This window comes from Panthera uncia (genome assembly GCF_023721935.1).
Source record: "Panthera uncia isolate 11264 chromosome A3 unlocalized genomic scaffold, Puncia_PCG_1.0 HiC_scaffold_12, whole genome shotgun sequence".
In the NCBI taxonomy this organism is placed as follows: domain Eukaryota; kingdom Metazoa; phylum Chordata; class Mammalia; order Carnivora; family Felidae; genus Panthera; species Panthera uncia.
The window spans coordinates 15,695,193-15,983,550 of NW_026057579.1; the positions used below are offsets into that span (position 1 = coordinate 15,695,193).

At 41.7% G+C, this 288,358-nt stretch overlaps 1 protein-coding gene and 1 long non-coding RNA gene across 3 annotated transcripts; both read right to left on the minus strand.

Annotated features, from left to right (window-relative positions):
• Positions 1-8,833: 8,833 nt before the first annotated feature.
• Positions 8,834-26,514, minus strand: LOC125937569 (uncharacterized). 2 transcript variants are annotated; one of them, XR_007462433.1, is made up of 4 exons: positions 26,095-26,514; positions 25,491-25,613; positions 10,022-10,235; positions 8,834-9,734 (listed from the first exon to the last, which is right to left on the minus strand). It is a non-coding gene; the product is annotated as an uncharacterized LOC125937569 (long non-coding RNA). The 2 variants fall into 2 exon arrangements; XR_007462432.1 differs by having other exon boundaries at positions 10,022-10,249.
• An 18,488-nt stretch (positions 26,515-45,002) lies between these two features.
• LCLAT1 (lysocardiolipin acyltransferase 1) lies at positions 45,003-226,700 on the minus strand. Its single transcript, XM_049652354.1, has 6 exons — positions 226,543-226,700; positions 162,107-162,275; positions 152,251-152,449; positions 120,090-120,236; positions 114,190-114,306; positions 45,003-48,992 (listed from the first exon to the last, which is right to left on the minus strand). The coding sequence occupies exons 2-6, from the start codon at positions 162,269-162,271 to the stop codon at positions 48,490-48,492; spliced, it is 1,131 nt and encodes a 376-aa protein (XP_049508311.1). The 5' UTR covers positions 162,272-162,275; positions 226,543-226,700; the 3' UTR covers positions 45,003-48,489.
• Between the last annotated feature and the right edge of the window lie 61,658 nt (positions 226,701-288,358).

Below are 288,358 nucleotides of genomic sequence, written 5' to 3' on the forward strand. Positions count from 1 at the left end.
CTACTCCCTGTAGCCCTTAGAAAAAAGAATTAAGGCCACTGGGAAAAGGGCGGCAAATGCTGTCACTCTTAGGGCACAGGTGAGGACCCGATGTGTCCAGGAAAAGGGAGAGTAAACCCTGTACCCCTCACAGAGGGGTGGAAACACAGACCAGGAATCTAGGGAGGGGGAGGGACAGGGTGACAGAAGTAGCCTCCGACAAAGACACAGGGACACCGCACCTGCCTAACACTGACACTGAGCTCAGCAGAAAGTGTCCCCCCCCACCCCAGCCCACCCCCACCTTCACCCCCAGGGTAAGGAGTGCTAACAACCAACAGCAACGTATAACAAAGGGGGATCAAGGGCAGGAAGAGAATATTTCTCTGAGAAACAGGCACGAAGGGAATCCCTAAAGTGGGGGCTTGTGAGGAAGTCAGCTCACCCCTAGTCGATCTGTAGATTTAGTGCAGGGTCAAAAAGACCCCACAGCAAAATGACGAAAAGAAATTGACAAGCAGATGCTAATTTTCCATGGAAAGGGGAAGGAACTTGAGTGGCCACACCCACTCTGAAAAAAGAAAAGCCAAGTTGGAGAACACACATTATCCGGTTTCAAGACTTACTAAACTTACTGTAAAGCTACATACTGGGAAGAGACGTAAATGTAAAACCGAAAATCATAAACCTTCTAGGAGGAACTTCTAAGAAAACCTTGTGATTTCGCTATCCGGAGACAACCTGTCCATGATGTAGCTACAGACACCCGGAGCCCCGTTTCCAGTCTCCCACCTCCCTGATTGACTTCCCAGTTGTTATTTTAATTTAAATGCAGAACTGAAGGAGTCATCCTTGCAGGAGGTCACCACGGTGTCTCTCAAACTTGCCTGGCCATCCGGGATCTTCCTGCAGATTCCTCACCCCGGTGCTCCGCTTGGGGTGGGCTGCAAGCAGGGTACGTCTGCCCAGCAGCCTTCACTGGAGCCAGAGAACAAATTGCTCATTGCAACCTGAGGCCTCCCGCCTGCCCCCAGCCTGGCGGGGTGGGGGTGTGGGGGGGCTCTAGGGTCCTTCTCTCCCACCCTCACCTCATTCTCTCAGGCGTAGTGAGTGTGCAGTGAAATTGAAAGAAAACAAATGTCAAAGCCACAATTTCTTCAGTGCTTTTTCTATTCCCTCCAGGCTTTCTGTCTGTCTATCACACGAGGTAGTCATGAGTCAACCACAGAGAGTCTCGGAATAGTAATTGTGGAACCGAGAATCTGCATTTCTGCCGCATGTGTGTACGTGTGTGGGTCTGCATGTGTGTGTGTCTGTGTGTGCATGTAGTGTTTGTACAGAAGAAGGGTGTGAGCAGCGGACACAGAGGCAGGGAGAGACGAATAGGAATGAGAAGTTTCTTTTCTAGGGAAAGAGCCAGAAATTACATCCGTTCAAAAATACCCTGCCTCTCTCACAGATAAATATAGCCACATGAGTAGATGTGTCCCCAAACGAAACTTTCCCAACAAATCCGGAAAGAGTCACTTGAAGAGACTGCTGGTGCTGGCTCTCCCCTCTTGCTCTCCTGTCCCCCGCGTCCCCGTGCTCCCAGGGCACAGTCAGGAAGACGAGCGCAGAGAGACGTCTGTACCCGACCTCCCCCAGCATTCTGGCCAAGGGGAGAAGCAGGAGGGGTGTGCTCCTTTGTTAAAGGGCTGCTGGCCAGAGGGGCAGGGTTGCCAGAAGTCTCCTCCACGGGAAAGAACTCGAGAGGCTACTTCTATTACAGGGGAATGGAAGCTCAGAACAGGAAAGAAGCACCACAGAGGCGAATTTACCAGATGTTGTGGCCAGACCCAAGGTGCCATCAAAATCACTTGGCCACCAGTATAGCAGAGGCACCTGCCAGCCAGACGGAGGGGAGACTCAGGGCCCAAGAACTACATGCCAGCTGAGACTCGGCTCCCCTGCGACCCACACACAACAGACCCTTCCAGCAGCCTGATGAGGTAGCTATAGCCACCCCCATCTTTCCGATGGGGAAACTGAGGACAGGAGCCACTGGGTGATTTCTCCCAGGCCCCGTGGTTGGTCATGCAGAGCTGGGCTCTGCTCCTCTGCGAGCCCAAGGAAAGGCCACCCTGCCCGCTCAGCCAGCTGAGCTCACAGTGGGGCACCACTGTGTCCAGATCCCTGTGGGAACACAGAGCTGCAAGTCCTCTGGGAGGAGGCTCCTGGGGCCATTGCACGGTTGTGGACATCACTGGTCTAGCACCTTCTCAGCTTCTGACTCCTCCTGGAGCCCCCTCCAAGGGACTCTGCAACTGTGCCTCCAGCTCTGCTGCGGGCCTGACCACCTCCCTTACCTGGCCAAGCAAGAGCTCCTCCTGGGCTCCAAGCCCTGGTGAAAAGTGTCTCAGCATCTTCCGAACCCTTGGAGACAGGCAGACCCGGGTTCAAACGCCACCTCTGCTACTCCCAGCTCTGTGGCCTTGAGGAGAGCAATGCCTCATGCATCAGTTTTTTGGGGCTACTGAAACAAATACCACACACTTGGTGCCTTAAACAACACGAGTTCTAGCCTCTCACAGTTCTAGAGGAAAGGCGTCAAAGTCCGTCTCACTGGGTTAAAATCAAGGTGACTGCAGGGCGGCGCTCCTTCGGGCTGTAGGGGACAATCCCTTTCGGTGTCTTCTCCAGCGTCTCGAGGCGCCCATATTCCTCAGCTGGTGGCCCAGCATCACTTGGACCTCTGCGTTCATCACTGAGCCTCTTCCTCTGACTCTGGCCCTCCTGCCGCCCTCTTCTAAGGATGCTTGTGATTCCACGGGTCCGTCTGTATAATCCAGGATAATCTCCCATCCTGAAATCCCCAATCACATATGCAAAGCTCCTTTTGCTAAGTCTGGGAAACTATTCACAGGTTCGTGGATTTGGACATGGACATCTTTTCAGGGAGGGAATATTATTCAGCCTTCCACACCTCAGTTTCCTCGTGTAAAATGGGATGATAATCTGTACATCGCAAGTCTGCTGGAGGACGAATCATGTTGTGAAGCAACAGCTGTGTCCCTGGTACAAAGTTGAAAATGAGGTCACGAAAGGGTGGCCTCTGCCCTCCTCCCTGTCTGTGTTGGCTTTCTGTCCCCAGGCCTGTCCCCAGGCCTGGCTCTCAGCGGGGACTTAAAGTATTTCGGTTGAAATAAACTCCTGGTAGTGATGGATGGCTCTGACCTCCCAAGTGCTGGGCAGGGCTGTTTGCAAATGGAAAGGCTTCTGGGCAGCAATGGGAGGAATTTGCGCAGAAACGTGAAACGGTGTGTTCGTGGACATAAACTCCAAGTGGTTTTTGTTGGGAAAGCTGAACTGCAAACTTCCATCTGCTTCCATGTCAACTGCTATCCCAGGTGGGCTCAGCTGAGACCCATCCCGGCCACGGAGCATCTCTCCCTGAGGGCAGCGTGAGGCTCTCCTCGCAGCCGGAAGTCCGAATGCTGTGTCCCCTCCTTGCTCACTGCCCAGGCCTGGGAGGGTGACAGATCTGGTTGCCAGGGGCTGGAGCATGTGACCAGTCGAGGAGCACAGATTCTGGAAGTCCCCATCTCCTGGGAAGGAAATCAGAGACTGGGGTAAGGGGCAAGGTAGGGGGAAGAGCTGTGTCCTTCATTGCAGGGGTGAGGCGGGGGAGGGGCCAGATTCCCAGGACCCCTCCTAGCGTTCCCTCTGGCAGAAGGCTACCACTCAGAACAGTTTAAACCCATTTTAATCCAATACTCTTTACCAGCAAAACATCCTTCAGGGGCGCCTGAGGGGCTCAGTCATTTAAGCATCTGAGTCTTGATTTCGGCTCAGGACATGACCTCCCGGTTTGTGAGTTTGAGCCCCCCTCCCCTCACAGGCCAGGGGAGGAAGGTGTGCAGATACTAGACCTCTGAAGTTGGGGTTGGGTGCTGTGCATAGAGGAAAGTCCCATAGAGAGGGAGCCAAGGGCCTCAAGCAATCCTCCCTAACGTACCATGTGGCCTTGGGCCTGGAGAACTTGCCTGCCCGACCATCTGCCTTTGGCCCCAGACCTCAGTGGGCTTAGGCCTCACTGTCGGAGGGTGTGGATGGAAGCGGACTTGGGGCATCAGACTGAGCCTCACTTCAGAGGCTGGGAGGAGTTGAGAGAAATGTACGCTTTACTACCAGGTCAGCAAGAACGTGCAGAGTCTGAAGGAACATGGTCCCTGAGGAGAGGGGATGAAGGCCGGCAGTGTTGGCTCTGCCCCCGACCCTCTGGGACCCATATTCTGACTTCTCATCTGCTCCACGAGGGGGGTGGGCTGCACGCCCTCTGCAGTTCCTTCCAGCTCTGACATTCTTGATGCTACCTGGGCTTCTCCAAGCCCTGCTCAGCCCTTTTCCATTTTCCAGCCTGAGCCAATAGCCCGCCAAATGGTGGGCCACCCCACAGGTGATCAGCCACCACAGTGGGGTTTCTCGCAAACTGCTCTCACCGGCAGTTTCCTTCCCCAGGAGCAGGAGAGGCAGGCTGAGCCCTGTTCCCCTACCTCCTCCCACCACGGGCGGGCCCCGGGGAGGAAGCCCCGCCCCCTCCTCCGCTCCTCTGGCCTCCGTGGCATTCTGTGAATGAGTCTGAAAACAAATCATCACAGGGAGAGAAAATAAGCCACTTGTCCCAAAATAGTTCTCTGAAGCTCTGCCGGCTGCCTAGTCCCATGCCTTTGCAGCAGCGATGTTCTGTTATTTTGAAAGAGCCGAGAAGGCCACCTGATGGGTCTTTCTGGAGTCTCTCTCCTGGGGAATGAGCCTGTAGTGTGTGCCTGAGCATGGGCTAGGGCAGGAGTGAGTGTGCTGGTCTTGCGGCAATGGATCAGATGCCGCAGACCTACGACGAACCCCACAGGCTTCCTCCTGCAGCTTTCCCAGGTGGAGGAACACATCAAGGGACGGTCTCCAGGCCAGAGACTCTTGGATCATAATTCAGTGAAAATGTGGACAAATGTCCCTCCGCACTGGCCACCAGGACTTAGAGCACAGAGTTAAGCACGAAGGGCTCCGTGGACCCAGAAGAAAATGCCAACCACCGGAATCATGGGTGAGAATTTGAATAGTTCACACGTCCTGTGCTGATAGGTTTACATTAGGGCCTGTGGGCACAATTCAAGGAGTCCACGGAAGGTTTTTACATCTCTATTTTTCACTACCTTGGCCAAACTTTAGCTTTTCTAAAAGCACTAGCTTTTGCATAGTGCTATGATGAATGTATGCAAGGGACCTCAGACAAATTTAGCAGCGTCTGTGATTTGTCACCAGTAGAATCCACAGATACAGCGCACTTGTTGCAGAAGTCTTAAATTATTGTTTAAGCTCATCACGACTTCAGAATTACGGTGCCTGTCAGGCCTGTCACTGATCTTGTTAATGTGTTCACAAAAGAGCACAGGCGATACGGGATCACAAATCTGAGGTTTTTAAAAATATTTTGATAACCGCATTTCCATGCGATTGATTGGAGGCCTTTTGTAATCGGATGTATTCTCCTTTAATGCATTTAAAAATTTTGCTCTGAAGAGGGCTTCATAAACTTCACCAGATTGCTGTAAGAAAGAAGTTCCTTCACTTTCCCTGGATAACCTGGCATAATCCTCCCACCCAACCAGCCAGTGTGGGGGGTGCAGGGCTAGTAGGGTCCACATGGACCTGCAAACGTTTGGGGGCGCACAGAACCCTCTGTTCCAGCAAAAGTGTATCAGGAAGCCCAGTCCAGCACAGCGTGTGAAGGTGGAGCTCCCTGCTCTGGTTGGATTGGGGGCGGTGGCGGGTGGGGGGAGTTTCTTGAGCTGCCTTATCCCTCGATCCACCCCTCCCCACCCACCCCTCCCTTTCCTTTCCCCCTTCCCAGAAGGTCCATGGACTTCCTAGGTTTCAACAGAGCACATCTGCAAATCATCAACCTAATGCAACCCTCTCTAAGGGTCGTCTTGCTGGTGGCATACCTCCCATACCGCCCTGCGCAAGGGGGGTCCCCAGGAAAGGCGAAGTCAGAGGATATCATTTATAAATGCAAGGTGAGGCCTCTGGGTGTTCGTGGGAAAAAAAAAAAAAAGGCAGGAGAGATTGGGGATCCTAGCCCAGGGCGATCTGGGTTCCAATACTTACCAGCTGTGTGGCTGCGGTTTTCATCTAGTAATCAGTAATAATAGCTCCCACTTTAAAAGGTTGCTTGGGTTATGAAAGGAAACAATGCACGCAAAGAGCTAAACTGGCTCCATAAATTCCCACTGCTACCCTTTCCCTGGGGAAGGCTTGTACCTGCCGCAGGCCCCTCCAGCCAGGGACACAGCCTCCCTCCCATCCTCTGCCTTGGAGGCAGCTTCAGCTCGGAATTTTCACCATTCAGAACTGAAACCCTCAGTTCTTCCCCTCTTTGCGAACATGTCACTTGGCCTCTCAGGGTGTTTTAGCAGCTGCTGAGCTCACCCAGAAGGCACACACTGTAACCATTATTTCATCATCTAATAATTAGCCTGACATGTAGAATGGGCCCCGAGGGCTCTGGGATGACAGTGCTGTTTTCAAATGCAAAGATACTGTAATTTTGCACTTCTGCCAGGCAAGATGCAAGCAGAAGGGAAAAGTGACCCAAGACTTTGCGCACCCTCAGCAGCGCTCAGCCTGTTACGCAGAGGCTACGCAGAGGCAGGTTATTGGGGAGACAATGAAGCATCGTCTCCAGGACCCCTCACTTGCACAGTCCCTGTTTGCTGTGAAATTTGCAATAGTGTATGTGTGCATGTTTTTTCCTAAAGACACTCTTCAAAATGTACAAATTTCAGGCTCCACAATACCTAACCCACCCCAAAGTTGTCCCCTGGGTCTGCGCAGCCTGGAAGTGGACCCCCTCCTGCTGCCATTCAGGACTGGCAAGCCGATTTGGGGGTGCAAGTTACAGAGCGATTGCACTTTGGGCTAAGGGATTTGATGATTCGCTGGGGCAGAAGGGGGCGCCATCCTCAGGGCGGTAGTTCCCTGTACTGCCACCTGCTGGCCAGGAGACTTGGTGCAGCCGCATCAGCTCTAAGCCTGGGAGTCCCTCCCCCGTAGAATGCACTTGAGAAGCCTGACCTGCCCACAGTGCAAGACTGCTAGAAAGAGTAAAATTTATCTGTTATCTGTCAGTGGGCTGAGGTGGAAATGTCGGTGATGATTGTGAAAACACACAAAACATTGATTTAAGGATGAAAAGGCCGGTGGTAAATCCCCAACCTCAGCCCCTGGCAAGTCATGGAACAAGGTATATAACCTGTGTGTGCCTCTCTCGACTAAAAAATAAAATAGGGAAATGCACCGTTATTAGCAGGAGCCCAGGGGCTGGGAGGGGAAAGCAGTCATCTCTACCTTCTGCAGCCTCAGATCTCTTAGAGTAGTGCCTGGAACAGATGACCAGGGAAGAGCATGTGGGTTCAGGCAGGACACAGGGGAGAGGTGAGGAGTGAAGGAGTAGCTCCCGCAGCAACAAGGCTGGGCTCTGTCATTACTTCTGTCCGTGGCCCAACATGCCATCTGGGCTCAGAACCCACAGCCCTTTGACACCTTCTCTTCTTTTTTTCCCCACATCCAATCAGTCGGGGTATTTTAAGTTTACTTATTTACTCTGAGAGAGAAAGAGAGAGTGAGCTGGGGAGGGGCAGAGAGAGAGAGAGAGAGAGAGAGAGAACCCCAAGCAGGCTCCACACTACTAGTGTGGAGCCTGATGTGGGGCCCAAACGCACGAACCGCAAGATCATAACCTGAGCTGAAATCTAGAATCGGACGTTTAACCGAGCCACCCAGGCACCCCATGCAATCGGTTATTAAGTCTAAATTCCTCCCCTCAATATGTGCTGTTTGGTTCCCTCCTCTCTATTTCTACAGGCCACCATTCATTTCTTATCTGGATGAGAGCCACAGGCATCTAATGCATGTCTCCTCAGCTCTTGAGGTGCCAGACCAGGCTGGGGGGTGGGGGCGGGGGTGGCAGGCCAGAGCCTCTAGACTGGCACTTTACAGCCTTGGGAAACCTTGTTTGTTAATCTCCATGTGCAGTTCAAATGTCATCATTTTCTTAATGTTGCCTCTATGGGGGAAACTGGGGGAAGCATCCACCTCCCAAGCGCCCCCTTCTGCCTAACCAGCCCCACGTTAGGTACCCTGGTCAAATTCATCTCCATGGGGCCCAGCTTTGATAGTGCAGCTTGCCTGCGGCCTGGCCGTCAAGATTCCAAACCGTATGAAAGTTACTGAAAGCTACCAGGGCCAGCAAGAAGACCCAAGCCCAGCTCGAGGAGATGGGTGGAGAAAAGCAGGTGGGGAGGACATCTGGTAAAGGTCACTACTGCTCCTTCAGCTGGAATGGTGGTTCTCAAACTCCACAGTGACAGGTACGACCTGCTGCCCTTGTGAAAAGTTCAGATTCCAAGGCCTCCTCCTGCCCCACTGAAATTTTCATTCAATATATTTGCAACTAGCCCCAGCAGACTGCATTTCCAGGAAGCACACTGATTGTGGACACGGGTGTCGCACAGACCTTACAGTACCCGAAATGGTCTCAGCTAACCAGCAGGCTTCATTCTGTCAGCTCGTTTAGAAGATAAAACAATGGCACATGGGCAGGAATTTGTATGAAAAAGCTGGGTTTCAGCCTAAAACCTCAAATCAAACGTATCACTTTGAAAAAATATATATAAGAATGAGACCTTTAAAATAGGGAAAGCAGTTGAAAGGAAGACAACCCAAAGTTACTCATCCCTGAGAACATTCTCCCAGAAAGGCAAACTGCATGGAAAATATTAAATGTCATCCTAAAGAAAAAAAGAAAGTCTTGAAATTCTGGAGAGAAGTTATTTACAATCTATAACGAAGGCAGCCCATTGGGCAGACAAACACAGCAAACTTCTCTCTCAAACGTGCCAAGATGGAAGTTATACAGAAGACGAAGAGCACATATGTGACTGAATACTGGCAGGGGTGGGGGAGACAGGCATGCTTTCCCTTAGGTTTCCAGAGTTGCCAGAACTTTCTTCATGGCATTATGATCTTCAGTGTGGGCGAGGCCTCAGTAACAGTTCCCGCCAGCTCAGGGACCTGTCCCCTTACTCAGCTGGATGGTTCCACAGGCTGTCACGACTTCTTCTAATTCCCAGAGGGAAGAATGGCAGGAACCCATCGCGCAAGTGGCACTCAATGTTTGAGATCCAGACTGACTTGAAAACATGGGTTGCCTCTTCGCCGTGACTCGGGAGGGATGCTTGGATTTTCCATCCCTGCCTCCCCCTCTGCCTCCTCGGCACACCGCGAAAACCATTTCCTTACATTTCAAGACTCTGCCCGGAGCACGGAATGGAAGGCTCGGGAGCTATTCTGGGCTGCTAACAGGCTGTGGTAAAATAGAGACCCGGGAGTGACTGCAGGTTCCTTCAACCAGGTCAGAAGGGGCGGTCCTTCCTCTTCGCCTGAGGAAGACCAGGAGGTGGTCCTGGAATGGACAGCCCTGCCTGACTTCGTAGACCTGGTTTGGGCTGGTTCGACCGCAGTGGGGTGGGCACCCGCTGGTACTTTCCCCGGAGGAAGTGTGGCGTTTCTTGGCGTGTATCTCCCTGAGATCTCAGCGAACTGGCTCGAGGGTAATGATTCAGGAGGAGGCTGAGAACCAGCTTGAGGAAGCGTTTAGTGAAGAAGCCTGTTTTCAGCTCTTGTGTGAAGCGCTATTTTTAACTGGGACAAAATATCTGTCAAGGAAAGAAACACAAAAGTCTCAATTAGATCCTTTTCGAGGTGCACGGAACACTCATCTCGGCCAAATGCAGAATGGCCAAGTATTAAACACTGAGCTGGAGCCAAATGTCGCCAGTATAAATACCCCGTGGGATACGATAATAAATATACAGCTTTTTAAAAATGTGTAACTATTGCTGTGCTTTTGTTGTGAACATGTTTAGCGTTCAGATTTCTAGCTTGACTTTGTAGCGCGGGAGCAACGGCACGGCAGTGCTGTCTGCCGCCACATGACGCTGACCTTCACACCGTGATACACATTTACAACCCTCGCCGGACACTCTCGCTTTGCTTCCGAGGTCACTCTGCCAGCACGGGCTGCTCCTGGTGGCCACGTCGGCCAGCCAGCCAAGCTGATTTTTTTCTTGAACTCTAACTGGCTGAAGACAATTCCTCTCCCAACTCCCGATGTAAAAAAGTCTCAGCCAGGACTTCTTGAAAGATTCAAGGCACATCTGAAATGACATATCTAAAAATTAAATGTAGCACTTATGGGTTAACTTATTATCACCAGTGCTTGTTATACCAAAGAATTCTAGCAAGATCAGCATTGTAAGCTAATAGAATCTATTATTCTTCCTCGTGCGGTTAATGTAATTGTATAAACAGCTCTCCAGGTGGCCACGATCAGATCCACCATCCACGTGGGGGCTCAGGGAGGAACAGAGGGGGAAGCCTCGGGTGTCAGTCCTGCTTGGGCTTGGAGCACAGAGCCCAGCCTCTGGCACACTGCCTGCCACTGAGCGGGCCTTAGGCATATATTTGCTGGATGGCTGACTGGCTAAGTGAACAAATAAATTAAGGAATGAAAAGAGATACAAGCCAGAGCCAAGCAGAGAGGCATCTGCACCTGAAGCTGTGCATGCACCAGGTAAGGTAAGTAGAGAGGGGCGGATCTAGAGCAGGCAGGAGGGTAAAGTCAATCCTATTGGGAAGCCACGATGCATACAGAGGAGACAGGACAGGAGGGAGGCTGTGACAGGGCAGGGTAGCCATGGGTGGGGGGTGAGTGTCCTGGCAGGCAGGTCAATAGGTGTCCCGAGAGCAGGAGACACGTAAAGGTCATACAGAAGACATGGGGTCTCAGGAGCAGGACTGCAGACCCCAGCCAGGGTGAGTTATAGAAGAGACAGAACTTGGGTGGGCTGTGAAGGCCCAGAGCACCCAGATGGCAACTAGAACAAGAGCTGGGGGCGGGGCTTGGCCCCGGGAAAACAGCCTGTTAGTAGACCTGAGTTCCAGGCCAACGAAGGAGCCTGGCCAGGCTGCCTCCAGGGCAAATCCCCCCCCCCCCCAGCCGCTGAACTTTCAACTCTCCCCGGTTTAGGAAAGAATCTACGCAAGGACCCAGCAGGGCTTGGCCTACATGAGGCTGACAAAGTGGTCCCAGGGAAGGAGGAGTCTGGGAGGCTCCAAGATCATGGGGTCAAACAGGCCACAGCTGTCCGCAGAGAAGGTAAGCCTAAGCTTGACACGTTCTTTTAAGCTTTCGTTTGAATGGACCCAGCTGTCCCGGGCCCTGAACACTGCAACTGATGATCAGCTGCCCAACAATGATTTGGTGAGACCTGCAGTGGCCAGCATTGCGCTTCTGTTAGTGACTGGGGGCAGGAAACAGTCATCGAACGGATGAGTTTATTCTAAGTTTGCATACTGTGCTGCTATACACAAAGAAAGCAAGGTTGTAAGAGGGCTACAGCCAGAAAGCGCTGCAGACGAGCGTGGTCAGGGAGGGCTTTCTGGAGGAGGTGCGTTGTGCCTTGGGCCTGTAGGATGTAGGTCCGTGGAATAGAGAGAGGGGAACATTTTAGCCCGGATAACCAAGGGAAGGAAAAGAGAATTCCTCATTGCCTAGAGTACTCGATGAATTCCATCTCGCAGGTGAGAACCCTGAGGCCCAACATGGTCACGGCCAGTTAGCGGTGGAGTCCAGTGAGCAAGGGCACGCCAGTCCAGGAGGCCCCACGGTCTTTCCTCACTCGGAAGAGCTGCGTTACTTTCTCCTGCTGCGTGGAGAGTTTGCTTTGGCTTTATGGGGAAGCTTTGGGCTAGTTTGGTTTGTTTGGGCTTTTTCTTTTCCTCTGTTTTGTTTTTTAATGTTTATTTGAGAGAGAGAGTGAGAGTGGGGAGGAGCACAGAGAGAGGGAGATACAGAATCTGCAGTAAGTTCCAGGCTCAAAGCTGTCAGCACGGAGCGCCACGTGGGGCTTGAACCCACAAACGGTGAGATCATGACCTGAGCTGAAGTCGGACGCTTAACCGACTGAGCCACCCAAGTGCCCCTGTTTTGTTTTGTGAAAGTTACCAAAGGAAGGAAATGGCATTTTTTTCCTCCAGTGGTAGGACCAGTTTTGCACTTACACAGGCAAGAAGGCCCCTCTCTCTGCCGTGCCCAGCACGAGACCCACTCTTGTCTCCTGTGGCTGTGCCCATCCCCACAGGCCACGCCTGTTGTACTGATTTCTGCAGTTACAGCAAGTCACCGCAACCCCAGGGGCTTAAACTGATCCAGATTTGCTATCTTAGAGTTCGTGGGTCAGAAGTCTCAACAGGGCTATCGACAGGGCTGCGTTCCTTTCTGGAGGCTCGAAGGAACAATCTGTCTTCCTGCCTTCTCCAGCTTCTAGAGGCTTCTCTAGAGGCCACCGATATCCCTTGACTTGCTGCCTCTTCCATCTCCAAAGCCGTCAGAGGCTGGTCGAGGGTTTCTCACATGGCACCACTCTGCCTTTCTCTCCCGCTTCTGAGGACCCTGGGACTGCACGGGGCTCACACAGATAATCTGCCACAAACCTCCGTGTCATAAAGTCAACTCCTCAGCCTCAACTCTGCCTACAATGTTGATGTAACATGACATGTTCTCAGGTTTCTGGGACTAGGACGTGGGCGTCTTCGGCGGGCCACTACTCTGCCTGCCATGTGGCCGAGGCCAGAGGATTGAATATACTCTGTTTAACAATCTGCTGGCCTGGTTTACAATTTTAAGTATTGGAGATCTGGTGTGTAGGCTTCCGTCTGCGTCCTGGCCCCAAAGGCTAAGGCAGCTTGGGTGCGGACAGGGGCCGTTGGAGGGGAAATGCACTGTGGCCGCCCTCAGCATGGTGGGGGAGCACCAAGGACTCTCCTTTGGCCGGCAGCTGCCCCCCTGCACACAACGTCCAAGGCTCCCCAAGCCTGTCGGCCTCCAGCAAAAGGTGTCACCATCATCTCACCTGTGACTCCTAACACTGCTCCTCTTACAACACTGTTCCTCCCCATGGAGCTCAGTTCCCAGTTCTTTTTGCCTTTTACTTTTGCATAAGAAGGGTAGAAGCGAGGGATCATCCCAACTCCAATAGTACAGAACATCAAAGGACGCCAAGCCCCTAGGGAAACCAGAGCGCGGCTTACATCATCCTGCAGCACACCAGCACATCGCTAAGCAACTGTGGGATCAACACTTGTTTCCATGGAGATGTCACTTCCTCACCATCCTCCGGGCAGAGCAGAGAAGTGCGTCCAGGAGGAATGAGCACGCTGAGCTGTGCCAGAGAATGACAAAATCTGGTAGAAAAACTATCGTCAAGGTGGAAGGTTGACAAGAGAGAGCTCTAGAATGAGGACGGGAAGGAGGATGGGCACCGGACAGATCCGCAGGGAATGACTGGCCAGAATTAACCCCGGGATGCACATCCCCTGGCCCCGCCCCTCTCCACATGGGAAGCCGCCGAGAGAGAGGCCTCAGACTCCTGTCCCATCCTGCACAACAAGCGGTTCGCAGGCTGAGCTGAGGCCAGAGCCCAACGCTTGTGCCTCCCTGCCCAGGGCCCATCCCACGTGAAGGAAGGCAGTAATACTCTTTCTCCTGTTGGTTCAGGCAAGCAGAGACGGCTCTTGCCTTTTGGTTCCATGTCTTGGCCCAGCCTGCCCAGCACAGCACCTTCCTGGGACCTGGCTCCCACTCCCCTACGACAAAAGATGTTGCTGCAAGGGGTGTGCTTCCAAAATGACCCTAGCGGAGGGAAGTGGAAGGGAATTCACGTTCACCCAGCACCTGCTATGTGCAGGCGTTTGCACCAGGTGCTTTTTATGAGCAATCTCAGCCAATCCTCAAACTCCACCTATTAGAGTGGAGTTAGAGCCTATTTTGCAGGCAAGAAACTGCCACTCGGAGTGAGGTGGCTTATTCAACGGGATGATAAGAGATAATCGCAAACTTTCAGATTTCGCTCACTCTGTGCCAGGCATTGTTTTAAGTTCCTTACAAATATTAATTCATTTTGTCCTCACACGAAATCTGTAGTGGATGGAGGCGGATTATTATCTATCCATTAATGTAAGGGCCAGAGCCAGGCTCTGAAGCCTGGGCTGCCCTTTCCACTGTGTGATGCTGACCCCACTATCAACACTAAAGATAACAGCTCAGGAAGTGCGAGGTCAGATGCACGGGAATGAGCTGACACTATATTGGATGGTGAAACAGGATGCCAAGTGGGATTTCTCCTCACATCCCAGAATTGCAGCTGAAGACTGAAGCTGAGGGTGGAAAGCATTAAGGGCCCCATGGTCTCAGTTCAGAAATCCACCTGCAGGGGCACCAACCCCTCCCTCAGACTCAGGAAGAGAACTGTCTCCCGCCAAACACCAAGTACTCTGCCCACTCAACCTGCTGGTGGTGCCAGAAGGTGCAAGAAGAGGCCTGGGGGAGGACAGGGGGGCCAGGGCCTCCACAGGCTGGTGGAACTCGTGGTGAGAGGCTCCTCCCCTGCAACCTGGTGAGAGGATTGTCAGAGACCCCCTGGTTACTTGAGTGTCTGTGTCAATGAGAGGAGGTTGGCCTGTTCCGAGGCTGGACTGATGTTCACTGAGCTGTAGACCTGATGCCATTCCTGAGTCTGCTGCTGGGGCCATATGACAAGGGGAGTCTTGGGGAATGTTCTGGGAACACTTGTCTGATGTAGGCCCTCCCTTACTATGGGAAAAAGGGTGCATGGCAGTTTCCTCTCACCCCCTATACTAGTGCCTACCTCTGGTCTAGAGATTTCCAAAGGCAGAAGCCTGGTAATTCTCAGAGTTTCCACATTCTACTTTGTAATTTTTCCTTCCTGCCTTCCCTAATCCCCATCCTCAAGAAAACATTGATTCTGTGTTATTATCACTATAGATTAGTTTGTGCTTTCCAGAACTTTTTGTAAATGTAGTCCTAGACCATGTACTCTATATTGTGTAGCTTCTTTCATTCCGTGTAATTATTATGAGATTTACTCCTGTCCATTCCTTTTCATTGCTTAGTAGTATTCCATTGTGTGGAATTTGTTTATCCATTCACCTATTGATGGACATTCATTACAAACAAACTGCTGTACATATTTTTGTACAAGTCTTTGTTGGGGATGTATGTTGTAATTTCTCTTGGAAAGCACCTCAACGTGGAAGGGTTGAATCACATAGAAACTGTAGGTTTAACATCTTAAACTATCAAACTGATTTACAGAGGCACCTGCGTGGCTCAGTTGGTTGAGCATCTGACTTTGGCTTGGGTCATGATCTCACAGTTTGTGAGTTAGAGCCCCATATTGGGCTTGCTGCCATTAACATGAAGCCCACTTCAGATCTTCTTCCCCCCACTCTCTACCCCACCCCCGCTTGCATTCTCTCTCAAAAATAGATAAACATTTAAAAAAAACTGATCTCCGAGTGGTTGTACTATCTTATATTTTTACTACTAGTGTTCCAGTTTCTCTGTATTTTCACCAAAACTTGGTATGGTCAGTCTTTTACAGTTTAGCCATTTCAATAGACATGCAGTAGTTTCTCTGTGTAGTGGTTTTAATTTGTATTTTAGTGTAGTTGTTTTAATTTGCATTTACCCAGCGCCTTATGATGCTGAACACTTTCTCGTGTGTTTAATGGTCATCCATGTGTCTTCTTTGTTGAAGTACCCAAGTCTCTTGCCCATTTTTAATTATGTTCTTTGTTTTCTTATCACTGGTTTTGAGAGTTCTTTTCATATTCTGTATACAAGTTCCTTTTAAGTTCCTTACAAATTATTAGATTTATGCTTTGCAAATATTTTCTTCCAATCTTTGGGTTGCCTCTTTTTTTTTTTAATTTTTTTTCAATATTTATTTATTTTTGAGACAGAGAGAGACACAGCATGAGCAGGGAAGGGGCAGAGAGAGAGGGAGACACAGAATGTGAAGCAGGCTCCAGGCTCTGAGCTGTCAGCACAGAGCCCGACGCGGGGCTCGAACTCACGAACTGTGAGATCATGACCTGAGCCGAAGTCGGACGCTTAACCGACTGAGCCACCCAGGTGCCCCTGGGTTGCCTCTTTAGTCTCTGACAGTATTTGATTTTGATGAGGTCAAATGTATCAATTCTTTTGTTCATGGGCTGTGCTTTTAGTGTCATAGTCTAAAAAATCTTTACCGAACACAAATTTACAAAGATTCTCTTCTCTTTTCCTCTAGAAATATTGCAGGTTCAGGTTTTACATTTAGTTCTGTGACCTATTTTGAGATAATTTTTGGGTATGGTATGGATTGTAGTTTGTTTTCTGCATAAGTATGTCTGATTATTCCAACACCATTGAAAAGTAGAGTCTTTAATCCATATTTAATTTTGCTAAGTCTTGAAGTACTCACATGTTCTTTTCCATGACCCTCCACTGGTTGCTCTCAGAAAGATTGGGGGAAGGCAAAACCTATATTGGTAGCAATAAGCATGAAACCCAGGTAATTTGCCTTAGAGGAGGGGCACAAAGTCCCATTCCTATCTAGGACTCTTTTACAAGCAAAGAGCCTTAAGCCACTGGAAGGGCAGGAAACTAAATACCTAGGCATAACTCCATTACCTCTGGAAGAAAATAGAAACAAACCCGTTTGACACTGGAGGCCTTTCTGTTCCCTGTCTACTGCTGGTGAGTGCCAAGAGACCACTGAGTTCCAGGACCCTGCATTGATACAAAGCAGAGGTCTACCATCACCGAGGTTGGGGTAAGGGGTAAGGCAGGAAGCCCTCCCCTGCCCAAGATGTCCCACAAGTACAGGCAGGGTTTGGTTTCCACAAATGTGACAGGCAGGAGAGGTGAAAGCCAAATGCACACAGTCTACCTAGGACAAAGGCAAGATCAGAAACCTGAGAACCCCGTCTGCTCCAACGTGAGCCTCACACCCAGTACTGAGCCATAACAATCTATAGCTGGGGAAGAATACAGAGAGGCTCCCTCTATGATTCAGGCCACACAGGACCTGAACTATTGGCCAGTAGGAACACTGAGAAAAAGTTTACAGCATGCAGATCTCACACTAAATGCAAGATACCACCACTTCACCACTGGAGGGATGTGAAGTCCGTGTTGCAATGAGGTGAAGTATAATGATTATTAAAACTCAGCACAGCTGATGATTCTATTTGGTTCAACCCCACACACTAATAGCCTGACAGAAAAAAGAGGGATTCCCCACTTCCTGTCATAAATTCTATTTACCTAAGTCCTTACTGTTATTCTACATACAATATTTGAATACATTTACAAATTATAAACACAAAAACACAATTATAAGACATAAACAAAAAACAGGAAAAAAAAATGCCAGCATATTATCAAGAGATAAAACAATTCACAGAATCAGACTCCAAGATTACACAAATGTTGGAACGAGCAGAGGCTTTAAAGTAATTATGATTATTTTGTGGAAAAGGATCTGGTAAAAAAAAAAAAAAAGGTGGAAAACATAAGTGAACAAATTGAGAATTTCAGCAGAAACATATAAAGTATAAAGAGAGTTAAATATAAATATTAAAATTAAAAAAGACAAAGCATTCCTCTGATAGCTTATAAGCACACTATACACCCCAGAGGAAAGAAGCTGTGAACTTAAAGTAGTTCTATCAATAGATATTATCCAAACTGAAACACAAATTGGCAAAATAATGGGAACATCCAGAAATGTTCCAACATCCAGAAAGCATCCAACAGTTGTGGGCAATGTCCGTATCAATGATCCAAAACTGAGAGATCAATGATCCAAAAAGAGAGAAAATGGGGCAGAAGAAGTATTTGAATGTATATAATATCCGAGAATTTTCCAAAATTAATTAAAAGCAACAAACTATAGTTTATGGTTCCATGAAATTCAGAGAACTCCCCCCCCACAATAAAGATAAATTTAAAAACGAAACAAAATGAACAACAACAGTGACTGAAACTCAAAGAGAAAATATTGATGGCAAACAAAGGGGGAAATACGATATGTACGGGAGGAAAAGGTTTGAATCACAGCAGACTTTTCTTCACAAATTCTGCAAAACCAGAAGTTAGTATAACATCTTCAAGGTACTTGGTGGGGAAAAGAAACTGTTGACTCATAGTTTTATACCAGTGAAAATATCTTTTGAAAACAAAGGCAAAATAGAGATTCTTTGAGAAAAGCAAATCTGAGCGAATTCATTACCAGCAGATCTACACTATAAAAGACGTTAAAGGAAGTTTTGCAGATAGAAGGAATATGATATCAAATGGAAATTGATATCTGAATAAATAAGTGGGGCACCTGGGTGGCTCAGTTGGTTAAGCGTCCAACTCTCAGTTTCAGCTCAGGTCATGATCTTACAGTTCATGAGTTCAAGCCCCAAAATGAGCTCTGTGCTAACAGCATCGAGCCTGCTTAGGATTCTCTCTCTCTCTCTCTCTCTCTCTGCCCCTCCCCCCTCACTTTCTATCTCTCTCAAGAAATAAATGAATAAACTAAAAGAAAAAAAGTAAGTGAAGATAGCTGGAAATGATAAGGACAAGGGTAAATGTAAAAGACTTTTGTTCTTATTTTCAGTCTCTTTTGCAACAAGTAAAATGTCTGACCACAATAGCACAAGGATGGGAAGGGGGAATGAAAGTATCCTATGACCCTCTTACACCATATATGTGTAATGGTATATACCATACCATATACTATTTATGATAAACCCTAAAGCAACCACTATTTCAGAAAATTGGAGATTGGAGGCAAAAGTCAAAATTCAGGGTTGTCTGAGTGGCTCAGTGAAGTGTCCAACTTTGGCTCAGGTCATATCTTGTGGTTCGTGAGTTTGAGCCCCGCGTCGGGCTCTGTGCTGACAGCTCAGGGCCTAGAGCCTGCTTCTGATTCTGTGTCTCCCTCTCTCTCTCTACCCTTCCTTCTGCTTACACTCTGTCTTTCTCTCAATAACAAATAAACATTAAAAAACCAAAATCGAACTAACATATACCCTGACCATATACTGTTGGTACAATTATTTTAAGTAAGAGGGACAGGCTAAAAAGACTGAAAGTAAAGTAAGTTTGCTAATTGCCTCATCTGTAACCTGTGATCGTGAAAATCTAACAAACATAGCACTAAACGTATGTGCATATTTAACATGGCAAAGATAAATACAAAATGATATATTTAAAACTCCCACAACTCATTAGCAAAATAATAATAATCCAATTTAAAAATGAACTAAGAACCTGAGTAGACATCTTTCCAAAGAAGATATACAAGTGGCCAGTAGGTACCTGAGCAGATGCTCAACACCAGCCATCAGGGAAGCACAAATTAAAACCACCATGAGATATCACCTCACATGTCCTAGAATGGCCATCATCCAAATGACAAGAGAAGACAAATGCTGGGGAGGATGTGAAGAAAGAGAACCCTTGCGCACTGTTGGTGGGACTGCAACTGGTGCAGCCACTACGGAAGTCTGGAGGTTTCTTAAAAAATTAAAAATAGAACTATCATATGATCCAGCAACTCCACCCCGGGGGATATACCCAAAGGAAACAAAAACACTAACTTGAAAAGATATCTGTACCCCATATTGATAGCAGCATTGTTTACAATAGCCAAGACGCGGGAACCACCTAAGTGTACGTTGATGGATGAATGGATAAGAAGTTGTGGTGTAAAAAAAAAAAAAAAAAGTTGTGGTATATATATAATGGAGTATTATTCAGACATTAAAAAACAAAGACATCCTGTCATTTGTGACAACATGGATGGACCTTGAAGGCATTATGCTAAGTGAGATAAGACAGACAGAAAAAAGGTAAATGCTATATGATAATTATTATATATGGAATCTAACTTAAAAAAAAACCAGGGGTGCCTGGCTGACTCAGTCAGTTAAGCATCCAACTCTTGATTTCAGCCTAGGTTATGATGTTATGATCTCATGGTTTGTGGTATCCAGTCCCACGTGGGACTCTGCACTGGGCGTGGAGCATGCTTGAGACTCTCTCTGACTCACTCTCTCTCTCTCTCTCTCTCTCTGTCTCTCTCTCCCTTTCTCTTAAAAATAAGTAAATAGAAAAGAAAAGAATATTTTTAGATAGGCTCCCAAAACAAAACCCAATTCTGTGCTACATGCAGAAGACAAACCTATAACAAAGTTGTTTGGGAAGGCTGAAAATAAAAGAATAGGTAATGTTATGCCAGGCAAATGCCAATGCGAAGAAATCAAGAGTCATAAAGCTAAAATAAGGAAAGGAAGAATCCAGGTCAAAGAAATCATCAAACAAGTCAAAGACAGTTTGTAACGCCAAAGGTTATAATTCAACAACTCAGAATAATTATGAATAAATATGCCAGTCCACATACTAAAAAATTTCGTACAGCAAAAATTACAGGAAATAGGAAAAATTGACAACAACACAGGAGGATATTTTTGTCTCGGTCCTGGGCAGATCAAGAGAACAAATGAAAAGAAATAGATCCAGTTATGGTCAGCCTTAGTTAAATAATAGGGCAGACTCTGTACCTGATAATAGAGAATGCACCTTCTTTCCAATGCCCAAGGAAGTTATGAACATTCGTGAAAACCTTATATAAAGCCACAAACATCACTACATAGTATAGATGATATTCTCTAATCCCAGGGTAATAAAACTAAGAATTTATAGCAATATCAGAAAAAAATTCCTTTCACCTGGAAATTCATAAACTGCTTTTAAAACTGCTCTGGAGTTAAAGGTGAAAATACAAACAGAACTTCTAAAACCCAGTGGAAAAGCACACACATTAGATCTACTGGAGTCACAAATAGAGCAGATCTCAGGGGGAAATTAATAATGCTTGATAGATAAATCAGTTACAAATAATTAAAACAGGTGAATTAAGAGCCAACTCAGAAAGAGAGAAAAAGAACAAAAAACAAAGCAAAAGGAAAGAAAATATAAAAACAGAAAGTAATTAATTTGATGACAGAGGAACCTAGAACCCATGCATGAATCCAAAAGCTGTTTTTTCGGAAAAAAAAAAAAAAAAAGCAAATGAAATACATATTAGCTAACCTAATTGAAAAATTAAAAAGCAGGCACAAACAAAAAGCAAAACAAATATGGTAAGGAATCGAGAAGAGAAAATTAAAACAATCATGTGAAACTGCTTTGCGCAACTATTAAGTAAACAGACGTTAAAACTTTGTGAGACGGAAATCACTTCAGGCCCAGAGGAGTTACACGAGTAACTGGTAGAGCGAAGACTGTTTTTCAGTCTTGTGACCTCCCAAGCCAGGGCTTCGCTAACCGGCCCACTGCCTCCGGCCTCCCACCGGGGACCTCCGTGGCCAAAGGCTGTCTAACATCTGCAGGAAGGACGATTGGCAGGAAGGGGCGGCTCTGGATTTGTAGAACCAGTGAAATAAAATCGTGCATCGTGGTCCCAGGGGCCCAAAGGACCCAGCCAGGCAGGGTCCCCCTTCTTTATGGCAGCCCCAGCCCTGTCTACTAGGATCAGCCAGCACTCCGGCAGTAGAAGACTCCGCAGTTCACGGTGCACCCCATATCACAGCCCGGCCTGCATCCTCCACCTTGCCTGGAGTCCTCACTCAGACACGGTACGGGCTGGGCTACTTCCTCTATTCCTCTGCTTCTAGGGTTAGGGCCCAGCTGGCTGCCACGGAGGCCTTGGTCTCCTCAAGAGCCCAAGGGGTGAGGGGTCACACCAGCATTCCCAGACCCACGTGGGGAGTCTACTCAACAGAAAACAGGCTCCAAGAGAGCCGGAATCTGGGCGGTACCGACAGACACAAAAGCTGTCGCCCATATGTGACTCAGTGGAAGAGAAAGTTAGACCGATGTGATTAATACGACCCACTTTGTAAACTGTTTTCTTGCTCGTTGTAAAAGCGGAATAGAGAGAGAGACACGGAGACTGAAAGAGGGAGAGAAATAAAAATATAAAGTGAGGGGCGCCTGGGTGGCGCAGTCGGTTAAGCGTCCGACTTCAGCCAGGTCACGATCTCGCGGTCCGTGAGTTCGAGCCCCGCGTCAGGCTCTGGGCTGATGGCTCAGAGCCTGGAGCCTGTTTCCGATTCTGTGCCTCCCTCTCTCTCTGACCCTCCCCCGTTCATGCTCTGTCTCTCTCTGTCCCAAAAATAAATAAAAAACGTTGAAAAAAAAAAATTAAAAAAAAAAAATATATAAAGTGAAAGTAAATTGTCTTATCACCCGACTCCCGTCCCCAGCCCCTGTGTCCAGGAGGCAAGCTCTTTTGCTAGTGTCGCATGTATTCTTATTTTTCCAAAGACATTCCATACCTAAAATAGCATATACCTGTATATAAATAGGTTACGCATACACGCTGACACATCATATTAAATTGTGACACCAAATGGAGCCATTCATTCAGTCAGTCGGTCAGTCCTTCATTTAAAACAGATTAGATGCTAAGGATACAGGCCCTGCTTGCACAGAGTCCAGAAGCCAGCGCAGTCCCCAATTAACCTCATCAGTACAGGTACAATCAGGAACCGAGAAACAGTGAGGAAATACGTGTGAACTGAGAAGCCCCGCAGGTCATAGTCTGTCATTGTTTAACAGACGGTCACCAGCAAGCTGGGCGCCCGGACCTGGCCGCGGTCACACTCTCTCCAGCGCTCAAATACGCTTCCGATCAAGGGGCAGAGCTGTGACTCACTGGCCTCCACCATCTGCTGTGCGGGACTCACATGACTCACGCCCCCACCCCACCCTGTCCCCCAGGAGTGCTTCAGAGGAATGAGAGACAAGATTATTCCGTGTGACTCAGGCAGAGAAAGGCACAGCCTGGCCTGGCTCTCGCCCACCGCTCCCTCCCTGCCTGAAAAACAGTGGTGGGCATGGCCCTGCCTCGGCCTCCCAGGGACACATCTTGTTAGCCTTGTGATGGTGGAGGGACCGTCCCCTCCCAGCAGGGGTCCACAGAACACCAGTCGTGATTAGTTTTCCACCACAGACGCCAGCTGAGCTTGCCAGGGGAGAAGTGAGGAATCCTGGCCTCGGCCCCCCACCTGCCTCTGCAGGGCCCTCCCTGCCACACCCTTTTGTGGACAGTCCCAAATCTGGGGCTCTGCTCCGCAGGCACCCCAGGCCCGGGCTGCTGCAGCCATGCGTTTGCATGGGGCTGCCCTACCCCAACACCTCAAACTTCACACACCCAGCAGAACACCGTCCTCTGCTCGGCCTCCTTGACTTACTCCTCTTTCCGTCCTGCATCCTGGTCATGAGGTCGGTGTGCACAGACCCCCTCGCTCCCTCCCCACCCCCCCAGTCTGCCCTTCCTTCCATTCCCCTGCCTCTGCTTTCTTTCATGCCCTGCCCTCCACACAGACTCTTTCAGGAACCCTTCACTGACTCCAGGCTCCAGACTTCTCTTCACTGCCCTCAACATAGTTTCTTAAACACATCTTGGTGGCAATTCCCTACCCAGATGCCAGATACTGCTGGCATCTCCTCGGGGTCTACAGCAAAGACCACAAACTCAGAGGCCTGTGGAGGGCGGGCAGGTGACACCCAACAGGGAAGCAGGCTGAGGGTGAGTTGATAAAGGGCCACAGTAGGGAGTGGTGAGGACTAGGGCGGCCTGGAGAATGCTGGTCCTGGGTAAGGGTGGCCACCACCCAGCCACAGCTAAGTGTAGCCACAAGAGAGCCAGGGCCTCAAAAGACCAGGCCTTCAAGGCTTTCACGAGAACCCAGATTTGTTTCTGAAATCCCTTGATCTATGAAAGTTGGTACCTAATTCACATTGGAAACCCTCGGAATGATTTCCCTGTTCCTGTATTTCCAAACCTCCTCAGTCTTGGTGCCACCTACTCGTCCAGAACCATCTCCCATGGTGGCCGTCCTCCCTGCCTATGGCCAAAACCACACCATGCTCCGGGACACGCCTCCCATGCCACACTGACGCTGTTCCCTGCATTGCCATTTGCTTCCTCTTTGATGTCCATCCACATCCTCCCCGCTCATGAAGGCCACCTTCCTGCCACCCCTGAGCCTGATCACTCTGTCCCTCTCTGCTCTTATGCCTCCCCTGCATGTCGCCCCTCTGTCCTTGTACGAGACACAGTCCGACCTGTGTTACCAGCCGTGTGTCTGCCCATCGTCCTTGCAAGAGTGGAGACTCTCAGATACAGATGCTGTTCTATTCACCCAACCTGCACGTGTTAGGCTCTGAGAGACATTTCAGGGATTGTGCTAATTAGAAGTGAAGAATGGCACGATGTGGGGCTGGGAATTTGGGGATTCGGAGTCTCCAACCCACTCCACATCCAGGGTCTGCCTCCTTGGCACGCCTTCCCCGGGCTGTGCACCCAATTTCTCTGGGGCCTCTGGGCCTGCGCCCCAACCCAGCTGCTTGTGTGCGGAGATCACCGCCTGAGGAAGTTCTGAGTCACCATCTGAGCTTTGGCCGAATGTGCTTCGCAGACCTTGTCATGAGTAACCTGGCTCGTGTCTTGCTCTGCAGCTCCCCCCGCCCCCGCCCCAGTTTATGGCTAAAAACATCTGTATGAAAATGGGCCTCGCCAGAGTGTTTGTACTCTCCCTGCCCCTCCCCCTGCACCTGAAGTCCTGGTCCCCTTCCGGCTGTTTATGACTGTTTGCTGTGGAAACGCGTGGCTTTGTGGCCCAGGAGGGAGCAGGTGCTGAGGAATGGGAGAGTGAATGAGTTCATGAAAGTCAATGGGCCTGCTTCTCTTTCTGACCCCAAGGAGGAGCGGGGAATGTGGGCCAGAGCAGCCAAGGGAGGATGTGGAACACAATAAAATGCGGGCTGGTTTTCCGGGAGGTGTGAGCGGGATGTGAAATGACCTCCAGATGTGGGTCTGAGAGGTTGCCCGAAGTCTGAAGCAGGGCTTTTAGCAGTCTCCCTTTGAGGAACCAGAGAGCCCTCAAGAAGAGGCAGCTTTGTATGTTTCTTTGCACATGGGCCAGGCCACGGTCTCCACCACTGTGTGCAGCTGCTGGGCCCTGCACATTCACACAGGCCTAGGCCACTGAGACCCGGGCATCTAGAAGGACACAGAGCCATCCCGTTCAGTCAGTTCCCCTGCAGGGGTCCCTTTCACCCCTGGGTTTGGTTCACATTTAAATTAGAGAAAAGAGGGGCGCCTGGGTGGCTCAGTCAGTTGAGTGTCTGACTCTTGATTTCCACTCCGGTCATGATCCCATGGTCCTGGGATTGGGCTCCACGTCGGACTCTGTGCCGAGCATGGAGCCTGCTTGAGATTTGTTCTTTCTTTCTCTCTCCCTCTGCCCCTCTCCCCCCACTCACACTCTATCTCTCTCTAAAATAAAATAAATAAAATAAAATAGAGAAAAGATGTTGTGGGGACCAAGGGAAAGGCTTGATGGGCACTGGAGACCACTATTTCTTATTGGTGGTGGTATTCACAGGCCAGGGAGCCTATGAGGAGAGAGAAAAAGGAGAGAAAGGGACCGCAACTCACTAGCAAATGCTCTTATTCCAAGTAGTGTTAATATCTTTCACTCAACAGGCTCTTTTCAAGCTTCTCCTATGTGCTGAACACAGTGTGAAACTCCACGGGAGACACAGGTGCAAGCCAGGGGTCCTGCAATCCATTAGGGGAGAGAAAACATACAAATCACTGCAAGTGCGGGGCGCCTGGGTGGCTCAGTCGGTTAAACGTCCGACTTCGGCTCAGGTAATGATCTCACGGTCCGTGGGTTCGAGCCCCGCGTTGGGCTCTGTGCTGACAGCTCAGAGCCTGGAGCCCGTTTCGGATTCTGTGTCTCCCTCTCTCTCTGACCCTCCCCTGTTCATGCTCTGTCTCTCTCTGTCTCAAAAATAAACATTAAAAAAAAAATTAAAAAAAAAAAAAACCAAATCACTGCAAGTGCTACAGGCCTAAGAGAAGAGCTCAGGATGGGGAGGAGAGCATCTACAAGGACAACGGACCAGGAATTTGAGCCTCATGTGCAGATGTCAGGGAGGGGTGCCCGCAGGCGGAGTGCTGAATGGCAGGGGGCGAGGTGGGGGCAGAGTTTGAGCACACGAAAGAGATCCAGAGAAAACCACCCTTTCAAGCACACCTGGCCAATGGCTTTGTCTTTGGGAGTTGATGGGAGTCCTGCTTTGTGGGGTTCCCTGAATAGTCATAGACAGGAACTGGTGGTCAGTGGAGTTGGCTGATGAAAACGGGGGTCTCCTCAGTTTGGAGGAGACAAGAGGCTGTTTCATTGTTGATATGAAATCACAGTATCTGCTTTGAGACTCCAACAGTGTCAGTCCCTTGGGTTCAGGGTGCTGACCCAATGGTCAAGGCAAGGCCTTGCAGCTTCCTCCTTGAGGAGATGGTCAGCTGTCAGGCTCCTTTTCCATGACTTTGGTGACATTGCCAGTTCTTTCTGCTTCAGAAGGAAGGTTTTCCCTCCAAGCAAGTAATCCCCTGGTCTCCATAGTTAGAGCCTCTGTGACCTCACGGAACCGTGCTGTTCCTACACAGGAGCTGTGCGTCTGCCTGGATTGTCTTGATACTCTCTATTCAACGTCAAGGCTCTAGTTACACGTTAAGAACTTAGCCAATTTCTTGTTGGTAGTTAGGAGTTGTTACTGTGAACAAGGGGAGACATGTGTCTTCAGCTACGCTCCACTCTCTACACTCTCAAGCCCCCATGGTGAGTTCCTTGTCTTTTCTGAAGTACTCTTTCTTCAGAAGTTGAGGAGCTGACTTTTGTTGCAAGTAGGAGGGGATTTCCAATCATGACACTAGAGGGTTTAATTACTGCTTCAAAGACTCCTTACTGGAGTGCCTGGGTGGCTCAGTCTGTTGAATGTCCAACTCTTGATTTTGACTCAGGTCGTGATCTCTCAGTTTGTGGGATCAAGTCCTGCATCAGGCTTTGCGCTGACAGCACAGAGCCTGCTTGGATTCTCCCTCTCCTTCTCTCTGTGCCCCTCCCCTTCTCTCTTTCTCTCTCTCAAAATACACTTGGTCTTAGCCAAAAGGCCGAGACGCAATCTCTCTCTCAAAATAAATAAATAAACTTAAAAAAAAATTTTTTAATTAAAAACGAATATATTTTAAAGAAAGACTCTTTACCCATGAGTTCCCATAAGGCCTAGGAGATTTATACAAATTCGCTCTCCCTCCACTTCCCAGCTCTCACCATGTGCCAGAGTCCTAGGGCAGGTTGGCAGATCAGGCGCGACTTTGACCCAAAGCCACATGTCTAACGAGGAGCAGCTTCATGATCCAGACAGCATTCTTGTTCCTTTCCTTAATGTCTCCCAGCCGGGCTAATAAAAGCTCTACCCAAAGAACAGCCTCATGTGTATGTGTCCTGAGCTAACTCACCCAGCACAACAGCTGTTGGGTCAGAGGAGGCCTGTATTCTACATAGGTTTCTTATTTCAAGCCAAGAATGTTCTAGATCTTGATTAGCTGCTATTGTTATCAACTGCATACTTCTGCGCAACCCCTCAGGTGGAATGATTAACCACATGGAGCATTAGGAGCATGGAGGGAGACCAGGTGTTTTTCAGAATGATTCTTCCTACCTTCAGAGAGGCAAGTGACACTAAGGTCGTGCTCCATGTAGAGCTGGGAATGACCCAGATTCTGGGAGGGTCAGCACACTGCCCATGACTATCGTGTAAGGCAAAGGAGTCATGGACATCATCAGCCACACCTCCCCACCTTCTTGCCAGTTACATATTCTTTGCCAGGTGCCCTTTTTCAGGTCTGGTGCTGCACTACAATTCCATTGAACCAGGACCATAGATTAAAAGTGCTGCAGGCCTGGGCTGGACTTTTCTCTGGAATGATACCAAGGGTTGATTGTCAAACAACTTGGGGCCTCAAATAAAAGGAGCTGTTCCTCATTTCTTTTCATGAAGAGCCAACATTCGCTTTCTGGGAGCACTCAGAGTTTGAGCCTGGTTGACCATATGGTATAATGGGCTCCATAATTTTGTTTCCTCATCATGGAAAGGAGCCTTTTCTTTTCTCTTCCTCTTACTTTCCAGGCTCTACTGGGGAACAAGTTTACATCCATCCTATCCAACCATACTTTTCATGATGTTTTGTGAACTTTAACCATCTGTCCCCTCCTCCTTCATCTTCTCATCACTAAGACCCTGACTTCTTGAGTTCAGAAGGTACCAACCAGAAATGCTAAGTGTTCCTGACAGCCTCCCTAACGGGGCATACTGAGCTCAAAGTGGCTAAGTTAAGAATTGCCTCTATGACATGATATGATGGAGGCTTGCCTGTTATCGAGGCCTAACTGCTTCTTCCTGGGTTCCTGGAAGGAAGTCCTGGAGGAGTCCTCCAACTCCAAGGAGACATTGGCTGCTATCTTCTGGCTCTGTGCCTCATCCCTTCCTGGAGGATTATGACAGAGCCTGGGGCCCCACATTCATGCCAGACTGACCTGGGGGAAGCAGAATGTGCTGTAGGCTGTGACATTGGGGAATCCATGTAAGCCCAGTTGGCACTTCAGGAGCCCAACTTCCATCTTCTGGCCTCCCTTCAACCCTGGCTTAGGGGAATTCTTTTCTGTGCCGCTCCAGGGGCTTTTGCATTGGGCACCCACCTGGAGGTCTGGGCTTCAGCACAGGGGCTTTCTCCTCTTCCATGGAGTCAGGACAATGTGGGCTCAAGGCCCTGGGGCTTTGGCTACCAAGGTGCCAGGATCTCTTTGTATTGGAGTCATTATGAAACCAAAGTTTCTTCCAGAGGTGGGTTCCATGTCACAATGTAAAATAGTAATCAGAACTCACACCCTTGGGTTTCCCATGTGGCTGCGTGTAGTAAGGCACCTTAACTCTGTCTGTGAGCCTCCTGCCAACCCTTTAAAGTGCTATGCATGGAGACCTGTGTGTCTCTCAGTCTGTTAAGGGTCTGACTTCAGCTCAGGTCATGATCTCGTGGTTCGTGGGTTAGAGCCCCACCTTGGTCTCTGTGCTGACAGCTCAGAGCCTGGAGCCTGCTTCCATTTCTGTGTCTCCTTCTCTCTCTGCCCTTCCCCCACTCTCTCTCTCTCAAAAATGAATAAGCTTTAAGATAAACAAATAAAAAAGTGACAATCATGCCTTCGCAGACTTGCTCTTTCCTCCCTCTGAATCGTGTCTCCACTCCTTTAACTCTGCCTCCTCCACGCCACTCCTCCACCTGGAAAATACCTCCCCACCTTTTAAGACACAACTGGAAACTGTCACCACATCTTCTGCCTCTGGAACAACTGCAAGCATGGGCAGTGGCCACCTCCTCTGTGACTCTGCAAGGCTCTGTGCCCACCCTCTCCACAAGCTCTTACCACGGATGGATCGATCTGTGGGGCAGCTGGGCTCCAAAGATGACCTTGAACAACTCTGCCTCTTCCTGCACACACCTTCCCCTGCCCCCACCAAGAATCAGGGCCCATTTCCTCTCTCCTTGAATTGTGGTGAGGCCTGTGGCTGCTTTGAGGAAATGATCCATTCCAGGACGGCACCTCCTGCTTCTTCCATCTTGGAACCCTCGCTATTGGGGCGCTACTTGGAATCCAGCCACCATGCCTTGAAAAGCCCAAACTGCATAGCAGGCCCCATCTCTGTTCCACTCTCTGCTGCTGGCCATGTGAGTAAGTCATCTCAGACATCCTGGCCAGCCTGGCCCCCAGGGGACTGAAGCCCCAGCCAACACCACGTGGGGCAGAGGAACGACCAGGCTGAGATAATAAAATGATTGTTCACAGCCATTAAATTTTGGGTGGTTTGTTATGAGCCATGGATAAGTGAAACAAAAGATCTGTATTGTCTATGAGACTATAAACCCATTGAGGACAGGAGTTGGGGTCTTGGTCATATGTGTGTGTCTAGTACCTAGAACAGTGGTCTAGCTGAGTGGTTAGAAGCTCAGAATCTGCTTTTGAGGGGCCTGGGGTTGAACCCCTTCTCTACCCTTTACCGGTTATGTGGCTGTATCGGTCAGGCAACAGAGCCAGTAAAATGATTATGGGACAAAGAGATTTATTACAGGAATTGGGCCTTAAACAGATAAGAGCTGTAGAGATGGTGGTCTGGAAGGGGAGTCAGAGGATCAGAGTCACTAGCCAGGCTGCCTGATGGGACAAGTTGGAACATACCAGGAAATCCGAGATGCCAAACCCACCCAGCCCTATGGTGGGTGAAAAGGGGACACATGTGGAGAGGTCTAGCCACCACCTCTGTGGGCCCACTGTCAACCTTCTGGTTGACAGCGCAGAACCTCTGTTGGTCAGGAGGATCAGAAGTCAGAGTGACAAGCCTGTGACAAGCCTGATAAGAAGCAGAGGAGAACAAGGGCAAGGTGGGACCTGCTAGATACCTTTGAATCTGTCAGACACCAGATGCATTGTGACAGCCTTCAGAGAGCAATGGCCACTGCTCCCCTTCCACCTTCCAGATCTCATACAAGTTGTTTTTTTTGGTCAACTCTATGCAGCTCCTATAATCTAGAGCCATATAGGGAAAGGAATTCTGGGAAGTGTAGCACCCAGCTTAACCTAACTGACACAGCACCGTCCCGCACAATTACCTTTACTTTAGCAAATCACTTTCCTCGGAGCCTCTGTTCCTTGTCAGTAGAATAGGGAAATTAACACTTACCAAATTCAGATTGATGGAAAGGTTAACTGAGAAATCCATGCATAGTTTGGCATATGCTAAATTCTCAACACATGCTAGCTATGTTGCTTGAGGTAGAAGAGCCCATTCATGCTTATGCTTGTTGGATGAATGAATCGGAACTCTTTGGGGAGGCATAAAGGGGGCAGGAAATACATCATGCCCCAGAACTTCAAGGCCAAGCAGGAGCAATATGGACCTGTCATAGGAAGCTTCACTTATATCTTTAGTGACTCAAGGAAGAAGAGGGAAGAAACCAGCATCGGTGGCTTTGTGGGACCCCAGGGCTTCCCTGCAGGCTTTGCTTCATAATGGGAAGTTTTGCAAATGTGGAATATATCTTCCTCTTTAATTCTCCAAGTCTGCCAAGAATTTCATAGATACTAGCTTTGGTGTGTTATCCCCAGGGTATCTACCAACAGTGGAAGAGGCAGAGAACAGCTGTGAGTGTGAAGGTGAGGGCAGGGGCTGTGCTTTTGGGTCTGTTCAGAGCTGATGTTTGGCACATAGCAGAGTGTCGCTTGGGTGGCTGGGAGAATGGGTGGAGTCACCAGGCCGGAGGATATCTAAGGGAGAGATCTCAGAGCAGGTTTGGCAGAGTATGAGGGGAAGCAAGATGCTGGCGTTCCTCTTTATGTGGACAAGAAATGCCTTCGCCCAGTGGCTTCCCCTGAATTGACAAGCTGCTCACCACAGTTCCACTGTTAACCCCTAGAGCCCATCCTTCACACAGAGCTAAAGTGATCTCTTTATTGAAAACATAAACCAGACCATGAGACTCCCGAGCCAACTCTCCAATGCATATACAATATGCCATGTACATCCTGTGCTGTAGCCTGCAGGATCCCGTGTGAAGTGGCCTTACCACCCCTCCCCTCCTACTATTCTGCACCTCAGTTTCTGTGCTGAACTGCTCTCCCCCTAATCCCCCCATCCACACCCCCACCCAGAGTGAGTAAGCAGACCTGAGCTGCTGACTGGATCATGTCTGCCCCCTCTATCTGTTCTTTTTTTCTGGCTTTATTGGAATATTATTAACATATAACATATGTAAGCTTAAGGTGTGCAACATGATGACTAGATACACGTATATATCGTGGAATGATTGCCACAGTAAGGCTAGTTAACACCTCTATCCCTTTACATAATGGATCTTGTGTGTATATATATTTAAAATCTACTCTCTTGTGGCACCTGGGTGGTTCAGTCAGTTGAGTGTCTGACTCCTGATTTTGGCTCTGGTTGTGATCTTGTGGTCATGGGATCAAGCCCCGTGTCAGGTGCTCGCTCTCTCTCTCTCTCTCTCTCTCTGCCCTTCTCCTGCTCATGCATGTGTTCTCTCTCTCTCCATAAAACAACAACAATTAAAAAAAATAAAATGAAATCTCTAACTTTTTTTAAAGTTTATTTATTTTGAGAGAGGGGGGCAGAGAAAGAGGGAGAGAGAGAGAGAATCCCAAGCAGGCTCTGTACTGTCAGCACAGACTGATGTGGAACTCAAACCCATGAACCATGAGATCGTGACTTGAGCCAAAGTTGGATGCTTAACCAACTGAGCCACCCAGGTGCCCCACAACTTTTCAGTATATAATACAGTATTGTTAATTATAGTCACCACACTGCACATTAGATTCCCAGAATTTATTTATCTTATAGCTAGGAGTTTGTACCCTTTGAATCAACATCTCCCTATTTCCCCCACCTCCAGCTTCTGGCACCTACTATTCTGGTCTCTATTTCTAATGAGCTCAACTTTTTTAGATTCTGCATATAAATGAGATCATACAGTATTTGTCTTTCTCTGATTCCTTTCATTAGCATAATGGCCTCAAGTCTCATCCATGTTGAAAATGGCAGGATTTCCTTCTTTTTTATGGCTGAATCATATTCCATTGTACAGATACCACATGTGGTTTATCCATTTATCCATCGGTAGACACTTGGCATGCTACCATCTCTGGACTATTGGGAATAATACTGCAGCGCAGAGTGGAAACTATCCATCTCCATGGGAGTGCGGATATCTATTTGAGATAGTGTTTTTATTTCCTTTGGATACACCTCTGGAAGAGAGAATGCAAATTCAAATGGTAATTCTATTTTAAGTGTTTTGAAGGTCCCCTCAGACTGTGTTACATAGTGGCTGCACCAGCTGACATTCGCAGGGAGGCTTCCCTGGCTTCCACATCCTCACCAATGCTTGTTATCTCTTGTCGTCTTGGTGACCAGCCATTCTGACAGGTGTGAGGTGGACTCTCATTTGTGGTTTTGCTTTGCATTTCCCTAATGATGAGTGATGTTGAGCCTCTTTTCATTTCCTGTGGGCCTTCTGTATGCCTTCTGTGGGAAAATGTCTATTCAGGTCCTCTGCCCATTTCTAGATTGGTGGGGGTTTTATTTTGTTTTGCTGCTTGAGTTGCAGGAGTTCCTTGTATATTTTGGATACTAACCCCCTGTCAGAGAGATTGTTTATAACAATTTCTCCCATTTGGGGGAGGTTGCCTTTTTATTTTGCTGATTTTCTTTTGCAGAAGCCCCTCGATCTTTTCCAACCCCCTCCTTCTGAGCAAAGGGACCTGACTTTGGGGATGTCCAGTTCTCCACTATTCTCTGACTAGGTTTGACCAAACTCCCACTCAATTCCTCCTAGCATCTAGAAGTTCTTAAAGGGGCTCACCTAGCTCAACCTCTGTCATGATGCAGTGAGTATTTGAGCCCTAGAGGGGGAAAGTGAATCGGCCAAGGTTAGGGAGAGGCAAGGCTGCACCTCTCTCTGGCTGCCACCTGGAGGGCAGTGCCCCCTGCTGCCCCCTGGGCTTTGGGGCCTGAGCTGCAGGATCTTGGAGAATGGCTCCTCATCATTCCTCTGGCCCCCTGACAGGCTTTGACCCCGCAAGGGTTGCAGTCTAGCCTCTGCATGCCCTGGTCGCTACCCAACTCCCTCCTGGCTGAACCTGAGCCTCTGCTGACACCTGGGGCCTCTGGAAGCATCTCAAGTCAGCCCCAAGGAAGATGGTCTTATTGTTCTAGGAGCAAGAGGGGAGCAGGAAGGAAGCTGAGGAGGATGATAGAGAGGGGAGGGCATCTAAGCTCACTGTGAGGAGGGAGAGAAAGATGGTTCCAGAGGGAGCATTTCAAGAGAAGAGAGGGTGCCGGGGTAGAGGGTGAAGAAGGGGGATGTGGCAACAGAATGGAAGCTTGCAGGTAGCATCACTGTTTGTAGCCAACTAGTCAGAAAGCAGGGGCTGAAAGCAGAGGGCCGGAGCCAAATCTGCCAAGCCTTCCAACCTCGGCTAGTAACTCAGGAACCTTGGCCAAGTAACTTAACCCCTCTGAACTGAGTTTCCATACCTATAAAGTAAGCACAACAATGGTACCTATCTGCAGTAGACCATTATTTGGTGGACCATGCTCCTACCCTGGTGAAACCCCCTTCCATGCTGACTCTTGGGGTGATTCTGTGAGGAGCTTTGTCCAAAGGGTCTTCCATAAGGGTGATGCAAATGGAGGTTTGCTGAGCTCTCGCACACTGGAACTTCTCCTCTTGGAACATTTCTCCTTAGAGGCCACCCACCATGCTGTGAGAGAGCGCAGGCAGGCTTACAGACAGGCGCACATGGAGGAGAGTCAAGACCCTGGCCAACAACCCCACTGAGCTCCCAGCCAGTAGCCAGCACTACCTGCCAGTCATGTGACTGAGGCCATTGTAGACCTTCCAGTGGTTCCAGAGCCCCAGTGAACACCAGGCAAGATGGAAGAAATGCACACTCCATCTCATGCAGTTATGGCGAGGACAGCAAGTGTGAGGCAAGCGCTCCATCAATGCAGCTGTTATTTGTACTGTGGCCTATGATAATCATAACAAGCCATGAAATGTTAACCCTTGCTGCTCTCCACACACACGTACTTATAAGTAACAGGCATAATAGTTTGCAGTTTGCAAAGCACTTCCTCAGATTTGATCCACATTATGACAGCATGAGCCCCAACGGGATTAAGGGCCATGCCCAAGGTGACTCGGCTCCTAAATGGCTGAGCGGGGGCAGAAACTCGGTCTCCATATTCCAAATCCAGTGCCATTTGACACAAGAACTTCCTCACAGGCAGCAACAACAGGTCTTGGAAAGAAATGCAACAGTGTAGAGACTTAGCGGTTCCCTAGAAAAAGTGGACTCGGGGACCACTTCCTAACCATGTGGTCTTAAGCAAAATACTTAAAGCAAGCTTAGGGGCCACATCTGGGAGATGGAGGTAATGCCCATGGCCTGGCTTCCTTCCATTAAGGAATGCCATGAGATTCAAATAGAAGAATGCGTGAGAAGGGGTAATGGGTTTTCAGCAGTTTCTGTAAAATTCTTGGACAGGTTCTGGCCTCTTCTCATCCCCATGGTGGTCATGCATCTCTCGCAGGACAGTTTGGGGTGCCCAGAAGGCCTATATGCCCTGCCTTCTGAGCGCTTGGAGTGTGGGAACATCTGACCGCTGCCAGGGGCTGGGCAAGAGTGCTATTGGCCTGAGTCACTGAGCAGGGCTGGCTCTGGCCCTGGGCCCTGAGCAGGAGGGTAGAAGCTACCCTAGTGGGTAGAAGCTGTCCTTTGTTCTACCTAACAACACCCCATTTGGACATCTGCAGGCCCCACTCAAGGCTACCACCCCTTGACCTTCTTTTCATCCAGCCAAGAAAGATGACGCACTAGCCCAGCCTCTCCCACCCTTGATATTTTCCTTCCCGGTCTCAATAGGAAGATTGTGGGGATGTTTCCTGCAAAGTGAATGGGGAGCACATGGCTCAGTTGAACGACATTCTCCCACCGCGGAAAGCTGATGACATCTGAGACCTCAGCATGTTTGAGTAAAGACCAGAAGGGAATGAAAAAACAAACCATGTGGCTATCTGGGATAAGAGCTAGCCTGGCGAAAGAAACCACACAGGCATGGAATCTTGAGGCAGGAGTGTATGTACTTCCTCTGGCTCCCCCAAATCTTACCATCTCACATAACCAGAGCACAGTCATCAAACCCAGTAAATGGACATGGGTGGGATGATATTAACTGAGTCATGGAGCATATTCACATTTTGTCAGGATCTCATCCATGACCTCCCTTCGCATTCAGTTGTCTTGTCTCCTTAGTCTCTCTACTTCCCCAATCTGCTATACCTTCAGTCTTTGTCTTCCCTCACCTCAATGCTGCCCAGTTAGCTTGCAAAATGTCTCTCAACTGTCTGAGGTCTGCTCATGATTAGATTAAGGTTGTGCATTTGGGGCAAAAATGATGCTGTGCCCTTCGCAGGAGCTGTGTGATGTCAGTATGTCTTAGGCCTTGTGATGGTGATCTGGATCACCTGGTTAAGGTGCATTTTCTGGACTTCTCTGCTACAAAGTCACTATTTTTCCCTGTGTCATTAGTGTCTTGTGGGGAGATCCCGTGAGGCTCTCTAGATTTCCTGTTTCTCATCACGTACTTTTTGCTCACTAAATGTAGCATTCATCCATCATTCTTGGCTGCACCGATTATTACAGAGGTGTTTGCCAAGTGGTGATTTGCCCTTCCCATCATTTCTTCCACATTTATTAATTGGAATGCTACTGTAAGGGAGCAATGCCTTCTCTCCCGTTTGTGTATGTATTCAATTACTTATTTGTATCAGGATGAACTTGTGACTCTAACTCTACTCAGTGGGTTATCACCCATTTCTATGTGTTTCTTTGTTGCTCGAACTGCTCCAGCTTTGACGTTTGGGTGTTCTGTAGCCTTGGTTCCTGCGTGTTTGTATCTGCCACGTGGAAGCTTCTATATCTGGACCCCCAAGGTAACCATCCTGGTGTAATTGATGTGGAGTGGGGCCTGGCTTTCTGACTTTCTAGATGCTCCCCAGGCCGTTCTGTGCAGCCTGGGTTGAGATCCACTGATGGAGTGCAAGGCCTCATTCACAGATGAGGAAGCCAAGGCTCAGAGAGGGGAAAGCATTTGCTCAGAGTTGAGCCGTTGAGTCAGGGGGCACCTGGGACCAGGGCCTTCTCTCCGGCCCTTCTCCCCGTGTCTTCCCACTCCTCCCTGGCTGCCAAATCACATGCCAGAGCAAACAGACATTCTGGACAGTGGTGTGTAAGATTTTCTTATGTTTTTTATTTTTGAGACAGAGCTACAGCATGAGTGGGGGAGGGGCGGAGAGAGGGGGAGACACAGAATCCGAAACAGGCTCCAGGCTCTGAGCTGTCAGCACAGAGCCGGACGGTGGGGCTCAAACCCATGAACCACGAGATCATGACCTGAGCTGAAGTTAGACACTTAACTGACTGAGCCACACAGGCACCCCAATAAGTAAATGTTTAAATACAACAGCGTTTCTTCCAATGGAATGGTAGATAGCCATTTAAAAGTTCACATTTCTAAATTAGGTAGAGACATAAAAAAGCTTTTTTTTTTTACATTTTTAAAATGTTTATTTATTTTTGATATCAAGAGACAGAGCATGAGCAGGGAGGAGCAGAGAGAGAGGGAGACACAGAATCTGAAGCAGGCTCCAGGCTCTGAGCTGTCAGCACAGAGCCGGATGGTGAGGCTCAAACCCATGAACCGTGAGATCATGACCCGAGCTGAAGTCGGATGCTTAACCGACTGAGCCACCCAGGAGCCTGGACAGGGGTGTTTATATCTTGGGACCCCTGCAAGTCATTTTAGAGAGTCCATCGGGTCAAAGCCTGTGTGCCCTGCCCTCTGATCGGGTGCCACCTTGGAATAACGCTGAGATAATATTTGCCTTTTTCACTCCCACTCTTGTTCACACACGCAAGTGTACAATGTAGTTTTCCAGAGACTATATGACAGGTGATATTCAACAGATTGACTCCAGAAGCAGATCTGGAAATTCAGTCTTCTGTTAAGCCAGACGTTAAAGAGATTGGAAAAATAAAACGACACCGTGTTTCTCACTAATTTCTTTTTTGGAAAATACAGTTATCTGTCATAAGAAATGCATTATTCAGGTTTATTATTTTAATGAATTAATGAACATCTTAAGTATTTGTCCCAGTAAGTGTTGATAGAACCCATACCAAGTGCTTAGAACTTCTCAATAAGTTTTAAGAGTGCAAAGAGGTCTCAGTACCAAAATGGTGTTCTAGAATATTCTGGAAACCTGTTTTTCTAGAATATTCCTGCCAAATGAGGTATAACAATTTAAAAAAGAAACCTACACTCTACCACCTTCGAATTCTCTAAGCACTGGTGGAATCTGAGAAGGGTTTTCTCGTTTGCTGCCTCGCCACAGTGCCAGGGACATAGGCTCCTTCTTTGCCTTCCACAGAAATAAACATAGAACTTCCCAGAACACACATGAACAAAGGGCAGTGTGGCTCACACATCGTGAAAATAATTTCCAAAATAAATGACAATATGATAAGTTTATGAAAAATACCAGGATAATTAAAACATCTGCCAACCAGATATTTTCTAGTTTCGAAGGGGCCGTGATACACATGGAATTCTTGAGTTGTAGGTGGGCACCAGGGACAGTGGGGAAATCCCGCAGAGGCCCGAGTCCCTCTGTCACCCTGTCCTCGGGCGGGTCGAAGCAGCTTGCCCTGGGGTGTCTGTGGTGTTTCAGCCCCAAGGTCTCAAGAGGCAATGAAACTGGTGTAGATCGCACGTGGGGTTTTAGTGTAAAGGATTTGGATGGGTGGGGGGGAATGTTTTTTGAGCACCGGCTGTGTGTTGGTTCCAGGATTAATGAGATCCATCCAGTCTCTGCCCCAGGGAATGGGAGCCCGGGAGCTTCTGCGCAGCCTGGCTGCACGTGAAAACTGCCCTGGGGGGGGGGGGGGGGGGTTGACACAACACTGATGCCCGTGCCATCCCCATTCTGGGGAGGGCTGGCTGCCTGCAGTTTTAAAGAGCATCTGGTGATTTCCATGAGCAGCAGGGCTGAGGGCGATGATTCTAAATTAGACTTTCCTGGGTCTGCTATGGCCTCCAGCAAGGACTGGCCATGCAATTCGTGGGGCCTTGTGCAAGGGGAAAATGTGAGGCCCCTTGTTCAGAAAACTATTAAGAGCTTCTGGACAGTGAGAGCAGAGCGTTGAACCAAGTGTGGGGCCCTTCTGAGCCCAGGGATTCAGTGCGGCTGCCCAGGATGCCCACGAAGCCAGACCTGCCCCTGCCTACTATTTCCCCAGCCACATCCTCACAAGGACCCATAGCCAACTTTGCATCCTCAGTGGCTCTCCCAGGTAGAGTCATGGGCTGGTTCTTCAAGGCGGCCGGCCCTCTGGTCCCATGTACCTGAGGACAAATGAAGTCATCTCCAAAGCAGGAGGCAGGCGAGGGAGAGCTGGGCCCTTTGTTTGCCCAACTCTCCTTCTCCAAACGACCTCATTCTTCCTCAAGGTACCCTGCGCACTGGCTTCTGGCTGCAGGCCCAGACCTGCATCTCTCACTGTGCCCTCACACCCTCTGAGCAGTCGGGCCCCTTCCCTGGCCCACTCCCTGGACCCAGAGGGACCGACCAGGGGACGAGGCTGCTACTAGACTCCCCGGCAAGTGCCGGTCACTAATGACCATTTCCTGTTGGAGCGGAGCCCTTATGGAGTGAAGAGGTTAAGAGATGACGGACCCTCTCCAGCCAGCCCAGGGGATGGGAAGTTCCCGCTGTGGGTTGTGGTTACTTGTCGTCTTACCAAAGTTTCTGGAAATCGTGCTGCTGGCTGCTGTGCAGATCGCCTGCTTAGCCCTATAGGGCGGACAAAGCGGTCACCGGGCTGGTGCCTTTTGTTTGCCAGGTGCATTCAGGGAGTCTCCGGTCCTGTCTGTGGCCAGACTTTGGCACCAGGTACAGGGCTATGCCGCAGCCAGGATGCCTTCTCTTATTTACCCTCTTCCTTTCTGTCTGGTTGGCTTCACACCTGGAAGGTGGAGCTTCATAAACAGCGGTTTTGGGGGAAAGAAAAAAAGCAAGCGTGTATGTGGGCAGGAAGGGCAAAGCATAAAGCTTATTTGTCTTGGCTCCCTTCCCAGTCCTAAGCCTGGGCCTTACATCCAGTAAGTAGTTAATAAATATTTACTGAATTAAATCACCTCACAAATCATCCCAGATTTCCAGAACATCTCAGACCAAAGGCTCATTTTATGGGCAGGGGCATGGGGACCTAAAGAGTGGACCCCCTCACTCTGAGCTCTAAGAAGGTGGACACCTTATTAGAGTCACCTGGGGAGCCTCAACGGCTCCTAATGCCCAGGCCGCACACCTGAGCAATTAAATCAGCATCTCAGGGAGTGGGACGTGGGTGCAGTTATCATAGCAGGTGGCCCACGTGAGCTGGTTGGAGAGTCCTGACCTCAGAGGGAGGCAGAGGCAGAGCTTACGCCTGGGGACCAGGCCAGAGGGAGCACTGTCCGGGTGCCTGCTTGCTTGCACGAGCCGCGGTGCCTGTGAGGTCCCTGCAAGGGGACCCCCAGGGAGAGATTGCAGGCGGGCATCTCTTAGGAAGAAGAGCTGGGTGGATTCGTGCAAGCTCGTGTCTACCTGGCCGGATGGCCCAGGACAGGATGAGGGGCAGCAGCTTGCCCTGGGACAGGCCCCCAGCCCTGGCTCAGGGAGAATAAGGGATTCGGTCAGAGCCCCACTGCTGTGAAGAAACTCCTACTAGATGCGGCCCCTGCAGCCCCCACACACCCTGCTCTCTTCTTTAGACTCGCCCTGCCTTCTTCTAATCAGCCAGGGGAGCTGAGACACGCATGGAGCTCTTGAGGTCGATTATTTAGCAACGGTTTCTTTGAACAGCTTATTATCCAAAGTGGACACGGTTTAGAGAGACCAGAATGATGCAGGCTCGCACACCCACCATGAGCTGCACGACCACCCCCCAGGGCTCTGCTTATCCATTCGTCGTCGATTCGTTCTGATCATTTTCAGTTCAAATTTAGAATTATGGGGATTTGGGTTAACTTAAAAAAATTTTTATATAAAATGTTTTTCCTTTAACAATGGAACTCTTGGTTCCTAGCAATGACATCATAATCCCTCACAGGATTTATCTGAAAATAAACGCAATAATTTCAGAAAATAGCTATCATTACTAAGAGTATGATGACAAAAACAATTTGAGATTTTTTCTTTTTTTTGGTAATTCTTTTTGTCCTTAGGATATATACCATTAAGGATCTACATTATAATTCCCTGAAGTAATTCCTCTCTGCCTCATTAATCCACACACCTGATATGTTACGTTCCTTTGCTTCATTTTTCTTTTGATTTCTAGAAGTTGCTTTTTCATTTTTTCATTGAATTTTATAATTACATAAAACATCCACTTGGTTCCCAAGTCAAGTGTATCATGTAAAAATAAGACGTAGTCAAAGAAGCCTAGCTTCTACTGTGGTCCCACCTGTCACGTTCCCTTCCTCCTTCTTCACATTGCCATTTTACTTTCATGATTCATATTTTGAAATGACTAATGAACTAGTTTTAACATAAGCCTGTGTGCACACATCTGTATGGCTTCACCTCCTTTGATACAAGGCAGTCTGAGTATACACATTGTTCTCCACCTTTCGTTTTTCACTTAACATAATATTCTAGAGAAAAGTCCCCATCACAGTGTCTACACAGATGTTCATCATGCCACTGGACAGCTGTACATAACCCAGTCACGGGATCACATCATAGTGTACTCAGTTACTCCCTCCCATGAGCTTCTCAGTTGTTTCCAGGATTTTATTCCTACAAACGAAGCTAGCAGGAAGAGTTTTGTGTACGCATCTTATATTCCTTTCGGCCAGTGTTTTTGGCATAGATTTCTCAAGGTGGGATTGTGGGACAAAGGTAAACGCGTAATCATTATGTTAGAACTTGGGAAATTTTCCGCCATAGGCATAGTTGGAGGAAAGTGAGATTAGTTGGACATCTTCTTGAGGATGTACATTTTAAGCCAAGTGTCTACTTTTTCTGACTTTTTTTTTTAAAAAAACTTATTTATTTATTTTGAGAGAGACAGAGAGAGCATGAAAGGGGTGTGCAGAGAGAGAGGAAGGTAGAGAATTCCAAGCAGACTCCATGCTATCAGCACAGAGCCTGATGCAAGGCTCGAACCCACAAACATTGAGATCATGACCTGAGCCAAAACCAAGAGTTGGGTGCTTAACCAACTGAACCACCCAGGCTCCCCCCGCCGCGCCCCCCCCCCCGCCCAAGTTTCCACTTTTAATAGTTGACATGCTAATATATTTTGGTAAATCATATCATCAGTCAAAATGATTTGATTCTTGTAAAAAACAAAAAACAATGAATCATCCCCCAGATGTAGACGGCTTTGCATTTTTTTTTATTTTAAATTTGTAAATTTTTGCACCCAGCTTTAGTTTAGAGATAAACTAAGTCCTTTCTGAATGACTCCCATGGAATCACCAGTAAGAATTTATTGTGCAAAAAAGAATGGAAAAGAGAAATGTGAGGCATCCTTATCTTGGCTTTCCAGAAGCTTATATTCCAGCTGGGGTGATAAGACTGAAAAATAACTATAACGCAAGATAGTATGTAATGCAGTCAAGCATGAGCTGCAGAGAAATGACTTTGTGGCAGGAGGACATTTTAAGCTAAATTGATCATGAAAACGTGAGAGAAAAAGTGGGATTTGGTCGTGGGTTGGTGACAGAAATGCCTTTCACGTGTGAGGGCTCTGTGTGAAGGTGGGAAGGGACAAGAAGCAGTCAGGTACATTCATGTGAACCAGTTCACACCTGGGGACAGTCCTGAGGACTGGTTGGCTGGGTTGGGAGTAGGCTGTCTGGCAGTCAGCAGGAAGCCACTGGGGACTGCGAGAAGGGGGTTCCACGACCAAACCGGGTCAGGTGTTCTGAGGTCGGTACGTGGAGACCGTGGAGCAGGGAGAGCTGGTAACAAGTCCCCAGACTTGTCGGATCTAATGCACCAGGAAGGAAGGACACACGTGGAGGCAGGTGAGGGAAGACTGAGTGACACTGCAGGTGCGTGTGCAGTGCTGGGACATGGAGGGGCGTCAGAGCTGCAGTGTCATTACTTTAACAAATCCCCATGGAGAGAAAAATGTTGTCAATGTTGTCTTGCTTGAGTCTGGGTGTTGTGTGTGGAAGCAGTAACAGAAGAATTCAGAGGGACCAGTCGTTGATGAGATGGTCTGTGCACAACCATGGACGCCTGGGTTCCCAAATACCCCCTACTGTTGATGGAGAAGGCTCCCACTGTGCAGGACCAGCAACCCCGGCTGGACACCTTGTTGACCTGCTTGGGCCACATTAGGAGACATGGGAGCTCTCACAGTTGAGATGGCCGTGTGGCCATCCACCGTCACCCCATCCTATTCTCAATAACAGTCCTCTTAAAATCCATCCCTCTCTGACACGCATCCCGGGGACGAGGGACCAAACTCCACCCCTACTCCGGGAGGTGGCAAGCAACCCAGGAACTCAACCCACACAGGGTTTCTGGGCAAGTGAGCAGTTCAGGAATAATCACTGAAACCCAGTTTAGGGTTTTTGTTGGGCCACTGGGGAAGCGGTTCCCTGGGCTCTTTCCCACTAGGTTTGCTCCTGGGAGGATATAGGGACACAGCAACCACAGGCTCAGGTCATCACGTGGATCCTGCGACAAGTCAAGCATGGCCAGCAGAGCACACATTTCCTCTTAGCAATTTACTTCTGTTAAAATGTTTTGACACGAAGATTACCACGAATTTGATGGCACAAAAATGCAATATGCATTGCACACACATAGATGAGCTTCTGTACACACCCTAGGGCACACTGGCTGGCATTTGAACTGCCTCATCAGAAAGCCATACTCCACTGGGAGTTGCTTAAGCCCTGTACACAATTTATCAGTAAAGTGAGTAATGTGGAGGACAAGTGGGCATCTAGCAAGACTATGCTCTCCTCTCTCTCCCTTGCATCAACAGTGTGTGGAAATCCCACCAGGCTATGGCCCAGTCCTTGAAACCAGCTCTCAAGATCTGGGCTCCTCGGTCCCTGTGTGTCCCTCTGCTAGAGAATGACACCGTGGGCTCCCCTCAGAGTGAATCCTTCAAGCAAAATGCTTGTAGAACCTGAAGACAGAGCGGCAGGCATGGTAGAGCTTACAGGACAGGTTCTGCAGGAGAGGAAAAATAATTTTCCCTCTACCCTTCTGAGTTCTTGTCTTGGTGATAACAGATTAACATGAGGAAGATGATCAGAAATTTATTAACATGTATCTCTCAGGTATACATAGAGATACCCAAGGAAAAAGGAGTGAGTCCCAGAGGTGGCTTAGAATTCGGGATTAGGGATGCCTGGATGTCTCATGGTTGGTGAGATGGAGCCCTGCAGTGGGCTCTGTGCTGACATCGTGGAGCCTGCTTGGGATGCTCTCTGCCCCTCCCCTGCTGTCTCAGTCTCTCTCAGAATAAATAAACTTAAAAAAACCAATAACAACAAAGAACTCAGGATTAAATAACACCTTCATCAGGAAGGGGAAGACGCGAGTAAGGGAGGCCTCTTAGGGGAGAGTCAATGACTTTTAGGAAAGATGTACTGGCCCTTAGAAGACCAGATGGGACATATGATGTTTTGTGGCACCATTTATCTGGGTGTGGTGTTGACTTCATCTTCTCTCCTGTGACAGGAGTCCACCCTCGCTGGTTGATGAAACTCCCAGGGAGGGGGTTTATGGCTGTTGAGTCCTTTTGGGGAATGAGAATGGGTCTTCAGGCAGATGAGGGCCGTTCATAGAAAAGTCTTTCCCTCTGTTTGCTGCTTTTCAAGTGCTTATAGCTCAAAACCAGCAATGCACCCAAGTGGCATAGTTTGGGTGGCCTGTGTTTAGCTGTATTTTGGGGTGGCATATTCTGCCACCCTTAGGTTCCATGATTTGTGTGCGTGTGTTTGTGTGTGTGCAAGCATACTTGCCAGGCACATTTTCATGCTTTGATTCAAGGCTTTGCTCCAAGATTTGCTTTCCCAGTTACATACTCCCTGACAGTGATGGTGGGTGCAGAGTCCCATTTCCCTCTTGCAGCTGGTGGTGTGGAGATCTGCCATTACAGCCCCACAAGTGTGAAATAACCAAATCGCCCTCAGGGCTGAACTGAGAAAAATGGAGGAAAACCAAGTTCTGATGACATTTACTGAGACCTAAATTCGACTGTGGCCCCTAGACTTTTTCCAGTTATCAAAGAGGTATATTCCCTTTGTGTGTAGGCATTTTTTTTTAAACATCTGTGAAAGAAAGAGCCCTGATGAGGATCTTCTTATACTACATACTGTATGGCTTTACCAACGTGGGAAAAGAAAGTAGCACCCGGTCGCCTGGCAAGAACAGAAACATGACACATGGGCAAACTGTATCTAATTCATTCCACTTTATTCTGGGATGTAAATTACAGATAACACAACTCACAAACATACCAGTGGACATTGAAAACTAAGGCCATTCTGTGAGTTATTTTTAAAACTTGGTGTTTTGTACATAATCTTTTAAAAAATAAATTACCAAAACCAAGATTCTCTTCTGAAATAAAAACTTAAGGTCGGTACAAGGCGGCTTTTGGGTCATCTCCAATCTGAAGCTCATGGTGTGACGGGAACGTTTTTTGTTTCCTACGGCATAAATAACAGCTCTAAGGCAAAAGCCACCTCAGCATCTAGCTCTCCTCTCTGGATGTCATCACAAAGTTTACGACAGTGATCAGTGTTTACAAACCATTTTCTTCCCAGTGAGTAGCAAAGAGAGACTCTTACCTAAGAAACACATTGCAGAATTCCTGGAACAAGAAAAAGAAAGGGACCTGTAACTAAGGCACTGAAAGCACATTATTTATATAAAGAAATGTAAACAGTTGGCTACCAACAGGCTCCCTCCAGCAGAGTGTCGATTAGGGAAGTGCACGGGGGCATCATGGTCGCGGCCCGGGTGAAACGAGAAGGGCCCCCTTTCTGCAGAATTCGGGCTTGGCCACCAACGTCCGACTCCTGATGTGGTGAGGAGGAAGGAATGAATTTCAAAGTGACGTGAAAGGAAGCTGGTATTTCTCCCTAAGCTGTGGGTTAGTGTTATAACAAACAAGGAAGGGTTTTAGTAGGACTTTCAAATTACGGCCGCTGACCGTGTTTTCTTCCCGCCTCTCACCACTTGCTTCTGCTGATTTGCACGATGGCTTCGGCCTGCTTCATCAGCGGGGTCTGCTAGAACGTGTGACCTGGCCGGTGCCCTTCCCTGCAGGTGCCTACTTCAAGTACAATGGTTCACGGCCCACACAAACCACACTTCAGTTAAAATGCTTCTAAACAGTGAAGATCGAGCAAATTGGACAGACAGTACTGTAAATGTTTCACGGTCCAATGGGTTTACCTTCAAGGGCCTGAGAGGGCGCGAGGTGGGGTATGGTGTGTAGAGGCAGCCTGACAAGTAGCTGTGGAGTCCAGGGTGAGGGGTGGGAAGGGGGGGTGCATTCCTGAGGCCGATCACGACACCAAAGTTCAATTACTTCCTGCTTGACGTTTTGTTACCAATTTTACAAAGCTCTGAGTTCCAAATCATCAAGTGAATAGTTCTTGAACACTTTTTAAAAGAAAAAGACCAATATATAGGAACACAAATAATTATGATTTTAAAAGACGCCTGGTTGCAAAAACACAAAGACCCCCTCCCCCCAAAACCAAAAAACCAACAAGAAGCAGCTTTTTTCTTTTTGAAGTTATCATTCCTGATTCAGCAGGTACAAGGTCTATTATTCCCCAGTTTTAGTGTGTAGGAATTTTGGGTAGATAAAACAAAGTTTGAATCTTCTATGTGTATTTTTTTATGATCAAAAGGAAAACATTTTCTATAAAAGAAAAAAAAAAGATTTCCTCTTTTACGGATCTCACGCCTCGTATGGAGGTTACACTTAAACCAGGAGCCGTGAGAAGCTGGAGGAGGGCGGCAGGCGGCAGTATAAAGTGTGGGGCGGGAAACACAGCTTTTCTCTATCGCCCAGGACAATGTGAATGCGATGCTGTGAAACTCCTTCTATGTTTCCAAATATAACCAAAAGGAAGTCTGAGAGAAACCTAAATTAGAAAACTCTTTCATTAAGGAAAAAAAAAAAAGCTAAAAAAGAAAACACCTGAAAAAGCCAGGAGATTCAACAGCTGGGTTTAGAGCAGATGTTCATAATAACGAATTAGTAGCTCCAGGCAGCATTAAGAACAGCCTTGGGGGAGCAGATAAATACAGGCTGGTGCGTGCCTGCGCGGCACTGGTCAGGTCCCTCCCAGGAGAGGTGATGTGTTAACAGCGTCATACGCGCAACCTGTACTCTGAAAGAATGTCCTCCGTAAGTTGGGCTCACGATGTGCTCACCTTTCACGGCAATGCACACTTCAATTGTCGGGCTAAAAGTCGCTGTGGAGCAAAAAGAGGCCGTAATTAAGGAGAAGGCATTCATGCCAAAAGAGTAATAAAGCAATGGCTTTTGAGGCTGGTTCAAGGCAGGGGTGAAGTAGACGGGTTTGCTAACAGCTAAAGGCCTTTCACTGCCTCTGACCAGCACCCCCGTCCTATGACGAAAAGCACAGTGCCTGGCCTCAGCAGGGTGGGGAACATGACCCCGCACTTCTGCCTCAGAGATTGGTGCTGTTGGTTTGCTGGATTTCCCATGGGCTCCAAATCGAGGACTACTGAGGCAAACAACTGGTCAAAAGTGGGTCTGAATTTTAGTACTGAAAAAAAGCCTGGGCCTAAAAAGAGTGAGCGAGCCCTGGTTATCCTTAAAAAGGGGTTCATTTTCGTGCTACCATTTTGGTTCCAAGAGTAAAATTTGTCAAGGCTACGAGGGTTGAATAATTTAGGATAAACCATTACTGCCCCGTCTGCAAGTGCTGTTGTTTTCGTGGCAGATGTTACAGATACCTATGCACGTACAAGAAATACAATAACTTTCTCTCTGGGGGCAGGTTTGAAAGAAATATTTCAAAAGACACAACTTCGAGAATTTCTGACTCCAAGAACAGAACCTTCTCTATGCTGTTCCTTTAGAAAGGTAAGTGACGTGATGTGTATCATTTTTACGCAGAAAGAGCTACACCTGCCAATAAGCGGCAGAGACCCCGGCACTGAGCATGCTAGAGTTCGTAGAAATGAAGAACTGTATTAATTCCTATCTTTAAAAACTCAAACCAAGGTTTCTAAGTGGAGAGCCTGTGGTTGCTCCCTGAGACATGTCCAGGTCTTCGTGTGAAAAGAGGGCACAGGTGGTCTTCTGATGTCTAGGTCAGTGCAAGGCTAAATGCCAAGGTTTTATGAGTAATGAAGGGCTTCTTATCGAAATGGTTGGTTTAAGGGCAAGGGATTTCTGGTCTCTGGCCTTAAGGAAGGCTGCAGTGGTCTGACTGGTGTAGAAATGAGTGTGGGGACAGTGCCGAGGGAGGGAGCTGGGAAGAAGGGCCCTCACCTCAACAGTCAAGTGCCAGCACTTGATCTGAGCCAGTGCTCCCAAGCCCCAGATCTGCTTCTTGTCTGGGGAGTTGGCTGGGGAATTGGTTAGGGAAGAGGACTGGGCCTTTAGGAAAATCGTGTATGTGTACCTTAACAGCCTGGCGATTGCTTAATAAAACTCTGGCCCGAGTTATTTCACAGCGATCGCTCCCTGCTTCGTGTATTGAAATTACATTCAGAGATTTAAAAAAAAATCGTGTGTAGCAATATTTTCCCACAAAACTAAGTGCAAAATATCTTTAACAAATAATGATGGTAGTAGAAATATCTGACATAGTCATGCAAAAATGCACCTCCATTTAAAAAGGCTCAACACATCTCCAAAAGACCCTTGGGTTGTTACCCTACGAGCTCACTCATTTTTTTTTACATTTAAATGTGGCTGCTTGTGTAAAAAACGGTAACATGCAAGTTCAATGATCTCAAGTCCACCAAATATTCTCTCTTGTAGCACAAAGACAACAACGGTGATGATAAAATACCACCGAACAGGACTGTACAAATATATGAGGAGGCACATTGCAGGGCTGAACAGGGTCCAATAAAGTATAGAGAGCAGTTTGACCGCAAAGACCCTCAGCTCAGACTTGCAAGGTGGAATTATGGTGTGGCCGGTGAAGTGAAAGCTCTTCTCCCCTTGGTAGAAGGAGCGCAGCCTCTGTTCCTTCTCCTCCCACCGCCTGTGGCACCAGAGCTGGAGGCCCTCCCTGGAGGCGGGGAGAGTGTCCACTGGGTAGCGGTGCACGTGGAAATGGATTTCCTTGGGAAAGTCGCCGTAGAGAAGGTGCTTCTCTGTCTGAGGAATGTTGTGAGGGTACGCCACTGTGATGTCGTGGACGGCATCAAGGTTCTTCCCTAGGTTTTGGAAAAGATGAAAACACAGACTGATGATCAATGGGGGTAGTAACGCTGATGCAAACCACAAGGCAGAACCAAAAACGGGGGTGGGGGTGGGGGGTGGAATCAGGACAGAGAAAGCCACGGTGAACAAAAAGGGCTATTTAAATACTGGTGTTTCTAGGCATTTGGGTCAATAAATTTACCTGTCATTTTTAGTCTTTTATCTGTTTGCTAATCACCACCAAAACCGTTAGAAAGAAATTATCTTCACAGAAAGAGTAACCTGTCATTCTAGAACTAAATGGATGAGCACATTAAGTCAGGTTTGAGGTAGAAATAAAAGGATTAGCCCTTTTATACCAGGGGGAGTCACTGCTTTGATACCTCTTATTGATACAGCTTCTCTCCAAATAAAAACACAGAATTTCTTACCTTTAACTCATTATTGCTATGATAGTACTGGAAAGAAACACTCAGAATTAGACTTAGTGAAGTGGTCAGAAACGCACGAAAACTTCCATATGATTTTTAATTTTTTTTAATTTTTAACATTTTTTATGTGATTTTTCTATTTTTTAAAACCATATCAGCTTGAAGTCCAAGTAAGACCCTGCCAGGACACCATCATCCTTAGCAGTCTCCTGATTAATTACTTTGGGGTTAAGTGTTTTTAGCAAAGTCACATGCCAGATGCTGGAGACAGAGAGAGAGAGAGAGAGAGAGAGAGAGAGAGAGAAAGAACATAATCTCTAATCTCACTCAAGAGTTCATAAGAGAATCAGGGAGACAGCTGCATAAACAGTGCCCTAATAGGGGAGGGGAAGGAGGGGAGGGAGCTGGCCAGGCAGGTGCAGTGGGCCCAGAGAGCATAGTGGGGCTAAGGGGCTCACAAGTACACTGGAGGCATCTGGTAAAGGCCTTCAACTGGCAAACTTGAGAATGTGAACTCCATTCTGTAAGCAACAGAGAAGCACCTTAGATGGTGGAGAAGCACTTAATGATTATCAACAGAGAAGGGATGAGAATGTGTTTCATTTTGGCAATGATTACCTTGGGGGCAGTGACAAGAATGGTGTGGAGAGGACCACGGGCAAGAGAGGTAGTAAGAGTAATTTGATGGTCATGACAAGGCAAGAAATGACAGTGAGGCAGGGGCCAAAGGAAGTGACATGTCTAAAAAAATTACAAGAGAGCTGACACGATAAGAGCGGTCAACTGGATGTGGGAGGATAAGGTGGAATGAGCTCCTGTGTTCTGGCTCAGGGTACTGAGTGGATGGTGGTGTCTCTGAGATTAGAAATGTAAGGGGCGCCTGGGTGGCTCAGTCGGTTAAGCGGCCGACTTCTGCTCAGGTCATGATCTCACGGTCCGTGAGTTCGAGCCCCACATCGGGCTCTGTGCTGACAGCTCGGAGCCTGGAGCCTGTTTCGGATTCTGTGTCTCCCTCTCTCTGACCCTCCCCTGTTCATGCTCTGTCTCTCCCTGTCTCAAAAATGAATAGAACTTTAAAAAAAAAAAAAAAAAAAAAGAAATGTAAGCAGGAGTAGTAAATCCTTAAAGAAACATGAGGATCGCCTACTTGAATCCTGTATACAAGGGCCAGAGAGGTTAAGCTTTTTGCCCAATGCACACAGCATGTTGGTGCACAATCTCTGAATGTTGCTTTCTTCCATACCATGCCCTCTTCAGTGAGAGCCCTTGGATCGGGCTTTGATTCATTACAGAAATGTATGATGCAGGCAAAATTAATCTGTGGGAATAGAAATCCAAACAGTGGCTGCCACAGGGGTGAGAACTGATCGGCAAGGAGCACAAGGAAGTGTTCTAGGTGGCCGAAACACTCTGGATCTTGATTAGGGTGTGGAATATACCCAACTGTGTGCATTTAAGACCCATGCACTTCATAGCATTTAAGTTTTACCCCGATATGAACAAGACACAAAGCAACTTCCCACCTTAACTCACCATGTTTACCCTTCCCATTGACCTTACTATTAGAGGTTGTTCTCCTTGCTTTTTTAATGATTAGGTCTTCTGTAAATGTCTACTGTCTCCTTTACTCTGTGATTTACTTCAGGATAAGGACTGGCTTGCAGTCTGGTTTCCTAAGTGTCTGATAGATATAATCAGCCCTTAATTAGGACTGTGGTCTAGAAAATGAAAATACCTATGTCAACAAGGCTTAGATTCAAAATTGGAGGACAGTGTTTTAGAGATGCTGAGCATTGTTGATAGGAGAGCGGAGGGGGACGGAAGGCCCGCGCAGGACGGCTCTGGTGGAGTTGGATCAGAACGCCTACAAAAAAAGGCGAGGCTGACCCTTTTTGACTCCAGCGGGGGGTCCACTTCATCTTACTACGGGAAAATAACAGGACACATTTTGTCACTCGTCATGCCGCTTAGCCTCTTATTCAGAACCAGGTGCGCATTTCACTTACTTTCAAAACTCCCCTGCAATCAGTCAACATTTCTGCTTCACCTGCCCACACCCTGCCCTGAAAAGGTTGCCAGTCTCCTCAGCCTCACTCATCCACGGCCTCCCCCAGCAGCTGCCATCATCCTCAGTCACCCCAAACCACTTCACAGGGCTCCTCCTGAGCAGGGGGCTCCTATAAGCCCGCCTTCCTTCCACAGGTGGCCCTTCATGCTCACAAACTGGTATCAAAAGGACAGGCCATACTAGTAAGAAACTAAAGTGCCCTTGCTTTCTATTTCTTCTGGGCAACCCGTAGAGAAGGGCGTGTATGCAAACACCTGTCTGTTCACTGAACAAACGGCAAGTTTTAAAACTGTGTTGGTAGCACTTACAGAAATGTTCCTAAGTGAAAAATTCTAGAAACCCTGCTATGTAGAGCATGGAGAGCTGTGGAAGGAGACCCTTTGGGTTCAAATCCTAGCTCTGCCTCTTACTGACTGACTAAATTACTTGTCTCTGTAGCTTAGTTCCTGTATCTACAAACTACTTCACAGGGTTGTTGAGAGCATTAAATGAGCTAATACATATAAAAACACAAAAATAGGGTCAAAAGTATATATAGTAAATACTCAATAAATGTTAGCTGCTAACATTGAGTGAGCAGGAGAACTGGGGAAGGGAGAAGAGCCGGCTTATACCTTGCTTCTCATTTCCCTTGAGCTGCACTGGATCCTTAAGAATCACAGAGACTCAGGGGCGCCTGGGTGGCTCAGTCGGTTAAGCGTCCGACTTCAGCTCAGGTCACAATCTCGTGGTCCGTGAGTTCAAGCCCCGCATCGGGCTCTGGGCTGATGGCTCAGAGCCTGGAGCCTGCTTCCGATTCTGTGTCTCCCTCTCTCTCTGTCCCTCCCCCGTTCGTGCTCTGTCTCTCTCTGTCTCAAAAATAAAAATAAACGTTAAAAAAATTTTTTTAAAAAGAATCACAGAGACTCAGAAACGCATTAAAGCCAGAGCAAGAGAGGAGATGGAGAAAGGCTTTTACACCCTGAGGTATCTTGATACTTCGTAAACTTTATAGTAAGTTTCTTGTCTCCAGATAACTCAGAGCCACACGCAACCCTTTATCGCTAATAGAGGAGCTTACTTTTCACTGACATCCTATCAAGACCTCCTGGCCTCTAAGCCTAGAGGAGGCATTACTACTGGACCTGTTAGTTTCCTCCCAGAAGGTAATAGGTGAGGGTTAGCAGACTCGAGGGGCATGCTTCGTTCCAAAGTGACAATAACAAAATGCATATTCAAAAGTTGAAATGTGCCTTCATTACATGTATCAGCTTGTAACAGGGCTAAAATAATGCAATAATAGATTAAGTTCCTCCAAGTGCAAAGGATTTATACGGCCTTTAAAGCTTTTGGTATGAAAACAACATACTTTAAAATATGCAAATTAAGATGGCTGCCATCAGTAATATCCATTTTTAAAAGCTCTCATTTTTAGATAGCATCTAGAGTTGTAATCTCAACTATCTAGCCACTTGTCATCTGTCTGTATGGCGCTTAGAAAATAATCTGTTCTGTTGGTGATACTGTGTCTTCTGGAAAGTTTCAAACTTTATTATTATTATTATTATTATTATTATTATTATTATGTAAAGCTACCACTCTGTTACAACAACCACACTCATGTGGGTCCATAAATGTTTCTTTTCCTCTCCTGGAAGAACAGGACACTTAGTACTTCAAATCTTAATTTTTAGTCTAAGGCTGAGACTGAGGGAATATTTAATACATCAGTCAGGTTTAAGTAACCAACAGAGGTTTAAAAGATATGACTGGAATTTATAAATGTAATATGCATCAGGGAGTGTCTCCAAGCATGTCAAGTTGAGCCCATGATGATTACAAGAGTCCTATTCAATATGAAAAGCTCACTGGGAGTGAGACAAGTTTATGTTTCAAATGAGAGTTGGGTGAAGAAATCCTGGTCTGCCCATAGCTGCTGAAGAACACATCCATCTATACAGTTCAGTGGCAGAACAACAGAAATACAAACTTTTTTTTTTTTTAACCCAAGATGGTCTGAAATTTCAGTTATCAACTTTATTCTTTCCCCATTCTACTTTAAAATACATGGAGAATATACAAAAGTACAATCTATTTTGGATTTCACCTTAATACTTTTTTAAAAATTAAAAACACATGTAAGCTGGAACACCAGGGTGGCTCAGTCAGTTAAGCATCTGACTTCATCTTGGGTCACGATCTTGCAATCTGTGAATTCGAGCCTCACGTCGGGCTCTGTGCTGACACCTCAGAGGCTGGAGCCTGCTTCACATTCTGTGTTTCTCTCTTTCTGCCCTTCCTCCACTCAGGCCCTGTCTCTCTCTCTCTCTCTCAAAAATGAATAAACTGAAAAAAAATGAAAAAAAAAATACATATAAGCCTATATTCTATTACTCAGATCTAAATCCATAAATCTAACTATATATATTGGAGACTTATTTTTTTTTATTTTTTTATTAAAAAAATTTTTTTTAACGTTTATTTGTTTTTGAGACAGAGACAGAGCATGAATGGGGGAAGGTCAGAGAGAGGAAGACACAGAATCTGAAACGGGCTCCAGGCTCTGAGCTGTAAGCACAGAGCCCGACGCGGGGCTCGAACTCACAGACCGCGAGATCATGACCTGAGCTGAAGTCGGCCGCTTAACCGACTGAGCCACCCAGGTGCCCCTATATTGGAGACTTTTAAATAAAGTAGCTTGTCATCTAAGATGCATTTGTGTTAAAATGCTGAGGCTGCTGGTTTTGTGCACTGTTTTTCAGATTAAAAAAAAAATTACTCCAAGATGATAAAAGTTGGATTTAGTAACTCGACAATCATTCACTGTGGCACTTTAACACTGACATATAATAGTACATGGCTAATAATGAGCGTGACAAATTGGCACTAGTCAGAACACTTTGAAGAATGGCTTTGAACAGACAGATTTAGATAGACTTAGACTAAAAACACTAATAAGACAACTTTCAGCTTCAAAATAAAAGGGCATGCACAAACCCACTGAAAATTAAGTGGCATTGGGACTCAGTACCATTTTCTTACAGAAAATACTACTTCCCACTGAGAACATTATTCATTTTGCTTTTGTATAAGTTGAGTAGTTACTTAAGGAATGAAAAGTAGAGAGAGGCAGGCAGCTTCTGATCCTACGTCTCACCAGCTCTCCGGCCTTAGCTTGTTAACCATAAGCCTCCTCTGTGTGTGCAGATAATAACAGTGCCTACCCTCCTAGGGTTTTGTGAGGATCCACTACGTAAGACCTGTAAAGTGCTCAGAGAAGGTCCTGGCCTGTGGGATCTGCTCAGATTCCTGTCACTATTCCTCCAGGTGGAGTGACCACTTAGAGCACCTGAAGGGAGTTTAGGTTTAGGCTGCTACCCTTGACCTTCCTTCCTTCCTTCCTCTAGACTTCCTCTTCCTCTGGGAGAGGTTCCAAGTGGGCTCTAGCACACCTTGTGGTTTATCCTCTGATTGCAGTCACGCCTCTCCCATAGCACAGAAGCAAAACCGTTGAGGAGACTGACCTTGGCTCTAGAGGGAGGCCCTATTCCCCTTTGGATACACATTTCTCTCCATCTCTACCAACTCATCCTTAGACATTCTCAGGGAAGTGTAGATACTAATCCTCTGCTGGCATTCAGAATTAGAAGGTGATGGTCAGTGCTCTAGCATTGTTGACCTGCCCCATCTTGCTTTTACTTTCTTAGAAATCAAAATTAGTACCTCCTCTTTTTCTAAGAAAGAACCATCCTATACTTAAAAATCAACTTTTAGGGGCACCTGGGTGGCTCCGTCTGCTAAGTGTCTGATTCCTGATTTCAGCTTGGGTCATGATCTCACAGTTTGTGAGTTCCAGCCCCATGACGGGCTCTGTGCTGAGTTGGCTTTGAATTCTCTCTCCGGTCCACCCCCGTTCAACACACACACACTTTCTCTCTCTCAAAATAAATATTTTTAAAAAATCAACTTTCACCTGGAAAGGTGAAATTAAAAATTGTGTATTTGTGAACAATTTTGCTTATCTAAACTGAATTTGGTTCCTACAGATAATTTCAGGGACCTATATTTTCACATTCCTATCCTGAATCTGTTCAGCTTTGGGGTTTTGTATAAATGTTTGAAATCTTTTCAGTTTTGACAATCTGTTGTCCAATAGACACTGCTTCTCTGAGTCTTTAAAACAAGTTTCATTTTCTAGATAGAATGAAAACATGTTGACATTTTCCACAATTTACAACATTGGTGTATTAATAGATCATTTAAGGTAAGATCAGAATAATAGTGTATACTTGGTGAGGACAGAATAGTGTATACTTGGTGGTGAAGACTCACATACATACAGACATATACATACATAAGTATATAAAATGTATGTCCTGAAAAAAGAGATCTGTAAACATTTAACAAATAGGACCATACTATACATACTGTTTCATAACTTGTTTTTTCATTCATTTTTCCATTCGTGCCATTAAAGATTTTCTAAGATGTCATTTTATGGGTGCATAATATTTGCTTGTGTAGAAATCTTAAAAATTCCTTTGTTTTTCATATATTTAAGGTGTTCCCACATAAACTACATTTAAATTGATCATTATATAACTAATGATGATAATTTTCTAGAATAAATTCCAGTAAATTGCTGGATCAAAGAATATGAACACCTTAACACTTTTTGCTAAATATGGGTAACTGACCTCTACAATGTTCAGCTAAAACCTGAGAAACGTAGGATCGTGCTTTTCACACTTTTACTTATAATGCTTAGTATTATAATTTTTATTAAGTTGCAAACTGTATCATTTTTGTTTTAATTTGTATGTCTTTGATTAGGTTAAAAAGTCCATTGGATGTATATACTGGTCATATCCTTGACTTGTTTTGAAAATTCAGTTGTTTATCTTCTGGTTTGTAAGAACTCTACCCTCTATCCTAAGCAGTGAATCTTTCACACTGGTTTCATCAGCTGGTCACTAGTGTTTCCCTGGCCACAATGAATCGATTTTGTTGGATTTGCTGCTCTGTGAAAGCAGTGTTTCTTTTAGCCAGTCCCTCTGTTGTTTGTCTCTTTTTCAGTCAAATTTGCAAACCTCCTTCTTCATCATGGATTAATCCTCTGCATTTTTTTGTTGCAAATATTCTTACACAATCCATGATCTATGCCATTTATAGCAACTTTTCCAATAATTGTGTGTGTGTGTGTGTGTGTGTCTATATAAGTTCATTTTTCTATTATAGCTTTTGGATTCCTATTTATCTCCCCTGTTCCTAGACTGTATGTATATTCTATATTTTTCTGCAAGATGAAAAACATTTTTTCCATTTAATTTTATAATTTAATTTTCTTTCAGTAGACATCAGTTTTTCTAGCATCTTTTATTAAATGACTCCTCTTTCTCTATAGTTTGGAAATACCAACTCAGTCACATGTTAAACTCTCAAATATATAAACATGTAGTCTCCCTCCTCTCTGCTGCGCTGTGTTTATTCTGGTTCCAAGACCACATTGATTTCCCTAGTGACGTATCTTCGGTAAAGCAAATCTGACTGTTTTCTTTTCACACTGTACTTGATTCCTGCTGGTAACTGTTTTGCAATGTAAACTTGAGAGCATTTAATTCCATTCTAAAATAACAACCCTCCCCGCCCCCCCACCGAACTTCTTCAGAAATTGCATTTGCATTATATTTACATTGTAACTTTGAAAGATCTGACCCTTTAATATTGTTTTTTTCTCTAAGAAAAAAGTGTGCTTTTCCATTTGTTCAAAACTTATTTTATGTCTTTCCATAAGATTTTAGTTTTCTTCACACAGCTTCTGTGGCTTTTAAAATTTATTCCTAAGTAATTGAAGAATTTTTACTGGGATTATGAATGGAATATGTGGTCCTACTTCTGCTTTTAGGCAGTTACTGCTAGAGAGAAATCGTTTGCTGTACATTTATATGCAGCCGTCTTAACAAATTTTCTTATTAAATTGTTTCCTTTTTTTCTACATTCTTTTTGACTTTCTAGATTTTCTATCAGCTGCAAAAACCGTCTCATGTTCAACTTTCTCATCTTTAAGGTAGTCTTTAATTTTTTAAGTTTATTTATTTGAGAGAGCACAAGCGGGGGAGGAACAGAGAGGAAGAAAGAGAGAATCCCAAGCAGGCTTTGCACTGTTAGCACAGAGCCTGCCTCAACTCACAACCTTAAGGTCATGAGCCGAAAATCAATAGTCAAGAGGCTTAACCGACTGAGCCCCCCAGGCATCCCAAGGTAGTCTTTTCTTAGTGCCTTCATTAGCATTTACTTACTAATAAAAAGGATAGTTCTGACTTGACGATGTGGATTGTAGTGCATTAGATCACTGCTGTTGAGTTTTGGTAAAACACTAGTGTATGTTATTCTATTTTGTTCTAGTTTTTATTAGGAATGGCTTAAGGTTTATCAAGTATCTTTTTAAGCATCTATGGTTAAGATTAAACTTTTTCTTTGTTAAAGAAAATAATAGCCAAACATCTGTATGAACCAAAGTAGGTGTTAAATATTAAAAGGAAAATATGAGAAATGCAAAGGGAATTTAAAATTATAGTGTAGGCTTCAGTGTCCTCCATAATAGGTCACTCCAGTAATAACCAATCACATGAAAGAACTGAATAACTATTGATAAATTTGGTTTAATAAGATTATATAGGTCTATAGGTCTTTCAAAAATATTTTAGAGGGGTGTATCCATGGAACACCAATAAATAGGATTACTTGCTTGGCAATAGAAGATTTAAACCCATTTTGTAAAAGTTAAGATATTAAAAGCCACATCCTTACATCAAAATCCCATAAAAAAATAAAATATGTCCTTTAACAGAGCACTTTTAGATAACCCTTGGATCAAAGACGAAATCAAAAGGAAAATTATGAACTCCTTAAAAAAGAATGAAAAATGGAATCAATGGGATATAGTGAAGGCTGTAGTCAACAATAAATGCTTCATTATTAAAGAGGAAAAAGGAAAAAGAGAAAGAAATTACTAAGCTTGGAAACTGGATGGTGGCAGTGGGGTAGTGGGGGTGGGGGGAGAATACAAAGGGAAATATAGTGGAAAAAATTACTACAGATAAGCAATAATTAATGAAAGAAAACTAGGAAATAGTGAAAGAATAAAGAAGTACAAAAGCTGGTTATTTAACAAGATCCATAAACTACTAAACTCTATGAATGTGATTAAGGGGAAAAAAGAGAGAGGCATATTTAAGATTACAGATAGCAGAGGAAACCATCATAAATATGGAAGAGATGAAAAGAATTATGGGAATGTACACATGATAAAATCGCTCTTACACATATACAAACTAGAGCAGAGTGTGCTTGTGCAAATGTACTGCAATACTAGAGACGTGCCTGATAAAATTCTGTGGTCAATTCAAAAGCCATCCAATATCATTATTGAGTCTATTTTCACCAGAAATGCAAACTATTCTGGCACTACTGTGTGATCAGGCCAAAGGGCACACAGGTGCTAATTTTCTAGGCAGGCCAACCCAGCAGCTATACTCTGGTGCCACGTCTTCTCAATCACAGGGATTTTAGTGTAGAAATTACAAAGCAAAAATGGACAGCCAGGAACAGAACAGCAAAATGAGCTAGGAAGTAAAGGGACAAGAATCCGAGTTCCAAATTCATCCCAGGACCTATTAAGCACAACGGCCACTTACACTTGTTTATCTGTAGTGGGTGGTGTTGATGACATGAACGTATTTTGCCTAATCTTTGAAAACCTTAAAACTTTGCTCATTACTCTTCAAAAGAAATATATGTGCTAAAACGCTGTTGAGAGAAGACCATCAAAATGCAGTGTGAAAAACCAGAGCATTGACAACATATAATTTGTCGTTACAAAGTTGTTTAGATGTTCCCAAACTGCTAGATATGCATCAGTAACAGATGAAAAGATCAGTAGTGTCAGCACATGCATCCTCTCTACTCATTTGCTGGTCTTCAAATTCAATGAGATCAGAGACCACACATTATTTAGTCCCCTCGCTCTAGTGTTAGGGTTGAAGGTGACTAATAATGCATTTGGGACATTACTATTTATTTATTTCTAAAAAAAATTTTTAATGTTTTCATTTTTGAGAGAGAGAGAGCGAGCGAGAGCGCACACATGAGCAAGGGAGGGGCAGAGAAAGAGGGAGACACAAAATCTGAAGCAGGCTCCAGGCTCTGGGCTGTCAGCACAGAGCCTGCTGCGGGGCTTGAATCCATGAACCAGGAGATCATGACCTGGGACGAAGTTGGCCACTTAACCGACTGAGCCATCCAGGAGCCCTGGGATATTACTATTTATTGAATGACTACTAAGTGCCAGGATTTTGAATTCAACAAGCTCTCTTTTGAGCACATCTTCACTGTGCCAGACACAGCTGTAGGCTTAGGGGTCACACTGGTGGACAAAAGGAAGATCTCTGCCCTCGTGGAGCTTAACAGGATACAGTCACTTTAAAATAGCATCTTTTTTAAAAACAAATTTTTAATGTTTGTTTATTTTGAGAGAGAGATACAGAGCACGAGCAGGGGAGGGGCAGAGACAAAGGAAGACACAGAACTTGAAGCAGGCTCCAAGCTCTGAGCTGTTAGCACAGAGCCCAACGCGGGGCTTGAACCCACAAACCGTGTGATCGTGACCTGAGCAGAAGTCGGTTGCTTAACTGACTGAGCCACCCAGGAGCCCCTAAAATACAATCTTTAACAATCTTTGTGACATCATCCCTCTTTTATAGTTGTAGAAACTGAGGCACAGAGAAGTCACTTGCTGAAGATCAGTTAGTCAGCAATTAGTTTGACTAACTGCCTGTTTGACTCAAAGCCTTTCCGCCACCCTATTCTACCTCCTAAGAACTGCGTATTAAAAACAGGAGCTACAGAGTCAAACTGACCTGGTTTTATACCTAGGCACAGTGATTTATTAACCATGTGGCCTTGAGCAAGTTACTTAACCTTCCTGAGCCTCAGGCCCCTCATCTGCAATCAATAATGCTTCTCTTGGAGGGCTACCAAAACCCAGAAAAGGAGGACCTGTCAGCCAGTTTATAAAGGTGGTCTAGTAATGTAAAGAAACCAATTCTATGCAAATGAAAGGTCTTGATGTTTCTATTCAAGTTTCTTTTAACCTTGCACTATTATTATTTCCATCTTTGAAGCACAATCACACACATGTTCTGAGTAAGAGCTTTGTTATGGTTTGATATAAAATCTAAATGATGACCTCTTCTATAAAATTCTGTTACGCATTCCTGGAATGTTTCATTGATGGACCCACCCAGTCTCAAGCTAGGCCCTACCACCCATTTTTGGTAGCTATGTAAAATACAGTGGAGTATCTAAGTTGCAATCTTGTAAATCTTAAAAAAAAATTTTGCTAGTAACAGTATAGCTCAACTTAAAAAAAAAAAAAAAAAAAAGTTCCCAAAGCAAAGCCTAATGTGACTACAGAGTCTTTTCTGCAATTTCATCTTTTTCTCCTCTAAGAGGGAAAGGAAGTTTGGCTGAGGATATGGGGTATTATTAATGGGGTGTAGGGTAAGTTGCTGTTTTCAAGAGCAAGGCAACAAAGTAGAAAGAAGGTGAAGGCCTCTGGTTGCAGATGAGTTTGATCCTTGCCCTGGGCTCCGCACGGGGAGCCACACGGGTCCTCAAAGGTCTCATCAAACTGCCTTAGGCTTGTGCCACATCCCCTGTGACACACTTTCTCCTTGGATGATCTAAGAATTAAATTTCCTTGTTTTCAATCATTTAAGAGTCCGAATTCCCATTCAGTAAGCTTGACCGCAGTCTAAGATTTGGAGATCTCAGTAAAACAAGGTTTTCTCCATCAACCAGGACTGATCCAACCACAGTTGTATGCATTCATTCTACAGTAGGGGCTTATTAATCCACAAGACCCTCTGGGCGATGGAAGGCATGTGGGGAGATCTTTCTGAGTGAAGGGCTATGCCTCTTTTGAAGACTGTTTCCCACTTCTTCATCCCACTGCCACCTGCTCATACGATGTTCTCTCAAACAACCAAATTAAATATGCCACCAGGGAAAATACTTAATAGCCTTGAGTTCTTTCTTGTGTTTCTATTTTGTTTTAATGAGTCCTGTAAGGCAGAGTACAAAGTGAGGTGGTGGTGGTGAAGAAAATGGATCAATCCGGGGGACTACTCCAAACTTCAAATGACGAACTCTCAAATGCAGGTCGTCTTATGTCCAGTTCTTCATTTGTGCAAAGGGTGCCACCATGGGATGAAGGGATAATCTGACAGGGCTGTAACTTCTTTTTTACTGAGAGGATAAAGAATCAGGCTGTGTGTAGCTCAACCAAAGGACAAAAGTCTCAGGTGCTTCCAAGATGGCAAAAGAACAGCAGGCTCTTTTCTTATATAGTATATGGAGCATCTTTTGAAGTTTAAAACAATAAGAAAAACCAAATCAAGTTTACGTAGGTCAGAGGATGTGTCTCAAAGAACAGAGCAGACCTACTGATAACAACATCGTATACCATTTTGATACTTCTGGCCAAAAGAGGTTACATTTTTCTTTTTGCATGTTGTTTTCCTTTTTGTACTTCTTTATTTCTTTTAAAAATTATATGTGGATGAATCTCAAAGACAAATGGTTAACATAACACAGAATCAGACATGAACCCAAATAGTCCTAAGCCTTTTGATCAGAATACCATCCAGGTGGCAGTCTACACCTATAGACTCATAATTCTTAGTTTTGAATAACTGCCCTGCTACGTGCTCTGCCAGGCAGAAAACTCATTTGTTTGCATCCCGTAGACTCTAGACTCAACTGTTGACATGAGGGAGGGAATATTCCATATAACAATGTTCCTTCTTTGTATCTTATGCCTTAGAGTAGACAGGATCAAAGATTCTTCTAAATATTCCCCAAACTTCAACAAGAACTTCCTTAGTGTTGACCTATTTCTCAAAGGAATACTCTCCAAAGAATCAATGGAGACTGGGGATGGGGAGGAGAATTAAGGGTGAGTTTATTTTCTAGTAAACTTTGTCCAGTTTCATCAGAAAGCAGAGGTCAGGGCTGATAATCTAGCCCACTTGTTTAGTAAGTGACTATATTCCATTTGAGCCGCAGAGGAGTGGAATCAGGACTGGGGGCCACTAAAGTACCGTTTATTAAGGAGCAGTTTCTTTCTTTGAAAACAGTCATCAGGACACAGGATGTAGATAGAGAAAAGGGCTCCCCGCTAAGGATCAACTCCTATGAATTGGCATAAAATCAGTCATTGGAATAATAACTTTAAACTTTCTGTTTAAAGTTCGTTATAAACCCATTCCTCATGAGGGAAATGTCAAAACTGCAATGAGCTATCACCTCACACACCTGTCAGAATGGTTAAAATAAAAAAACACAAGAAACAACCAATGTTGGTGAGGATGTGGAGAAAAAGGAACACTCATGCTCTGCTGGTGAGAATGTAAATTGGTACAGCCGCTGTGGAAAACAGTATGAAGGTTCTTCAAAAACTTGAAAGTAATAATAACATGATTCAGTAATTCCACTACTGGGTATTTACCCAAAGAAAGTGAAAATGCTAGTTTTTAAAAGATATGCACACTCCTATGTTTACTGTATTATCACTTACAAGAGCCAAGATATGGAAGTAACTTAAATGTTCATAAATAGACGAATGGATAAAGATATAGTGTGTGTGTGTGTGTGTGTGTGTGTGCGCGCGCACATGCGTGAGAGAGAGAGATTACTCAGCTATAAAAAAAAAAAAAAAAAAAAAGGATCTTGCCATTCATGACAAGGATGGACCTGGAGTGTATTATGCTAAGTGAAATAAGTCAAAGAAAGACATAATTTCACTTATATGTGGAATCTAAAAAACAAAACAAATAAACAAAAAAGCAACAGACCTAAAAATATAGAACTCATGATTATCGGGGAGGGGGATAAAGGATGGGCAAAATGGGGGAAGGGGATTGGCTGATACAGGCTTTCAGGTGTGAAATGAACTAAGTCATGGGAATATAAGGTACAGCATAGGGAATATACTGGTACTGGATACTGAATATACTGGAATATCAATGGTACTGTCATAGCGCTATACGGTGACAGCTGGTAGCTACACCTGTGGTGAGCACAGCGTAGTGTATGGAACTGTCAAATCACTATTGTACACCTGAAACTAACATAACATTATGTGGCAACTATACTTCAATAAAAATAAAAATAAATAAAATTTAGTTATAGGAGCGCCTGGGTGGCTCAGTAGGCTGGGCATCCGATTTTGGCTCAGATCATGATCTTGTGGTTTGTAGGATTGAGCCCTGCATCAGTCTCAGCACTGACAGCATGGAGCCTGCTTGGGATTCTCTTCCTCTCTCTCTCTCTCTCTCTCTCTCTCTCTCTCTCTCTCTGCCCCTCTCCTGCTCATTCTCTCTCTCTCAAAATAAATACACTTAAAAACATTTAGTTACAGACATATGGAAAGTCAACATCTGGATATGTAACTACCAATCCTGAAATTTAAACTGGGAGAATAACAATGTATGAGGGAAGCAAATAAGTATATGTAGTGGGATGAGTAGTGTCTTCCTGAAAGCTCACTTCTACTGGAACTTCAAATGTGACCTGATTTCGAAATAGGGTCTTGGCATCTTGGTAGATGTCATTAAGGACTGAGATGAGGCTGTTAGGTGCTCAGCTAGACTGGAGACAGCAGCCGGCCTGCCTTCTAACTCAGCCTACTTCCTCAGTTAATCCCACTACCTTCATACACCAGGATGAGGGTGGGAATGTTTTTGAAGGGTACATGGGTAAAGTCTTATTAGTGCTAGAATACAAAGTGTCCTATTTGTAGAAATCTGCATCAGTGGGACAATGGGGATGGGGCTGCTGACCATGAGCGAGGGAAATGGCAGACACATACTAGAGGCTTCCTGATTGATGGCAGGGGGCGCTGAAATCTGGTGGTCTGCACCCTAAGGTTAAGGAGAAAGCTATGGCCTGAGTCTTAGAGCCATGTGGTACAGTAACCTATTACCACTTCCCCACACCAGTATTCACTCAGCTGAGGCTATACTTCATAGTGGGTTTGGGTTTTTTACATTCCAGTGTTTATAAGCAGTATGTAAAGACCTAAAATTTTAATGTATGATAAAAACCAGTGGTTCTCACCTTTTTCCCCAGACCTAGCTAGAAGCTCACCAGCACAGAGATGCTCAACAAGGGGTAGGGAGAGCTGTTTGAAAAATTAACCCAAGTTATTAGGTAGAATATTCCTGGTCTCTCATTCCACATATCTGAAATAACACCAAAGCATATACCCGTCCTACATTAATATGATAGCACTTAATAGGACACACATGGTATGCAATGCCTAATCATTGCAATAGGCAGAAAAAGGCACAGAGATTGAAAAGGAAAAAGTAAAACTGTCTTTATTCAAAGCAATATAAAAGACTGTACAGTATCTTTAGGAATCTACAAAAAAGGTTGCTGGAATAAGTGGAGTTAGCAAAGTTCCAGGATACAAGTTCAACATAAAAAGTTACTTGTACATACTAGCAATTAACAACTGGAAATTCAAATTCTAAAGAATACCATTTAAATATATGGAAAATATGAAACACCTGGAAATAAGCTTAACAAAATATGTGCAAGACTGCAAACTGTAAAACATTGCTAACAGAAGTGAAAAAAGCCTAAGCAATTGGAGAGATACTAAAAGATGGACTATTAAGCTATTTCTCCTCCACACTGACCTATAGATTCAAAGCAATCTCCATTAAAACTCCTAGTATGCTTTGTGTAAATTGACTGATTCTAAACGTTATAAAGATCTGCAAAAGAACTAGAATAACAAAACAATTTTGAAAAACAAGAACAAAGCTGGAAGCCTTCCACTAACCTATGTCTGGACTCACTATAACGGTTCAGTGAGGGACTGGAAGAAGGCTAGATGTATACATCAGTGCAAAAGCAGACTCCAGGAACAGAGCCACATACAGACAACTTCATTTTCAACAAAGTTGCCTGGGTGACTCAATGGAGAAAAGATGGTCTTCTCAACAAATGGTGCTGGAACAAGTGGATGTCTACATGCAAAGGCAAACAAATCAGATGCTTACCTCACACCATATGCAAAAATCAACTCAAAATGCATGACCGGCCTAAGTGGAAAGGCTAAAACTATAACATTTCTGTAAGAAAAAACAGAAAATCTTTGTGACTTGAGGTAAGCAACAATTTCTTAGGACAAGAATAACAACCTAAAATTAAGAAATGGAGAAACCCTCCTTCATCAAATTAAACACTTGGGCTCTTCAGAAGACAACCTTAAGGAAATGAAAAGGCAAGCCACAGACTGGAAGAAAATATCTGCGAACTGTATATATGAGAAAAGACTTCTATGCAAAATATATAAAGAAGTCTTACAATATAGTAAGACAATGTGATTTTTAGGAATGGGTAAAAAGACTGGATTTGACACATCTCCAAAGAAGATATAGGAAAGGCATATAAGTCCAAGAAACACGACTTAAACATCTTTAGTTATTAGGGAAATACAAACTAAAACCACAATAAGATAAGCACTGCAAGGTAAGATACATTGTACATTTATTAGAATGGTCAGAATTTAAAAGGCTTTCATGGGGTTTTGGTGAGGGCACCAAACAACTGGAATTTTCCAACACTGCTGATGGGGATGTGAGAGCACAACCGCTTTGAAGGGAGTTTGGCAGTGGCCCAGCAACCATACTCATAGGTATCTGCCAAGGAAACAGAAGCCCACACAAATGCTTATACACAAATGCTCATCTCAATTTTTTATAGTATATTCTAAAACTGGAAGCCAACCCAAATGTCTGTCAACCTATGAGTGGGTAAACAAACTGTGGTATATTCCATACAGCAGAATACCACTCAGCCATAAAAAGGAATAAACTGATAAATGCTGAAAGAGGCCAACACAGGAGACTACATACTACTTAATTCCACTTCTATAAAAATCTAGAAAAGCCAAAACCATAGTGACAGTAAATAAGTAGTTGCTAGCAACTGTAATTCAGGGGAGATGTCTGAATGCAAAGGCGGCTGGGGGGGGCATATGAAAGAAATTTTGGGGGTGATGGAATGTTCTAAATTTGTACTATAAGGTAGTTATGTGACTGTGCATTTATCTAATACATCTAATTTGTACACTTAAAACATACTTGCGTTTTACAGCAAGTAAATTGTACCTCTAAAAGCTGTTATTTTTTTAAAGCTTTTCAAATATGTGCCCTAAAAAATACTTAAAGTGATAATATATCCCAAATTTGTAATATCTGCTAAAGTCTAAACGGAGCTTTAATATATAGGCTGGTTGGATTCTAACCAAAAGGTTAGAAAACAAAGTATTTAAAGCTTGAAACAAATCCAAAATTTATTTTCATGTACTAATATTTAATGACTTTTTTGGTATTAGCATTTTGTGGAATGCAGAACATTTTCCTATTCATTCAAATGAGCATTAACATATCCATATGCTCTGCATTATTGTTTTGCAACATTTCCTGGCTAATGCAAGATATAATTTCCTAATTAAAAGATTACTCTAAATACAACCCGATGTTTTAAAATTTCTACTATCGTAATTTCTTTCAGGTCAACAAATAATACCTAACATGTTTTCTTGCTGCTATCTAGAAAGGAAAAAGATCAAATCAATGTGCTCCTGAAAAAGCCAGATAATTCAATTAGGATTGACAAAGAAAATAATAAAGATAACAAGATAAACAGAAGACAATGTGTCTTGAGATCAATATTTTTTAGGAGCAGATATTTCTAATTCATTAGATTACCACAGTGGCAGGTTTATCAAATGAAGCAAACACACACACACACACACACACACACACACACACACACACCCCTCCATCCTTGGGCCCTTCAATATTAGAGTAACAGTACAGCATCTAATCTCTTCAGATTTGGGAGTATGTACTTCTGCTTTTAATGCTATGACACAGAAACTTACAAAACATTTGGGAACTAGCTCTACATACCCCCTCTAACCTTCCCCCTCCCCTGGCAGATCCTCCCTCCCCCACCACTCAAAAGGACAATCCTTTCACACCCCACAGCAACTCAACGGCAGCATTCTCTCTCAGCTGTGCACACAGCAGGACACTTGTGTCAAAATGACCTTGCATAGCTTTGCTGACTCTTGCCTGGTGGCTGTAGATGAGGCCAGGCCTGGGCAGACTGTGGAGGGCACACCTGCTCTGTAACCCAGTGCCCCCTCCACCTCTGGTACACAGGGAAAGGTCTCCCTTCAGTCCTTTATACAGGTGATCAATGACTGCTTAATATTTTGTTATGAGTGGATTTCAAGAAGTCTTAACCATTCAATCAGTCTTGAGACTTTACCATAATGTAACCTGATTTTGTCCTCCTGACATAGAAGTTCTCATTCTTTTCCTGGTAAAAATTCTCCACTGTACCTCCACAAAGCAAATCAACGCAAGTGAACTGGAAGGCCCAGTTCTGAAGGTTTATCTCCTTTCACTTCACCCATTTATGGTACCACTCTCGCTGCTAAAGGTTTCTGAGTTTGCTGACTCTCCTTTGCCCAGAAATTCATTTGAGCTTATTAGATGGGTACATGTTTTGGTGGGCGTTATTTTATTTGATTTTTTTGGCTGGGAACGGAGATGAGTGGGAGTCCTTGGTAGATTCCGGATTGTTACGCAGAAGTGGGCCCTCAGTGCTGTTTGGCAATCCTATGTATCTCTGTAGTCCATTCTGTTTTCCATCTGCCCAGATGTGAGTGCTTCATGCCTTTGCTTTTCTCTTAAAGCTTCACTACTTCCTCACCATCTCTCATTCTCATTCTGTTTCTCCCAGGAAATAAATAAGAAACTTCCACAGGCTCTTACCACTCCATCTCCCCACCTAAGTGGGCACGTAAGTCCACGTACTTACTTTGCCTTCTCTGCTTTGTATGGATGATCTGTACACACTTGTGTTGACAGCCAATGCCTTCCCCTATGTGCTCCATCTTCTCCCCTCTTGTCTACTTGATGATTCTGCTCCAGCAATCTCCCCTCTCTCCTACGTCAATTCCACCTTTAATCGGTCAGTCCCCTCCCCCTTCTTGCTCATCATTAGCTCATTAACATGCTCATAAGTTCTCCCATCATTCTCCCATCATTCACTTGATGCCCATCTCCTTCCAGCTACCACTCATTTCTCTGCTTGCCTACACAGCTAAACTTGTTTGTACTGTCTTCAATCCTCCTCTCTCATTTCTCTCTTGAATCCTGCTGTCATCACTCTACCAAAACCATTCCCATCAAGGTCACTGGTGACCTTCATAGAACGAGATCCAATAAGTCCCTCCCTCCTTGAAAGACCTTTTTACTTGGCTTCCCGCCCACATTACTCTTGGTGCTTTTCCGGCCTCACCAGTCACTCTTAAGTCTCCTTTGCAGGCTGATCTCTAAATACTGGAGCTCCTCCAGACTTGGGTTTTACTCTTCTTTCTCTGCATTCCTTCCCTAGGTGACCTCATCCAGTCTTGGAGCTTTAAATTCCAAATGTGTGCTAATGCCTCTCAAATCTGTATCATCAGCCTGTCTCCTGCCCTTGCAGACTCACATATTTGACTCTTAACTTCACATCTCCTTTTATATGTCTAATTAGTACCTCAAGTCTAACATCGTCTAAACTAACTTCTTCCTGGTCTTTTCCCCCAAAGCTGTGCTTCCCACATTTTTTTGCCTCAAAGGCCAAACTGTCCTTCCTCCAGTTCAGGCCAATAACCTCGCAGCCAACGATGTTTCATCTGTTTGTAAGCTCCACACCCAATGGGTCAGAATGTCCTGCCTGTTCTACCTTAAAAGATACCCAGGATCCAGCCAGTTCTTATCACCTCACTGATTTTACCTTAAGCCCCCCTCTCTCACCTGGATTATTGCAAATACCCTTCTAATTGGTTTCCCTGTTTGCCCACCTTCCCCCCTATAGACTTTTTCACCCTAACAGGAGAAAACAGAGTAATCCTTTTAATGTTAGTCACTGCACTGTAACACCCTCATTTGTCCCCTCACCCCAACAGGCAGACCACCCACCGAGACAGAAGACCAGAGTCCTTCCCACACTTCACGCTCCATAAAGCTGTGTGTTATCTGGAAGCCTATTACCTTTCTGTCCTCATTTACGAGGATCATGCCCCTGGCTCACTCTGCTTGAGCCACACAGAGTTTTGGGTCCTTCTTTGAGTACACCAGGCACACTCCCATCTTGGGACCTGTGCTGTTTCTGTACCTGTTCTTCTGTCAAATTTACCTTTTCGGGGAGGCCCAAGTACCCTATTTAAAATGGCAGGCTTCCCTCATTCTGGATTTACTTTGCTCTACAGCCTTTATCATCCTCTGACGTACCACGTATTTTACTTGTTAACTGTCTTTTTCTCCTGCTAAAAGTGCCACAGGGTAGTAATTTTTGTCTATTCACTGACCTTCCCTGGTGATTCCTCAATGTGCTCGGTAAATACTGCTCGCCGAATAAGCTGAATAAGCTGAAAAAGAGAAACTGAGCTGAGCTTCCCTCTCTGGTGTATTTATGCATGGAGGAGCCCCTGAGAATACAGCCCTGACTCACAGCCTGCTGGAGAGAGAGGCGCTGTGAGACCGCCACCAGAGAGTCCTTGTGCTCAATGGTCCTCCAAACCATAGGAGAGAAGGAAGACGAGAATGTATGCTTCTGTTCATCTGTGAACATCAGACACTCTGCTCCTGCCATCCTCTATGCCTATTTGTGTGATCACTGCTCTCTTACTGTCACAAGCACTGGTGTTCCTGAGTTCTCTATGAGTTAGTGGGCAACCTGGGATAATTTCAGTGATCTATTGGGAAGTCAAGGTCAGGTGTGTGGTAACACTAGCTCAAGGGAGCCAACTGTAGGATTTCTACAGGGAGCCACAAGGATAGGCACTAGCGATCTAACCTATCCAGTGTGGACAGATGCCTGTTGCACGTTTGAAGAGCTAAGTGAGTTTGATATCCGCCCTCTCTCACTACCTTCAAACCCCCAGATGGATATTTTCTAGTTGATGGCATATTTGATAATGTTAAATATATGCTTTTTTTTTAAGCTGAAATTGTTTCCTGAGATTCAGAATGCAGTGCTGAGTGCTTTCTGCATCATTTCTCTCTGATAACAGAAGATGTTTCGTTAAGCATGCTGGAATGCAGCCTCTTCCTTAATTGAGCTATTACTGTGGAAGTATTTGTTTCCTAATCAATTCTCAAAAATACGTCTTGAAATAGAAGCACCAACCTCCCCAAAGAAAGCCTTGTAATTCTCTACTGTGCTGGGTTTTAATTTCTGTCCATGAGCCACATGGGTTCCTACCAGCTTGAAAAACTCTCAGAGCTGGCAATTCTATCAGCCCAGACGTTCCTCTGAAACTAGTACTTGGTGCCGTACTTGCATGGCACCCCCGTTTCTACTTTGATCGCTTATGGGGGGGGGGGGTTCTTTGTCAATGACCACAGTATTTCATCACTTACAGTTTAGCATCCTGTGGGTTCATGTGGTCTGTCTGCTACACGGTTCATCAACCACCTCCCTCTGCTCACTCAGACAAGCACCTTTCGCCGCTGCTGAGCTGCTTAGAGCCTTTCAAACCATGCCGACCTGTGAAGAATCTTACTGGACTCAGTCTAAGACCCCTCAGTTTCCAGTCCTGACTCCAAGCACCCCAGCCCGACTGGTTGGGTTCTCTGTGCCACTGTGTTCAAATGGAGAATAGCTCACTGGGGCAGAGGGGAGTTGGAAGGGAAGGATGAGCCACTCTCAGGAAGCTGAGGCCTGAAGGGACAGGCTGCGAATGGGACCTCAGAAAGTTCAGGATACAGAATGCCTTTCTTTTCCTCTCATGGCACTCCCTCTCACCTCCACTGAGAATGTGGACACGCGCGCGCACACACACACACACACACACACTCCCCTTTCCCTAGGATTTCCAAAAACTGGAGTGAAATTATGATTGGAACAAATTTAGTTTGCTTCATAATGGACTTTCTTGATATCACAAAAGAGTATTTTCAGGATCTTTTTTTGGTAACAGATTAGATATGTTTTGGCTTCATCTGATTAGTTCACGTAGCTGTAGTCCTATTCACATGCAGACAAAAATGCAGGCTTGCTTCTGGTCACACAGTAGGAAAGGAGCAAGGACTGAAAAACCAAAAATAAGCTGAACACAGGAGTCAGAAGAAAAAGGCTAAAAGTATAAGACTGAGTGGTCAGGTTAGACTTCAATGAAGTATGGGGGAATGTGGGAGGAAAATAGTTAAGAAGGAAGTAGACAGATCCCATAATAAAGTATGGGGGAATGTTGAAGAGAAATGGTTAAGAAAGAAGTAAACTGACCCCAAACAAAATTAAATTCAATATTTAATATCTATTAAACGTTCATCATTGAAAAACAAAGGAAAAGCAGAAGAAAGGTAAAAGGTAAGGAAGCAAGAAGGAGTCCCAAGTAGTTAAAAAAAAAAAAAAAATAGCATTCATGTTCATGGAGGCCCTTAATTAAGGATATTTATAGATGGTCTGCTTGTTTCTAGTAAACAGTGAAGTTCTGGTAAAACAGAAAAGGCACAATTGATATGTTGAACCAGCTAACTGGAATGAAAACTGATTTCCAAACCTGAGGAATACAACAGTGTCCTAACTCTAAGCCCAGTATTTTGATATGAAATAGAATCAGTGTACTATTTTCAGTGGTGGCCCATTCCAGCACTTGTGATCCACTAGAATTTAGCAGGGGCATCAGACCTGGTGGACAGAACAATTCAACTAGCAAGGCCTTAAATACTTGAGAGATCTGTGAATATCAAGATGATTTTAATATTCCTAATCTTCTGGTGTTAAAAACAATTTCTACCAGACCTTGATACACAAGTGGATAAATCACATTAAATTAAATCAGTCTGTACTTGGGGAGCTATCTTAATCAGAAAGAGATTTAATGAAAAGCCTTAGCTTAGATGAATACTCTAATTATTACAAGCTAGTATTTGTCCACAAAGAAGAATTTGTTTCAGGATTAGTCAGAGACCAGGAGAAGCCAGAGACACCAATTCAATAATGGAATGCCTAATTAAATGATAATGGAATCCTAATTATAATATATTGCTCTCCCTTGCACATGATTTATTTACCACCACTCGGTTCATTAAAGAAAACTAAATAAAATGTAATTACTAAAAATAAAGGGGGGAAGAAAAAAGAATTGGTAAATTAAAACTTTTTTTAATATGGAGAGATTGAGATGTAACAAAGTCTAATGGTGAAAAAAATCCTGCCACACAAGAGATGGCTATGTTGAATTAGTGCATGTAGACACTGTATATTTGTATTATGTCCTTCATAAGTCAGTTGTTGCCCTTCTATGCTTAGAGTTCTTTTAGGGAGACACACATCCGTCAAATCAAAAGTACTGATGAAAGGTCCAGTAAGTGCTAAGTCCCAGTTATGATGGTGATCATAGATCCTATGTTAGCTACAGCTACAATAGGTTCAAAGATAGAGAAGAAATCCATGCTTTTTTATGTTTATAATCTAATTAAAATATAAAATATACACATGTGAAAGGTTAAGTAATAACACAGGAAATAAAAGTTAATGCAAAATTTTAACAGAAGTGAAGTGAGTGTAACAGAAAAAGAGTATCATGGGTTGAGAGAAGGACAAGATCACTGAGCTGAAATGTGTAAACCATGTATTCTAGTTTAATATGTGCATAAACTAGTTGCTTGAAATTGAGAAGAAACAGGGTCTTTAATATGGGAAATACATTCTAAAAGAATTGAGTTAGGGAAAAACACACACCAGATATCTCTTTTAAAAAGACAAACTAATGCAACAGAATAGAGTTCAAAGCCATTCTGATGGATGAACGGGAACTTATACAGCACAGGTGACCCCACAAAGCAATGGCGGAATGACTGATGGCTTAATACATGGTGTTGGAGAAAAATAAAACTGGGACCTCACCAACAACAAAGGATTCCAGATGGATAAAAACTAAATGTAAAAGGTAGTTCTATAATTAACAGACAGCAGAGGCTGTTTTTCTAATAAGAAGCAAGGAAGGTTTTCTTAAATTTCAAGATAAAAAATAATGATTTTGATTACATTAAGAATTTCTGTTTAATGCATATGTCATTGAAGAACATATTTGAAATGTCTAAAACTGAACATGGGATTAAATATCTAGCACATAAGAATTAGTACAAATCAGTAAGTCACTATGGTAATCTCAATACAAAAACAAATTATAAACATAAAAGAGAAAACCCAGAGACCTACCAGGCACATGAAAATCCTTTCCGATCTGATAAAAGCAAATCAAAACAACAGGGTACCCACTTTATATATATATTCAACTGGCAAAAAGTAGAAAGCTGGATAATACCAAATGTTGGTAGGAGTGAGAGGAGATAGGCACCCTCGTGGCTTGCCAGTGGAAGTTCAGGGGAGAGTAACCAGTTAGGTTAGTCAATTTGGAGCTAGTCAAATTAAGGTCACCCAGGCCTAGGACTCAGCAATTCCACTCCTGGGCATCTATCCCTAAAGAAATTCCCACATGGGCATCTAAGAGAGCCTTTAGAAGATACTCCCTACAATGCTCCTGTGATGGTGAGAATCGGGGGCTACCTGGGAATCCATCTTTGGGATTCTCATAAATGAGTTGTGCAAAGGACATACCATGGAGAAGAAGGCCAAGTCAGAAGCCAAGGATTAGATAAGCACATAACAACATGAATGTATTTTAAAAGCAAAATGCTAAATTAAAGAGCAAGAAACCAGAATGAGATATAGAACCGTCCTATTTATATAAGCTTAAAAAATATAGGTATGTAAAACAAGTTTTACAGGAACACTGTAAAGCAAAAGATACAAATTAAATATATCAGAATGGTCGCCCATGGAATGAGGAAGAAATGGGAGTAGGGTACAGGGATAAAGTGGAATAAATAACAATAAGACAAAAGAGAAGCTTTTCCCAAAAGCAATGATAATATCCTCATAAACTGAGAAGTATGACTAACTCAGTCATCTCAACCCAAGGTCTTTATCAAGTAATAAAAGTATTCTTAAATAGTTAACAGACACTAAAAAATACAAATCAATCAGGCCCTTTAAAATAACACAGCCCACAAGTCTTTCAACTAGCTACCCTACCCATTCAAATAATAGCATATTTAGAAAAGAAGTGCTAACAGGGGCGCCTGGGTAGCTCAGTCGGTTAAGCGTCTGACTTCAGCTCAGGTCATGATCTCCTGGCTTGTGGGTTTGAGCCCTGCCTTGGGCACTGTGCTGACAGCTCAGAGCCTAGAGCCTGCTTTGGATTCTGTCTGTCTGTCTGTCTCCCTCCCTCCCTCCCTTCCTTCCTCCCTCCCTCCCTCCCTCCTTCTCCCCATCCCCCTGCTTGCACTCTCTCTCTCTCTCATGCTCTCAAAAATAAACATTTAAAAAAATTAAAAGAAAAAAAAGAAAGGAAGAGCTAACAAATTTTTGAAGCAGAATTTAAAGGTCAATCCTGCCATAGAATGCTCTAATTTTAAAACACATCATGGGATAGGGGAGGAGAGGATGGTTTGTCTTGGCCGGTAAAACCTGTTGTAAACTGGAATACAACAGATTCTGAGAACAAGATTATTTAGATCTCTTTGATTTTTATATGCATCGTTTTAGTTTTTGGTTGTGGGTCAAATGAAACCTGTCAAAAGCTTTTTAAGATTTAGGAACTAGCTTTGCTGGGTTTGCTCAGCTTCCCTTAATTCTCCCGTATAAATCTAAAACAGATCTCTCCTTGAGCTATGTGAATCTGCAAAGGATTTATACTATATGAGGATCCATTTTCTTGCTTTTCTTGGTTTTAATTTGAGATAATTTCAAGTTTATAAAAAATACTGTGAAGTACCAGGAAGAGTATTTCAAGTAAACTTGACCTTATACACCCTATACATGTTAACATCTTTTACAACCATAGTACAATTAAGCAAAACAAGATTCACACTGATACTTTACTATTAGCTAACCTAGAGATCCAGTTTTATGCAAATTTTTCCAATTTGTCCCACTGTTGTCCTTTTTCTGAGGATCCAATCCAAGAACTGATGCTGGTAGTTATTTTGTGGAGTATCTCTGTCTAGTTTGCCTGATGTTTCCTTATGACTAAATCCAAGGTATGCATTTTGGCATGAATGCTTCAGAAGTGATGATGTGCCCTTTTCAGCAAATCCTATCAGGATCCATTATCTTTTCAATATAAGTTGATGCCACTCGTGATGGGCCACGTTCACCTCTTAACGCATACATCAGTGTAGTCTGTGGTGATAGTTACAACATTCAAAGTCAGGTTTTACCCCACCCCCCAGTCCTCTAACCTCTGGGGTTTTGTGAGGACATCCGCGTGGCCTTCCTTCTCTAAATCCCACGGTTCTTTACGTGGCCTTCTCCCACGCACCTACCATTTTTCTAGTTTATACTAAGCATTTATTCAAAACCATTTGTCTTAGATGAGATGATCTACTCCTTAAAGGCAGGATACATGTCTTTCTCATCTTTGTTGTCTCCACATTGCTTTGAACATACTCTTTGTACCAACAGCTGGGAGAAAAATGGTTCTCCTGTATCATGAAGACTAAGACAAAAAAAAAAGAAACCCACTGAATAAGTGCCAAACAGTATGCTGGGTACTTTCTCTTGTTACTTTATTCAACACTCATAATGATCCCATGAAATGGATCTTGAGACTCAGGTTGAGTAATCTGCCCAAGGTTACAAAGCCAGTAAGGGACAAGGTGATGGTTCTAACGTAGGGTCGATAGGATTCTAAGGCCCTGGGGTTGGGGTTAAGAATTTAATATTGGGAGACAGTTGAGAATTTCTCCTTGTCAGTTTGGTAAACAGAAGATCAGACAGATTAAGTAAATTTTCAAAAAGGCTTAGAGTTGGCTGAATAAAAAGACTACATTTAGAAGCTAAGTTTCCTGCCTCCCGGCTGTAGTTAGCACTTTCCACTGCGTAAAAGGACTGGAGTGAAGGCCCCCATATTGTACTCTGGTATTCTCAATAAGCACAGTTCTTAAAATCTGGAAGAATACAATTGGTTTCTACATTATCTTTTAAAAAGTCTCTTAAAATGTTAAGTTTGGCAACAAAAGCCCTTTAGACACACTTAAATATCTTAATTTTATTACACTGCAAATATAACTGAAATTCTTTCCATTTCTGAAACGTATTACAAACAAAACATCAATTAATCAACATTTACCCACAGCAGAAAAAACACACTGTTCTAATTGAGAATATGTCCAATGGAAAAGGAGGGGGCTATGGTATGTTTTCTTGCATGTGGTACTGAAATGGAAAAGTTTTCCATTACTCTTCTAGGTATGATTATGAATGCCTAATTTTACTTGAAAGAATAATGGGCTCACATGTAAATTTTTAAATGCCTCCTTCATTGACCTATAATAAAGTAAGAAATGGTATGGTCGATCACATTCCTAGGGTGAACTGGGTTAGCTTTTACTCCAGTGAATTTACATTGCTTGAAATAAATTTGTTACTTTACTAAAAGGAGGTTTGTTCATATTATCTTCTATATCCAGTCTGACCGAGAAAACTAAAAGTTTGTAAGTGAGGAGGGTGATCATATAAATGAATATTTTCTACTGGTTCATTTACCTCTATAGTTTTATCTTTATGGTGCTGCTACTGTCCATTATTCTCGTAAAAATCAGTGACTCTTGGGGCAACATAGCAATACTCTCTTGTAGTTCCGTTATATCTGGCTCAGCTGTAGTCACAGAATGACTTCAAGTCTCTCTGATTTGACACACTCCGAGACCCTCTCCAGATGTAACATCCACCTTTCTTAACCAAAGGCTAAGTACAAAACTAACTGAGAAAGTCAGGCAAAGCAACTTGAGAGCAAAAGTACATTCAAGAAGACTCCCTCAGAAATATTAGCTTGCACATTTAAAATGAAGGCTAAACTTACACTCTGGTGTATCTGTCAGTCTAGAAAAACAGCTCATTCTAAGGCTATTTGTCTTACATACTGCTGCAGATACAGTTTATAGAGGCTCCGTGTGTGTGTGTGTGTGTGTGTGTGTGTGTGTGTGTGTGTTTATCGGGGGATCCTGCTCCAAGTTGCAAGGTCAAAGTCCATTTCAAAGTCAAACTAGGCTGTCCCTGCTCTACAATGGGGAGGGATTGAGAACACCTCATTCTTGATCCTATCAGTGTTTACAATGGCTTAAAAGTAGCCACACAATCAGCTCTGGACCCTTGTAAATATACCTAAAATGAGAATTAACACTTGAGACTTCCAAAAATTGTCACAGACCATAGGAATTCATCACTGAATCATATGGAAGCAGGAAGCTTTTAATCTGATAGGTTTTTTTTTTTTAAACTCACCAACTCAATCAAGAATTTTACTAAATTGCGTAGGTTCCTCAAGAGTAATGAGTACAATGATGCCTTTATAGGTCATACATCACTTAGTTCAATGCTATCTCATTATAGACATTCAATAAGTATCTGTTGAGTGAATGGATAACTACCATAATTGGCTTAATAAAACCGTCTCAGCCTTCATTTTCATTGACGTATCAAAAAGATATTAAGTTATATCTTAATGACTTTAAACTTATGTGGCTTTAAATTCATGACTTACATGTCCCAGTCACCTGGGACAATCAGTGATAATGATATCAGATTTGCCAGAAAATGGGGTATACTCACATTTCTTATTGCATTTGAATTATAAGCCCAGCTGTACTTGATCCTCAGTCATGTACCTGAGAAAAGAGCTGCATGAGCCACTCATCCAAGAAACAGAATGGAATGCCACTTGCTAAACTATTTTAAAAAGCAACCATGGGAGATCCATTTATAGCCAATAAATAGCCAATAGCTCTGGGCTGATGACCTGGACCACCCTTCCCCTTATGATGCTTGAGAACAGAGTAATTTCAGGACCCTCAGGGAATTTTGTTCATTTTAATTAAAACTTCAAATGATTTGGAAACTCTTGGTCCAATTAAATCCCTATCCTCCCTGCCTAATGAGAAGCCCCATAAATCTCTGCATGGTGGCCGTGGTGGAAGTTGAGGGTACCTGACTGAGGGCTAACTATAATTTCACTGGGTCATTATTAATGGAATAGATGCTATGGGTATGCTTGGGCTGAGAAGAACTTAATTCTATTCAACTGGCCTAAAAATAAGACAGGTTTTTGGCATTCATCAAAAGAAACAAATGAACTATTCTTTAGATTTTCTATATTAAAGCTTTGTGGGCTACCTCCTAGAACATTTCTAGCTTGAGAGGATGTAAGAATGGTGGCATTGCTGAATAGAAACCAAGAAGAAAGGAAGGAGTTTAGCATTAGGTACATTATATTTGAAGCAATAGCAATATATCTAAATAAAATTATCCAATCCACTTACTGGAGACACAAGTAACTCAGACCCAGGAGACAGGTTAGCCAGAAGCATAAATTTGGAAATCATTAGCAAACAGATGACAGTGCATGGAGGTATATTCTACAGGAGACACTATAATGAAAGAAGAGCCAAAGCGCAGGACATAACTTTGCTGGATGGTTTTTCCACTGGAGACCATAAAATGAAAGGAAGCCAGCAAAAGAAGTCCAAAAGGATAAAACTGTTCTGAGGAAAATCAGCAAGATAGGAAGGTACTGGCAAATAGGTGAAAGATAAGGTCCAAGATACCCACAGGGTCTAGGTACACTGAAACTTTTCTATCTGAACTTTTTTAATGTTTGAGAGAGAGAGGGTGAGCGAGCATGTGCGCACAAGTGGGGGAGGGGCAGAGAGAGGAGAGAGAGAACCCCAAACCAGGCTCAGTGCTGTCAGCATGGAGCCTGATGCAGGACTACAACTCACAACTGCCAGAGACAGCCAACTGCCCCTTATCTGAGCTTTTTGCACTCATTCTGATAACTGGTTTTTTGGCACAGCTGGGAGATCCTTTTTGTGTCAGGGTAGCAGCAAACTCTAGGTTATCTCCCTTGTTTTTGTTTATGTATTTTGAGAGGGAGAGAGAGAAAGCTGGGGAGCTGCAGGAAGAGGGAGAGGGAGAATTCTAAGCAGGCTCCATGCTGTCAGCACAGAGGCCGACGCAGGGCTTGAACTCACAACCTGTGAGATCATGATCTGAGCCGAAGTCAAGAGTCAGATGCTTAATTAACTGAGCCACCAGATGCCCTAGGTTATTTGTTTTGATTAACTATCTCTTGTGTAAAATTAGTTAGAATTCAGGATTTTGGGGGAGTAAAAAATGTTAACTTGGTATTTAAATTGGCACTTTCAGAATATAAAAGATAATTTAGAGGACTTCACGTGACATATGAGATTTTGCTCATCAGTTTCTAGAACAATCTAGATTCATTGCAATCGTTCACTAAAACTGCTACTGAACTGTTCTTTAAAGGTGGAGCTTTAGAACTACAGGGGAAAAAAGAGATGCGTATTTCACTCATAGGAGGGGGAGTTATGTCACTGATAAAGAAAATAGCTTTCAGAATTATTTTAAAATTAATTTTGCTAGACTGAAATTGCCTTAAGTATCTAAAAATTGTACATATTTGAACGCTTTTTGAAAGCCAAAGCAATTTCTAAGAATAGCAATACAGAGAAATCTGGAGAAATAAATATACTAAAATGTGACATGCAAATTGGTCTACTTTAGAATAAATCTGCATATAGAGTCCTGCAGTGGTACATTTTACAAAGGGAATTAAAGCCATGAAATTAACATTTTAATGAAGCAGACAGACTATTGACGTCAAGACTACTCACTGATTGCAGCTTCCAGGTGGCCTAATGAGATGAAAATGAAGTTTATACCTTCCGCTAGTCTAGGCTAGGGCTGTTTGGAGATTATGATTGAATTTAAATTAGAAAATACTGCTGTGTGCAAACATGTTTAGGCTAGCAAGCAGGCTCTGCAAACCTTGGCACCATAAATGCTTAATTTAAAATACTTCACACACACACACACACACACACACACACCTTCTTCTAAGAACTGTCCTAAAACCCATGGGAAGTGACTATACTCTGGAAAACATGGAAATAGCTTTATCAGAAGGATTTTCCTCTGAATTGTGTTATAGGGCCAGGAAACACAAGAATTAAAAGGGAGCTCAGTGGTTGGTCATCTAGGGCAACCTCCCACCTCTGTGTGAATATTTCAAGTACAGAGACACCCTGAGGCAGCCGTTTTCATTGCAAGGCAGCTCTAAATTTGTAGAAATGGTCTCGTTATGCAAGGAAATTTGAGGCTGAAACTGATGCCCCTGGGACTCCCACTCTCGAATTTCAGGTTGTCTTCTAAGAACAACAATAGGGATACTGTTAGATTTTGTGCATAATAATCCTTTGAATATTTAAAGCAAGTCAGCGAATTCCACCTGTGTTTGTGTAGCCTGTGGGCTAGTTAAGAATGGCTTTCCCCATTTCTGAGTGGCTGAAAAAATCAAAACATTAAATTTTACAGCACATGAAAGTTATATAAAATTCAAATTTCAGGATCCATAAATAAAGTTTTACTGAAACACAGACCCACCTCTTCATTTGTACTGCAACAGTGGAATTAAGTAGCTATGAAAGTAACTGTAAGTAAGGCCTGCATGGCCTACAATATTTACCATCTGTCCCTCTACAAAAAAGTTTGCCAAATCTTCTCTTAGTCTTCTAAGAGGTCACAGTTCTAAAGAACATAGGAAAGTTTTCCAGACTACTGGACATATTCCAGTCTGTCCCTGTCCCTTCCAGGTTGCTGAGGCATGGGAAGGACGAGCTGAAGGACCAGGCTGCCATAGTGCTCCGTCTAGGCCAGAGCTGGTCATACGGTCCTGACCAGCTGGGAGGGTGTTTGGACACACATGTGCTTCCATTTGTCCGAAACGAGAGAAGAACTGCACTGATGAGCATTAGTAATGTTTGCCATGGCTTATAATCAATACAAAAAGCAATCACCTGCCCGACACCTCTGATCTGTAATGTCACTCTCCAAAGATAAGCATTTCCAACATTTTAAGCTGTTTATTCTCAGGTTTACCTCCATATAGCTAACTAAAATGCCTACAATGATCTTTCTTAACTTTTTTTCAGTTTCCCTGTTATCAACTTTCCTGTTATATAAGAGGATTTTCCTCTTACAGCATTTTCTCCCCGTATTTCCCTTCCTCCAAGGTCCCAATATAATAATAATAATTCTCAGTAAGGTTAATATCTAGTCTTCTCTAACAAGACAGATATTCACAGAGTGGTGGTGTAATGGCTATTATATATCTTTTTTGTGCTACTAACCATTTTCCCTGGAGTTAATGTTCCACGTTTTTCTCTTTGCTTACTTTTCTAGAGACCTGCCTCTAGTTCATCCCCCAAACTTGGCTAGAAGGACAAATCTCTTTCTAGTAGATTCATACACATCAGACAATCTATCAGTCTCATCTTCTTGAAGACATTCCTCCTGGAGACCTCTGTGTCCCTGCTTTGATCAGGAATATAGTCCACAAGGCCTGTTGCACAGCCATCATCCTGGAAACTCCCTTCCTGGGTTGTTTCCCTTGTTTCCTGAGTCCACTCTCTTCATCTTTTTCAGCTTACTTCTTTATTTTGTTAGAACACCTCCTTCAGGGGCACCTGAGTGGCTCAGTCTGTTAAGCGTCTGACTTAAGCTCAAGTCATGACCTTGTGGTTTGTGAGTTCGAGCCCCACATAGAGCTCTGCACTGGTGGTGCGGAGCCTGCTTGGGATTCTCTCTCTCTCCCTCCCTCTCTCTCTCTCTCTCTCTCTCTCTCTCAAAATAAATAAACCTAAAAAAGAAAAGAAAATCTCCTTCAGTAGCCACCTAAAAAAGGTGCATGAGAGGTAAATTTTGAGACCCTGAATGTGTAAAAAATGCCTATTCTGTCTTCACACTTGAGAATTTGGATATATCAGGATTGTTAAATGGAAACCATTTTCCTTCAAAAAAAAATTGAAGGACTTCATCCACTTTTTCTACACACACACACACACACACACACACACACACACCTTTGTTGTGTTGCGTTGGATAACAAAATACTCTAATTTTTGATCTTTTCAATGTTACTGCTCCTCTTTGGAAACTTTTAGGATCTTTGTTTTGTTGTCAGTTTTCTGAAATTTAATACTTTATGTTTTATGGTAGGTCTTTTTTCTTTTCCTTATATTGTGTACCCTCTTGGCTTTCTCCATCTTAAACAGTCATGTTTTTAAAAAAATTCTGGCCTGATGACTTCTTGAAGAATTTCTTTGATAACTAACTCCCTGGGGCAAAGACTGCAGCATTCAGGAAACGACTGTGTGAGTGATTACTCTGTGCACGTACTGTTTCTTACATACTTTGTCTTATAGATTGTGCATTATAGATTAATGTAAAGCTTCTTACATTTATTTTACTGAAGCAGCACAATAAATGTTAGGTAAAGCCTTATTATCCTTATTTACCAATGTTAACTCACCAGGGTCACACAGCTAGGAAGACATAAATCACGATTCTAGCAAAATTCTATGCTTTCCTAATGACAATGTTCTAAATTATTAGGTTTGTTTCTGAAAGAAAGATGGAAAGTCTCTATTTCTAGAGATCTCATCTTCCTCTAAATTCATGTGGGAGCAATCTAAAGACAAAAGAAGGGAAACCAGGGATGGCCTTCTACTAAGTGTGACTGGAAGAGCCCTACCTAAGGACCAACAAGCTAAGACTCCTGAGTAGATGGCCATGATGCTTAAACTTTCCACCATTAGAATCACTCCTTTATTTCAGAGCATTAAAACAAAAAAGCTCTCTGTTATACATAGAAAGGAAGAAAAAGAAAGGCTTTCAGAAGAAATAGTTGGTTAGATTCACTGGTCTGTGAAAAACTTAAGGAAAACAGACACGGAACTGATGCTTTTGAACAGGTCCGGAGGATAGAAGAATCCACAGTGCATGTGTGTCCAGGCAGAAGCCTCAGGTGGCCAAAGAACGGCAGGATCTCAGTAAAGGATGGGGAGTCCAGAAAGGATAGGCAATGACCTCTGAAACCAATCTCAGCTTCTTAACCATTTTACCAAAGGCTGGCTTCATGAAAGCACTTCTCAGGACTCTCTTGAACTCTTGGAGTTGAAATACTTTGGACTTGGTTGCCTGCAGGAGGAATGAACTACACATTCTTCTGAGGAGGAATTTTCTAAGGTGCTGGTAAGGCCCAGTAAGATTGATAATACTAGAAAGGGTGTGTGGTTTCAAGCTCAGTCTGCTCTGCTGTACTGTTACCACAGCTGCAAGGATAATCTCACTCAAGCACACTCACCAGCCCATTACTTCCTGGTCAAAGCCCTAAGGTCATCCACTTGTCTGTCTGATGAAATCTAACTATTGTAGCCTAGCACTGGAAATCCTTTTGAGAAAAACGCTGGATGAAAGACAAGCAACCAGTCCCCTTGACCTAACAAGAGAGGTCTGCCAGGTGCCTCCTGTCCCCATCACTTCTATTCACCCTGACAGCCCACTGTTGGAGTTGGCCCAAATCTGTCTTGTTCTCAACTTTGTTATTCCATTCTTCTGCATTTAAAAAATTTATATGGCTAACAATTGTTTTATATTTATATGATATAGCAATTGAATTGTACTATTTACAAAGCACTTATATACAACACTGATATCACTGATATCACTTTGTTGGTATGTCTCTGGCATTGCATTAAAAAAAAGGCAAATACTTTCATTAAAATGTATTATTTTTCTGTATCTGCTACCTTTGGGATATGAAGCTTGTACCACTGACGATGATAAATGGGTATGTGCTAAACTAGTCTTATTTATGTGAATACTGAAAAGTATGTGTTGAAGTTAACTGGCCCACGTGGGATTAAACCCACAATCTTGGTCTTATTGGTCTTTAACCCAAAGAAATAACACACTGAAGCAAAGTTAGTGTTCTGCTTTGGTTGTTTTACCACTTCAACAATTATCTTCACTGACAGAGCAACTTAAGTGTTGAAAAGTCGTCCAGAAATATTACAGCAGTTCTTGGCACATGGTAAAAATATTTGAAAAGTGATAGCATACCATATTCAAATTCAGAATCCCAAAATTCAGACTCTTGAAAACTATGCAGACCTATTATTTGAAACCTTTGTTATAAATATCACCTTGATATAAACAAAGAAGCCTTTCTAACATACTATTTTTAAATGTACCTCTTAAGGTCAACAAAAGCTCAAAGTAGCTGGGTCCGGATGGACGCTGGTTAAGAATGACATGGGGTGGATGGAATTAGAATGGCATTGCAAACAAGGGCAAATGTTCCAGGTGGAAAAGGCTACAATGTGTTCAGAAGGTACTGAGAATCCAAACTCAGCAGAATGAGAAGATAGGGTGGAGGCATCTTTTTGGCTCAAGTTCGGCCTGGCACACTCAATATATTGGTGATGTGAAGGAATAACTAAAGCTTGAGAGAAGAAAACTACTGGGTCTACTATAAAAATCAGAAAGTAGGCAGGTCTGGGAGAAAGACAAGGAATGGGAACGCAGACAAGAAGGTGAAAGGTCAGAGGGGCTGACCAGAAGGGTACACCAGTGATAATGTAGTACACAGAGCAGTACCTTAAAAAAAAAAAAAAAAAAAAAAATAGGTAAAGGATGGCGGAAATTAGGAATATAAATGGGTGTATCCCATACAACAAAAATGAAAACAGATTCTCTTTAAGTTTCAGGGAATAAAAGAAATATAATAAACCTCTTATTTTCAAAACTGGCTATGATTAAAACTGATCTTTAAATAACACAGGAAAATGATCAAAGGCAAACCAGTAAAATCTATAGGCAATCACTTCTGAAAACTAGCATAATCAAGGTGATAGCCTTTAGGTTCATGATTTATGGAGAAAATATATATGTATACAACGATTATTTTGTGCTTGATTAAAATATTTGAGGATTACATGGCAAGATTCCTATATGGCATAAACTCCGTAGACAACTTTATCCACTAAAATTTGCCTCATTGCTTTTTTCCTAGCAAAGCATTAATTATGTACTGTTTCATTTCAATTAAAATTCCTGAGACAAGAGTAGAAAGGAAAAGGGAGATCACAATTTTATACACGGTGCTGAGAAATAATACCTTCCCACATGATGGTTAATCCAGTAGAAATAATTGGTCACTTTGGTGGGAACTCTGGTTCTGAAAATGTATGCAATAACCCACACATACACACACATGATCAAGGGAATCTTAGTAAATAGGGCTAAATGAAACTGCAATATAGCTTGATGCATATCAAGAAAAAAGGTAAGCCCAAAAAAAAAAAAAAAAAAAGAATTCATAAAACAGCACTAATTAGGGATTACGCCCAACTACCCAAGTATCTAACATTATCTAACAGATACATGATCAAGTAAAGTAAGGTGTTTGGTGTAGAATCTTGATGGTGTTGTTTGGATGTTCACTGTAAACTTTCCTGAACTTTGTACATTTGAAATTTTCATAATGTTTGACAAAAACTAATAACTAAGTGAATCTGCAGAGAATATAGAGGGGGAAAAAACATATATTCTGGCAAGAACAAGTTTATAAAACTTCTGATTATTTTCCCTTAATTTTTATTAGAATAACATACACATCAATTAAAATATCAAATAGCACAATAAGGCTTATAATGAAAACCAGCAGGCCCTCAAGCATCTGGGTGGCTCAGTCGGTAAAGTGTCTGACTGGCTTAGGTCATGATCTCATGGTTCATGAGTTCAAGCCCCACCTGGGTCTCTGTGCTGACAGCTCAGAGCCTGGAGTCTGCTTCAGATTCTGTATCTCCCTCTCTCTGCACCTCCCCCAATCGCACTCTGTCTCTCTCAAAAAAGTAAACAAACATTAAAAGAAAAAATCAGCAGGCCCTTACCATATCTCTGAGTTCCAGATCCTAAAGACACTAGTGTGAAACTAGAAAAACTTTATCAAAATATAAAACCTGTATTACACCTCTTGCGTAAGTTGAAAATGAGCGTGTGGGGTGAATAAATGAAGAGTCACGGAATGCCAAAAATTTTACAATTAAAATTTTACACCTTGTGATGAAACTCGCAGGAAGTTGTCTTCTAAAATGTCACAGAAAATGTCTTCTGCATGTAACTGGAGGGAGTGAATAAATCACAGCGAAACGCAGGGAGCCTAGTGGAGCAGGGGTTTCTTAGTGGTGCTTATCTCTTAGGCAAGAGAAAGGAAAATGCTCAGCTGATTAGGAAGCCACACAACAACTTAAATATTGAGACTTGAGCATTTACATCATTGCCCAACCCACTGATTAAAAGCCCAACCTGAGTCAAGTACTACGTGAAAGGAATGGATTGGTATATTGCCTTGAAATTAGTTTCTAGCAAAATTACCTATTCTCTAACTAGATAGGTGCTAGGATCGATCCCAGGGAAAATCTAAAATTGATCTGCCATTTTGCCAGTTAAAAAAAATTTTTCATATGGAGTTTTGCAGAAATACCAAGATTTTAGTATGTCCAAATTCTTGATTAGCTAGTCAGGATCACTCTTTTTAAACAGTGATGTTAAATTCTAATTAATTCATTCTGCCAATAATTAAAATGAACAATTTACCAAGCACAGGAAAAGTATTTTCTTGAATGTGACTTTCTGACAATTCACTGAAGTTTCAATATAATATTCTCTTCATAGTTTTTAAGCTTAAGACTTACTGAATTTTGCCTTAAGTAATTTAAAACAACTGGAAATGGCAATGGATTTCTTGGCTCTTAACTTCTAAGAGCTGAAAGAGTTCAAGAAGAATATGTAGTTAACACAAAGGGAAGCCCAAGAGACCCAAAACAGATTCTAGCTCTATCGATTTTTTTTAGTGTAGTCCAACTCTGTCATCTAAGACACACATCATTTTAGTATAAATGTCAAATAACCTTAGTTTTCAAATAACAAATACAGTCAACCAGGAAAAACTTCCTAGAGATTTAGAACATTACTCTAAAATATTTTTGTGATGTAGAATCATAGAAAGGACAACACTAAAACAAAAATCAGCATAAGTAACAAATGGAATTCTTTTTACTTAAAGAAGTTCTTAGGTTTAGCTCATCATTTAGTTGCATCTCACAAAAAGTAGATTTTCAAGTGCTGAGAGTGATTTCTGAATAATAAGTTTTATATACATCTGTAAAATCCTTGTAGATAAAGCATTCTTTGGTGGTTAATCATATCCTAAATACTGAATATCGGTTTTAAAGGGATATGTAGAATCCATGATCCATATGCCAGAAGATACTGATATACTGGATTTGATCTTAAATTATAAAAGTCCTTCATCTAAGCGTTTGTTCTATAGCTACTCAACGCTAAGAGTAGGGAATTCAAAAGCTATTTAATTTAGATTAAATGGGAAGATGAGGAACTATTTTCCAGTTCAGATTTCTTCAAAAATGGCATTTTTGTTGCCTCAAGTGTATTCTGTTAAAGGAAACTGCTAACTTGGCAAATAATAGCTCCTACTGGATATACTTTTACAAACAGACCACTCTTTTATTATCATTTGTAATCAATATCATACGTAGCTGAATATAATCAAACGAGTGCCATTAAAATGTACGAAATGGTTAAACAATCATCCAGCAGCTTTATTCACACTATTCTCTGCTTGGCAACCTCCTTCTTCATACATAAAATAGTGATTTATTTCAGTCCTGTTCTATAAGCAATGTAATTCATTCTGAACTGTGAGAAAGTCACATTAATAGGCCTTTGTTATACATGAATATAACTATTAAGCTTGGAATGAAAAATGTTTTCCTATCAATTGACTTCATAATTTATTATTCCTTTCTACTAATGAGTTTCACTTCAGGTGTTTGATGTTCCACCACTTGTTTTCAAGGTGCATGATGGAATATGGGAAAGGGGCTGGAGAAGGAAGGATAGAAAGTATCCAGTCATTCACATTGAGGGAGTCCTTGGGAGGTGCTTAGTGCTGTGCTGGGGGCTGGGATCAAAAAGGTGAATGATCACTCTCATGATGTTAACAGTCCAGTAAGAGAGATAGGCACGGAAATAAACTACGAGAGTATTGATATAAGAACGTATGAGATACAGAGACATTCAAAGAAAGGAATGAGTAACTATGGTGGAGGGGTTGAGGCAAGGAAATTTCTAAGAAGAGCAACAGCCAAACCCCATATTCAAGGTGTCTAGCTATTCACCTCTAGACTACAGGAGTATTTATAAGGCAAAGAGAAAGATAAAGAAAGGTAGAATGGTATACAGTGTTACTGTTCACGTTTGTTTCCCCTGAAAGTCTACGGGCTTAAGGATATTATGCAAGACAGGCCTACATTTTATTAACTACTGTAGTTTCAGGGCCTGGTTATATATAGTAGGTGCTTAATAAACAAAACAAAACAAACAACTTTTGCAGGATTGTTTCCTCTGTCAGTGGCCATAACATTCCACCTATAACACATGAACCATAAAACACTTGTTTTCAACATTTGTAGACAATAATGACCTAAATTTAAAAATTAAAGCAACATGTCATTTTACTTAATGCAATAAGAAGGACTTCCATTTGTTGACCTTAGAGGATGCAACAAATATTCTACTTCCTAAGTTCATTGCTAAACTCAGGACACGGCAGTTGAAATCTGTACTTGAACAGATAGTAATACTCCTGATGACGTATTTATAGAATGCCAAACACGGTCCGGGTACTGAGCGAAGCTCTTTATACAGGTTATGTCACCTGTTCCTGATAATAATCCCAAGAGGCAGGTATCTTCATTTTACAGATGTGATGGGGATAATAGTTTAGCCCACTCATCATCACACTCTAGTTTGGGAAGTAAAGTGTTTTTCTCCTATGGTTGTAATCAATACATTTCAGTGATACAAACTGTTTTTACAATGCCCTAAACTGTGGAAATGGCACTGTTTTATCTGCTGATTGACAAATGTCAAGCAAACTGCCTATCAGCTATCCAATTTTACCTCTAAGTTGAAGGACTGAGAAGAGGGGAACATTTTAGAACGTGAAGCCTGTAACTGACAGCATGTTTTGATGTTACAAATCACACAGTGTATTCCATTAGTGATATCTAGGCAAGTAATGGATGGCATATTAATTAGCCTTGGCTAGGCATAGGCTTGCTGGTTTATTAGCACTATTTTTTCTTGTTTTAATACGGTATTGGGCACCTTCAAATCTTGTTTTATTTGTGCAAAAATAAACTGACCTGGCCCTTTGGTATGCCTGAGTATCTGAGTTTTCTATGTATATTTATTTCCATGCCACTACCTGCTGCTACACAATTAGTTCCTGAAACTCTTACTGAATTTCAAACAGTGAAACCTAAGATGATCTGTTTTAATGTCAAGTTTCCATTGCAAAGAAAATTTGTAATTTTCCTATTAATTACCCTCCTCTGTGTAGGAGCCATGCCTTATCACTCCCAGAATATAGATGAGGCCCACCTTCACATAAAAGTAGGTAATAAATAGGTTTATTGCCTCTTGGTAGGGCCATCAAATCTCTTTCTTTCTAATGCATTCTTCTTTTTGGAAGCCAAGTGATTTCCTTGCTTCCTATAAAGTTGCTTCATCTAAGGAATAACTAAGCAACTATCTTTTTTCCTATTTAAAAAGTAATCTCTCAAAAACCCTCATTATAGTATTATAAAGTCAATGATGGAAGCTGAAAGTAAAGAGTTGGCAAAAGGTATTTTGAAGTTTTAAGTCACATCTTCACCTCCAAATGTTCGAGAATCTCTAGGGGTTTATTTGGATGAAGGCCCTTCCTATGCAGAAGGATCCAGAATTCTTACAGACACAGCAGGTTCCAAAAATCTTCTCTAGATAAAGTTGAAGAGTAGAACAATTACATAAGGAAAATCAAATGTACCAGAAGGGCAGCACTGAAGGCAGATGTCTTTGAACTCTCGCTCATGAGGAAACATAATTATCACCTCTGTTTCAAAACAGTTCAATAAAATAAAATTGAAAATGCCATACAGAAGGCAGAAAACTTAGTTTGAATTGCCTCTTGGATGCTGAATTTTATTACAAGGGTCCCTTTTCAAATGCTGAATAAACAGCAAGAAAGAATCCTGGCCCTAATTTACCAAAGAAAACAAAAGGGATAAGAAAGCTTGTAGGAGAGGCAGCAGGCCCCAAAAGAACTACAACATTACTGGGTGAAAGTTCGTCCCTCATCATTGGATACTTTAAATTAAAAGCTTGCAATAAAAAATATATCTAAAATAGCTTTTTATGTATAGTTGTGTCTATGTGTGCATATACACATTTGTGTTTTGTTTTATTGCTTTGGGGTTTTTTTTGCAATGTTAATATATAAATTCAATTCACTCTAATACTAGCTTAAAGAACAGACATTAATAGTTCTATAATTTAGGAACTAGGTGAACAGGAGAAAAATATATTCTCACTCAGTTGTATGTGAAATTTAAATCTTTAATAGATGGTAATATACTGTCCTCTTTCTCTACTTTTTCTCCTTCACACGGTACCCCTCAGTTATGCTCCAAGCCTAGGATAAACGTATTCCAGCTATCACCCTTTCCTCACTTTGTCCAACTAAAAAGAAATGAAAATAAGGTCAGCATCCAGCCGTGCTGCAGGGTACTCTAACGCTGTATCCTGGAAGAACTACGGTAATTGTGTTGCAAACACCGATTATAAACCCCAGAGAAATGACAACATTTTGTTCTCAATAAACCCAAATGTGGAACAACATTTCAATTGAAGACCTCATATATATTTAAAAAGCATTCTGAAGCCCACTGTCCTGAAAGAGCTATGGCAGTAGGAAGTCCCAACTGAAGCTGAGATTTAATATCTGATGTACTGGAAAGCAGCCCCATTTGCTAAAGGACCCATATGCCAAATAACCAATGTGCAGAGTTTACAAAATGTACCGTTTACCAAAATCTTATTTACCTATCAAGTTTGTAGCAATTTGTATTGGAAAGGAAAGATATTTTTAACAACTTTTGTGTAGCTTTATTTGACTAGATTTCTTTGAGTGTTTCACTAATGGTTACAGCTGGACAAAATGGGGGTTGGGGGACTAAGAGGCAAGGGGAGAGTCTGAAGCCTCAGAACCCTGGAGTTGTCTGGCTCCCAAGAGCTCTAGCAAAGTCTCCAACGGGACTTTTCCTCCACTCTCCTGCCCTCCTCACCTCCCTTTATGAGCACGGCAGTGCCAAGAGGCCTCTGCGGAGGATGTTTGGGGTCCAGCCACAGGAGCAGAAACTGCTACAAAGAAGGCAGAAAAGAGAGAAAGGAGTTTTCCCCCAAGGATGAGGTCTGAGTACTAGGCGGTGAGCAGATGCTAACTAAAAGCCTAGGGAACTCTTTCCAGGAGGGCCTTTGGTCATATCCAAGGGAGTACAGGGCCACATGGCCCTTGGGAGTGGGCAGGCTGGGGAGCCTTAGGCAGTGAAGCCATATCCATGGCCCTTGCTACCCATGATATGACGTGAGCTTCCTTGAGCAGACTGCAGGACAGACTTCTACCAGGAGCTCACGCCCAGGAGAAATATTTAGAATTACTGGTGAGAAACACCTAGAGAGAGATGCCAAGGTTCAGTACCTGGGCTGGAGGGCCTCCAGGACAGGACTTTGCCAGTATGAACAGTGTCTCATCTGCATCTGTAGGCTACAAAGAATCTGGGACATTTAGAATGAGTGCAACAGCGTCGAGACTGGCCAATTATATTGTTATTTTTTTAATGTTTATTTATTTTGAGAGAGAGGGAGACCACGAACAGGGGAGGGAGGGAGCGAGGGGCAGGAGGGGGAGAGGGAGAAGGAGAGAGAGAATCCCAAGCAGGCTCTGCACGATCAGTGCAGGGCCCGACATGGGGCTCAAACCCATGAACTGTGAGATCATGACCTGAGCCAAAATCAAGAGTCAGATAGTTAACCGACTGAGCCACCTACGAGCCCCTGGCCGATTATCTTTTAAATACTTCTCTTGGATAAAAACCAAATTGTTTAACAGAATAAAATGGTTTGTCTAAAGGGAGACGTGTTTAAAATTTTTTTACCATAAACAATGGAGTTCTTCATAGTCGAGATATTTTTAGGAAAAGGAGGAAATTCTAAACTATTCATGTTTTGCTGAATTCTTTTATCAGTTTCTTTCCATTTTCTCTTATTACTTTGTCATCTTATCCTCTTTGAAAAATTAAATTAGATAATAAACCTATTTTTATAGATATAAAGCCTTAGGATATTACAAGAGGACCTTTCAGACTTCAGAACTTCAAAAGATAACTTAATACATCAAAGTCTGTATCTTCAGATCTTAGAATTTTTAAACTCAGTACAGCTAGTTTCTATTTAAAGTTTCCCTAGTGTGTTTTCTATTTCTGAGAAATTTTACAACAACAAATACAGTTACTAAAAATAATCTCTTTGAAATTACAGTAACTGCATGAGAGAGATGTTGCATTCTGTAGTCTCAACTTTTTTAAAAAAGCACTACCAATGTTTAACCACAAATTGACTAAAAGTTTTTTTTTAATATGAAACTTATTGTCAAATTGGTTTCCATACAACACCCGGTGCTCATCCCAACAGGTGCCCTCCTCAATGCCCATCACCCACCCTCCCCTCCCTCCCATCCCCCATCAACCCTCAGTTTATTCTCAGTTTTGTTTTTTTTTTTAACGTTTATTTATTTTTGAGACAGGGAGAGACAGAGCATGAACAGGGGAGGAGCAGAGAGAGAGGGAGACACAGAATCGGAAGCAGGCTCCAGGCTCTGAGCTGTTAGCACAGAGCCCGACGCGGGGCTCGAACTCACAGACCGTGAGATCATGACCTGAGCCGAAGTCAGATGCTTAACCGACCAAGCCACCCAGGCGCCCCTATTCTCAGTTTTTAAGAGTCTCTTATGGTTTGCCTCCCTCCCTCTCTTTTTTTCCTTCCCCTCCCCCATGGTCTTCTGTTAACATACGGTATCTGTCTTTCTCTGTATGACTTATTTCACTTAGCTTAACACTCTCCAGTTCCATCCACATTGCTACAAAAGGCCATATTTCATTCTTTCTCATTGCCAAGTAGTATTCCATTGTGTATATAAACCACAATTTCTTTATCCATTCATCAGTTGATGGACATTCAGGCTCTTTCCATAATTTGGCTATTGTTTAAGTGCTGCTATAAACATTGGGGTACAAGTGCCCCTATGCATCAGCACTCCTGTATCCCTTGGGTAAATTCCTGGCAGTGCTATTGCTGGGTCATAGGGTAGGTCTATTTTTAATTTTTTGAGGAACCTCCACACTGTTTTCCAGTGTGCACCAGTTTGCATTCCCACCAACAGTGCAAGAGGGTTCCCGTTTCTCCACATCCTCTCCAGCATCTATAGTTTCCTGATTTGTTCATTTTAGCCACTGAGACTAAAAATTTTATAAACACAGAGAACTGAAGATTCCTGAAATCTCAAAAATCATCAAATCTCAGAATTGGAAGAAATCTCAGAAATCTTGTAGTTGTATCTGAGAGTGGGGAAAAGAATAAAGGCATTAAGCAAAGGGAGGTATTAATGAGAACAGCTACGGGGGGCAATAATTTAAAGTTATAAGAAATGATGGCCAGAAAATGAGGTGTTTAAATTTAATGTTTCACAGTTGGAGCAGCTCCAAAAGACGAAATCTGAAGTATGAACTAGTGTGGATAATGGGGAGATCAGGACACTAAGCTAAACGTGTCCATGTGTCGATAGTGTGGTGACCTGAGAGGAGGGCTAGACCAGAGGCAAGAAGGCAGGCCGAGGGGAGCCAGGTGCCAAATCTCCTCCCTCCGGTGAAGTGAGGGCTGAGAAAGGATGGCTAATATCCAAGAGGAGTAAAAGTCATTGCATTTATATGCAAAAGCCTCAAAGAAATCAGTTATTTTGTGATTTTTTTTGGTTGTTGTTATAGCTCCAAGGTGCATAGGTCAGAAGTGAAGAAAACTTCCTAAGGTAGAAAGACTGGACAAGTTCACTTGGGAGGGCAAGAGGATAGAAGCATGAGATCAGGAGACAGCTATGTTTTAATAAAGGCAGTAAGGTAGACTGTGAATGTTATGGGTAAGGCTTCTAGTGGCTATCAGTAGTTAAGTTTTGGGGAAGTCAAAGTTATATGTGGATTTTTGACTGTGCAGGACAGTGTGTGTGGTGCCCGTAACCCCTGTGTTATTCAAGGGTCAGCTATACTGAGCTTTATTTTAACGACAAGCCACAGTAACGACCTTGTAATTAATACCCAATAAATAGTTCTATCTGTTGGCTAATTTAGCTGTATCTTAAATTTGTGTAGGCCAACACTTTAGATAAAAACACCAAAGAGCATAAAATAAAATGAACTGGTTTATAGGGCAGGAAGTATGGTCAGAATACAAAGATCTGAATTATTAAAATTTCTGAAGTGATATAAAAAAAGGATGACCTTTACGTGAGAATAACAATGTGCTTCAATTTATGCAAATGTTATGAGCGCCTACCCAATGGGAATCAAGGCTTCATAAAAGCTAAGAACTCTCAGGCATGCTTCATCATATTTTGCTGTGTCTAACTCTGCCATTTTCTGTAATTGTTGTTTTCAGGGTAAGTGTCCCTCCCCTAGCCAAACCTTGTAAAATGTTCAAGTTGGTACACAAAGTTCCTTCAGCATAGCACAGTGAAATCACTGAGCAAGAAACTAAAAGGGAATTTAAAAAGGAAGCCTAATCTTTGGACGGATGGTATATTAAGGTATGAGTGTCCTTACCAATAGAAAAGGCAAGGTAAAAGCTCCATTAAGAAACAAAGGTGGGCACATTAGAGCTTGGGGAAAACAGAGAAAATACAGGAGAATACAAATAATCTAAACACTAAATCACCTGAGCCACCAAGTTAGAGTAATCTTACCTACAAATACAACATACTTCACTGTTAGTGTTGAGAGGGAAGTTAAATACCTAGAGAAAACAGCATTCTCCAAGTTAATGCCTCTGGGGTATTAGCCTGGTAAAGAATTCTGACACACTTTACCCTCCTATAGAGGGCCACCATTCTCTTCTACAATGTGGCTGCAGTGGATGTGTGGTCTCAATTTAGTCATTCAGTAGCTACGGAACAGCAGAGCAGCACTGAGAGAGAGAGAGAGAGAGAGAGAGAGAGAGAGAGAGAGAGAGAGAGAGAGAGAAAAGAGGGGGTGGTGCACACAGCAGGCTGACACACCCATGAGTCTTGCTCCAAAGAAACCTCAATCTAGGGAAGAAGATAAAATAAGTTTGCAAGTTATTTGACTCTTAAATGTGGTTCAACTGTTGCAGAAGGCTGCAGGATTGGTCTTGCAGCTGAAGAGATGGAGACATGAGCTGGACATAGAACAGGTGGGTCTGTTCAAAAGGAAAAGAGACGGAAGTGTTGCAGGCCATGGGGGGAGGGAGGAGTGAGGCTGGTGCAGGCAGTGTGAGTCACCACTTTGGATGGGGCTTAGAGCTGCAGTGGGGAGTCTGGGAAGCCAGACGGGGCCTGTAGCCCAAGGTCAGAGAGCTCAGCAATGCTTTCACTTGTTTTTATCAGCTTCCTTTTATTTTCCACGGCAAATATTCCAAAATCTCATTAATCACCTCTGTGTCCCAGGCACCCAACCATCATCATCACATTACCCGACCTCCGATGTGACCGAACAGTCTTCCATCAAAGCATGGCTCACTGTCTCACCACCTACTCCCTAAACCAAAATATATATTCAAGCTCAGCCTTGCTTCCTGCCTTAGCAAGTGAGGAATCCTCTGTTCTTTCCTTCTGTTCCTGTCCCCTCATGATTTCTGAGAAAATTTGCTCTGTCATGAATCCACTCTGCTTTCAGCTTTTCCTCTATTGAGTTTTCTCCACCTTTAAAAATACGTCCCTAGTCCTCCTTGATGCAGCTGTCTCTTCTAGTGACCACCCCAGCTCTGCCCTCTCCTTTATCAGCAAGTTCCTTGGAGGAGCCACCTAAACTTGCTGTCTCCACTCACATCCATCTTTGCACCACTTAAATCTGGCTTCAGAAACCCCCAGTACCGAGAAATTCCTCTCGCCGAGATCAACAAATACCACCTAGTCACTGCACCCAAGGGACTCCGCAAGTAAAGATTCCGTTGGCACCTAGAACTTCAGAGAAGTTGCACGTGTTTCAGAGAACGAATCCATTAAAGTCCATGAGCATCTGACCTTGCTAACAGGCCAACTACTGCTGAAAAAGACTTACTTAGATGAAATCAATATTTGCAAATACAAAATTGTAGCCATTTATAGCCATATACAGAAAAGCTAAGATGTTTTTTAAAGTCTCAAAACCATTTGTACAAACACAAATAAGACATTTGTCCCATGATTCTTTCTTAGGAAATAGCTTTGTAATTAGGATGAATCATACTTTTTTCCTACTATATGCCACCATTCAGTCTGTAAATACCTCACTCATGAATCAAAAGAGATGTAAAAAAAAAAAAAAGATGCAATTACTTTTACGGAGTTCTTCCTTTAAACTGCACATAATTCAGAAATCTCAAAATAGGACTCTTTGGCAACGACTATGATGATGACAAAGCCAAGAGATCTTACTTTATCTGAGAACAAGTAGTAAACTGCTTTCAAAGTTTCTCTAGTATTCTCTTAGAATGCTGAGAAGAGAATCACTTACTCCCCAGCCGCAGACTATATAAAGTCATAAATACTACTTGTGAAATGCCCACTATTTCTGATTCCCTTTAATCTCTACTTTGTTAGAAGTGAGGCTTCATGACAACTAAGACGACCTCTCTAACTTCAGATCTTACCACGTAAAAAGATGACCTCTGGCCCCTAGTCAGGCCAGTCTCCACTGCTGGACCTTGAGCCCTCACTGTTCTCTCAATTCCTTTACCAAATCAAATCCTCCTATTCCTCAAGATCTAATTCAAGGTCTGGGGCACCTGGGTGGCTCAGTCAGTTAAGGTCCGACTCTTGATTTTGGCTCAGGTCATGATCTCACTGTTCATGAGCCGGAGCCTGACATTGGGTTCTGCACGGACAGCAAGTAGCCTGCTTGGGATTCTCTCCCTCCCTCCCTTCTTTCTCTCGGCCCCTCCTCTGCTTGTGCTCTCTCTCAAAAGAAAGAAACTTAAAAAGCTCTAATTCAAGGTCTAACTCAATCTAACTCTCCCCCTTACTCTGCCAGCTCACTACGCTTCTCTACTTTACGCTCGTATATTGTTTCTGTGGTACTTGATCATACACTTTCTAAATGTGAGCACACGGATGTGCTCACCAGTGTTTATTCTGATGCTGCCAAGAGCATGCCTTGATCACACAGTATTAAATATAAAACACGGGTCTTATCTAAGATTCTTATCTAAGGTTACATACATTTAACAAAAAGACACTTTCTTTAGAATATTTAAATACAGGGGTGCCTGGGTGGCTCCGTTGGTTAAGCATCCCACTTTGGCTCAGGTTATGACCTCCTAGTTCATGAATTTGAGCCCCACATCGCGCTCTCTGCTGTCAGTGCAGAGCCCATTTTGGACCCTCTGTCTCCCTCTCTCTCTCTCTCACAAATATTTAAAAAAAGAATACTTAAATATAAACACCTTATATTTACAATATTTAGTCACAATTTTAATGATAATACATTACAGGGCAAATTTTTTATAACGTTTGTCTTTGCCTAAACTCTATCAAGTCTATCCTAATTTCAGCTCTTACCAATGTCCATCTCTAACCTATTAAAATATAAGCCTTCATTATGACTGATTTAGTAACGTAAGTAGTGGGTACAGTCTACCTGAATTACTAAGGAAACTAATATTGGAACCAACATACTGTTTTTACTGATGAGAAAGGTTATTAATTTCTTTAACAAAAATTAATTGGTGGGGTGCCTGGGTGGTTCAGTCAGTTAAGCATCCGACTCTTGGTTTTGGCTCAGGTCGTGCACGATCTCACGGTTCGTGAGTTCGAGCCCTGCATCAGGCTGTGTATGGACAGTGCAGAGCCTGTTTGGGATTCTCTCTCCCTCTCTCTCTGTTCCTCCTCCACTCATGTGTGCATACTCTCTCCCCACCCCCTTCAAAATAAACATAAAAAAATTAATTGGTAAACTACTTGGAAACTTCATCTGGATTTACTATTATGAACCTATTGTGCTTGTTAAAATTCTGTTCTAGGAAAGCAAGTAAGCCTTAGGACATAGAAAAGAATATGCAAAGTCATTTCCATGTATTCCCACCAACAGTACGAAGTTGCTCTCCTGAGCGGAAGCATAGACTGGCCAAGTGATAGATTGTCTATCAAAATGACATCTAAGGGCAGTCTGCAAAAACACGATACAGGTGGCTGTCCAGCTATGAGGACTGCTGATTAACTGGTTGAGGAGCTCGTCAGATCTGCTACCCCAGAGCAGTGATAACTGTGGCAGAGCAGATACTGACTAACACCACTTCTGCTCCAAGTTAGTTCATTACCATCATAAGTCACCAAGAACTTCATACCCAGTGAATAAAATGCAGGAAGGCCCCTTGTGTCTTGACTTCTAAGAAGGTCACTGCCAAGGTTCATGTTTGACTAGGGCAGTTTTTCTTAGTTTGGGTAATAATATGCCTTCCCTTCAAGGCCTATGCACACATACGCTCTAATACCGGACTTTGGCACTGCGGGCCATGTTTTCCTTACGTGACCTTCTGCTAGAGGCCATTTCAAACCTATGAGGAAATGGGAAATACAAATCATAAACGATGAATACCGGATTTTAAAACTTTTGTACAACAGACTCAAGAGTTCTGCCACAAGTTCCCACATGGAGCCCCAAGGTACTTTCAGACTATATGTATGCAGTGCAAAATTACTCCAACCAATGGACATTGTTTGGCGATACAATCTATCACTTCAAAGAAAGTAGCTCTTAACCTATCAATGAGACACACAACCCTCAACACAATATCTCACATTATCATCTAGGAAACTGTATAGCACCTTCACAGCTTCAAACGCTAGTTGTTTAAAAGTCTATAATATGTTCTGTAAACTCTTTTAAAACGTGTTCTGTATGATAAGGAGTCACAGACAGATGTTTACTTCACAGTACTGAAGTCTCTGTTGGAGAAGTATCTTAGTCCCCATAAACAGGCCTGTAACACGAGCAGGAGAACAACAAAGACCAAGAAGAAGGGCACAAACAGAACACCTGCTGTCCCAAGATTTAAGACAGTATTGTTCTCATGTAATCTTAGAATGGAAAGAATCTAGCACATAGTAGGTTACTGTGTGTTTATTATATTCAAATGAACTATAACTGGAAAAGGGACTTGATAAAACAAAACTTGAGAAATCAGTAGAAGTCAGTGGTTACTTTCGTTTCTCTTTCAATTATCATTTCCTACGAAAAAGACAACTAAGCCATAATGAAAAGTATTTGCATGACGTTATTATGACAGGATAAGCACACTCACATGGGCATGCTGAGTGTCTGTGTCTGCTCTGATGGATTCTCTAAGTTGGTTATCTTATCAAGTAGGAGAATACTTGGAATGTGCTTTAATGTGTTCAAATGTAATACTTCTGTACAGAGGGAATGAAAGCCATTGAGGACAGACATGCTTCCCTCTCCCACACAACTCTGTTAGGAGAAAGCAACTTAATTTTAGAAAGTTCCTAATATACTTTCATCTGGCCCTTCCTCAGTGCAATGCAGAGGGACCAGCTTGTGACAACTGTGCCAGGACTCGCTTTGCTCCGTCCAGATTCTATGACAAAGTGAGATTGCGTTTAGCAATCCGATGATAAATGTAGGGTGCCTATGTTACAAAATCTGTATAATGACATTATATAGAAGTGAGATTTACATCACATATAAAAATATTCTCTGCAGGGGCATCTGGGTGGCTCAGTTGGTTAAGCATCTGACTTCTGCTCAGGTCATGATCTCATGGTTCATGAGTTCGAGCCCCACATCGGGCTCTGTGCTGACAGCTCAGAGCCTGGAGCCTGCTTCAGATTCTGTGTCTCCCTCTGTCTTTGCACCTCCCCTGCTTGCGCTCTCTTTCTCTCTCCAAAATAAATAGACATTAAAAAAAATTTTTTTTTCTGCAGAAAAAAGAAAAAAAATGCCTTATTCAGAAAGCTGTCCAGATATTGTTCAACATGAATAAGTAAACAATTTCAGTATGTAGTTTTATGTTCTTGTGAGACTGATTGTTCACCATCTATTTGTAAAAAGCGAAGGCACATGAACTTGGTCTGCATGTGCGTGTGCAGAGACACACACACCAGCGAGGTCAGTGTTGTTTTAACAATACCTTTGCAATACTCAAAACAAACATCAATTTATTTAAAAACAAAATAAGAAAAGGTCCTACACCAAGTGGAAAACTACACAGAGAAAGTATTTTTAATACGGAAGAAAAAATCTGTAAAGCTAAAAGAGAAAAGGTACAACCTTTTATAAATAATGCAATGGACACATGCCCAGAATAAAGGAGAAACCAAGTAAAGCTTTTTTGGACAAACCCAAAAAAGAAATCTATCCACAAAGAAATTATATACTATATAAAACCAAAAGGCAGTCACAAGTTCCTGTTAAGATGAATTTCTGGATTCACGGGTCCAGAGGATTTAGATTCAGGCCAACAATTCAACTTGCATGAGGATATATTTTGATTTTCACATTAACAGGAAACTAAAGCATATTGCTACATGCATTTCGCATTTGCACTAAATTCTTAAAATTTGCTTCAATACAACAGTATAAGGACAGAAAAACTGAACATGTAGCTGCCACACGGGTCTCGAACCGCGTGAGGGAATGGTACTGGCGTCCTCTACTGTCGTTCTGTAGCTCCCACTTCTACCTTCAGAGGGAAAGCTGGCAGAACATTTTAATGTATGTAACAATATTCTTTGCAATCAATGTACAGTTTGCAGAAAGTTCTCAAAGGCAATTCCACAAATTTTACTTACGCAGCTTCTTCCGCGACACTGAATTCTAAAATAAACATATTTTTGAGTGTCACAGTTATCAGCATTTTTCAGCATGTTACTCTTAAGAAAATAATATAAACATGGTAATGGCATCAATACTTAGGCAAAGACAAGCCTTTTGAATGAGTAAAATATACCAAGTATATAATTTTCACTCCCCTATGAAAATGATAATCTAACCAAAACCAGTATATAGATTAATGGCGCCACAAGACCTGCATCCATAGTCATCCTGGCCTACCTTCCACACTAATAGGTATTTATTATAGCTGGCTGGTATTAGAAAAACAGTAGATAGCCCTAGGGCAAGAGTTTCCTCCTAATGAAGTCAAATAGTACAAGAGAGGCCCTAGGTTGCAATGATGGTCTCCTCAGCACTATCTCAGAATCTGAACCTCACTGAGTAGGGAAATACTAATAAACTAGGGAAACCCTACCTAAGAACCCCAATTCCATACTGATTTTTACATGACCAAATGCCAAGACCTTGTTCATTTAAGTTAAAATTAATATGCTTTTGTTAATGTCCCTTATAAAAGCATAGGTAATCTAAAAAACAGGAACAACAAAAATCAGCCCTACTTTTGTCCTTTGGTAATTAAAAAAAAAAAAAGACTATCTTAAGATAACATTTATTATCAAATGTGCACCTGCCTTATGTGGCCCTCTAGCACTGCCACAAATCTCTCCTCTATTGCAATAAGAGAGTCCATGTGAATTAATATCTGATCGCTAGACTGAGGGTGGTAGGGGCATTACCAATCAGACGTGCAGAAACAAGCATATCAAGTGCATATGTGTAAGATGCTGAAAATAGATCATCTACAAAAAACTGTACAAACCATAAATACACTGAGTACCTGTAATATTCATGACGGTGTCCTAGGGGCTCAAATACAAAAACAAGACACATTATCTATCCTAAAGGAGCTCAGAGTCCAAGGGAGAGAGAAAGAAAAAAAAAAAAAACTATAAAAGAGGATGAAAGAAGTGATGAAGACAAATGTATAAATGAGAGTAAGAAGAAGGAAGCCCAATAACCTGGAGAAGCCAGGAGATGGTATGAAGTAGAAAAGTCATTTGAACTGTCTTGAAGGATCAACAGGAACTACCCAAATGGTTGGAACAGTTTAGGAAAAGGAATAGCATGAGAAAAGTATATTCCACGTAGGTGGACTGAAGAGAGGGCAAGAGGTCACAGGAAGAAATCAGTCCAGAAAGGTCAGACAGGGACTGAGCTTTGGGCAATGGTCCACTGACTATGTGACTATTTGGTTAAGCATTGCAGAGGACATAATCCCAAGTGTCTTATGAGAAACACACTGGCCAACCTCAGTTCAGAGGTAGGTTGCCTTCACTTCACACAGGATGCTTCACTCAGTAGGCTCTTCAACGACCCTAAGAGAATCCTATTAGTAAAAGCCCCTGGCCCCACACTTAAACTCGTGACACAAGATATCTGTAGAACAGATCCTTTAGGAAGAATAATCAAACTCTGCGTGAACTAATTCCTACCTGAATCTCAGTGAGTGAAATCCTATTCATGGAGACGGGTTGAAGACATGCAGTGTCTCCAAACCTCTGGAGTTGAGACACTCTCAATCACATATAGCCGGCTGTGCTGGCCTCTTAGGAGACTGTCTTTACTGAACTGCTCTTTCTCATTCTGCTGTCAGCCAGTGAGGATGAACGCTCTGAGGCTATGTGTGACATCAAACTTAAAGATAAAGTAAAGACGCTGGTCACGACAGTGTACAATGTCTTCCGTGAGGAGCCACGCGTGGGAGGTCTTTCTCTCAAGTCCTTCAGAAATGGTCATATTTTTTCTGAGCATAGGATATGCTTTAATCTTATGGATTTGTCAATGATACTATCCAGTTTCCCCCTAGAGAAGATGCCAGAAAGCTCAAGCCAATTTATGGACCCATATTTTATAAGAATATAAAACCTATGTATTTTGTGTATTAACCATATAACATGTTTTATATACCAACCTTACACCCTTATTTTCCCTTTAATTTATTCCCTAATATTGTGGTGCTGCTGTCATTGTAGCATACATATTTATGTCCACCACTTTAGCTCTTTATGGGAACACAGCAGGGTATGAAAATACATCAACCAGTTAGCTGATGGGTTCAAAAAACTTAGAGTATTATATGCGAGGCTTATGCTGAAGGCTGGGGATAAAAATGGTCAGGGAGACAGACTTGATTCTTATGGACATGAAATTGAAAGTTCATAGATGAAATAGACAAATGATAATACAGTCAGTAAAACATCTATGCAGGGCGGGCAGAGGAGGGAACGCACTCATATGGGGAACAAAGAAGTCTAAGAGCCGTGAAGGTTTCCTGAATGAGGCTAGGAGGGGCTATGCCCTGGTAGGCAAGGCTCAGAGTATTGTGCACTCTGGGAATGGGAAGCAGTTCAGGAAGGCAAGGAGTAAAGGGACAACAAAGGAGAACGGGGAGAGGTGAGAAAGCTAAGCAAAGACCAGGTCATGGAGGGCCTGGAAAATCATGTTAAAAAAAAAAAAAGGAGATTTTTAAAAAAATGTTTATTTCTTTAAGAGAAAACACAAGTGGGGGAGGGGCAGAGAGAGAAAGAGAAGACCCCAAGCAGGTTCCGTGCTATCAGCACAGAGCGCGACACGGAGCTCGATCTTGCAACCATGAGATCATGACCTGATCCGAAATCAAGAGTCGGACACTTAACCAACTGAACCACCCCGGTACACCTAAAGAAAGTAGATTTAACCTTGGAGCATTGTGAAACCCAGGACGGGTTCTGGCCAGGAGCTGACACAATCAGATTTGTACTGTAACATTTATCGAGTGCTTGCTCTTTTCCAGGCACTGTGCTAAGTGCTTTATGTACTGCACTGAGTCCTTATAAGAGCCCTACAAAGTAAGCACAGTTACTCCATTTTACAGATGATGGAAGTAAGGCTTGCTGAGGGACACTGCTAATTCCGGTGATGCCAGGGTTCTCTCCCAGGTCTTCTGACTCCGGAGCCTGAGCCTCTAACTTAGTGTGCTGCCACCCTCATTTAGAAGAAGGCTTGATGTTCCAGTACAACATGGAGAAAGGACTGGTTAAGGCAGACCCAGAACTAGGAAGACCAGCTGAGCCGCTATCTGGTAATTCAGGGGAGAGAATGAAAAGAGAAGAATGAATTTGAGAGTAAAGAGAATCCCAAGGCACTTACTGGTTGGGGTTTCACGGCATGTGAGAGAAGCAGAGGGGACGGATCCAAGAATGACGCCCAGGTTGTAACTTGAGTAACTGAGTTGATGATAAACAGCGGTTAAGGCAAAGACTCCACAGCTAGATTCCTAGCTCTGCCATTTCAAAGGTGGAAATCTTGGATGACAACTTAACTTCTCTGTAGCTCGGTTTCCTCATGCATAAAAGGAAGATGATAATGAAACCTCCTCTAAGAATGGGATGATTTAGTTCATGTGAAGCACTTAGGATAATCCTGACCAATAAGTACACAATCTCACCAATATTACCATTATCGTCATTATAGTGCCAGCAATTGGTGTGGGGATATGGGAGGAACAGCAGTGTAGGGGGAAATGACAAGTTCAATTTTCAACAGCACCTACAGCACCTCCAAATGACAAAGGTCACATGTATGGCTCTGCACTAAGAAAGGGATTTACGAACAAAAGATTTGGACTCAAGCCAAGAGCATATGGAATGATCATTCAAGCCACCAACCTGAGTGACATGGAGTGGGAGAACAAAGGAACCCAGGAAGCCTTATAAGGAACACAGACACTGAAGGGATACCCAGGTAGGAAGACTCTACAAATGAGTCTTGAGAAGTGGCCAGAGATGTAGGAGAAAAAAGGAGAAGCCCCAGGGAGAAAGTATTTCAAGAAGAATCTACAGTGCCAGTTGTTGCTAGGAGAGGAAGTAAGATATGGATGGAAAGATATTCAATGGATTTAGTAATAAAATCTTTGCCCTAATGGTCTAGGTGACATGGCCACTGCTGTCCGTTTTGGAAGCTAAGAAGTAAAATGTATTAGAGCAGCTATTAATAACAGGTCCACTATGCTAACTAAGTCCTATTAGAGTGGAAAAAGATAGTTCAGATGACTGCCAGCAGCGGAAATAGGGATGGACCCTTAGAAGATCACTAAAGGACAGTATCTGGGGATTAAAGCAAGGAACAAAGCACTACAGGTTTTAGCCTGAACAGACTTAACTAGACGCATGATGCACAAAGCATAAGGCACAGTCCAGAATAGTCAATTATTTCAAGTAGGTTGGCTCACGTGGTATGAAGAGGGGCTTCTGAGTGGTAAAATTTAAAAAGTAGATTAGAACCACATTATAGAAAGGCCTGACCATGAAATATGGAAGTGATGCAAACGTTTAAATGCCTTTCCTCCCTGGAAAATGCCTAATTATTCTTTAATTCTCAGCTCATATGCCACCTCTTCAGTGTCACTTTAGGTAAAGATCAACTAACCTTCATGTCCTCAAAATACTTTCTATTCACATCTTACGGCACTGCGTTACAATTATGTTTTCTAAACCGAATGATACTCACAGGAATGGACTATGTCTTGGTACCTGAGTCTTGCAGGCCAAACAACACCTGTGTCCAAGAAACATTTTCTCAATATATACACAATTACATTAGAGTGGAACCTTATGAAGACTGACTGAGAGCTAAGTAATATGGATTGGCAAAGAAGAAACCAGAGGTAGACCAGTCAGAAAGCCAGGAAGTAAAAAGGAGAAGTAATGGGGTCCCATCCATTCAGGCCACTGTGGAAACAGAAGAAGGTGGGATGTCTCTCTAAAAGGCAGTATCAGTAGAATTTGGTGGCCGATTGAAATAGGACAGAGAACAGGAGTAAACTTTTTTTAAAAACCTTAAGAAAATGGGGGCCCCTGCGTGGCTCAATCGGTTAGGCGTCCGACTTTGGCTCACGTCATGATCTCATAGTTTGTGAGTTCAGGCCCTGCGTTGGACCCTGTGCTGACGGCTCAGAGCCTGAAGCCTGCTTGGGATTCTGTGTCTCCCTCTCTTTCAGCCCCTCCCCCACTCACGCTCTGTCTCTCTCTCCCTCAAAACTAAATAAACATAAAAAAAAAAAAAGTCATTTAAAAACCTTAAAAAAATGTATACCCTTTGACTCAGTAATTAGCCTTGGAAATATATCCCAAGGGAATAATTAGAGATTTATGCATACTTTGGTATTATTTATAAGGGTGGTAAACTGGAAACAATTTTAAGTTTGAACAATGGAGGACTAGTTAAATAGTGGTCCTTCTATCTAATACGTGCATATATTAACATATACTTACACCAATTATGCAAGGATAATGATAAAACATGCACATTATAATAAGTCTTAAAAATATTTCTAAAACAAAATATATGATCTGACTTTAATTTTGTTTGCTATGTATGAATACAGGTGGAAAAACACAGGAAGAGTTTCTGTCAAAAGGTATACAAGGCACATACCAGGTATTTCTGAGATGTGACTGAGCAGACCATAGGTACCTTTTCCTTCTTTATAATGAACTTTCCAGTATTTTTATAATAAATATATTGTTTTTATAATTTAAAAAATTCCGTTTTTACAGGAAGTGAGTTAGTATTGAGAAAAATCAAGTCACCAGTTTATTGTTTTGAGGCTCAGCGGCAAAAGAAAATTACGGGACCACAATTTGAAAGAACAGTAGGAGTGTCACGTTTCTTTGTTTTGCCTTACAGATTAGAGATATGAAGGAGGAGCAGATAAATACAGGAACCAGAATAATGACATGCTTTACAAAAAGGAAACCCTTGATGTATTTTTCCATTTAAACAAAATGCAGAGTATAGCTAAGGATACCAGGCAGAAGGTCTTGGAAAGAGAGAAGAAAAAGAAAAAAATCCTACAAAGGTTACATCTTTGTAGCACTTGGCACAGAAAAATTGTTAACTTACTACATAGTGGGAAGAACATGGGCTTTGGCATCAAATGGAGCAGAAGTGAACTCATGTACCACCCAGCAGCCATGTGACCCTGGGCAAGTCGCTAGAGTGAGTCTGTCTCCTCAGGGGTGGCATGGGGCAAAGCACTGCCTAGCGCAGCCATGGGAATGAAATGATCTGTATGACAGTGACTAGTCGGGTAGACATGAGCTCAGGACCCCACCACTGGAATTTGATTCATTTAGCAGGTCTGAGCCCACACCTGATCATCTGTGTTTTAAATAGCTCCCTGGGCATTAGTACTGCTTGGGCAGGGTAGAGAAACATGTGAACCGCTCAGTGCCTGGCACATGGTAGGTACTTGTTAGGTGGCTGTTTTCATGTAGAGAATGAGGGCTCTGTCACTTTTCATTAACACAATGCCAAGACCTGTCCTAAATGAGCAGCTCAGATTTTCTGCTATGAAAGAGAACTAAAATGAACAAAGATAACAGAAATGTCATTAAAGACCTAAAGGCATGCCATGGCATTCAGAGATTCAACCTGACAGACTCCAAAGGTCTTTGACATGTAATCACATATAATTTTGCTGAGGAGAATTTAAATCATTTCTGCTTCATGACATGTAGGACCAAGTCCTTTAGTTGATCCATGTGCTTTCTTACTGATCAGAACCCAGGTTCATTTAGGTTTCCTGTATTCTATTCATCACCATAAACAGATGAAAGCATTGTTCTTTGTAAAAGGGTCTCAAAAGAGAGTCAAATGCTATGCTACAGAGAAATTTGCAAATTTGGGGAAATGGAAAAGGTTTCAGAAAATATTCTAGCAAATGTCAAAGATCTGTATAATTACATTTTTTAAACATAAGGGAAAGGTCTTATCCTTTTTCAGTTTCCAGCAGTAAAAAGTCACATGAAAAGGTCAGAGTGCATGGCATTTAATGCACTCAATATTTCAACAGTTTTTCTGTCTTTCTTCCTAGTATCCTAGATTATGCTAGCTGTTAGGAAGAGTCACCGAAATGCAATCCCGAGGGAGGCTCATCACTCATCAACTAGGATAAACATAATGTGAGCCACAGACAGCGATGGCTCCTACTGGCCATCTTTGGTCCCCCACCACCTACATCCACTATAGGCAAGAAACTTTTTGCATGAAGCAAAAAGTCCAAGAAATTAAAACACTCTGAAAACACTGAAGATTGAGCTATCTATGATTAGTCTACTGCCTAAGTGCCAACTTTCGTGGAGCAAATGAGAACCTATTTGGTCTATTTCATAGACCAAAATGAGAGAGCCAAACACAGGACTACCAGATACTACATATGTAATCTGGGGGTTCGAGTAAGCAATTCTCTGTCCCTGAATACAGACCGAAGAGTTTTTTAATCAGATGTGCTGATCTAAATTACCTGGTGGGAATTTTATTTTTTCCTTAGTGACTAGCCCTATATCCCCTAGATTAGTAGAAATACACCATCTTTCATATTTAGAATATAAACATATGAGCTAAACATGGATTATCTTGGAATTTAAAAACTCAAAACTTGGGGTGCCTGGGTGGCTCAGTCGGTTAAGCGCCTGACTTCAGCTCAGGTCATAATCTCGTGGTGAGTTCGAGCCCCGCATCAGGTTCCATGCTGACAGCTCAGTGCCTGGAGCCTGGAGCCTGCTTCAGATTCTGTGTGTGTGTGTGTGTGTGTGTGTGTGTGTGTGTGTGTGTGTCTGTCTGCCCCTCCCCTGCTCACACTCTGCCTCTCTCTCTCAAAAATAAATAAACATTAAAAAAATTATTTTTAAAAAACCCAAAACTTAAATATATCTATATGATGTTTTATAGTCTTAACACCTGAGCGGATTTGCTTGAATGACTTCAGCTAGAAATCGACATCTAAAAACATGACTATTTGGGGGCAGGAGTTTAAGTTTTTCAACAATGGCTCCAAACAACCTTCTTAACTACTGTCTATTATTCTACAGTACAAGTCTTCAGCTCGATCACATTCATTGTGCCCAGTTTACTGCACAGCCTCATACTGGCCCAAACTCTATGCCCTTTCTTGTACTCTTCCTATCTTGCCCTCAGCCATCCTTGAAAGTCCAAGGAGAAATTAAGCTTCTTAAAGAAGTGAAGTGTTTCAGGGCACCTGGGTGGCTCAGTTGGTGAAGCGTCCGACTTCGGCTCAGGTCATGATCTCGCGGTCTGTGGGTTCGAGCCCCGCATCGGGCTCTGTGCTGACAGCTCAGAGCCTGGAGCCTGTTTCAGATTCTGTGTCTACCTCTTTCTCTGACCCTCCCCTGTTCATGCTCTCTCTCTCTGTCTCAAAATAAATAAATGTTACAAGTGAAGTGTTTCAAACTATATGCTCTCTCTTTACTAAACACTCCTATAATTACTCAAAATGTTTATATACTATATACCATAAAATTTAACATGTAATGTGATATTTTTTAAGAATTTTCTAGGTGTATTCTTATCTACCCAAGAAGACTGTAAACTTCTAGGCAAGGTCATATTTTATTTTTAATGTTCACCAGTTTATTAAAGATATGATAAAGCATACATATGAACAGTCAGATGAAGAGATACATAGGGTCTGGGAGGGTCCCAAGCAGAGCAGCTCTGTCCCTGTGGAGTTAGGTCAGTTATCTTCCTGGTATGTAGATGTGTTCACTAAGCAAGGTCGTATTTTAAACAAGACACACCCTCAAACAAATATGAAGTGTTTTATCCTCACCCCCAACCACTTTAACCTAACTTCAAGTGTTTCAAATGTACACATTTGTGCCGCCTAATGGTGAAAAGTAATTATTGCAGGGTTATAACTTAGTAATTGGCTTCTAAAACATTTAACAAAATCAAATAATGGTGGGACCAAATCTTTATTTAAAATCAAAGAAGAGTAAAGCTATTGTTAAAAATGATGAAGCACCAGGGGCACCTGGGTGGCTTAGTCAGTCGGTCATCTGACTTCAGCTCAGGTCATGATCTTGCAGTTTGTGGATTCCAGCCCCATGTCGGGCTCTGTGCTGACAGCGCAGAGCCTGGAGGCTTGCTTCAGATTCTGTGTCTCTCTCTCTCTGCCTCTCCCTTGCTCATGCACATGCTCGCTCGCTCTCTCTCAAAAATAATAAATAAACATTAAAGAAAAATTTTTTAAAAATGATACAGCACCAGAGATGATGATAATATAACTAACTTTTGGTATGAATGAGTTACAAGTTTAAAATTGTCTGATAAATTTATTAGCACTGTCAATTAAAACAAAAAAAACTTTCTCATATAAAAAGCCTTTTTTCCCTAAGTTAGAAAGTTCCTTTTGGGTTTGGGTTAATATAGTACTGGAAGAAAAACATATAATCACATACTGAAAGGTTGTGAAATCATCCAAGACAGATAATCTATCAGTGTAATACATACTTAGAAGAACATCCAGGACACTAGGCTTGTCTTCTTTTTCAGATAAAAGGAAAAACCATTTAACTCCACCATGTGCAGAACATTCCATACCCTCAAGAAGGTTATGATCTAGTAAGAGTATAGAGCAAGCACATTAATGGTGAAATTTAAGGTGCTCAGGGTAAACCTTTTGCAGTTACTACCACAGGAATAACACATCTGTGTAACATTATATAATGGGTGCTATATTTCAGGGTAAATGTGTGTCTTCTAAATGTTCCTAATCTCTGTGACACGTATTCAGAACAGAAGTGCAGAAGCCACTTTCCTTGTTTTGCATTTTCATTTATTCAGTCCTTCTTGGTAGGACTTCATCCTTAGTTTCTTGATATCCTAAACTTCTCAAGTGCCCATTGCCAAACAGACATCAGCAATGCTGAATTTAGTTATTATGGTGAGCAGTATTCCACTGCAATAATTTATTTATATAGTCATTTGTTTTAACAGAGAGCTTCTTTTTCCACCTAACTGCTTATCAAAAGCAGATCTCAGGAAGCTAAAGATCAGAAAGTTGGGCTTGGCCCTTTTGGGGGCTTTAATTTGTTTCTAAGATCTTCACTTCTGATCCTTGATGAAACTTTTGATGCTCACTAGATACCACCCCTCGTCCCCCAAAAGTAGAGCTGCCCTTGACTCTCCACCTGATGCCCCCTCCCCTGTCATCTTAGGCAGAACCATAACCTCCTCCTTCGGGACTACCATCCCTCCATGATCTGGCCATTTAGCTACCGCTTTTTCTTTTTCAACATCTTTTTTGAGGGAAACCACTCAGTTCACTATTACAAAAGTGCTTTATGGAGACTCTGTTAACTAAAATCATACTACAAATACAAGAGGCATGGGGCATGCCTGGGTGGCTCAGTTGGTTAAGCGTCTGGCTTCAGCTCAGGTCATGATCTCACAACTCGTGAGTTCGAGTCCCATGTCAGCTCTGTGCTGACAGCTCAGAGCCTGAAGCCTGTTTCAGATTCTGTGTCTCCCTCTCTCTCTGCCCCTCCCCTGCATGTGCTCCATCTCTCTTTCTCTCAAAAATAAAACATTAAAGACAAAATTTTTTTAAAGAGCATAGGATATTCAGTCAGAGGAACCAGATTCTAATAACTCTGACAAGCTTCTTCATCTCAATTTCTGCTTCAGTTTTGTCCTACAAGTTAAATATTAATAATGATAACTACCATGTATGGTAATTGTCAGGATTAATTGACCTTAGGCATATGAAATACTTGGCTCAATGCCTGGTACTTAGTAAGTGCTCAATAAATGTTAGCTGCTGTTACTATAATCACAATCCTATTTCTTTATTATTATTATTATTATTATTATTATAAGGTACAGATTCTATTCCACTTTTCTAACTGAAGTAAATAGAACCATCTAACTGTGTTTCTCTTTTTTCTGATATGGCGGGTGGGGGGAATCAGCTGCCAGTTCTAGCAGGAAAAATTACACAGTGGTTGTCGACTAGTTCTCTGAGTGATGACTAAGTAACACACATTCCCCAAAGTTATAAATCAGCTTGCTTCTGAAATATTTTCCAGATCTCAGAACAGAGAGCTCTACAGATATATCCTTATCCACTATAAAATAATCTATTATCCTGCCTACATTTAGGAAGATCTTTTTTAGCAAAAGATGCGTTCCAACAGCATGCTTGTATTTACAGAGGAATCCAGTCGATGAATGTGTTCTATGATGTCAGAAATACCTTCAAAGAAATCATTAAATACTATAAGCTATCAGACTAGTAAGGACATAAAAAACACATTATTGAATAAGAAGGGTGAGCCTAAGCTGGATGCCACAGTTAAGTGGTACCACATATTAAAACAAAAACACACAAAAAACCATCGCCACTTTAATGTCTTGGTGCCTCCCTGTCCCATTCCATAGGCAGGAAAAACTGTGTTCTCCAGGAGCTTCACTGGGTAGAGGGACACTTGCTATTCATATACAATATGGCCATCAAGCCCACAAGTCCATTTCACATTAGCTATGACCATAGAATTTCAAGAGCAAGCCAAACTAATAGGAACAACATTTTTGGTTTACTATCACAATGTAGTTTTGGATTGACTATACGTTTTTTTTAATCATGAGTATTTACTTGGAAAGATGCTTCAGCCTGGCAGAGTTCATTAAGATTATACTTTGTACCTTAAAGCACATTAAACCCTAAAGGAACAACAATGATGCCATTAGGGAAAGATAAAATAACTTTATACCTTTGCTTGTATGATGGTTCAACATCTTTCATGTTAATCCACAAGCAGTTTTATGACAATGTAGCAATTATCAGATGAAGGTGATAATTTGTCACAGATGCCATCATCGTACAATATGGCTTGGTAGAAATCAGAGTGGAGAGCAGAAACACGTAAACAAGATTTTTCTTCTAGGTGACTGTGGGCTTCAAATCATTCTTGTAAAATCAGTAACACGTCAGCACGTTTCTGGATAGTTCCATTTCCATATACTTTCATAAATGTTATGTGTCTCTACACATGTATGTATCCATATACAAACGTATAAACATGCAGCAATAAGATGTACAATTGGCTTTTATATAACAAATATAAAAATGTAAGCATTTAAATGGATGTGATATCATCAATGGAATCACCTTGTCCTGATATGCCCTTCAACAGACACAACTCTTGAGGAAGTGTGAGGTAGAATTATGAGCTACAAAGTAGGAAGCAGAAGAATGAGGTTCTATCCCTGACTATAGAAATTTCCTAACCACCTGGAGGTCAGTTCAACTTAACTATAAAATGGAGGATGCAGTCAGTACTTGCCTTCCTACCAACCAGAATCATTTGTTGGAATGAGCGGAATAATGAATGCAAAAATACTTTATAAGGTATAAAGAACAATAGTGTAAGTGTTAAGATACTTTCAAGGTAGTTTTGCTACTTTGAGAAAAATTTAAAAAGAGAATGATAGTCTACTTGTATTATTTTCTGTTATTCCAAGAGAAGGAAACATTTTTTATAAGGCTATCTTTGATATTTGATAAAGAATACATACTAAGACATTTTAGTGCATGGGGTCAATTTAGTATAAATGTGACAGTATCTTATACCTTGAGAAGAAAATATGAAAAAGTGCTTTGTAAATTCTAAAGGGCTACATACAAAGTTCAATAACCATTGCCACTTACATAAAAACACAGCCTTTTGATGGTGCTTACCTTCTCTTAGGCGGTCTACGACAAAAGTGAAGCCTGTAGTTCTTGGGTGTAAGACATATTCATATCTCTGAAGCCCATTCTTTTCAGCAAAATCATTACTTCGAGCTTTGCTGTTTTCTAAACAAAACAACAAACTGTTAGAAGCCATAAAATAAAGGAAGAGAAGTGAGATAAGGAACCCCTGAAGGATTTCTTTGATGAAATGGCAGTTATTCCATCTGTAAATACTGAATATGGCATATTGAGTCAAATGAGAAGATACAAACACTGCAGTCCCTAACAAAGATCCTAGAGTTTGGGGAATTTTGAAATTTTTATAATAAGGTATTAAATAGGACTTGTTAGAATGTTTCCTGAAATTCATATCAAAATCTTTAAAATTCTTAAAGGGATTTCATAAAATAGTCAACATACAATGAAAGCTGAGGTACAAATAAAATACTAACAAACCAAAATTTTCATAAAATAGTCCTTACATAACAAAAACTGAAATACCAAAAGAGGTTAATAAAACTAAAATACTTTAAATAAACATAAGGACCTCTACACTCAGAAAAAAACAAGTAGTCAATATGCCAAATATATCAAATCAACATTTTTTTAGCCCAGTAATTTAGGGCTTCAATGCAAAGTGAAATCTGTGCCCTGCTCAGGCATAGAGCATGCTAATATTACTAACCAAAACCTCTCCCCAACAGAATGGGCACATGATTAGCACATCGTGTACAAACATCTGAACATGGTTTGGCTGAATATAGTTACAGAGTCAAGTATATGTTCCAGTTGTTGGCAAAAGTTGCTTTTTCCATTCCATGAGGTAACTTTATAAGTTCCAAGAAGAACCAAACCCATTATTCAGCAAATATATTTGGAAAAAGTAGTGTTCAGAAATTTGGCCTCAACTGCTGGGAGAGATCATGAAATACCTTCTGATGACAGCAGATGTTAGAATCCGCAACTCTCAGCTGCATCCTAAAATTTATAGACTATTCCAAGTCACAAGAAAAAAAACTTTATATAAACCCAACCCTCCTCGGAATAAATTTAAGATCACGGAGTCCTCAAACCTCAAAAAACCATAGATGAATTCTTCAACATGACAATATTCAAAGAATACCCCTTTAAAGATGTTAACACTATTTTACAGTTGAAGAATCGAGTCAAAGAACTAATACCCACAGTCCCTAGCAAGACAAAAGTACAGGCTGGAAACATGAAAAGGAGTAAGCTCTTCTCACGTTCATTTGAGAATATCCTGGGTATGGGACTCCAAAATAGTTTTTGATAGACAGCCAGGGGGCCCTTCCATGGAATGAAGAATCCCAGGGACACTACAAAGATGAGTAGTTAACTACTCTTCAGTTTCCTCTTCCGGTGCATCACAGACTCTGGGGATCGGAACTCTGTCGTAGAATGGGAACACAAGTAGTTCTAAAAATGTAAGGTCACAACGTGGGGCAGTAGAGATAATCAGAGACACAAAGAGATTAGAGATGCAGATTTTTCCTTCCATCCCACTTCATCTACCCAACCCCGGACTCTGATTATTAGTAAGCATACCAGCCTCCCTCTTTCTGACCACAGCCTCCTGTCTCGTCAGCTCACTGCTGGTAACACTCCAGCCAGCCCTTCTTACTCCTTACACTTGGAGTTGACTACTGGCCACTCTGCATTCTCAAACCAGCCAGGCATGTTTCTACTTCAGGGTCTGTTCAGGTATTCCTTTCCCTGCCTGGAATGCCTTCCAGATACCTGCAAGGTTTTCTGCTTCATTCAATTAGTCTCTACTTTAAGAGAAATTTAACGGGCTTCTTTTGACAAACTTCTATAAAAGAGTACTCTATACCCTATCTATTCCTCTCCCTGTCCTTATCTTGCTTTATTTCTCTGCACAGCATTTATGAAGACTTGACATGTTTTTATTAACTGATTGGTTTTTTATTCTATCTTTCCTCATAGAATGTAAGCCTCATGAAAGTAGGGACTTTGTTTTGTGTATAAAACTTCATGTACTCACATTTCTTAAATGAAGAAATTCTATGTACAAAGTGTTTAATTACATGAAGTATTATAATTGTTAAAACCCAGAAAAGCTTTTTTTTTCCCCAAATCACAGACACAGAACTCAAAATTACAGTATACCAGCTGTTATGGTTAATTTTATTTATCAAAGTGGCATAGCCAGGTTACCCGGACAGTTGGTCAAATATTATTCTAGATGTTTCTGTGAAGGTATTTTTCACTGAGATTAATATTTAAATCAGAAGACTTTGCATAAACAGATTACTCTCCATAATATGGGTGAGCCATATCCAATCACTTACAGGCCTGAATAGAAAATGACTAACCTCCTCAAGCAAAAAAGAGGTCTGTCAGCAGACTGCCTCTGGACTTGAACTGCAGCTCCTCTCTGGGTCTCCAGACTAACTTACCCTGTAGATTTTTGACTCGATAAACCTCCACTACCATGTAAGTCAGTTCCTTAAAGTCCCAATTCCCATCAAAACTTCTCTCCATCTCACTCTCTCGCTCTACACACACACACACACACCCTATTGGTTCTGTTTTTCTGGACCCCAACTAATAAACCAATATAAAACTCCCCAACCTTTAAAACACATGTTTTGAAAGAATAAATAATGAGAGATAATACCACATTAAGTGCAAAGAAAAGTGTAATTCCAGTTTCACCATTATTCAAAATTATATGTGTGTACATATGCACATATACATGTGTATGTGTGTGTGACCAAATGACCAAAGCAATGGACCAAAATTACAATGGTATTTGTTTGTGGGCAGTGGGATTATAATTTTTGTGCTCTCTTCTATGTTTCTAAATTTCCCCAAATTCACATCTATCACTTCCATACGCAAGAAAAAAGTTATAACCAATAACATATAAAGATAAAATATATGTAAAGTTACATTTAAAAACACTAATTTGAAAATGTTGCAAGCCAGTTGGACTCTGAACTTAAGGTTATAAAACATTCCCTTCAGGCTTAAAAAAAAAAAAAACAAGTTTCAAGTTAACTGTGGTAACTAAAAACACCCTTGAATTAAGAGACACTTTTTCAAAGACAATCATTATCTTAACTCAAAACTACATGTATAACCCTGTTAAAAAAAACTTCTGAAAGCTTCAGGACCTGTTTTTTCTACCTTTTGTAAGCTGGCCTTAAAAAATGTAAATATCATTTTAACTTAAAAAATATACAACCACAACATATAATGGTGAGCAGAACCCTGAAAATAAGCAACTAGATGTTAAGTTCATCACATAAAAGAGACAGCTGAGAACAAATACAGACTGAAAAAAGTTTTAAATATATACTTCATAGGCTCTGAAGATCTAACATATAAGCATTTTAACACTAATATACCATAAAGTCACACCAATCCAGAAGCTTTTTTTCCTTTAGCTTTTAATGACTAAGTAACTTCTAAAGCTGCCATTCTTTAATGTACATTTTGGCATTTGCAAATATAAACCAATCTATCACTTCAGTAAATTACCTTTTATAATATGGCTGATATTTCAACACCCAAATATATTCTACATTCTTTTTTTTAAAGTTTATTTATTTTGAAAGAGAGAGAGAGAGCAAGCATGAGCGAAGGAGGGGCAGAGAGAGAGGAGAGGAGAATCCCAAGCAGGTTCCACGCTGGCAGTGCAAAGCCCGATGTGGGGCTCTATCTCACAAACCGTGAGATCATGACCTGAGCCGAGAGAGTTGGATGCTTAACTGACTGAGCCACCCAGGCACCCCAAAGTATTACATTCTTAACTATTATAAGATTTAAATATGGCTATGTGTCCATGGTAATTTCCTAATGATAGTTCAGTTCTGGGAATCAATTAATCTACAAGCTACAATACATTTTCAAGCTTCAATGATATGTATCCAATATTATCCTCAGTATTATTCTCTGTGATCCAACTACTTTTAGAATTTTAACTATAAAAATCAAACCTATATAGTAAGCATATATTAGTACATTAGTACATAATACTACTGAATAAAAATTGCCATGGTTCACTTAGCTCCATCCAAACAGGTAAGTCCAAGATCTCTTCCGTGATATCAACGGTGAATGTTTCCCAAAATATCTGAATTTTCCTCATTAACATATTATGGCTTAGTCACCCATTCACTTAAATAGTTGTATAAAATATATTTTTCATCTTGAACTCTCTTTGTAGGTACCAGGTTCCACAAATTATTATGTCCACATAATGAATTAGTATGTTCATTTACATCTTCTCCCCTCTTAAGCTCTAAAAGTTGCCCTGAGTTCTCAGTAGCTCTTGAGTTGCCTTGATCTGGTCTTGAAGATTTGGAAGACAAGTTCATGTTCTGTCTCTCCATACTATTTGTGACTTTTAGACTTTAGTTTGTCTTCTCTCGTACAGCAGACCTTCATCGACTGGATCCTTCCCAAATTCTACTGTATCTTTCTTGAAGTAGCCAGGTTATTAACAGCTTTAAAATTTTGCTCTTTTGAGTCGGATTCTGTAGAACTGCTTCCTGTCCAAGCTTACCCACCCTGCCAATATTCAACCACAACAGTTCTTCTGTCTTAAATGCTAGACTGCAGTAGGTGGCTTCATCTGCAAAAATGATCTGTGCCTTAAAAAGTGTGAGAACCACTGATCTGGAAGAATAAAAGACTATTTTGGTTTTAATCTTGTAAAGAATTCCTTGAGATCCACTGGTATTCTTGGCCCATGCATATAGTTTAATAACTGGGAAGGCACAAAAGTCCTAAATATATCCTCCTGTGTCCCCTCCACAAATCTGTGGTAGCTGAATTTTCTTGAGGACAGGACAAAGCCTTTCCTGCTTATAGTAGGGATAAAGCTTTAAAATACCCAGAGAAAGGGGCACCTGGGTGGCTCAGTCAGTTAGGTGTCCAACTTCGGCTCAGGTCATGATCTCACAGTTTGTGAGTTCAAGCCCCGTGCCAGACTCTGTGCTGACAGCTCAGAACCTGGAGCCTGCTTCGGATTCTGTGTCTCCTTCTCTCTCTGCCCCGCCCATGCTCACGCTCTGTCTGTCTGTCTCTGTCTCTCTCTCTCTCCCCCCCCCCCCCCTCCCCCCCCCCCCCCCGCCCCAAAAATAAACATTATAAAAAATTTTTAAGAAATACCCAAAAAAAGGCAACATAATGACTTAAATCAACAATAAATGAATGGGTTACATCATATGTTTTTCTTAGGAAAAAAAGTTGAGAAAGAAGGGCTTGATGGATAAATATATGTATCTTGAAAGAGGACAGAGAATATATAGAACAGGAAGGGGATTTTAAAATTAGCCTTTATTCTTAACATTTCATTGGCTATTTGGGTTTGTGTGTGTGTGTGTGTGTGTGTGTGTACAGTGGTTCCATACAAACCATATACAATTATATAAAAAGCTGATACATGATATATATAGTGAGACTTAAAACATAAAGCTTGGGGCACCTGGGTTGCTTAAGTGTCTGACTCTTGATTTCAGCTCAGGTCATCCCAGAGTCTTGAGATCGAGCCCCACACTGGGCTCCACACTAAGTGTAGAGACTGCTTAAAATGCTCTCTCTCTCTTTGCCTCTGACCCTCTCCCCTACTCACGCTCTAAAATAAATACTGTAATTAAAAATAAAATAAAAATATAAAGCTCTAGGATGGCAAGTAGGAACAGTAATGGCCTCTTGAAGTTGCCCATCATAGATTCTATGGTCTGGAAACCAGGAATTCTAGGTTCTGACGTGCTACTGATGAACTGAGTGAGTGATCTTAGTGGCGGGCCATTAATCTTAGTTCAGTTGCTTCATGTGAGGAATAAGTTTAGACTAAATGATTTCTAAGTTCCTTCATGTTTTAAAATTCTGTGATCTAATCCTAGGTTACCTACCTGTGAGATCAGTCCCTTCTGGGAATATGAGGAGTTGAAGTGGTTCATGGATGTCACAAAAATAATCAATCATGTCTTCAAAATGGCTCTTGTCATCCTTCCATTTCCTATGAATGAAGATATAGGCAGCAGCCTGCATGGCCCAACCTAGAATCAATTTAACAAGTATTTACATATAATTTTATTACCAATATCCACATAGTATTGAGTATTTCAATTTTTTTTTTTTACTATGGATTAGTTACTATCCTAATCACCTCACGATATACCTTGGGTTAAATAACACCTATACCAGAGAATAGTCTTAAAGGGTTTGCAAAATTCTCAAAAACTTTTTTTCAAGCCAAGCCTAGCTATTAAAATAGCAAGGAAAAAAACTTTCCTAATATTTACCAGTAAACCATCCAAAGTTTTAACAATCCTAACCAGACATTTTAACCAAGGTACCTACAAGAGATATACAACAATATGTTATTAGGCTTATAAAACAGTAAGCAAAGGATTGTTCTCAAGTCATGTATACAAGCATTCTCTTTCATATTTCCCATTCTGTACCAGTCAGTCTCTAAATTCAACTATTTTCAATGCTGGCCACTTCTTTAGATTTTATTGAAAAGACAAAATGTGTAATGGGTACTAAACACACTAACCAGAATATACACTGTGATCACAATCCCTTTACACTTAGGGCGAATCAACCTTGCTACCAAAGAGGCAGCCAGCCTTGGACGAGCCATGTTTTACCTAACCAGCCATCCCTTCCTGGCCAGAAATGACTAAAACTAGTGTGGTAAATAGCTGACTTAAGGCAGCCAATCTATAGCCTGTTCAATAGTCTATGAAGCACGAAACACTTGGCCCAAACACAGTAACTCTCGTGGCCAATCAAATGTTCTCTCTCAGAATTTTACCTGAGACCATGGAGAAAAAGCACTGGCAATATAAAGGTAAATGGATGGATAAAAAAGCAGATACTATGACAGTAGCAGCTGAGGGAAAATAAACATTGCACACTGTAGTACAGATCTAAAAATCTTGCTGAAGTGCCTAAAGTTGATTGTAATCCAGAGCAGAAGACAGTTTTAGTCTCCACAAGCTGGCCAGTCTATGGATCCACCTCTCGGGTGTCCGTAAGAGTCCATCTCCCTTACAGCCACGTGTATCTTTGCAGTAAGTGGTAGTTCCTTGCAAACAAAGAACACGACTAAAACGATAGTTTTAAAACGTCATTTGGTAAAGACAGTGGCACCCTGGGAATATATAAAAGGATCATTAAGTCATTTGTTAATGATTTTAAAAACCATAAGACTCTTTGGTTTGAATAAGTCCGAGCTAGAATACTGGAGTCTACAAATGCAAATGAACACACACCCAACAACCCACTTCAGCGTAGGTCTTGCTGCTGTACTCCCAATTATTAGTCACGCACTGTACTGTCAGTCATATCCATCAGTACTGGACTTGATCCCATCATCTCTCCTCCTTCACCCGAGGACACCGAGGCCCACAGTGTAGCACCTTTCGGCAGTGTAGCTCTGGAGTAAGATTGCCTGGGTTAGAACCATAGCTCTACCACAAAAGAGCTGTTCGGTCTTTGTCCCTCACCGACCCCAAATGTCAAAATGAGCATAATGCCGTGATAGTATGTACCGAATAGGGATTGTTGTAAGAACTAAGACTTATCACAAACTGCCAATAAATAATAGCTATTATCATTATTGTGATTAAGAAGTTATAATAATACTAAGAATATTATATCAAGGAACATAAAAATGTAACAAGTTCCTATTCACAATATCAAAACAAAAATGCTTTAACGGTCAGTTATATGAATATGCCACAACTTATACTCTTGAGGGAGAGATTTCTTAGCTATTAGGAATAAAGTTAATATGGATATTCTTGTATCTTTTGTCAAACGCAAGCACTAAGTTCTATAGAGTTGAGTACTCAGGAGTGAAGCAGCTTCATCACAGGATTTACGTATGCCCAGCTTCAGTAGACAGCATGTTTTCGAAGTGATTGTACCAACTGACACTCCCACGGCAACGTATGAGCGCTCTACCTGCTCTATTAATGGCCTCAGCAACTCTAGGTCTTATAGGTCCTTTTAATTTTAGCCCTTCTAATCCAGGTACAGTGGTTTGAGCTTGAATTTCTCTTATGATTAATGACAGTAACAGCCTTTTCATATGCAAGTCTTCGATGTCTTTGTGAAGCGCTTCTCCAAACTTTTTGCACACACATACACAGTAAATCTATATAACTCTAGGTTTCAAAGATACAATATGCCAAATATCATCCCTCAATCTGTAGCTTGCATTTTCTCTCCCTTAACGGTGTCTTGTTATGCACCTAACATCTAACACTAATGAAGCCCAATTTACAAATCTTTTCCTTGTGGCTGGTGCTTGTAGTGCATCATTTAAGAAATTTTTGCCTGCTCCAAAGTTAAGACATTATTCCATGTATTCTTCTAGAAGCTCTACTGTTTTAACTTTCACATTTTGGTTTATAATCCATCTCAAATGAATTTTTATATATCATGTGAAGTAGCAGCATAGGTCCTATTTTCCATATGGATATTCAAATGACAAGTATTGAAAGGACCATGAGGTCATTAAATAATAAAATATTTAAAAAGCATTACACAATAAATGAAAACCTATTACTATAAAAAAAGTATCAAACAAGATAAAAGTATATAGATTCAAACAAGAAATATGTCTTTATTACCACATCTTTCAACCCTGGTCCACCTGTCATAATTTGTTTTATAATCACAGCTAATAGTTTGATGTGACTTATTCTACATTTAAAAAATTCATTACATGTATGATTGGGGTTTTAAAAAAACACTTAAGAGTCATACCTTGTATACTGTTCTGTGATTTCCTTTTTTTCATTTAACGTGTCTATACATATGGATCTACTTCATTTTTTAATACCTGCACTGTATTCTTTACTAGTGTTTCTCAAACCAGTTTTAATTTTAATTCCTTAACCATTATTGACTAACAGTTTCGTAAAATACAATAAAATGAATTACTAGGGCAATGATCACACACTTGGAAGTTATAACAATGTCACGACACTCTAAAAATTCCCACCTACTATTCTTCCCTGTTTATGTCCTTATCTCATAGTGGACCAGCCAGAGTTTGCTAACAGTCACTGTTACAAGAATCACACTTTAAGTAACACTGTTCTGTGCAGATATACCATGATCTGCTAACCTATTAGCATTTAGGATATACCCAATCTGAGAATCTGTCTTTACTAGAAAAGTTTACTCCATTCACATTTATTAGGGGAACTGCTGTTTCTTTTCCTGACATTTATGTTTCATGTGTGTTGGACTTTGATTTCTCACCCACCTCTCTCCCCTTTTCTGTCTTTAGCTGAAATTACTAAGTTTTCTCAGCCTCCTTCCTTTGTTCTCTGATGCAGAGGTCAGCAAATTATGGACCAAATCCAGCCCACTGTCTTTGAATGGCACACAATCCAAGAATATTTTAGAAGATACGAAAAATACATCAAATTCAAATTTCACATTAATGAACAAAGTTTGATTGGAGCTCAGCCATACCCATTTATTTATATAGATTATCCATGGCTGCTTCTGTGCTGCAGGGGCTGAGTCAAACAGGTGCAGCAGAGACAGTACTGCCCACAACGCCTGAAATATTTTACTATCTAGCCCTTTATGAAACAGTTTGCTAACTCCTACTCCAGTGACTTGGAAACTGTATACTCTATTTTCTTCTTTTAATGGTCATCAAAGTTTTTTCAACTTTCTATTTTTGACAAACATTTAAACTTCTATAATTATATCAACATTGAGTCAGACAATAATGCTCTCCAAACAAAAAAGTATGTTTTCCTCTTGTCCCTTTTCCAAAATTTGTATAAATCATCTACTAGTTCTCCAAAGTTGCTATTACTAACACATTCCTTATGCTTCACAGAAACAATTTTTTTTTTCATGGAAACAATTTTAATTACTTAGACCTGATTCAAGTTCACTGGCTTCCCTGCTTATCACTGGTTCTTTTATCTTATGTCCTTGTTAGTCCTCCTGAAGGAATTTCTTTCAATAAATGTTTGACTCTTTGCATTCCTAAAATGTATTTATTTGTCCTCAACTTTTTGGAGGGTAGTTTTGCTAAACACAAAACTTGAAATTCCAAATCATTTTCCCCTGAGAATTTTAAAGCTTTTTTCCCCACACTCTTCCATCATCTAATATGGCTTGTGAGAAACTGGACATCAATCTGATTTGTGGAGATAACCAAATTTTCCCCTCTGGAAGCTTTCATGATTTCCTCTTTATTCTTAGTTTTATGAAATGTGACCTGTATGAGTCTAGGTGAGGCATATTTTCATTAGTGTCTGCCCAGCAGTCGTTACATTCCTCCAATATGAGTCTTTAACACTGGGACTGTTCTTTTAGGTATTTAAGAAAATACACTTTCTCCTCTTCATTCTCTCAAACTTTCTCTCTGGAACTTCTGTTAGCTAGATGTTAACTTCTGGACTCATCTTCTCCTACTTTTCATCTCCTTTCAATTGACATTGTGCTCAAGGAAAATCCAATCCATTGGTTTCATCATCTACCTTACTAGTCTGATTTTATCTGGCCTACTTACTGAGTTTATTTCAGCAATTGCCTCTTTAATTTTTAAGACTTACAGTTGGTTCTTTCTATAGCAGCCAATTATTATGGACAAACAGCAAAATATAGAAGCTATGACAAATAAGAGTAATAATTTTAATAAAACTGCTCAGTGAATGATTGCCATGTGCCCAATATTATTCTAAGCTGAATTGTTAATTCTCAAGACAACCCTATGAATTAGGTAAAATTATTATCCTATTTTATGGATAAGGAAACTGAGGCATACTGAAACTCAAAGAGCTAATCAGTGGTTAAAACCAAGTTTCAGACAGAGACAATCTGGCTCCATAGCTGATGTTTTCAACCAGTGTGCTAAACAGTCTCTCTGCAATATATACTTAAATCTCTTTAAAGGTATTAGGTAAATAAACATAGTTTAAGTTCTTCTAGGAGAATTATATATTCCTCAGAGGTTAGACTTCCCATTTTTTTTTTTTAGTACTAGACTCTCTTTAACACTGTGCATTTTCCTCAAATTTCAATTCTAAACTGTCTTCAAATTTATAAAGGATGTTCTAGACTGAATGATACTGACAGGTAAAATGTATTTCTCCAAACCAAGTGAGAATATCTGTTGCTCCCTTGGGGAAAGGGAGCTGTAGCAAGACTTCTGGGGCTGTGCCATGAAACTTGTCTGATGGCCTGTATATGTCTCAGAAATCCCAGAAAGGGAAGTAAAATGGATGCATCAGTTAGGTTCTTGTACCTTTCTCCTCTAAAGATGGGATTATTCTTCTCCTTTGCGCCTTCGCCTTCTCAAATCCATTTGTACATCACTAATGCTTCTGAATTTTTTCTACTCCCTTAAGCTTGAACGTTTTTCTCCCTTTCATAAGAATCACAGGAACAATCTTGTGAATTTTTTTCCCCCATGTCATTGCCATCAATGTATACTTTGTGTTTAAAGCAATATCCACAGTTTTAACATTCTGGAGATCCTCAAACATACATTTTTATGACATTTACTTCACACGTCTATGGCTGGATAAATAACAGTACAATTGATCGTGTCATCTGAAATTAGTCTGTATTACTTGTTTTTTTCATACTTTTCCACTGGAGGGCATTCCATCCATCACCTGAATTTCTCAGACAAGGATTGGGAGTCTGGCAGGTTTATAAAGACAGATTTTGTGCATGCTGGCATGGCTCCTTCTGTCTTCCTTCTAAAACCCCATTTATGTTATCAGCATTGCCTTCTCTTTCTCAAAGCAGACAAGAGTAATCCCCAAGCATACTCTATTGTCAAAAACCACTGTATAATTTTAGAAACTGGTTTTCCTTGGCTTAAATTTTCTTTTATCAAATTTCAGAGTTGTATTAAAAAAAAAATGAATTGAGTGGATTTTTAACATCATGCACTCTTTCTGATTAAAAAAAAGCTCTTTACACATTTTTTTTTTCCTTTTTTCCACTTCAATGCGGATACAGTTAAGGGAATCATAAAAACATCTGCACTACTCACCTAGTCCTATGAAAACTGAACTTCAAAGATAAATTAATCTGATGTATCACTGTTGTCCATGTATTCATTAATTCATTATGGTTATCTACTATGAGACTATAAATGTGACACCAAAAACAACATGGAAGAGACAAATTGTTCTCTTCATTACATCTTCAACCTAGGGGAATGTTATCCACAGGCATCTAATAAATGAGAATGAGTGATATAAACAGATGCAAATTTTTGTATAAACTTATATCACAACAGTCATGAGCAAATACTGTATTTACTGAGGGTGCAGTTATGCACAATGATAATTTACATATAAATCCAGAACAAGTAATTATTTCTCAGAATTTCAACTTTGGTCAGGGTGTTAAATGCTACACAAAGTTAGGGAAGCCCTATCTTCTTTGAACTCAACATTTTATATTAGGTAATGCTGTCTACATCCCTCTCATAAGCTGCTTAACTTGCAAGATAAAAACCAGCCTTACTGCAAATTTCACAGACTCCACAAAGAGATTAACCTATCTACCTGCAGAGAGTAGGATGTCGTGCTTGACACTAAGGAAACACCTACTGATGGCTTTTGGTTGGCGAGATAAGGCTCCTTGCTTATAATTTGTGGGTTCACACTAGTGTGGGACTAAAATCTGTCTTTCATACTGGGCAAGATTTCCCATTTAATCAATTTCCTAGATGAACTGACATCTAAGAAGCCCACTGCTGTGCAAAATGAATTCCTAAGTGAAGCACATTACTAGTTCTGTACACTGAGAAGAACAACTAGCATGTGATAGGCAGAATAATGTCCCCACAAAATAGGTCTATCCTCATTCCCAGACCTGTGAGTATGTGACATGGCAAAAAAGAATCAGCTGAACTTAAGACAGGAAGATTATCCTGGATTAGCCTACTGGACCCAATGCAATCAGAGGGGTCCTTAAAAGTGGGAGAGGGAAGCAGGAAAAGACTCATGTAAGCGAGAGGGATGCGACCAGTCTTTATTGGCTTTAAAGGTGGAGAAAGGGGGCCAAGTGCAAGGGACTGAGTGTCCAATTAAAGCTGGAAAAATCAAGGAAACCGATTCTATACAAAAGCCTACAGAAAGAAACCAGTCCTGCCAATGCCTTGATTTTAGCCCAAACAGAGTCACCTCAGACTGGTAACCTCCATAACTGTGAGATGATAAATGTGTGTTGTTTAAGCCACTCTACTCACAGTACAAGCACTAATAGGAAACTAATACAGAGCACAATCAGGGCCAAGATCTCAGTTTCTAATAGCATTCATTAAGAAATGGAACTAGGATTCCTTAGAGAAATGTGGAGTCCAGGGCTGGGGAGGGAAAATACAAAAATCTTATACCACTAGAAAGTGAAAAGTTAAAAAAAGGTTTAAAAAAAAAAAAAAAAAAAAGATGGAGGCCCAAAAAGACACAAACGCCAACCTCCAAGATATTCCACTGGACAAAGCCATACAATGTCAACACTGTAATAAATAATACGAAATTATAACCCAAAGGAAAAAATATCAACAAGTTCATATTGGTATAATTAAATGACTGAATAAATAAATAAATGAGAAGGGACAAATCTTCCTTACAGAATTACAAATAAAATATGTAGACACTCCTCACTGCAGGAGGTAAAGTTCAATACCCACCCCCTCCCAGCCCTTGTACGTGGGCTGCTGTTAGTGAATAAACATATATAAAAAGGGGGAGAAAACAGAAACTTTATGGTGGAGAAACCTGGCAGGCACCACCTTAAGACAAATGATTACAATTAACAGCACCAGTGATAAGCCATGTGGATATCATGGACCTCCCTGCTAAAATGAGAAGAGCACTTTATCTCCATGGTGCTTTTCCCTCTAACCCATAGCCCCCATCTAATCATGAGAAGATATACAAACTCAAATTGAAGAACATTCTACAAAGTATCCAACCAGTACTTGTCAAAAGCACCAAAACAAAGAGAGACTGCCACTGAATGGAGACTAAGGAAACATGGTGACCAGAAGAAAGGACAGGATCCTCAACTGGCTCCTGGCACAGAAAAAGGACATCTGAAATCCGAATGAGATCTGTAGTTAATGGGATTGTACCCTCTTCTTTTGATACATGTCCTAAAGAAGCTAGGTGAAGAGAAACATTTTTTGTACTATCTTTGCAAGTTTTCTATAAATCTAAAATTATTCCATATAAAAAGGTGTTTAAGAATCAGCTATTAGTTGATCCAAATTTTTGCTTGATTAAAAATATATATATAAATAACCACTGCTTTGCATTCTAAACTCAGAGACCTTAATATTCTTACTTGGGATTCGTTTACCATTTACTTGACTATAATAGTTAAAAGATTATCAGTAACAACATTTCTAAGATATAGTTTTGGCATTATTTGTACCGTGGAGGAACATTTCTAATTCTTGGCTACATCATATGTCCCTGCCTGGTGTTCATTACACAATGGTGTAACACTCAGAAATATCCGACTGCAAGCACAAGGAAAATGTTTTCTGTAAGATTTATGATAAGGAATAAGAAAAAAAACCCACAATTTTTTTGAAACTCCTCTAATAATGACATATATAATAAATCTAACAGCCAATTCATTTTTTCCTCAGTATTGCAATGCTGCCTTTCTCATAATAAAAAATAAAATAAATAAAATTTCAATTTAGAGAGCCCTCTCTTAGCCACAAGTGAAAGGACAGCTGAAGGCAGTGCAGTCCAGTTCTCTATTGACATTAAGGTCAGGGTCCATGGGGTCCACTGGGGCCATCTCTCCTATCTTTTTACTATTATTATAAAGTACTCTTTTCAAAGTTGGCTCAAACTGATCACTGAAAGATTTATTTTGTTTGTGCTTCTCCACTAAACGCAAAACAGACACAAGACCCTAAAGCTCCCCCCTAATTCTTTCACTGCTCTCTCCTAAAAATCACCCTGTCATAAAAGCATTCTTTTTAGGTAATTTTTAGAATCTACTTATTAATTTAAGCAAAGGAATCCCTTCATTTTCAGTAGGCATAGGGGTACTGAAAAGCCTAGAATCGAAACACGCTTCATAAGCTCATATTTATTTGGGAGGCCAAGCAGCCTGAAGCAATGCAAATCTGACTGGGGTATCAGAGATGGTTCACATCTCTAATTGGGATATCCAACTGAGGTAACCAATTGTATTAACTTCAGTAAGTGATTGCTTGGATGGCCTTAAAGCCCAGAGCAGTTTCTCCCACCCCAAAGAAACTGTAAACTTCCATACAGCTCAGGCTTTAAGTTTTGTTAAGGAGTAAACTAACAAATTCAAAAGCTTCATTTAAATTACTTAGATCTCAAGACAATCCTAAAAAGTTACTTAGTTTTCAGTATAATCCTAGAAAGAAGTATAATCCTGGTATATAGCCTGGCACATGACTTAACTGAACTGAACCTTTGTTCCCAATGGGTTTCCCTCCCTCCCTGACCACCCCTCGCCCCCGCCAAAAAAAGGCATCAAAACTCATCTCAGCCAAGTAACTCTGGCAACTGAAACTATAAAATCAACAATTACAAGAACTTATTTTGCAACTAGAATTGCTAAGATGAAACTGATCTTTGCTTTGTATCTGAAAAGACACAGATCTGAATGTGATATCTAGCCACAGAACTAAAAGGTTTAATATACTGCACTATATTTCATTTGATGGTTTTCATAAAGATTTTGATTCATGATAAGCACTGAATAAAATGTACTGAATGAGTAAATCAATCATTGGATATTTTTCTTTAGAGCGTGGTGAAATGGGGAAAGCAAATTTTTGGCCATGAATGACAGAATACTAATCTGGAAGTCATATAAACAATCTGGATTTATGTTTCTTACATAAAATAAAGCTGGCCCCAAGGCTGGTTCGGAGGCCAGGCTCTCGTTTTCTACTCCGCCATCCTCTTGGACACAAGACAGCTGCGGCAGCTCCAAGTATGATGTGCTCTAACAATAATGTCCCAAGTAGGAAAGAGGCAGCTCCATCCTCCCTTCATCAACTCTTGCCCTTTGATGAAGGAGGAAATCTGCCCTAGAGCCTCCTGACACACTCCCTCCCTTTTGTCTTGACACTGGCTATTAGGAGGCAGAGAAAGCATCAGGTATTTTCATCCTGTCATGAGATGTATACATTAATAATAATTAAAAAAAAAAAACGGTTCACTGTCAAAAATGGTGAAACATCATCTTTGTCTGGCCTTTAGGTGTTTAGTAATAAATGCAACAACACAGGGAACAACAAGGCTGCTGCGAAATCTTCTATAATTTAGATACAAGAAGAAGCCAGACATTGATCAGTTTCTTGTGGTTTAGCCATACAAAAGTTTGCTGTGAGAGTAACAGCTACAGTATAGGTATTAAGTAGCCAGGATTTGTGTAGTTAGTAACCAGGAACCCTTGACGAGAAGTCCCCTTTGAAGAAAGGGTCACAGAGGGAGCTTCAAATATGTTTGTGGAAGAGATTCCTTCCCGGAAGGCCAAACCAGTTGTTAGCCTGGATGATGAACACACTTATCTAAGGTAGGCGACAAAACTCATGTCTTGGTTGTACCAAAGAAACTAGTGGGGCTGGGATGTTAGTGACACCAAGTCTTGTGAGAGATTTCTCCAATTAGAAATCTATTCCTCTTCGAGTTGTGAAGTAGCACTAATTTTTTTCTTAGTTGACACACAGTGTTACATTAGTTTCACGGTGATTTGACAACTCTATATGTATGTCATGCTCAGCACAAGTACAGCTACCATCTGTCACCATACAATACTATTACAATACCACCGACTACTTTTACCTATCCTGTACTTTCCACCCCTGTGATTAGTCCATAACTGGAAACCCATACTTTCCAGTCCCTCCTTCACCCATTTTTACCCGATATCTACCATCCACATCTTGTCAACCACCAGTTCTATTTATGTGTCTGTTTCTACTTTTTTGTTTATCCATTTGTTTCATTTCTTAGATTCCATATATACGTGAAATCACGTGGTATTTGTCTTTCTCTGACCTATTTCACTTAGCATTATACCCTCTAAATCCATCCATATTGTCACGAATGGCAAGATTTCATTCTTTTTTATGGCTAATGTTCCATTGTATACATACAACATCTTCATTCATCTATTGATGGGCAGTTGGGTTGCTTTCCTATCTTGGCTATTGTAAATAATGCTTCAAGAAACATAGGATTGTATATATCTTTTCAAATTAGTGCTTTTGGTTTCTTTGGGTAAATACCTAGTACTGGAATTACTGGATTATATTTCTATTTTTAATTTTGGGGGGAGGCCCCATATTGTTTTCCACAGCAGCTATACCAATTTGCATTTCCACCAACAGTGCCTTAGGGTTCCTTTTTATGGACACCCTTGACAACACTTGTTACTTCTGACCTCTTGGATACTAGCTATTATAATGGAAGGTGATACCTCACTGTGGTTTTGATTTGCATTTCCCTGATGATCAGTGATGTTGAGCATCTTCTCATGTGTCTGTTGGCCATCTATAGGTCTTTTTTTTTTTTTTAAGTTTATTTTGAGAGAGAACACACGTTGAGTGGGAAAGGGACAGAGAGAGAAGGAGAAAGAGAATCCAAGCAGGCTCTGCACTGTCAGCTTGGACCCTGATGCGGTGCTTGATCCCATGTTCAGTTTCACATCTAAACTGAAATCAAGAGTCAGACACCTAATCAGCTGAACGACCCAAGCACCCCAGTCATCTGTATATTCTTGGAGAAATGTCTATTCATGTCTTCTGTCCATTTTTTAACTGGATTGTGTGTGTGTGTGTGTGTGTGTGTGTGTGTGTGTTATTTAAGTTCTGTATATATTTTGGATATGAACCCCTTATTGGACATATCATTTATAAATGTCTTCTCCCATTCATTAGGCTCCCTTTTCATTTTGTTGATAGTTTCCTTCACTGTGCAAAAGATTTAATTTTGGTGTAGTCTCAATAGTTTGTTTTTGCTTTTATTTCCCTTGGCTCAGGAGACATATGTAGGAAAATGTTGCAAAGGCCAAAGTCAGAGAGATTCCGGTCTGTTTTCTTCTAGTTTTATGGTTTCGGGCCTCACATTTAGGTCTTCAATCTATTTTGAGTTTACGTTTTGTGTACGGTGTAAGAAAGTGCTCCTGTTTTCTCAACACCACTTACTGAAGAGACTGCTTTTCCCTATTGTACACCCTTGCCTCCTTTGTCACAGATTAGTTGTCTATATACACATGGGTTTATGTCTGGGCTCTCTATTCCGTCCCATCGATCTATGTGCCTGCTTTTGTACCAGTACAGTACTGTTTTGATTACTACAGCTTTGTAGTACCTCTTGATATCTGGGGTTGTTTGTGACACCTCTGAGTTTCCCTTTTCTTTCTCAAGGATCTTTTTGGCTATTTGGGGTCTTTTGTGATTCCATACAAATTTTAGGGTTTTTTATTCTAGATCTGTGAAAAACGCTATTGGTATTTTGATAGGGATTGTATTGAATCCGTGATTTGCTTTGGGTAGCATGGATATTTTAATAATATAAACTCTTCCATTCCATGAGCATAAAATATCTTTCCATTGGTCTGAATCATCATCAGCGTCTTCATCAGTGTTTTATACTTTTCAGAGTACAGTCTTTTACCTCCTTGGTTAATTTTATTCCTGGGTATTTGATTCTTTTCAGTGCCATTGTAAATGGAACTGTTTTGTTCCCCTCTCTTTCTGCTACTTTATTAGTGTACAGAAATGCAACAGATTTCTATATGTCAATTTTGTATCCTGCAACTTTATTGAATTAATTTATTATAATAGTTTTTTTGGTAGAGTCTTTAGGGTTCTCTATGTGTAGTATCGTGTCATCTGCAAATAGTGACAGTTTTACTTTTTCGTTACCAGTCTGGATGTCTTTTAATTCTTTGACTGCTATGGCTAGGATTTCGAGTACTATGTTGAATAAAAGTGGCAAGACATCCTTGTCTTATTCCTGGTATCAGAGGAAAAGCTCTCAGTTTTTCACCATTCAGCATGATGTTAGCTCTGGGTGTTTCATATATATAGCCTTTATTATGTTGACCTCTAAGCTCACACTGTTTGCAGTTTTTATCAATAGGTATTTAATTTTGACAAATGCTTTTCTGCATCTATTGAGAGGATCATATGATGTTTACCCTTCATTTTGTTAATGTAGTGTATCACACTGATTGATCGGTAGATACTGAACCATCCTTGCATCTCTGGAATAAATCTCACTTGATCATGGCAAATGACGCTTTTAATATACAGTGTGAAATTGGTAAAGTAAAAATCAGGTCCACCAAACTGGATGAAGTCAAAGACTTCCAGGGCTTAAAGATATTAGTTTTAGAGAATGTCAATTTAAAGTAGGAGAAAGCAAATAGTAGTAATAATAATAATAATAATAATAATAATAATAAAGAAAATAAAGTAGGAGGAAGCTATGTAGGAGAGGAAGAATTTTCCTTCTCATAGGAGATAAAGTTTGGTATTATAAATTGCAAATATCTCAAATAGGAAAACATCCATTCTTTGTGCTTAATACACAGTTGTTAATAAAAGTTAAGGTCACATCAATTTAGTAACTCTTAACACTGTAGGAGCAACGACATCTTTATTTCAACAATGTATACTTTACTAATCCTTATAAATACATCAATGAAACACAGTTAAGATGGAAAGTTGGACCACCTAAATGATTATCTTTGCATCAACACCTCCCTGTGTTACAGCACTTCCATGTGTACTAGCTGGGTGCACTATAATCATTGTTGTTACTGGGGAGTTGTAGAGTAGACTTTGACTGTTTTATTCAGGATTGATAAAAAGAAAAATGCTTAGAAAACACCAAAGGTATTTGAAATAAAATTGCAGTTATTTCTGTAAATCAAATTCACAAAAAATATTTAATGTGACCAAAAATATTTAATGTTTTGGCAGACAGGTCAGTACTCTGGGAGGCCAAACTTGGGAGCTACCCCCCACCCAGTTTCAATTATCCTGGGAAAGCAGCCCAGCCCAGGTGAGCTTCTGGCATACACTCAGTCTGCGTGTCTTTAACAACAGAACCGATAGAAGCATTCATCAGAGGCCGTGCTGTAACTCCCCGTTCTCCCTGATCTCATTCTGAACAATTGTATTTCACAATTTCACATATTTCGTAACAATTCTATCTCACAATTTGTGATTTTCCTACTTTTCACCATTCTGTTATGTTGCGGTTTTAGAATTGCAGAACTGCGTGACAATTTACTTTGAAACTATGATGTCAGGTCAGGGAGATTTTAAATTTAATACACAACATGGCCACTTTTTAAATCACTATCTCTTTAATATTTACTCCTCTTTATACTTTGGAAAGGCCTCAAACTCTTCTGCCACTAACTGTCTGGAAAAATCAAGAAGCCATGAGTTGTGTAGGCACACATGAACAAAAAGCCCATTTGCCTGGTGATTCTGTACCAGGCAAATGGCTTTTTATGACATCTTTGGGTTAATATTTCATTTCATTAATTGCAACTAAGTGGTTACAAAGTTGGCTAAAAATAAAAATCTATGTGTATACTACCATTAGATACAGCTGAATTCTAACTATAGGACATTTTTGGTTAAAATTTAATTTCCTGTATCTTAGCAAACTCCACCAAACTATTAACTTTAACAAAATTCTTTATAACCTGACCTGGAATCTAAATACCCTTACTGATTTCTTTCCTAATCCGTTATATTAGTCTGTTATCTCACCTTAGTGAAAGAATTCTTAAATTCCAAACTCTCATCCATTCTCCAACTTGGCACTACAAATATAAAATACCATTTTTCTTTAGTCATTTGTAAATGAACTAAATAGATTAGAAAACCCTATTCTAAACATCCGGTAAACAAATATTTATCAGAAATAATTACAAATAGCAATATTAAATATTCCCTAAAGTCATGTCAAACTGTCAACAGGCTAAGTCTAGTATAATCTGAAGCAGGACTGAGATGTTTCCATTCTTTTCCCTTTCATTTCCCCCTGCAAATTCCAGCTTTAATACTCTCATTTGCAAACATGCTCCATTTGAAGTTTGGTTTGATTTTCGTGTTTTGTTTTCTTTCTGCCTACATTTTTGCCTTAATTTTCTTTGCACTTATTCACCACTGGTTCTAAAATCATTTTCTCTAATCCATAATCAGTTCTCATTAAATTTTGCATTTTCAAGAAATCCTACCAAGTCTACAAATATTCAAGAACCTACAATATGAAGGATACTCTATAAGGAGCTTATAACTCATGTGGGGGTAAGATGTACAAATGGAAAAGCTAAGAATGAAATACTTAGATAGGAATTCATGACAAAAGAGGAGAAAGATTTGTGACAATAAAAATGACAATACCAGTGAAGAGCAGGAAGAAATAAAGCTTAGGTGGTGGGATAAAGAGAAAGAGTATGGGTCTCTGAGACACGGGAAAAATGAGGGCCTAATATGGACCTCTGTGAGGCAAAAGGCAGAGGAGGGATGTTCCAAACGGAACTACAGAAGCGACAAGAAGCAGCAAAAGCACTCCACTGGAACTTAATCCTTACAACTACCCAATAAAGCAGTGCTACTTTTTTAACTGAAATGAAACTGATATATAACATTAATTTTAGGTGTAAAACAAACTGATTCCATATGAATATATACTGGGAAATGATCACTATAGTATGTCTAGTTAACATCATTACCAATAGATACAATAGATAATTTTTCTCATAAGAACTTTAAGCATCTACTCTCAGCAACTTCTAAATGTTCAATCTAGTATTATTAATTATACTTACCATGCTGTATATTTTATCCCCATAACTTATTATTTTATGACTAGAAGTTTGTGCCTTTTGATCACCTTCACAAATTTTGCTAAATCCCCAACCCCCAGGCTCTGGCAACTACCAATGTGTTCTCTGCATCTGAATTCAGGTTTTGCTGTTTTCTTTGTCGTTATATTTTGGTTTTAGATTTCACATATATGTGAGATCATATGATATTTGTCTTCCTCTGACTTACTTCACTTGGCATAATACCTTCAAGGTCCATCCATGTTGTCTCAAAGGCAGAGTTTACTCTTTATCTATGGCTAACTAATATTCCTCTGTGTGTATAACTCAAATCTTTTGTTTTTTCATTTTAATTCCAGTGGAGTTAATGTACAGTGTTATATTAGATTTAGGTGTACGATATACTGATTGAACACTTCCATTTTTACTCAGTGTTCATCACAGTAAATGTATTCTTAATCTCCACCTATTTTACCCATCGCCTCGCCCACCTCTCCCCTGGTAACCATCTGTTTGTTCTCTATAGTTAGGAGTCGGTTTCTTGGTTTGTCTCTTTTTTTTCCCTTTGTTCATTTGTTTTTTTTCCATAAATTCAACATTTGACTAAAATAATATGGTATTTGTCTTTCTCTGAATGACTTACTTCACTTAGCTTTACACTCTCTGGACATATGGCAAGATTACATTCTTTTTATGGCTGAGTAATATTCCATTGAATACATATACCACCTCTTCTACCCATTCATCTGTCGACAGACATTTGGGACATTTGGGTACCTTCCATGATTTGGCTATTATAAATAATGCTGCAATAAACATAGGGGTGCATGTATCCTTTTGAATTAGTGTTTTCCTATTCTTTGAATAAATACCCAGTATTTATTATAGGGTAGTTGTATTTTTAACTTTTTTAAATTTATTTTTATTTTTTAAATTTATATCCAAGTTAGTTAGCAGATAGTGGAACAATGATTTCAGGAGCAGATTCCTTGATGCCCCTTACCCATTTAGCCCATCCCCCCTCCCACAACTCCTCCAGTAACCCTGCTTGTTCTCCATATTTAAGAGTCTCTTATGTTTTGTCCCCATCTCTGTTTTTATATTATTTTTGTTTCCCTTCCCTTATGTTCATCTGTTTTGTATCTTAAAGTCCTCATATGAGTGAAGTGATACGATATTTGTCTTTCTCTGACTGACTCATTTCACTTAGCATAATACCCTCTAGTTCCATCCATGTAGTTGCAAATGGCAAGATTTCATTCTTTCTTTTTTTTGACTGCCGAGTAATGCTCCATTGTGTGTGTGTGTGTGTGTGTGTGTGTGTGTGTGTGTAATAGTGCAATTGCTGGGTCCTAGGGTAGTTCTATTTTTAATTTTTTGAGGAACCTCCGTACTGTTTTCCAGAGTGGCTGCACCAGTTTACATTCCCACCAGCAGTGCAAAAGACATCCTCTTTCTCCACATCCTTGCCAACATCTGTTGTTGCCTGGGTTGTTAATATTAGCTATTCTGACAGGTGTGAGTGGTATCTCATTGTGGTTTTGATTTGTATTTCTCTGATAATGAGTGATGTTGAGCATTTTTTCATGTGTCAGTTGGCCATCCAAATGTCTTCTTTGGCGAAGTGTCTATTCCTGTCCTTTGCCCATTTCTTCACTGGATTATTTGTTTTTTGGGTGTTGGGTTTGATAAGTTCTTTATAGATTTTGGATACTAACCCTTTATCTGATATGTCATTTGTAAATATCTTCTCCCATTCTGTCAGTTGCCTTTTAGTTTTGCTGATTGTTTCCTTCATTGTGCAGAAGCTTTTATTTTTTTATTTTTTTTTCAACGTTTTTTTATTTATTTTTGGGACAGAGAGAGACAGAGCATGAACGGGGGAGGGGCAGAGAGAGAGAGGGAGACACAGAATCGGAAACAGGCTCCGAGCCATCAGCCCAGAGCCTGATGCGGGGCTCGAACTCACAGACCGCGAGATCGTGACCTGGCTGAAGTCGGACGCTTAACCGACTGCGCCACCCAGGCGCCCCCAGAAGCTTTTATTTTGATGAGGTCCCAGTAGTTCATTTTTGCTTTTGTTTCCCTTGCCTCTGGAGACGTGTTGAGTAAGAAGTTGCTGCAGCCAAGATCAAAGAGGTTTTTGCCTGCTTTCTCCTCAAGGATTTTGATGGTTTCCTGTCTTCCATTTAGGTCTTTCATCCAGTTTATTTTTGACTATGGTGTAAGAAAGTGGTCCAGGTTCATTTTTCTGCATGTTCCTGTCCAGTTTCCCCAGCACCACTTGCTGAAGAGACTGTCTTTATTCCATTGGATATTGTTTCCTGCTTTGTCAAAGATTACTTGGCCATACATCTGTGAGTCTATTTCTGGGTTCTCTGTTCTGTTCCATTGACCTGAGTGTCTGTTTTTGGGCCAGTACCATACTGTCTTGATGATTATAGCTTTCTAATACAGCTTGAAGTCAGGGATTGTGATGCCTCCTGCTTTGGTTTTCTTTTTCAAGATTGTTTTGGCTATTCGGGGTCTTTTCTGGTTCCATACCCATTTTCAGATTGTTTGTTCTAGCTCTGTGAATAATGCAGGTGTTATTTTTTTTTCAAAGTTTAAATTATTTTTTTAACGTTTATTTATTTTTGAGACAGAGAGAGACAGAGCACGAACGGGGGAGGGTCAGAGAGAGAGGGAGACACAGACTCTGAAGCAGACTCCAGGCTCTGAGCCGTCAGCACAGAGCCCGACGCGGGGCTCAAACTCACCGACCGCGAGATCATGACCTGAGCCGGAGTCGGACGCTTAACCAATTGAGCCACCCAGGCGCCCCTGCAAGTGTTATTTTGATAGGTACTGCATTGAATATGTAGACTGCTTTGGGTAGTATTGACATTGTAACACTATTTGTTCTTTCTATCCAGGAGCATGGAATATTTTTCCATTTTTTGTGTGTGCCTTCAATTTCTTTCATAAGCTTTCTATAGTTTTTTCACCTCTATAGATTTTTCACCTCTTTGGTTAGATTTATTCCTAGGTATTTTATGGGTTTTGGTGCAATTGTAAATGGGATCGATTTCTTGATTTCTCTTTCTGTTGCTTCATTGGTGAATAGGAACGCAACTGATTTCTGTGCATTGTTGATTCCTGCAACTTTGCTGAGTTCATGAACCAGTTCTAGCAGTTTTTTGGTGCATTTTTGGGTTTTCCATATAGAGTATCATGTCATCTGCAAAGAGTGAAAGTTTGACCTCCTCCTGGCCGATTTGGATGTCTTTTATTTCTTTGTGTTGTCTGATTGCAGAGGCTAAGACTTCCAACACTATGTTGAATAACAGTGGTGAGAGTGGACATCCCTGTCTTGTTCCTGACCTTAGGGAGAAAGCTCCCAGTTTTTCCCCATGGAGGATGATATTAGCATTGGGTCTTTCATATATGGCTTTTATGATCTTGAGGTATGATCCTTCTATCCCTCTTTCTTGATGATTTTTATCAAGAAAGGATGCTGTATTTTGTCAAAAGCTTTCTCTGCATCTGTTGAGAGGATCATATGGTTGTCCTTTCTTTTATTGATGTGATGAAACACATTAATTGTTTTCTAGATACTGAACCAGCCCTGCATCCCAGGTATAAGTCCCACTTGGTTGTGGTGAATAATTCTTTTAATGTATTGTTGCATCTGGTTGGCCAATATCTTATTGAGGATTTTTACATCCATGTTCATCAGGGAAATTGGTCTATAATTCTTTTCAGTGGGGTCTTTGTCTGGTTTTGGAATCAAGGTAATGCTGGCTTCATAGAATGAGTTTGGAAGTTTTCCTTCCATTTCTACTTTTTGGAGCAGCTTCAAGAGGATAGGTGTTAACTCTTCCTTAAGTATTTGGTAGAATTCCCCTGGAAAGCCATCTGGCCCTGGACTCTTGTTTTGGGGGAGATTTTTGATTACTAATTCGATTTCCTTACTGGTGATAGGTCTGTTCAAATTTTCTATTTCCTCCTGTTTTAGTTTTGGTAGTGTATAGGTTTCTAGGAATTTGTCCATTTCTTCCATATTGCCCATTTTATTGGCATATAATTGCTCATAATATTCTCTTATTATTGTTTTTATTTCTGCTGTGTTGGTTGTGATCTCTCCTCTTTCATTCTTGATTTTATTTATTTCGGCCCTTTCCTTTTTCTTTTTGATCAAACTGACTAGTGGTTTATCAACTTTGTTAATTCTTTCAAAGAACCAGCTTCTGGCATTGATCTATTTTTAACTTTTTAAGGAACCTCCATACTGTCTTCCACAGTGATTACACCAGTTTGCATTCCCACCCACAGTGCTTCAGGGTTCCTTTTCTCCACATCCTTGCCAACACTTGTTATTTCCTGACTTTTTTATTTTAGGTATTCTGTCAGGTGTGAGGACATATCTCATTTTGGTTTTGGTTTGCATTTCCTAACAATCAGTGATGTTGAGCATCTTTTCATGTGTCTGTTGGCAATCTGTACATGTTTGGAGAAATGTCTGTTCATGTCTTCTGCCAATTTTTAATTTGATTATTTAATTGATGTCAAGCTGTATAAGATCTTTATATTTTTTTGGTATTAACCTTTTATCAGATATGTCATTTGCAAAAATCTTCCCCCATTCCATAGGTTATCTTTTAGTTTTCTTGGTTGTTTCCTTTGCTGTACAGAAGCTTTTTTTGGTGTTGTCTCAATAGTTTATTTTTGCTTTTATTGCCCTTGTCACAGAAGAGAGATAAATCCAGAAAATTGTTGTTATGGATGATGTCAGAGAAATTACTGCCTGTGATCTACTCTAGGATTTTTATGATTTCAGGTCTCACATTTAGATCCTTAATCCATTTTTAAAGTTTATTTATTTATTTTGAAAGAAAGAGAGTGTGTATCAGTGAGAGGGGGAGGGGCAGAGAGAGAGGAACACAGAGAATCCTAAGAAGGCTCCACGCTCAGTGCAGACTCCAACACTGGGCTCAATCCCACAAACCGCAAAATCATGACCTGAGCCTAAATCAAGAGCCAGACTCTCAACCACCTGAGCCACCCAGGTGCCCCAGGTCTTTAATCCATTTAATTTGTGTATGGTATAAGAAATTGTCTAGTTTCATCCTTTGCATGTTGCTGTCCAGTTTTCTCTTGTCCAGTTGGCCACCATTTGTTGAAGAGACTGCCTTTTCCCCTTCTTGCCTCCTTTGTTAAAGATTAATGGACCCTATAATCATGGGTTTATTTCTGGGCTTTCTGTCTGTTCTACTGGTCTATGAGTGTATTTTTGTGCAAATACCATACTATTCTGATTATTACAACTTTGTAATATATCTTGGAAGTCTGGAATTGTTATACCTCCAGCTTTGCTTTTCTTTTTCAAAAGTGCTTTGGCTATCTGGGGTCTTTTTTGGTTCCATATAAATTTTAGGATTATTTATTCTAGTTCTGTGAAAAATGTTGCTGGTATTTCGACAGGGACTGCATTAAATCTATAGATTGCTTTATGCAGTATAGATAGACATTTTAACAATATTTGTTCTCCCAATCTATGATCATGGAATGTCCATTTCTTTGTGTCATCTTCAACATCTTTCATCAATCTTTTAGGGTTTTCAGAGTACAGGTCTTTCACCTTTTTTGTTAGGTTTATTCCTAGTTATCTTATTTTTGGTGCAATTCTAAATGGGCTTATTTTCTCAATTTCTCTTTCTGCAGTTTCACTATTAGTATATAGAAATGCAATTTCTGTATAATGCAATTAGTGTATAGATTTCTGCATATTGATTTTGTATCCTGTGACTTTACTGAATTCATTTATCAGTTCTAATAGTTTTTTGGTAGAGTCTTTAGGGTTTTCTATATATAGTATCATGTCAGCTGCAAATAGCCAAAGTTTTACTTCTTCCTTACCAAAATTCTCAACCAAATACTAGCAAACAGAATCCAATAATACATTTAAAAAAATCATTCACCATGATCTAGTGGTTTTTTAGTGGTTTAATACTCACAAATCAATGTGATACATCAATAAGAGAAAGGATAAAAACCATTTGATCATTTCAATAGACATAGAAAAACCATTTAACAAAGTACAACATCCCTTCATGATAAAAGCCCTCAATAAAGTAGGTTTAGAGCGAACATACCACAACATAATAAAGGCCACATATGAAAAAGCCAGAGCAAACATCATACTCAATGGGGAAAAACTGGTAGCTTTCCTTGTAAGGTAAAGAACAGGACAAAGGATGTCCACTCTCACCACTCTTAGTCAACATAGTACTAGAAGTCCTGGCCACAGCAGTTAGACAAAAAAAGAGAAATGAATGGCATCCAAATTAGTAAAAAAAGAGGTATTAAACTCTTCTTTAAATATTTAGTAGAATTTACCTGTGTAGCTGTCTGGTCCTGAAATTTTGTCTGTTGGGCATTTTTGGATCACTAATTCAATTTTATTGCTAATAATCTGTTCAAATTTCCTATTTTTTTCTGGTTCAGTTTTGCTACATTTTCCGTTTCTAGGAATTTATCCATCTGTTCTAGGTTGTCCAATTAGTCGGCACATAATTTTTCACAGTTTCTTATAATCTTTTGTATTTTTATGATATTGGTTGTTATTTCTCCTTTGTCATATCTAATTTTATTTGAATCCTCTCTCTCTTTTTTTTTTGTAAGTCTGGTTGAAGGTTTATCAATATTGTTGATCTTTTCAAAGAACAAGTTCCTGGCATCATTGATTTGTTCTATTATCTTTTTTGGTTTCTATATCACTTATTTGTGCTCTAACCTGTATTATTTCCTTCCTGCTACTGGTTTTGGGTTTGGGTGATTGTTCTTTTTCTAGCTCTTTTAGGTGTAAGAGATTAAGCTATTTCAGATTTTTCTTGCTTCTTGAGATAGACCTGTATTGCTAAAATTTCCCTCTGAAAACCACTCTGGCTGCATCCCAGAGATTTTGGACTATTGTGTTTTCATTTCCATTTGTCTCCATGTATTTTTTTATTTCCTCTTTGAGTTCTTGGTTGACCCATTAATTGTTTAGTATCATGTTATTTACCCTACATGTATTTATGTTCTTTCCAGATTTATTTTCTTATGGTTGATTTCTGGTTTCATAGTGTTGTGGTCAGAAAAGATGTATAGTATGACTTCAGTCTTTTTGAATTTCTTGAGACTTGTTCTGTGGCCTAATATGTGATCTGTTCTGGAGAGTGTTCCATGTGCACTCGAAAAGATATCTTCTTCTGCTGTTTTAGGAATGGAATGTTCTGAATATATCTGTTAAATCATCTGGTCCAAGGTGTCCTTCAAAACCACTGTTTCCTTTTTGATTTTCTGTCTGGATGATCTGTCCACTGATATAAATGGGGTTTTAAAGTCCCCTACTAATTTTGTATTATTATCGATTAGTTCCTTTTTGTTATTAACTGTTTTATGTATTTGGGTGCTCCCATATTGGACACAAAAATATTTACAGCTATTATATCTTCTTGTTGGATTGTCTCCATTATGATTATATAGTGTCTTTGTCTCTGTTACAGTCTTTGTTTTAAAGTCTATTTTATCCAAGATCACTATTACTACCCCTGCTTTCTTTTCATATTCATTTGCATGACAAACATTTCTCCATCCTCTCGCTTTCCATCTGTATGTGTCTTTAGGTCTGAAATAAGTTTCTTATAGGCAACATACAGATGGGTCTTTTTTTTTTAACCAATCTGTCACCCTGTGTCTTTTTCTTTTCTTTTCCCTTTCCTTTTTCCTTCCCTTCCCTTTCCTTCTTTCTCTTTCGAGAGAAGGAAAGAAGGCACAAGTGGGGCAGGGGCAAGAAGAGAGGGAGAGAGAATTCCAAGCAGGCTCCACACTGTCAGCACAGAGCCTGACACGGAGCTAGAACCCACAAACCGTGAGGTCACAACCTGAGCCAAAATCGAGATGGACACTTAACTGACTGAACCATCTAGAGCCCCTGCCCTGTGTCTTCTGACTGGAGCACAGGGCCATTTCCATTCAAAGTAATTATTAATAGGTATGTATTATCATTTTGTTACTTGTTTATGGTTTTTAAAAAATTTTTTTAACATTTATTTATTTTTGAGAGAGGGAGTGTGAGCGAGAGAGGGCCAAAGAAAGAGAGAGGGAAACACAGAATCTGAAGCAGGTTCCAGGCTCTGCACTGTCAGCACAGAGCCTGACATGGGGCTCGAACTCATGAACTGTGAAATAATGATCTAAGCCAAAGTTGGACACTGAACAAACTCAGCCACCCAGTCGCCCGTATACAGGTTTAATAGTTCTTCTCTGGTCCTTTCTTCTGTTGCTCTCTTCTTTTGTAAGTTGGCTTACTTTGATGATGTACTTGGGATTCCTTTCTCTTTATTTTTTTGCATGTTTATTACTGCTTTTGGATTTGTGATCACCACTAGGTTTGTAGATGACGTCTGCTGCATATAGCAGTCTAAATTAACAGTTACTTACATTTGAACCTATTCTTTACTCCCCCACTCCCACCAAGTTTGGGTATGTGGTGTCATACTATCATTTCGTGAGTCACTTGACTGATTTTTCTTTTATTTTTTTAAATGTTTATTTTTGAGAGAGAGACAGAGTGCAAGTGGGAAGGCCAGCCCAGAGAGGGAAAGAGAGAGACAGAATCCGAAGCAGGCTCCAGGCTCTGAGCTGTCAGCACAGAGCCCGAGACAGGGCTTGAACTCACAAGCCATGCTTCATCGACTGAGCCACCCAGGCACCACATCCCCTTTAACATTTCGTACAGGGCTGGTTTAGTGGTGATGAATTCCTTTAACTTTTGTTAACTTTTTAACTTTCTCTCTCCTTGTATTCTGAATGATAGCCTGGACTGAGAGAGTATTCTCAGCTGCAAATTTTTTCCCCTGTTAGCACTTTGAATATATTATGCCACTCCCTTCTAGCCTGCAAAGTTTCTGCTGAAAAATCCACTACAGTCTTGAGGTTTCCCTTATATGTAATGGTATCCTTTTTCTTTGCTCTTTTAAAATTCTTTCTATTTTTGGCCATTTTAATTACCATATGTCTTGGTGTGGACCTCCTTGGGTTGATTCTGTTGGGGGAATCTCTGTGCCTCCTGGATCTGAATTTGTTTCTTTCCCCAGATTCAGTAAGTTTCCAGCTATTATTTCTTCAAATAAACACTGCTTTTTTCTCTTCTTCTGGGATCCTTATAATGCAACTGTTACTACACTTGATGGAGTCGCCGAGTTGCTAAGTCTATTCTCATTTTACATATTTTTTTTTTCTCTCACATGTTCAGCTTGATTACTTTCCATTACTTTGTCCTCCAGGTCACTGATTCATTCTTCTGTTTCCTTTAGGCTGACATTTATTCCATCTAGTGTATTTCTAATTTCATTTATTGTGTTCTTCATCTCTGATTGGTTCTTTTTCTATCTCTTTGTTAAGGGTCTCACTGATGTCCTCCACTATGAAGTTTAGTGAGTATCTTTCTATTATTTTGAATTCTCTATCAGGCATATTACTTATCTCCATTTCATTTAGGTCTCTTGCTGTGATTTTGTCTTATCCTTTCATATGGAACATACTCCTCTGTGTCTTCATTTTGTATGCCTCTCTGTGTCTGTTTCTGTGTGTTAGGAAAAGTCAGCTATGTATTCTGCTCTTGAAAGTAGTGGCCTTGGGGCACCTGGGTGGCTCAGTTGTTTAAGCATCTGACTTCGAGTTGTCATGATTTCATGGTTTGTGAGTTCTGCCCCTCCCCTGCTCGCACTCTGTCTTTCTCTCTTAAAAAACTTTTTAAAAAGAAAGTAGTGGCCTTATGAAGAAGAAGCCCTGTAGTGTCCTACGGTGCAGTGTCCCCTGTTTACTGGAACCTGGCACCTCAGGGGTGGTTCCTATGTGTGCTGTGCGCACCCTGCTGTTTTAACTGAGCTGCTTTTTCCTTCAGTTCAGTCGTCTGCAGTGGCTCGCTGCCTGCTTTGGGCAGTGTTTGGTCCCTGTGGTGTTGGTGGGCCAGTCTGAGGCCACCTTGGGCTTGAGTTGAGTCAGACTACATGTTTGTCAGAGATGCAGTGGCATCTGCAGGACGCTATCCCCATGTTGTCCCCCAAAAAGCTTCTGTTGGTGGGCAGGGACTGCAATCAGACCAGCTGTTGGCCCCCCAGCTCTTTGCTGGGGGCTGTAATCTGAATAGTGTCAGGCAGGGCAGGAGTCACTTTGGAGTGGTGGTGGCTCTTCTTGGGGCTGTTTGTGTACTGCCAGGCTTGTACCTTTTTTTTTTTTTTCCATGTTTATTTATTTTGAGAGAGAGACAGAGCATCGGGAGGGTCTGACAGAGAGGGAGAGAGAAATCCCAAGCAGGCTCCACACTGTTAGTGCAGAGCCCAATGTGGGGGCTTGAACCCACAAACCGTGAGATCATGACCTGAGCTAAAATCAAGTCAGATGCTTAACTGACTGAGCCACCCAGGTGCCCCTGAAAAAAATTTTTGTTAATGTTTATTTTTCAGAGAGAGACAGAGCACTAGTGTGGGAGGGGCACAGAGAGAGAGGGAGACACAGAATCCAAAGCAGGCTCCAAGCTGTCACCACAGAGCCCAACGCAGGGCTCAAACTCACAAACTGTGAGATATGACCTGAGCCAAAGTTGGACACTTAACTGACTGAGCCACCCAGGCACCCCTGGACATGTGGCCCTGGTTTGAATAGGCTCCAGCCAAGAGAGTATTGGACAGAGTGGATCTGCAATATGCTGGGGGTGTGGCATGCAGTTTTAACAAGGTTTGTGAGCTGATCCTCCATGAGAGGGGACCCAGGCCCCACAAATCATGGGGTCAGGAGATAAGGTGTTGGCAAAGTTCGTGCTGGTCTTCTAGGAGAGGGCACCAGCAGCACTGGGAATGAGGCAAGCCTGGCTGGATGGGACGGATCCACAAGGTACAGTATAAGCAAGTTAGGTAGTGAATTTCTACACTACAGGTGGTCGCGTGTTTATGCTGGGGGCGGGGGGGGGGGGGGGATGAAAGGGAAGGGGCCCCTGCTCATTCATTTGTACCTGGAGAAGTCTCCCAGTGAGCTCTGTCCCTCAGAGATCCGATCTGAGATTAGTAAATAATTCTCCCTCCTGTATGCCCAACGCATTTTTTAAGCTGCTGCTGCTTTGCTGTTATCTCTTTGTGTTTGTTATGCTGTCTCTTTAAGGGCACAGACTCTGTCTTCTTTTGCCTTCTGCCCTCCCAGCTCTCAGAGAGCTAACCCACTGATTTTTAAAATTGCAGACTTTAAGCCCTACTGGTTAAAAGAACTCACAACAAATTTAAGCCCCTCTGGTTTTTGAAGCCAAATGTTATGGGGATTCATCTTCCCTATGCTGGCTTCCCAGTGTGATAGTTTAGTTCTATTCCCCTCTCCATGCCCACGGGTCCCTCCTTTTCTTGGACAGTACTGTGGTTTCACTCCCCATTGCATCTCTGCCCTTCTTAACCCTCCTTCAATGTGACCTCTTCTCTACATTTAAGTTATGGAGTTTGTTCTTCAGTCTTTGGTTATTTTCTGGGTTATTTACCCTGTTGGGAGTGTTATCTAGTTGTATCAGTGGGACAACATGAAATTAGGGTCTTCCTGATCCCACATCTTCCAGCAATCTCCTATCTCTCATCTTCTTCATCCATTGATATGGATGGATGGTTAGGTTGTTTCCGTATCTTGACTATTGTTAATGAACATGGGGGTGTATATACCTTTTCAAGTTAGTGTTTTCTTTTCCTTCAGATAAATATCCAAAAGTGGAGTTGCTGGCTCACACGGTAGTTCCATTTTTAATTTTTTAAGAATTCTCCATATGGCTTTCCATAGTGGCTAAACCAATTTAAATTCCCACCAACCATGCACAGGGCTTCCCTTTCTTCCACATGCTCACCAACACTTTTCTCATCTTCTTGGCAGTAGCAATTCTAACAGGTGTGTAGTGATATGTCATTATGGTTTGGATTTACATTTCCCTAATGATTAGTGATGTTGAGCACCTTTTCATGTACCAGTCATCTGTATATCTTCTTTCAAAAAACGTCTACTCTGATCCTCTCCCCATTTTTAAAATCAGGCTTATTGGGGGATTTCTGGTGTGATTTTTGTTTGCATTGTTTTTGCTATGCTGTTGAGTTTGAGGAGTTCTTTATGTACTTTGTATACTAACCCACTGTCAGATATATGATTTGCAAATATTTTCTGTAGACTGCCTTCTCATTTTTTTGATGGTTTCCTTTATACCGGAGATTTTTAGTTTGATGTAGTCCTTCTTTATTTGCTTTTGTTGCCTTTGCTTTTATTGTCAAATCCATAAAGTCACCACCAAGACCAATATTAAGGAGCTTACCATCTATGTTTTCTTCTGGGAGTCTTATGGTTTCAGGTCTCAAATTCAACTTCAATCCATTTTGAGTTAATCTTTGTGTATGTGGCAGGATAATGGTCCAGTTTCATTCTTTTGCATATGGCTGTCCAGTTTTCCCAATATCATGTACTCTTCAATAATGTGTATTATATATTCTTGGCTCCTTTGTCATAAATTGACCATATTTGCATAGATTTAGTTCTGATGCTCTCCATTCTCTTCCAGTTATCTGTGTGTTTTATGCCAATACTGCTCTGATTACTATGGACTTGTAATACACTTTGACATCTGGAAGTGTGATGCTTTCATATTTGTTCTTTCTCATGATTGCTTTGGCTGTTTGGGGGCTTTTTTTTTTTTTTTTTGGCTCCATACAAATTTTAGGATTGTTTATTTCTGTGAAAAATACCACTGAAATTTTGATAGAGATTGCGCTGAATCATCTGTACACTGCTTTGAGTAGTATGGACATTTTAACAACATTAATTATTCTTATCCATGAGCACCAAATATCTTTCCATTCATTTGTGTCTTTTTCAGTTTCTTTCACCAATATCTTACAGTTTTTAGTGTACACGTTATTTTACCTCCTTGGTTTAATTTATTCTGAGGTGTTTTAGTCTCTTTAACACAGTTACAAATGGGATTATTTTCTTAATATCTCTGATAGTTTATTATATATAAATGCAACAGATACTTGAACTTTAAGTTTATTTATTTTGAGACACAGAAAATGAGGGAAGGAGAGAGACAGAATCCCAAGCAGGTTCCTCACTGTCAGGGCAAAGTCCCAAGGCAGGGCTCAAACTTACAAACTGTGAGATCATGACCAGAACTGAAACCAAGAGTTGGACACTTTTAACTGACTGAGCTATCCAGGGGCCCCAAACATTTTCTCTCTTTTGTGTATCTACTCCAAAGTTTTGCTTTGTAGTTAACCTGAGACTTACATAAGACTACTTGTATCTTTAACAGTCAATTTTAAGTTAATAACAACTTAAATTGGGACACATTCTAAAGCTCTACAATTTGTACTCCTCCCCCATTTACTGTAGCATGATCCACACATGTTCATCCTGCTCATTTATTGTTTATATAGTTTTTTAAAATAAGCTCTTAGATAAATGTGGACCAGCTAAGGCTATTAAAACAGTTATACATGACATTAAAAGAGAAAATTTAATAGTTCCTAGATTCTGCCTAAACATGTTTGGCTCTAAAGTTAATTTCACAATAGGAGATAAATATTCTATATTTAGAATCAAGTCAAAGTAATACCTATCTGGAGAGTGCAAGCTTCAAATCTATTTTGTACTATATTAAATGGGAATAAAACTTCTGAAAGCTATAAGGTAATGCAATCACACGGACCTAAACTCATTGTTTCTTCATACGCAGATGTAAAATTTTTATTTTACCAGAGACTTCCAGCCTAATTTGCTTTCTTGGAAACCAGACAACTCAGTCATCATGTAATCAATATGCAGTTATTCGAGTGAAGATAGTGAGGGCTTGTAGAAGACAGCTGTGCAATGAGGAGGGAGGGAGGCAGGCCTGTTTTCTTGGCTGCACCAGTTTAGAGTGGAATTTCTGTTTGACTAAATTGGGAGGTGAAAGGAACGTGTGTTGTTTCAAATACCACAGATTCTCACTGTTCTCAACAAATCTTGGTGCACTTTCTCGAATAAGTGGCCATTTGCCGTATGTCCTTGGGACCACTTCTAGAGACTTTAAATGACTGTTGTTTTAGAATTTTCACCATTTCTCTGGGCAATCGGTCCATGGAGGCTCATGCTTCATCCTGGAAGTGCCTCTCATGTTATCTTTTATGCCCAAAATGGTTTCTTGGGTTGTACTTTTGATTGTCTTCTTTAGGGACTCTAATTATATATACATGTCAGACCTCCTTTGGCTATCTTCCCTTTCAACCACTTTCTGACAATTTTTTCCCTCATTTCCATTTTCTTTGTTTTCCTGTACATTCCTGATAGGATTTTTTGCCTTTATGTTCTATTTTTCTTTTCTTGAATTCATTTCTTGTTTACATTTTTTGCTTTCTTGACCATTACTGTTCTTTGTGTTGCTTATACGGGTTTTTTTTTTTTTCATATCCCCAAATGCTTATTTGATGACATTCTCATTCTTAATTTCCTTGTTTTCCTCACTGCCACACCTCTATGAGGAGCTAACTCTCCTGTGTGTATGTGATTCTCCCTCAGAAGCAATGCTTCTCTGAGGCTGCCTCTTCATGCCCTGCTGTCTTAATAGTCATGTCCCTGTATCTTGTGCCACGAACCACTGTGTCTGACCTGTGTTCGGTATTTTGGTATTAGGCATTTTCTTAGTTGTTTGTGTCCCTCTACTCTTAAGCCTTACCTCCCCACCCTTAGCACCCACGGGCTTACAACAATAGGAAGTCAGAAGGAACACTTAGAATTTATGTCTCTATTAAGGCAATGAGAAGGTCATGGTATTCTTTGTCTCCTAGTCATACTGAAGAGATGAGTGAGCCATGTTTTTATTTCCTCTGATTGTTAATCTGAACACTTTTTAAGTCTGAGAAAAATCAGGCTGCTGCCACTATCCTCCAGAAAGCTTTGTGAGGCTTTTAAATTAGACACAAGACTGTTTAAATTGTTCTTCGTTGTTGACAAAGTTTGTCAGTTGCAATATTCTGTTACTATATTGTATGTGGAATCAGGAACAATAAACAAGACATTGTCATGGTTGCTACTGGTGACACATGCCTTCTCTTTTCTTTTTTGATCAGTCCTTTTAGGGATGTGGCAGCTTTGAAAATACTGATAAGACCTCTGACATTTCTCTCAAGAACCGGAGTCTGTGCTTTCCCCCTAGAATCTTGAGGACAGTGACTGCTTCCACCAGTAATATACTGTGGATATGTGAGACTATATGAATTCCGAGGCGAGGTCATAAAATGCCTTGTCGTTTCACGCTGGTTTTATGAGGATGTGAACTCTAAAGGAAGTTAGTTGCTATGTAAGAAATCAGTTTATCCTGAGAGTACAAATCTCCTGATTAGTCCATCCTGAGGACAACACCTGCCTTTTGCCCTCACAAAACTATTTCAGTACACTGACAGGGGCAGAGTTCAGAAGGCAAAGAATTCAAATAATAAATGTTACACAGGAAGCCACAGAAGTAGAGATGTAATAGATAAAGCAGTCAAGGGGCTTTCATATACCCATATGTGAATAACTGGTTTGAATACATATTCAGTCTGCTCCCCCACTCCTTTCACATTGTGTACGGGGCAGGAGGGGTTAAGTTTTATCCCTACTATACAACATGTTGCATTTCTAGGAATTTTTAAACATAGTATACAACAAGCAAAATGAAAACTTTAAAAAAAACAAAAACAAAAAAGCTATGGATTAGTGAAGTTCAGAAAATACCAGCAACTAGTATACTGCTAAGAACCAATGGGTTGTCAATTAACATTTATTGCATGAATGTGGATGAATCAGATTATTTCGAGTAGGTTTCTGGCCTAAATCACCATAAGCATGATATGAAATAAAAAGTTACTGAACTATTAATTCATATCCTTCAAAGTGCTGATCTCTCTGGAACCGTATCTACTTCCTTGAGAAAGTTTAGTCTCTCAATGTAAAGTATTTCAAAAAAGATTAAAATAATCTTTTGTAATCCATGAAGAAAAAAACAAACTGGTGACTGTTTTTAGGCTAGTGAGAAAAAAAATGGGAATGACTTTAATACTTATGTGGCGTTTAACAAATTATTCTGTAGTTTTATCACATATTAAATGAACAGCTTAAAATAATTTGTGAATAACCTACCAAATCCAGGAACACTTTTGAGACTGGCTTTGAGGCAAATTTTCTCCAATCTGAGGTAGCTGTATCTCATCAGACAATTCCACAGGAACATCCAGTCCATTCTTGTCCGATGATTCATGATAATGACACTTCTTTCTCCAGGAACGAATGCATCACCTGTTATAATAACTTTTACACCAAACATGGTCTCCAACAATGCCTAAGGAATAAACAATATAGGTATGTGACAATTTAAAGTTATAATTTCCCATAGGTAAATTGTATCATGTTCTGTAAATAAATCTGATTTCTAGTAAGTCAATGGCATAGTGTTTCTCAAGATTATGGCTTCTATAATAAATCTCGAAAAAGAAGTTAATCTGGAAGAATGAGAACATAAAGGCAGTATTTCTATTTTTAGTTTTATTAATTTAGGTTTCTGACAGTTTCCTAATTAAATGTTAGCTTTCACTGAAATCCTCAAGATATATTAACTTGAAAAAAAGTGTAAAAGATACACAAGAAGATTCCACTGCATAATTTTTTAAGGCTATAGATATATAGGATGATTACTTTCTAGAAAGGATAATCAAGAAATTTAGCACTGAGTACAGGGCTGAAGGAACAGAAAGTCAAAATCTTCATTTTATACCTTTCTCTATTATGATCTCTTTAAACAAACACACGTATCTATTTAACAATATATAAATAATAAACCAGATGTTTATAAAGTCCTGCAACCCTAGCACCTACAACAGTGTCTGGCACCTGGAAGATGCCCAAATATTTGAATTTGTTTAATTAACTTTTCTGCTAACCAGCCGTATAATATACGTGAAATATTCAGAGGAAAGTATATTACATGCTGGAATTCTTGTGGAGAAAAAAAAACAGGAAATAAGAAACCTTGATTTCAATCCCTTATTTAAATTTTCCAATAATTTATATATAACAAATTAATATAGGACTTCACTATGAATGGAGAGAAAACTGGTCCAAGACAGAGCAAAGGTAAGAAAATCAAAACTTTTCTCCGGCAACAACATCATGAAAACCTCTAGAGAAGCACAGCACGTACAGTGCAGTTGAAACAACGAAAGTAAATGAACTACAGGTGTCTATGACATGGATGGCACACAAACATAATACTGAGAGAAGCGAAACAAAAAGTGTCCTGTAGAAATTTTTTAAAACAGTAAGACATTTTAGGTGTATATAGCCAGTGAAATTGTAAAGAACAGCAAGGAAAGGGCTATCTTACAGTCAAGTTACTGGCTACTTCTACCAAACAGATGATTGTGATTTGAAAGCTAGATGGCTTGCTGGAGGGCAGCCAATATTCTAGTTCTTGACCTGGTTGATAGTTACACCTTAATATATAAAGTGTGCATTTATTAACTTTCAATATGTTTGTTACATTTCACAAAAACTTTTTTTTAAAGAACATGACACAGGTGAACAACAGGACTTTAAAACAAAAATAGGACCAAGAAAAAAACAGTTCAAAGGGAGTATCAGCTAAGGAAAAGTTAGAAATGTTTTATGCCCAAAGAATTATAGAGTCAGAGTGTTAACACCTTAACAGAGTAAAACAGGTATCTCACAGGACCCAGTGAGTTACTTTCCCACAGCAGAGATTCACTTTAGGGCATGGGTGTTTAACCTGACATCAAGTCCTAGAAGGACAGCCTTCAAGAAGTAAATAAACGTGCCAATACCATATTATCTTGATGATTACAGCTTTGTACTAGAGGCTAAAGTCTGGGACTATGATGCCTCTAGCTTTGGTTTTCTTTTTCAAGATTACTTTGGGCAGTATTGACATTTTAACAATATTTGTTCTTCTAATCCATGAGCATGGAATGTTTTGCCATTTCTTTGTGTCTTCTTCAATTTCTTTCATAAATTTTCTATAGTTTTCAGCATACAGATCTTTTACCTCTTTGGTTAGGTTTATTCCTAAGTATTTTATGGTTCTTGAAACAAATGTAAATGGTATCGATTTCTTGATTTCTTTTTCTGTTGCTTCATTATTAGAGCATAGAAATGCAACAAATTTCTGTACATTGATTTTGTATCCTGTGACTTTGCTGAACTCATGTATCAGTTCTAGCAGCTTTTTGGTGGTCTTTTAGATTTTCCACGTAGAGTATCAGGTCATCTGCAAAAAAGTGAAAGTTTGATTTCTTTGCCTATATGGATGCCTTTTATTTCATTTTGTTGTCTGATTGCTGATGCTAGGACTTCCAACACTATGTTAAACAATAGTGGTAAGAGTGGACATCCCTGTCGTGTTCCTGATCTCAGGGGGAAAGCTCTTAGTTTTTGCCCATTGAGGATGATAGTAGCTGTGGGCTTTTCATTTATGGCTTTTATGATGTTAAGATATGTTCCTTCTTTTTCTTTTTTAATTTTGTTTTAACATTTATTTATTTTTGAGAGAAGGAGACACAGAATTAGAAGCAGGCTCTGAGCTGTTGGCACAGAGCCTGACATGGGGCTCAAACTCACAAGCAGTGAGATCATGATCTGAGCCCAACTAAGCCACCCACCCAGGTGCCCCAAGGTATGTTCCTTCTATCCCAACTTTCTTGAGGGTTTTTAAAGAAAGGATGTTGTATTTTGTCAAATGCTTCTCTGCATCTATGGACAGGATCATACGGTTCTTATCTTCTCTTCTATTAATGTGATGGATCGCACTGATTGATTTCAAATATTAAACCAGCCCAGGAATGAATCCCACTTGATAATTCTTTTAACATGCTGTTGAATTCGATTTGCCAGTATCTTGTTAAGAATTTTTACATCTGTGTCCATTAGGGATATTGGCCCGTAGTTCTCCTTTTTAGTGGGGTCTCTAACGCAAATCTATAGACATCAAGACATTATGGTACTGGAACAAAAACAGACACATAGACCAATGGAAGAGAACCCAGAACTGGACCCACAAACATATGGCCAACTAATCTTCGATAAAGCAGGAAAGAGCATCCAATGGGAAAAAGTCTTTTTAGCAAATGGTGCTGGGAGAACTGTAGAGCAACATGCAGAAGAATGAAACTGAACCACTTTCTTACACCATATTCAAAAATAAACTTAACTGTGAGACAGGAAACCAATCAAAACCCTATAGGAGAAAACAGACAACAACCTCTTTGACTTCAGCTGCAGCAACTCCTTACTCAACATGTCTCCAAAGGCAAGGGAAATAAAAGCAAAAATGAACTATTGGGACCTCATCAAGATAAAAAGCTTCTGCAATACAAAGGAAACCAACAAAACTAAAACGCAACCAACGGAATGGGAGAAGATATTTGCAAATGACCTATCAGATAAAGGGTTAGTATCCAAAATCTATAAAGAACTTACCAAACTTAACACCTGAAAAACAAATAATCCAATGAGGAAATGGGCAGAAGACATGAACATTTTTCCAAAGAAGACATCCAGATGGCCAACAGACACATGAAAAGATGCTCAACATCACTCATCATCAGGGAATTACAAATCAAAACCACATTGAGATACCACCTCACACTGGTCAGAGTGGCTAAAGTTAACTCGGGAAACAAGAGATGTTGACAAGGACGTGGAGAAATGGGAACCCTCTTGCACTGTTGGTGGGAATACAAGTGTGCAGCCACTCTGGAAAGCAGGTGGAGGTTCCTCAAAAAATTAAAAATAGAACTACCCTACAACCCAGCAATAGCACTACTAGGAATTTACCCAAGGGATACAGGAGTGCTAATTCACAGGGCCACATGTACCCCAATGTCTATGGCAGCACTTTTAACAAAAGTGGAAAATCATGGAAACAAAAATAGCCAAATTATGGAAAGAGCCTAAATGTCCATCAACTGATAAATGGATAAAAAAGATGTGGTTTATATATACAATGGAATACTACTTGGCAATGAGAAAGAATGAAATCTGGCCATTTGCAACAATGTGGATGGAACTGGAGGGTATTATGCTAAGCAAAATAAGTCCATCAGATAAAGACAGATACCCTATGTTTCCACTCATATGCGGAAGTTGATAACAGAAGACCATGGGAAATGGAAGGGGAAAAATAGTTTCAAAGAGAGAGGGAGGCAAACCGTAAGAGACTCTTAAATACAGAGAACAAACTGAGGGTTGGTGGGGGGAAGGTGAGGAGGGTACTTGTTGGGATGAACACTGGGTGTTGTATGTAAGTGATGAATCATGGGAATCTACTCCCGAACCCAAGAGCCCACTATATACACTGTATGTTAGCTAACTGGACAATAAATTATATTTAAAAAAAGAAGAAATAAACATGGACCCCTCTTGAAAAAGTATACACGGGGCACCTGTGTGGCTCAGTTGGTTAAGTATCCAACTCTTGATCTCAGCTCAGGTCTTAATCTCAGGGTCCTGAGTTCAAGCCTATGTTGTGCTCCACACACTGGGCATGGAGCCTAGTTTTAAAAAAAAAGAAAGAAAGAAAAGTATGAACAGGTACTTTGCTAAATGCCTGTAGTTTTCATCAGATTTTCAAAAGGGTCCATAACCACTCAAATAATTATAAGCCCCACTCCATGATAGAGAGGATCATGGCAGAGTCCTCTAGGCTTGGACCCACAAGCACATACTTGTAAGTATAAAGGGCCATCAACTCTCAAAATGAGTCACTGAATTATATGTCTTGGCCCAGAGGACATGTGTGAAGTCATCATCCATGGCTTATTAACTTGGATCAGCTCCATTCTGCTTTCCAAATGATATACTTTACAGTTTTTACAGAGAATTGAAATGCAGAATGCCCTTCCCTTAACTGGTAGAAAGATGAAGTTGATTACTAGTTGTGTGTTGCACCACAGAAGAGTTGTTAAAAATCTTAAAGCCTTATAAATCCCAAACCTCAACCCTCATCTTTTCAGTGCAATTTCTAATACATGTATCCTGTGGATCCCAAAACAATCTTTCACTTTTCATTATGGAAAATGTCAAAATAAATCCAGACTGTCTGTCCAGGAGCATATCATATGGCATTCTCTCCCTTGCCATCCAGCACTCTATCAGAATGCACCTGAAAGTTATATATAACCTTTTGGACAGCCTAGATCTCAAACTCACATTCATCATTTGTAATACCAGATAAAACATAATCAAGTCAACGTTATTTACAGGTCTCACAAAGAATTAGAAATACATACTACACAGAGGTAAAATTGAACATCTGTCAAGAACTCCAGAATTCAAATTATCCAGATCAAAAACTGTTAAAAAGACACCATTCTTACATTTTTTTTTCTATTTCTAGTCTAGAAACTAGTATAGAAGACAAACTAATCTTATGAAATTTCATAATGCTTTATGGAAGCGATTTCTGAGGATCTTTTATAGACCACTGATTACTACTTCCAAGTGTTCCACCGTGTCTAAAGGTTCCCTTCATGATCACAGAAAAATTGGTTTTACCATTATGCCCCAAGCTCTCATTTACCATTCCAATGACTCTTTATTTAGACTGAGCTAAAACCAACTCTGTGGCATTCCTCATCTCCCAGTCTGCCTGGGCCTTTCAGACCCCACTTAGCCTCGCTCCTGAAATCCTTTGCTTTATTTAAGGTCTTGCAATCCCAAGTCATTCATCAAACACAGCATCCCTTTTCTTAGCAGCAGGCTATTTGTTCTAGGACTGGGCTGGAATCAGCAGGCTGTGGAAGAGACCTGTATCCTAGGTGGGGAGTTTGATCTCTAAATCCCTAAGTCATGACTTATGGTGAAAGGACAGAACTCCAAACAGTTTTCAGAATCCCAGGTTATTAGCTAACAATTGGTCTGCTGGAAAGACTCCAAATTTTGAGAAGTAAACACTGCTCTTGGACACGTGCAGAGTGTGACCTTGACAGTATTGATTATGCTGAATAGAACTGTCCCCAAATGGAATGACCAAAGACCACCCCTCACTGTAGAAATGTACCAAGAGAGAATGAATGGACACTCTGCAGACTGTTCTGGAAGGAATTCTTACACAGGTAGGTTAGTTTTCAAAATGAAGGGTCTCTGGTTTACAACAACTAAGTGAAGCTTATAGAAGACTTTTTAGAAATATCTACTTAGTACAGTTAATCTGTGAGTTGTTTATTTACTTTTCTGGAGAAATACTTTGTAAATAAGCATGCTCTAGTGGGTAAATTCCATGTATGAGGGCTGTAATGAAACAATGGACTTTGTATCTTTAAAGTAATTTAAAAATTTACCTCTAAAAATTCACAGCCTGAGAAGTCACCTTCTGTCCTCTAACAAAGGAAGTATTAGTCTCTCATCAAATGAAAGACAGAAACAGGTCAAACTGTGTATATCTACAGCTAGGAAACATAGTTTAGGTAGAACACCATTACCTCCACAAGGCCAGAGGTCATATCCGTCCTGTTTGTCATTACATTCCAGCAAAATGCTCAGCACATAGTGGACACTTAATAAATAGTTGCTGGACTAATGTTCTAGGATCCTGCTGACTAATTCTGCCATAGACAGCAGTTAACAAAACTTACCAAAAAATCCTTCCTGCTATTATGAAAGGAAAAAGAAACTTTGCATTAATGTATAAGGAGGATCCACACTGATACTGTAAGATCATAAATATTCAATGCAAAGTACTTCCTACTGGAAAAATAAAAGAAAATAAATAAGCAAGGGACTGCTGCTTCCAGACCTGACAAAATAAGCGGTATCAGTCTTACCACTGAGCTGAGTTGCAGGAAAATAAGGTTATAATGAATTATACAGGTGAAAACTCTCAGTTATGAAACCACTGAAGAACCCAACATAAATTCTAGAACTTGAAAGTACATTTTATAAATGTTTATTTATTTATTTGAGAGGGAGGGAGAGAATCTCAAGCAGGCTCCACGCTATCAGCACGGATCATCACGTGAGATGAAATCAAGAGTCAGATGCTCAGCTGACTGAACCACCCAAGCACCCTAAAAGTACAGTATTTAAACAGAAATCCTCCGTGTGAACAAAACAGCAGTTAAAGGTGGCAGAAGAGAGGGTCAGTGAACTTGGTGACTTGTGTAACAATACAAGCAACCTAACCTACAACTCTAGTCCCAAAAGGGGATGAGAGTGAAAGGAGCAGAAAAAAATGTGAGGAAATAACAGCCCCAAATTTTCCAATTTGGAAAAAACAAAGCTACCGATCCAAGAAGACCAATGAAACACAGCAAAATTAACATCAAGAAACCTAGGACCTAGGCATAACATGACCAAAACAAACTGCTAAAAAAGAAAAACAAGAAATCTTAAAAGCAGCCAGAGGAAAAGGGCACATTATATAAATGGAAGCAACAACATATATGCTAATTAACTTTTCAACAAAACAAGGAGAGCATAAGACAGTAGAATGTGAAAGTTGGAAAAGAAGGAGGAAAATGTCATCCCAGAAATTTCACAGTCAGCAAACTATACTTCAAAAATGAAGGCAAAATAGGGGCGTCTGGGTGACTCAGTCGGTTGAGCATCTGACTTCAGCTCAGGTCATGATCTCACAGTCCATGGGTTCGAGCCCTGCGTCAGACACTGTGCTCACAGCTCAGAGCCTGCTTCGGATTCTGTGTCTCCCTCTCTCTCTGCCCCTCCCCCGCTCACACTCCATCTCTGTCTCAAAAATAAAAAAATAAAATAAAAATAAACACACATTAAAAAAAAATGAAGGCAAAATAAAAGAAAACCATCTACAGGAGCCCTCACTACAAGAAAACCTAAAGGAAGTTCTTCAGGCTGATGGGAAAGGACACTAGACAGTAACTCTAATATACAGGAAGAACAAAGGATACTATGAATGGAAAATATTTAGATAAGAGATTATATTCTATGATTTCTTTGAAAGAAATAAGACCATGTAAAGCAAAGAATTATAACACTGCATTGTCGAGTTTATTTTGTGAGCAGACAGAGTAGGACAGCAGCAGCACAAAGGATGTGGGAATGAAAGTCCTACACTGTCACAAGCCTTACACTTTATGCAGTGTGCTAATAAATACCAACTCCAAGGACACTGTGACATACTAAGGATACATTATGTAATCCCTAGGTTGTGACTAAATTGTGTTCACACACAGACACACCATTTTCTTTCAAAACAGACGAGGAGGGAATATTGTACAACTCCTTTTATGAAGCCAGCCAGCGTAATTCTGACACCAAAGTTTGGGCTAGTCTGACCAGGGCACTTCTCACCCAACAAGTATTTATTAAGGGGTACCTCGTTCCAAGTATTTCGGCAACCTACGTCTTTGGCTTCTCAAAGGCTTTGTAGGACTATTCCTTACCTCCTTTCCTCTTCCACTGTGAGGAATCACCACACCACCGGGACTGATTGTGTTAGTAGTTACCAGATTTTTTTTCCCTTATGAAGTGAGGCATTCCCTGACTTGAAAGAACTCCAAACCTTCTTCTTTTAAAACAATCAAGAGGTACCAGTTAACTTCTTACCACTGTAAGTTAAAGTCACGTGACCCTGACCAATCCTGAAAGATTCTTCTTATCACCTAGATATGGCAGCAAACTAGGTTTAATCTCAGCTCTGCTTAAATAATTTGCTTATGCATATGGCCTTCAGCAAATTATTTAATTTCTCAAAGCTTCTACTTCTCATTCCTCTCCTTAATCCGGAACCAGTTATTTATCATCTACCAGTATGCTCTAAGTCCCTTTCTTTGCGCCTGTAGATTAAGTTCAAATAGAGAAAAGAAACGGGGAAGAGGAAAGGGAGGAGGGACAGAGAGAGATGGGGGACTACTTTTAGTTTAACGATACCACATTTCGTAAAATGTATCTGAATAATTTTTTTAACAAAATAACCTTTGACAAGGCACAAATGCAATTCTTAAAATTATTCACCAGAAGAATCGTTTCTAAAATATGAAAAGGGTGCACTGTAAACAACTCCTCAGCCTCCACGGGAGGAGTCCGCAGCATTAGTCTACCTTCGTCTCTGCAAATGGAACCTCGGCCGTCCGCCTGAGGGCAACTAGGCAACAGCATTTCAAAGGACACAGGGTGAAGAAAGACCCTTCAACACTCGAAGGAAAAGGATTCCCTCCCTGTTTTCCTTGTCGGGTATGTCCCCATCACCTCTACCATGACTGGTCAGTAAACCCAGGAACATGAAGTTTCAGCTGTTGCTCAGGAAAAAGAAAGAACAGAACAGTCTCAGGAAATACAACCTATTCAAGGTAAAGGCAGCTACATGGGTGCCCCTCCATTTCTGGGGAAGGCACTGTGGGTTAGCAGCAACAGGGAAGGGCTAAAGCAGCTTTAATCCAGACAAGGGAGGAGTCTGGGCCAGCTCAGAATCACAGGGAAATGTGCTCAGAGCTGTATGCACTGACGTTGCAGAAAACACCTGTCTGTTCCAAGAATCTACTACACATTTTGTAGCACTTACATTTACAGATGTTCTCATTCTAGCCCACAGTCAGGAAATCACTTTATTCCTAAATTCTGTGGTTACTGGGAAGAATTAAATCAATCACATCAATGTCAAAAGTTCAAAACAACAGTTTCATCTCAATCTTAAATTGTCATTATTCGTAAAATAAAGGGAAATTGAAGAATTTTTACATCATTAACTGTCTATCTATATCTTTAGATTTGTGCATTTTGCAACATGTAAAGTATACATCAATGAAGGAAATAAACTTCATGAGGAATATAAAAGAAAACTCTTAATTTGGAATATGGCTCTTAGATATTACTTCAAGGACACGAATTATATTTCATGTTCTCTAGTTTCTGTATTTCCTCTAAATGCTAACGTACCTCTTATGAAACAGAAAGGATTCACATGCTTATCACGTTATCAAAGGGTAACATTCGAGTAACTCTGACTCTAGCTTACCACAGGTAGTGTGAGCCAAGTTGCCACGAGGCGGTTGTTGATCCAGCGATACCAAGATGGGTTTACAAACATCAAAGGTAAAAAGGGACCCAGCATGAATATGCTTCCAAAAAAGCTTCCCCAAAACAGAGTGAGTATGAAGTAAATCCCTTTCCATGACACCATGATTCTGAAAGATATGTAAAGAAAAAAAAAAAGAACATATTTTGTTACTATACATATAAACTGCCCAAATTGAGAATGCATAAAATAATCTTAAATTACAAGGCCACAGAAAAGGCTCTGGTAAAGAATTTAAGAGCTTGAATACCATAAAGGTGACCCTCTTATGTCCTACAGGTCTAACAAATTTCCAGTACATTAGAAATGAATACTCTCAGCAGAGTAAGTGTCTGACTCCTCCCCCCACCCCAAAGCTATATTATTTAAGAAGAGCCTTTGGTTTTTTTAAATCTAGTTATTAGTATTAACATAAACATGTATGAGTTACCCAATACAAACTCTTAAAATATTCCAGAGGTTTTTTTATATCCTACTATAAAAAGTCGACTTAATGGGCCAAGAATTACAGAACAGTTTCCCAAGGGTAATCATGCCTAAAAGCGTTGACAATCTTATAGAGTGCACTAAATTTTTTTTTTTAAACCTAGAAATGCTGGGGCTCCTGGGTGGTTCACTCAGTTTAGCGTGACTCTTGATTTTGGCTCAGGTCATGGCTCATGGAATAGAGACCCATGTCAGGCTCTGTGCTGACAACACAGAATCTGCTTGAGATTCTCTCTCTCCTTTGCTCTCTCTCTCTCTCAACATAAATAATTTTTTTTTAATGTTAATTCTTCACACTAGAACCTGAAAGTAATGTCTTTGGGCAACTGTTCTTAAACTGGCTTTTTCTTTTTTTTTTTTTTTTTTTAATTTTTTTTTTTCAACGTTTTTTTATTTATTTTTGGGACAGAGAGAGACATAGCATGAACGGGGGAGGGGCAGAGAGAGAGGGAGACACAGAATCGGAAACAGGCTCCAGGCTCCGAGCCGTCCATCAGCCCAGAGCCTGACTCGGGGCTCGAACTCACGGACCGCGAGATTGTGACCTGGCTGAAGTCGGACGCTTAACCGACTGCGCCACCCAGGCGCCCCTATCTTTATGAGCTGAAAGAATAAAGAGAAGTCAGATTCCTCACTTTATTTGCCAAAAGATTACTTTCAGGGTCCTCATAACCAGAAACACTTAATATTGACATTTTAAAAGAAACTGTTGGAAACACAGTTTAAAATGAATAATCAAACATTTGATTTTATAACCTAACCTATATTAGAGCAACAATATGTTTTGCCTCAGGATAATACAACTGTTGGAATCATTAAAATTCTGAAAATAATAATGGCCTTAAATTTTTCATTTTACAAAAGGTATTCCAGTGATCAAGACCTGTGATTCTTTTTAAATATTCAGAACAGGAAACAAAATTTCAAATGTCAAAGTGCTTTAATAAATGTCAGACAATAAAACAGGTCAAATCCTTTAACAACACAGATTCGACTTTATCTGGGTACAGAGTATGTTTTTAAAGTTGTTTTTTTTTTTTTAGCGTTTATTTATTTTTGAGACAGAGACAAAGCATGAAGGCGGGCGGGGGGGGGGTCAGAGAAAGGGAGACACAGAATCTGAAACAGGCTCCAGGCTCTGAGCTGTCAGCACAGAGCCCGACGCGGGGCTCAAACTCAACAGACCGCGAGATCATGACCTGGGCCGAAGTCAGCCGCTTAACCGACTGAGCCACCCAGGCGCCCCTGGAGTATGTTTTTAAATCTCTACCAATACTTGACGGTGTGTGTACAAAATCCTTCCAAGTACAAAGAGAATGAGTAAGAACTGGTTTTTTCTGAACTCTAGATGAACTTCTAAGTAGAAGTCGGGTGAGGGACTGAGGGTACAGAGAAAAACCACTGAAATGCAGTGACCACTTTGCTCACCCAGGGCCCAGAAAGGTGTGTGTTTGTTCCTCCACACCCTCAGCTTTGCTTTGTGAGGCCTAGGTTCTCCTCTTCACACTGAAAGATGACACTCTTGGCAGCTTTTATCGAGTCTTTAGATTTAAGCTTTTTTTACACAGGAAAAAGAAAAAGACCATCTGCAGTGCTGCTCCTCTATCTGAAACCCTGTAACTCCCTTTTTTGCTGTTTCTGCCAATTAGCTGGCTCTGTTTAGACACTTAAGAACAGGACTCCACACTGTATCTGTACACATCCATCAAAGACTCAGACATACCTCTTCCTCACTTAGTAAACTATTTCTCATTTGATGTGATTAAACTCTTTTAACTCCGTATATTTCTTCCCTTAGATATCACCATTTTACAGTGATGAAGCGGAGGACCAGAAGAGTTCCGATGACTTTCCCATGTCCCCAGACCAGCTGGAAGCATCAAGTCTTCCTGCCTTCTACTTCTTTCATGATATTATACTACGTCCTTCTCGCCGAGTGGCCGGGAATGAGAGGCCCGAGTCAGCTTCTAAACACGTATGTAAACACAGACTCAAGTAGAAAAGGATGTGTCCCACGAACATACAGGGGTTATTCAGGCCAAGTCTCATCTAAAATTACTTTTCTGTCCTGCTCCTGTCTTTTCCCTAACTTCTCAATCATTTGTTCAATGACTCAATAAGCATACAAAGAGACCCTACTGTGTGCCAGGCTCTGTGCTAGTCACTTGGGGATACCACAGTGAGTATGGCAGTCATACCAAGCTCTCGTCAATCATGGCCTATCTCCTCCTCACGAACTTCTCCCTGGCTCTGCATTTAATCCAGCGCCATCCGGTCTTCTTCCAAGTCTCACAGGTTTCACAGACAAACACAGTTAACAGTTATGACAGCTACACGCTTATTTAGAATAGCTAAAATGGGGGGGGGGAGGGGACCTAGCAATACCAAGTACTGGTGAGGATGCAGAACATTAAGAACTCACACACACTGCTGGTGGCAATGCAAAATAGTATATATGCTTACCATGTAATCCAGCAATTCTACTACCAAATATACAGGACAAATGAAAACTTATGATGACACAAAAACCTGTACACAATTGTGTATAGCAGCTTCGTTCATACTTGCCAAAAACGGGAAGCAACCCAAATGGGGCGGGGGATAGGCAAACAAATCCATAGACCAGATACCTACAGCTTCTAGCTCAGGAAGGAAACCTCTTTTCCTTCATAAAATGTTCTTATGTAATCACCTAACAACTAAAATGTGCAGCAGCATTGTTCTCATATTCTAATAGGTATACTAAGAAATAAGTGCAATTCAATGGGATACATGCTACAATAGAAGGTATAACAGAGCATGCAACATGTGTTAAGGATAGTTCAAGGTAAGGCAGGATGAACTGTACTAAAAGGGATTAAAGAAGGCATTAGACTCTTGGAGGATGTGAGGCTGGGGGTGGGAGAGATTATTCCAGGCAGTAAAACAAAACATGCAGAGTCACAGAAATACAAAACAGCATGGCTTAAGCAGGGAACTGTAACTCATGAGATTTCAATTAGGTATACTGTACCCATTGGGGAGCTGCAAGAAATCACAAGAGCACAGGTCCCAGGGACAAACTGCACACACCCAGGCCAGGACAGCCAAGAAATACCACCTGTAACATGTCACCATGGGTAAGAAAAAAACCTAGGGCCTATGACTCATGTTTTGGGATAAGTGGTAAGGGTGCATATATAAGTGTCGACTCAATGAGTAAATAGATTGGTTTTGTTAAAAGCCTTAAGAGCAAACAGCTTCTCTTCCCTTCAAAACTGACAGCACATGGAACTTGTCAGCAAAAATCCCAGCATAGACAGATGCTGGTATCAAGGTCTGGGACCATCTGCTCCAGCTCCACCACGCAAAAGCCTGATATCGTGACCACATCACTTCATCTGGATGCTTACAGATGAGGAAGTTGGGGAAACTCTCAAAGGCCTACCTTTTGAGCACCTAATATTTGCCAGGCACTTTACAGAAGGCTCCTGGTCGTTACATATTTAACACCTAAATATTGAACTATTCATAAGCAATGAAAAGATCCATAATAGGTAAATAATTCAAAATTTTGCTGAAACTCCCAAATTTGACTACTCCGAGGCTGGTGTCAAAAAACAAATCATTTAGGTAGTAATAATCTAGTCAAGTGTCCAGTATCCTAATCTCAATGGCCCTTTATTCTGTCTCAGTTACCTCCTAAGCACTTGGTAGGGCAAGTTAGATACACAGTGGATTTGTAAATTTGAGGTTTTAAAAGGACCTTACTATATACCTTGATGAGTCAAGCATGTCTTAAAATAGGCACTTTACAAACATTCTCATCTAATCAAAACAAGAGCCTCAAAAGTAAGGTATCAGTAATATCAGTGGTATTTGCAGGTACAGAACTAAGGGACTCGGTTCCCCAGCACTGTTAATACTGACAGAGGTGCGCTAAAGAGCCTATCTATACCCAGGGGCACTCCCAGAAAACACAGTGGAGAGTTTGGAACTGGTATAAGAAAGATTTAAAGACAAAAAGAATAAATAATGAGTAATAAAAGTAAGAAAGAGTTAAGCATATTGTTTAAGCCCATCTTCTCTAAAGAAGGTATAACTGGGCTTCTAGATTAGGGGACACACAGTGGGATTAAGTAACCCTACACATAGAGAATCCTAAAGCTGAGACCCAGACCACCTTTCCTCACTGGGCTTTCAGGTGGCAAGAGTTTAGTCCTAGTCCAGTGCTCTCCAATAAACCCTCATGCAGTGATGGAAATGTTCAGTAGCTGTGCTGTCCAGTATGATAGCCAATAGCTGTATGTAGCTAATTCAGCTGAGGAGTTATTCATTGGATGTGGCAAGTGGCTACTGTACTAAATAGCACTGCTCTAGGCAGACTACTGGGGCGCACTTCTCTGGGGATCTGACCAGACATTGAGGAAAAACAATATAGAAGCACTGGGGGTACCCTAATAAACGGTCCACTTGGATCACCCTATAGTGAAGCCCAAAGTTCATGTAAGCCTCACCTACATACAAGTTCCTCAATGGCTTTTTAAGTCCCCTATTTTTCACTGTAAGCAGATAAAGAGACATCTGAGAAAAGTCTATAACATAACATTAGAGACTAAAACAGAAAAAAAAATAAACTTGAAGGAAACAAACTATTCAGGAAGAAGAAAACTATCTTAAACATATCAGAAAGATTAAAAAAAATACTGCATCTAGTAAACAAAAACGTGAGGAAACATTAAGAGAGTTAAACGAGCTATTGGAAGTTGACCACATACAACGTGGAGCAAAAATTAAAAACTCAAAGAGTTGAAAAATAAAACAGAGGAACCCCCCCCCCAAAAGTCAAGAAGATAAAGGGCTGGAGAAAAAGAAAGAGCATTAGAGGACCAAACAGGAGGTCCCATATGCAAATCATACGAGTGCTAAAAAGAGAGTAGTGAGGAATTGAAGGGGAAGAAACCAACAACAAAAAAATTTTAAAATTTTTCCTCCAAACTTGGTAAACAGGACACTCCACATTAACACGGCCTGCTGAAAGCTAGGATAATGGACGAAAACACGCTCACCAAGGCACAGCACTGTCACGTTCAGGACAGAGAAGACAAAAGGACATTCTACAAAACTTCTAGAGAAGGTAGAAGAGCAGGTCACAAAGGATTAAAAATGAGATTGGCTTTGGACTTCTCAGTAGAAACATCTCAAGAGCAATACCAGAAGCAAGATGAAACAGAACAATGCCTACAAAGTTCTCAAGAAAATTATTTATCCAGTCACTTTATCAAGGATAATAGAATAACATTATCATACATGCAAGATCTCAAAGGTACCTCCCATACAATCTTTTTTCAAGAAACTATTAGAAAATGGCCTTCCTAAAACAAAGACTAATGGAGATGAAACATGGGAAATGAGAGCTCCCATATAGGTGAGAGGTCCAGGGAATCTCCAAGAAGATCATGAATGAAGATCTGAGGATGACAGTTATGCACAAGACAGAGAAGGTGTCCAGTCCAAATTGGGGATGGGTAACTCAGAAGAAAGACTCTTTGAAAGCTGTATCACCAAATTCCTTATTCCTAAACAAACTATCTTTTTGAGCCAAGAACAGAATGTCCAGGTGAACCTTGGCACAGATTCTAATCTGCACTTGGCTTCTTGAACATGTTCTGATAAAATTCCTGCAGGCCAGCTGATGACACTCATTTTATCTACCATAAGTACTCTGTTTTGATCTACTCCTGAGACGGGGTGGGAGGGGGGTGTTCAAGGTGAATTTAGGAGAAAACATATTCCCACCAGAAAGCCAGAATCTGCAGACTCCAGCCAGATGCCCTGACTATGGTGAGCGCTGGACTGTGGTTTTTTTAGGACTCATTTTATGTATGAACTTGCCCACTAACTTCCCCAGAAACAGATCTGGTCAATGCTCTGGGACACCGAGGTCAGACTACCACCCAGAGATTCTGCACCTCTAGGAGCCTTCATCTAATGATAGATTATGCTGCTTGCTTCTCAACTTTTCAAATACAAACATACATACATATGTATACATAAACGGCTTAGGGATACATACATAGGTGATAAAATTTTAAAGAGAAATAACGACTAATATAAAAGGGTAATAGTTGTCATGGGGGAGTCCACAGGAGACTGGCAATATTCTATTTCTTAAGGATGGTGGCTACTAATATGCTCACCAACAGTGCCATTTAAAGTAGTGTTCTTGGGGCGCCTGGGTGGCGCAGTCGGTTAAGCGTCCGACTTCAGCCAGGTCATGATCTCGCGGTCCGTGAGTTCGAGCCCCGCGTCAGGCTCTGGGCTGATGGCTCGGAGCCTGGAGCCTGTTTCCGATTCTGTGTCTCCCTCTCTCTCTGCCCCTCCCCCGTTCGTGCTCTGTCTCTTTCTGTCCCAAAAATAAATAAAAAACGTTGAAAAAAAATTTAAAAAAAAATAAAAAATAAAAAATAAAGTAGTGTTCTTTATGCACTACTCTTAGAAGCTAGATGAATAAATACTTCACACCCAGACACAATCACACTGATTTAGTTCTTTCATAAACATAAGTGAAATATGTATGAGTTGATTAATTTCTTTTAAATCCAACAAAATTTTTAAATCCCTGGATGCATGTTAATTTGCATGACCTGATTCTGATGAATATTTCTGCATTTTTCAGAATTTAGTAACATACACACATCTGTCTCGCCTGATGAAATGGTTTGCTGCTTTATTCCCCAGTGAGAACTGTATTTGTTTTCCTTTCAAGTCACAAAGACAGAGCCTCAGAGCTAAATTTAACATTTAATTTGAGAAGCAAAGATTAGGGTTATTATTATCTCTTTCTCCTCTTACAACCTTTTTATTCTTATTGGCATTATCATTATCATGTATGTCTTTTATTGTAAATCAGTTTAAATTCTTTTAGGAAGCAGATTGTTAATTAAAAATAAATTTAAAAGAATGTTAACATTAGTGACCTTATTCATCATATTTTACTTAAAAAACAGTCTCTAATGTCAAGAAATCACTGGACTATTACACTAAAGAATTTAAGTTCAAGATATTCTGAAGACAAAAAGGTATACTCCTTTAACAAGCAAATCACCAAAAGAAACAAATGAACAAAAATAAGCCAAAGACACAGAAGGTAAAACACCTTTCTGTATCAACTTAGCAATCATAAGGCAGGCAGATGAAGCTGAAAGGATAATGTATAAGGTTTGCTCAGGCACCTTTACCTATTTGGGAAAACGACACAGACAATAACAGGAAAGCCAGACAAACTACACAGTTTCATTCTTCCTGAAGCAGCACAAGAGAATATTTTCCCAGATACTAGAAGAAGCTGCAAGGTAAGCAGGCATTTAGTTACGATCATTTAGATGAAATAAAACCACAGTTTACCAATTCTGATAAACCCAACAGGCGGTTACAGAGCACAGAATGGGGTCAAACCTCAGTTAGACCTACCCAAAATGAAGCTGGATTTCAGTAAACAAGTCTGCTAACTCCCTCTGGCGGGGAGGGGTCCATTCTGAGAGTTTCTAGCACATCTAGGGTTATGTTAAAATGACTCTATCTTATTAAAGTTTAGTGAGAGAAGAAATTATCTGTGTAAATACTCAGAGCTATCTCTAAACCCTGATGCAATTCTTTCTCTTTCTTTTCTTTTCTTTTCTTTCTTTTCTCTTTCCCTCTTTCTTTTCTTTCTTTTGAGAGACACAGCAAGCCGGGGAGGGGCAGAAAAAGGAGGGAGTGAGAATTCCAAGCCCCACTGATGTGGGGCTCAAATTCACGAATTGCGAGATCATGACCTGAGCTGAAATCAAGAGTTAGAAGCTTAACCGATTGAACCAGCCAGGTGTCCCAACCCTGATGCAATTCTTTTACTTAAAGTGTACTTAAAGTTGATACCTAGAGGGACACCTGGGTGGCTCAGTCGGTTGAGCATCCGACTTCGGCTTAGGTCATGATCTCGCGGTCTGTGAGTTCAAGCCCCGCATCAGGCTCTGTGCTGACAGCTCGGAGCCTGCTTCAGATTCTGTTTCTCCCTCTCTCTCTCTGCCCCTCCCTCACTCATGCTCTGTCTCTGTCTCAGAAATAAATAAACATTAAAAAAATTTTTTTTTTAAATAATAAAAAAGTTGATACCTAGTAAGAAGCAGACAGTATATACTGTATGATTCTATTTGTTTAACGTTCAAAAATAGAAAAAATAATTTATAATGTTAGAAGTAACATTAATGGTTATACTGGGAGGTATGGAGCATGGGTAGTGACTAGAAGGGGCACCAGGGGCTTCAAGGATTTTGGCAATATTCTGTTTCTTGATTTGCGTGCTGGTTACATGTGGTGTATTCACTTTACAAAAATTTGTTGAGCTATACATTTGCGATCTATTTACTTTCCTATACGTATCTTTTTAAAAATTTTTTATTTATTTATTTTGAGAGAGAGAATGAGAGAGAGAGAGAACATGAGCGGGGGAGTGGCAGAAAGAGAGGGAGAGAAAGAGAGAGATGATCCCAAGCAGGTTCCATGCCATCAGCGCAGAGCCAGCCACGGGGCCCCATCTCATGACCAGGAGGATCATGACCTGAGCCAAAATCAAGTGTCAGAGGCTTAACCAAATGAGCCACCCAGGTGCCCCTCTATATGTATATTTCAACAATATTTACCCCCAAAAGTTATATATGTAATAATTTAAACTGGATACCTTGTAAGTAATCACTTCCACATATGAAGTTTATAAGAAGAAAATACAAAGGGCCCATAAACATGACGAAATGTTCAACCTGTTTTCAAGAAAGTGGAAATTAAGACAACAAAACACCGAGGCACCTGGGTGGCTCAGTCAGTTGAACATCTGACTCTTGATTTCGGCGTAGGTCATGGTCTCATGGTTCATAAGTTTGAGCCCCACATCGGGCTCTGCACTGACAGGATGCAACCTGCTTGGAATTCTCTCTCTCCTCTCTCTCTGTCCTTCCCCTGCTTGCTCTGTCTCTCAAAATAAATAAATGAACATTAAAAACAAAAAGTCAAAAAAAATACCAATTGTTTTCTTACCAGATTGACAAAAATGTCTAATTTTTGCCTTTGGTATTCTAAACATCATTTGATGTCTTTGCCTTCACAGCTGAAAGAAGTATACATTTTAGAGGGCACACTGATGAGCTGTAATAATACATATAAGCTATAATAATTTTGAATATGCCTATCATCATGAATTCCTTCTAAGTATTTACCCCAGAGAAATACTCAACTGCGTGTACAAAGATCTTTGTACACGCAGTTGAGCATTATCTGTAACCAAAAAATCAGAAACATAAATGTCCACTGATGGGAGAAGGGCTAAACTGTGGTACAACCAACGATCATGGAACACTATGCAGCAGGTGGAAAGAATGAGGTCAAACTGTATTTTCTAAAATGAACAGTTCTCTAAGATATATTGCTAAGTGAAAAAGAGTATGATACTATTTTCAAAAGAGGGGAACCACACCCCTGGAAAAAAAAACTTATGCTATATGGTTTATATAAATAAATGTAAATGCACATAAATCTGTCTATAAGGACACATAACGTTTCCATGGTCTGTAAAGATGGAAGAGGCTGTGACTAAGGCTGGTGGTCAAAGAGAAATAGATGCTTTCTTTAATGTTTTAAAAAGAGACATTTCCATTTGATACTTACATAGCAAAATGGGAAGAAGCAGAAAAGAGAGGTAAAAGAAGAAGAATGAAAAAAAAAAAAAAAAAAGCACCGTCAATGTAGCCAAAACAAGTCAGCTTGTCAGATGCCAGCAATACCTGTTTCTCCACAATTCCATAATCAAAGTAAAAATGATTAAATGTTGAGGCAGAAATAAGTCCTATCTCTTAGACAAATTACTGTTTGTCATACTATCAACTCAAAGTTTTACAGACAAATTAAAAACTACAATTAAAAACAAACTGAGACAGGAATGGTAAAGTTCGTACCCTGGGTAAGCTAAAAGTACGCCAGCACCCACTCAAAACCACCGCTGAATTTATTTTATAGCATTTATCCATGTTAACTTGAAGTTTAAGCTCACGTTCCATTTTTCACTTCATGAGACACAGAGCCAACCAGTAAAATGTGCAAAGAGCTAAGTGATGGAGGTATATAGACTGTCGGAAAGCAAGCAAGGAGTTTCCTGAAACTCTTCGTATACACAAAATAGGAGCCCATGAATACATGTGTATAAAAGTCTCATAAGGATAAAGTTCTAGCAGAAAGCAGTTATTTTAAAAGTTTCTAAAAACAGAATGTTCATTTCTGACTATCCCCATGGATACTTTAATCAAAAGCATACTCTTAAAAAGACAGAAAAGGAAAAAGTTAAAACAGCTGTCTAAATTTACCAAGTTATTTCGATCATTTAATTCTGATCATTTAAACAGAGAATAAGTACCAATTAGAGTCATTCCACAGTCATTAAAAACTCAAATAATAATATCTGCACTATTAAACACTAACCATCCTCAGACAAGGTACTGCAAAGAGTAACATAGAGTCTCTGCCCTCCTTGGCAGTATCATCTAGGTGCAGAAAGAACACATCTGAAAAGGAGGGAGGAAGCAATACAAGGAAGTATATATTAAATGCCAAGTTCATGAAAAATCAGTAAGCTTGACAACCAGCTTGCAAAATCTTAGAAGTCTAGAGATAGAGTTAAGATCACTGAGCTTTAAACATCTTTCAATTTCATAGATGATTCTCTCATTATGCCAGTGAAGAAAGTGGGGAGCAGAAAGGTTGAGGGATCTGACCTGTGCTTACAGTGGCACAGCCGGTGGCAATGGAGCTAGGCTAAGACCTTCCACCAGCTCAGCGTTCCTTCCATTAGACAAGAATCATAGATGGCTAAGGCAACCAACTGAAACATGAAGAATTAAAATGCAAACGAGGTCTGGGCTTAGAGGAAGGATAGTAGTGAGTCAAGCTAGGACTAAAAGCAAGGGAAAGAGGCTACCTCTTAACATTCTTGATGGTGCATACTGTGCAGTGATTGGGTTAGTCATGAGAAAGATTTCCCAAAGTCTCGGGATTTCTGTTGGGTTTTGTTTCTTCCAAATTGTTTCAAACAAAATGAACTGTTAACAGCAAGCATTTTTTTCATGAAAATGCCACCACTTCTTTTTCTGCAAAAATGGCAAGCACACTCACTACATTTCAACAATTTCCTGTTGTTATAGAAGTTTCCTTGTAAGATGTAAAAGTTAAAACCACATACACCCACACTAAGTGGAACACTACTATATTAAATCATTTCAGAAAAACTGGTTAGTACAACTCTCTTATACCTCTTACCTATTATTCAAGAGACTACCCTCCTTGATCCAATGACTTACAGTCCTCAGAATGTTAGAGTACCACATAACCCAGCAATTCCACTCCTAGATATATACACCTAAGTGAAATGAAAATATATGTCCACATAAAAACATATAGATGAATGTTCATAGCAGCGCCATTCATAATAGTCAAAAAGTGGAAACAACCCAAATGTCCTTCATTTGATAAATGGACAAACAAAAGGGGTTTAGCCATCAGTGGCTATCATTCAACAACAACCAGAAATGGAGTGGAGTACTTGATACATGCTACGACACAGACAACTTTGAAAATATTAATGCTAAGTGAAAGAAGCCGATCACACAAGTCCACATATTGTATGATTTCATGTATATGAAATGTCCAGAAGAGGCAAATCTGTAGAGACAGAAAGTAGATTAGTGGCTCCCTATGGCTGGATGCAGGTGGAATGGGAGTGACTGGAGGGTGAAAGAATGTTCTAAAATTAGACAGTGATGATGGCTGCACAACTCTGAACAGTCTAAAACCATTGCCTGTATGCTACTCTTTAAATGGGTGAACTGCATGGTATGTGAATTATATCTCAAAACAAAAAAAGTTCATTAGCTGGGAGATTACCAAGACACAAGTAACTCTAACCACTTTACCCTGAAGGCCGTGAATATTGAAGGAAAAGAGAAACTGTAAGGATGACGACCACTTCAGAAATTAGAAAAAAGCATATACAGGGGCACCTGGGTGGCTCAGTCAGTTAAGCAGCTGACTTCGGCTCAGGTCATGATCTCACGGTTCCTGAGTTCGAGCCCCACTTCGGGCTGCGCTGTTCTAACAGCGCAGAGCCTGGAGCCTGCTTTGGATTCTGTATCTCCCTCTCTCTCTGACCCTCCCCCGCTTGTGCTCTGTCTCCCCCTCAAAATAAATAAACATTTAAAAATTTTAAAAAAGAAAAGAAAAGAAAAGAAAAGAATCAGTCACGGGTGCCTGGGTAGCTCAGTCGGTTAAGCGTCCGGCTTCAACTCAGGTCATGATCTCACAGTTTGTGAGTTTGAGCCCCACGTTGGGCTCTGTGCTGACAGCGCAGAGCCTGGAGCCTGCTTTGGATTCTGTAACTGCCTCTCTCTGACCCTCCCCTGGTTGTGCTCTGTCTCTCCCTCAAATAAACATTAAAAAAAGATTTAAGAAAAAAGCATATACAAGCAAAACAAGAGTACAAAAGGGGACCAAAATCGAGACAGAGTGAAATCACTGAACAGAAAATAACCTAGACAGACAGACATGCATCAAAATATTACCAATGACTCTCCTTGCATCGTGAGACTATGATTTTCCTTCCAAATTGTGCACAGAAAGTTTTACTTTTAAATTATTTAATAAAATCCCAATAACATTTATTTCAAAAGGAAAAACGAGGGACCAGGATTTCTTACACTAAGGGACTAGAGAGGTGCCATTAATAATATACCATTGAGTTTGATAAAGTTAGCCACTAATGAAAAGCATAAAATGGGAATTTCATAACATTAAAACACTGGCCCAATGTTCTTCATATGTAAAAGATGCTGACATTCTGATATCAGTAACTTTTCTAATATAAATTATTGGTATTCACTAGAAGGTATAAAATACCACTGTCTCAGGGTGGCACCTAACAAGTGTTTTGACTGGGCAAGGAATAAAATGTTTTTCTGTTTCATATTACAGTTCTTCAACACATCACAGACTGATCACATTATTTCTAACATTACATTAACATCGTTAATAAAAGACTTTTTACAAATCAATATAAACTGAATGAAAACACTACCATATTCTCAAAAAAGTCAACTATCATTCATAGCAATTTTTTCTTTTAATAGATACAGGCAAAATAAAAACAAAAAACAAATGTTTCCTTTCTACAATTTATTCTTCACACAGCAAAGGGAAGTTTACCCGTAGATGGCTCATGGAATGTATTCAAGGCTTCATAAACCCCTAAAATTGTAAGCTAATTTATGTGTGTTTTTCTTCAGAGAGGATCCCTAATTTGTATCACAGGGATTTGTAATTCAAAGAACGTTAAGACACTACTGGTTTAGAGACAACTGAATAGCAGCCTGAAATGGTCTTCTGTTGCAAAGGAATTCTGGAGACATTCTTAAGTCTCAAGAAACTATACTGTGTAATTTTCATTTATGAAATACATTTATCAAGTATCTGAGCAATGAGGTGAAACCAAAGATAAATCATATAATGACATTATTCTAGAAAAAACTTAGTTGGGAAGCCAAAAAGCCCACAAAGTATTATAAGCAAAGGCAGAAATATTACATATCATAACACTATTTTATGTATATTTATTTATATTAGGCTTTGTTTTAAAAATATTTGAGATACCTTTATTACTTAATACCTTATAATATGAATGGAATCAAGTAATCTTGATTCAAGATATTTCAGACTGAATTTCATTAACACTGCTGTTACTCATACATTGTAGAATTCTGGGTGAATACTACAAATGTATAAAACATTTTTTTCTAACTTCTGAAAGACCATGACTGAGATTTGGGTCATGTATAAAAGTCTACTTTGTACAAATAACAACAGGGTTAATATCTGGAACATCTGTTTTGCTATTAAAGCATTACTCTGTGACCTTTTTTTCCCTAGACTTGCAAAAATCAAAATAAATAACAGATGGAGAATGACCCTGGAGCTCTCTCCATGTATTTTAACGTGTTTCATGTAGCATGTTCTTGCCATTAATAAAAACACAGGTGGAGTAATTAATACGAATGCCAATACAAATATTTGATAACAGAAGCTCATGACGCCTTAAGAACAGCAATTAATATTTATAGAATTTTTAAATTTATTTATAGAACTTACAAAGCTAACTCCTGAACAAGGAGGTAGTTTTCAGGACAGTATAATGTATAAAATATTATGAAAGACATCTCTGAAAACTCAATTTAAAAACCACATTGCCTATAAAATCACCTATCATGGAAAGTCAAGAGTTGTGAGAGGCTGTAGAGATCATTCAGTCCACTGGTTTGCAAACTCTTTCAGCCATAGGTCTGTTCATTCAAAAATCTCACCAGAAAGGCTCATATGTAAAACACAAGCAGAGCAGCTGTGATTCAGACCTGTTTCCACTCTCAGACCCGACTCCTCACCGTCACTGGACCTCTCTGCTCTAAAGGATGTTAAAGAATACCATTTGGAACCAGTGGCCCAAGCAAAAAAAAAAAAAAAAAAAAAAAAAAAAAACCCTTCTTACCATAGATTAGGCAACAGAGATCCAGATTCACTTTTCCTTAGTGCTAAGAGAACTCTCCATCTAGACTACCTTAGTGGTTTTGTTCCTCTTTGAAAGACCTTCACATTAAGTCAGTCACAAACTCCCAAAATCTTTTAGACCGAAGGGGTCTTCAAGCAAGCCAGGACTTCTCTCTCACTCTCCATTGGGTCTCTCCTCTATTCTACGCTGCCTTTTTTTTTTTTTTTTTTTCAGAGATGTTCAAAGACACAGGAAAGAGATAAATACTCTATCAAGTGTTTTACAATATTTACAACATAATTTACAGTAAAATACTCCGACATCTCAAAACTCTGAAAAGTAGGTAAAAATACACCCATTTTACAACTGAAGAAAGTGAGCTCAGAAACATTCAAACATGTTCAAACTATTTAACTGGCAGGGAGCAGAGCTAGGATTTAAACCCATATCCAGGGGCGCCTGGGTGGCGCAGTCGGTTAAGCGTCCGACTTCAGCCAGGTCACGATTTCACGGTCCGTGAGTTCGAGCCCCGCGTCAGGCTCTGGGCTGATGGCTCGGAGCCTGGAGCCTGTTTCCGATTCTGTGTCTCCCTCTCTCTCTGCCCCTCCCCCGTTCATGCTATGTCTCTCTCTGTCCCAAAAATAAATTAAAAAACGTTGAAAAAAAAAAAAATTTTAAACCCATATCCATTTAACTCTACAGCCTGTGCTCTTTCCAATAAACCACTTTACATTTAAAAGCCGGACTATAAAAGAAGGGGGAAATCCATAGTCCAGGCAGAGAGAAACACCCATATAATCTCCAAAATCGAATCAAGGTAATAGGTATCTACTAACATGAGCACCCTAAGTTAGCAGCACTGAAATTGGGTTGTGAAGAATATGGCTGACAAGACTTTAAGAAAAAAGAGAAACAAAATAAGCATAAGACCAGCAAAGCAAAGCCAGATTTAAATTAATGAGGCATAGCTGCTGAATGCAAGGAAAGATTCATGAACACATATTGAGGAAATCAACAAGAAATGGAATTGTTGCACTTAAGCAAAAGCATGGAGTCCAAAAAAGAAAAAAAAAAAAAATTACAGTCAGAAGGCTGCCAGAAAAAAGTTATCCTCTACTTAAAACAAAAATACTCACAGAAGAGTAATATGCCTTTCATATGCTTAACAAAACTCTACAAAACCATTAGTTCTTTTTTTTTTTTAATTTTTTTAATGTTTTATTTATTTTTGAGACAGAGCATGAGCAGGGGAGGGGCAGAGAGAGAGGGAGACACAGAATCGGAAGCAAGCTCCAGGCTCTGAGCCATCAGCACAGAGCCCGACGTGGGGCTCAAACTCACAGACTGTGAGATCATGACCTGAGCCAAAGTCGCACGCTCAACCAACTGAGCCACCCAGGCGCCCCAAACTATTAGTTCTTAATGCAAAAAGTCCAACACTAAAACAAAATCTGTTTTTCCTCTATAACATAATTACCCTTGATTACCTGGAATCTTGATGAAAAAAGAACTCAACGTAAGGGCTGAAGTCAAAAGTATCAAAGTTAAGTTGCTATAGAATTCCACATCAATGATAAACATCAGAAGCAACATTCTAGAAGTTTCAGGGGACACTGCTCCCTCAAGAGATTAAATGACACACGTACAAAGGAACTTGAACTGGCTGGTGCTGGGATAGCTTCCTGTTGTGTTCTGCCACAGGCGCCTCTGGAAACACCAGATTATCAGAGAGGGCTGAGCCTGGAGGGTAAAGACAACACATCTTCCTGAGTGCTAATTTGACTCTATTTTGGAAATACCACTTTACCTGCAGCACAAGCACATAGGGTAGACTACAAAATTCTCATGGAACCTACAATCCAGCAGGGGAATCAACAGTGAAATAAGTAAACGGTGATATTGCAATAAAGGTCAGGAAATCTTTGGTTTTGGCCTTTTGTTTGTGTGCTTACTAGGGGATGAGCAAGTGGAGACAGGAACTGGAGACAGCACATATATGACACTCCAGGTCTCTCGGGCAGGTGGGTTCAAGGAACTGAAATAAGATTCAGATTAGAGTATTTATTATGATAATATACTAACTACGGAGTATTAAAAAAGGACCATATATTCTCTTTATAATATTGGAGGAGGAGGATGCGAGGCTTTCAGTTAGCATGAATCCACTGCATTTGCTATCCAGTTTACCACTTTCCTTCATGCTCTTTCATTTGGCCTTTGTGACAACCTGTGAGAAAGAAAAGGTAGGAATTTTACAGATGAAAAAATGCGTTTGTGCCCAAAGTCATAAAGCCAGAAAACGGGAGCTCCGGCAGGATCTCTGAACCTACAGGATGTCCTCTGGTTATTACACATACATCCATATGTCTACTACCTCCACGATGTCCAGAAGACTGTGCCAGGGGCAGGGCCAGAGGTCAAACGTTCACTGTGCTGTCACTCCACCACAGAACTCCCCTTAGCCAATAGATGAATTTAGAAAGAGTAACTTCAATGTACCTATGTAGCTCTACAGCAAGCAACAAGTCAAGAATAACATGCAGTTAACTCCCTCATTCAAAAATGAAAAAAGTTTTCACATAAATTTTTAGAAAGACCATGAAGCTGTTTTTACTTCCTGTACCACTGGACTCATTCTCCTCCTAGAAGCAATGAATAAAACAAGAGCGGCAGAGCAACTCACAAGACCTGGGATTCCCGTGCAAGCTCTACCAGCAATCACACTAGTGTCATCCTGCAGAGGTGACACCAAGCCCTGTCCAACGCTCTCCTCTGCCCTTTCACCCCACCCCTCGTCTGCTTTACCAAAGATAAGAGAAGACTGCGTCTGGATCATGGTTCAGGGGGCAGTACATGTGCTTAACAGCATCTTAGAAATTTGGGGGGCTGTTTTTTGTGGGGTTTTGTGGTTTTGTCTTATGGCATAATCATATTTCATATTTTAAATTATTTTCCTTTTATTTTTCCTTTATATTACAGTTAGGGAATTGTATTAATCTCTTTCAATGATGTGAGTAAAACAATTTTTTGTTAACTATTAATTTTATTTCAAGACACTAAAGAGAGTATTACAAAATACTTACTATGAAAAAGGGGCTTTGGGTTAGATAGAATCAAGAATTGACTAGAAGATCTCAAAGGCTCTTTCCAGTTCTATAATTTACTGATCCTACTAATATTTTGAACACTAATAATGAGACAAAGAACAGTGATAGACAGTGTACATGAGGATTTGTGAGCAAGAACAAAAACTTCTAAATCTGCTTCTGCACTTGATTAAACAATTAAATTTGTAGAAAAGCAATTATATCCTACTGCCTAGGATGTTGTATACCAGAATACTGTGTACTTCACTTTTAAGAAAAAGATTAAAATGTCCCCCCAAATCACTATTACATTAGGGCTTAGAAATACAAGTTCAGAAGGAAGCCCTGGGGTTAGCAAAGACTCAGGCCATACATCTCAATCATCAACTTAAAAAAATCACATTTTATGAAATGGGCATAATGTGAAATGAACCCTAAAATATTATGATAAAGTTAAACAGATATGGGTACTCCTCCCTCCAAGCCAAAACAGAGAAACTGATGACACATTTCTAAAAAACTTATCAGAGGATTCTTTGACAATCAACCTTCCCACTCCAAAAGCTCTAGATATCAAGAGAACATGATATTTCTTTACTAAGCTATTCTAAAAGTTACTGTAAACTATATTACTTACAAAATATATTCTTAAAAAAAAACTGATAGGAAACCTACTATGGGCCAGGCCGCGTGCACGTGCGCGTGCACACACACGCACACGCGAGCACATGTGTGCACACGTGTATTTATATTTATGGATTTATGTTTATGTAATATCACATTTGATTATTGTAACAACTCTTCAAGGTAGATATTATTGTTCACTTTTTCTCTGAGGAACAGAGGTTAAAAGACATTAATTAATAGAAATTTCCAGTAATCAGGAAGATATGGAACAAAAGCCCTTCAAGACTATAAAGAAATAGCACAAGAGAGTTTTTTGGAGATGGAGGTTACACAAATCTATGCATACATTAACACCCATATAAGTACACCAAAAGAAAAAAAGTCTACTTAAAAAAAAACAGCTTAACTGCATTTCCTTAACTGCATGATACAGAAAATGGCTGACATAGAATATTTCTCCTGAACTGCATTTCCTTTGTTTTTTTTTTTTAAGTTTTTATTCAAATTCCAGTCAGTTAACATACAGTGTAATATTAGCTTCAGGTGTACAATATAGTGATTCAACATTTGCATACAACACCTAGTGCTCATCACAGCAAGTGCACTCCTTAATCCCCACCACCTATTTTACCCACCCCCCTACCCACCTCCCCACTGGTAACCGTCAGTTCGTTCTCTATAGTTACGACTCCATTTCTTGTTTTGCCTCTCTCTTTTTTCCTTTGTTCATTTGTTTTGTTTCTTAAATTACCATACAATTTCATTCATATGTGGAATTTAAGATGCATTTCCTTTGAATGCCACAGCCACAGTATGCTTTAGGTTCATAAAATAACATTGTAGAAACACCTCAGTCCTTTGATAGTTCAGGTTTTTTATGGAGATTCTAATTAAAGAACTTCTCTTGATATATCAACATTTTAAAAATTTAGGTTATTACAACAAATATTAAGTCAGATTTTACAAAAGTAAATGCCTTCCAAATTTCTTTGAGTTCTGCTGCATGAAAGCCTATGTTTAAGCTAAGTATATACATAATTAGAAGTTGCTAGTCACAACCATTTCAAAATCAGGAAGAAGGGAGAGAAAATTTACTGAGTATATATGTCCAATATGTCCAAGCATTACCGCATTTTCTTTAAAGCGTCTTATCTCACTGAACAATTTCCTCACCCCTGGGAGACAGAGATCTTCCCAATTTTACAAAGAAAGAGCATGGAGTTTAGCAGGTTAAACAATGCAGCCCATAGTTGCCAAGATAAGCCAGAACTTTAAGAGCAAATTTTAGTGTGACTATAAATAAGGGTACAAATTCATTGCATGTGGAAATTTATAAATGAAATTAACTGTCAGTGCAAAATACTGATTTGTCATCTATAGAAACAGACAACTATCAAGTATTTGCTAAGTGATACAAAATTCTTCCAACCAGGAAGTCTGAGATGATGCTAACAAGCCAATTTCATATGCTGGATTTGCCTAGTAACCAAGAAAGCAAGCTCTTCATTAGTTTTTTGTACCAACAACTAAAAACATCTATCTTGTTAAATCAAGAACATAACTTATTAGAGTTGTCTATCACATAAGCAGTAACTCAAGGATAAAGTATCACAGAGCCAAAGCTTTTCGTCTCCCCTCAACTCTGAACTTCTTAAGAAATCCAAATTCTTGGGACGCCTGGGTGGCTCAGTTGGTTAAAGCATCCAACTCTTGATTTCAGCTCAGGTCATGATCTCAAGGTTCATGGGATCAACCCCTGTTTTGGGCTGTGTGCTGACTGCATGGAGCCTGCTTAGGATTCTCATTCTCTCTCTCTCTCTCTGTTACTTTAATGAACTGCATTTCTTTTTTTCATGTGTGTCTCATTTCTACAGGACAGACATGTGACATCTATTCTTGTATCATCCACAGCATCTCATACCTAGCTGGTAACCAGAAAATATATATTTTTTAAATTTTAGGTTACAAACTAATTTAGGATGATTCTTAAATATACTTATGTGATATACATGACATAAATATCTAATGTAGGTTTAACCTAGACAGAGTATTACAGTTTCCTCTTGAGAATAAAAACTTTTAAATGTGTTATCTTTCTTAAGGCTAACATCTAAATGATAGCTTCTAAGCAAGCAAAGAAACCCAAATTCCTGTACTGCCTTTTGATACGACACATTTAAATTATTAAAAGGTTTTTTTTTTTCATTTGGCCATATACACTTCTCCCTGAAAGTCCAAGCAGATCTTTTACAATATACAAAATTTATGGAGCACTACCACAAATGCAATTAACAGGCTAAAATTAAGGCATAAACAACCACCCCTGCAAGTGGGAAATGTAAACAAAAATTATTCGCTCTTAGGCAGTTAAAAATAAATCCACAAAATGTAAATGCAAGCCAACACTAAGGCCACCGCTAAGCTTAAAAAACAAAAATCCAGTGCACGCATTACCACACTGAATCATAAGATTCAAAAATATAGCAAATCATAAGGTCATACAGTTTAAAGAGGCAATACAGGTTTCTCTCCCGTACCTGCAAGTGGTACTTTCCTACGAAACCTTTCATAAGCCGAATGGCATAAAGCGAAGAAGCAATTACCATTACTTCATTATGAAAAAACCTGAGCATTCCCAGGGCCAAAACATAACCTCTCTTAGGCTTTCTGATACCTCAGGACACATCTTGCTAACAGATGCACAAAATAAACCGAGAAAAAGCACAGATGCTCACACAGTTCAAAGTTACGGCGGCTTGATACCAAGATGCTGTGTGTGTGGCTCCCAGGATAGGAGCTTGGTGGCGCCACTCTCGCTGCTTGGGCGTGTATGCTGCCTCTTTCAGGGCTTGCTGCCAGACAAATGCTGAATGCTAATTTTGCTTCTGACTTCTTTTGATGAGCAAAAACAGGAACTAATATAAGTCTTTCATAAAAGGGATACAACATGAACTTTCGAAAAGCAGGGGATACCTGTATACCACAGTCTCTGAAGTCAAACTGTACAGACTCACAGTAACTCATTATTCACTGTACTGCGTGGCCTTAAGCGAGTAGCTCACTGCGTCCGGATCAGTAACAACAGTCACTGTGCCTGGCAGTATCTACCTGCCTGGCAGCGTTAGTATCAGTACTGAGTTAACATAGACAAAGCGCTTAGAAGAGTACCTGGTATATTTAAGTGTTCAATAGATACACTACTTTGTTACCCATGGTACAAATACACCTATTCTTTCAGTTAGTTTACTTTATCAAACATGTTCAAGTTATTATAACAAATATATATTATTCATCCATGGCTAAGTGGGAGACAATATACTGACCACTTCAGTTTACTAGATATGAACCAAATTAGTTTCCTATCCACAGTAACTACAACTTCTTTCTCTCACTGAAGACTCTCTACAATAATGCTGTCCAACAGAAAAATAATGTGAGCCACGTATGTAGTTTGAAATCCTCTAGTAGACACACTTAAAAAGCAAAAAAAATTGGGGCACCTGGGTGGCTCAGTCAGTTAAGCATCCGACTCTGGATTTCAGCTCAGGTCATGATCTCATAGTCCTGGGATGCAGCCCCACATTGGGCTCCGCGATGGTCATGGAGCCTGCTTAAGATCCTCTCTCTCTCTCTCTCTCTCTCTCTCTCTCTCTCTCTCCCCCTCCCTCTCATGCTCTCTCTCAAAAAAAGCAAAATAGACAAAATTAATTTTAATAGATTTAACCCAATATACATAAATTATCATTTGTGTGATCTAAAATAAATTAATAAGATACTTTACATTCATTTTTTTCATACTAAGTTTTGAAATCTGCTATGTATATTAAACCCTCCAGCACATCTCAATTCACACTCCGACACGTTACAAGTGCTCAATGTCATGTGTTGAGTGCACAGTGCAGCTTGGCATACTTCAGCCCACAGGAATGTATGAAACACACTGATGACTACAAGGTAAGATCAAATCTATAATGAAATTTTCATGCTGTATTAAAATAAATCTGTTGAAAGGAATTAGGTATTATAACTTGTGAAGTCACAATCTTAAGACTTGTCCAACAGGAAGCACTTCAAAGACCTTGTTTCTTGAAACTCTTTATTTTACAGATGAAGAAACCCAGAGAAGTGAAGCAACTTGGTGTCATCAGTAGGGGCTCCCTGGAAAATCTCCTTTTTGAGCCCCAGGCCTCCGACAATGAAACTTTACACCTCTTCTCCATCAGGCTTGCCTCTTAATTAACCAAAGCATGTAGTCAGACAGGCTGTGGGTTTGAATCCCAGCTCTGCCACTTAATAATTGTGAAACTTCCAACCTGTTACTTCCGCAATTATAAAAATAGAGGTAACAGCAGTACCCACAGGTCAAAGGGATGTTGTTCAAAATCAGGTGAGCTACCACATGTAAAGCACTTGCAGCAGCGAGGTACACAGCACATACTTAGTAAATACTGGCTGTTACTGTTGTTATTAAAAGCTGATGGATGGTAGCCAGATTAAGATGCATCTGTATGAATTTAGTTAGATACAAATGCTTCATCTGAAAAGTAAGAGTGTGCCAGCTTTTTGCAATGTTTTAAAAGGAACAGTGGGCTTCCTGTACACAAGCAGCCAGAGCCTCAACTGGCTGTCTCCAGACCAGGCTGACACTACAGGGCACTCCTTGACCCCTGTCTTACAAAGCCCTGCAGGGCAGAATCGCCCTTTCTTCGTCGATCAGAGGACACAGAGCTGGCTCTTTCCCTGCTGCATGCCGCCTGTGTGGTAAGAAGCTGTGAAGGGCCGCTGCTTCTTGGGGCAGACACCCTTCCCTTCCCTCCTCACGGGGGCAGGGGAGTGAGAGACGCAACATTTCGTGTGTTTTCCGTCATTTTACTTACACTTGTGGGTCGTAATCTCTGCATAAAATCCATCCACTGGGGGAAGGGGAGCAGAAGGTCCTGCTCATCAAAGCTACCATTTACCAAATCTACCTCTGAAATAATACTAAATTTGTCTATGGTCAGACTAAGCCACATGCCAAGGTCACAAAGTGAGTTAGTGGCAGCACCAGGTCTAGAACTGCAATGCAGGTCAAGTGCTCTCAACTTGACAAGGAAGTGATTTGAAAGCTTGTCAGTACAAGGGAAAACTGCTCCTAAGGCAGAGTACAGACTGAGAAAAATGATTGGAAATTTAATAAAATACAATTTTTGAGTCAATAATTTCAAACATAATCCATAACAGAATCTGAAGAATCTCCATAGGGTCAACAAGAAGCTGTTTTATGAGCATTATTTGTCAATTCCTCATAGAAATACAGTCACGGTACCCGAGAGAGACATCAAGGACAGAATTAAGGATTGGTAAGTATAGATACAAGCTTTGCACTGACTATAGTTCTAGAACTCTAAACTTTCTAGCTCTAAGATCCTAAGTATTTAGGAGGAGGGATCTGAGTCCATGCTGCCTAGGCAGGTGGGATCCAGGTGAAATTGTGATACAAAGAAACAATAAACTAAAGATTATTTCTAGAGGAAAAAATAAAATAAAAGATAGTCTCTACGAGCCAGGATCTGAAGAAGCCAAGATCCAGGGAGACAGCCTAAGACAGGCTGTTCTGAATATAAACCATTTAAAGCAAACAGAAAGCAGGCATGATTCTAAAGGCAAAGCTCTCAGGCAACTGCCCTGCAAAGTCAGCATGGTCTCAATCCCAAATCGGTCATTACTGAGCACGAAGCCAACACTACCTTTTCCTCAAGTTATAAACGGAAAATAATCAACTGTTACTTTAGCAGCAAACCATTAAGAGTTCATATACATGGCAGATTTTAGGGTTGGAGTTTTTAAAAAGTTATGGCCAAAGTACTCTGATACGAATTTACTAACATTCATTATGATTACTGTGCTTTGCACAGTATCTGGGTCTGACTAGAACATGATCCGTGTGATTTACTGTAGTAACTACAACTCTACAACCAAACATTGCTAAAGAGAGCAGTGAGGAAAAGGGTTTTCTCCCAGGTTGATGCTGAAGACCTCGAAAGCTCTGATGTTTTCTTTCTGACCATTTTACTGAGATGTAGTTCACATACCCTAGAAGTCACGCACAGAAAGCGTGCGTCTCGGTGGGTTTCAGTGTGCTCACAGAGCATGCCATATCGCCATGGTCAGTGCTAGAACATTTTCATCACACTCACCCCGGGCTGAAGAGCACTTGTGGTCTCTTCTACTTACTCACTCTGTTTCCAGTTAGCCACATGTTTCTACTCACCTGGTTCAGGTCTTAGCCCAAAGGTCACTTTCCCAGAAAGGCCTTCCAGGACACCCACGTTAACACCCTAACACCAAGCCCACAGAGCAGCACACACTCAGAGCAAGCATCCTCTCACCTGCTGCCCCTACCCTCAACCCCCCCAACTTTATTTTTCTCCAGATACTGATCACATTTAGCATTCCAAACGTTTACTTGTTTATTGTCTGTAAACTCCAAGGAGGTGACAATTTTGTCTTACTGCTATACCCCCAGGGCCTAGAACATGACCCTGTTGTAAAAGTTTAGTGACTGCAGAGGGAAAGGGGGAGGGAGAGGAAAGCAAAGGAAGCAGCTTCACCACTACAAATTTCATGAGCTTGTAAGGTCTTTGTTCTAATTTATTCTTACAGGTTCTCTGTACATTTTTCTCCTTTAAAATTAAAGTCTAACCAGAGAAAGTGAAAATAAATGAAGTTAACTAAACTTAACACCACTGCAGATGTCAATATCTATGCTACATCTAAAGATTTGTTCCCTGAGGCACCTGGGTGGCTCAGTCAGTTAAGTGTCCAACCTCAGCTCAGGTCATCATCTCGCGGTTTGAGTTCAAACCCCACGTCGGGCTCTGTGCTGACAGCTCAGAGCCTGGAGCCCGCTTCAGATTCTGTGTCTCCCTCTCTCTCTGACTCTCCCTCCCTCTCTCAAAATAAATAAACATTTAAAAAAGTAATAGTAAAGATTTGTTCCCAAGTTTTCATTCCTCAAGGTCTTTACTGAATGCCTAAACAGCGTACCACGGAGAAGACAAAAGAAATATAAGATAGTCATGGTCTTCCAAAAGCCTATAGTCCGTGTGAGCTAGCCGTGCACAAATTAAATATATGCTGCCTTTGTTTTTCTGCTTTTGTTTTTCATTTTTTTAAAAAGTATGTGAACAGCAAATACATAATAAACACCACAGAATTTGGGGAGAAAAAACAATATCTGTATGAACTGAAATAGTCAGAAACTGCTTCCTAGAGAAAGTAGTGTTCTTAGAGTCAGGGAAACTGAGGTAACCATCGAACCAAACGTCCAATGGCTTCACACACTAGTTTAGTTCTTGCATGTGTAGTCGTAGCAAAGTGGGGAGGAAGGTTCTGGTTGGTGGACAACTCTCTCCCACACAGTCACTCAGCGATCCAGGTGGCTTCCGTGTGGCTCCGCATTCCCCTAGTTCCACATTATGGTACACATCCAGCCAGTAGAAGAGGAAACTGCACCGAGAACTGCCACACATCATTTCTACTCACGTTCTAGAGGCTACAACTCAGTCACACGGGAGACAAGAGCCAGCTCCAGGCTCAGGAAGAGAAGAACAAATTCTGGTGGAGAGCCAGGAGTCTCTGCCACAAGGAGGATTTGAAATGAACCAGGAAGGGTAAGTGGCATGAAACTGGAAACAAAGGAACCACACGAACAAAAACAAGCAAGTGAAAATAAGGCAACAGTAGACCAGAAGAGTAAGAGGACAAAGCTGGCTATATTCTGAAGAACAGTGACAGAGACGGCGTTGGTCAGATCAATGGTTCCCAAATGTAAACTGAAGACACATCCCAACACATGTCAAAGTTTCTACTGGTCTACAATGAAGTGAGATAAATAAGTACGAGTCGATAACCTATTAACAATGCTAAATTAATTACAACATGTTTATAATTCAGTTTTCTGTGACTTACATAAAATGTGGTATCAGAATTTTGTGGCTTAATTTTTATATTAAAAAATGTTTTAAACATGGCAGTGAAGGCTATCAACAGTTCTTTCTAAGACAATGTCCTTTCCTGACTAAAACAAATTCAGTCTCTGCCTTGTAGGCAATGGGGATTTACTTGCACTATCCAGTTTATTACACAATTATAAGGCTTAATATTTTCTAACAAACATGTATAGCTTTGCAAATTAGGAAACACTGATTACTCCTAAATAGTCCTAAGAATTTAAATGTAAAAAACAGGAGTTACCTGAGAGTGGGCAGAAAGCCTTACATATATAAATTGAACTCAAAAAACATGCCTCAAAGATTGAAAAGAAAAAATGGTTGACTCTATATAAACATATATATGACAAATATTAAACTCAAAAAAAGGGAGCTCAACAAAGCAGTAAATTGACAAACTGAAAAATAATCTCCTATGGAATTAACTCAAAATTTCCTTTTCTAAAATAACTAATCTAAACATTATGTAATATACTATGATTCTAATTATTTATCTTAGCTTACAGGGGGAAATGTTAGTTACCATTAAAAACAGCAACGAAGAGGGGCTCCTGGGTTGCTCAGTCGGTTAAGCGTCTGACTTCGGCTCAGGTCATGATCTCACGGTTTGTGAGTTTGAGCCCTGCATCAGGCTCTGTGTTGACAGCTCAGAGCCTGGAGCCTGCTTTGGATTCTGTGTCCCTCCCATCTCTCTGCCCCTACCACACTCATGCTCTGTCTCTCTCTGTTTCTCAATAATAAATAAATGTTAAAAAAAAAATTTTTTTTTAAAAAACAGTAATAAAGAATGTCTTTGTTAGAGACATTCAAATGTCATCATTCAACTAGGAGATAAAAATAAGAATTTTACTTGGAACAAAGGAGTGTGAAACACTAAAGAAAGTGAACACTGAGAACTACTTATGACCAATGGAAATATGTGCTTATTCAAGACAGAAAGCCAATTCTGAGCCTCTATTAAACCAAACTTCTACAAAAATCACTCTTTCTACTTTAGTATACCACTAATGCAAGGTTTGAAAAGGATAACACTGCACAGCATGCCTCCTTAAAGATAGGAAAACCTGGCAGAGGAAAGATAAGAGGTGCAAATTCCATTTACTGGAAACCCAGTGCGTGCCTCAGGAAGTTCCCAAGGTTGTGCAAATGTTAGCCATGCATCTTTCTAGTCAGTTTAGATCAGCTAAGGGGTGACCAAACTAGATGAAATCAATCATGCAAAGAAAACATCTGCTGATAATTTCTAAAGTGAGTGCTTTCCAATAGTCATATGTATCTCTTATCACAATGCTTTCCATGGAAAATATTCAAGTATTCATTGGAGAAAGATCAGCCTAAGTAGAATTATTATCAAAAAATACTTCTGGGGCGCCTGGTTGGCTCAGTTGGTTGAGCATCCGACTTCGGCTCAGGTCATGATCTCAGTTTGTGGGTTCGAGCCCGGTATCAGGCTCTGTGCTGACAGCTTGCTCAGAGCCTGCAGCCTGCTTCAGATTCTGTGTCTCCTTCTCTCTCTCTGCCCCTCCCCTGCTCATGCTCTGTCTCTCTCTGTCTCTCAAAGATAAATAAACGTTAAAAAAAAAAAATTTTTTTTTTTTTTTTTTAAATACTTCTACCAGGCCGCCTAGGTGGCTCAGTCAGTTAAGCATCTGACTCTTGATTTCAGCTCAAGGTCATGATCTCAGTTTGTGAGTTCCAGCCCTGCATTGGAACCCAGGCAGGTGTGTGGAGGCTAATATGGATTCTCTCTTCCACTCCTCTACCCCACCTCTCTCTCTCTCAAAATATAAATAAATAAATTAATTAAATAAACAAACAAACTTCTACCACACGGCAGTCTGTTAGTTTGGATAATTTAATTAGTCAGGTTCTAAAATACTTCCTGCTTAACTGAGAGATTACTTTTTAAAAATTTAACACATACACACTATTTCTATGGCAAAATATCTGAAAAATTATGTCTGTAAATAAATTTAAGTTTGCTAAAATTTAATTTACCACACATTTATTTTTAATTTTTTTTAAATATTTATTTATTATTGAGAGACAGAGACAGAGCGCAAGCATGGGAGGGGCAGAGAGAGAAGGAGACACAGAATCCGAAGCAGGCTCCAGGCTCTGAGCCGTCAGCACGGAGCCCGATGCGGGGCTCGAACCCACAGACAGCAAGATCATGACCTGAGCAGAAGTCGGACACTTAACCCACTGAGCCACCCAGGTGCCCCTAATTTACCACACATTTAGCAAAATGAAATACTATTTGATAAATAGTTCAATTTAATTATTTAAAAATGTAATCACTTTTTAAAAATATCTGGCAGGGGTGCCTAGGTGGCTCAGTGTTTTGAGCACCTGACTCTTGATTTTGGCTCAGGTCATGATCTCATGGTTTGTGGTATCAAGCACCTTGTTGGGCTGCCAGCCAGAAGCATGGAACCTGCGTGGGATTCTCTCGTTCTCTCTCTGCCCCTCCCCTGCTCGCGCTTGCTCTCTCTCAAAATAAATATATTTTTTTAATCGTCTGGCAAATATGTTACTAAATCATACACACTTGAGCAAACATTCACATACTGGAACATGCTCGTCATACCAGTTTTAGTCATATTAAAATTTGATGGCTAAGATTTAGTAAATTTATGGATAAGCTTCAGCATTCCCCTAAGCTTGTGGACAAAGAAACAGAAACTACATCTGCACTAGGGATTCTATACTGCACAACACAGCTCTTGCCCATAATACTCTTCTAGTGCTACTATCTTAAAATTACAATTTAAAAAATACTGGTTAATAGTAAAGCTAAGAGGGGCACCTAGGTGACTCAGTGAGTTAAGAGACTGACTTCGGCTCAGGTCATGATCTTTGTGGTTCATGAGTTCAAGCCCCGTGTCAGGCTCTGTACTGACAGCTCAGAGCCTGGAGCCTGCTTTGGATTCTGTGTCTCCCTCTCCCCCTGCCCCTCCCCCACTCTCTCACACACTCTCTCTCTCAGAAAATTAATAAACATTAATTTTTTTTAAAAATAGTAAAGCTAAGAGGTATAAGACACTGAGAAAACACTAAAAATTTAAACTAGGAGTCTCAAATCTAGGGCCACAGAGTACAATGAAAGCCCATAAAGTAAATCAACTTAAAAAAAAAAAAAAAGACATGAAAAATCATCATTTCCAAATGAGACCTATATGATTCAAAAAAACAGACTTGGGGGTGCCTGGGTAGCTCAGTCGGTTAAGCATCCAACTTTGGCTCAGGTCATGATCTCATGGCTTGTGAGTTCAAGCCCTGTGCCGGGCTCTGAGTCTGGAGCCTGCTTCAGATTCTGTCTCTGTCTCTCTGCCCCTCCCCCGCTCATGCGCACGCGCGCTCTCTCTCTCTCTCTCTCTCTCTCTCTCTCTCAAATATAAAATAAAACATAAAAAAAAAAATTTACAAAAAGACAGACTTGGGAAGTTACAATACTCACTCCAACAACACTACGCTTAAAATATTTTTCAAACTCCTTTTTGAGAAATTCCTATAAAACCTTTAGCACATTCTAGTGATCATCCTCAATGAATGGCAACAAATCTTCAAACTTGGAAAGCCGTTTTGAGGTTTTCGAGCAATTTAGGAGTCACATCCTGCTATAGAGAATATGATGAATCATCAAGAAACATAATACATGGTTGATTGAAAATGAGATGTAAACATAAGGCAATGACAATTTTCTTGTGAGACAACCCTGGAAGGATAAATCCTCCCAAAATGCTCTGAGTACATTTCTCACCTAGATGTCAATGGAAGTCAATTTCACAGTTAAACATCATTTAGTCCAACTCTCTCATTTTACCACTAAGAAAACAAAGTGTCTAAAGGTGAAAGAAACTGCCCCAAACCTCACTATTTAGAGCCAAACTAGGGACTTAAAGTGAGGTCTAATTCCTAGTTCAATATTCTTTCCCATACACCACACTGCCTGTTGTCTTCAAGGTTTGCGAAAAGAAAAGCAGAATTGCCTTTAAAATCCATTAAGGGTTTAATTAAAGAGCACCTGGGTGGCTCAGTTGGTTAAGCATCCAACTCGGTTTCGGCTCAGGTTATGATCTCAGTTTGTGGGTTGAAGCCCCATGTCAGACTCTGTGTTGCTGGTGTGGAGACTTCTTGGGATTCTCTCTGCCCCTCCCGCATGTGCACATGTGCGCACTGTCTCTTGCTGATGTAACAGTTTTTCAAACTTTCCTTATTTTCGATGACCTAGAAAGTAAAAAACTAAGATCCCAGACGGGTCTTATTCCAGAAGATGCTTCTTAACAACTCTCCTGAACAATCTCCTATAATCCAAACTGCCTGTCCTTAGAATTTAAGGAAGCCTGTGTGTTGGTCAGTGCAGTGGGCCTGAATTGGCAGACCAATCACATTTGGAAAGTAAGATCCTACAATAATTTTTTTCTAGATAACTGCATTAATGCATGGTATAATCAAAAGAATTTATGAATGAGCTGTCATGGTATGTAAGACCAAGTGACTGCAAAATATAAGTAATATTCCCAGTGACAGGACCAAACAGGCAACATGATTGCTTCTTTTTAAGTGGCCATACTAGCTTTCCACACTACTATGGAAAAACAGAGGATTTTTTAAATATTCAAAAAATTTCTACTTGCTTTCATTTAATGGAAGGAGTGCTTATAAAATATTATTAAATTTCTTACATACATTTTAGGATTAAGTTGTAGCCAGTGCTAATCATAACATGTCTGGAAAAAAATTTAACCTACATGGATTAAAATTCTATTTATAAAGGAAAAGTCCAAACCGCAGAAACAGTGCTTAGTTTAGAACAAGAACATGTACATAACTGGCAAACGCAATCCCTGTTTAGATGTCTCTCCTACTGAAACACTGTAATTACAAAAAACCAAAATGAATTTCTAAGTGTTTCAAGATGAAATAGTCCTTGCATAATTTCCGAGGCTTATAATTACTTTCCTGAAAAGGTAAATACTCCAAGTTTTAATTTAATAGAATACTAACTCTAGAAGTTAACACAGATTAAACATTTAACTCTACAGTGGAAGCCACCTATGAAATTCAGAAGCTCTTAAAATTATTTTATTTCATTTCATTTCATTTTTCAGAGAGAGCACACGAGGTGGGGAGAGGGGCAGAAGGAGAGAGAGAATCTCATTCCACTCAGCGTGGAACCAACGCAGGGCTAGATCCCACGACCCTAGGATCAGGGCCTGAGCTGAAATCAAAAGTCGGAGGCTCAAATGACTGAGCCACCCAGGTGCCCCTGAAATTCAGAAGCTTTTAAATGAACAACCGAATGGTAACCAAAGGAAAAGTACTGGGAGGCTAAAGGCCAATGCTAACCTCCTACAGCCACTTAAGGGAGTGGGGTAGGGTGAGGGTGGGGGAAGCACCCCACCCCCAAGTTTGCTGAATGGATTTTTAAGATTCCTCATACACGTCAAGGAAAATGCATCACAGTGCATGGTCCCTCACTTCCCATTTCCTCTCCAGTCAACTAGAGTCCAGCTTTCAGCCTCTACCTTTCCACTTAAACTACTTCAGGAAAAAAGTCCGCTTTCTTAATTTTTTTTTAATGTTTATTTACTTTTGAAAGAGAAACAGAGTGTGAGCAGGGGAAGGGCAGAGAGAGAGGGAGACACAGAATCCGAAGCAGACTCCAGGCTCCGAGCTGTCAGCACAGAGCCTGACGCAGGGCTTGAACTCACAGACCACGAGATCATGACCTGAACCCAAGTCGGACGCCCAACTGACTGAGCCCCCCAGGCGCCCCACAAAAGCCCACTTGTCATGCTGCCAAGTCCAATGGCCACTTCTCTGTCCTCGCTCTACTCCACCTCTCAGCATTCCACATGAATGGCCACCTCCTCCTTGAAATGCTAGCCTCTGCTGGCTGTTGTGACACCATTCTCCTGGTCTGCCTCTGACCTCGCTGGCCCCTCTCTCCTGGTCCCCTTGGTTGGCTCCTCCTCTCCTCTATGGGACCTCTAAATGCTGGGGCTTCCTACCACTGGGACACTGGTCATCTTCTCTCCATCCTCTTTCCCCTCCCTCCTTCCTCTCCATTATCCCCGTGCTGACCTTTCTGAAAGGTATTTCCAACCCAACCTTCTCCTCTTGAGCTCCAGGCTCTCAGATTCAGCTGGTTACCTGACACCTGGGTGTTTAAAAGTTCTGTCAAACTGAACACATCCAGAATAAATATCATTATTATTCCTGTCCCTTCCTCTCTGTCCACTCAGCAATCATTTTTCTCCATCTCTGTAAATGGCATCAGCATCTACCCCAATTCTCTACCAAGAAACCCAGGACTTACCTTTCATTCTTTCCTTTCCCTCACACTCCCAAAATCCAATAAAATCAGCAAGTGTTCTGTCAACTTTATCTCCAAATATACATCCTAAATCTAACATTTTGCATCAATTGCCATTGCCACCACCTTAACCCAGGCCATCATCATCCTTTGATTGAACTATTACTGACTTCCTCTCTTTCAGTCTTGGCCAAACCATATCCCCACCTACAGCCAGTCCTTTCTCTGTATTGTGGCAAAATAAAACAAAACAAAAACAAACAAAAATGGGAACCTGATTATCATTTCCCTGTTTAAGACCCTTTAATGGTTTTCCACTGAGCCTAGAATAAAAATCAAATTTTTACCCAAAATCTACAAGTCTTACCTAGGTTGGCTCCCACCCTCACCTTTCCAAGTATATCACCTCTCATTCCCTTTTGCCCACATTCCAAGGGCTCTCTCCCAGCTGGTTCTCTCACAGGCTACTTCCTGCTTTGGGGCTTTGTGCAAACTGACCACAATGCCTAAAATGGTCTTTTCAGACTTTGGCTTAACTACCTTCCTTTCTTCTTTTTAGGTGTCAACTTAGCGTTGTCCCCTTAAAGAAGCTGTCACTAAGGCTGACCTAGTTAGTAGTAGTTAGTAGTTAGCAGTTAGTAGTAGTGAGAGCACTACTTTTTCTCCTGCCTCAATCCTGATCGCATCTTTTATGACTCTCATTACAACTTGCGGTTACTTTGTTCATTCATCTGTTTTCCTGTTTTAGGCCTGAAACTCCCTCCAGAATTTTAGTTTTACAGTTTTATGGTTGTGAGAACTGTACTGATACTGCTCACGACTATAGCCTCAGCATAAAACCCAGCACACTCGGAAAGAGCTCAATTACTACTTGCTGAATGGCTTAGTATAAAAAATGGGGAAGATCAGATGAACTGCGACTGCCATTTTATGTTTTTTCAGGAATCCAAAAGCGGGTATAAATAAATATGGTTGAGCTGATCACAACGTCTTTCAATTCTTGCTCCTTTTATTGTTTTTGAATTTATACGGAGTCCTTTCTATTTAAAAGTTATAACCATACAAGAAATACAAGTAATACAAAAAAATAACAGAAAAAATGTCATCTTACATTCAGAGAGTATTTCCTAGTCTCCAACATGTTTTCCAATGTTTACTTCAACTGAAATACAGAAAGCAGGTATTATTTCCACCTTATAGAATCATTAAGACTCAGGGAAGTCAATGAATTGCCCAAAATAATTTTTTTAGTGTCACAGCTGAGGTTTTGAACCTTGTTCAAACCTTGTTTCTTTTACTTTTTTTTTTTTTTTTTTGTATTCTGTTTTAGTGCACAGTTTCAGCCTTTTTTAAACCGAAGCACACAGTAAAGCACAGTGAAGGGCACAACTCCTACGAGTATACAGTTTGATGACTTTTTACAAAGCATACCCAGATCAAGACACAAATTACTGCAACCCAGAAGCCTCCTTCATGCATGCTCCCTCCCAATCATTAACTACCCCCAATCTGACTGTAACCACTATTTGACTCCTAGGACTATAGTTAGTGCTGTTTTTTAACTTTACTGAAATGAAATCAACAAGTATATACTCTTCTGTATCTGGTTACCTCAAAGTTATATGTGCAAGATTCATCCATATTAATACCTGTGGGAATGGCCCATTCTTTTCCATTGCTGTATAGTATTTAACTGTAAATATATACCAAAATTTATCTATTCTGTTAGATGTTAGAATGTTTTCCAGGTTTTAGCTATTATGAATAATGCTGCTAATGAACGCTCTTATTTTGTAGATGAAGAAGCTGAGGCCCAGAAGAGGAAAATGACTTAGTCAAAGAAACACAGCAATTGGGCAATCCAACTGGATCTCAGAAGGCCTGATTTCCCCTTTACTATGTGACATGATCAGCACTCAGAAGTCCATTTAAATCTTAAAAGGTATTTTTTAATGCTTACATAATACAAAACCAAGTTTTAAGTTACAAACACTATGCCAAATATTACTGTAGTATCTGGTTACCAAAGCTACTTCAATAAAAACTTTTTAAATAAATGTAATCTTCTCTAACTTGTGGCATTCGATGAGATTATGAGGTTTGGGGTAGAAGTCATTTATTTTTATACATATCACTATTCCAGAGAGATTTATTTAATTTACGGTCAAATAAAATTTTGGTTCCCAGATTAGAAATGTCTCAAATTAGTAATTCTGACAAAATATGGACAGAGACAACAGTCCCAAATTATGAACAGGTAGCATTCCAAAACTTTGCTTTTAAATCAGTGGTTTGGAATTCAGAATGCACTTTCTCATAGAAATTATATAATACACAGTAACCACATTTTCAGATCAGCCTGCAAAAGCCAACTTTACTTAAACATACCTAAAAATAGCGCTAATAACAACACAGTCTTTAACTACTATGAACAAACACCTAACTTCAAATAATAATTTACAAAACTCTATCTTAATACCCCCCATCTCATGTTAACTCCTATCTCCCTGTCTTTTCTTCAAAATGCCTCTGTGACCAGCTTATGCCTATTTTTTAATCCCTCACCAATACTCTTCACTTTATGTTCCCAGATCCTGGGCCACAGAATTCAGACCACAACTTATCCCATAATTTCTACCCCTTAAGCAAGCCCTTGAGATTTTCAATGCTATAAAAAACTCTGGGAGGAGAAAGACAAAGAGAAATGAGGTAGGGGCGGGGGATCACAAAATCTCAAGAAACCCTAAAAAGTAGGTCTGTTTTCACCAGAAAGCACAATCACATGGAATTTTTCTAAGTTCCTACATTCACTGAAATGTTCTTCACTGCAGCCCCATTCAGTCCTTCTGGACTTTTTAAAATCCTGGGGTGGGCAATTCCGAGCAACTCCCCTTCCGTTAGGAAAGCTACCTATTCCATTCCTTCTCACATTCTCTCTCATTTCTCACTCTAAATGGAAAGATAAAGGGGCATGTTGATAACATCAAGTCCTTAGGTCACACGGAACTAAAGGAGAGATGGTGCTTTGGGAGTATTCAGGCCATTAAGGTCACACTAATCTACAACATATTATATACAAGTTAGGAACCGCATACAAAAGTTTTGGAGCAAAGAAATAGTTTCAAAATGGATAACAAAGTTTCCAGAAATGAGAAAAATCTACCTTTATATCACAACATAACATTCCGTTTCTTGTGGCTCACCTTTTCTTTCCAATAATTATAGTGAAGATGTATCCTACATTGTCTCCGTACAACTAACACTGAACCTAGTATACCACAAATAGGTAGAATTCAGGGTAACAAAAAAACCAGATCCCAACTTGATGAAATTAATTTACCAACAAATGGAGAAGTCAATTTCTACTAAGTCTGGGTGAGGAAAACCAAAGGACAAGAGCTATATTAGCCTTGAAATCCAATGAAGATGATGATAAGTGGCCAAAAGAAACGTTAAAAGTCAAAAATGTCCTCAAAGAATTGTTAAGCACAAGAATGAGCACTGGAGTCTCTAAGCTTTAAATAATGGTTACAGGAGGTAAACTAGGAAGGAAAGACTGTATCATTCTGTCAAATAAGTCTTTAAAGTAAGTATGTAATGGGCCAATAACCTTAAATGGACTAAAAAAGTTAGGTGCAAACTATAAAACTACCATTTCTGTGACTGAAGGGAACAAGAAAGCACACATATTAAGTGTGGCAATGTAAAGATAATGTATCCAAAAGTAATCCGAGCTAGCTTGTTACAGACAACTAAATACCTCATCAGAGAACTGCCAACCTATAAACAATAACAGTGTACGTTTACCTACCCACTATTTAATATAAACTGGTCCTTCCTGCTTTCACCACTTACTGTATGACTTTAGGCAAATTATTTAACCTCGCTGGGTCTCAATTTCTACATTGGTAAAATAGCACTAAAAATGCTACCTACCTCATCATTACTGTGAAGCTTAAATGACATAGGGTAGATTCTGAGTAGCTCCAGGGACAGAGTAAATATTCAGCAAAGGTTAGCGACTATTGTTTTCTTCAAACTGGTATATTAAAAAGTTACTTGAAGTCACTTCACTAACACTACTTTTGAAAACTTCACAACCCTCAGGACAGTGCTAACACTATGTGGATGTTCAGTATTTATTGACTGAAGACTAATAACTCATACGGAATCTAGAACCTTGAAGTTGAAGTAGATTTTAGAAGTATCTGGAACAATTTCACTTACTTCAACAATAGGAGTCATGGGAAATTATCAAATATTTGCTTAAATATTTCCAGAGACAGAAACTTGCTATCTACAACAAGGCATACAGAACAATTCTAATTACCAGAATGTTCCTTTTGAAGTTCTCACTGTCCTAATTACTCTCATAAACTTCCTATCTGAACAGATGAATTCACTAGAGGGCAATATTAGGCAATATTAGGAGAAATCATCTATCAGAAAAAAATCATTCAACATTTATTCTGGCTGAGAGAAATACTGCACCCAATTGTATAATACAAGTATGTTAATGTTTAAATTATTCATTTAAATATACACTAACATACGTGTTCAGAAAGATTCAAAGAAAGGTTATAAAATCATTAATACTTAAATGTCCCTGGGAATAAGGTAAGTAATTCAGATTATCATAAAGCATGGGCTTTTTCCAATCCCACAACAAGGCCTCCCAACAATTTTAAGCAATTTTAATAATTACATGTTTATAAAAGAAAAGCATACAAAACCAGATTACATTTATTACTGCTCCTTGCAGCCATACTCTGAGTAACCACAGCTTTCCATGAAAGGACCCAGTGCCCAAAAGAAAATTATCAACTTCTTTAAGAAAATCCAAATCTGGACCTGTGTATAACCAATTATTTAAATGATCTAAAACCAAATTATTTTGAAATGCCCACATTCATTAACAAAGTGATGGTACAACTCTAAAGGTTCAGTTAGCTCCAAGACGGTCCCAAGAGGAAGAACTGCCCTCGAATACCCTCTGACTCCCACTCATCGTAATTCACAACATATGTTCACAGTGATACATGGAAAGAAAAAACAAGGAAAAAGAGGAATTGTTTAGAGCACACCCTTCCACCTCATCGCATTCCCACTGTATGTGAAATTTCACAGCTCACATGCAGATTCCATCCCATCAGGTAGAGGGCTCCACAGAATCCCCTCACCCACAAGCCACTTGTGTCTCCACTTGCAATCCATTTCAGCATTCCTTTACTTCAGATCAATTTGCAGGGCTTTTGACTTTTTTCCCTCTGAATCAGTTATACCATTTGCCTGATTCTCTTATTATGAGTTAAATAAAATCTTTAACATAAGTTTATTTTTCTATCTGTGTAAATCACCATATCATCATTTAATGCACTAGTCAACGTTTTTACTATTGGTAAGACATTGTTCAATACGTAGATGTTGTTCAGTACTTAGATTATCAACACAAAAAATACTCCAAACAGTGAGTATAACTGGACTTTCTGGAAAGGCCCATCTCCCCATGTAAATTAATAAACAGGCTTTTGAGGAATCAATACCTTATGAATTTCATTGGCATGAATGAGGTCATGAGCTCTGGATGAAGCAAGGAAATCAGGTTTCAGAACCTGCAAAGCTCATGTTCAGAGTGTAGATGATGGTCAAGCCAGTGAACAACCACCACAGTGAGGTGCTGTCCACTCACCTCCACTGGCCATTTAATGTTTCCCTTTAAAAAGTTAAAGCAACCAAGAATTCATGTCAGAAGACAAATAAGTTGATAGTCTCTGCTCAATAAAAGGTTCTCAAAATGTGCCATCCCTTTGAATGTGTCCACATTCATCTACCCACCCATAAATGTAGATAAATGTTTATATCACTTCAGTAAAAATAGCAACACAAGAGTCTCTGTTTGGTTTCATAAATTATCAAGAATATAATCATGGGGTACCTGGATGGCTCAGTCTGTTAAGCGTCTGACTTCGGCTCAGGTCAATGATCTCAGGGTTCACAGGTTCGAGTCCCGTGTCAGACTCTGTGCTGACAGCTCAGAGCCTGGAGCCTGAACCTGGAGCCTGCTTCATGAATTCTATGTCTCCCTCTCTCTCTGCCCCTCCCCCACTCATTCTTTCTCTTTCTCTCGCTCTTAAAAATGAATAAAACATAAATATAAATATAAATACAAATACAAATATATATACATACATGCATATTATATACATATATTATATATTATGTATATATATATATATATATTTTGTATATTTGTGTGTGTGTATATATACATATATATATATATATAAAATGATGGACGGGTGCCTGGGTGGCTCAGTCAGTTGAGCATCCGACTTCAATTCAGGTCAGGAACTCACAGTTTGTGAGTTGGAGCTCCACATCAGGCTTTGCGCCAATAGGGCAGAGCCTGGATTCGCTGTCTCCCTCTCTCTGTACCCCTCCCACTGCCTCCCTCCCTCCCTCCCTCTCTCTCTCTCAAAAATAAACATTAAAAAATAATATAATTATAGAGAATTATAAAGGGAAGTAAAGAAATAAGAAGCATACTGATAACAGGGTCAAAGCAGATGTTCCAAATTCAAGTGATCTAAGTCAAGAGAATGGGTGGTTTCTAAACTCACCAGATTCTTCTCCATCTACATGCTCTCTTTACCCCAAAGACACTAAAATTAAAAAAGCATCATAATAGATATCAACCTCTTCTACTAATTACAATGTGATGGCTAATTTTATGGGCCAATGTGGCCAGGGACAACGCTGTTTCAGGATGTGTCTGTGAGGGTGCTTCCAGATGAGATTAGAATGTGAACTGGTGGACTCAGTGAAACAGATTGCCCTCTCCAATGTGGGTGGGCATCGCCCAATATGTCGAGGGCCTGAATAAAACAAAAAGCAGAGGAAGAGGAACTCACCCCTTTTTTGCCTACCTCACTGAGCTAGGTAGGGCATCTCATCTTCTGTGGCCCTAGGACTGGGATTTACACCCTCAGCTCCCCTGGGTTCTCAGGCCTTCAGACTCAGACTGAATGACACAACTGGCTTTCCTGAGTCTCAGTCTTGCAGAGAACAGATCATGAGATTTCTCAAACTCCATAACCAGGTAAGCTAATTTTTCATAAATCTTTCTTCCTACTTCCTCTCTCTCTCTACACACACACACGTATGTGCATATATATGTAATAATAAATAACATTACACTACATTGTATTACATTATAAAACAACATATAAATAATAAAAAACAAATATACATAAATACATTTTTTAAATGGAGATATATATAAATATCTATCTTCTACTGGTTGTGCTTCTCTGGAGAACCCTGACTAAAACATACACACACACACACACACACACACACACACACATCCTGCTCTTCAGAACAGTCTCATTTATTTTATATTTATATACATTTTTATTATATATATTTATATATGTATATGTTTATAAATATATATAGGCAAACTATCTTCCAAGAGGAAACACCTGCCCTCCATTGACTGCTGAGGCCATGGATATACTACTATACGTCAAAAATCAACTATATTCAGACACAACAAATCATTACACTATGTTTTATACTCCAGAGAGGTTGGAGAGAAGGATATAATTTGTTTAACGCAAAAAAAAAAAAATAGTTTCAGGCAACACAATGATTCACAGATAATCTTTCCTCTTCCTTATCTTTGATTTAAAAGTCTCACTTAATGCATTAGCTAAACATGGCACAAAAGATTCGGGACAGGGAGGGAGGGGGAGTTGCTGGCAAGACTTAAAGAAGCAAAATTATCTAATAGGACTCTTGGGTTCTTTCCCAAAACTATTTAAGAAAACTGAAAATATCTGAAATGAGTAAAAAAGGTAATATCTCCTGCCTCTCTACAAAACAATACTTCCAAGACCTGGTCTATCAAAAATATTTTGCACAGGGGCGCCTGGGTGGTTCAGTCAGTTAAGCGTCTGACTCTTGATCTGGGCTCAGATCGTGACCTCACAGTTTGGTTTGCGAGTTGGAGCCCCATATGGGGAAGTGCCCCCCCAGGACGGAGGCTGCCTAGGATTCTCTCTCTCTGCCCCTCCCTAACTCTCTCAAAATAAATAAATAATTTCTTTTTAATTTGCCCAAAACCTATCTGAATGCCATTAAAATATCTATAGAAAATTCAAGTAATAAGGCAGTTTACCAAATGCAAGAACAGTATGTATTATAACTCTAAGGGCACTTCCATTTTGATAAGAAGAAGAAAAAAAAGTTTCCATTTTTCTGAGCAATTTCTGATGTAGCCATTGGTCCATGATCCTTATCCTCTTGTGTAAGCCTCAGGGAACACAAAACAAAACAAACAAAACTAATATTTATGAACATGTATTTCAAATCAAGAAAAAAAATTAACACATGAAAAACTTTAAATTTAGAAGTCTCAATATGTACTTTTTCACATGCCAATAATAAAAGTGAAGCCTTAGAAGTAGATTTAACTGTCAACTGCAACAGTTCAGGGTGTAAAACCCTATACTCAATGAGGAGGTCTGAAGGCCCTGTCTCCTTTTTTCCCCTTTACCATAAATGTTTTCTGTATACTCCTGACCATGTAACCACTAAATACAAAAATTACTAACATGTAAAAACTACTTCTGTTCTCAATTTTGAGACTACTTCCCATAAACTGGCAAAATTTTTAAATTGGCTTCAAGTTTTGCAATTAATTCCAATTAGAAAAATTTGTTTAACTTAAAAGAAAAACAAGGGCATTTATGAAAAGCCCACGGCTAACATCATACTTAAGAGTGAAAGACTGAAAGCTTCCCCCTAAAATAAATCTACAGATTCAATGTAATCTCTATCAAAATTCCAAAGGCCTTTTTTTTTTGCAGAAATAAAAAAGCTGAACCTCAAATTCACATAGAATTACAAAGCATTGCAAGTAGCCAAACAGTACTGAAAAAGGAGAACAAAGCTGAAGGATCACACTTCTCGACTTCAAATCTTACTACAAAGCTTACAATGATCAAAACAGTGTGCTATACAGGCATAAGAAGAGACATGCAGACCAACGGAATAGAACTGTGAGAATACAGAAATAGACCCATACATCTATGGTCAACTGATTTTTGACAAGGATGCCAAGACCATTCAATGAGGAAAGAACAGTCTGCAATAAATGGTGGTAAGTGGACATCCACATGCAAAAGAAGGAAGTTGACCTCTCTATCATACCCGTGGACAAAAATTAACTCAAAAGGATCAACAACTTAAATGCAAGAGCTAAAACTAAAAAACTGTTAGAAGAAAACACACAGATCAATCTTCATGACTTCAGATTTGACAATGGATTCTTAAATATGACTAAAAGCCCTAGCAACAAAGGAAAAAAACAGATAAATTGGACTTAATCAAAATTTAAAACTTTTGTACATCCAAAGGATACTATCAACAAAATAAAAAGACAACCCACAGAATAAAAGAAAATGTTTGCAAATCAAGGGTTTAGTATCCAGAAAGTAAGCAACTCTCATAACTCAACCACAAAAAGACAAATAACTTTTTAAAAAGGACAAAGGATGTGAATAGACCTTTCTCCAAAGAGGACATACAAATGGTCAACAAGCACATGAAAAGATGCTCACATAGTCTTTGCCATTGGAGAAATGCAAATCAAAACCACAATGAAATAGTACTACTTACTCCACAAGGATGGCTATAATTTTTTAAATGGGAAATAACAAGTAATGGTGAAAAACATGGAAAATTTGGAACCCTTAAACATCGCTGATGACAGTATAAAATGGTGCATGTGCTGTGGAAAACAGGTTGACAGTTCCTCATATATAGAATGACTATATCACCCAGCAATTTCACTCCTAGGTATTTACCAAGGACTAGAAACAGGTTCTCAAACAAATACTTGTCCACAAATGTTTATAAAAGCAACATTATTCACCATAGCCAAAAGGTAGAGACAACTTAAAGGCCCATCAATGGAGGAATGGCTAAACAAATTGTGGTATATACACAGGAAATACTACTCAGCCTTAAGGATGAATCAAGTACTAATATATGCTACAATACGGATGAACCTCAAAAACATTACATTAAGTAAAAAAAGTGAGACTCAATAAGTACATACTATATGATTCTATTTATATGAAATATCCAGAACAGGCAAATTCATAGAGACAGAAAGCAGATTTGGGTTGCCAGGGGCTGGGGAAAAAAAGAGAAGTATATGCTTAAAGGTACAGGGTTTGCTTCAGAGATAATGAAGTGCTTTGGAACGAGAGAGAGGTGGTGGTGGCACAACACTGAATGTACTAAATGCCACTGATTTGCTCACTTTAAAATATGTCAATTTCACCTCAATTAAAAAAAAAATCAACAGACCAATACCAAATGTCATACATAGCCTTTTTTCCAAGTGTCCACAGTACAGGTCATTTATAAAAACTGATAGTCTGGGGCACCTGGGTGGCTCAGTTGGTTAAGCATCCAACACTTAAAATCTCATTGTCCAGAGCCTGCTTGGGATTCCCGCACCACCACCACCCCCAAATAAATAAGAAAACTTAAAAAAAAAAATGATTATCTGTTAAGCCATAATTTTACAGGGCACATTTTCCAATTTTATTTATTTATCTTGAGAGAGAGAGAGAGGGCACAAAGGAGGGGCAGAGAGAGAGAATGCCAAGCAGGCTCCGCAATGCCAACACAACACAGAGACTGATGCAGGCCTCAATCTCACAAACCCTAAGATCAAGACCTGAGCCGAAATCAAGAGTCAGATGCTTGACTGAGCTACCCAGGTACCCCACGTTCTTCCTTTTTAAATGGGAGGCCACATGACCAATAAAGTGTTACTGGTCAGAAACCAACGGATCCAATTCAAACTCTACAGAATACAGGAGACTGAAACGGTGTAGTGAGTCATATACAAAGAAGACTTTTAAAAACATACTCAGGGCGCCTGGGTGCCTCAGTTGGTTGGGCATCCGACTCTTGACTTTGGCTTGGGTGGTGATCTCAGGGTTCCTAAGATCGAGCCCCATGTAGGGCTCTATGCTGACAATGAGGAGCCTGCTTGGGATTCTCTATCTCTCTCTCTCTCTCTCTGCCCCTCCCCACTCGCGCTCTCTCTCTGGCACTCTCTCAAAATAAAAAAATAAATAAAAATGTAAGAGAAAAAACAAAAAATATATTCATCCAAATTTACCCAACATAAAGAATGCTATCTCCTTCAGACTAGTTACTTTGAATATACTTATTCTGCTGTTGCACTACTAAAAATACTTTCAAACTTGTATAGTTTGAAATATCCTTTGGTCAGCTCAGGTGACAAACAAAAAGGTAATTCTCAATTGTATTTACACCTTATTTTTAAATAAAACTGGTATTAACCAACATGATCACCTGACCTGATCACCTAGGTTGGCCCTAAGTTAGTTAATTACAAACAACTCTAACTTCATAGAATAAAGTTTTAGCACAAATTCAGTTACTTAACTCAATACACTAAAACTTTTGAAGACATGTCGTGTCTTCAGATCTGCATTTGTCAAAGTAGATCCAGGCTTCGGAAAGGGTCCCCCTCCAGATAAACTGAAGCATTCACTGCCATCAACACCACCTTTCAGTACATGTCCATCAACCTTCTCCTTTCCTTTCTACTCACAGGCTTCCTACCTAGAAGGGTCCTCTCCCCAGCCAATTACCAAAATCCTACCATCTCTTCAAGAGCATACTCAAGTAACATCTGCTCCATGAATTGCTCTTTTGAATTCCAGAAATATTTCATGATCTGTACTGCTCACTTGGTCATCACATGCTATTTTTATACTGACATCTTTTAATATATTCTGGCTTTTCAATTATAGTTTTTAAGGAACCGGAAAATGTATCTTCTATCTCCAATGCAATTCACTGGAGATACACACTGAGTGGCCCACCCAAGAAACACAAGAGGTGTTTGTTTTCATTTGTTCTATATAAAGACTAGAACAGTATTATTAGCCTGGACCTGATGAAATGTGGTGAGTCTTGAGTAGCTGCCTAAGGAGTGTGGGTTCCATCCTACCATAATGGAGAATTGCAAGTTCCTGAGCTCCACAGTGATGTAGAAAAAGCAGTCCTCAGTCCACAGCTGCCAGAGGGGGAGTTGGTAAAGTTCCAACCCTTCAATCAAGAAGGAGCTCAGCAAAAAGGGTTAAGTAGGGACTCTACAATCAGAAGGCACTGAGTGTGCCGCTGCCAGCTCAAGGACTCTGGGCAAGCTATAGGACTTTTTAAAAGCTTCACTTTCAGGGTGCCTGGGTGGCTCAGTCAGCTAAGCGTCCAACTTCGGCTCAGGTCATGATCTCGTGGTTCATGGGTTCAAGCCCCGCATCGGACTCTGTGCTGACAGCTCAGAGCCTGGAGCCTGCTTCAGATTCTGTGTGGCCCTCTCTCTCTGCCCCTCGCCCGCTTATGCATGTGCTCACTCTCTCTCTCTCTCTCTCTCTCAAAAATAAACATTAAATATGTAAGTAAATAAACATTTAAAAAATAAAATAAAAAAATAAAAGCTTCACTTCCTTTATAAAACAAGGATGATAAAACAAAAACCTACCTAGCTGTAATATTACATAAAATAACACACACCACAATGCCTACCAAAGAATAAACACTGCAGCCTGCCACCAATTCTCTGATATCAACTGGGTATCCTACAATTGCTACCTGGCGTTAGTATCAAATCCCACAAGCTAAAGGGCAAGACACCCAACAAGACTGCTTTTGCAGCACACATCCCCCAAGCTATCAGAACTTCTAACTTGGCTACAAATTCAAGGGCTCCCATAACCCTCATTCAAGTGCAGTAATTTGCTATAATGATTCACAGAACTTGTTGAAAACACTATACTTAACCAATTACAGCTTTATTATAAAGGATACATACAACTCAGCAACAGCCAAGTGGAAGACACCCATAAAGCCAGGTCTAGGGAAAGAGAATGGAGGGATTCAGAACTTCCACGCCCCCCCTCTCTCGGGGAAATTCAGGTGTCCCCCTTCTAGCACATCCATGTGTTCACCAGCCTGGAAACTCCAGTGTCCAGAGTTTATATAAAGGGGTTCGTTACACAGGCATGGTTGATTGAATCATAATTTATGTATGACTGAACTCAATCTCCAGTCCCTCTCCTCACCCCAGAGATCAAGGGGTGGTAAAGTTCTGACCCTCTAATTGAGAGCTGAGTCTTTCCCAGACCCTCCCTTGAAACTATCTAAGGGCCCATCCCCGAGTCATGTGATCACCATAAACTCAGGTAAGGTTAAAGGGGGCTCATTATGAATAACAAAAGATACTCCTACCCCTACTCAGAAAATTCCAAGGGTTATTGAAGTTCTACATCTGGATCCAGGGACAAGAACCAGACATTTCTTTATTATATCACATGCACAATAAATGGAAGCTATTATTTTAGAAACCTAGTAGTAGGCTATCAAAATAACACAAGCATAAAGATGAGGAAGAAAAAAAAAACTTCAAAAACTTTACAAAAGAATAGAAAAAAGGGGGTGGGGGGGTCAAACTGAATATAACAATTCAAGTATGTATGACTAAATAGAAACAGACACATCCAGCAGGGAACTGAGGAAGGGACTGAGAATGAATTTAGTGTTAACCAAGTTGAGATTGAATCACAACCAGTGATTTCAAAAGGACCCAGGCAGATGAAGAATGTGCACCTAGAGACGGAGAAGGACACGGCAGACTCAGTTTTCAGACTTATCCACATAGAAAAGATTCCCTACCCGCCCCCCAAAGGAAGCCCTCACTACTCAAGAGAGGATACCTGCTAGTGGTGTCACATAACCATCTACTAGAGTCAAACAAGAGCAAGTTAGTTACTGCATTAAGCCTAAAAGGCAAGGGCTGACCTCTAGAACATACTCCATTTAATATTTTAGACTCTAAACAAAATGGTAATTCATTTTTAACATAAAGATTCAAAAAGAACCACATGACCTGGGAATGCAAGCTGGTGCAGCCACTCTGGAAAACAGTATGGAGGTTCCTCAAAAAACTAAAAATAGAACTACCCTACAACCCAGCATTTGCACTCCTAGGCATTTATCCACAGGATACAGGGGTGGTGTTTCGAAGGGACACATGCACCCCCATGTTTATAACAGCACTATCAACAATAGCTAAAGTATGGAAAGAGTCCAAATGTCCATCGATGGATGAATAAAGAAGGTGTAGCATGTGTGTGTGTATGTATGTATATATATATATATATACATACATACACACACACAGACACACACACAATGGAGTATTACTCAGCAGTCAAAAAGAAGGAAATCTTGCCATTTGCAACTATGTGGATGGAATTGGATGGTATCATGCTAAGTGAAATTCGTCAGAGAAAGACAAAAATCATATGACTTCACTCCTATGAGGACTTTAAGAGACAAAATAGATGAACATAAGGGAAGGGAAACAAAAATAATATACAAATAGGGAGGGGAACAAAACATAAGAGACTCATAAATATGGAGAACAAACTGAGGGTTACTGGAAGGATTGTGGGAGGGGGGATGGGCTAAACGGGTAAGGGGCACTAAGGAATCTACTCCTGAAACCATTGTTGCACTATATGCTAATTCAGATGTAAATTAAAAATAAAATTATAAAAAGAAAGAAAGAAAGAAAGAAAGAAAGAAAGAACGAACCACATGACCAAATACCAAACAGAAATGCTAGGTCTTGTTCTTTGACAGAAAAGGACCATTTTATTACCTATCAACAGGAAACTTATAATGCATCTAACAGAAGTGTTTATTTTTTCAAGGAAAAGTTATGGAACAACCACAGAACATTTCAACAACACAACATAAACAGAACAACCATAATCAATTCAGAAAATCTTCCTGTTCAGATACATGAAGCAGGATAAACACTTCAAGCACAGACACCATTACACAGATTTTACTCAAAACTTTTACAGTCCAGCTTTTAGAAAGTACATTCAATAACTAGGAACTACCATTTTAATGGCCCACACTTCAGAAGCATCACAACTTATTTTACCCCACAATGTACATATTATAGAGGTGGCTTTTAGACAACAGGCTTGAGCACTGGAAACTTGATCAAGGCGAAAGGGCCCACAGAGACCCCCCTGGCTGAATACAGACATGCCCATCAAGCCACCCACTTCCAAATACTCATAGGCCATAACTATCCAAAGGGCTGCTTACAACCAGACACAGTTACCAAAAAAGGGAAAATTCCCCATGTTCCCATACCTCCTCACCTTCCCCCTTTAAAAACAGCCCTCACCTCCTGCCTCATGGCAGACAGCCTCTCCTCTGTTGTCCTGCCTGCTGCTCCCTTGAGGTATATTCAATACATTTCTATCCCTTTGTTCTGTCTTGGGCAAATCCTTTCACAGCCCGTGCCACTATCCCCCACCCAAACATCGCCCCACATCTAGGGGCCCCCATGTGACTGGCATAGACACCACACATATCATCACCTCCTCTTGTTGCTGGCATCCCAGAACAAAGTCTCAACTCTGTCTTTCAGCCAGTGAGGGTGAGAAATGGAGGAAGAAAGGGAAAGCAGGGAGTGGGAACAGCATACTGGGCTAGTCAGATGGTTCCTGGTATCTAGTACTGACTGCGTTAATGAACAGGCTTATTGACTCAGGAATCTGAGAGACTGTGCTGGCTGCAGTGCTAAGTAAGGACGGGAATGCCAGAACAGTGTGGTAAGAGCCCAGCGTGTCCCATGTTTCCAAACTCCAGACTGAAAGGGAGGCAGCACTGTTAAACCGGCCACGTCCTTGGAGTTTGGGTTTTTCCCAGATAGCAACACCTCTAGACAGAATATAGAGAGTGAGGGCAAAATCCAAGCCTAGATCCCAACCTCCATAGGGAATGGTGTAAGGGACAGCTCCCTGCCCCACACTCCACAACATCTGATGTATTCAAGTTCCAAAGACTGCTAGAGGAACTCGAAGATGTTCCGAAAGAAAGCAGGTATGACACACTATCCCCACTTCCTGGACTCTGGGTCTAAGGCCAAATTAAAAGGACGATTCTACTCTGCACACAGAAAATGTCTGCATCAGGGAGACAGTTGTTTTTGTTTATAGTAGTACTTAATTCCATTAGAATATGTAAACCAATTATAACTATAGTTATCTACCTACATATAACTCCTTGTTCACGTGGGGGGCATCCTGCATCGTGGTTTATTTTCATTATCCTAAGCTAACAGTAGTGAGGATGCCCTTGGCTCAAACCACCCCCTAACTTGCTCCAAATATATAACCCACAGAAAGCCAAGCTACTCCCCCAACCCACTGCTAATTTCTGACAGGCTTAAATTCTCTCAGCCTCTGAAGATCCCCTCTCAATCAATTCACCAATGCTACCTTACTCCCAACACCTGAACCCTCAAAGCCCCCAAAATTCCTGAAGTAAAACATTTGTAAATACTGAGGGTCGGAGGGAATAGTCAATGTAAGTAACAGATATCCTTGAGCCATCTCTCCAGTTCCTCCCTCTTCTCTCACCTCAAGTCCTACTCCCCCCAAAAATCACCTTGGAAACCCCAAATGGTTACCCCTAGATTAAGCAAAATTCAGCCCTTTCCGGTTCTACTTACTTGTGAGCATTCCCAGTCCATCAAGGTGCTGAGCTCTAAATTTAGCCTTCCTTCTATCAAGATCTACCCTCCAAATTTTTTTAAGGCAAAAAGATAATATTTTTGTTACTTTGTTAAGCCACATTTCCAGCCCTAATGCTTCTTCCTAGTACAAAGGAAGGCAAAACAGGATGTCCATGACCAATGTTTACTGAATTAAATTACCAGGCCACTGTTGTAAGGAACTGCTCATCAGATCAGACTGTCCACTTCCCTTTCTCAGAGCAGCAAGGTCACGTGCATGTTTAAAATGTCCTCACTTCCAAAAGCAACTGTTATCAGTTGCTTTGCTTCATTCTTTCCAATTGTCACCAGTGAAATCTAGGACCTAACAATCAGGAAAAAATCCCTTCATTTTTTGTTACAAATTAAGAACTTACGTCTCAGGAAAATAAAATCAGTTGTTCACAGTCTTCTAAATTTTTTTTAATGTTTATTTATTTTTGAGGGGGGGAAGAGGGAGAGAGGGAGAGAGAGAGAGAGGGAAAATGAACATGAGCAGCAGAGGGGCAGAGAGAGAGGGAGACACAGAATCCCAAGCAGGCTCCAGGCTCTGAGCTGTCAGCACAGAGCCCGACTTGGGGCTCACAAGCCGTGAGATCATGACCTGAGCTGAATCGAACACTCAACAGACTGAGCCTCCCAGGCGCCCCAATTGTCCACAGTCTTCTAATAACAAAACAGTTCTTCAGATGTAGGAGGTACTGTGAGAAGGGTGTGACATATCTCTTAAGCCTCACAACCACCACAGCAGAAAAAGCACCGAGGCTACTCCCAGTGGTTAAACAGGTTAAAAAACAAAATCCCCTGCTCCGAATCACAAGGACAGGAAATGCTACCAAGGGATTCATTCAAGCCCATCAGGCTAAATTCACAGTTCAAGCTGTTAATGGATTATTTAAACAAATAAAAAGATAACTTGGTGTCTTCCATGCAAATATAAAATGAATAGCTGTCTATGATTTTACTTTACTCACTAATTATGGCCCAAATAAGATGTTCCATCTGGCTCAAAAGGCCATCTGGCATTTGGCCAAAAAGCACAAACATATAGGCAATCAGAAATGGTGAAACGAGGGACACCTGGGTGGCGACTGCAGTTCAGGTCATGATCTCAAAGTGTATGGGTTCGAGATCCACAGCGGGCTCTGTGCTGACAGCTGAGAATCTGGGGCCTTCTTCGGATTCTGTGTCTCCCTCTCTCTCTGCCCCTCTCCTGCTTGCGCTCTGTCTCTCTCTCTCAAAAAGAAATAAACATTTAAAAAAAAAAATGGTGAAACAAATTTGCTTAATGGATCCAAAACTTGGCCCCTTACAGAAGAGAGGAAACGAGACAAATTGTATCTCCGAACAAAAAATTCATATGCATGTCTTAAGGACAAGAATAATTTGCGGCACCTGGATGGCTCAGTCAGTTGAGTGACTGACTCTTGGTTTCGGCTCAGGTTGTGATCTCACAGTTCATGGGTTCGAGCCCCGAGTTGGGCTTCGTGCTGGCAGTTTGGACACTGCTTGGGATTCTCTCTTTTTCCCTCTCTCTCTGCCTCTCCCTTGATCGCTCACCCTCGCTCTCCTTCTCAAAATATATAAACAAACTTTAAAAAAAAAAAAAAAGAATTTGCATTGCTGTCAGTTACTGACAACTTACGAAGTTGTAAAATAAATGAAAAAACAAAAGCTGCAGACCCCATAGGCTAAACCTACTGGAAAAGTGCTCTAGATATCACACGGTTTCCAACAAAGACCCCAGTAATCCTCTGTGTTACTGAAAGACTTTCACAGAATTTCCTTACATAGCTCTTAATCACTATGCACAATGCCTATTTCTCCTTTTAGAAAAGAATCCACAGCTTCAAGGTTTCCAACAACCTCTAGAAAAACGGAGTCCTCTCCAGAAAACTAATCTTCCACTAAGATAATGTTTTCTCTGTCACATACTAAGCCAGAAATTTAGATTCACTATGAATTTATAAATGTATATATATGTATGTACATATGCACATGCACACACACACATACAAATACAGAAATAATCCACTAGATTGTCAAATTCCTTAAGAGATCTAGAACGAATGAAGGCATGGTTTTACTGAACAAAGACACAAGGAATTACTCTCTGGAGAAATAAAGACAGTTAAACTATCACTTCCAAGTAAATGACCCAAAATTAACTTCTTCAGTGTCTTACTGGCCTATTTATGTATCTTAATTTCTATCCTATGTTTTCTTCCATAAAAAAAAAAAAAAAAAAAAAAAATCCCAGTCCAACTTCCACCTATGGTAAAGTTGATTAGATCTGCTGCCCCTACTGTTCCAGCTAACTGCAATTAAAAAACCCTGTACAAACAAAAGAAGACTCTGAAGGTGGAGAGAGAAAGGCACACCAGCTTGGAACTCGGGACCCATGGAACAACACAGTGGTGAATCTCCTGGGCTTTCCTTTTGGCTCATATACCATACGGACATGGAGTTGAAGAAGCCAGTTATCCAGAAACGCCAAAGGGGGTAGGCAAAAGAAGTCTATTCTCTTTCAAAGGACCAAGAAAAGAACAGCACAACAAACTTTTAGATAACAACCATTGCACTCCAGCCAAAAACCACAGACAAAACTGTGGCCCACACCATCCACTACAGCATTGGCCAAGTAGGGAGCTAACCTTTCACTCTCACCAGGCTGTAACATTACACCTCAACGTGACTCCTTCCCTTAGCCAATCCTTTACCCCTGCAGGGGTGATATCAAAGGCCAGACTTCCCTGCCAGGTAGGTTTAAGACTCCCTTCCCCAGCCACACAGTGTCTATGGAAACTATCTGTAGAGCCTGGACTTTACTCCCGTGACAGTTACAAGGCACTCCTTCCCATCCCCATGTGGGCAGTACGCGGCAAGGCTTAGTAGAGAGGCAAGAATTTCACCACCTCCATAGTGTGGGGTAGGAAAGCCACCCCTCCCAGCAAGGTCAGCGGAGGCCCATGGCAGGAAACAGACAAGGATGCAGAGTAGTATTCAGCGGAGGCCTAGAGGGGAAGTGAAATACCCACCCCTGCCAGGCAGCAATGAGGAGCCCCACTCTGTGTGCAGGACAGACTACAACTCACCCAAAATGAAACAGGTAATTTGAAAAGCCCTGTAACCATTAGGAAAATTGAACTCATAATTAAAAACCACTGGAAAAAGAAATCTCCTGGCCCAGATTGTTTCATCAGAGAATTACACCAAATTTTTAAAAAGGAGTTAACACAATCACTTCCAGAAAATACAATAGGGAGCACTTCCCAATTCCATTTACGAAGCTAGTATATTACTCCGATGCAAAAACCAGAGAAAAAATAGTACAAGAAAAATAAAACTACAGACCGATACATGAATAGAGGCACAAAAATATGTAACAATGCATTAGCAAATAAAATTCAGCAGGACATAAAAAGTTGAATTTAATCAGAGATGCATGGTTAGTTCAATATTCAAGAATCAATCAGTGTAATCCACAATATTAACAAACTGAAAAAAAAAATCCACATGACCACACTAATCTATACAGAAAAATTATCTGATAAAATTCAATGCCTGTTCATGAGATAAACTCTCGGAAAAAAACTGGAATAAAGGAGAATGTCCTCAACCGGGTAATGAGCATCTACAAAAACCCTCAGTAAACATTATTATACTTAATGATAGAAGACAAAATGCACAATCCCCATTACTGGGAATGAGGCAAGGATGTCCCCTCTCACCATTCTAGTTCACATAGTACTGGAAATACTAGTCAATGCAAGGAGACAGGAAAAGGAAATAAAAGCTACACAGAAAAGAAGTAAAACTGTCTTTATTTGCAGAGGACATGATGGTTTACACAGAAAATCCCAAGAAATCTACTCCAAAAACCTCCCAGAACTAATAAGTGAGTTCAACAAAGTTGTAGATACAAGACAAACATTTTTGTCTATTTTTTAACGTTTATTCCTTTATTTTGAGAGAGAGAGAGTGTGTGTGTGTGAGAGAGAGAACGCAGCTGCAAGTTGGTGAGGGACAGAGGGAGAAGGAGGGAGAGAACCCCAAGCAGGTTGCACACTGTCAACGCAGAGCCCGATGTGGGGCTCAAACACATGAACTGTGAAATCATGACCTGAGCCGAAGTCAAGAGTAGGACACTTAACCGACTGAGCCACCCAGGCATCCCCAAGATAAACATTTTAAAAAGCAACTGCATTTCAAGTGAAAAGGCAACCTACACGAGAAAATTTTTGTAACTTATCATATATGATAAGGGGTTTTGTATCTAGAATATATAAAGAACTAGTATCACTCAGTAATAAGGAAGCAAATAACCCAATTTCTTAAATGGGCAAGGGGTACCTGGATGGCTCTGTTGGTTGAGCCTCTGACTTCATTCAGCTCAGGTCATGATCTCACTGTGTATAAGTTAAAGCCCCACATGGGTCTCGCTGCTGACAGCACATAGCCTGCTTCGCATCCTCTGTTCCCCCTCTCTGCCCATCCCCCACTCATGCTTTCTCTCTCAAAGATAAACATTAAAAAAAAATGTTTTAATGGGCAAAGGATCAGAATAGACATTTTTCCAAAGAAAACATACAAACGACTAATAAGCACATGCAAAGATGTTGGACATCATTTGCCATCAGAGAAATGCAAATCAAAACACCTCACACCTCCTGGGATGTTATAATGTAACTTCTCTATAATGTCCCTATAATCAAAAAGACAGGTAATAATAAGTGTGGGTGTGGATGTAGAGAAATGGGAACACCCACACACTGCTGAGGGATTGTAAAATGGTACAGCCTGGAGAACAGTCTGGCAGTTCCTCCAAAATTTAAATATATGTTTACCAGACGGCCCAGAAATTCAAGTTCTAGGTGAACACCAAAGAACAACTGAAACATACATGTACCCAAAAACTTGTACTTGAGTGTTCAAGGCATCATTATTCATAATAGCCAAGAAGTGTTCATCAACTGATCAACGGATAAATAAAATGTGTCCTATCCATGCCTTGGAACAGCTCATTATTCAGCCATAAGGAATGATGCACCGACACATGCTACAGCATGGACAAACCTTGAAAACATGTTGGGTGAAAGAAGCCAATCACAAAAGACCACATATTCTATGACTCCACTTACGTGAAATGTCCAGAATAGACAAATACACCAAGACAGAAAGCAGATTAGAACATGCTTCTAAGGGGAAAGCTTGGGGGTTAGGGAAGCGTCACTGCTCATGAACAGAGGGCTTCTTTTTGAGGTGATGAAAATGTATTAAAATTAATTGTGGTAATGGTCGTACAACTCAGTGAATATATTAAAAATCACTACCAAATCCACAGCTGAGTTCTTTGCAGAAACTGACAAGCTGATTCTAAATCATATAGATTTGTTGGGGAACCAGAATAGACAACACAAACTTGAAAAAGAAGAACAAAGTGAGAACTCATACTTCCTGATTTCAAAACTTACCACAAAGCAACCATAATTAAGACAATGTGGCACTAGCATAAGGACAGACATAGACAATGGGATGGAGAGTTCAGAGACAAACCCATTTGTCTATAAAACCACAATATGACCCTGCGACTGCATTCCTGGGCATTTATCCCAGTGAAATGAAAACTTAAGTCCACACAAAAACCTGTATGTGAACGTTCATAACAGCTTTATTTATAACAGCCAAAAACTAGAACTAACCCAAAATACCCTTCAATGGATACATCCACACCAAATGCTAATGATCTTAAGGAATACGAAGCAAGAAAAAAGAACAAACCATTGATACAGGCAACAACATAGATGAACCTCCACGGAATTATGTTACGTAGAAAAAGACAATCCCCAAATGTTACACACTGTATAATTCCACTTATATAACATTCTTGCAATAGCAGAAATTACAGAAAGGAAGAACATATTAGTGGTTGCCAGAGAAGAGGGTGTGTGGCTATCCAAGTACCACATAAGGAATCCATATGGTGAAACTATTCTGTGTCTTGGCTGTATCAATGTCAATATTCTGGTTGCAATATTGTGCTACAATTTTGCAAGATGTTACCTTGGGGAAAATGTACATGGGTTCCTTTTGTATTACTTCTTGCAACTGAAAGTAACTCTATAATTACCCCAAAATAAAAACTTAAAAGAAAGGCAGAGGAAGATCTGACCACATACAGAAGAAGAAAAGGCAATGTGACCACAGATGCAGGGAATGGAGTGATGTGGCCACAAACCAAGAAATGAAGGCAGTCACCAGAAACTAGAAGAGGCAAGGAACATATTTTCCCCTAGAGCCTCTGGAGGTGGCACAATCCTCCCACACTTTGACATCAGCCAGTGAGTCTGATCTTGGACTTCTGGCCTCCAGAACTGTGAAAAAAAATTTTTTTGATGTACTAAGCCACCAAGTTTGTGGTATTTATTACAGCAACCACAAGAAACTAATATAAATACCCATCTCCTAGAAACATTATAAACAACGAAAAAATATGTATGGAAAATGCCCTGACGAAGTCAGAAGCACAACTGCAAAAGAGAAAAACGTATACAATGTTAGAGGGCTTAATTCAAAATAAGAATATTCATGCCCCTAATTTTTGAGAGTTAAATAAATCTGAGATAAAAAGAGAAATAAAAATAGCTTTGGGAATAATTATGTCCCATGTAGCCTGAGTTCCCTGAAGATTAGCCCACTCAATACACAAGAACTATTTATAACAGTGGCTCTAGCAATGATTCAGTCTTGATTAACTCTGACTTGTAAGGTATTTCTTCTCAGAAGGCAAGAGAAGGTAAATTGGGCTGGTTTCACTCCAACCCTAAATAAACTCAGCAAAATAAGGTTACTCTAGCACCCCCTAGACTACTCTACATTACTTCAATCCTGCTTCTACACTTCTCTCCCATTGTTACAGAGGACAAAGCAAATATAGTTCTTCTTTTAATTTAATCAATTGGTCTTAATTAACAGCCATGCAGAAAGTACAACTTAAGTTTCTATTTGTAGTTATTCACATTAACAAGTATGTCAGTCCAGTAATTCACAAATTCTCCAGTTTGAATACTACATCATAAAATACCATTATGTACACACAGAAATAAAAACCCAGTAGTGTATGTTTACTGAATTTCACAATGATATAAAGGCACATGCAAGAGTATTAAGAGTGCCAGGGCACCCAGGTGGCTCAGTCAGTTAAGAATCTGACTCTTTATTTCAGTTCACGTCATGGTCTCACGTTCATGGATTTGAGCCCCACATTGGGCTCTGGCAGTGTGGAGCCTGCTTGGGAGTCCCTCTCTCCCCCTCTCTCTGCCCCTCCTGCATGCTTCCTCTGGCTCACTCACGCGCGCTCTCTCTCTCTTTCCCCCTAAAATAAAAAACTTTAAAATATATTTTTTATATATTATATATATGTTAATGTGTAAGTTTATAAATTTTTATATATATGATATATATATATATATATAAAGAGTGCCAAAATAATCACAACACACGAAAGGGGAAAAGGGCAAAAGGATGTCTCATTTAAAAATCCACATTATAGGGGCACCTGGGTGACTAGGTTGGTTAACCGTCCAACTTTGGCTCAGGTCATGATCTCACGGTTCGTGGGTTTGAGCCCTGCATCGGGCTCTCCGCTGACAGCTGGGAGCCTGGAGCCTGCTTCCAATTCAGTGTCTCCCTCTCTCTCTGCCCCTCCCCCATTTGTGCTCTGTGTGTCTCTCTCTCAAAAATAAACATTTAAAAAAATATATTAAAACTCCCACATTACAGAGAGAATCACCCTATGCAGCTAGTCAATTGTGTTCGCAAGGATATACAGGAACTTTGAGCATAACTTGTAATACAAAGCATACTCTTATTCAAATCATAATCTCTTACACTTAAAGCCACATAAGTATATTTACATAAAGTATATTTTAAATTTAAACTAGATTAAAACAGGCAAAACAGCAGACTCTGGAACTAGACTGCCTAGGTTCAAACCCATGTCATTTAACCTTTCTGGGCCTCAGTTGCCTCAACGGTAAAACGAAGACTATAATAGTATTTACAGGGGACACTGTGAGAATTAGAGGAATTACAAACTTAACAGCATTTTAGGACTGAACCCAATATGTAGTAAGCACTCAACAAATATTAGCTTTTACGATTAATAGCTACTAAAAGAGAGTGTCACCAAGACTGCCTATGGACCTCATGTTTTACAGCTGCCATGCTTACCTTTCATCACAGAAAACCCACAGGTGACAAGAAGTGACAAAAATCTCAGTGATCTCTGTACAGAAGGCACTGATTTATCCCCGCCCTCTAGACAGTAAATGCAAGGACAGGAATTGTGTCTTATTCAACTGTGTCCCATCACCAAGTTCATGGTTAAGTGTCCAAAAATATTCCGTGTTCAAGCCACTCCATTTACCATCATTTTCCTCTGTAAGCCCAGAGGCAAATTTTTATTTAAAGGCTATGCAATAAAAACACAATTCTAAGAAAGCACTTATATTACAACAACAGGACAGCAGAAATAATGAGAGCCAAGACAAAGCTGCCTTCCCCAAGATACCAGAACATTCCTATGAGGAAAGAGTTAATATCTGAGCTAAAAACAATCCCCTTCTCTCCACACAAAGAAGGCTGTGAATGGCTGCAGTGCTCACTTCTGCTCCTCCTGGTTCTCTTATTCCTAACTTCTGTCATTTGCTTTGTGACACCTGTCCTTACCAGGTCACCAGCTCCACGAGTTCTCCCAAGGGGATTAACTATACACTTATTTTAAAGCATAAAATGGAGGTGAGCTCTTATGTGACATGGAAAACTAGGGGTAGCTTAAGTCTTCCCTTTATTGTCCCCAGAGCAGCAACCTACTTCCAGTGAGGAAGTTAACGATTTCAGTTTTCAGAAACCTCAACTGTGAAAGTCTGCTGATAAAAGTGGCTAATCACCCCTGGTCAGCTTTCATTGATGGTGCCCCTCAGACATGCCTTCCATCTGCCTCTGGGGTTATCACAGTAGGATCCCCGTGTCCCCACTGCCAGACAGAGAGGACCAGGTAAAGACGTGATGGCTGAAAGTTCACAAAGGCCTTTTTCGAACTTTCCCTCACTGCTACTGGGAACTCACCACAGGCTTTTCTCAGCTCCATTACTTTATCCAAAACCTTGCAGCCAAAGGGATCACAGGAGTCCTCGTTATCCAAGAGCAATTAGCATAGAATGGAAAAAGCCACACAGTGATTTCTCTTAAACAGCGACATTTCACAATGATGAAAAAGAGAGACTGGATTAGAATTTTCACCTTCAAAAATGAAACGAAATACAAATCAACTTATTTGCATAATGTATCTTATATTAACCAAAATTTAGGTTACACTCACAACTATGCACTAATTCTTAGGACAAGGAATTAATAAGGGATTGGGACATAATCTTGTGGCTAAACTGTAAAACGGCATGATATGACAATCTTGATTTCACATCTGCCTTTTGCAAGACAATTATCACAAAAGAAAAATTCTAGATTTCATCATTTATTCCCCTGAAGCCTCTCATGCTCCTTTTAAATTCTTACAAAGCATCTCTCTTGTCATCATTCCTGCTGGTTTTCCTCATCAAGTTAATTAGCCTAACATGGCCAATTCTCACTAGCACCTCTTTAAAGGATAACAGAAAGTGCACAAATCTTAGGTGTGCAACTTGAGTTTTTACATATACATACACCCACGTAACTACTGCCCAACTCAACATACACAACATTTCCAATACCCCAAAAGGTTGCCGGAGGAACCACCGCTTCGACTTCTAGGACCAGGAAATAGCTGAACCTGTTTTGGGACTTCACTTAAAGGAATCATATGGTATACAATCTTTTGTCTGGCTCCTTATGTCTACGAAACCCATTCATGTGGACGCGTGTATCAGCAGTTCATTCTTTAACTGCTTTCATAATGTTTCCTTTTATAAATATACCACAGTTGACTTGTCCATTCTACTGCTAATGTACGTTGGGTTTTACCTAATTTTTAGCAGCCACAAATAAAGGTTCTACAAACATCCTTTTACTTTTGTTTTGTTTTGTTTTTGTAGACATATAAATCTGTTCCTCTTGGATTCCAGCCATTCTAGAAGGTGTGTAGTAGCTCACTGCTTTAATTTCCATTTCTCTATTGACTAATAATGTTGAGCACCTCTTTTTTTTAATGTTTTATTTATTTTTTGAGAGCAAGAGAGTGTGAATGGGTTAGGGGAAGAGAGAGAGGCAGACAGAGGATCCAAAACGGGCTCAGTGCGGACAGGCTGACAGCAGCCCAATGCAGGGCTTGAACTCACCAACGGTGAGATCATGACCTAAGCCGAAGTCAGATGCTCAACCTACTGAGCTACCCAGGCGCCCCTTGAGCTCCTCTGAAGGTCTGTATACAGACCTTCAGAGATCCTCTAGTAGAAAGATCCTGTTCAAAATTTCTGTATATTTTTTAATTGACTTTTTCTTATTAATTGTATACACACACACACACACACACACACACACATTTTGGGTAGGAGTCCTTGGTCAGATATATGAATTGCAAATTTCTTCTTCCGGTCTGTACTTTGCCCCTAATTTTTTTTTTTTTAATGTTTATTTATGTTTGAGGGAGAAGGAGGGAGAGAGAGCAGGGGAGGGGCAGGGGCAGGAGGACAGAGGATCTGAATTGGGCTCTGCACTGACAGCAGGGAGACGGATGTGGGGCTCCGTCTCATGAACCATGAGATCATGACCTGGGCTGAAGTCAGACACTCAACGGGCTGAGCCACCCCGGCACTCCTGCCCTTCATTCTGTTAGTGGTGTAGAAGGAGAGAAGTTCTCATTTTAATTTAGTCTGAAGTCCAATTTATCAATCACTGTTACAGTCACTGCTTTCACAGTCCTTTCTAAGAATTTTACTCTAGTATTACTAGAGTACTAGTTCTCTGACTTGTGCTTCTGGTCTGAACAGTTCTCAACCTTGCTCTGAATGCATGAAATCCTGCATCTCTGCAGGGTTTCCAACTTCACCTTGCAATCAATTTGGAACGCACTGTCCGATGCTAGACAACTCTAGGGTTATGAATGTTTGCATGGAGATCACTTTTACGACTAGAGAATTCATTTGTGATTACTTCCATATTATAATGGCCTTCTGCACAAATATATTACAAACCTAATGTGGGGCGCCTGGGTGGCTCAGTCGGTTAAGCGTCCAACTCGGCTCGGGTCATGATCTCACGGTTTGTGAGTTCGAGCCCCACGTCGGGCTCTGTGCTGACAGCTCAGGGCCTGGAGCCTGCTTCGGGTTCTGTGTCTCCCTCTCTCTCTGCCCCTCCCCCGCTCGCAATCTCTCTCTCTCTCTCTCTCTCTCAAAAACAAATAAAACATTTAAAAAAATTTTTTACATCTAATGTAAAAATAAATGAAAAAATGTTATTCTAACAGTTTACCCCCAACACACTTACGAGGATTCTTCCCACTCCTTTTTCATGGCTTTGCTCCAGTGGATCTACCTTCACACTAGACCCTGCAGACTTTTATGATATGTAAGTTTTCTGTAGTCTATGAAACCAGAAGCATAGAGGAAGTTATATGCCTGGTTCTGTTAAACTTTATTGACCCAACGACATCAAAGGGGTTACAATTCTCCCAAAACCCAGTAACAAAGAGCTTTCTGCTCTACCCTTCACTAAATTAACAACGTCTCCAATCTGCAACCATATTGTTACCAAAACAACCAACACCTGTTTACTTGGTTATCAAGGGTTCCCTTCTCCCACCCCATTATTCTTCACACCCAGTCAATCTTCCATTCCGCCTTCAAAATGTGGTGGCAGACTCTGTCTGACCTCTGGTCTGCCAGTAAATGCCCTGCTTCGCTCCCTCACCACCTCTTGCTTGGAGTATGGAAACTGTCCTTAACTGGTCTCCTTACATTCTGAGTATCGCCCTGTCACCAAAATCATCTCTCCAGAACATAAACTTGATAATATTACTTACTTGACTAAGATTGTTTTACAGGCCCCACTGGGCACAGGATAAACTTACTCTCTCAGATGAGAATTCACAATCATTGCTGGGTTCTCTCTCAGCAACTTCTGCAAAACTCTGGTCTGACCCCTGGACACCAATGCACTCTCACTTGTCCTGACTCTCCACTGCTAACTCCTTTGACTAGAAAACCTATCTCCTTTATCCTGCAGTCACTTCTCTTCCTATCTTGGCCACGGCCACCCCCAACAGAAGCAACTTGTATGTGTTTCCACAGCTCTCTGTACCCACCACAACTATAAGAGTCCCTCTCCCACTGCATTAGTTATTTATCTTATTCACTGGTCTACAAACTTTTGGACCTGAAACTTCTCCCTGTACTCCATTATGATAAGGTCAGGAATTAATCTTTACATGCCAAAGACTTGGCAGGGCAATTCCATAAAGGCTCAAAGAAAGAATGAATGTCCAAGCTACTTTTATTCCATATCCTTTTTTTCCTATAGAGACTAGAACACTTAATGCAAATACATCAAAGCAATGAACCAACCTAACGTAAGCTTTTGTTCAAAAGTCACCCAGCAAATTATTCTTTTGGAGTTTAATAAAAACCAAATCTTCCTTAATTATTGATTTTTGCTTCCTGTTAGAAATTAGTCAACTCTTTGTTTTAAAATAATTTTTAAAATAAAGGGCACCAAAAGATGACTATACCACTTAACCAAAGTAACTGTAGTCATCACCATATAAATCACTGTTGGATGCTAACGGAATGAAACACAACTTTTATAAAATATAACCAAAACAATCACAAACGAAATTACTTCATTGAAAAACGTGTTCCTATATATCTCCTTAACGCGTAACAAATCTGTATGATACCGGAAAACCATATGGCAGTTAAGAACAGAGTTTTTCCATTCGGTGCCTCAGTTTCCTCATTGGTATAACAAGATGAGAAAGTACTTCACAAAATTGCTAGGTGACTGAGTCAGCACAAATAAGGTTCTTGGCAGAGAAACCGCACAGTAATAAATGTCAACTGCTATCATTGAATATTTTTAACTTTCTTAACCCCTTTCATATATACATTGCCTTGTTTTGTTTTGTTTTCTTCACAATACAATGAGCTTGTTTGGACAAGAAATGCTTTGCCCGGTCCAGAGAGGAGACACTGACAAAGAGGTTATATGATTTCCCTAATGTATTTTAATTGGCAGAGTAGGAACTAGAAACCACACCTACCCCAGCCCCAGGCCAAACTGACCAAATCTCCAGGTAGCACTTTGGAAGAAAAAGTCTTTTAGGTTTTCCCCACTGTTTCCTCTTGGCGGTCAGCAACAGGCAGATGGGGGCAGATGAACTAACCCATTAGCTCAAATTAAAACGTAGGAGAAGCCTCACTTTCATAGTACCTGACACACAGTGGGCAGTAAAAGACAAGAACTACTGGGGCTGAAACACAAAGTGCTACCGTGTTTCTCAATGACAGAACAAGGCAAAATCAAGCCTGCTATCAAAAAGAAAAGTCACTTGATAATTATGCTCATCTATCACATCAAAGTAAAATGTGGCAAGAGAAACTTTTCTTAAAAAAAGAAAAAACGTTTAAAAGTTGGACAATTTCCTTTTATTCTCAAAAATCAACAGTTTTGCAAAAAGGACTTTCATTAAGACACTTTTTGAAAACTCAACTAATTATATTCCATGACATGTCTTTGCCCAAGTAAGCGACTGACGTGTATAGACAGTATTTCATCTCTGAAAGCCCTTCACCATACTTGTTACTTCCCTGGGCTTAAACTGAATCCCAATACTCAGCTACGTCTACAGCCACGTGCATATGGAATACAGTTAATGTGCTTCAAAGGCAGATGCAATATTCCAAGGAACCCACCTGAAGCAGGTAAGTACAAAGGAACCAAAAGGTCCCTGAGGCATCTCGAGTGCCCTACCATTATTTCTTCTCTTTAAGGAGCAGGTAGAAGTTAAAAACACCTCAAGGATCAGGCTTGACAGCAGCTCCTGGCTGGGGCCTACCTTTCCTTTCGTGGCACCACCACTCGGGCACCTATGGGCAGGCATCTGGCGCCTGAAGGATATACACAGATCAGGGCTGGCACGTGGTGGTCACTTGGGACGTTTTGCACAGTGGCCGAAACAGGAGTATGTCCGGGGCGAGGCAGCTCCCAGACCCGCTCACATCTGGAACAGGAAGGTCTGGACGCTAATCTGGGCCGTCCAACGGGACACCTGGCCCTCCTCGCCCCGCAGGCGCCTCGCCTTTGCCTAGCCGGCCCGCGCGGTCCCAAAGCCCCCCGACGTGTCCCCAGGCTCCTGGAATCGCTTCCCCGCGCCTCCTCTCACCTGAGCCCGCGACGCCGCCACCTGCGTCAGGACCCCAGTTCCTGGCCAAGTGACCGTTACCTGGGCCGCAGCCCGGGGAGAACCTCGGCTCCAGGGGAAGAGCCCGTGAGACTGCTCCCCCTCCGCCAACTCGGGAATCCCCCGGCCGCCGCCGCCATTTTACCGGCGCGCAACCCCCACCTGATAGTTCAGGCTTCCCACCTGTGACCAGCAGAGGACGTCGAGCGTCGCCTTGGGGGACGCGTGGGCGACCTGGAGAACCTGTGGGGGTCACAGCCTCCGAACAGAACCCGCCGCTAATTCATCCCGGAGCGGGGAGGCGTCCGGCCCGTCGCCCTAGTAATGCGTCCCGGAAGGCTCCATCCTGATTGGCTGCGAGCTCCATGACGAGACGGCGTCCCCGGCTGCGTGGGAAGCCCGGGTTCCCAGCGCCCCGCCCCTGCTCCCCTGCGGGGGCCACCCCGGGCGTCCGTAGTCGAGGGCTCCCTTAAAGGGGCCGCGCTCTCTTCCTCTTCTGGCCCTCCCGAAGAGGGGGGCGGTGGTGTAAAGGCGAGGAACAATAGCAATAGGAAACCACGGAGGGCATTGTCCCAGGGAACCTCATCGTCCAGCCAACCCCTAGTTTCAGACTGGAAAACAGAAATCTGGGGAATTGAATTTACAAGCCTACTTTACTAGCTCGAGGTCCCGGGGCAAATCAGTGGTAGAACCAGTTCTAGAACTCCGGTTCCTGATGCGCAGAGCCAAGTTCTCCCTGGCAGGCGCAGCATTTCCCCCCTCCTAGAGAAACTTCTCCTCCGAGCGCCCACAGCCGTTACTAACCCTCATAAAAGGTGCTCGTCGCTTTGCACTGTGGTGTATCTGCCCCCTGACCTACAGGATTCTAAAGTTCCATAATGGTGGGACTGTGGTTAAACCCCTTCATTTCCCACGCTACGCTTTCCTCCTGCTGGCCTTCAACAAAGACTCACTGAGTAAAAAATCTTAAAAAATAACAAACATAGCCACGCATCACACACAGCCACTCAGAAGTCATTCACGTATGTTTATGTATTTGTTTATTCAACACGTCACGGAATGGGGGGGATGAATTGTCTAAGTACAAGGTTCATGTCCTCACAAAATTTACAGCGTAATAATAATGGACATATAGGTTTGGGATGCAGAGCTTCAATACAGCAAAATTGTCCCCCAATTTCTTTGTGAATCAAAAGTTCCTGAGCTCCTTTCCTAAATCGCCTTCACAACCTCTCCAATTTTGTTCAGAAATACGGAAGTATTTAAGATGTGCTAAAATTGTAATAGAAAACGACCAGAAACAGCAGAGGTAAACACCAATACAAAAGCTGACTCTGCCAATTATCTCTTATAACCTCAGGCCTCATTTTTAGCTTTAAAATAAGATTGCTAGATAAAAGATCTCCATTTTTCGTGCAACTCTTACAAGTTTTTAAGTTTCTTGATGTCAGAGACCAGGGGAAAAACCCTGAAGGCACTCCTGGGTTTTGAAAGCAGGGACTATGCAAATAGTTTATCTTTGCATCTCTGTAACTGCTAGAGCTGAGGAAGAGAACTCTGTGTATTTGAATACAACAGATGTTAAATAAAGATTAACTGACTTGAGTGAATCACCCTGGTGTCTTCTCTATTTCACCTTCTAGCCTTTGGCCTTTCTTGAGGGTGAAGGTGGGACCTAAAGGAAAGGACTGAAACTGGAGTCTTGAGGGTATTTGCTCTTTTTTTACCCAAAATACTCCCAACACCCACCACATATGTGAGTTTCCTACACCACGCAACTCTCCAATTCTCTCTGGACACAACTGGGTATCCTCCACTGTAACTCAATTCACTACTAACTACTCAGAGTTAGCGCAGACCCCACAGGTTAAGGGGTCAGTCGTACAAGGCTGCCCCCCACTTCAGACACCAATCAAAAGTTGGGGCCTCTGGTACCTCTGACCATCCAGCTATAAACTAGGAATTCCCACAACCCCGGTGCTCTAGTTCTAATTTGCTAGAACAGCTCACAGTACTTGCATTTACTGTTTATTGTCAAGGATACAAACTCAGGAACAGCCAAATGGAAGACATAGATGCACAGGACAAGGTATGGGTGGGTTGGAGGGGACACGAAGCTTCCATGCTCCTCTAAGCATGCCAGCCTCCCAGCACCTCAGTGTGGGTACCAACCCAGAAACTTTCAGAACCCCATTAGTTAGGGTTTCTTAGTGGAGATTTCATTACATAGATGTGTTTGATTAAGTCATTGGTCATTGCTGATTAGCTCAACCTTCAGCCCCTCTCCCCCTCCCTGAAGGTAGGTCAATTAGCTTGAAAGTTCCATGATTGGTTCTCCTGGCAACCAGCCCCCATCCTCCAGGAGTCAATCATTAGCATAAACTCCTGTAGAAAGGAGCTTGTTATGAATGACAAAAGACCATCCTATCCCCAATCACTCAACAAAATACTATGGTATTAGAAACTCTGTGCTAGGAATGGGCACAAAGACCAACTATATATTTATTATAGCACAGTATTACAGAAGGTACAAGGAAAAAGACTTGAAGGAGAAATACAAGAAGTATGGCATTCAAGCACCCTGGCTCAGTCCCACTATGGACACTACAAGACTTGAGCCCAAACCATCTCTTTGTAATCTCAGAAAATTTGTGCTACTGTCATCCAGGAAATTAGGGCCCCGCCCCCTCCAATAAGTGAACTCCAACAGTGTACAAGTGACCTTCTGGACATTTCCTGTGGTGTTTATCTGCTGGAACTTTCCACACTGGCCACTCTTGTACTGTGTGCTCAGCTCACTGCTTAAACTTCATGAACTTATAATATAGTTGGGCATCTCTGATCATAAACTTTACAAGTCAGGTAAATACCAAGGAAGAAAAGAGTTCAAATTGTATAGAAGACACTTTTGTCCTACTTCAGGCTATCACCCCAGTAATAACTTATTGACTCTTGGTAAAGAAGGTCCTTTGCACTAGGAATGAGGTCCACTAGGCTAAAACCGTTCTTGAACCCCAGGCCCTGATGGAATTACAGCTTTCTTAGATTCTCCCCATAGAATTTTCCTAAAATGAATCCCATCACCAATCTTGCCCTAGTAAAAGAAGATGTAAATAGTACAAAGAAAGCTCAAATGCCAGCTTCTTCCACTTACTAGTTATGTGGCCTTAGGTCACGCAATCTCTCTGACACTCAAGTGCCTTTATCTGTAAAATAGGGAGAATAATCTTTCCTTTTTGAGTTGTTGTAAAGGAAAGAGAGAACTCATCTGATAGCAAGCTCTTGTCTTGTACCTCACTTCTAAGTGCGGTTCCTCCAGTGCAGTGTTAAAGCCATCCATGGGGTTGGAAGCCAAACAAATCTTATAAATCCCATTTCTGACACTTGGTACACTGATAATTTGGTTAAGTCACTTAATTTCCTTGGGCCTGTTTCTTATCTGATAAACCTGGTTATTAGTGCCTATGTCATAGGATTGTTGAGCATATTCAAAGGAATAGCAACAACTACCTGCCATTTATTGAGTACTCTCAGTGTGCCAAGTGTGCCAGTGTACCAAGTAGCATGTCAGCCCTTTTGATGAATGGGGTAGGATGAAACTCAGGATGGTTAAGCACCTTGCCCAGGGGCTCACAGTGGGTTGGGGGCAGAGTAAAGGATTTGAGTGTGCGTCTCTCTGACATTGATGCCCTTACTCCTAACCCTTCTGCCCAGCTATACTGAATTTCTTTGGGGATAATTAGCATATGATCCAAAGGTCCTCACAATTCATGCTGACCCCCTTAGGTCTTCACCCCAATCTTTCAAGCTTGCTCCTTCTAGGCCACTTACCAGCCAGCTAAGCCATTTGCCACTGCCTTTGTCCATGTATATCCTCTTGAGCTAATTCTCTCCCACACAAAATAAATGACTACACACACTGGCCTCAACTGTGCCCATTGGGAAGACTACTCTCACCCAGAGTAGGTCTGCAGTGAAGTAGCAGTCCATTTTCCTCTTGCATCCACAGATCAAACCTGTCAACTTCATCACACTCAGGTTTTTCCTTCTCTACCATCTGGTTTAGGGAACTTCCATGGATTAACGGAGAGGCATTGGTGCAACCGTAGTAGGAGAAATGGAGATCCAGGCCATCTCTTCATGCAGCTACTGTGTGTCTGCTGGGCCTGCTCAAATTCAATTTTGGATGTACCACTTCCATTTTAAAAGATTGCTGCTAGACCCACACTCAAGAGCTGGTAGATCTGATAGATCTCTTATTGCCCAGTTCATGATGGACAGTTTGAGTTGCATAATCACTTGCCCTGTGGTCAAATGCTCAGATTCCATCAGGGCTCAGCAGCATTCCAGGAGATGCTTTCTAAATGTGCATGGCTCTCTCCTGCAGGTGGCATGGCCATGCCCCAGAACCCTAGGGGGCTGCACCATGAGTCTTGTTTGGGGACTTGCCAGGGGCCCTGCATGGTCTTACCTCCACAACAGATACCTCTGGTTTCATGAGATGTGTCAGGTGGTATGGCACAAGTGACAGGGCTGCTTGTACCATGCATGGGCTAGACATTCTGCTGAGTCCTTTCTTGATCTGAGCCATACCTTCCACAATCTGAAGAGTTCCATCAAGTGTCATGCTTCTTTCTCAGTGGGAAAAAATACAAGGTGCAGTAAGTTGTCCTTGATTTTGGAAGAGGTCCTGACATGCCCTAGACCATTGGATCACTTTACCACCCAAATAAGGTCTACGCTTTAGATAATTGTATCATGCCAAAGTTATTTTCTTTGTTTCTATATATGTTCTACACTGATATAAGATATTAACTTAAGGACAATCTGGGTTGAAGGCATACAGAAATTTTAGTTCTCCCTTCGCATCTCTACCATAGGTCTAAAGTTATATCAAAAATTTTTTGGGGCGCCTGGGTGACTCAGTTGGTTAAGCATCCAACTTTGGCTCAGGTCATGATCTCACGGTTCATGGGTTCGAGCCCCACATCGGACTCTGTGCTGACAGCTCAGAGCCTGGAGCCTGTTTCAGATTCTGTGTCTCCCTCTCTCTCTGCCCCTCCCCCACTTGCACTCTGTCTCTCTCTGCCTCAAAAATAAATAAACATTTAAAAAAATTTTTATTTTTATAATAATAACTGTTATATAAATTTGTAATCAATGTAGCAGGCTTCTGAATTTTTCTGGGGTTTATCCACTTTTTGGAATTTATGTGTCTCATTAAGGCATACAAAATACTTGCATTTCTGCTCATCAGATCTGACTAGCATGAAATTTCAATATGATAGACCAAATGTAGTAGTGTGTAGAATGGCCAGATGGTCCAGGTCTCTTTGGAATATATTGGGACAGAAAACAGGAAATGAACATAGCACTAGAGCAAGACTCTAAAAGTGTAATATTGTCTGTCCCCCATGAATGTTATTTTCCCCTGAATCTTTTGTTTATCATCTTCGTTGAGAGAGAGGGAGCAGTTCCAAGGGCTTTGTTTGGCTTTTCTTGCTACACTAGCTCCTACTCTATGGGTTAACGCCCAATAAATATGAGGGCTCTGTCAACTCCTGAGTATGTCCATTCCAAGTATACATTCAGAAATCAGGGAAATAATCACCAAGTTGGTAAGTGGACCTAGTGGACCCACTGTGAGACAGACCTGAGAGAACATTTATTATCTGACTCCAATATGCCCCTACTTTAACAGGGGGCCCATGATGGTGCTTTGGACTCCTGGGTATCCCCACCAACTTAGACCCTGGGTTCAACATCTCTCAAAAGTTCAGGCTATTCCTCTTTCCCCAGTGAATGGTTATCTGGGGAATAAACCTAAATCACCTTGGAGAAGGACTGAAGAAATGTGAATATACTTGCCATGCTGTTCCAGGTCCTTCCTCATGGACACCCAATCTCTCCTTCAGTCCATGTGTTGTAGGTCTGGGAATATGCTCAGTTCTTGAAATCAGACAAGAGATCATCGCTAGCCATTGAAGAGAGTTTGACCCCAGCCTTCCACTCATCCTTTATTAATCTCTGCTGATTACATATTAAGCAATACCCTTCCTTGCTGCTCATCTACTTCTTGTCCCTAGAAATACTGTGGTCTCTTATTGAGCTCCATAGTTCAGGTCAGTCTCCCTGGTTGCCACAGTGGTCTCTGCTATTCTAGGATCCTGTTATCTCCATTGTACTAGGGGATCCTATTCTATAACATCACTTTCCATCATCAGCCCTGGTCTACAGAATTCAAACACCGCTGAGCTTCTCAGTGATGCTGGTGTCCCTATGGAGCATTTGCTATTTGACTTCAACCATAAGCATTTGTCCTTAATAGTCATCCAGGCCCTCCTGAAGAACAGAGTCAGCTGAAAGGATTTCTGGTCTTATTTGGTCAAGGTATTTTAGCACACTTACTTCTAAAGCTTTTTGATTCCTATGTCCACATTCTGTCATGATAGTTCTGGCATGTCTACTTTATTTAATGTGGTCATTACTTTCCCCAGTTTCTAAGAATCACCCCAGCACTATATTAGAACTGGTTCCAAGAGTCTTTACCACAGTGTTAAATACTGTCATGGGAATGTGACTTTTATTAGCAAATTTCCCTAAACCAGCATTTTTTTCTACCCCCTTAGTCCAATGCACTCATGATCCACACATGGTGAACTAGATCCTACAGCCACTGTGGCATGTAATCTTTTCTCTCCTTTATAGCCCAAGCACCTCTCCTATCAGATCAGGGTGAGATTTGACCCATTTTGAGGAAGGGTGGCTCCTGTGTTCCAAACACACAGAGAGGCCCACTTCTGCAGGTATAGATGGTTCAGGGAATCTGAGGGAATCAAGTTGTATCTACTCAGATATCCCAACTCTAAGTCTCAAGGCTCCTTTTCCCCCCAGTTTTATTGAGATATAATCAACATATAATGTCTAAATTTAGGGTGTACAACATGATGATCTGATATACACATACATTGTGAAATGATTACCACAATAAGTTTAGCCAACACATCTATCACCTCAAATAATTACCCTTGTGTGTGTGTGTGTGTGTGGTACTCTGGAACACGGATTATACCACAAGGTTTTTCGACCTCGAGACAAGGGGACCAGCCATTTATATTCCCATATCAGTCAGTTATTGACTGCTGGCTGCCCCAGGGTGGGGGTGCATAACCAGCTGGGCAAGGCAGCTCCTATCAGGCTGACGGGAGTCCTTGCAGAAAAGGGGAAGCTGTGAGCCACTAGGAACCATTGCTCACAACAGCAGGGGGATGGGTGACCCATCTGGAATGGGCACCAACAGCATTCACTACAGACAAAACACAAAAGCTAAGTAAATGTTAGCTTTTTTTTTTTTTTTTTTTGGAGTTTGCAGACCATTTACATTTAATGTAATCATCATTACTTTGTGCTTGAGTTTATCCATTTATTTTTTAATATGAAATTTATTGTCAAATAGGTTTCCTTACAACACCCAGTGCTCATCCCAACAAGTAAATGTTAGCTTTTTAAAAGAATACATATATGGGCACCTGGGTGGCTCAGTCTGTTAAGTGTCTGACTTCAGCTTCAGCTCAGGTCATAATCTCATGGTTTGTGAGTTCAAGCCCTCATCGGTCTCTCTGCTGTCAGCACAGAGCCCGCTTTGGATACTCTGTCTCCTTCTCCCTCTTCCCCTCCCCTGCTTGTGCACACTCTCAAAAATAAATAAACATTAAAAAGGGGGGGGGAGGTAGGAAGTTGCCTTTAAAAAAAAAAGAGGGGCACATGGGTGGCTCAGTCGGTTAAGTGTCCAACTTCGGCTCAGGTCATGATCTCGCTGTCCGTGAGTTTGAGCCCAGCATCAGGATCTGTGCTGACAGCTCAGAGCCTGGAGACTGCTTCTGATTCTGTGTCTCCCACTCTCTGCCCCTCCCCTGCTCATGCTCTGTCTCTTTCTGTCTCAAAAATAAATAAAGACATTAAAAAAAAAAAAAAGAATACATATATGATCTTACCTGCCTCGAATATTGGAGAATGCTGTATAGGAACCCATCGCAGTAGCTGCCTTTGGGAAGAAGAATTGAATACCATTGAACTGACACATCAATGTATTGCCTTTTGTACTGTCTGAATTTTAAGCAGGTGCACATATTACCATTTTAATTTTGAGGAGAAAAACATTAAAATCCCCTTTAATGTGCCTATAACATTAGGACATGATGTTAAGTCACTCTACTGCTCTGAAGGTCAGTTTTCCACGAGTTTCAGAATCCTTCCCAAAGCCTACACTAGAGTATCACAGCTGATGAATTACTCAACCCCATGAGCCATTGATTTAATAGTCATATTTAATAGGGCACCCCACAATGTTCAGGGAAATGCTATGACAAGCAGGAAATCCCAAGTCCTCATTCTTATTGTACTTTTGTTATTTTAGGGGATAATCTCTACGCCCATGTAATTGCTTCCTCCTCTTCAAAATGGGATAGTAATGAGGTAAAATATGTTCTCAGTAACAGAGCTCAGAAAGAGGCAAAGAAGCTACTGCTTCTCCCTCCTGAGGAACCACTCTCCTCAGTGCTGATGACTAGAAGGAACACGCAGCCCAATGCCAGCAGAGGCTACAGGTACCTGACAGGAGGCCAAGAGATAACCATTGCTTTTAACTCGGTTTCCCCATCTGAGAAAGTCCCTGTGACTGAGACTTAGCATACTCTTAGTTACCCAGCCGTGTTCTGGAACTCAAAAGGTATTTGGAAGTAAGGGTTTTGATTTCCCGAGAAGGCAACGTGACTTAGGTAGTTCAGGAGTCTCGGTGCTGGAATGAGTGGCTTAGAAGATGCAAAAAATTGGTATCAACACAAACCAGGGGTACAATCTAATTCTGACGATTCTCTGTTTGCTCCTCTAGCTCTAAAAGGTGTGTGTACGACCCTCCCCCCACACACAGATGCTTTTTGCTGATGTGTCCAGCTTGCATCTCCCAGCTCCCTGGCTATCTGTCTGTGGCAGAGTTCAGCCAATGGGAGGCACTGGCAGGAGTCTGCAGGGTGGGCTGAGAGAGAGATCAAGGCATTTGTTCCCCAGGCTGCTTCCCTGTGGTCTGTGGGGTGACAGTAGGTTTATACTCCACCAAAGGCCATGGCTCTTCTCCTACAGCTCAGCACTCACTGAGTTCTGGGACCCATTCCCTCCCCTGCCTCTTCAGGATGTATGGTTTTCCTGATTTATCATATCTAGACCTGGGGTACTTCACCATCCTCTATTAGTCTCCCTTGATTCAGACTCCACCTTTATGATAATCCCTTTCACTCTCTCCAAACATCCCTTCTGAACATTCCAATTGTTTCTTGCCGATATACTACCTGATACACCAATGGACCAAAATTTCACTTAGACTAGTAAGATTAAAATGCCAGAAAGTAAATTTAGGACCCTGGTGATGAACCACTCCTCCAACATGACATAAGCATTTGTCCTACTGTTATCTGACATAAACCCTCTGTATCAGTAAGGAATGCTTGCAGCTGTAAGTAACAGCAAACTCAATTTACAATGGCTTAAACCACATGGGTATTTTGTACTAATTAACTCAAAGTATAGATGTAGGCAGTCTCAGAACTGGTTTTCTAACTCAAGGATGACAGCAAGGACCCTAGTCCTTACCATTCTTCTGCTCTGCCTTCCTGAACATGTTGGTTTTAAATTTTCTTACATGTTGCCTCATAGACACAAAATGGTTGCCACAACCCCAGGAATCACAAAGGCAGGAAACCGTAAATAGAGGAAAAGGTGTTCTCCTCGGGAGGCTTTTTCTTTTTATTCAGGAAGAAAAATCCTCCCCAGAAACTTCACAACACATGTCCCCGATTGTCCCATCTGTCAGAACTTAGTCTCACGGCCACCTCTATCTGTAAGGAATGTGGGAAAGCAAGCATCTGACTTTCTAGAATCTGTAGGGGGAGGTGACAAAAGAAAAGGGGGTTGGGAACCGAACTGAGTAACCAGCCAACACTGTTGATCACATCCTATGCTGCCAGTGACCCTCTCAGCCCAACTGTTCCTCTCTGAGAAGTTATTTGTCTTCCAATAAGAAATGTCTGTTACCTCTTCCCTACTATTTCACTAAATGGTGGTGAACTTTAAAGCCCAATCCCAATTCCTTCAGCATCTAGTTATGACCTCCACTGAATCACCCCTGACGTCTACATAATCCATCTGGGATGGCCATCCAGAAAATTGTACTAACTATATTTTCTTAATTTCTGTGTTCTTGCTGCTTTAGTGTCTGGGGCCTGACTCCCACATATGGCAAACAACTTGCCTGGGAGTCTGCCTTTCATAAGCAAGCTAACCAGTCCAGAGCTTGCCCCACTCCCACCCCACCCCCATCACCCTCTACATCTCTCCTCTCTGGGTCTCATGCTCCAGGCTTAATTTCCCTGCCCTGACTACCCCAAGGTCAGGAACCAGACAACTTGGGACATCCCCTATACCCCAGAGCCTGTTGAAATTACTCAAACTAACCCATCCTGAACCTGCTTACTCTGCTTTGCCTGTCCCTTCCTATGGAAACTACAATAAAGGCTCTGCTCACATTGCCTTCCCACTGCTTCATCTCCTAACTGAACCTGGTGCTTCCCCACGTGGCCACTGCAGTACGCAGGGTCTCTTCCTCCTGGCAACCATGGCTAACCAACAGTGTTTTCAATGGCAGTCTTATGTGTTGATCTCACCTTACTTGGATAATATTAAAACGTACATTAAAATTTTTTTAATGTTTATTTATTTTTGAGAGAGAGAGACAGAGACAGAGAGATAGAGGAGAGGCAGGGCCAAAGAGACAGGGAGACACAGAATCCAAAACACGCTCCGAGCCGTCAGCACAGAGCCACACACAGCACCCGAACCCACCAGCTGTGGGATCGTGACCGGAGCGGAAGTTGGATGCTCAACCGACGGAGCCACCAGGTGCCCCAAAATGTACATTTTATTTTATTTTTTAATAGGTTTATTTATTTTTGAGAGAGAGACAGACAGCATGAACGGGGGAGGGGCAGAGAGAGGGAGACACAGAATCTGAAACAGGCTCCAGGCTCTGAGCTGTCAGCACAGAGCCCGATGTGGGGCTCAAACTCACAAACCGCAAGATCATGACCTGAGCCGAAGTTGGACACTCAACCGACTGAGCCACCCAGACACTCCCCAAAACGTACATTTTAAAAGAAAACCCTTCTCCATAATCCACTCCCCTTGGTGGTGTCCTATCTATCGCCCTCTCTATCCAGGGATCAGCTCTGTGGGGTTATTGATCCTGGACTACAATCAGTCATGTCTTACCATCGTTCCCCAGAATAGGCTCATATTCCCCATGGTCATCCCACCAGAGTTCCTATGAGACAAACACATCTTTTCCTGCTAATATTGCCACTGCTGGGAAGTATAATTAAAGGCATGCCAAAGACCACCTGCTTTCAGCATTGAGGAGAAAGACACAACTGGCATTTTAGGAAAAGAATGCCATCTGCTACAAACTAAATTCTTTAATATTACTATACCCCCAGAAATGATATATCATTCTCATTTTACATCTGCAAAAATGTGTATTAGTTTTCTACTGCTGCTGTAACAAATTGCCACAAACATGGCCACTTAGAACAACACAGATTTATTCTCTTACAGATGTAGAGATCAGAAATCCAAAATTAGTTTTACTTTGGGCTAACATCAAGATGTTGGCAGGGCCGGTCCCTCCTGGAGGCTCTGAGGGGAGAATCCACTCTCTTGCCCTTTTTTGGCTTCAAGTGACCCATCAGCATTATTTGGTTGTGTGGCCCTGTCCTTCAAACACATCACTGATCTCCCTGCTCCCCACAGCTTATCACCTTCTCCTCTTCCACAGTAAAATGTCCCTCTGCCTCCCTTTTTCTTTCCTTTTTTTTTAAATTGAAGTGTAGTTGACACACAATGTTACATTAGCCAGATGTACGACATTGGACAAGTCTGTACGTTATACTGTGCTCACCACAACCTGTCACCATGCAACACGATTACAGTATCATTGACTGTGTTCCCTATGCCGTAGCTTTCATCCCTGTGACTTATTCACTCCATAACGGGAAATCTGTATCTCCCATTTCCCCTCACCCTTGCCTCCCTCTTATAAGAACACTTGTGATTACATTTAAGGCTCACCCAAATAATCCCGGATAATCTTCCCATGTCAAGATTTGTAATTTCCTTATAACTGTGAAATCTCTTTTGTCATATGAGGGAACATTCATAGGTGACAGAAATCAGGACTGCATAGTTTTGAGGGCAATTAGCCCATCACATGGGATCTCACTGAGCTGAAATCATACTGCACATGACATTGTTGCAGGATGCAAGGCCTGTGTCCTTCTGGAAGGTCTAGGGGAAAATCCATCTCCTTGCCTTTTCCAGCAACTAAACTTGCACTCCTTGGCTTGCGGCTGCTTCCTACCTCTTCAAATTTTTTTTTAATGTTTATTTATTTTTGAGACAGAGAGAGACAGAGCATGAACGGGGGAGGGTCAGAGAGAGAGAGAGGCACAGAATCTGAAGCAGGCTCCAGGCTCTGAACTGTCAGCACAGAGCCCGACGCGAAGCTCGAACTCATGGACCGTGAGATCATGACCTGAGCCGAAGTCGGACACTTAACCTACTGAGCCACCCAGGCGCCCCACTTCCTACCTCTTCAAAGCCAGCAGTGGAGTCTTTAAACCTCTCACTGATTCCAATGCTGCTTCTGTCATCACTTCCCCTTCTTTGACCCTGACCCTCCTGCTTCCCTCCCTCTTTCCCTTATAAGGACGCTTGCGATTACACTGGGCCTGGGAAGACCTCAACTGCAAAGTCTGTTCGCCATATAAGGTAATATATTCAAAGCTTTGCGGTGTGTGTGTGGGGTGGGGGGAGTGTTAGGACTTGGGCATCTTTGTCTCTGGTGGGGCCATTATTCCTGTCTACCTGACTCAGGCAGAGAGCAGCTCAGTGGTTGTTGGGGACCGGGGTGGAGACGAGCAGAAGGGAGGGCCTACAAAGGAGCAGGAGAAAACTTTTGGGGGTGATGGTTGTGATCAGCGTGATTGGGGGATGGTTTTATGGGTATACATATATGTCAAAACTTATCAAATTGTACCCTTTTAAAAAACATGTGCAGTGCGCTCTACATCAATTATACCTCAATAAAGCTATTAAAATATTAAATGTGGGAGAAAAGTAAGTCTTGAGGTTCAGAGGTTTTGGCCCAAGTGTAGGAACTAGTCAGTCATGTAGGGCGAGAGGTACGCTCAGTCTATCTGATGCTGAGCCCCGAGACTGTGACAGTGTCGCTTCCTTTGTCCTATCTTCTGCGTATTTGAGACGATAATGTTAGCCCCCTGGGGCTATGACTACATGGTACTTGCTTGATAAATGGTCACTTCCTTCCCTTTCTTCTTACTGACTAGCTTACTGACTTGGCCAGAACTTCTGAGTATCCTGGAGCATGTTCTGTGTCACAGAACCCGAAAGTCACCACTTTCTTCATGAGGGACAGAAAGGTGTCTGAGAAAAAATGCCAAATGGTGCCAACAAGATAGTAAATCAGCCTCATCTTCAGAGATTCTCAGCCACAAACGCCCCCAGACTCTAAGATGCAAACCAACAGCCGGGATCAGACATAGTGTGATCTCTCAGAAATGGAGGCTCATTCTTTCTGTTGCCTGGTGATGAGAGATAATTCCCATGGACAAATAAGAGGCGGCAAGCATCTAGAAGCTGCCCTGCATTACAGACAAACAATGGCATGCTCAATGCTTGCTGTAACAAGGTCACAAAGCCCTTCTGCCTGAGGTGTCATGCTTGGACCATGGTGGTGAATCACAGCAGTCAGGACACCAAGCCTGTTTCCAGGATTTCCTCAAGAGAGGAAAATATACCCATCTTTCCATCAGTTATATATTTGTGTGTTTAGAAGACAAAAAAAAAAAAAAAAAAAGGCAGTGTCCTCTATTCCTAGATAAATTAAAACCGTCTTGAAAAAAGGGCCCAGATATCCATTTTCCCTTGGGATTCTTCAGAGAACACTGTGTACGAGAGTTGCCCACCCTTGCTGGCACTTGTTGTAGGCTTGCAGGTTGCAGACCTTCACCTTGGATCCATTTCCTATGTCTTAATCTCTGTGTCTACTATTTCTACCCATGGCCATACATCTTCGATGATCATATTCAGCTTACGTTGGTCATGTCGATCAACCTAGGAAAACAGGAGCCAATAAACGTAAAGAATGATGAGAAAGAGAAGAGGCGAGAGGAGATGTTGAAATCTTCAGTTTACCACCGGGAAGCACTGTCCAGTTCATAGACCTGCAGGCAAGCTACTAACATACAATACATTTAAGATGTATTACAGTCATGGTTTCACAAATGGTAAGTAGGGGCGCCCTGGGTGGCTCAGTTGGTTAAGCGTCCGACTCCAGTCATGATCTCACAGGTTATGAGTCAAGCTCTGCATCGGGCTGTGTGCTGACATGGTGGAGCCTGCTTAGGATTCTGTCTCCCTCTCTCTCTGCCCTTCCCTGCTTGTGCTCTCTTTCTATCTCTCTCTGTCTCTCTCAAAAATAAATAAACATTTTTTAAAAAAGAGTAAATACAGTAGAGAGAGCTGGACGTGATTGAGTTCTGCCATCACTTGTCAACCCTATGATTTGAGGCAAATGAGTTTACCTTCTTTGAGCTTCAGTTTCCCCATCTGTTACATGAGAGTAAAAAGTAGGCTCTGGCTGTGGAGACGTTGCGAGGCGCTAGCACACGAAGGAGATACTTAGTGGTTAAAGGTTGCTTTCTCTTCCCTTCTTTTTTTTCTGTCTGCCTTTATCTAATTTGGCTTATGAATCTGTTCCAGCTAAATGCTTCTAGGGAGACGAAAATGTGAACGTCAATCAACCCAGAAAGAAAGTGCTAGTACACCGCGACCCACGACCCACGGTGAACCATTCCTCCTCAAAAGCACGGAGAGTAGGCAGTTCTGGCCCGCAGCCATGGTTTGGCACTGAATCGTGTCCTGTTTTGCATTGTGCTCTAATTGTTTCAAGTCATTTCCCCTCTCTGGGGGTCAATTTCCTAGCCAGTTGAAGCCTGGGCATGAATAAGATCCTCGGTAAGCCCTGTCTAGTTCTTCTCAGTTCCCTCTTCTACCCAAATACCTCTACTTGCGACGGAAAAACCCGGAATGTGGTAATGGTGACCGGGAGCTAAGGCAAGCCCTTTACTTAGAGCAGGTTCTCTCCAGTGAAAGGTAGAGGTGGTCCTGGAGGCCTCTGACCGCTGTCCAGAACACCACCTATCTCGGACGGCCCTCGTACAGAGCCATCACCAGCCACCCTCAACTCAATGTCCACTCCACCCCCTCCTGCCCAGAGCATCTGATGACAAAAGAGGACTCTCTGAGTTCAGGTAGTTCGAGACCAGCATTCTGAACAGTCCTGTTGGAATTAGGTGGTTCATTGGGGGTGACTGAGTGGCTCAGTCAGTTAAGCGTCCGACTCAGTTTCGGCTGGGGGCATGATCTCACGGTTTCGTGGGTTCAAGCCCCGCTTCGGGCTCCACTCTGGCAGTGCACAGCGTGCTGGGATTCTCTGCCTCTCCCTCCCTCTTTGTCCATCCCCCACTACGCTGTCTGTGTGTCTCTCAAAATAAACAAATGAACCTTAAAAATAAGTAAATAGGGGCACCTGGGTGGCTCAGTCAGTTGAGCCTCCAACTTTGGCTCAGGTCATGATCTCAGTCTGTGAGTTCGAGCCCCGCGTTGGGTTCTGTGCTGACAGCTCAGAGCCTGGAGCCTGCTTTGGATTCTGTGTCTCCCTCTCTCTCTGCCCCTCCCCCGCTCATGCTCTGTCTCTCTCTCTCTCTCTCTCTCTCTGTCAAAAATAAATAAACATTAAAAAAAATAAGTAAGTAAAGTTTAAATATTAAGAAAAAAAAAAGAATGAAGTGGTTCTCAGGCATTGGTACCTTCTGTTGTTTCCCACAAGGTAGCTGACATGGCCAGGCTTTGTGCTCACCCTCAGGAACACTGGTTCTAAACTTGGGCTACACATTAGAATCACCTGGGGAGCTTTTAAAAGCACAGAGATGATAATTGTATTGGTTCAGGATGGGGTCTGGGCACTGGTATTTTTTAAAAGCTCCCCAGGCAATTCTAAATGCATTCAAGATTCAGAATCATTGATCTAGGTCAGAGACTGGAGTGTATTATTGGGGCCTGAACCTGATTTTCTGAATACATCTGCAATAGCATAGTGACAAGCCCCAAAAGGGAGAGTTGAAGGAGTGAATGACTCTGGGTCTGAATTCCCAATACTTAGCATGGTGCCTCCCTCATAGTAGGTGCTCAGTAAATGTTTGTTGGACAAATAAATGGGTAAAAAAAACAAAAAAGTTTTGAGATTGTATAATGGAAAGAGTATTGGACTACAGGCCAGGAAACCATGTTCTCTGCTGTGATATTGTGATTTGTAATAAGAAGTATATGTTCTTGGGGTGCCCAGGTGGCTCCGTTGTTTAAGCATCTGACTCTTGATTTCAGTTCAGGTCATGATCTCATGGTTCCGGAGTTCGAGCCCGGTGCTGGCAGTGCGGAGCCTGCTTGGGAATTCTCTCTCTCTCTCCCTCTTTCTCTGCTCCTCCCCCTGTTCACTCTCTCCCTCTCAAAATAAATAAATAAACTTAAAAAAATAAAAAAGAAATATATATTCAGTCTTCCTCCCTGTTCCTGGTACAGAGTTCCTAAAACCCTTGGAATTTCCTAAGTGAGGATAGCAATCTTTTGTCATGTTAGTGAGGTGAGTTTTAGAAAGCTCCTAGGTCACCTTTGACTGGGGGCTGGTTGCCAAGGCAACAAACCACCTGATCTGAGGGTTGGAATTTTCAGTCCTAGCCTTCCCTCCAGCCCTATCTCTGGGGAGGAGAGAGGAGCTGGAGACTGAGTTCCATCACCACTGGCCAATGACTTCATCAAGTATTTCTGTGTAATGAAGCCTCCATAAAACCCCAAAAGGATGAGGTTTGGAGAGCTTCCAGATTGGCAAACACATGGAGATATGGGGATACTTTGAGATCCCGGAAGCTCGGGGCCCCCTCCCACACACCTTGCCCCATGCTTCTCTTCTATGTTACTGTTCCAGAGTTCCAGCTTGCATCAGAGTTTTCTTCTTGCCCCCAGTCTGATCCTGGCGTCACTAGTCTTCTGGGGATCTTCAAGCCATGCTGGCCGACCCACATCCCAGCCCCGACAGCAAGCCTTGGACAGTAGGTTCTGCCTGGGCCCTCCCGGGAAGCCCTTTACTCCCAACTCCCTGATTCTCAGCACAGTATTGGCCCAAAGCGGGTGCTCAACAGGTAAGTGAACGAACGTGCCTGCATTTCTGGCTCTGAGCACAGCTTTAACATACACCTCTGTCTCTTGTTCCCATCAGATGGCTATGGACTTGGTTTCTTGAAACGGGTATGAGTGTGCTGGCTTGAACGTCCCCTGGGAGAAGCATCCGCTGTACCACCCACAGCTCTCTGCCCGCCTCCCCCGCCCCCCACTAGCCAAGCCAGGCCTTGGCCCTTCATGTAGGGGTATTTGGAATTCAGACAGAACACATGGTGTTTGCCCAGGATCTTGCTGTTTTTATTTATGTTTTTAAATAACTTGTTTTTCTTATTATTACAAAATAACACATGTTCTTTTGAAAAATATCGGAAAAACCGGGCAAGCAAAAATTAAGAAAGGACAGATCTTTCATTAATCTCTCAGTCTCAGAGAATCACTGCTCAATGCTCCTCCCAGTTATACATGCACACACACACACATGTGCACACACATGCACACATATTTAGGAAATGGGGTCATCCTGTACTTAGTGATTTGTAACCTGCTTTTTTTTCACTTAACAAAGCCTCACTGCTTTAAATTGTCATCTTGCACTATTATTTACCCTCACCCCCAAGGGTCTTCTTCTGTTGTCATTAGTTGCTCACAGTTTTTCTGTTTGTTTGTTTACAAAATGAGCCACATAAGTCAGAAAAACCCAAATCAATGGGCAACCCGGAGGACTTTTCCAGCTGATCGATGCAGTGGTAATCTGTGCTTTGACCAGAGGTGTCTACTCAGAGAGAAACCTTGCATCCTATAAAATGTTTGTTTCATCAAGAGCTCCAGGGCTCAGGCTTTAGTAGAAACAAAGAATTTACTGAGCAGCCGTAACCTTAAAATTGCTACAGTTTCTATGAAACTGGAAAATTCCATCACCACAGCCAATGTCAACAGCACAGGCAAGAAAGGAATGTAGGAATTCAAAGGAAGGGAAGAATTTGATTAAGAGCGACTATGGGTAACTGGCAAAAACTCTCTGAAAATGACCAGAAGGCGCCGGCTTCCAGCACAGGCGTCCAGAAATTAGATTATAGGCACTGGCCCTCCCTGAAGCGGGCAAGGTGGCCGGCATATCACACTCGTTTGTGCAAAAAAATGAAGCTAGCCTAGATTTCAGGTTCTGGCAGGTGGGCAACAAGCTAATAGCATCCCAGGAAGACCTGCCCCCCCAACCCCTGCCTTGGGGTCACGTCCCTGCCAATCTTACAGTTCTTCTGCCACATGCCCACATGTGCACACCTCGGGTTCATCCCGTGACTCCCACAAATGCTGTGCCTCCTGACCGAGAGCATAATGGCTGGCAGGGGGGAGGGCGCAGGCTTGCAGGGAAAACACGAGGATTCAGACTGAAGGAGAAGTGAGGAGGTACAGCTTGCATCACACATCAAACAAGAAGAGCTTATTAAACTGCATTATCTTCTTGGTTCATCCTTTTCACTGAGAGAATTGCCAAAGCCTCCAAACCCAGCTCCCTTCTTTTCTGATGCCCTCGAACATGGCTCACTCACCAACGTGCCGCCCGGCGTCATTTTCATAGTCTAACTCTGCAATCTCTTGTTTTCGATGTTCTCTTTATTCCTTACAGTTATAAAACATTTTTTTTTAAATGATGAGGACTCTTAAGCTTTACTCTATTCCCTTTCAAATATGCAATTTGGTATTATTAACCATGCCGTACATGACAAGCTCTCTACTAATATTTATGAAAAGCAAGTAATACTTGCACACTGTTTAGAAATCCAACAGAACCAAAAGGCCCATAATGGAAAACATTAGTCACTTGCTCTAACTCCCTACCAACTCCCTACCGCCCTGCCCCAGTTGTGGCTATTCTGCTGGAATTGTGTTTCTCTTCTTTATTTTTCTAATATTTTTGTGATGTAGTCATACTGATAGGGAGCATTTTCTAATTCACTGTGTGCCAAGAACTGTGGATTATTTAATTTAATATAAATTAAATTAATTCAATTTAATATGAAATCTTACCAAGTTAGTACTATTATTATTCCCATTTCACAGATGAGGAAACAGAATCAGAGAAGTTCAGTGACTTGCTTCAAATTGCACAACCAGCATATGGTGGACCTAGCATCACTTTATATTGCTTTTATAATTTTAAGACCGGACTCTACACATGCTCCCCTCATATAATCAACACTAAGTCAAGCATTAGTAGGGCAGAAAGGATCTCACTAAATACACTCATCCCACCAGCCAGCTCCAGTTCCGGTTCTTAGATGAGATAAAATTCAAGAAACTTAGGAAAGATTAGCTTAAAAAACAAAACAAAACAAAACAAAACTGTAGATCAGTCCCTAGGCCTGCACTTGAGGGGGCTCCCTTGACTTGAGGCCTGCAGTGTGGAAATGTGGTTTCTTTCTCTCTCTCTCTCCTTCTTCTTCTTCCTCTTCTTCTTCGTCCTCCCCCTCCTCCCCTCCTCCCCCTTCTCCCCCCCTCCTCCTCCCCCTCTTCTTCTTCTTCTTCTTCTTCTTCTTCTTCTCTTTCTCCTCCTCCTTTTTGTTGGGCAACTTTCCTTCCTTCCTTCCTTCCTTCCTTCTCTTTCTTTCTTTCTTTCTTTCTTTTCTTTCTCCAGAGACAGCAGAATTATTAACACTATCTTTGATTTGGGGGAACCAAAGAGAAGCTGCAAAGCAAACCTCTTCCCTTTCTGATGAAGTCCATGTGGACCTTTGTGGTTGCCACTATCTCTGAGGTTTTTAGAACACCTAACCCTGGAGATCACTTCCTGGACTCATTTTAATTCCACGAATCATCTCTGCACTCCAGGGTCACTCCTGCAGACAAGACAAGGAGACTGAAACAGAGTAAAATGACCTCCAGGGAGTCCCAGAAACAGAAACTCCTTGTATGGAGGATGAGTTCTTAATGGAGTAAGAAGAATACGCAAGCACAATGTTGCTCCTCGGAGTTACTGGTACACAGGAAGCATAGCCTGCGCCCCAGCACACAGAGATTCAGGAAGGAGAGAGCACATTTGGGGGCTGCTGAAATTTACCATGACTTCAATTGGATTTAGAGAAGTGGAAAGTTCCAGTCTGTGTCAGAACACCCTCACGGGGACAGGAAGATAGAACTGGAACTTTGCGTTCTGACGTGATACAATTACTTCACAGATACTGTCTGGTACTCAGTTCTTGACACCTAAGAGCTGGCTTTGGGCTGAAAGGAGGACATAGCAAAAGGCAGGTTGAAACCCTTGGAGATTTCAGGTGTACAAAACAAAAGCGTCGGGCGCTGCTTCTGAAAATCAAATCGGAGAGGAGGCTGAGTGAAAGCCAGCTATGGAATTTCTCCACCATTTCTCATCATCTCCATTGATGAGGTAAATAACCAAACAGTTCCTGGTTCATCAGACTTTGAAGGGTACAAAAACCCAGACCCAAATATCCTATCAGAGAGAATCTGAACACGAACAGGGCACTGAACATAAAAGCAAGGAGTGCTCATCTCATCAGACAGACAGCTCTGGATCTAGATAATGAAAACAGGGCAGTTACTGCCCAGCTCAGCCACGGAGATAAAGGCTAGTGGGGACACAGGGAAATTGCAAGCAAGGTATTACAGCTCAATGAGGATCTCTGCTGGAAAGCAGGCAGGAGCTAAGTAAAGTAATAACCTTGTGACTCACGTATCAGGGCCTGAGACGACAATGGCCTGTTTGGCTGGGTCTTCGGGATAAGAGAAAAACTGGCACCAGCAGAGCAGGGATTGGCCCAATGGCAGGAAACAAAGGAGAGTAATAAAACCAAATGTTTCAAGGTAGGAAGAGATCACTGGTGATGAACGGCGGAAAGAGATTTCTGAGAGCAACATTTTATTACTTTGGGACGCTGACAGCCAATGTATCATATCCACGTTTTTCCTGATGGTAGAGTAACAACAAAGGCAAGGCAGTAATAAAGGACAAGGCAATCAAATAAAAAAAAAAAAAGATTTATTTTATATAGTTCCTAGCACTGACAAAGGCAGATGTAGCACAATGCAGATGAGTGGTGGAGACAAATGAGACTGGAGAAAAGGGAAAAGTAGGTGAACCAGGTTGGAAACCCAGTTACCTGGAGCAGAATGACAAAAGACAAGGGGTTGGGATGGGTAATTTGGGAAAGGGACAAGAACATTTTTTGAGACGTTGGAAAATTGGAAGCATTTAGAGGTCTTGGTCCTTTTCCAGAAAAGAACCCTATTGTTCTTTCTTGTTATGTCTGTGAAGACCTGTGGCCAGGGATGATGACCTAGGAGATCCAGTGACAGCCCTGCCTAATGCCACAGAGGACGTCCTGAGGACGTCTGAGGGCATTTCTGAGGTCCCAAGCCTTTACATTTCCTGTGCAAGGACACCAAGGAATCGCTTGATCAGCCTCAGTGGGGTGAAATTAAAGTTGGCCTTTTTAAATCCTTGGAATGGAAAATGAACATATGAGATTTCACACAGACCCGAACTCTGTATATATCTGACTTTGTGTTTTTTAGATTCTGGCGCTCACCCCCTCTTCATCTAAGTCATTGTTGGGCCCCTGAGTAGATACTGGATATGGCTTTCCCACAGGGGCCCTGGACCCCATGCTTCCAATCCTGCCTTCAGATTTACTCTCAGTGGACTCGTGAGTGTCTTACCCAGGGTCAACACTTCAGTATCTCTATCACCAGTGACTACAAGGTACAAGACCTTGCTGCTTATACTCTGAGCTAGAAGAAAAAATGACTCAAGGTTAGGAAAAGGATATATTTGCAAACAGATACCTCTCCCCATGTTCCACAGAAAATCTAGGACTTACTCCTCTTACCATCATCATTATCATCAGCAGTAACAGCCAGATATTGAGTACGTGTGGCTCACCTGGGCTAAGAGCTTTATATTTAACTCATTATGTGATCTTTATCTCAAGTCTATGAAGAAACCACTGCTACCAGCCCCATTGTTCAGACGTGGAAACTGAGGTTTCGTTTGCCCAAGTAAGCATCTGGGGGCTGGCAGACCTGGTGAACCTATCAAGAGCCTGCACCATATCCATTAGCTACGCTCCTGCTCATAATCTTCTACTCCTCTGTAAACTCTTATTTTTCCTGGTGAGAAACTGTCATGAATTACCCTACAGGTTTATGCTAGGTATATGGCAGGTACTCAATGTCTAATTTAATTAAAACCAATGAGCCTCCAGCTCACTGGTGTTCACGATTGCCTTATGAACCCACTGGCCCCACAGACCTTACTTTTGAGGGTTTTGTCTTGATTACTTTACCCATTAGCTCATGCTTCTCAGTCGGCCGGCCAACCTGGTTTTGTGTGAAGTAAACGCTTTTCAAGCCTTAAGCTCTGGCCCACTGAAACCCAGTGAGGGGAGAAGCTAGGGTAAATTCTCATTACTGACAGTTCAGTATCTTATCCAAAGCGGGAGGGGAATGGTGAGGCGTAGATGCTGGGAGGGGGCCAGCTTGACTCGGTGTCTTGGCACCCTTAGCGATCGATGGTTGTGGAAAAGCTGAATCCGGAATGAACATCTGCCCAGGCTAGTCAGAAAGGAAACAGCTTTTGGTTAGCTAATTAATAGCTTCATCTGCAGCAGATGATTCCATTTTCGTGCAGTAGCTTGAACACAAGGGCCTGGGAGCCTGGATTCACTCTTCCTACATTCCCTAGGTAGTGCTAGTAGGTCATGGTGCCTCCCAGCCCACGTCCCGTCCTATCTGGCTGGGTCCTTTATAAGAGGACCTCATATCTGTCTGGGCTGACTCTGGCTGACTTACTGTTCCCTAAGGGCATAGGCCTCAGAATTGGAGGCCTTTCTAGGCTACAGTTTTTGGGAGTGGGGCCCACGTGCCTCTCACTATGGCTGGATGGTTTCACTCGTGAAGTACCAGGCACACGTCACATGATACACAGATATAATGCGGGTGCTCACTGCTCTTTAGGGGCTTACAACCTGGTTGGGTGTTTGTGCACGCATATCCGTGTGGATGTGTATATGTGTGTGGTTGGGGGTAGGACCTGGTGGAAAGATTAATATACATGAAACCATGTATGATCAAGGACTAAATTGCTTTACTGTCATTCAGAAATAGGATAATTCGGTTTGGACTGACAAGTCCTTGAAAGATGGAAGAAATTCAGAGAAGCCAAGAGGACCTTCTGGAGGGACAGCATGTCCAAAGGATAGAGGCAGCAGTGAGAATCAGGAATGTGAGGAAGGTTGAAGTCTACGGTGTAGTGTGAACAGGAAGAAGACCAGGTGTAATGCAGCCCTAGGTTACTGTCCGGGATCCTGGTTTCCTCCCTCCCAGCATCTTTCCAGAGCCCCCGAGGGATTACTGAGCAGCACTTCCCTTGGAGCCCACACATAGTTCTCTCGAGGTACTTCTGACACTTCATGGCTTTTACCTCTTTGTACCTGTTCCTCATTTCTAGACAGTAATCTCCTTAAAGCTAAAGACTAAGGCTTCTCTGTCTTTGCCTGGCACATAAAACATGCTCAATAAATTTGTGTTGAATAAAAGGATGAATGAGGATATCGGTGGAGTAAGTGGGCTGGTTCTAGAATGAAATATGCTGTAGTTGCCCAATGCTCTAATTCTGCTTCCAGATGACGAGATGTGGCAGCTTGGGCTTACATTAATTTATTCCCTCATTTATTTATTCAACAAATATTTATTGAAAGCCTTCTATGTTCCAGGTACTGTATAGAAGCTCAGGATACAACAGTGATCAAAACGTCAAAATCCAGCCCAGGTAGAGCTTATGTTCTAGTCAGGGAGGCAGACAATCAGGCTTGGCTACCTAGTTTGTGGGGTCCGGTGGAAATGTGGGGCCCCTCTCTCAACAGTAGGGGAAAAAGTGCCATTAGAGGGACTAAACTATGAATTTTTTCTTTGATTTCTGCATTCTCCCTCTCAACTTGTCATGACATTTTTAATTCGCCATTTAATGTCATTCCAAGAAAAATGATCACTTAAAAATGATCAGCATGAATTTCCCCATTCATGTTTACCTTGTGCAATGCCAATCTTTCTATAAATTATTTTTATGTTTATTTTTATTTTTGAGAGAGAGAGAGACAGAGTGCAAGTGGGGGAGGGGCAGAGAGAGAGAGGAGACACAGGATTCAAGCAGGCTCCAGGCTCTGAGCTGTCAGCACAGGGCCCGCTGTGGGGCTCGATCCCATGAACTACAAGATCATGAGCTGAGCCGAGCTGAAGTCGGCACTTAACTGACTGAGCCACCCAGGCGCCCCTATGCAACGCCAATCTTAAATCCAAGAGCATTTAACTCGTACATATAATCATGAAATTACATAATGTGTATTTCACAGCTCACTCTTGCATATCTACTTGGTTCTTCCAGAACAGGGGATATGCTGCATAAAACTAATTCAGTTGTTTTTGTTTCATTTCTTGACACATGGCATTTTGCCAACACGCTCTACCTTTAGTTTACCAGTGAGCAAGGAAGGACTATAAGGAGAAAGAACTATGGGTTGCCCTATGAGGTCCCTTTGTCAATATGGAAGTGTGGTGGGAGGAGGGCTGACAGTCCCGAGGCCACACCACAACTCGCTTTGCATACAGAAATAGGCAATGGTGTTCTAACAAACACAAAAGACCAAGGAACCTTATCATATCCATTCTACTCATGTTACTTCCCTGTACTTTATTAGGATTGGGTTGGAATGTGCCTTTCTAGAAGAACCACAAAACCTTTGACCTTTTCCCTACTTTGTCTTTCTCATTACACTTTCTCGACACACTTGCAGATGTTCATCAGAAAAGCTCACAGCCAGAATCTATGCTCACTCCCATAGCTCAGTGGTAAGGAACTGCAGGATTCTTGATTAAACATGATGTTTGTTTGCCTTTGTGGTGACAACTTTGGGGTGATGCTGCAGGACATGTGGTGATGTGTGTGGGTGGTGAGCGGGTGTTGTGTCTGGGAGGTTTAGATGGCGTAGGGTGGTCGATATGTGTTTGTGTATGTGTGTGTGGTATTTGCGGCACATGTTTTGTGTGACTGCCTAATTTGCATGTAGGGCGTGCATGTTTGTGTATGTGTGCAACGCGAAATGAATATTAGCTTAAGTTTTCTCAGCAAACTTTTCCTCTGGGTTGTAGAGCACCTATCTTCTGCTTTCCCCTGAAACGCCAGTCTGTTCTCATGTTCTTCTAAGTAAAATAACATGCAGCTTTTTGACATTCACAAACAAAACCCAGTGGTTTTTATCTGAGTCAAGTGCTCCCCGGGGCTTTGTTTTTTTTCCTCTCCTCCTTCCTGTAAATCCATTTTATGCGTTGGAGTCAGAAGATGACATCTTGTTACATCATGTTAGACAGCACCATAATTTTTTCCAGCAGACCATTTCCAATCTGGCGAAGAAGACAGAACTGAACAAAGACAGACAACCCAGCATAAATAAAGGATCAGTTCATGGCCCTGTGGGATGGACCCAGAGGAGCCTTGTCCCCAGATCCCAGGCCGAACTTGCCATTTCAAGTTGTAACTCCTTAGACTGGAACGGACAAATGATTCAGGCTCGCTGCTCTCCCAGTGACACTGTGCAGTCTCCTGCAGGAATGCGGATGCCTGTGGGGGAGCCGTACTCTCTGCAGGGGGGGAGGGAGCAAGCGAGGGAGATTGATGCTTTGCCTGAGGTCCTTCCTATACTATGCACAGGTCAGGCCTCTCTTTTGCTTTCCGGCTGCAACTGCTATTTATAGTCTCCTCTCTGTCATTCTGCCTGTGACCTGTGGTCAGCTCAAGGTCTGTATTTAAAACGAGCTGTTCTCTGCTCAAGTTCAAGTCCACCATTGTGGCTTTCCTTTAGCAGTCTGCCATCTGAAACTCATTGAGGAGGGCTCCCCAGGTGCCCTCCCCACCCCTGGTATGTCACGTATCAGACTGGGTGTCTGGGTTCCCTCAACTTGGCCATGCATCAATATCCACAGCTTGTGCTGTGGTCAGAACTAGCTCTGGGTGGGGAATTGTGCTCTCTCAGATCTTAATGGGGGTGATCTGCCAGAATGCTCTCTCTAAGCATCAAATCATTGTCAGCCTTTGGCTAGAAACTACTGACTGGCTCACAACTGTATATCCTGCCTAGGTAACTAAGGCACAAAACCTTAGGATCTATGAAATCAGGAGGTTTTAAGAATGCTGTACTTAGCACAGGATAGTCCAGGTTTGAGTCACAATTCCAAACTGTGTGACCCTGGGCGAATGGGTGAAACTCTCTGAACTTCCCCTGTCTCCATGCAGAGAGAATGTTTGCCTCCTGGGGATACTGTGAGGATTAAAATGTGATCGTGCATGTGAAGGTAGTCGGGAAATTTGCCTCCTCTCATATTCTATTATTTCAACTTCTCACACTTCTCAAAAGAATGTGGCAAGAAATGAAGGTGAAGGAACTGAGACGCTCTGGACATAATAGAGAAAAGGATTTCTAGATGTCACTCAAGTTAGCCATCAAAGAGAGGTAAAAATGGATTTTTCTTTAAAAAATAAAACAACAAAAAGCTCTGGATTGAAACTTAGTATGGTGTTAGTAAATACTGTCAATTTAATGTAAGTCAATAAAGATTAATTGAACATATTCTATATGCCAGTCAATATAGTTGGCACCAGAGTTATGGAGAAAACAAATAATTAAAACAGCAATTTTTATCATCAAATAGGGAAAGTAGATAATACAGAAGGAAAGATAAACCAGCATTCAATCTCACTAGATAAATGTGGTATGTGATACATAAGAGAGTGAGAGGAGTTCTCTATTAACTACTGTGGGCATCACTGATCATAATTTTGGAAAATGTTTTATTTAGATCAATACTTTATATCACATCATAAAGGAAACTCTGGTTGGGCTAAGAATTATATTTAAATAGAGCATTTATAGGGCAAAACTACACAAAAGAATCAGCATAGAGGCTTTGCCGAATCAACGGAGAAATAGCTTTCTCAATTTTGAAGCAATCAAAGAAATCAAGACAAGTGTAAATATTTAAAGTTTTAAAATAACGAAAAATGGTAACTCTAACATAAAACGCCATGAGGAGGCTGGAGAAATATTTTCAGCAATCCTGGCAAAGAGTGTATACTTTATAAGCACGTGATACTTTATACGTAACTCATTAAAAATTTAAAACAAAACATTAAGATTTCAACAGGCGAAGGAGAAAACAAGATGAACAGTGACTTAATGAAAGAGAAACTATAGATTGCCTATAAACTGAAGGAAAAGAAGTTTATCTTTATATTAAAATAAATGTAGATTAAGGCAACATTGGATCACTAATTCACATTGTTAAATCAGGAGAAGTTGAGATAAAATGTGGTGTCCACAGCCGATCAAGCTGTGAGCTATGCTGGTGCTGGCGATGTCCACATTCCCGGAGGCAGTGTGAACTGTTACAACCCATTCGGAAAGTGATTTGATAACACATATCAAAACCTATAAAGATATTCATACCCTTGAAGCTAGATATTGCTCTTCTGGCAGTTTATCCTAAAGAAATCAATGGCAAAAAAGCTACACAATTGATGTTTCAGTGTTGTGTAACAATCAAAATTGATAACAAATTAAATGCTCAAGTAAAAAGGCACAGAAAAGAACAATACGATGATCCTAAAACCTTAAGGACACTACGCAGGTGTTAAAATAATGATAATAAGAGATCGATGTACAGAAATGTTTGTGATAAAATGACAAAAATGAGAATATGACATTTAATATTTTATCAAGGTAATGATTTAATTCATACAGAATAAATTATGTTTTAGCAAAAGAGGAAGAAAATATGCAGACGCTTGAAAATATTTGTTTCAAGGGATTCAGATTGCGACTGTTTTTTATTAATTTGAAAAGTGTTTTAAGTTTTGCTGTATCAATTTTTGATTTGGAAAAAAACTATGAAAAAGAAGGGAAAAGCCCTCCCCATTTTGATTTGAACTTTGGGTCTATTCCTATCGTAGCTCTGGCTCCTTCTGCTTCGACCTCTTGCTGGCGGGAGTGCGGGGGTCCCCCACGGCCCACCCCCAGCTCTGCTGCAGGGCAAACCCCCCCACCGCCCACCCCCAGCTCTGCTGCAGGGCAAACTCCAAATACCTGGCTGCCTATTGGCTTTCTGCCTATTTGCTTTTGTGGTGGCTTTTTGTGTTGCCACTTCTCTGGCAGGAAACGAGGAAGGAAATGTTTTCTTTCAATCCCAGGGCTGCAAGGTTCCTGGACTGCCCCCTTCTATTCTAGAGCAGCATCCCTCTTGGCCTGCCCGACAGCATCCGCTGACTCCCATGCATCTACCCCTTGTAATGTGCTCAGCTGTCTCTCTGTAGTGAGAGTAAAGCTCAGGCTAGCTGATTACAAGTACAGGTTTTGCATAGGCAGTTAGCTTGGAACAGTTGGAAGACAATACCAGAGGGAATTAAGTGCTCTCCTTCATTCCTCTCCCCAGCTATTGTCTAATTCCCTTCTTAGGGCCAACCCCTCAGCCACTATTCTTTTCTGTAGACTGCAGTTCTGTTCACCTGCAATTCAATTCGGCAGTCTTTTGGTGCCATACACTGTTCCCAGCCCGTGGCTTACAAAGATGAGTGAGACACGGCCCCTGGTTTCAAGAAGCTTGCTATCTAGTGTGAAAACACACACTAAATCAAACATTTTCCCTATATTGATGTGTTAAGTCCCAATTCTGACACCTGGCAGCACATGCTACGAAACACAAAGAGGGTGCTAGGCTGATCTAGAAATTCAGAAATGGCACCAGTGGGTTAGGTAGACAAGGAAGGATGAGGTGGGATCCAGTAGGGGGTGGTGGGATGAGGTACAGGATGTTTGAGACAGAGGAAGGAGCATTAGCCAAGACTAGCTTGAACAGCAGCGAGCACCGCGGGCTGAAGAACTACCTTTCAGCTTCCTGGTGTTTTTTAAAAAGCAAACTATTCCAGTGTCCAGCACCTGCTTATTTTAATAATCAGGATGCCAGAGAAGCCATTCTTTCAAACATCACACTTGGGAACCACTCAGTTCTTCGTCCACTTTTTCACTCCTGTTTCCTTCTCACGACTCTCGTCATTGCTCCCCTCTCTTCTCCCAAGGGGTGCTTGCCTTTGCTCCAGCTTCATCTCTAACCCCACGTTACCATGTCCCACGACCACCCCACCAGTCATGTGCTCTCTGCCTATCCCTGGATTGAGGCATGAGAGGTACCTTCTAACTATCTTTGGTTTATACTACCAGTCTAAGAGCCCACATGATTTCCACTTGTGAAACTATGCAACCTTGGATGTTGTTAACTTTTCCTGGAATGGATTCTGAGTTGTGTAGGGGGAAATCAGGTTGATGCAATTGCTATATTTAAAAAGAAATCTTGACATTTATCAAGTGTTTCACATCCTAGGAATGAACCAATGACCTCATTTCAAGTGATGATTTCAAGAAAGTAACAGTATAAAACATGAATGAGAAATTGATTCCAACAAGAGTGTAAAAACCACTCAACCGGGAAAGAACAGCCTTTTCAACAAATGGTGCTAGGACTAGATACCCACATGAGACAGAATAAATTTGGACCTGTACTTTACACCATACACAAAAATAAAATAAAGAATAAATCAAAGACCTAAATATAAGGGCTAAAATTATAAAACTCTTAGGAGGAAGTATAGGTACAAACTTTAGGACCTTGGATTAAGCAATGGTTTCTTAGATATGGTGACAAAAGAAAAAATAGATAAATTGGACTTTATCAAAATTAAAAACTTTGACTCAAAGGCTACCATCAAGAAGGTGCAAAGAAAACCCACAGAATAAGAGAAAATACTTGTAAGACATATACCTAATAAGAATCTAATGTCCAGAGTATATAAAGAACACTTACAATTAAATAACAAAAAAATAGGGGCACCTGGGTGGCTCAGTCGGTTTAGCGTCTGACTCTTGGTTTTGGCTTAGGTCATGATCTCACAGTTCATAAGTTTGAGCCCTGCATCAGGCTCAGCGCTGACAACGCAGAGGCTGCTTGGTGTTCTCTCTCTCTCCTCTCTCTGCTCCTTCTCTGCTTGCACTCACGTGCTCTCTCTCAAAATAAATAAATAACAAAAAGACAAATAGCCCAATTTAAAGATGAGCACAGGACTTGAATAGACATTTTGCCAAGGAAGATCTACGAATGACCAATAAGCACATGAAAAGATGCTCAATATTGTTAGGTAGTAGAAAAAACACAATTCAAAATCACCCTGAGTTACTACTTCATACTCATGAGGATGGCTATAATAAAAACAAAACAAAACAACAAAAGAAAATAGCAAGTATTGGCAAGGATGTGAAGAAATCGGGGCCCTCATGGATTGCCAGTGAAAATGCAAAATGATGCAGTTTCCTTGGAAAAGCTTGGCATTGCCCCAAAATGTAAAATACAGGGTTGGCATGTGACCTACCGATTCTGCTTGTAAATGTATATACCCCAGAGAACTAAAAACATATGTCCACACAAAAACATGTAGACAAATATTCATGGCAGCATTATTCAGAATAGCCAAAAACAACCCAAATGTCCCCCAGCTGACGAATGGATCAACTAACTGTGGTGGATCCATATAATGAAATAGTACCAACACTCGCCACAATGCGGATGAACCTTGAAAACATTACGTTACGAAAGAAGCCGGGCACAAAAGGCCACATATTATATGATCCTACTTATATGAAATGTCCACACTAGGCAGATCCCTAGTAGATTAGTGGTTCTCTAGGGCCCTGGGAAGGGACAATGGGGAATGACTTTTTAGTGAGTATGGGGTTTCTTCTTGGAGTGATAAAGTGCTATTAGTGTTGATGGTCACATGACAGTGTGAATGTACTAAAAACCATTGACCTCAAGACTTTTAAATGATTCAACTGATGAATTTTATCTCAAAAAAAAAAAAAAAGAGTGAAAAGAATGAGGAGGGTCCCTTACACATCACTGTCCTGGATTTAAGCTAGCCTTGGGGACTCCACTGTGACTAACAATGATATGATTTGATTTGACAAGCACTTCTTATGCTAGGTGCTAGGAATAGGTGGGAACAGATATGAATGATGAATGGGCTCTGTCCTCAAGGTGCTCACCTTCTGTTAGAGGATACAGACACGTACCTCGCTACCTGGAACACAAGCCAGGAGGTAATACGCAGCACCACACGGCGAGATGGGTCTGCTGGAGTAGAAGGGGAAGCGGTGGTTTATTCTGATTGAAAGGACACTGGAAAGCTTTACAAAAGAGGAAACATTTGGACAGGATTTTAAAGGATGAGTAGGACTTTGACAAGTGGAGGAGGTGGTGCATTCTAGGCAGAGGACCAGCTTGAGCAAAGGTCTGCAATTGTATAAAGCATTCGCAGATATGCCAGATGGTATCATTCGAGCTATGGTTTTTCCTTGTAGGCTTCTGCCACCGCTTTATTTGTTTTATTTTTTAATTAAACATCACAACCGTTTCCTCTGTGATCCTTCGTTCTTGCCTCACAGAATATGAGCTGTCAATTTAAGAGCAGAGAAACAGAAGCATGGATCTTGAGCCGGTAGGTAGGGTTTACTAGGATCCCCAAGTTCCCCTGCTCTGCCTGCATCCTACCTCTGGCTGTCTGGGTGCCTGGAATGTATTTGGCATATGGCTCTGGTCCCGCCCTCTGTTTCTCCAATCTGGGGACCCCTTTTTTGCTGCAACAACAAGCTCCATCCATCTGCCAGGTGGACGGGCCCTCATTCCCTTTTCTAAAGCTTCTTGCTTAATGGTGGTGTCTTCACCCCAGCCCTGCCCTCCCTCCCGCACATCTGGAGGAGGAAACCAGGGAGGAGGAAACGAGAGGCCCACCACATTCCCCTGGGAAGTGCCATCCTGTCTGGCTCCTTTGGCAGCTGGCGCTGCTTGGCTTCTATTTGGGTTGTGGACCCACTGCCTAGACAGGAGGTGGCAAAAACCAGTGCTCAAAACAAGCACCCCTCTAGGAGGAGTTTGGTGCCTAATGAATTATTTGGTGAGGAGCGTGAGCACAAAGCATTCTGGAAGAAAAGATGTTTTCTCTCTGAAGCCCTGACACTCCCAGTGCCTCCCAGATGAAAAGCTCACAGAGCAGTCCTCTCGAGTGTGTTTGACTGATATTTACTCCCCGATGCACTAAGCATAAGCCTGGTTTATTATGTTTACACTTTTGTATCTTCAGAGCATAACTGATTCATTGCAAACATGAGTGCGCTGGACAGTGGAGGCATCGCTGAACAGGCTTTTCCCTAAAGCCAGGAATAATCGCCTGCACAAGAGATCCAGTTTGATGAACTATTCAGTGTTCCCAAACCTCTATGCTTGGGGGAGATCAGGACTGGGTGACACCTGGTCTTTTTAAGGCAGCTCTGCTCAGGATAGAACATTGTCCTCCCCAGGAGTGGATCGTGTTAGCACATGAGGCCAGTGTGGCTGCCTGAGACTGGCCCTCCTGCCCTGTGACCACCCCCCCTCCCCAGTTATGGAGCTGAGGACCAGACAGCATTGTAAATATGCTCCCTAAAAATCCAAATAAAAAGAAACATGGATTTAACACTGACTTCTCCTTGAACAAGTTGCTAATTTTTTTTTTTTTTTTTTAACCAACTTGTATTCCATTGTCTCTCGTTCTCCGAGGCAGGACAGTACAGACAAGTACCAGCTGTGCGGTGGGAGGCTCAGCCTGCGCTGTTGGGGTGAGGAGAGAGGAGGGAAGCAGGCCTGAATGTCCTTACTTGGAGGGGTCGGGGGGTCAGCGACAGTGGCAAGGAACAGATTTTTCCAGCCGCTTTCAGGCTGAGATTTGCACTGCATAATCTGAATGCTTTTATCTGTTTCTGAAAATAGACAGGAATTTTTTCCACAGGCTGCTCCAATCTGGCCGTGGAGACGTGAGGGAGGATCATAGGGAGACAGTTGTATGTAGTCCAGTAAGTACGTTTGTGACCCTTGCCCCCCTAGCTAGCCCTTCTCCATATCGGCCCTGTTGAGCCACATTATTTCAACGCCCCTTGAAGTAGGGAGTCAAAAAAGCTGGAAATACTTTCCATTCTGAATTTTGTGTAGCTTTTGATATACTGAACTGTCATTTCTTACTTTTCCTTAAATGCACGTGACCAAAGACCCCCATGGTTAATATAAAAGGCCTCTGTGAGTCATGAGTACTTGTACAGAGGGAATGGTTAATTGAGTCTATACAGGATGACATACATGGGAGCGGTGAACAGGACAGAAGGAAGAAAATGGTTTGATCAGATATTACAGTTTATGGTTGTTACTAATTCCACAAATCACATTCTTCACCTTTGTCCTGGATTTAGACTACAAAGAACCACCACAAATTATCTACAAAGAGCTTCTGGAAGGTTAACTCTGGATTAAGTCAGACTCTATCTCTCAGCAGCTGGTCCCTCTCATCTCAGATCAAAAGGATCTTGAACCTTCTAAGTGAACTGCTTTCAAGCAAACAGCAGGGGAATCTCTAATAGTATTTACATAACATTTTCTCTTTTCCAATTATGTATTGGTTTCTTCTTGGTACGAGCCTATCTCATAAATATGGAAGCCATGACACAGAAAAAGAGAACACTGTTTAGTTTAGGGTCACGGAAAGAGCCAGAGGTGGAACTGGGAAGAAGACGAGAGCCTTTTAACTTCCAATCAGTGTATCTAGATACCACCTCTCCTTATTTCAACAATCCTTTCACCCACCTACCAAGAACAAAGAGTTATTTGTGTTGAGCATGCAGTAAAGCATGCCGATTTCACTGGTTTTTCAACTCGGAGAGTTTCTTGGGGCCAGAGGTAGCTGGTACGTCTGAGGGTGGTGAGTTTGGGGAGTTTATTTGTAAGGTTCTTCTAAAGGAAATCTTGTTGTGAATGGAAGCCAGAGAAGAGTGCCAGTTTATTCTGGAATGGTGCCAATGTCTTGTGTCTCTGGGACTCCTTTGTTTTCCTCACCACCAAAGAACCCTACGGTTAACTCCGGTCATCGGTGAGGAGGAAAGAGAAAGAACAGAAATGTGAACTCCCATTGTCACCTAATGCAGGCTGAGGTCTCCTCTTGGACGCCTCTCCTGCTGACGGCTGTGCCTGGGAATTGCAGTGGGTGAGTCCATTTCTTAATGAAGCAGTTCTTCATTGAGTGTGAAGCGGAACATTTCCTTTGTCGGCCCCCAGGAACCTCACACTTGGTACTGCAGTATCACGGAGACTGCCGCAGTCGTGGGAAGGCAATTGCTGTGTGTACAGCCCTGTGTGTCTCCCCAGTGGTTAGCTCCTGGTCATCAAGGAGAACAAAGAATGGGAAGAAAAAGGAGGAGAAGGTCAAAGAGATGTGGGAGAGTGACTGGAAAACAGAAAGGCCGAGAAGAACATAATGGGGAGGCAGGTAATAGACTTTGAAAGTAACAGGGCACGCCAAAGAGAAAAGGAGAAAAGGTGTGTCAGCAGAGAGAATGCACCATGGAGCTCGTGATCGACCTGGACAAGCAGCCTAACTCTCTCAAGGACTTTCAAGCACCACCACACACAGGACTTCACAAGAAAGAAAAGCAGGAAGTTGGTTAGTTTCAAGTCCTTGGAAAAGAGGTGGGCTGGCGGCTGACTCATCCTCCTGTGCTCCAGGCACCTAGCATACACGGAAGCTGTCCGATGTGGCCACTGGACTACCGGTTGTAAAACAGTCTGATGGCATACAGGGCCTGGTGCTTTATCAACATGGTTCTTAATTTGCCCCAGCACAGCTCAAAGTGGGCAGCACGGCTGTTCTTTCATAGTAATTTTGTGGAGTACAGTGAAGGAACAGACCTTTAAAAAAATTTTTTTTTCAACGTTTTTTATTTATTTTTGGGACAGAGAGAGACAGAGCATGAACGGGGGAGGGGCAGAGAGAGAGGGAGACACAGAATCGGAAACAGGCTCCAGGCTCCGAGCCATCAGCCCAGAGCCTGACGCGGGGCTCGAACTCACGGACCGCGAGATCGTGACCTGGCTGAAGTCGGACGCTTAACCGACTGCGCCACCCAGGCGCCCCTAAAAAAATTTTTTTTAATGTTTATTTTTGAGACAGAGACAGAGCATGAGCAGGGAAGGGTCAGAGAGAGAGGGAGACACAGAATGTGAAGCAGGCTCCAGGCTCTGAGCTGTCAGCACGGAGCCCGACGCGGGGCTCAAACTCACAGACTGTGAGATCATGTCCTGAGCCGAAGTCGGATGCTTAACCGACTGAGCCACCCAGGCGCCCCAGGAACAGACGTTTTAAAAAAAGATGCTCACAATGGAAAAAGGAACAAAGGAACAGGAATTATTCTCCTGCACAGTGTGACAAAGCACATGGGGCTTTGCCATTAGAAGGATGTAGGCTTGAGTCCTGCCTTTTCCAGTCTGTGACCTTGAGAGATCGGTTTCACATTTTTGATCTTCAGTTTTATCATCTACACACTGAGAGAAATAACACCTATCCTGCAGGATTCTTGTCAGGTTTAGTGGTAAGATGTGCACAGTGCCTGGGGTTTGGCGGATCGATAACTGTTAGCCATTGCTGTCTGTTAGCTTCCACCAACAGAGTGAGGACTGACTTCTCCAAGGAGCATTTTCCTAGAAGCCCTGCCTCCCCAGTTTTATATATATATATATATATATATATATATATATATATGTATATTTGTGGGCACTTTGGGAAGGAACTACGATCATTTGGCGCAAGCCATTCCTTTCTTTGTCCAGAGAGGTGAATGGTTGATTCGGGGTCACAATGGATGTAAGCTGGTGGCAGAGCTGGGACTTGGGCACCTGGCTTCCCAGGCCATACTGCTCCTCATCTGCCTGCCATGATCCCGGTAGCCCCTGAACACAGCCAAGTGCATTTTTTTTTCCTGCTAAGTTACTGACTGGACAGTACTTCTTTATGATAACTTTATAATAATAAGTACTTCTTCAGAGGAGAAGAGGACACAGGTGAAAATAAATGAACCTGTCCCCTCTTCCCACCCTGCCCAATTCTCCCCCCATCCTCTTACCACCCAGGCCATGGTGCAAAGCAGATAAAGTCTCCTGCATCTCTTGGGTGCTATCGTCGGGCAGGAAGGGAGACTCCTGCTTACAATGTGCTGGCAGCTCCCTCAAGACTTCACAGGAGCTGTCCTTGCTCTCCTGGGATAAGTAGCAGTAGGGACTTAGCTCAGTAGGATGCCTTGTCTGGTAGCGTTGGCTTGTAGAAAGCCATCCAATGGCTGTGCAGGAAGTCCTCTAAATCCTCTCTGCCAGGAAGAAGGTTCAAAACTGGCCAGAACCTCAGCGACAGCTGAGGTATTAATGGAAAGTGAATCAACCCTGAGGCCCACGTAGTATACACCGCATTTCTGTAGACCTTGCAACACAGCTAGAGAGCTTAGAGGAAAGAAGGAAGGGAGGAGGCCTCATCCCAGGCTGTTGATGTTAGTTCTCACCACGATGGGTAGTTCGTGCATCGTTTTCGGGGCTGAGAGACCCGCAGAGTTGGAGTTGGGAGAGCAGGGTAGTTGAGATAGGTGGAGAGAGGACTTGGGGCTGAGGAGGACCGCCTGGAGCTGTACCCCGGACCAATCTTGCCTCGGGGCTGAATTCAAGGCAGCCCTCCCTTTCCCTTCGGTAGGAGGAAGACAGCCAGAGATGGGTGAAAACGAAGGGAAATCTCTTCTCTGTCCCCTGCAAAAGGGGCGCGCGCGCGAGGGATTAGGCGGGTGTCTAGCCAGGTAAGATTTCGTCCTTTAGGGAAACTGTTGCTTAGGTGCTGGCTGGTGCAGATTCTGTCTCGCACACGCCAGCGCAGTATCCAGACGCCCTGTCCTCTTCACCTGGGCTCGGAGGCCTTCCTGTGGCCAGATGTTCCCAAGGCTGTGACAGCAAAGCCAAGGCACCCGCGGCGCGCCAACATCCCACAGAGTCCAGGGCACCGGCGGCTTTGCCCTCAGCCTGGGAGATGTTCCCGTGTGTCCGTGAAGGGGCAGGTCAGGCCACCAAGGGGATGGGATAGGTGCTTGGTGAGTCAAGGCCCCACCCGAGTCCCAGGCCCTTCCATCTCCCTCACCCATCCCCCCACGACTGCCTCCACTCCGCTCCCTTCTGCACACACAGGCCGCCCAGCTCAGGGCCTGCGGCTCAGCCCCCTCCTCTGGCCCCTACAGGCCCACGCACGCACGCCACGCCCACGCAGCCGCGTACAACACTCACGCCCCCCCCCCCATAACATTCACGTGCACACCACGCACGCCCACGAATACACCACCATGCACACGCCACGCACGCCACGCACACCACGCGCTGACACGCCCGACCTCAGTTGTTTCCACGGCCCGGCCCTCGGAGGGCGCCGAGCTGCCGTGCGCTCTAAAAATAGCTGTGTCCGAAGTGATGAATGGAGAGGCATTTGCTCTCCTTTTCCTGCCTCAGCTTCGGGGCCTGAATCATGTTGGGAAATGACATTCTGTTAACACAAGCACTTTTGTTTCCTCCCTTGCTCTCTCATCATCCGGTGGGGCCCTGGCCAGGCCCGGTTTTCAATGTTTAAATCCTCTCCGGGGGTCCATCAACACCCCCACACACTGACATCAGGGAAAGCCTTCCGTAGGTACAAACGGAGGGGAGCCTCCTGGGCCAGGGGAAGGAGGGGCTGAGGCACATCCGTCCCCACCCTAACTCCACCCAGGGGCCCTGAGCACCAGACACACCCTGCAAGGCCTCCGAGGTCGGGAGCAGCCTGCGCTCGCCACCTGACTCAGGTGACCGCTCGGTGGCCACGGAGAGCGAAGTGGAAGGGGACCCCGACAGATGTCTTGGCAGCTACCTGCCTCCATCAGAGAATGGCTCCGTGTCATCTGCAGCCAGACTTATTGGGGAGCGGACTTCTCAGCAATGCGGGGAGGAAGAATTTTGGGAAACTTTTGAAAACTTCCCAAATTAAAGGCTGTTAGAGTTTCCTTGATCCTAAGTTCTAAGTTCTGTGCGGACACGGCTCCTGCTCAGCTTAGAACTCCAACCAGGGTGTCTGGCTCAGAACAGGTGTTCGATAAGTTCTTTTTGGTTCGAAAGAAACAGCCTCTGGAGGGCCTTCGTGGGAGAACTATGGTCATATACCTTTAAACAATAAAAACTGGGGCCTCTAATATCTGAAGACGCTGGCAAAGCCCACACACCAGGACTCGAGAAAAATAATTTCCTACAGCCTATCCTGCAGCCTCGTTTCCGTCCCAGCTCAGGGCTCCTCTGGAGCCAGTGATTCTCCAGAGCAAAGCCTCTGACAGCTCTTCCCCCTCAGACAGAAACCAGCTCCTCCTGTGGAGTCTCTCTTCTGGTCCCTACATCTCATTTCTACTTTTCTGCTTGGATGTATACAGGGTCTCGGTCTAATGGAACCTGTCTTAGAGGACTTTTTTTGGACGCATCCTCTTAACCTTTAACCAGTTCTCAAGCAAAATGACAGAAGCTTTGGGCTTAAACAGTAAACCTATAATCAGAAGTCTAGGATATCCACCTTTCTCAGTGCTAAGAGTTTCATTGTTCACTGTTGGACTTGGGCAGAATGTAGTCAGCATTCAGACATGTTACTGCCAGGCCCCTTTGTGATCATCTCGCCCATCTGTATTTGGACATATGCAGGGACACTGGGCACAGGTTTCAGGGGACACGCTTCCCTGCTCCTTGTGCTTCTACCCACCATCCCCACCTCCAAATCACACACATACTTGTCCTGAATGGAGATGAGAAACTTGTGGACCCAAAGCCAAGGCAGGAGAGGCTCCAGGGCCAGCAGTTAAAAACAGCCACAGGCTGGCCCACAATGACAAACAGAGGCTTGTTGCACCCTTGTGAACTCAGGGGACACAGATTTGCTACATATGGCACGAGGTTCATGTGAGCAAGAGGGCCGAGATGGGAAGATCTCTAGAACATTCTAGAGAGACAGGCAGATACTTTGAGAGACTCTCAGGTTCCGAAAATGGTGTCGCAGAGGTGCACACTTTGTGGGTGCCAGAGATTGATGGAAGAGTGGAGGTTGATTTGGGCCTGGGAAGGAGGGGCTCCAGGCAGGGCTCTACCACCAGCTCTCGGGGTGACCTGGGGCATCTTTATTGGTAAAACGAGGCAGGATTTATCTCTAGTTCTGTGACGCTGACACACTCTTGTATTCACAGATGTGGGAGGAATCCATCAACAGAAGGAAGAGAACGGCCCCTGTGGCTCACCAGGTTGGTGGTAGGATGTTCCAGGGGGTTCCTAAATAGAAGGCTTCCCTTTGCCTTTTCAGTTTCTTAACTCTTTCTCCATAACCCTTTGCAATAAGTCAAACGTGCTGTCTCCTAGGGGACCTGACCACCATTTTGGTGGTTAGAGCCTCATTCAATTCCACCCAACACCTCCTTCACAGGTCCCCCTCATTCCTTCCCCTTCTTTCTCAGCTGCCCTTAGATTGGCTTTTTCCTCTGACTTCCCTGGCTGCTGAGAAAATGGGGAGCCTTTTCTCCTGGTTCTCTGGGCCTTCAGTAGAGGTCATGTTGGACCTTGTACCCTGACGCCTGAACCGTGTTCTACCCTCATCTCCCACTCAATGGCATTTCTTCAGAAGCGTGTTCCTAGTTTGGTGCATTCCTCACCAAGTCAGCTTTCTCTGGGGGCCTCTGTGCACTTGCTTGCTCGCCAAACTGCTTGAAACCTTTCTTGGAGCAACTCATTCTCACACTGTCCTCTGTGTTTCTTGTTTGGACACATAACTCTTCGCATCTCTTTTTGATCTTGGGCCTTTCCCAAGACTTTCATTTTCTGTACTTCACTCTAGCTCTTATGCTAATCACCAGAGATCATGTAAAAGGCATCAACAAGAGGAAAGAGACCACACAGACCTGAGTCCGCCTCTCCCCCAGTTGTCTCTATTGAGAAAGGATTACTGTGCAATCTCCAAGAGTCTGAGAAACCTTACTTCTTACAGGTTAACATGGTTAATTGTTCCCAGGGATGTTTCCATAGTGGAGCCAAAGCTCACCTTCAGGATATTTACAGAGGTGATCAGAAATCTCCAGCACTGAAGAATGCAATGCATTTCCACATAGCGCATGTTCACTTTTGCTAAATCGTCTCTATTTGTAGGTGTCATTCCCTTGCTGAGGGTTAACTGCTCAGGAGGCTTTTGATCTGTATGTGAAAAAGCAACCAGAGTTGATCCAGCAGGCAGGCAAGTCTGCCAGCTCTCTCCTTCTTTTCTGTTTGTAGATGACATCCAAATAGCCCTGTTCTGGCAGGTGCCAGAGAAGTCACTATTCTAAAATTAAAAGGGAAGGAAGTCTTTTTTAAAAAAAAAAATTTTTTTTTAAAGTTAGGCCCTGTAACTTAACCTTTCCCTCAGTGAGACAGTCTTCTAGGATAGCTGGTTTCATGCTGTAAAGATAAATGAAAGGCCAAGTGGTTATGAGAGCCCCTCCTGGGGCTATGGCTGGTGACTGGACAAGTCATTTATTCCAGGGCACAGCCTGGCTTCTTGCCAGGCCCTCCAGTGTATGCTGAGCCAAGGAGAAACCTGAGTGGGGTGGATGACCCCCCATGTGGGTCCTCTGCTTCCCAGCTAAGGCCTTCCAGCATCTGGTGGATATGCACAATTAGTAATGCTTTTGAGGATAATGATTTGGTCTCATGGAAAAAGGAGAATTGGTCCAAGATAATGTCTGGTAAACTTTGACACTCCACCCTGAAGTGATCTTGCTCTCATGTAGAATCACTAACCAGCTGTGCGATTGTATTCCAGAATCTTCCTCAAGGGCCAACTTGCCATTGACTCCATCCCCAAATTCCAGATTTTCTCAAACAAAGGGAGCCCTGATGTGGAAGGAACTGCAATCAGCCAGATGGAGGAGAGGTGCAGATTGCCAAGATTGGAAGCACCCTTTGAGATGTTTTGACCCGACCCCCCTCATTTTGTACATGAAAAAACTGAGATTCAAAGAAGAGAAGAGAATTTTTTAAGGTCACCCAGTGGAAGAAGTGGGACAAGAGAATAGATGTTCGAACCACAGAACCCCCAGGCCAAGGTACCCACTCACCTCTTAAAGTTGCACACCCCTCCTTGACTCCTTTGCTTAAATTATGTCTGAGGGTGAGGGAGAGGATCCCAAGCAGGCTCCGTCCACACTGTCAGCACAGAGCCCAACGCAGGGCTCAAACTCATGGAACCACGAGATCATGACCTGAGCCGAAATCAAGAGTCAGACGTTTAACTGACTGAGCCACCCAGGCGCCCCAACATGAAGTTGTATTTATAGAATTTGCCCAAAAGGAGAAATCTTGCTGTTCTCTAGAGGCAAGGAGAAGGAGGTGATAGCACAGTCCCGTTTTTATTAAGCCATAAATGCAAAGTTAAACAAGATGAAGCAAGTTGTCTAGGTCTGTGATCCCCCTAAGAACCCGCATCGGTGAGGTCTTTTCAGAGGATCAAACAGAAAAGAGCCTGTAATGTTTGTTATTCAATGGCAAGTCTTACGCACCTACTTTGTATAGAACGTTGTGCTAGGTGCTATGAGGGATAAGGAGGATAAAATGTGGCAGAGAGTTGCAGTGTTAACAGCCAGGGGGGTGCCTGTCAATGACAGTATTTTTACAGGTACACATAAACACATATACGCACGTGTGCATGTACACATGTTGAGGAATGGTATTTCATAATATTCAGTTTATTCTCTTTATTCTGAGATCATGTCCTCTTTTGTGACAGGGGGCTGTTGTAGTTTAACTTTCTCAATTTTTAATGATATCCTCTCAGCAAAATGTTGGCAACCCAATCAGGGTTCTCTTGAGTATTTTTGGAACATACTGGTTGATGAAATCCCAAAGTTTTGACAAATGCAGATGTGGTTGAAAGGACATGGGCTCTAGGGGCAGACAGACACAGGTTCAAATCAGGGTTCAACTATTTATTAACTATGTGACCTTGGTAAAGTTTCTTAACACTCAGAATTTATTTTTCTGCCTGCAATACAGAAAGTCCCCAGAACAGTGCGGGGAGTACACACCCATGGAAGCACTCACAAACGTTATTGCCCATCTCAGAAATATTTCGTGTGTATGCATACATATTCACGTACATTGTACCAGGTGCTGTATGGATAACGAGACCTTTCATTGTCTTGGCTGTCAAGGAGTTAAAAATGTTGCTGGTAGGACAGTCTACCTCACCAGAAATCATTGCAGAGATGTAAAGTCCAGCATCTCTTTCTCCTTTCCCTGAATAGTTTCTTTGGTTCGGTAACAGTGACAGAATTTTTAGCTATTGCTTTCCACAGTTCACATTATATTGTTTTTCCATGGCTGGTTTCAGTTTATACTAAGGCTCCCTCAAAACTCATAAAGTTCCCTTTAAAACCTTATAAAATTTCACCTGTGGATGTTTATTGCCCACAGGATGTGAGCTATGTCCGTTTGGTTTTGATAGATTTACCGTTATTAAACTTGGGCTCCCATTTTCCACCAGTCTTAGGAAGATGGCTGCCTCCTGATTTAGCACAAAGGACTCTTCCCTTTGTCCTCCAGTGAGTAAATATTTCAGCTTCCTGGGATTGAGCTTAGCTCATGTGCGATGATTCATACTCCTAGACTCCTGAGGTCCAGGAGTTTGCTCTGGCTCTGGGAAGTGGGTATTCTTCATGAAGTTGCCCTCCAAGCTCACACCAGCCTCCCCAGGCTCCCCCCAAATGTCATTGCTAGAAATCCATCCACAAGCGTTTGCTGACCTGCATGGGGATTGGCATTTCAGGGATGACAAGGATGTTAAAAATGTTCTTGCTAAAGTCAGGGGCAATTCTCAAGTGTATAAAAACAATCCAAAATAATTTCTTCTATTTACTCTATATTTATCTCCTTGGGACATTCACCCATTGGCTATAGTCCTATATGATAGTCCTATGAATATTTGCAGAAAAACATCATGTCTCTCCTTTAACCTTCTTTTTTTCCAGGCCAAATGTGACCACTTGATTGCATCTGACTTTAAGGACCTGGTTTCCAGACTCTTTGCTATCCTGGGTGGTCCCTTTTGGGCTTCCCATTTGGGTGTGTGTCAGAATCATGCTTGAGTCAAGAAGTGTCTTTAGGGGTAGATCAAGACCCTTCTTCCTAGGATGAAGAATAGACCTGAATGTCAGGAAGTGCTTTGGGAGTAGTCAGAGAGTGCTCAAAGTTCACGGTAGGTTCAGGCCCTGGTCAGGTAAAGGCCAATTCTGGGAGTTCCAAATAGGCAGGCAGAGTCCCAGACAGAGAATCCAGAGCCCTCTGGGGGTCTAGGTTGTAGAGTCAAAATTAAGGAAGAAGTACAGAGATACCAACTGGGATAATATGAAGGGAGGAAGGGACACCTACAATGGAAGTAACTCAAGTTCTTAAGCCTCATGCCTATGGGATTCTGGATCCTGGGTATGATTACCATGTGAAAAGATCTGAGAAGAAGGTGTAGGAACAGTCCGAATTAAGAATTGTTATTTAAATCTAAGCTTTAGCAGAAGGTTGGATGAAAGCTACGGACCTCTCTTGTATTATCAGGATTCCTTTGCTTGGAAGGACAGATACTGCACTCATCCTGTTTTAAGCACAAAGGAAACTTACTGGTTCATATAACTCCAAGGTATTGGTCTGAGGGTGATTCCTGGTTCAGGAACTATTGGACCCAGGTGACTCTATCTCTCAGCTCTAAGTTGATATTCCTCTTAGGCAGATGTTTCCAAGTGGTAGCTTCTAGCAGCTCTCATTCATTTCCTCCTAGTTTCACATTCAGCTAAAAATGAACTTATGTTTCCTAAGAATTCTAATAACAAGTCCCAGAATTGGGTCATATGCACATTTCTGGAGCTCAGAGGTGGGCAGCTGACCATGTGAGGCAGAGAATGACAGAGGGGTGGTTTCCCAGAGGAAATGTGGGTGGATCTGAGGAAGCACATATGTCCAACACTCTGCCCCACTCCAGATTAGCTCTGGGGATCTGGGGACACCAGGTTTGAGGTAGGGCAGTGATAAGAGCTGGCAGTGGTAGTGAGTTGACAGTGTCTGTCATTTGGAAGACCTCTTCTTTGTTAAAACTCAGCCCAGCACTTCAGATATAGTCCAACCAGTGAGAGGTACAAAGGGGCCTTCTCCATATTCCAGGCCCTGTTCTTTAACAAAGCCCAGGCCCAGATTGCACTGAAGCCTCAACACTCCTACTGGATTCTCTGCACGTGAATTGTCATTAAGACACTCCATGCCCATCCTTTCTCAGCTATGGTGGTGTATATTCAAGATTTTGCCTTTAACCTTGTCCCTTTCCAAATCAGGGGACATTTTCCAGGGTGAAGAAAGAACATTTTAAGCAATCTTGCTTCTCTTCATCGTTCTCTTCCTCTGGAAATAATCACAACAAAACCTCATCATAATTTTAAAGTTCAAGGTTTTGCTGGGTTTGGTGAGCCAGGGTCTGACTTGGACATCAATGCCAGCACCAAACTCAGCTCATCCTGGATCTCAGCTGAGTTGTTTATCTTTCCCTGATCTTAATCTCAACACTCTTGTGAAGGCATTTTTGGGAGAGGGGCACTCCTTAGAGGGGGGGCTCCTTGGAGACGCAGAGTGACTTCATCCCTCACCCCTTCCCTTTGTTCTTTTTTTGGACAACAAGAATCTTGTCCTTTCCTGTCCTCCCTTTCAATCCTTCCACTCTTTGAGCTGGAAACTTTCCTGACAAAGTAATGTTGGAGGTGACAAATCATATATGGGTCACATTCCCCTGTCTGCTCCTCCTCTTGGCTACCTCTAAGCTGGAAAGTCTGGAAAACGTCAAATGATTCAGAAAGTGAGCTGAATGGGTTCTTCATGCTTTTCATTTGGTGCCAGGGAGCAGAGCAGTGGCTGATGCAAGAACTGGACAGAGTAGAAGTTGAGCTTAAAAAATAAAGGATAAAAAGAACCCAACGATAGCTAAGGACTCCCACACAAAGTACTTAGGAAAAGCACTCAGTGGGGGACCATGTAAGGCTGTGGGACTTCTGTTGAGGCTGGAAGACAGGGCTCTCTCTGCCTGCAGGATGTCCTCACTCAGTGCTTACAGAATCTGCACCTGGGGCCACTGAAAAGGAAGTGACGACCTCAGGCAATCAGAGCAATTGCGAAGGGTCTTAGCAAAATCTTAGTGTATGGACGAATGTAACACGTATCACATCCACAGGTGGTGAGCAGGCAGCAATGGAGAGAAGGCCCTCATGGGACAGTGACTTGTGCCCCTACTGTTCTTCACATTCAACAGGCTGGGCACACCCCACTGGTATGATCTTTAAGAGCAGGTAGCCCCCTGTCAATGGTGAAGACTCAGCCGGTTACTGCTGACTCCACTTTTCTCCATGAATCCCCCACAACCACCTTGCCACCCTTACCTCATACCACCCCAGTCCACTGGTTTCCAGGATCCTGCTCCATCCTGCTCCCCCTGGAGCGACCTTCTCTGGTTTCCTGGGGGGTGGGGCAGGGGCTAAAGTGAAGCAGTTTGGTCTTCCTCCATGCTTTAACACTCAATGTTGAGCATAAACTATCTTGTTTCTGTCAGGGCTGCCTGCTTTGACGGCATGAGCCTTTTCTTTCAACAACATCCTCCTTGTATAAATCAAAAATCCCGTTTTCAAAATTTTTAAATTTGGAAGTGAAAAAAAATAAACACTGGCTTTTCCCCCTTTGCACTCCTGCTTGAATAATCCTAATTTTCTGCAAAATGACATAGATGTCTTAAAGAGAATTAAGACTGAGAAAGCATAGAAAAGCACAAAGATTGCCATTTCAATATGTAATTACATTTCATTCTCATTGGGTTCTGTGTAGCCACAAAATTAGGTAGCAGAAAACTGACCTCCAGAGAGAATCCTTTTTTTTTTTTTCAAATAACAATTGTATTGAGAAGTCTTTTACATCCCATACAATTCACTCACTTAAAGCATAGGATTCAGTGCTGCTGTTATTTTTTTTTTAATCATCTTCACTGAGTTGTCACAAATTATCAATAGAAGTAGTGCATTGAGAGAGTAGATACTGGGATGGTGGGGTTTTTTTTTTTTTTTTTAGTTCTGCAGAAAGTCCAACTCAAGCATACTAATCTGCCTCATGTGCAGTGTGCCTGTGGGCACCAGACCCACACCTACTCCACACTGGATTAGGGGAAAAGGGAGCTTACATTCGCTAAGGAGCCCAGCCCTTCACATAGATTTTATCATGTAACCTTCACACAAAGATTCTCCCCTTAGAGAGAATATTATCCCCATTTCTCAGATGAGATAACTGAGATTCACATCACCACATTAGTGAGTGGCAGAGTTATAGACTTTAATGAAAGTCTACATGAATCCAAAGCCATTCTCCTGCCTTAGATTGCCACTGAGGGTAAAAGATAGCATAAGAGCTGGTCTTGAAAAGTACCTGAGCTTAGATTCTGAACTTCTCTACTGTTTGGGAAACTCTTCATAGAAAGCTATGCCACAGACTGGTGTTCTCAAAATGTGGTTTTGAAATCACTGGCTTGTCTGTGCTAGCCTTAGGTTGAAGCTCAAGAGGTTTGAGGTAGACTTTGCCACGGGCCTCCCTCAAAAGGAATACATGACATGGCCTAGTGCTGTGGGCTTGCATCATGAGACCCTGAGCAATGAATGCTTCCAGAACTATCCTGGTTCTGCTCTTAATCCTGAAGACCAAGTACACTTAGGGTAGAGACAGGTCTGCCTGCACATGGGACATTAGCCCTCTGCTCTCAACCTCCCCCTCCTTCCTTGGACTTCTGAACACTTGGGTGTATTTTCTTATGCTTCCCTGCCTCCCTCTTTGGACTTTCTCTTGTTCCCTTCTGTTCTAATAAAGCCTTCATGGGAAAGATCTAAATGGTTGGTAGTGCCTCGTGTTGGTAGGTAGATGGGAAAAGACTCATTTACCATTGCTGGAAATTTAAAGTGAGGTGCCCCATTTGATGGTGATTGACAGTATATGTGAAACACCCAAATAGGCAAATTCAGTGGCAGCACAGTTCATGAAACAAATGCTACAGAAATATTTGCACAATTGTGCAAAGATACATGTGCAAAGTTATTTGTTAGAGTTTTGTTTGTAGTTGAGAATACTTAGAAATAACCCAAACAGGCATTGATAGGGGACCGCTTATGTCAACTGCCATAGCCATGTCAAAATAGTATGCAGCCATGAAAAAGGTAGTGCTCTACATATTTTCATGGAGATATGCAAAGTGATGTATATTTAAGTCATGGAGAGCAACATGCATGTTATAATGGTTAATATATATTAGCAACTTACTATGTGTTGGACACCTGTGCCTTCGTTTGTTGACTTATTTAATTCTCCAAACAACCATAAGAATATTATTTTTTTTCCTATTTTCAGATAAGGATTTACAAAAAAAATTTTTTAAATCATCCCCCAATGCCGCACAGCTAGTAAGTAGCCAACCAGAGATGGAAACCCAGATCGCTCTGTCTCCTGAGTTTCCCGGTGCAATCACATTTTTGTAGAAAATATGAGGAAAGCCTATGCATGCATTGATGTTAGCTTGAGTGTTGAGTAGAGAAAAGTTTGCTTGGTGGACTTTATCTTTCTGGACTCCCCACATATTCTCTCCTTCCATCCCCGACAGAGTTGATTACCCCTTCTGGGGGGTTTCCAGAGCTGCTTATGCATACCTTGAATCTCCTTTGCCAACTTCCACTTTAAACATTGGTTTCTATGTTTGTCATGACTATTATTATGCTTTCTCCTTGGAGGAGGAATCTGGCTTATTCACTTTGTTTTGTTTTGTTGAGAGAGAGAGAGAGAGAGAGAGAGAGAGAGAGAGAACAAACGTGAACAGGGGGTGGAGGGCCAGACAGAATCCTAAGCAGGCTCCACACTTAGCATGGAGCCTGACACGGTGCTTGATCCCATGACTCCAGGATCTGAGCTGAATTCAAGAGTCTGACACTTAACCCACTCAGCCACCCAGGCTCCTCCTAGTTTATTCAGTTCTTTATCCCCAATTCCTGGCATAAAGTAGATAGATGGCCCCAGAACAAAGGTTGAAACCATACAGAGGTTTCATACACACTGAACTAAGGTCAGGGGATCAGGTTTGGGTCAAGGTGTCAAGACAGATGATCACTGCTGCTATTTTGGGGAAAGAGCCTGCTGAGCAGACCAGGAGCTACATCTCAGTTGTGCTAGGGTCACCTGTGCAGAATGATGAGCCCCACAAGAAAGCCTTTCACAGGCCAGAGCAGATTTGTTGGGAAGCTAGTGAACCCTAAAGCTGCAGGACTCCTCGAGATCTAATACCTAATTTTGTAATCTTTACCTGAGAGAGGGCCAGCTCTTCAAAGGGCGTAAAATTCAAACTCCATCAAATCTAGATCCACCTCTTCCAGAATTTCTCCTTCCTTCTTTCTCTCAAGTATACATTTCCCTCCCCTTTTCTTGAGGTGATCCATTTTTTCCTAAGTATACCTTTTAAAGCCAGATTTCTTGGTTCTGAGTGAGGGGTTCTGAAGTCCCCTCATCAGTCACCTTAATTATCATCTTCTGCACCTCAAAGCAATGTTCCCCAGGAAGGCAGATTGTATGTCCTGGGTCTCCAATGGTGTTCAAACATTTTGAGAAGCCCAGGGGAAGAAGCATATTTATCTGTCATCAAAGCTCAAAGGTCAACTGAAATGTCAAATGGCGTTGCACCAAGTTGCAATCGTACTCCCTCATGTGGGGACACCAAGTGCTCATGCTTATTGGAAACTTGACTGGCAAACACATTCATCTATGATTAATTAGAACATGGAGAAACAGTCATCTTAATGGGTCATTTTAAAAAAAGTCATTTAATTGGTTGGAGACCAAATCTTTCCAAAGCAAATGTTTAGGGAGAGGCACTTGGAAGCAAAAATACTGGGAATCACTCCTGTAAACCTTTGTCTCCAGCATGATTAGACTTCTCAAAAACAAAGCAGATCCCAGAGCTGGGAGCAGGCAATGCTGGGTGTACCAGGTTAGAATAAGCAGAAAGCATGTGTCCTCACCATCACAGATCTGTCACTGCCAGTGTGGGCCTGCCAGAAAGCTCTTTCAGGGGGAGACTTTTTATTTTAAGGAAATGATCATTGAATGATTCCTGCAAAAGTCCCTTCACAGCCCTGGACTCTGTTCACACGGCCTGCCCATCAGGGTTGGGGGTAGAAGAAGCTGCTTTGCATGGCATCTGGTTTAAGAGTGGTTCATCTTTTGAAAAATCTCCCCTTAGCCCATCTCAGCCCAAGTGTCACCGGAAAAATAACAAAAGTGTCACCTCTCTGTGCCAGAGAGGTGGCTACCCAAGCAAATCACATATTTTAGAAACTCTCAGGAAAGGAAACAGCTGCCTTCCCTACAAATGGGAGATTCCCCTCCTCTCGGGTATCTTTGCCCATCCTGCAGCCCCAGTGCAACATTCCCTCATTTCCAGAACCGACTGCTCCAACTTAGGACTGGGACTCCATCTACCCAATTCAGGGGCTCCTATGAGGTGACTCTGCTCTTTCAGGATCCTGATGGGATTTTGCAAACCCCAAGCAACACAAAGTGGAGCCATTGCTCAACAGATTCCTTAAATACCACCACCTGGGGTGAACGTGGCCAGCTGTTCAACAGCTGTACCACTTTGGCACTCAGCTCCAGAGGTATAGTAGAGCTGTAATAAAACAAGATGAAGAGGGAACTCTCGGGTAAGAAACTCACAAGGAGAGCTGCAGCAGAGCCCAGCTGAGTGTCAGCTCAGCCCCTTGGCCTGGCTCTCCTTGTCTTTCCAGTTTTATTATAAATACACTCATATAAAACTAAGTACCACTCTACTTTTGTACAACACTGTATAATTTAAGCATTTCCCATGCATTGTCTCTCTGGATCTCTTAGCACTTAAAACTGTTTAAAAATTAGCTAAATTTTAAATGCATTTATAATTTCCACCACCCAAACCATATATATATTTTTGCAAACATTGTCTCTCACTTTCCAATGAATGCAGCACGCGCGTGCGCGCTCACACACACACACACACACACACACATCCCTTTCACCTTTTTTCTCTGTCTTTTCTTTTTCTTTTTCTTTTTTTAACGTTTTTATTTATTTTTGAGACAGAGAGAGACAGAGTGTGAACAGGGGAGGGGCAGAGAGAGAGAGACACAGAATCCGAAACAGGCTCCAGGCTCTGGGCAGTCAGCTCAGAGCCCGACACGGGGCTCGAACTCACGGACCGTGAGATCATGACCTGAGCCGAAGTCGGACGCTTAACCAACCAAGCCACCCAGGTGCCCCTTCTCTGTCTTTTCTAAAGCAGTCATTCCTCTGGCCAGTTCTCTTGACACCATATTTACAGGTTTTTGCAATTTTGCTTTCCCGTCTAAATCTCTAAGATTGTAATCCTTTGTTCCTTTTTCCTGCTCACCTTCAGAAAAAGTTTCATTCTTTGTACCTGTGGCTTGCTTCTCTACATCCAGCTCTCACACTAGCTTAGCCACCTGTATGCAAATTCTTTCATGACCAGAGGACAATTAGAGGAACAAACATTGATGCTGCTGAATCAACTCCTCCCTAAATCACTCTCTGATGGCTGACCTTCTGCCCCTAAATCCTATATTGTCTTGAATCCAGCTCTTTCATGACTAGTCAGGCAAATTTGGAAAAGTTACTTAGGCTCTCTGAGCCTCAGTTCCCTCAGTGTAAAATCAAGATACTAGTAGAACTGACCTCGTAGGCTTGCAGTTAAGACCTAATGAGCCAATGATGCCTGTATATCACAGAGCCCCATGTCTGGCATGGTGTGGATACCCACACCTTGCCAACTAAGCTCTCCATCTGTTCTATCGTGAACTGGGAGTGCAGTATTGGGAGCAGAACACCTGGCTAGGGAATCACAAGACCTATATTCAGTTCCAGCCTTTGCCTCCTTGGACAGTCATTCTAGTCCCATTTTGCACATGATAAAATGGGGATAATAACAATCTTCTGGGCTCATCAATCAGCACGTTTGTAAGGATCAAATGGAAGGTGTATAAAAGTGCCTTTAAGCTAAAGGTGACATACCAACACAATTATTAAGAAGACATGCCGAGATCTCCTCCTTCTGGGAATCATTGCTCCATTAATGGGACCCTGATGATCTCCTATAAGAGGAAATCTTGGCCAGAAAATGTTGGTTCAGACACCTTATTTTCTAAGATCAATTCTAGGTGGTCCTTTCCATTATTTTTAGTTTTTTACTTCTTTTGGCCTTTTCTTCAATGTGAACGCCAAGAATTCTCCCTGGGCCCTTAGAGCAGAACTCCCGTTCTGTTAGAGGAAATTTGATGGTAAAGAGCAGGGACTCTGCAGTCTAATGATCTGATTTTGGATCCTGGATCTGTATGACCATGGCCAAAATTACTTTCTGTGACTCAATTTTTTTGAGTCTTTATAATGGGTATAATAATACCAGCAGCCATTAGTATGGGAGAGATTTTATCAGGATATAGCAACTGAGAGTAATGGGCAAAGGATTTCCTCCCAGAAAGCAGATCCAGAGTCTGCTAGATGGGTCAACTAGGAATTTACTTTCCTGCCAGGGCTAGCAGGATTCGATATAGTCTATGGTCCAATGTGTATTTCCTACTTTTCCTTACTTTGAGTAGAGCTGCAGTTTTTTTGTTGTGTTTATTATCCTTTTTCTTTCTTACCTTTCTATAGCAGGTGTATTGGGACAGATAAGCTGTCATTTCAACTTACAGGCTGTGATCATCAAAAGCACACATGGACCTGACAGGGAACTATGTGCAGTAACCAGAGATCCTGAATTTGAACTTGATGAGACTTTGTGTTTTCATCCTTGGTGATGGGGGGCAGGGGTGAGAATATGTAAAGGAATAAGGTGTCCATAGTGCTGAGGAGCCAAAGGAGTAACTGTGGCATTTATCATCCAATAGCTTATCAGTATTCACTAAAAATTTCTCTTGTGCCTTTCCCAGTGTAGCAGTAAAAATACAGTTCTCCATTTCCAAGCTTCCTTGCTGCTAGGCATGACCATGTAATGCAGTCTGGTGAATGAAATGTAGGTAAAAGTCCACTGGGGAGGTCTTAGCTTCTGGAGTAAAAATACAAAGCCTTGTAAGGAGAAAGCCCTTCACCCTTTCTCCATCCTCCTGCTTTGAAATGTGGATGCAAGGCTACAAGGAAAGTAGCTATCTTGCAACTGTAAGGCAACAAGCAAGGAGGTGAAATCCAGGAGGTCAACCACAGAGAAAAAGTCCTTAGTGGAATGACTGAGCAACTGGTCTCCTCAACCTGCCTCTGACCCCATGCTTAAACTGTGACTCTCCTATTTGTTTAAACTACAGTTTCTTTTGCAGTTGATTGTAATCCTAGCTAGTATAAGAGCAGGGATGTTGCAATTAAAAAAAAAAAAAAAAACAAACTATCCCCTGAGAATGGGTCCTGTGAAGCACTAGGAGATATGGGGGCAGTTGGCTGGGTGAGCAGTGAAAAAACTAGGTGATTCTCGAATGGACACAGTGAACACTGTTCACTCAGGGGCTCTGAGCTGGAGAAGAGGATGAGAAGTCTATTTCTCGTGCAAGAGTTAATTTGAGGATATCATGCTTCTTGGAAGATGCCCAGTGTGACCCTTTGTGAAGCTATGCCCAAGACAAGTGTAGAACAGAAGACCAGCCAGCCCGTGCTGGGACTGACCGACTCTTGAACGTACCTGAGAACAACTGGACAAGATGGAGTTGCGTTGAGCTGTGGACTGTTCTAGGATATGGCATGTTCATTAAACTAAGCTTTAGTTATCTATTTTCATAATTACTGCATTTTGAGTATTTGGGGGGAATGGGGTCTGGGTTTATTTTTCTCAAATATTCTTGGTCTTCTGTATAGGTTTCATCTGAAAAGTGTCAATTGTTTCTTTCTGCTCTGAAGATGGGCACAGTGCTGCTAATGACTCTCCCTTGTAAAGACGTAGAGAGAAGCCAGCCAAGCTGGAGCAGAGGTGTGGAAACTCCAAGAATAGGAAGGTTGCAGAGACTCTGTACTGTATCAAGTTTTGACAAGCTCTCTCTCCTTCAACTATCAATTTCCTTCCCAACACCCCTACATTGTTTTAAATTGACACCATTCTGAGGCATTGTTGGTCACTTTACCATTTTCCCCTACTTTGCTAGATTTGTAGGAAATTGTGTTGTCCCTAGCAATGAAGTTATTAGCCTCGGGAGCAGGCCCCTGTCATCAGCCTGATGGGTGCTGCTTTTTTGATCTGTTGTGATCATTTGCAGGGCTGTCCTGTGAATGGCTCTCAGGAGGTAAACCTCATTCTGGCCCTCTCCCCACCATGTGCCAATTCATCTATCTTTTTTCTGAGATATCTATAGATCCTTCCTTTTTCTTCATTAATCTTCTCTATCTTCACTCATCTCCATGACCCTGTCGATGGAGACTTCCCTCATCTATTCTTTGATTTTTGCTATTTCCGCTTCACTTCCTTCGCCTTTATAGGAGAAAAAAATGCTCTGCATTGATCACTCCTGAGTGAGGGGAAAGCTATTCTGTTAAAGTCTTTGGGTTGGTGCCTTCCTTTGAGCATTTTTAATGTATTTTTAGCATGTCCTACTTCTTCATAGTCTCTTGAAAAGGGAGTTAAGTCTCCTCTCCCCTTAATAATCTTTTTTATAGTTTCAATTTCTTCCTGTTCCAATGGGAATTTGCATACTCTCTATTTTATCTTGCCAAGTTTCCAAGACTTTGAGAATTCCATTTTGATCAGGAGAGAGGATCTTGGTCATCACCCCACTTTTATGAGCCTGTGACTTTGGGTCAGTCACTTTACTGTGCACTTCTGGTTTTCCATTTTACATACAAGGATAAATACACTTTACTGAAAGGCAAGTGATAGATAAGATAATTACTCGAGCTTCCTTACTGCTTTAACACCTGGACTTCTGTGATCAGAAAAGAGATGGTTTTCATTTTGTAATAACCTTTTTCATATATATCCTGTCCTTTTCATTAGTAAGTCCTTTTCTTTTAGTAAGTTTATAATATCCATAGCCCTTACGGTGTTCAGAAACCTTTCTTTTTTAAATGTTTATTTATTTATTTATTTTGAGAGAGAGACAGAGAGAGTGACAGAGAGAGCAGGGGAGGGGCAGAGAGAGAGAGAGAAAAAGAGAATCCCAAGCAGGCTGCACAGTCAGCCCTGCCTGACACAGGGCTTGATCTCATGAACTGTGAGATCATGACCTGACCTGAAACCAAAAGTTGGACGCTTAACGGACTGAGCCACCCTGGCACCACTCAGATACCTTTTATATGCATTATCTAGCTTTGTCCTATGGCTGGTACATGTAACTAATGACACTTGAATTCTGTATCCTTAAACATTGTCACACAGAGTGTGATCATGCTTCTTTCTGTCATTCCACTTTCCCCAAAAACATTATATCAGGAACTCAATGCAAAGTTAACATATGTAGCTTTACCTTATTTTTTAATTGGTTGTCTAATATTCAACTGTATGGGTTACTATAATATGTCTAATCATTCTCTTATTGAGATAATTAGATTGTTTTCAATTTTGCTATCATGAATACTACTGCCATGAATGTGCTTATACATATATATTCATGCAATTATTTCTGTAAGATATTTCCCTAGAAGTGATATTGCTGCTTTTAGGATATGCTCATTCTTAGTTTAATAGCAAAGAGTCCTAAATAATTGTATCCATACACAACTTTTAAACATCTGGCTTGGCTTTGTCCCTTTTCCTCATGACAATTCTTTTGTCTACACTTAAAATATGGCATTGTCCTAAAAAATATGGATGTCCTTCCTTTGGTGCAAAAAATACTGGAAATTTATCTTATAGAAATAATTAAGGATGAGTACAGAGATTAGCTATGAAGATTTTTAAAAATTATTATCATTATTACTAAGTACCTATTATGCACAAAGCATTGTATAAGGTATTTTAAATATATCATTTCACTTATAACAATACTTTTTGGTAGGTACTATTTTTAAACTCATTAAGCAAATGAAGAAACTAAACCTTAATGAGACTAAGTAATTTCCCAAAGACATGCAGTTGATATGCAGGGAATCTGGGAGCTGACTTCAGAAAAGTTTGTCACCGGAACCCACAGGATTAATCCACTGCACAAACTCCTTATAGCACAGTATGCAATAAAGAAATGTTGGAAATAACCAAACTAACCAACAATAAGGAAATGGTTACATAAGTAAAATATATTTATATAGCATATATTATATGTAGCCATTAAAATAGTGTTGCCCACATATTTATTATTATTGATATGACAAGATGTGACTTTCGGTTTTTTAAAAAGAGATATTGCAGGGTGACTTGGTGATTCAGTTGGTAAAGCATCTGACTTTGGCTCAGGTCATGATCTCATGGTTTGTGGGTTCGAGCCCCACATCAGGCTGTGCTGACAGCTCAGAGCCTGGAGCTTGCTTCAGATTCTGTCTCCCTCTCTCTCCGCCCTTGCCATACTCGTGCCTATCTCTCTCTCTCTCGAAAATAAATAAACATTAAAAAACTCTAAAAAACAAAAAGAGATATTGCAAAGTGGTATGATGATGGTCCCATATTTTTTTTTAAATGTGAGTGACCTAGATCCTTCTATATGCAAGGAAGAGCTAGAAAATCGTCTTTGGGGTCATAGGATTGAGAGTGTTTTTTAATATTATCTTTTGTCTTTTATTTCTTCTGACTTTTTCTATAATAATTATATATTACTTCTGTAATAAGATTAGATTAAAACTAAGTCTTAAAAGTAACAAAAAAGGGAATCCAGTTTTGTCAAAGAGGTTTTTTGTTTTTGTTTTACGTATTACAGAAAGAAGTTTGATATTATTGAAGTGGCTTTGAACTTCCAAGAAATTTACTTCACCTATTTGACATTCTAGTTTGTTTCAGATATCATCCATAAATTTACATAAAATAATCAACGTTTCCCTTGTGGCTTTTTTTTGGGGGGGGGGGGGGGGAGTCATATATATTTTCAAGCCTGTTTTTTTACTCTACATTTTATTCTTTTACTTTCTCTTTCACATTTGTTCATCTTTCCAACCTGCTCCCATAGCTTCTGAAAACCCACCTTCCTTTCAGAGCCTTCCTTCTGCTTTTGGAGATTTTGGGCTCTGACACAGCTTTGTCCTGCCACCTCTCTCTCCTTACTCTGCAGAGTATCTGTGGAACCTTTTAATATATTTTGTAAGAAGTTAACTCCAACAACTGCACATATTTTACTAGGGTGTTACAGTTTATTTATTTTTTAAATGTTTATTTGAGAGAGAGACAGAGACAGAGACACAGAGAGAGGCAGAGAGAGAGGGAGAGAGAGAATCCCAAGCAGGTTCCACACCCAGTGAGGAGGCTGATATGGGGCACAATCTCATGACTGCAAGATCATGACTTGAGGTAGTATCTAGAGTCAGACATTCAACTGACTGAGCTACGCAGGTGCCCCAAGTTTTATAGTTTAAAGTGCTTTTGCATGAATACTCTTATTTGATTTTTCCCAGTAGGTCTTTATAGGAAACAGGGAAAGTCTCATAAATCCCATTTTACAGAAGAGAAAACTGAGCTTCAGCAAGTTTGACCTCACTAAACCTCCACATCTAGCAAATCACAATGCAGGGAGCCAAGCCTAACCTCCTGATTCTAAGCCCAGTGCTTTTTCTTTCTACCACCCCATACCACTGCTGAAGAGAGTTATCAAAGACCACCAGATGGATAACTATTCCCCAGATCTAAAGACTTATACCTTGATTGGGCAAACAGATCCTTTAATATCCAAAATGGGACCCAGACAGTGCTTCCAGTCAAGGTAACTTTGGGCTAAAGGCCACCATTGTCCCAGACACAGCAGACACAGAGCTATCCATGGTCCTGAGATCACTTGCCTTGAGCCCTCACTGACCCTCCCCGCTCTTGCCCATCTGACTTGTTCACTATTTGGTCATTACACACTACTTATTCTTTCAAATTTCACTGACTATTCTGTCTCATGTGGTCTCTATTTCTCTTCTTTGTTATTCATATCAGCAGGTCTCAGAATCAGTAGTGCCTACTAGTCCAGAGTTCCATATATGCTCCATGAAAACTTTTCCCTACATGGTTGTTATCCTTCAACCAGGATAAAACCAGCTTTTTGATAAATAGTGAATCCAGGAGTAAACCTAGATCTTTGATACATAGATAATTTCTCTACTCATCTTTAGCATTGAAAAATGAATATCAATCTACATCCAATTTTTCTTTTTAGCCTTCTGCATATTTATGCCATTTGTTTCATGTGTATCTGCCTCCAGTCTTCCTTTACCTATACTTGTGTTAACATGTTAACATATTTTATTATATTTGTTTTTCTCTTAAATTTGCCTTTTTTGTCTCTTCCTTGCTTCCCAGGCTTTATGCAATGATTTGTTTCTATTGCCACTTTCCTGCTTCTGGGTTTTTGGTCCAGCAATAGTTAACCAATATGCTTCTTAGTTTTAATTTGTCTTATCTCACTTAGTGTCTCTCAAAGAATGGTCCAGAGTCTATGTGAGTCAAAATACTCTGTGGCTATCACTGACATTTAGATTTCTGGGCTCCATCTCTGACTGATTCTTCCACTTTGGTCTGGGGCCCTTCTCCTTCTGGTTGTCCTTATTATGAACTGGGATATCCCTGTTCCCAGCAAAGCCCTGGCCAGCACATGTGTAAGTCGATCTGAGCTCTGCCTTTTCAAGACCCCATGCTGTCATTCCTTCCAGTGGATATTTCTGCTCTGCTGCCCTTTGTCCCCACTGGACTGTGTATAGTTTGTGACTACACTGTGCTCTCATATCTATTCTCTACAGCCCCTCCTCCCTCCTTCTCATCCTCTATCTTAACCCTACTTTAATTTGTTCTCCTTCATGGGTAGCCTGCTAGAATTTCTCTGGACCTCCTGGAGCTCTAGTATTTCTATAGTACTTCCTCACTCTGCTCTGTTTTATCATTTCTGAGGGGTGTGTGTTTTCATCTCAGAAGCTGTCACCTATAAAGTCAAATTTGTTTGATTCTAATGATAAAGTTGTAAGTGAAGTTGAAATATGTATTATTCCTCCTTTCCAGATGAGGAAAAGGAGATCTAGAAAACTTTAGGTTCAAGGTGAGTGACAAGAGGTGAAATTAGAAATGTTGTCTGAAGAATTTTATATAGCAATTCAATTCCACAAATTCTTCCTGAGTTTCTACTATGGTCAAAGCCCAGAATCAGGCATTAGATATACATGAATGGAGAAAAACTTCCCTCTCTGGTTTCAGGAAGCTTCCAGTGGCCATGAAGAAGTTAAGAAATGCCCAAATAACATAGCACCAGCAGCTGTGTGCAGTGCTCCAATCTTCAATACATTTAATCGTGAAATAGGACCTAGAGAAATAAGGGAATGCTTGAATACTTTTAACTAGGAGGTAAGGAGTGATGGCACAGGAATTCTTGGGTGTGTGGAGTTTGATATGGGCATTGAAAACCATGTAAAATTTCTAGTGGAGTATATTACATGTTTGGAGAGAATGCCCGGGGGACTTCAGGTTTGGGGTTTGAGAAGTTTGAGAAGTAGGTAACTTTAGGATGGTAACTCGAGGCCACATCAATGTCCTTGATTTCAATGTCAAAGTAAATTGGAGGTGGGGGAAGTCTATAACTTCATTAAACCAGGCTTCCTTCACACATGAGTAGGAAAAACACAGAATCCTAAATATTATTTAACAAATGATAGCACAGATTTGGGCACATAAAATGGAGAACTTAGCAAAAACAGAAGATGAGACAAGCACAGAGACCCTGAGCAAGACAGTGACAGCATTTCTGAACATCAAATTGGGGATCAACACTCAACGAGTTTCCCGGAGAGGGCAGCCCTCCATCTCAAAGAGGGAGCTGGCACATGCCGCCCAGAGCTTGTGTTGACTTCCTAATGAGTGTCCCGAGTCTGAAATACAGCCTGATCATTGGGGTCTTTGTAGTGTCTTCCACATTGTAGTCATGGTAAATAAAACTCCTATAAATGTGTCAAGCCACTTGAGCAGAGAAATGGGGAGTGTGGGAAAAGGTGATGTTTAAGTACAAGGCAAAAAGCTGACTTTTCTAAAGTATGTATTAGCAGCATGTAGCTAAAAATAGCCACCTGTTCCAGGTTGGATTGCAGATTGGAAAAGCTCTTCACATACCATATTGAAAAAGCATCTGTCACCCAGTAGCCATGGCAACAGGCATCCCTGAATAGATGTAGAGAGATGTTTTTGGAATGGAGCTGGAAAAGGAAGTGGACATAACAGCCTCTGGGTAAGGGGTGATATTTTCTGGTCCTCCCTTGAGTTGAAGCCTCAATTTTTCTTTCCTACTTCCTAGCCCTTCTTATTTTGCACAGCCATTGGTTCTTGTTTTTTGTTTGTTTGTTTGTTTTTGTTTTTGTTTTCTTTTAAAGCAGCATCTAGAGTTAGTGCCCTTCCAATTGACTAGACAGGAGAGAAGATGGGGAGAAGGGTGGGACATGTAATGACAATGAAGAGGTGGGATGGGAGGCCAAACTGCTTGGGTGAGCTTTGGGAACTCCTAGAGAAGGGAGTAGCACAGAATCTAATGTGCATTATGTTCTTTTGCTATTCACATATTTCCTTTGTCAATGGTTGTCTTAAATGTATTTATCCCTTTATATTGACAATATTAAATGCCATGGATCTTTTTCTTTTTATTGCTCTTTATGCTTTGTAAATGCCTTGAGGGTAGGGAGTCCTCTTTTTAGCTCCCCACCTAGCACTAGAACACTCCTTCAAACTGTCAGTGTTGCTTGCATGATACAGCAGCATGACGTTCTCTTAAGGCTCAGAATGCCTACACAAAAGTTGTATTTTGCCCTCCACTTGTCAACTCCCAGAAACCCCAGTTATGACAAATGTTTGAATGTGTTGAGCAGGACTCTGCTGTACAGATCCTCCTTGAAGATAGTCATAAATTATGAATGAGACCACTCCAAATAATTGTGCACAATAAACACTCTTAAGTACATGAATAAACATAAGTGACTAAAGATGCTTAGGGTGACTTTGGTGATAAGGGCAGAAAGGTAAGGATGGAAAAAAGCCAGAATCTCTTGAGTGTGTTCTCTAGGTGACTGACAGCCTGAATAAGGCAGACATTTGACCTGTGGAGAGACAGGATCAAAATCAGATTACTAGACAGGTGAAGAGTCAGCATATATTTTCTGAAGACACAGTTAAGAGTCCTTGTGGCTTTCATGAGATTTGCACTGGACAAGATCTGAAAACTATCTATATTCCTCTAGGAAGAGCTCTTTGCAAGCACATAGTTCTAAATCCTGGCTAAAAAGGTTGCTGAGAGACACTTTTCTCTGGTATTCTCAATGCCCTTTTGCTTACCTAATGAGGAAAATAATATATTTATCGAGCACCTATGCCTATGGGTTCTTCATTCAGCAGGCATAGGACCATTCATTCATTAATTCATTCAACAAATCTTTCCTGAGTGCTATTGTGTATGGCGTGCTGCATGGTCCCTGTCCTCGCGAACCTTATATTTGGACAAGAATGGGATATTGTTGCTGTTGTTATGATGGTCCCTGATGGTGACGGTAATCCTCTCAGCTATGATAGTCATCCCACTGCACAAAGCAGCCCAGTTTACCACACAGTGCATTAGCTACAGTTGACCTTTGAACAACACAAATTTGAACTGCATGGGTCCACTTATACATGGATTTTTTTTCAATGAATTCAGTATAGTACTGTAAATGTATCTTCCCTTCTTTATGATTTTCTTAACATTTTCTCTTCTCCAGCTTACTTTATTGTAAGAGTACAGTATAACATACAAAATATGTGTTAATTCACTGTTTATGTTCTTGCTAAGGCTTTGGGTTAACAGTAGGCTATTAGTAGTTAAGTTTTTGGAGAGTCAAAAGTTGTATGTGGATTTTGACTGCAAGGTGGGTTGGTACCCCTACCAAAGTACCCTATCTTGTTCAAGGATCAACTCTGTATTTTGTTTTCTCTATTCTTGGTGCACCAGCAGAGGGGGTCTTGCTAATCCTGGAGAGACTACCCCTTCCAGGGCTAGCTAATTCTTAGAGATAGCACATGACTCCCCTGTGAATCTGTGTTTCATATACAAACCAACCAACCCAGAGCCTATACTTGCCAACTACCTCCTTTATGGAGCTCTCACAGGTTGAACCACTATCCATTAGCCACAATCACCCCAGGGACAGGTACCAGGTAACTAGGGGAAGTCCCTATATCCCAGGGAGCCTGCTGAAATTATTCAAGCTAGCCAATCCTAAACCTGTATTACCTGCTTACCCTGACTCACCCATTCTGTCCTAGGAAAACCACTGTAAAGACTTTTGCCCATGTTTTCCCTTCACTTCTCTGCCTCCTTACCAACCCTGGTCCTTCCCTGTGTGGCTCTGTGTGTGGAGTGCCCCCTTCTCTTGAGAA

Excerpts from the sequence above, each read along its gene's own strand:
- LCLAT1 (XM_049652354.1), bottom strand. The coding sequence starts at position 162,271 with ATGGTGTCATGGAAAGGGATTTACTTCATACTCACTCTGTTTTGGGGA. Across the intron at positions 152,450-162,106 it reads CTTGGCTCACACTACCTGTG|GCATTGTTGGAGACCATGTT; the intron begins GTAAGCTAGAGT and ends TTTATTCCTTAG. Across the intron at positions 48,993-114,189 it reads CGTAGACCGCCTAAGAGAAG|GGAAGAACCTTGATGCCGTC; the intron begins GTAAGCACCATC and ends TCCAAAACCTAG.